At 42.5% G+C, this 288,358-nt stretch overlaps 9 protein-coding genes and 1 pseudogene across 20 annotated transcripts; 6 read left to right on the forward strand and 4 right to left on the reverse strand.

The window, feature by feature from the left end:
* Window positions 1-245: 245 nt before the first annotated feature.
* On the reverse strand, window positions 246-4,685 carry LOC110488567 (nucleotide exchange factor SIL1). 2 transcript variants are annotated; one of them, XM_036942698.1, is made up of 10 exons: window positions 3,902-4,685; window positions 3,682-3,798; window positions 3,404-3,539; window positions 3,183-3,291; window positions 2,907-3,018; window positions 2,589-2,771; window positions 2,305-2,426; window positions 2,082-2,178; window positions 1,660-1,824; window positions 246-1,570 (listed from the first exon to the last, which is right to left on the reverse strand). In XM_036942698.1, exons 2-10 carry the CDS (start codon window positions 3,784-3,786, stop codon window positions 1,202-1,204), a joined length of 1,398 nt encoding a protein of 465 aa, XP_036798593.1. In that variant the 5' UTR covers window positions 3,787-3,798; window positions 3,902-4,685; the 3' UTR covers window positions 246-1,201. The 2 variants fall into 2 exon arrangements, with proteins under 2 accessions (XP_036798593.1, XP_021416502.1); XM_021560827.2 differs by having other exon boundaries at window positions 3,682-4,681.
* Window positions 4,686-10,023: 5,338 nt separating this feature from the next.
* LOC110488569 (protein Spindly) lies at window positions 10,024-19,177 on the reverse strand. 3 transcript variants are annotated; one of them, XM_036942699.1, is made up of 12 exons: window positions 19,142-19,177; window positions 17,688-17,855; window positions 17,247-17,423; window positions 16,326-16,520; window positions 15,021-15,170; window positions 14,816-14,914; window positions 12,107-12,217; window positions 11,837-11,977; window positions 11,603-11,703; window positions 11,254-11,441; window positions 10,869-11,139; window positions 10,024-10,273 (listed from the first exon to the last, which is right to left on the reverse strand). In XM_036942699.1, exons 1-12 carry the CDS (start codon window positions 19,160-19,162, stop codon window positions 10,120-10,122), a joined length of 1,776 nt encoding a protein of 591 aa, XP_036798594.1. In that variant the 5' UTR covers window positions 19,163-19,177; the 3' UTR covers window positions 10,024-10,119. The 3 variants fall into 3 exon arrangements, with proteins under 3 accessions (XP_036798594.1, XP_036798596.1, XP_036798595.1); XM_036942701.1 differs by lacking the exon at window positions 19,142-19,177 and adding an exon at window positions 18,846-18,984; XM_036942700.1 differs by lacking the exon at window positions 19,142-19,177 and adding an exon at window positions 18,493-18,914.
* A 1,129-nt stretch (window positions 19,178-20,306) lies between these two features.
* On the forward strand, window positions 20,307-28,918 carry LOC110513958 (protein Spindly). Its single transcript, XM_036942702.1, has 12 exons — window positions 20,307-20,478; window positions 21,090-21,257; window positions 21,522-21,698; window positions 22,425-22,619; window positions 23,775-23,924; window positions 24,031-24,129; window positions 26,725-26,835; window positions 26,965-27,105; window positions 27,239-27,339; window positions 27,501-27,688; window positions 27,803-28,073; window positions 28,669-28,918. Exons 2-12 carry the CDS (start codon window positions 21,090-21,092, stop codon window positions 28,820-28,822), a joined length of 1,755 nt encoding a protein of 584 aa, XP_036798597.1. The 5' UTR covers window positions 20,307-20,478; the 3' UTR covers window positions 28,823-28,918.
* Window positions 28,919-44,560: 15,642 nt separating this feature from the next.
* Window positions 44,561-47,477, forward strand: LOC110488571 (heterogeneous nuclear ribonucleoprotein A0). Its single transcript, XM_036942707.1, has one exon. It carries the CDS (start codon window positions 44,641-44,643, stop codon window positions 45,568-45,570), a length of 930 nt encoding a protein of 309 aa, XP_036798602.1. The 5' UTR covers window positions 44,561-44,640; the 3' UTR covers window positions 45,571-47,477.
* Window positions 47,478-48,897: 1,420 nt separating this feature from the next.
* Window positions 48,898-58,220, forward strand: roa0 (Heterogeneous nuclear ribonucleoprotein A0). 2 transcript variants are annotated; one of them, XR_002468294.2, is made up of 3 exons: window positions 48,898-49,625; window positions 57,561-57,690; window positions 57,971-58,217. XR_002468294.2 is itself a non-coding variant. In NM_001165161.1 (2 exon segments), coding segments are annotated over 2 exon segments (675 nt in total). In that variant the 5' UTR covers window positions 48,926-48,994; the 3' UTR covers window positions 57,605-58,220.
* Window positions 50,251-52,917, forward strand: LOC110489346 (annotated as a pseudogene).
* A 355-nt stretch (window positions 58,221-58,575) lies between the features above and the next one.
* LOC110488574 (kelch-like protein 3) lies at window positions 58,576-95,078 on the forward strand. 2 transcript variants are annotated; one of them, XM_036942705.1, is made up of 15 exons: window positions 58,576-59,003; window positions 60,687-60,809; window positions 62,114-62,220; window positions 62,433-62,554; window positions 63,742-63,904; window positions 65,159-65,268; window positions 65,922-66,038; window positions 66,275-66,424; window positions 66,555-66,672; window positions 76,108-76,305; window positions 76,643-76,744; window positions 76,977-77,105; window positions 91,657-91,797; window positions 91,917-92,060; window positions 92,173-95,078. In XM_036942705.1, exons 1-15 carry the CDS (start codon window positions 58,984-58,986, stop codon window positions 92,199-92,201), a joined length of 1,773 nt encoding a protein of 590 aa, XP_036798600.1. In that variant the 5' UTR covers window positions 58,576-58,983; the 3' UTR covers window positions 92,202-95,078. The 2 variants fall into 2 exon arrangements, with proteins under 2 accessions (XP_036798600.1, XP_036798601.1); XM_036942706.1 differs by lacking the exons at window positions 58,576-59,003; window positions 60,687-60,809; window positions 62,433-62,554.
* A 1,957-nt stretch (window positions 95,079-97,035) lies between these two features.
* On the reverse strand, window positions 97,036-177,582 carry LOC110488572 (protein FAM13B). Of its 4 annotated transcripts, none has more exons than XM_021560836.2 (21): window positions 177,346-177,582; window positions 160,506-160,667; window positions 159,628-159,808; window positions 156,864-157,076; window positions 156,467-156,644; window positions 155,706-155,847; window positions 128,610-128,743; window positions 109,939-109,980; window positions 108,893-108,988; window positions 108,453-108,606; window positions 107,352-107,461; window positions 106,768-106,819; window positions 106,542-106,656; window positions 104,329-104,545; window positions 103,908-104,049; window positions 103,700-103,781; window positions 103,139-103,285; window positions 101,743-101,948; window positions 101,128-101,594; window positions 100,497-100,598; window positions 97,036-100,250 (listed from the first exon to the last, which is right to left on the reverse strand). In XM_021560836.2, the coding sequence occupies exons 3-21, from the start codon at window positions 159,776-159,778 to the stop codon at window positions 100,127-100,129; spliced, it is 2,874 nt and encodes a 957-aa protein (XP_021416511.2). In that variant the 5' UTR covers window positions 159,779-159,808; window positions 160,506-160,667; window positions 177,346-177,582; the 3' UTR covers window positions 97,036-100,126. The 4 variants fall into 4 exon arrangements, with proteins under 4 accessions (XP_021416511.2, XP_036798598.1, XP_021416513.2 ...); XM_036942703.1 differs by having other exon boundaries at window positions 159,628-159,871; XM_021560838.2 differs by lacking the exon at window positions 109,939-109,980.
* Window positions 177,583-180,157: 2,575 nt separating this feature from the next.
* Window positions 180,158-185,633, reverse strand: LOC110488575 (C-X-C motif chemokine 14). 2 transcript variants are annotated; one of them, XM_021560842.2, is made up of 4 exons: window positions 185,311-185,633; window positions 184,361-184,466; window positions 182,538-182,651; window positions 180,158-181,543 (listed from the first exon to the last, which is right to left on the reverse strand). In XM_021560842.2, the coding sequence occupies exons 1-4, from the start codon at window positions 185,375-185,377 to the stop codon at window positions 181,528-181,530; spliced, it is 303 nt and encodes a 100-aa protein (XP_021416517.1). In that variant the 5' UTR covers window positions 185,378-185,633; the 3' UTR covers window positions 180,158-181,527. The 2 variants fall into 2 exon arrangements, with proteins under 2 accessions (XP_021416517.1, XP_021416516.1); XM_021560841.2 differs by having other exon boundaries at window positions 180,158-181,546.
* A 77,405-nt stretch (window positions 185,634-263,038) lies between these two features.
* Window positions 263,039-278,513, forward strand: casp (caspace-like protein). 3 transcript variants are annotated; one of them, XM_036942646.1, is made up of 8 exons: window positions 263,039-263,327; window positions 263,737-263,897; window positions 264,054-264,132; window positions 264,248-264,332; window positions 268,736-268,779; window positions 268,890-268,968; window positions 276,162-276,435; window positions 276,675-278,513. In XM_036942646.1, the coding sequence occupies exons 2-8, from the start codon at window positions 263,789-263,791 to the stop codon at window positions 276,755-276,757; spliced, it is 753 nt and encodes a 250-aa protein (XP_036798541.1). In that variant the 5' UTR covers window positions 263,039-263,327; window positions 263,737-263,788; the 3' UTR covers window positions 276,758-278,513.
* Window positions 278,514-288,358: the final 9,845 nt, after the last annotated feature.

Genomic DNA, 288,358 nt, shown 5'->3' on the forward strand with positions numbered 1-288,358 from the left:
GAGACAGACAAAACAGTAAGGTTGGGCATTACATGAATAAGAAAATATTAACCAGAAACATGTACAAATAAGATGGCGCAGGTGCACCTTGAATCAATGACACTGACCTCCCAACTTCACCACAGTTTTGGTGAGGCAACTTTGTTCTAAAAACAGATAAGGAGATGTGCCTCTTACACACCCATCGTATCTACTGACAGTGGCTAGATATTTTGTAGGGTTTGTACAAAAAAATGTTTTAAGTCTCAGTTAAAGGCAGATTATTAGCAGTGCCTTTACCCAATGGATTTATTCTTATCAAACAAGTACACAAAATACATAGTAAACACATAACTTAGACATCAGTTAAGATATTTCAAATCATTAGAATAAATTGTGTGTATTTGAAAGCTAGACTCAATATTATGCTCAATAATTCTCAGAGTTTCTGTTTACCATTTTACATTCAATCATGCTTTTTGGAATTGAAGTTGCCACATTTGAACCTTCTATTTTAAGCAGTTGATAGAACACATCTCTTTTTGACAGGCTCAAACACAAGAAAGCCTTGGTCAAGCATGCAGGCATGTGTGAGGCACAAGAATTCTCTCTGGATGCCTTTCCTTCCTGCCGGAATGATGCAGTGCAATGAAGAGTATCACTGACTGGACATTGGCTTTCCAAATCAGTGGAAACCCTTAAACTAATAAAATAACGAAACATGAACCTGTACAGTCTCTCATGAAACCCCATAGGGAAGTATGGAAATAGCTCCGATTTCATTACTGCTTACAGCAGGCACTGACTAGGCACACTAGTATCACAGTGGACAATCCACTAACAAGATAGATGGAGCACACTGAACAAGGAACACAAATGCCATATAAGGAGAAATACTGTCTTTTAGCCCAGCTGAATGCATTCCTCAGGGAGGACTGGAAAGCCTTATTTTGAGACACAAGCCAAGGCATGATGCATCACAGATGCAGAAAAAAAGGTGTAAGGAAGGCTAAGCAACCGAAAGGCAACCTTGTGATTTGCAAATGTGTCAACTAGAAGCACAAGCATTTCGCTACGCTCGCATTAACATCTGCTAACCATGTGTATGTGACAAATAAAATTTGATTTGACCCTATCACACAGCCGCAAAACTCGAACGCATTTCTGTAATCCTACATTCTCGTTTTTTTAATTGTCCTTTGATAAGGGTTTTCACCCAGCCCTATACTTGTTTCAGTTTCAGCACCACTGTCTCCAACAGAGCCAGGATCTCCCCAAAGTATCCATCCTCGTCACCGAGGACCTGCTCTGTGAGCACCAGCTCCTGGTACTGCTCCTGTAGGGCGCTGAGGGAGGAAGACAGGGCGTAATCCTTTCGATACTGAGTCTGGCAGTGAGGCATCATGGCCAGGATAGTTCTCAGGGCCTTTTCCTTCCAGTCGTGCTCTGGGGAGGCCAACAGTTCAGGTACCAGACTGCACCAGCCTTGCTCTGCCAAAAGTGGCTGGAGGGAGACCTGCGCATACTGCCGCAAACGCTCATTGTGAGATGCATCTGGGATGGGGTCAAGTCCAGTCTGAGAGATCAGCTCCTAGAATAGAGAATGCCATTCATATACATTTGATTTCACAAGACTAGCCTTGTATTATTGGCAAGGTTTTCGTAAAGAGCACCCCTCACCTTTTCGTTGATCATATCATAGAGTATGGTTACAATCCTCACACGGACAGCCCCACCTCCAGATGCTCGGAAAATATCCCCCAACACTTGCAGCCCACCCAGCTTCAGGAAGTGGCTTTGGGCAAAGGGGCAGTGACGTAGCAAACAGGCCAGAGCAAACAACGCCTGTATACAGGCAAACATTAGCCTTAGTTAAGTGCCAGGAAGAGAATGATTATTTACAAGTGATTGTCAGAGCTAAATTCTGTTCAGATTCTAAAACGTATTTGTAGACAGATGTGATGAAACCTTGCAGCATTAAATTGAAAGCCATCGAGTGTCTCTGCTAAAGACGGGACTATTAATCCTGCTAGATATACTGGACTGATTCTAAAATAAAAATGTATTATGAGTGAATTTTATAATGTGGGAACAGGACTTGCCCTCTTTTTAACAGACATGGGTCGTGGAGTGGCAAGTAACATTAACAGCTTCTGAAGGGTACCACTTTCAACTGCCTCCACCTGCACCACCGGGTTACTAGAAAGAAGACAGTGAATGATAATGTTACTGACCACATACACACAAATACAAACAAAAACAGGCTGTCTTTTGGCTGGTATTTAGAATTCGACAGTTGGAATGGGTTAATGAAGACTGCTATACCTTGATAGAGCTGATCCCAGAACGAAAGAAGCACTCTCTTGAAGTCGATAGTCTGTGCTGTTCAATGCATCAACCACAAGCTTCAACCCTCCCCTAGATGCCAGGTTATGTGCATTGTCCACCTGACAAGACATAACAAGAAAGGAAACCGTAATTATAACTCCATTACTAGAATCAAATGAAAGTTATTTTGTGTGTTTATGTTAACCTATGTAAAAGAGGTGTTGTTTCTCCTCCCCGACTATTAGTATATACAAAAACATCCCATGCTTGGGGGGCCTCACCTGATGAACAAGGTACTCTAAGTCATGTAGAGCTTTAACCTTCTCTTCCACAGTGGCGTTAGAGCTGTTGAATTGGGACACCAGTCTACTCATAATCTGGAAGTCTGACTCCATCAGCATGTCTAGCCTGACCATGTCTTTTTTCAGCTCATCCATGGTATGAAACTGGGCCCTGAGAGCCTCCTGAACACATACACACAGGTTTGGGACCAAGATAACAATCAAAGACAGATGGGATCACAGATGCATTAGGCTCTTATCACAGCCGCTTGTTTCCACTGTGGTAAGAAACTACAGATCCATCAAATCAGGGCAAACCGTCTCTTCTTTGTCACTGGTTTTGGGATCCACTCCTTCTTTGATATTTTTCAAAGCCTTCTTCAGCTCCACAGCACTGACAGATGGGCCCTGTGTGTTCTCCTTCCCCTGTCTGACTCACAGAGAGCAAAGACTGTAGTGAGTTTGATGTAATCTCAAGCAAACATAGTAGTGTGTGTGTGTGGCCATCTAACGTACAATAGCTATATGGCAACATTTTTAGATGGTGTTTCATATGGTTGATATACAAATTTCAATAGGATCCTCAACTCATACCTTTGTCCATCTATCTGGTATTTGAGAGTCTGGTGTTCCCCAAGTTTGACCTCCCTCTGTCCAGTCTGGAGGTTGAGCCTTACTTGAGAGCCCCTTGGGACCCCATGACCTGAACAATGCCAAAATTGTACAGTGAATACCTTTGATTCTGCCATAGACCTTAATCTCCAGTACACTACCATGTAATAAAGGCACATGTGCGTTTCTGCTTTAGCAATCACCTGGTTTGAGAGTCTTCCACTTATCTGTTGGATGGAACACATCCAAATCCTCAGAATCTCCCTCTTCCACGTGGGCATCCTCCTCACCCTCCAGGCTGGCCTCAGGGCTCTCCACAACAGTCAGAGCGGAGGGAGACTATAGGGCAACGGGTATTGTATCAGACTCTTGTACAGGCTTATCATAATCAGCTAGGCTACACAAACTGTTTTACATTGTATTTATTAAGTAGTATAACAATTAGTATAGGTCAATAATTATTTAATTCATCATTACTCACCTTTTCGCTGAGAACATGGACGAATTGACAAATGAATACTAAGAGCATGAGTGCTACCTTCAGTCTGGTAGATTGACGTCCTCTTCTCCGGCATCCGATCAACATACTGGCTGTAGGCTAGCTAACACAACTCATGTATTAGTGGCAATATTGATATGACACAGCAAAGGGTAACCAATACAATTCACGAGTACTTCGACGCACTGCACTATTTATTTACCCAACTGCACCATTCCAGATGTCAGCATGGACGTATAACGTTGATGCGCCCAGAGATACTTTTGAGGAGATGGGAAACTCTATTGGATTCGCATTAATGTCCATTTTGCACAATGCATTCTGGGACAAGGCAAGTAAATGGGAGTCAATTGGGTGCTAGCTCAAAAACCCAACATTAGCATGAATTTAGTGATCAAGAACTACAAAATTACAAGATTAGTCGACTCATACCCTGATTTTGAGAAGAGATTGCGAGACGATTGGCTTAACAACCAAGTGACGCAGGATGACAACGTAAACGCGATTGGTCGACAGTCTGCTTGGTGGGGCGGCTCCCATTCATTGTCCGATGGGATTCCTATCTTTCGCTAATATCTCACATACTTTTCAGTAACTAGACCACTCCCACAGTACTTGTCTAGTACTTGTCTTCACGACCGGGAGCCAATCATATTTAAAAGCATGTACCTTGTATTCAAATTATATGCAATCGGATTGGCTAATGGCGATCCCCCTTATGATCCCTGTGAAGCAATTACATTACATTTCTCATAGGGTTTTTTTCCTTTAGTCCGTCCTCGCTCCTCCGTGACCCGGAAACCGTGGTCGATGAGTGTTTCAAATTCCTTAGTTGGCAAATGCAGAAAGTCCTCCCCTCCTCGATAGTCGTCTGATGGCGAGGAAGCACAAGTGTATCCTATCTGGGGACGGGCTCTTTTCTCGCCACTTCGATACAAAGTGATTTTCGAAGTATCTTAGGAGAACATACTCAGTCCCCTAACTTGCTACGTTTATTGGCCTAACCTGTTGAGTAAATTGAGCAAATTTGATTGAGAAATGGCCATAGACATCCTATTGATGGTGCGTTCAAGACAACTGGGAACTCTGAAAAAAACGAGGTCATGACGTCATGGATCTTCAAGTCAGAAATTCAGAGCTCTTGAAAGATGCCAGAGTTTCTGACTTGGATTTTCGAGTTGGATGACAGTTCAAAAAGATTTTTCCCAGGCGGTACGAGTTTTATTTCAGAATTCCTGTTGTTTTGAATGCACTAAGGTCGAAAGTAAGAGATTTCCGAGTTCCCAGATGTTTTGAACATGGCATCAGAACTTGGAGAAAAAAATGAGGTTAAGTCATCATGTCAGTGCCCTTCAGATCAAAAAGTTGGAGCTCTAGAAAGATTTTATGTTATTTTAATGGACAAAGAATTTGCTTTTCTTTCAAAAACAAGGACATTTCTAACTGACCCCAAACTTTTGAAAGGTAGTGTATAAAAGAAAACCCTGAAATATCACATTTACATAAATATTCAGACCCTTTACTCAGTGCTTTGTTGAAGCACCGTAGACAGTGATTAGAGCCTTGAGTGTTCTTGACTATGACGCTACAAGCCAGAGTTGGGACCAAGTAATTGTTTTACAAGTCACAAGTAAGTCTCAAGTCTTAGCACTCAAGTCCCAAGTAAAGACAGGCAAGTCCGAGTCAAGTCTCAAGTCAAGACCGTCAAGTTTCAAGTCAAGTCTCAAGTCCTAAACTTTGAGTTTCGAGTCCTAAACAAGTCAATGTGCTCTTCACCTAATGTAATACCATATATTTTTAACAAGAGTAATAGTTAGTATATTACATTTACTCAAATCATGAATGCTTTTAAAAATGTCTATATTTTTATTACTTTCCAAATAAACTTTATATTTCCATGGAAATATATGGTAGTCATGAGAAAGACCCCCCCAATAGTGATCGACTATCGAGGATCGCAATCGGGCGATGTAGGCTTGTACACACGCACACACATGCACACACACTCTCTCTCTCTCTGTGGTTACAGTAGACAAACATATGTCAATGGTTTTAGGAACAGCAGTAACATCAGGCAGGATTTAGGCTACCAACTGCTGTCGGCTATATTAGCCACGACTTAGCATTCTTTGTGCAGCTTCAAATGTCGAACAAAGTTGGAAATTGTCTGTAAATTTCTTCCCGCATGTTTTGCAAGTTGCAATCCATTTTTTGTTGATACAGCGTCGTCTTTACATCCGAAAATAATAATTTGGGGTATCATCTTTCCAAGGTCTTCATCTGAATTCCCCCCGCCGACGTTCCTCTGCACTGCCACGCACAACTTTTTCTCAGCTGGCACAATTTGATTGGCTGCTGTCCGATTCAAACTGTAATCCATTAAATGAAGAGTAGATGCGCTTGCACACTTTTTTTAATAGCATCATTTTTAATATTTGGGCTTGGCGAGGGTATCAAGTCAGGTCGAGTCATAAGGCTCAAGTCCAAGTCAAGTCACGAGTCATTGATGTTAAAGGCAAAGTCAAGTTGCAAGTCATCATATTTGTGACTCGAATCTGACTCGCTACAAGCTTGGCACATCTGTATTTGAGGAGTTTCTCTAATTCTTCTCTGCAGATCCTCTCAAGCTCTGTCAGGTTGGTCAGGTTGGACAGCACAGCTATTTTCAGTTCGATCCAGAGATGTTCGATTGGGTTCAAGCCCGGGCTCTGGCTGGGCCACTCTAGGACATTCAGAGACTTGTCCAAAAGCCACCCCTGCATTATTTTGGCTGTGTGCTTAGGGTTGTTGTCCTGTTGGAAGGTGAACCTTCGCCCCAGTCTGAGGTCCCGAGCGCTCGCTCTGGATCAGGTTTTCATTAAGGATCTCTCTGTACTTTTCTCCATTCATCTTTCTCTCGATCTTCATCTTTTCTCCCAGTCCCTGCTGCTGAAAAACATCCCCACAGCATGATGCTGCCACCACCATGCTTCCCTGTAGGGATGGTGCCAGGTTTCTTTCAGACGTGACACTTCGCATTCAGGCCAAAGAGTTATATCTTGGTTTCATCAGACCAGAGAATCTTGTTTCTCATGGTCTGAGAGTCCTTTAGGTGCCTTTGGGCAAACTCTAAGCGGGCTGTCATGTGCCTTTTACTAAAAAGTGGCTTCCATTTGGCTATTCTACCATATATGACTGATTGGTGGAGTGCTGCAGAAATGGTTGTCCTTCTGGAAGGTTCTCCTATCTCCACAGAGGAACTCTGGAGTTATGTCAGAGTGACCATCGGGTTCTTGGTCACCTCCCTGACCAAGGCCATTCTCCCCCGATTGCTCAGTTTGGCCGGGCGGCCAGCTCTAGGAAGAGTCTCGGTGGTTCCAAACATATTCCATTTAAGAATGACGGAGGCCACTATGTTCTTGGGGACCTTCAATGCTGCAGACATTTTTTTGGTACCCTTCTCCAGATATGTGCCTCAGCCAATCCAGTCTCAGAGCTCCAAGGACAATCCCTTCAACCTCATTGCTTGGTTTTTGCTCTGACATGCACGCTGGGACCTTATATAGACAGATGTGTGCCTTTCCAAATCACGTCCAATCATTTGAATTTACCACAAGTGGACTCCAATCAAGTTGTAGAAACATCTCAAGGATGATCAATGGAAACAGGATGCACCTGAGCTCAATTTTGAGTCTCATAGCAAAAAGTGAATACTTATGTAGGCAAAAAAACAGTTTTCAAGTTTTCATTATGGGTATTGTGTTAAGATTGATGAGGAAAAACATGTATTTAATACATTTTAGAATAAGGCTGTAACGTAACAAAATGTGGAAAACGTCAAGGGGTCTGAATACTTTCCGAATGCACTATATCTCCCATTATGGTGTCTGTGAGCGCACAGGCAGCACCCAATGATGAACAGTACCACTCAAAAGTTTGGACACACCTACTCATTCAAGGGTTTTTCTTTATTTTTACAATTTGTCTGCATTGTAGAATAATAGTGAAGACATCAAGACTATGAAATAGCACATATGGAATCACGTAGTAACCAAAAAAAAGTGTTAAACAATTCTAAATATATTTTAGATTATTCAAAGTTGCCACCCTTTGCCTTGATGACAGCTTTGCACACTCTTGGCATTCTCTCAACCAGCTTCATGAGGTAGTCACCTGGAATGCTTATCCAACAGTCTTGAAGGAGTTCCCACATGTGCTGAACACTTGTTGGCTGCTTTTCCTTCACTCTGCTGTCCAACTTATACCAAACCATCTCAATTGGGTTGAGGTTGGGGGATTGTGGTTATCTGATGCAGCACTCCATCACTCTCCTTCTTGATCAAATAGCTCTTACACAGCCTGGAGATGTGTTGGGTCACTGTCCTGTTGAAAAACAAACGATAGTCCCACTAAGCGCAAACCAGATGGGCTGGCGTATCGCTGCAAAAGGCTGTGGTAGCCACACTGATACAAGTGTGCCTTGAATTCGAACTAAATCACTGACAGTGTCACCAGCTAAGCACCCCCACACCTCCTACTCCATGCTTCATGGTGGGAACCACACATACAGATATAATTTGTTCACTGTGAGATGCAGAGTAAGTGATGCGGCGGTTGGAACCAAAAATTTCAGACGAAAGGACACATTTCCACCGGTCTAATGTCTTTTGCTTGTGTTTCTTGGCCCAAGCAAGTCTCTTCTTATTATTGGTGTCCTTTCGTAGTGGTTTCTTTGCAGCAATTCGACCATGAAGGCCTGATTCAGTCTCCTCTGAACAGTTGATGTTGAGATGTGTCTGTTACTTGAATTCTGTGAAGCATTTATTTCGGCTGCAATCTGAGGTGCAGCGAATGGCCGATTTTTGAGGCTGGTAACTCTAATGAACTTATCCTCTGCAGCAGAGGTAACTCTGGGTCTTCCTTTCCTGTGGCGATCCTCATGAGAGTCAGTTTCATCATAGCGCTTGATGTTTTTTGCGATTGCACTTGAAGAAACTTTCGAAGTTCTTGAAATTATCCGGATTGACTGACCTTCATATAATGATAGACTGTCATTATATTTGAGCTCTTCTTGCCATAATATGGACTTGGTCTTTTACCAAATAAGGCTATCTTCTGTATATCAACCCTATCTTGTCACAAAACAAATGATTGCCTCAAACGCATTAAGGAAAGAAATTCCACCTGTTAATTGAAATGCATTCAAGGTGACAAACTCATTAATCTGGTTGAGAGAATGCCAAGAGTGTGCAAAGCTGTCAAGGTAAAGTGGCACCTTTGAAGAATCTCAAATATAAAATAGTAAAAATAAATTAAAACTCTTGAATGAGTAGGTGTCCAAAACTTTGACTGGTACTGTATATTAACCCTGGATTGCTGGTAAAAACAAATGTTGACATTTATAAATGCATTTCTATAGATTCCATTTAAAAAAAAAATAACAATGGTGGGGAAGTATCAAGATGGAGGCAAGGCGGTTTCAAACAGCACCACTTTAGTCTGTGTTTATCAATCATTGGTAGCGCCATTGAGGCCATCTCCATTTCAGTGGTCCATTTTCTTCTACTTCTATAAATTGGCAAACAAACTTAAAGGGTGCCACCTAGTGTTTGAGCAGGTATAAAGCTAAGGCTGGCGATTTACTGCCACCTACAGTATGGAATGTTGCCACCTAGTGTTTGAACAGGTATAAAGCTAAGGCTGGCGATTTACTGCCACCTACAGTATGGAATGTTGCCACCTAGTGTTTGAACAGGTATAAAGCTAAGGCTGGCGATTTACTGCCACCTACAGTATGGAATGTTTTCTCACGACTATAATTATTTGTCTAACCCCTCCTGATGGAATCATGTGATCCGTCAACGCATAGAAATGTCTCACCCAGTTGAGTACTTTAAAATGGTGAATGCAATTTTATACCCATAAAATGCATACATGTATGACCTTTGACCCCCCCAGTGGGACCATAGAGATGTCATTATCATATTTTCTTGTGTGTTGTATACTGAAGTTAATAACACATCAATAGCTTGTTTTGAGAAGATTGCCATCTTATAACAATTCATACCATCAAGCCAGTTGGCCCAACTAAGCGCATAGCTGCCATAACATTAACCACATTTAGCAACCTCCGATAAGCGGTTATCATACGAAAATGTAACCTACAAACACAGACCTCATAGAAAATCTTTTGCCAAATTTCACATTGGTCCACTCTGGGGTGGCACTCTGGCCCATAATATTTTAAACTAAAAAAGCCCAGACTAATTTGATACAATTCATATCTCCTGACCAATTCTGTAATTTAAACACTATTAGAATAGAAGATCATTTATCAGACGGAAATCCAGATTGTCTTACTTTTATTAATGTATTAACAAACATTTTAAATATACTCTGTTAGTATTTGATTGAAGGAATATAAAAAGTGTAGACTTCAGTCTACTGCTGAGCACATTGGTTTTCCAGTGTTTTCTGCGAGGAAACATGGATGACTTGAGATTTCAGCCGTTTCTTGTCATCCCTTCTGTTCTCTTCACCTTCTTTCTCCATCTCCAGCTCCTCAGTCATGGTTTTACAGTCAGCTGATGGAGACCTAAAAGGCAAACCATTCCATTTGTGTGAAGGTGTTGCTAAATCCAAAGCCATACAGATGACATTTACAACCCAGTTGTTATCATTTCTAGTAAAATATAAAGGATTCATTTACAAAGACATTTTCTAGGCCTACGTGGTGTGGTACACCAGTCAATCAATCCTTTTAGACCTAAACTGTTTACCTTAACTCTACATGTTTTATTACATTTCAAAAAGTGCAAAGACAAGGATCAACATAGTTGAAACTGTTCCTACTGGCAGCAGACTGTAAACCATTGTTAGTACCTACATTTACATGCATCAAATACATGGAAAGGAAGATCAACACACTGACTCATGGTACAGTAAGTTACAACTGTGTTCCGCTAACAGCAATTCTAGCCTTGATCCAGGCAGTCAGCCTTGTTGGAAAAATGTCACAGAAAGTATAATACTATTCCCTGTGACAGCCCTCCCAAAAGGCAAGGGAAGGGTAGGCAATGGTGGACTAGTGGTGAGAGCCCAAACAAAGCCCAGGAAGAGGAAGACGACAAAGAAACTGAAGTTGACACAGTAAAAGAGACAGGAGTCTGAAGGACCATGGGGACACTGACCTGGGGGGGTTGGGGATAGTGGTTGGGGGCTCCTCGCAGATGCGCACACACTTGCTGTCTCGGGTCAAGGTAGAGTCAGGCTTGGGGTTGTTGGGGGGCTGCAGAGGGGCAACGGTGAGCCTCTCCTCTGTAAAAGGGTGGGCCTCTGCTTCCATTTCTTCTTTCATGTGCTTGGGGAGCTCCAGTACCATGGGCTCCTCTTTCTTCACCTCTGGAATGTCTACAGGGAGCTTCTCGCGCTTGCGCTTCTGAATATGTTTTCTATTCACCTCTAAAGACAACATAAAATAGATTTTTATCTCTTACCTAATGTCACATTTTTTAAATATGCAAGTTATCACTGCAACTGTGACCAAGTGAAACGTCACGATATAGGCTAATTTACCATTGGGCTCATATTTCAACCGGAGCTCTTCCACTTTGACTTGCAGCTTGATGTTGTCACTCTGGCTCTGTTTGTGGGCCCTCTCTGCACTGAAAAGCTTCCTCTCCAGCTCCAGTGCTCTTTGACTCTCAGAGAGTGACTTCATCCTTTGCATAGACAACTCATCCCCCAGTCGCTCTGCATCCTTCCTACACACACACACAAATCAAACACTGATGCAGGTACGACAGTTCTAATCTCAACATTTGTAAGCCAAACCTTAAATGTGGAATGTTTATGGGCAAACTGAAGGTCATCACCCACCCAGCATGTAAATACTGACTGTGCCCTAAATCAAGCGATAACTCACACAGAGTTCGAAAGTTGCATTTTCAGAAGGTCAGTGTAGTATGTCCCATCCCCACTGTCTGTTTCCACCGGGGCTGAAGGGGGCTGTGCCTTCCATGTCATCTGCATAGACACAGTAACCAACAATTGTGACAACTGCACAACATTCACTTCATACGGTGTGAATCTGTTGCCTTATAACATGTTGTAGTGTACAGGATTTTAGTTGAAATGACAACAAACAAGAGGCCTTCACCTCCACTTTCTCCAGGCGACGTAGTTTTATAACAAGGGCTTGAATCTCACTGTTCTTCTCTGAGAGCATCGATTGCAGGCGCTCCAGCTGGGCAGGATCTGCTCTAGAGCCTTGCAGTTGCACGAGTGTGGCTATCTGAACCTGGAGGATCATGCATGAGGGAAATGCACATTAATGAATCCCAAGTCTAACTCGGATCAGTCTCACATTGTTTTAACTCAATCACCTAATGACATACAAAAACTTTTTTTAAATTGTCTTTAATCGTACCTTCATACGATGGAGCTGTTGTTTGGAGAAGGCATGCTGCTTCTGAAGGGATTGGTGCTGTACTTTCATACTGATCAGCTGTCTCTCCATCTCTGCTCGTTTGTCTTCAAGCTAAAAATAAATCAAGAGGCTCTATAACACAGAACGGGGAGGAGGGTGCACACCCCCAGCCACAGGGCCACAGTGGAGAGGGTCAAGAGCTTCAAGTTCCTCGGTGTCCACATCAAGAGGACTTAACAAGGCCCTCTGACACCAGAAGTCGTGAAGAAGGCACGGCAACACCTCTTCTCCTTTGGGAGGCTGAAACGATCTGTCATGGCCCCTTAGATCCTCAGCAACTATTACAGCTGCATCATTGAGAGCATCGTGACTGGTTTTATCACCGTTTGGTATGGCAACTGCACCGCCCGCCCCAGAAAGCCCTACAGAGGCATCACTGGGGGTGAGGTCCCAGCCATCTAGGAAGTACATGCCAGGCGGTGTCTGAGAAAGGCCTGAAAATTTGACATGGACTGTTCTCAGTGTTCCCGTCCTGCAGGCGGTACCAGCTCAGACAAACACTCCTAAAAAGCTTCTATCCCCTGACCATAAGACTTAAATGGCTAACAACTACTACCTTCCCTCTCTCAGACTATCCACACTGACTCTAGGGCAATCCACAGGTCTCTCAGACAACCTTCACTACTGGTAAAATGACTTAGGATTACATTACTCCTTTACACTGATGTCCATTGATTAACATTTATCCTGCTACTGGTCACTATTACTATTGTTTACACGTATATATTACCACTAGTATACAGTTGAAGTCGGAAGTTTACATACACTTCGGTTGGGGTCATTAAAACTCATTTTTCAACCATTCCACAAATGTCTTGTTAACAAACTATAGCTTTGGCAAGTCAGGACATTTACTTTGTGCAAGGCACAAGTCATTTTTCCAACAATTGTTTACAGACAGATTATTTCACTGTATCACAATTCCAGTGGGTCAGAAGTTTACATACACTAAGTTGACTGTGCCTTTAAACAGCTTGGAAAATTCCATAAAATTATAGCATGGCTTTGGAAGCTTCTGATAGGCTAATTGACATCAATTGGAGGTGTACCTAAGGATGTATTTCAAGGCCTACCTTCAAACTCAGTGCCTCTTTGCTTGACATCATGGGAGAATCAAAAGAAATCAGACCCCAGAAAAAAAAAAAATGGTAGACCTCCACAAGTCTGGTTCATCATAGGGAGCATTTTCCAAACGCCTGACTGTATCACACTCATCTGTACAAACAATAGTACGCAAGTATAAACACCATGGTACCACGCAGCCGTCATACCGCTCAGGAAAGAGACGCGTTCTGTCTCCTAGAGATGAACGTACTTCGGTGTGAAAAGTGCAAATCAATCCCAGAACAGCAGCAAAGGACCTTGTGAAGATGCTGGAGGAAACAGGTACAAAAGTATCTGTAAAATGAGTCCAATATCGACATAACCTGAAAGGCCGCTCAGTAAGGAAGAAGCCACTGCTTCAAAACCATCATAAAAGCGCCAGATTACGGTTTGCAACTGCACATGGGGACAAAGATTGTACTTTTTGGAGAAATGTCCTCTGGTCTGATGAAACAAAAATAGGACTGTTTGGCCATAATGACTATCGTTATGTTTGGAGGGAAAAGGGGAAGGCTTGCAAGCCGAAGAACACCATCCCAACCGTGAAGCGCGAAGGTGGCAGCATCATGTTGTGGATTCTGCTTTGCTGCAGGAGGGACTGGTCCACTTCACAAAATAGAAGGCATCACAAGGAAGAAAATTATGTGGATATATTGAAGCATTGTGGATGTATTGAAACAACATCTCAAGACATCAGTCAGGAAGTTAAAGCTTGGTCGCAAATGGGTTTTCCAAATGGACAATGACCACAAGCATACTTCCAAAGTTGTGGCAAAATGGCTTAAGGACAACAATATCAAGGTATTGGAGTGGCCATCACAAAGCCCTGACCTCAATCCCATAGAAAATGTGTGGGCAGAACTGAAAAAGCGTGTGCGAGCAAGGAGGCCTACAAACCTGACTCAGTTACAAAATTCACCCAACTTATTGTGGGAAGCTTGTGGAAGGCTACCTGAAACATTTGACCCAAGTTAAACAATTTCAAGGCAATGCTACCAAATACTAATTGAGTGAATGTAAACTTCTGACCCACTGGGAATGTGATGAAAGTGGTGATCCTAACTGACTTACTAAGACAGGGAATTTTTACTAGGATTAAATGTCAGGAATTGTGAAAAACTGAGTTTAAATGTATTTGGCTAAGGTGTATGTAAACTTCAGACTTCAACTGTAGCCATAGGTATTTATATATTCCTGCTACCAGTCCCTTTTCCAGCCCTATTCCTACTACCAGTCACATCGTATGTATAAACCCACCTCAACAACTCCAGCACAATGAAAAAGGTACTGACACTACTGTATATATTCTTGCACTCTCATTGTATTTAACCCTCATCGTAGTCCTTGAGGTTTTTAATAATAATAATAATAATAATAATAATAATAATAATAATTATTATTATTATTATTATTATTGTTGAGAAAGAGCTCGCAAGGTAAGAATTTCACTGTACTGTTTTACACGTGTTGTCTCCTGTGCATGTGGCGAAAACTTTTAAATACATTCAAAGACGCTACGGAGACAGATGGCAATGTAGCACCTACCTCTCCAAATAAAGAATTTCCCTTGCTGTTGGGATCTTGTGCCTGTTGCAACAGCTGATCCAGTTGAATCTGGAGATCTTGGTTGGCCTCTCGGGCTTTCTAAAGCAAAAAAAAAGGAAAAGACATTAGTTTCCTTAGCATGAATGACTAGTGCAATGTATGCATGATATACACAACCTAAACTGCTGAAGATTATGATCTTTACCTCCAAGGTGTTGAAACAGGAGACAGCTTCTCTCTCACACTCTTCTTTCTCCTCACTGATTCTCTCCAGTTGACGTTGAAGGTTTGTGTTAGTCAGCTCCAGCTGCTGCTCTTTGTACTGGGCCTCCTGAAGTGCCAGCTCCAAGGTAGCCTGAGAGGACACATGCAATCATTGTCGACGGAGATTTAAATCAGCTAAAAGTAAACAAAGCAGAGTCTTTATGGGCCTATACTAATCTCCCGTGTACAGATGCATGTCACATCGGATGAAATCGGAGTTGGGCTGGGCCTGATATAGAATAAATTAGCTCCTCCCCTGCCACTCAAACAACAATGATGAGATCACTTCTTCCACTCTGACAAGCGGTTATTTTACTGTAATAGAGAAGTTTTTATTTCTATTGATACCCTTTTTAAATGTCTTAACTTCAAGTTGCGCACAGAGCAGACTACTAAAACGGGAGTATCAATGAACATTGATTCAGTGTTCATAACAATTTAACTGCTCTGCCTTGTTGATTGGCTAGATGCAAGTTGGCTAAACTTGAAATATAAAGATAGCTATAGAGATATACTGACTACTCATTAGCACGTGGGCTTGTGCTTGAGAGATTCTTTTTGATACCGGTGTTCATTTTCTATATTGCCGGCAACAAGAAGTGAATGTGCATTATGCAGGGTTCTGGTTAAACTTGTAAGAAAAAGGGCATTTTCAGACAGATTTAAAAACCAGATCTGGGGTTATTGCAAAAAAAGCAGGTTAAACTAATTTGATGAATTACATTTAGTTAGGCTTATGGACGGCTTAATTTAGCCTAGGTATAATTTCACAAACCATGAATTCATTAGATTATTGCTGACTGTTTGAAATGCATTATATTTTACAGCAAAGCTTAGAGACAATATTTCTACAAAAATACACACAAATTATTTTTTTAGAATTAAAAAAGAAATCAAATTGAGATCTGATTTTTAGGACATGTCACCCAGCTGTGGAGCGTAGCATCTGTCAGACTGCGGGATCAGACAACTAAGGAGCTTTTTTCCACTTTGCAGATTTTTTCGATAACGATAATTTAGCCAAAACATGATTACGCAGGTGTTCGCATCTTTCACATTTTGGAAGAGAGGGTATATTTGGCCAACAACTTGACCAAAACTTCCATTTAGGGGGTGGAGACTTTGCTAATCTTGGTAGTATCTTCTCATACATCTGACTCCAGAACTTAATTGAGCATCTGATGCAATATTTTAGTACTGGGCTCCTGAGATTATGTCTTTACAGACAGTGTGGTAGGGTACTCACCTTAGCAGCCTCAAGCTCCATCCTCTCCACCTGCAATTCCATCATCTCTGTGGACAGGGTTTCATGAGTCCGCTCTGTGACAAATCGTAGCTCCTCCATCTTGATGCTCAGGGTCTCTGTCTGGAGCTCCAGTTTATGCCTCAACTGCTTCTCACTCAGCCGCACCTCATCCAGTTCAGATCTCATTCTCTCCATCTACAGCCAACCAAAGATATCCCATTCACTACATTGACTGGGCACACATAGTATTGTCAAGAAATAAGTATTGTGTCAAAGGCAACAACTCCTAATTAAGTATGTTATTAGCAGCGATGACTTCAATGTGCATAATTCCACACAAAATAAGTACCTTTGCATCAGTGGTGTAAAGTACTTAAGTAAAAATACTTTAAAGCACTACAAAAGTCGTTTTTTGGGGTATCTGTACTTTACTATTATATTTTTGACTACTTTTACTTCCCTACATTTCTTAAGAAAATATTGTACTTTTAACTACATACATTTTCCTTGACACCCAAAAGTATTAGTTACACTTTGAATGCTTAGCAGGACAGGAAAACAGTCAAAATCACACACTTCTCACCCGGCAGACTCAATAAACATAATTTACAAACAAAGAATTTGTATCTGAGTGCCCCTGGCTTTCCATAAAATGAAAACAAGAAAATGGTGCCATCTGGTTTGCTTAATATCATTATTTACACTTATATACTTAAGTATATTTTAAACCAAATACTTTTACTCAAGTATAATTTTACTTGAGTCATTTTCTATTAAGGTATCAGGACTTTTACTCAAGTATGAGAGTTGGGTACTTTTTCCACCACTGCTTTGCATGCTATTTTTTCCCTTGCCTAGATTCAGCATATCCCCCAGCCAATGGTGTACAGGTAATCAAAACCACATCAATGGCTCCCCAACCGTGTTCTTGCACTCATTGAGCTCCATAGCATGATTCCTCTCCAGCTGGGATTCATGTTGCTCCCACTGCAGCCTCTGTTGGCTCTTGATCGAGTCGTGGTCAGAGCGCAAGCTGTCCAGCACACGGCTTTTCAGCGCCACTTCCCGCTGCAGGGAGTATTTCTCCTGCTCCAGGGCCTGAGAAAAGACACACAAGAGATTCATACCTCATACATCAACCCACTCCATCTGCATTCTCATCCAAACCCTGCTCAACATTACTGTAATATCAGTTGTAACAAGATTAATTTCATAAAATATAAGGATGATTAGTAGTTGTTATGGGCAGCAGTTGTCTTATGTTGTAATGAGTTAAACTGCTACTGTCATAGCCTAGCCATCAACTGTCATGAAGACAGCAGTCTTTAGAGATGTCAGTCATTGCCCAGTGTGAATGATCACCTCCACAGCGTTGGTCATCTCTATCCGCTGCTCCTCCAGTTTGTTCTGTAGATCCAGCTGCCCATCCAGCAGCTGAAGGCCATATTGGCCTGCTTTCTGCAGCGCATCATCTGCTTCCTTCAACTTGCGTTGTAGTCGCTGGATCTCATCGTCTCCTGAAGTACACATCTTTCACAATTGAGGGGGGAGTAAAAGGGAGAGAAACTTAACTGGAGCACTTATTGAGATTGTGGGACACCCATTTACGTCCAGCGATGGTTCATATGGGGTTAGGTGGAATAGTTATTCAATTATGTAAAGAATGTGGCTACTCAGTGACCATATCTGATTAAATGAACACAACAAACAAGGATGAGAAATATAGCTATTTGCCTAATGGTGGAATAAAGTCCAACCCTGAACTAAACCTAGTTGAAAACAATGGATAAAGACTAACTAACTACTGTTCCACAACTTGGACTCGGTAATTAGGTCCTATTCAGTAGGCACGAAACGGGATAAAACAATTGTATGCACGCAACGTTGTGTGTTTGCTTTTGCTAGTGAACAATACAGCATACGACTGATAAACACTAACATTAGCCAGCTTTTTCCTCCTGATATGAGCTAGCTAAGTACGTTAGATAAACTTGCACGACATAGTACTAAAAAAGTACTATAAACTTGCACGAAACTAGTACTATAAACTTGCACGACATACTGTTGATTACACAAATACAGTTACCCTCGGAAATGTGATCGTAAGAGGATAACTAGCAAGCGATTGTAAAATTACTTTTCATATTTAGCTAGCTGGTAAGCATACCTTGCCACCATGCAGTCAAAAGGGAACAGAACCACCACAACTAAAATCTTCGTTGTTTTCGACCGCTTACACAAGACGATTTGAATTCTCCTGCAACCCAATGACTGTTCAATGGGCTGACGTCAGAGTTTGGACATCCCAAGAAATGCGTTTATACTTTCTGGCCAGCCAAATATCGCGAGCGATAATGAGATGTCTGTTGGTCTGCCTTTATACAAGGGCGTGGTGACCAATGCAGTGTTGCCAATTTAGCGACTTGGTCGCTTAATTTAGCGAGTATTCAGACCCCTCTTAGCGACACATTTTCAAAAAAGCGACTAGCCACCCCCGTACCAAAGCACTCACAGACGCACCAGTTAGAGCAGGAAATGTTCACCCCTTTGTGCCCAGTGCCCAGACTGCAAATGAATAGCGCATGCCGGAAGTCGCATCTGGCTGACCCCGCCCTGGCTTACATTCAGGTTGGGATGTAAATGTAAAAAACTAAATTAAAAAAAGTAACTCCGCCAGTGTCTCTTTTGAGTCACTTTTGCCGGTCCCAAGCCAGGATAAAGGAGGAGGGTTGGAATTGTGACATTAAAAAAAACAAGAATCGACAGAAGAAAGTTAATTTGTAGTTCTAAACATATTTACAGTGTTTTTTACTCACTTTTTGTCTGTCCCACAGCATCCATCACAATTACATGCACATGGCCAATTATGCAAATTTGGCGATTACGTCATTAAGCGACTTCTAGTGACTTTTAGGACAGCCAATAGCTACTTTCCTTACTGAAGAGTTGGCAACACTGGACCAATGTTCCCTCTAACAGTGTTGCCAAGTTTTCAGTTTTCCCACGATTTGGCTACTTTCGCGGGTGATGTCGCGGGTTCGAGGTTTTTGGGCTATTTCATAGTTGCACCGCGGCCGAAAGGCATATCTCTTAAAAATATATATATTTCAATGTGACCTGATGCTGTCAGGCAGTGGTGCAGGTTGTTTCTGAGTGAGTGGTAGGGCCTCCCAGTAGTATGGTGTGTGATAAGTACCATAATTAAGCCTCGAGAAGCTACTGATACCTCTCACCATGTCAACTAACTCTTCCTAGTGCCATAAAATAAAGTCATGAATTAACATGAACTGTATGGGGAAGGTGTCAAACTGCTGGACGCGTTCACGTCACGTAGACATAGTGTAACGTTTGCTTGTAAGTTTATTATGAAAGATCTTACCATGAACGCCTTACAAACGTCTACATATACATGATGTTGTACAAAATATTTTTCATTGCCAGAGTAATCTAATCAATTTAATTTGTCGATTCAGCTAAAATAGGTACAGTGGGGCAAAAAAGTATTTAGTCAGCCACCAATTGTGCAAGTTCTCCCATTTAAAAAGATGAGAGAGGCCTGTAATTTTCATCATAGGTACACTTCAACTATGACAGACAAAATGAGAAGAAAAAAAATCCAGAAAAATCACATTGTAGGATTTTTAATTAATTTATTTGCAAATTCTGGTGGAAAATAAGTATTTGGTCACCTACAAGCAAGCAACTTTCTTCTGTCGATTCCTGTCAATTCCAACCCTCCTCCTTTATCCTGGCTTGGGACCGGCAAAAGTGACCCAAAAGAAACACTGGCTGAGTTACTTCGTTTTTTAATTACGTTTTTTACATTTACATCCCAACCTGAATGTAAGCCAGGGCGGGGTCAGCCAGCTGCGACTTCCGGCATGCGCTATTCATTTGAAGTCTAAATTGGCAACACTGCATTGGTCACCACGCCCTTGTATAAAGGCAGACCAACAGACATCTCATTATCGCTCGCGATATTTGGCTGGCCAGAAAGTATAAACGCATTTTTTGGGATGTCCAAACTCTGACGTCAGCCCATTGAACAGTCATTGGGCTGCAGGAGAATTCAAATCGTCTCGTGTAAGCGGTCGAAAACAACGAAGATTTTAGTTGTGGTGGTTCTGTTCCCCTTTGACTGCATGGTGGCAAGGTATGCTTACTAGCTAGCTAAATATGTAAATTAATTTTACAATCGCTTGCTAGTTATCCTCTTACGATCACATTTCCGAGGGTAACTGTATTTGTGTAATCAACACTTAGAGTGCAACTTACGTTATCTAGCTAGTACTATGTCGTGCAAGTTTATTTAACGGACTTAGCTAGCTCATATCAGGAGGAAAAAGCTGGCTAATGTTAGTGTTTATCAGTCGTATGCTGTATTGTTCACTAGCAAAAGCAAACACACAACGTTGCGTGTATACAATTGTTTTATCCCGTTTCGTGCCTACTGAATAGGACCTAATTACCGAGTCCAAGTTGTGGAACAGTAGTTAGTTAGTCTTTATCCATTGTTTTCAACTAGGTTTAGTTCAGGGTTGGACTTTATTCCACCATTAGGCAAATAGCTATATTTGTCATCCTTGTTTGTTGTGTTCATTTAATCAGATATGATCACTGAGTAGCCACATTCTTTACATAATTGAATAACTATTCCACCTAAACCCATATGAACCATCGCTGGGCATAAATGGGTGTCCCACAATCTCAATAAGTGCTCCAGTTAAGTTTCTCTCACTTTTACTCCCCCCTCAATTGTGGAAGATGTGTACTTCAGGAGACGATGAGATCCAGCGACTACAACGCAAGTTGAAGGAAGCAGATGATGCGCTGCAGAAAGCAGGCCAGTATGGCCTTCAGCTGCTGGATGGGCAGCTGGATCTACAGACCAAACTGGAGGAGCAGCGGGTAGAGATGACCAACGCTGTGGAGGTGATCATTCACACTGGGCAATGACTGACATCTCTAAAGACTGCTGTCTTCATGACTGTTGATGAATAGGCTATGACCGTAGCAGTTTAACTCATTACAACATAAGACAACTGCTGCCCATGACAACTACTAATCATCCTTATATTTTATGACATGAATCTTGTTACAACTGATATTACAGTAATGTTGAGCAGGGTTTGGATGAGAATGCAGATGGAGTGGGTTGATGTATGAGGTATGAATCTCTTGTGTGTCTTTTCTCAGGCCCTGGAGCAGGAGAAATACTCCCTGCAGCGGGAAGTGGCGCTGAAAAGTCGTGTGCTGGACAGCTTTCGCTCCGACCACGACTCGATCAAGAGCCAACAGAGGCTGCAGTGGGAGCAACATGAATCCCAGCTGGAGAGGAATCATGCTATGGAGCTCAATGAGTGCAAGAACACGGTTGGGGAGCCATTGATGTGGTTTTGATTACCTGTACACCATTGGCTGGGGGATATGCTGAATCTAGGCAAGGGAAAAAATAGCATGCAAAGCAGTGGTGGAAAAAGTACCCAACTCTCATACTTGAGTAAAAGTCCTGATACCTTAATAGAAAATGACTCAAGTAAAATTATACTTGAGTAAAAGTATTTGGTTTAAAATATACTTAAGTATATAAGTGTAAATAATGATATTAAGCAAACCAGATGGCACCATTTTCTTGTTTTCATTTTATGGAAAGCCAGGGGCACTCAGATACAAATTCTTTGTTTGTAAATTATGTTTATTGAGTCTGCCGGGTGAGAAGTGTGTGATTTTGACTGTTTTCCTGTCCTGCTAAGCATTCAAAGTGTAACTAATACTTTTGGGTGTCAAGGAAAATGTATGTAGTTAAAAGTACAATATTTTCTTAAGAAATGTAGGGAAGTAAAAGTAGTCAAAAATATAATAGTAAAGTACAGATACCCCAAAAAACGACTTTTGTAGTGCTTTAAAGTATTTTTACTTAAGTACTTTACACCACTGATGCAAAGGTACTTATTTTGTGTGGAATTATGCACATTGAAGTCATCGCTGCTAATAACATACTTAATTAGGAGTTGTTGCCTTTGACACAATACTTATTTCTTGACAATACTATGTGTGCCCAGTCAATGTAGTGAATGGGATATCTTTGGTTGGCTGTAGATGGAGAGAATGAGATCTGAACTGGATGAGGTGCGGCTGAGTGAGAAGCAGTTGAGGCATAAACTGGAGCTCCAGACAGAGACCCTGAGCATCAAGATGGAGGAGCTACGATTTGTCACAGAGCGGACTCATGAAACCCTGTCCACAGAGATGATGGAATTGCAGGTGGAGAGGATGGAGCTTGAGGCTGCTAAGGTGAGTACCCTACCACACTGTCTGTAAAGACATAATCTCAGGAGCCCAGTACTAAAATATTGCATCAGATGCTCAATTAAGTTCTGGAGTCAGATGTATGAGAAGATACTACCAAGATTAGCAAAGTCTCCACCCCCTAAATGGAAGTTTTGGTCAAGTTGTTGGCCAAATATACCCTCTCTTCCAAAATGTGAAAGATGCGAACACCTGCGTAATCATGTTTTGGCTAAATTATCGTTATCGAAAAAATCTGCAAAGTGGAAAAAAGCTCCTTAGTTGTCTGATCCCGCAGTCTGACAGATGCTACGCTCCACAGCTGGGTGACATGTCCTAAAAATCAGATCTCAATTTGATTTCTTTTTTAATTCTAAAAAAATAATTTGTGTGTATTTTTGTAGAAATATTGTCTCTAAGCTTTGCTGTAAAATATAATGCATTTCAAACAGTCAGCAATAATCTAATGAATTCATGGTTTGTGAAATTATACCTAGGCTAAATTAAGCCGTCCATAAGCCTAACTAAATGTAATTCATCAAATTAGTTTAACCTGCTTTTTTTGCAATAACCCCAGATCTGGTTTTTAAATCTGTCTGAAAATGCCCTTTTTCTTACAAGTTTAACCAGAACCCTGCATAATGCACATTCACTTCTTGTTGCCGGCAATATAGAAAATGAACACCGGTATCAAAAAGAATCTCTCAAGCACAAGCCCACGTGCTAATGAGTAGTCAGTATATCTCTATAGCTATCTTTATATTTCAAGTTTAGCCAACTTGCATCTAGCCAATCAACAAGGCAGAGCAGTTAAATTGTTATGAACACTGAATCAATGTTCATTGATACTCCCGTTTTAGTAGTCTGCTCTGTGCGCAACTTGAAGTTAAGACATTTAAAAAGGGTATCAATAGAAATAAAAACTTCTCTATTACAGTAAAATAACCGCTTGTCAGAGTGGAAGAAGTGATCTCATCATTGTTGTTTGAGTGGCAGGGGAGGAGCTAATTTATTCTATATCAGGCCCAGCCCAACTCCGATTTCATCCGATGTGACATGCATCTGTACACGGGAGATTAGTATAGGCCCATAAAGACTCTGCTTTGTTTACTTTTAGCTGATTTAAATCTCCGTCGACAATGATTGCATGTGTCCTCTCAGGCTACCTTGGAGCTGGCACTTCAGGAGGCCCAGTACAAAGAGCAGCAGCTGGAGCTGACTAACACAAACCTTCAACGTCAACTGGAGAGAATCAGTGAGGAGAAAGAAGAGTGTGAGAGAGAAGCTGTCTCCTGTTTCAACACCTTGGAGGTAAAGATCATAATCTTCAGCAGTTTAGGTTGTGTATATCATGCATACATTGCACTAGTCATTCATGCTAAGGAAACTAATGTCTTTTCCTTTTTTTTTGCTTTAGAAAGCCCGAGAGGCCAACCAAGATCTCCAGATTCAACTGGATCAGCTGTTGCAACAGGCACAAGATCCCAACAGCAAGGGAAATTCTTTATTTGGAGAGGTAGGTGCTACATTGCCATCTGTCTCCGTAGCGTCTTTGAATGTATTTAAAAGTTTTCGCCACATGCACAGGAGACAACACGTGTAAAACAGTACAGTGAAATTCTTACCTTGCGAGCTCTTTCTCAACAATAATAATAATAATAATAATTATTATTATTATTATTATTATTATTATTATTATTATTAAAAACCTCAAGGACTACGATGAGGGTTAAATACAATGAGAGTGCAAGAATATATACAGTAGTGTCAGTACCTTTTTCATTGTGCTGGAGTTGTTGAGGTGGGTTTATACATACGATGTGACTGGTAGTAGGAATAGGGCTGGAAAAGGGACTGGTAGCAGGAATATATAAATACCTATGGCTACAGTTGAAGTCTGAAGTTTACATACACCTTAGCCAAATACATTTAAACTCAGTTTTTCACAATTCCTGACATTTAATCCTAGTAAAAATTCCCTGTCTTAGTAAGTCAGTTAGGATCACCACTTTCATCACATTCCCAGTGGGTCAGAAGTTTACATTCACTCAATTAGTATTTGGTAGCATTGCCTTGAAATTGTTTAACTTGGGTCAAATGTTTCAGGTAGCCTTCCACAAGCTTCCCACAATAAGTTGGGTGAATTTTGTAACTGAGTCAGGTTTGTAGGCCTCCTTGCTCGCACACGCTTTTTCAGTTCTGCCCACACATTTTCTATGGGATTGAGGTCAGGGCTTTGTGATGGCCACTCCAATACCTTGATATTGTTGTCCTTAAGCCATTTTGCCACAACTTTGGAAGTATGCTTGTGGTCATTGTCCATTTGGAAAACCCATTTGCGACCAAGCTTTAACTTCCTGACTGATGTCTTGAGATGTTGTTTCAATACATCCACAATGCTTCAATATATCCACATAATTTTCTTCCTTGTGATGCCTTCTATTTTGTGAAGTGGACCAGTCCCTCCTGCAGCAAAGCAGAATCCACAACATGATGCTGCCACCTTCGCGCTTCACGGTTGGGATGGTGTTCTTCGGCTTGCAAGCCTTCCCCTTTTCCCTCCAAACATAACGATAGTCATTATGGCCAAACAGTCCTATTTTTGTTTCATCAGACCAGAGGACATTTCTCCAAAAAGTACAATCTTTGTCCCCATGTGCAGTTGCAAACCGTAATCTGGCGCTTTTATGATGGTTTTGAAGCAGTGGCTTCTTCCTTACTGAGCGGCCTTTCAGGTTATGTCGATATTGGACTCATTTTACAGATACTTTTGTACCTGTTTCCTCCAGCATCTTCACAAGGTCCTTTGCTGCTGTTCTGGGATTGATTTGCACTTTTCACACCGAAGTACGTTCATCTCTAGGAGACAGAACGCGTCTCTTTCCTGAGCGGTATGACGGCTGCGTGGTACCATGGTGTTTATACTTGCGTACTATTGTTTGTACAGATGAGTGTGATACAGTCAGGCGTTTGGAAAATGCTCCCTATGATGAACCAGACTTGTGGAGGTCTACCATTTTTTTTTTTTCTGGGGTCTGATTTCTTTTGATTCTCCCATGATGTCAAGCAAAGAGGCACTGAGTTTGAAGGTAGGCCTTGAAATACATCCTTAGGTACACCTCCAATTGATGTCAATTAGCCTATCAGAAGCTTCCAAAGCCATGCTATAATTTTATGGAATTTTCCAAGCTGTTTAAAGGCACAGTCAACTTAGTGTATGTAAACTTCTGACCCACTGGAATTGTGATACAGTGAAATAATCTGTCTGTAAACAATTGTTGGAAAAATGACTTGTGCCTTGCACAAAGTAAATGTCCTGACTTGCCAAAGCTATAGTTTGTTAACAAGACATTTGTGGAATGGTTGAAAAATGAGTTTTAATGACCCCAACCGAAGTGTATGTAAACTTCCGACTTCAACTGTATACTAGTGGTAATATATACGTGTAAACAATAGTAATAGTGACCAGTAGCAGGATAAATGTTAATCAATGGACATCAGTGTAAAGGAGTAATGTAATCCTAAGTCATTTTACCAGTAGTGAAGGTTGTCTGAGAGACCTGTGGATTGCCCTAGAGTCAGTGTGGATAGTCTGAGAGAGGGAAGGTAGTAGTTGTTAGCCATTTAAGTCTTATGGTCAGGGGATAGAAGCTTTTTAGGAGTGTTTGTCTGAGCTGGTACCGCCTGCAGGACGGGAACACTGAGAACAGTCCATGTCAAATTTTCAGGCCTTTCTCAGACACCGCCTGGCATGTACTTCCTAGATGGCTGGGACCTCACCCCCAGTGATGCCTCTGTAGGGCTTTCTGGGGCGGGCGGTGCAGTTGCCATACCAAACGGTGATAAAACCAGTCACGATGCTCTCAATGATGCAGCTGTAATAGTTGCTGAGGATCTAAGGGGCCATGACAGATCGTTTCAGCCTCCCAAAGGAGAAGAGGTGTTGCCGTGCCTTCTTCACGACTTCTGGTGTCAGAGGGCCTTGTTAAGTCCTCTTGATGTGGACACCGAGGAACTTGAAGCTCTTGACCCTCTCCACTGTGGCCCTGTGGCTGGGGGTGTGCACCCTCCTCCCCGTTCTGTGTTATAGAGCCTCTTGATTTATTTTTAGCTTGAAGACAAACGAGCAGAGATGGAGAGACAGCTGATCAGTATGAAAGTACAGCACCAATCCCTTCAGAAGCAGCATGCCTTCTCCAAACAACAGCTCCATCGTATGAAGGTACGATTAAAGACAATTTAAAAAAAGTTTTTGTATGTCATTAGGTGATTGAGTTAAAACAATGTGAGACTGATCCGAGTTAGACTTGGGATTCATTAATGTGCATTTCCCTCATGCATGATCCTCCAGGTTCAGATAGCCACACTCGTGCAACTGCAAGGCTCTAGAGCAGATCCTGCCCAGCTGGAGCGCCTGCAATCGATGCTCTCAGAGAAGAACAGTGAGATTCAAGCCCTTGTTATAAAACTACGTCGCCTGGAGAAAGTGGAGGTGAAGGCCTCTTGTTTGTTGTCATTTCAACTAAAATCCTGTACACTACAACATGTTATAAGGCAACAGATTCACACCGTATGAAGTGAATGTTGTGCAGTTGTCACAATTGTTGGTTACTGTGTCTATGCAGATGACATGGAAGGCACAGCCCCCTTCAGCCCCGGTGGAAACAGACAGTGGGGATGGGACATACTACACTGACCTTCTGAAAATGCAACTTTCGAACTCTGTGTGAGTTATCGCTTGATTTAGGGCACAGTCAGTATTTACATGCTGGGTGGGTGATGACCTTCAGTTTGCCCATAAACATTCCACATTTAAGGTTTGGCTTACAAATGTTGAGATTAGAACTGTCGTACCTGCATCAGTGTTTGATTTGTGTGTGTGTGTAGGAAGGATGCAGAGCGACTGGGGGATGAGTTGTCTATGCAAAGGATGAAGTCACTCTCTGAGAGTCAAAGAGCACTGGAGCTGGAGAGGAAGCTTTTCAGTGCAGAGAGGGCCCACAAACAGAGCCAGAGTGACAACATCAAGCTGCAAGTCAAAGTGGAAGAGCTCCGGTTGAAATATGAGCCCAATGGTAAATTAGCCTATATCGTGACGTTTCACTTGGTCACAGTTGCAGTGATAACTTGCATATTTAAAAAATGTGACATTAGGTAAGAGATAAAAATCTATTTTATGTTGTCTTTAGAGGTGAATAGAAAACATATTCAGAAGCGCAAGCGCGAGAAGCTCCCTGTAGACATTCCAGAGGTGAAGAAAGAGGAGCCCATGGTACTGGAGCTCCCCAAGCACATGAAAGAAGAAATGGAAGCAGAGGCCCACCCTTTTACAGAGGAGAGGCTCACCGTTGCCCCTCTGCAGCCCCCCAACAACCCCAAGCCTGACTCTACCTTGACCCGAGACAGCAAGTGTGTGCGCATCTGCGAGGAGCCCCCAACCACTATCCCCAACCCCCCCAGGTCAGTGTCCCCATGGTCCTTCAGACTCCTGTCTCTTTTACTGTGTCAACTTCAGTTTCTTTGTCGTCTTCCTCTTCCTGGGCTTTGTTTGGGCTCTCACCACTAGTCCACCATTGCCTACCCTTCCCTTGCCTTTTGGGAGGGCTGTCACAGGGAATAGTATTATACTTTCTGTGACATTTTTCCAACAAGGCTGACTGCCTGGATCAAGGCTAGAATTGCTGTTAGCGGAACACAGTTGTAACTTACTGTACCATGAGTCAGTGTGTTGATCTTCCTTTCCATGTATTTGATGCATGTAAATGTAGGTACTAACAATGGTTTACAGTCTGCTGCCAGTAGGAACAGTTTCAACTATGTTGATCCTTGTCTTTGCACTTTTTGAAATGTAATAAAACATGTAGAGTTAAGGTAAACAGTTTAGGTCTAAAAGGATTGATTGACTGGTGTACCACACCACGTAGGCCTAGAAAATGTCTTTGTAAATGAATCCTTTATATTTTACTAGAAATGATAACAACTGGGTTGTAAATGTCATCTGTATGGCTTTGGATTTAGCAACACCTTCACACAAATGGAATGGTTTGCCTTTTAGGTCTCCATCAGCTGACTGTAAAACCATGACTGAGGAGCTGGAGATGGAGAAAGAAGGTGAAGAGAACAGAAGGGATGACAAGAAACGGCTGAAATCTCAAGTCATCCATGTTTCCTCGCAGAAAACACTGGAAAACCAATGTGCTCAGCAGTAGACTGAAGTCTACACTTTTTATATTCCTTCAATCAAATACTAACAGAGTATATTTAAAATGTTTGTTAATACATTAATAAAAGTAAGACAATCTGGATTTCCGTCTGATAAATGATCTTCTATTCTAATAGTGTTTAAATTACAGAATTGGTCAGGAGATATGAATTGTATCAAATTAGTCTGGGCTTTTTTAGTTTAAAATATTATGGGCCAGAGTGCCACCCCAGAGTGGACCAATGTGAAATTTGGCAAAAGATTTTCTATGAGGTCTGTGTTTGTAGGTTACATTTTCGTATGATAACCGCTTATCGGAGGTTGCTAAATGTGGTTAATGTTATGGCAGCTATGCGCTTAGTTGGGCCAACTGGCTTGATGGTATGAATTGTTATAAGATGGCAATCTTCTCAAAACAAGCTATTGATGTGTTATTAACTTCAGTATACAACACACAAGAAAATATGATAATGACATCTCTATGGTCCCACTGGGGGGGTCAAAGGTCATACATGTATGCATTTTATGGGTATAAAATTGCATTCACCATTTTAAAGTACTCAACTGGGTGAGACATTTCTATGCGTTGACGGATCACATGATTCCATCAGGAGGGGTTAGACAAATAATTATAGTCGTGAGAAAACATTCCATACTGTAGGTGGCAGTAAATCGCCAGCCTTAGCTTTATACCTGTTCAAACACTAGGTGGCAACATTCCATACTGTAGGTGGCAGTAAATCGCCAGCCTTAGCTTTATACCTGTTCAAACACTAGGTGGCAACATTCCATACTGTAGGTGGCAGTAAATCGCCAGCCTTAGCTTTATACCTGCTCAAACACTAGGTGGCACCCTTTAAGTTTGTTTGCCAATTTATAGAAGTAGAAGAAAATGGACCACTGAAATGGAGATGGCCTCAATGGCGCTACCAATGATTGATAAACACAGACTAAAGTGGTGCTGTTTGAAACCGCCTTGCCTCCATCTTGATACTTCCCCACCATTGTTATTTTTTTTTTAAATGGAATCTATAGAAATGCATTTATAAATGTCAACATTTGTTTTTACCAGCAATCCAGGGTTAATATACAGTACCAGTCAAAGTTTTGGACACCTACTCATTCAAGAGTTTTAATTTATTTTTACTATTTTATATTTGAGATTCTTCAAAGGTGCCACTTTACCTTGACAGCTTTGCACACTCTTGGCATTCTCTCAACCAGATTAATGAGTTTGTCACCTTGAATGCATTTCAATTAACAGGTGGAATTTCTTTCCTTAATGCGTTTGAGGCAATCATTTGTTTTGTGACAAGATAGGGTTGATATACAGAAGATAGCCTTATTTGGTAAAAGACCAAGTCCATATTATGGCAAGAAGAGCTCAAATATAATGACAGTCTATCATTATATGAAGGTCAGTCAATCCGGATAATTTCAAGAACTTCGAAAGTTTCTTCAAGTGCAATCGCAAAAAACATCAAGCGCTATGATGAAACTGACTCTCATGAGGATCGCCACAGGAAAGGAAGACCCAGAGTTACCTCTGCTGCAGAGGATAAGTTCATTAGAGTTACCAGCCTCAAAAATCGGCCATTCGCTGCACCTCAGATTGCAGCCGAAATAAATGCTTCACAGAATTCAAGTAACAGACACATCTCAACATCAACTGTTCAGAGGAGACTGAATCAGGCCTTCATGGTCGAATTGCTGCAAAGAAACCACTACGAAAGGACACCAATAATAAGAAGAGACTTGCTTGGGCCAAGAAACACAAGCAAAAGACATTAGACCGGTGGAAATGTGTCCTTTCGTCTGAAATTTTTGGTTCCAACCGCCGCATCACTTACTCTGCATCTCACAGTGAACAAATTATATCTGTATGTGTGGTTCCCACCATGAAGCATGGAGTAGGAGGTGTGGGGGTGCTTAGCTGGTGACACTGTCAGTGATTTAGTTCGAATTCAAGGCACACTTGTATCAGTGTGGCTACCACAGCCTTTTGCAGCGATACGCCAGCCCATCTGGTTTGCGCTTAGTGGGACTATCGTTTGTTTTTCAACAGGACAGTGACCCAACACATCTCCAGGCTGTGTAAGAGCTATTTGATCAAGAAGGAGAGTGATGGAGTGCTGCATCAGATAACCACAATCCCCCAACCTCAACCCAATTGAGATGGTTTGGTATAAGTTGGACAGCAGAGTGAAGGAAAAGCAGCCAACAAGTGTTCAGCACATGTGGGAACTCCTTCAAGACTGTTGGATAAGCATTCCAGGTGACTACCTCATGAAGCTGGTTGAGAGAATGCCAAGAGTGTGCAAAGCTGTCATCAAGGCAAAGGGTGGCAACTTTGAATAATCTAAAATATATTTAGAATTGTTTAACACTTTTTTTTGGTTACTACGTGATTCCATATGTGCTATTTCATAGTCTTGATGTCTTCACTATTATTCTACAATGCAGACAAATTGTAAAAATAAAGAAAAACCCTTGAATGAGTAGGTGTGTCCAAACTTTTGAGTGGTACTGTTCATCATTGGGTGCTGCCTGTGCGCTCACAGACACCATAATGGGAGATATAGTGCATTCGGAAAGTATTCAGACCCCTTGACGTTTTCCACATTTTGTTACGTTACAGCCTTATTCTAAAATGTATTAAATACATGTTTTTCCTCATCAATCTTAACACAATACCCATAATGAAAACTTGAAAACTGTTTTTTTGCCTACATAAGTATTCACTTTTTGCTATGAGACTCAAAATTGAGCTCAGGTGCATCCTGTTTCCATTGATCATCCTTGAGATGTTTCTACAACTTGATTGGAGTCCACTTGTGGTAAATTCAAATGATTGGACGTGATTTGGAAAGGCACACATCTGTCTATATAAGGTCCCAGCGTGCATGTCAGAGCAAAAACCAAGCAATGAGGTTGAAGGGATTGTCCTTGGAGCTCTGAGACTGGATTGGCTGAGGCACATATCTGGAGAAGGGTACCAAAAAAATGTCTGCAGCATTGAAGGTCCCCAAGAACATAGTGGTCTCCGTCATTCTTAAATGGAATATGTTTGGAACCACCGAGACTCTTCCTAGAGCTGGCCGCCCGGCCAAACTGAGCAATCGGGGGAGAAGGGCCTTGGTCAGGGAGGTGACCAAGAACCCGATGGTCACTCTGACATAACTCCAGAGTTCCTCTGTGGAGATAGGAGAACCTTCCAGAAGGACAACCATTTCTGCAGCACTCCACCAATCAGTCCTATATGGTAGAATAGCCAGATGGAAGCCACTTTTTAGTAAAAGGCACATGACAGCCTGCTTAGAGTTTGCCCAAAGGCACCTAAAGGACTCTCAGACCATGAGAAACAAGATTCTCTGGTCTGATGAAACCAAGATATAACTCTTTGGCCTGAATGCGAAGTGTCACGTCTGAAAGAAACCTGGCACCATCCCTACATAATCTAAAACTGCAATGATGCTGTTCCTGATGTAAATTGATAAGACTGATGTATTTGCACAATAACAGAGGTATCGTCTGTGATCAGCGCCTCAGACAATGGCATGGTATCACCCTATGCTGCTGCTCATTTGTGTTTGAATGGGGGAGGACCCCACTCTCTGGAGATGTGAAAATGTCTTTACCCGGGCAATCAAGACTTGTAGTGCCACCAGTGTTCAAACTATTATTTTCACTGATCACAGGTAAGCAGCCTTCATCATGTACATTGTCGTCTTGAGGTTTATTGAATGTCCCTGCTGGTCCCATATTCCTGAAAGAAACAGGCCTCTGGCAAACAATTGTGGCAAGTCTTCGGGCAATTCAAGTGCAAATTAGTTTAGTGGCAAATAAATTGCAGAAACTTATGAACAACTGGCAAACAATTCTGCAAACTTGTGGCAGACATTGTACTGTTTGCTGAAAATTTGTTGCAGACTCATTATGAATATGCAAATTACATCAGGTTTTTGTTTACTTTGTATATTAACTTGCTTCTCACAAAGTACACTAAACTAAATGTACTAAATATACTAAATAAACTAAACAGCATGTATTAAATATCTTAACAGATCGAAATAAATCCAATACAATTTGAAATTAAAAGAGCAAAGACTGAATATTTCCTAGCTAAATTGTTTATTTAATATTTTTATGTATACTGAACATTAATATAAACACAACATGTAAAGTGTTGCTCCCATGTTTCAAGACCTGAAATAAAATATCCCAGACATTTTCTATACACAGGAAAAAGCTTATTTCTCTCAAATGTTGTGAACAAATGTGTTTCATCCCTGTTAGTGAGCATTTCTCCTTGCCTTTGACATGTTTCTATCCCTTAAAATTGCCTGTATTAATTGCATCATAAAATGATACCCCAAGCCAGTTTCCAACAAGCTGAATGGAGGGGTTGGTTGTTTAGCAACAAAACTGATGCGTGTACAACTATGGGGCAAAACAGGCATGGTTGGCTTACATTGTTGACAATGTAAACTATATTTTGTCTCCATGTATGTTTATTGAAAACAGAAATAAATGTGCACAATGAGCACTTTTTGTCTCTCAAATACATCAGTAATGTTGTTGGTTAGCTAGCTAGTGATTTTTGCCATACTAGCATAGACGACATCAGTCAAAACATCTCAAAACAAGACATAGTATCAACAAGATAAAACTAGCTGAAATGAGACACCTACGATTCGAGAGGTTGTCAGTCGACGGGTTGACTGACAACGTCACAAAAAATTATGCGGCGCATTGATGTGGCCAGAAGCTGTGCCTTGTTATGATTCTGAATCTTTCTGAACAGTCAAGTCACTAGCAACAAGGACTGTTGCCCTGGTTTTGTCTTGTTCTTACCATTTCCTTGTTTTGAGGTGTTTTGACTGATGTCATGTAAATGCTAATATGGCAAAAATTCGCTAGCTAGCTAACGTGGAGATGGAGATGTGAAAATGTCTTTACCTGGGCAATCAAGACTTGTAGTGCCACCAGTGTTCAAACTATTATTTTCACTTATCACAGGTAAGCAGCCTTCATCATCACATTAATATAAACACAACATGTAAAGTGTTGCTCCCATATTTCATGACCTGAAATAAAATATCCCAGACATTTTCTATACACAGGAAAAAGCTTATTTCTCTCAAATTTTGTGAACAAATGTGTTTCATCCCTGTTAGTGAGCATTTCTCTTTTGCCAAGACAATCCATCCACCTGACAGGTGTGGCATATCAAGAAGCTGCTTAAACAGCATGATCATTACACAGGTGCACCTTGTGCTGGGGACAATAAAAGGCCACTCTAAAATGTGCAGTTTTGACACACAACACAATGCCACAGATGTCTCAAGTTTTGAGGGAGGAATGTCAACCAGAGTTGTTGCAGGAATGTCCACAAGAGCTGTTGCCAGACAATTTAATGTGATTTACTATACCATGAAGCCGGCTCCAACTTCATTTTTGAGAATTTGGGAGTATGTCCAACCAGCCTCACAACCACAGACCATGTGTATGGCGACGTGTGGGCGAGCGGTTTGCTGATGTTAACGTTGTGAACCGGGTGCCCCATGGTGGCGGTGGGCTATTGCATGGACAGGCATAATCTAGGGACAATGAGCACAATTTCATTTTATCAATGGCAATTTGAATGCACAGAGATACCGTGATGAGATCCTTAGGCCCATTGTCGTGTCATTCATCCGCCACCATCACCTCATGTTTCAGCATGATATTGCATGGCCCCATGTCGCAATGATCTGTACACAATTCCTGGAAGCTGAAAATATCCCAGTTTTTCCATGGTCTGCATACTCACCAGACATGTCACCTATTGAGCATGTGTGGGATGCTCTGGGTTAACATGTATGACATGTCCAGCAACTTCGCACAGCCATTGAAGAGGAATGGGACAACATTCCACAGGCCACAATCAACAGCCTGATCAACTATGCGAAAGAGATGTGTCGGGCTGCATGAAGCAAATGGTGAAAAAACCAGATACTGACTGCCTTTATTTAAAGGTATCTGTGACCAACAGATTCATATCTGTAGGGCCTAATTTATTTATTTGAATTGACTGATTTGCTTTTATGAACTGTAACTCAGTAAAATATTTTAAATTGTTGTATGTTGAGTTTATATTTTAGTTCAGTGCAGCTACAACATTTACAATGCCTTTGGAAAGTATTCACACCCTTTTACTTTTTCCACGTTTTGTTGTGTTACAGCCTGAACTAAAAATGTATTAAATTTAGATTTATTTATTTTTTTTGTCACTTGCCTACATACAATACCCCATAATATCAAAGTGGAATTATGTTTCTAAACATTTTTACAAATTAATTAAAAAGAAAAAGCTGAAATGTCTTGGGTCAATAAGTATTCAACCCCTTTGTTATGGCAAGCCTAAATAAGTTCAGGAGTAAAAATGTGCTCATAAGGGAATTTCACCCTGTGGGAATCTGGGCTTGTTTTCATCATGTCTGAGTCATTTCTAGGACAGTGACATGTGTTTTACACATAATTGCCCAATAGGAAGTTTCATGGACTCATTCTGTGTGCAATAATAGTGTTTAGCATGATTTTTGAATGACCATCTTGTACCGCACACATACAATTATCCTTAAGGACCCTCAGTCGGGCAGTGGATTTTAATCACAGATTCATCCACAAAGACCAAGGAGGTTTTCCAATGCCTCTCAAAGAAGGCAACCTACAGTATAGGTGGATCTGTAAAAATAACAGATATTGAATACCCCTTTGAGCATGGTGAAGTTATTAATTACACTTTGGAAGGTGTATCAATACACCCAGTCACTACAAAGATAACTCAGTTGCCGGAGAGGAAGGAAACTGCTCAGGGATTTCACCATGAGGCCAACGGTGACTTTAAAACAGTTACAGAGTTTACTGGCTGTGGTAGCAGAAAACTGAGGATGGACCAACAACATTGTAGTTACTCCACAATACTAACCTAATTGACAGAGTGAAAAGAAGAAAGCCTGTTCAGAAAACAAATATTCCAAAACGTGCGTCCTGTTTGCAAAAAGGCACTAAAGTAATACTTCAAAGAATGTGGCAAAGCAATTAACTTTTGGTCCTGAAGACAAAAGTGTTATGTTTGGGGAAAATCCAATACTGTGAAGGCAGATGCTGGGAGACGAGAAGCAAGTACAGGGAGTGCAGATTTAATGGATAAATGGACATATAACAAAACAAGAACAGCGTCTGGACAGGGGGAACAAAACAAGGGGGAGTGGGAGCAGGCGTGACAAATACAGCACATTATTGAGTACCACTCTCCACATTTTCAAGCATAGTGGTGGCTGCAGCATGTTATGGATATGCTTGGAATTTGTTAAGGACTGGGGTGTTTTTCAGGATAAAAAATAAAAGGAATGGAGCTAAGCACAGGCAAAATCCTAGAGGAAAACCTGGTTCAGTTTGTTTTCCACCAGACACTAGGAGATGAGTTCACCTGTCAGCAAGACAATAACCTAAAACACAAGGCCAAATCTACACTGGAGTTGCTTACCAAGAAGACAGTGAATGTTTCTGAGTGGCCGAGATACAGTTTTGACTTAAATCTACTTGAAAATCTATGGTAAGACCTGAAAATGGTTGTCTAGAAATGATCAACAATCAATTTCACAGAGCTTGAAGAATTTTCAAAAGAAAAATAGGAAAATGTTGTACAATCCAGATGTAGAAAGCTCTTAAAGATTTTCAGAGAAAGACTCACAGCTGTATTCACTGCCAGAGGTTCTGACTCGGGTGTGAATACTTATGTAAATTAGATATTTATGTTTTCATTTTTATTAAATTAGCACCATTTTCAAAAAATATGTTTTCACTTGGTCATTATGGGGTATTGTGTGTAGATGGGTGAGAAAAACAATTATTTAATCCATTTTGAATTTAGGCTTTAACACAATAAAATGTAGAACGGTCATGAATACTTTCTGAATGCACTGTACATGAGAGAAATGTAAACACTATAGGGATGTTGACCGTAGGATGTTTAAACGTGCAACTACAAAGTGATAACTGAGCAATGAGCTTTCAACCAATGAATGACCAATTCATGTTTAAAAGAGAATGAACAACATTTAAATAATTAAAACAACAAAAAAAACATCAAACCCAGTTCAGAACTATTGCCTTTTTGAGTAAACTTTGGAAGTCGTCCAAAGCTTGTTGAGTACATGCACTGTAACAATCAGAAAACACCACATTAGGAAACTGAAACAATTGCAGAAAACATGTTATATTTTGGCATCTTAAAAGGTAGACTAATGGGCGGGTTTGGCTTTGGAAAAACGGGGTCAGCTGTTACAAAGTTGCCTTGATGTTGCTATGCTTCTCACTGAAATTGGCATTCTATATATTTTTCAGCAAGGAAACTGCCTTTTGTAAATGCCATATCAACAAAAAAATTTAAATAGCATAAACTGGGACTTACATGCTGACCAGACCGGACACGTCGCATGCACGAGCGTCGCAAAATAAATGTAGAAATCTATGTTATTCAATTATTGCACCCACACTGCTCACGCGCGCCAACGTGTGTCTGTGATGCCAAGTCCTGCCTCTCCCATCTCCTCATTGGTTTATAGAAGCAAGTACCCACGTGCCATCTCCTCATTGGTTATACCCATGTTGGTGATTGAAAGATCAAACACTCCCTAAAATACTGAAGTGAGCAAGCCCTTCTAAACGACCTGGCCCGGGTATCCTGGCAGGATATTTACCTCATCCCGTCAGTAGAGGATGCCTGGTTATACTTAAAAAGTGCCTTCCTCACCATCTTAAATAAGCACGCACCATTCAAAATATTTAGAACCAGGAAAAGATATAGCCCTTGATTCTCTCCAGACCTGACTGCCATTGACCAGCACAAAAACATCATGTGGCGTTCTTTATTAGCATCGAATAGCCCCCAATATACACAGGCAGTTAGGAAAGCAAATGCTATCTTTTTCAAGCAGAAATTTGCATCCTGTAGTACAAACTCCCAACATTTCTGGGACACTGTAAAGTCCATGGAGAAAAAGAGCACCTCCTCACAGCTGCCCACTGCACTGAGGCTAAGAAACACTGTCACCACCAATAAATCCACTATAATTGAGAAATTCAATAAGCATTTTTCTACGGCTGGCCTTGCTTTCCAACTGGCTACCCCTACCCCGGCCAACAGCCCTGCACCCCACACAGCAACTCGCCCAAGCTTCCCCCATTTTTCCTTCAACAAATCCAGATAGCTGATGTTCTGAAAGAGCTGCAAAATCTGGACCCCTACAAATCATCCGGGCTAGACAATTTTAACCCTCTCTTTCTAAAATTACTGGCCGAAATTGTCGCAACCCCTATTACTAGCCTGTTCAACCTCTCTTTCGTATCGTCTGAGATTCCTAAAGTTTGGAAAGCAGCCGCGGTCATCCCCCTCTTCAAAGGGGGAGACACTCTAAACCCAAACTGTTACAGACCTATATCCATCCTGCCCTGCCTTCCAAAGTCTTCGAAAGCCAAGTTAACAAACAGATCAACAACCATTTCGAATCCCACCGTACCTTCTCCGCTATGAAATCTGGTTTCAGAGCTGGTCATGGGTGCACCTCAGCCACACTCAAGGTCCTAAACGATATCATAACTGCCATCGATAAGAGACAATACCGTGCAGCCGTATTCATCGACCTGGCCAACTACTTCTCTGATAGAGTTCAATGGGTGAAATCTTGCAGTCTCTATGGGGGCACCCCCATCAATCCAGTTGAACATTCTACCTCCTACCCCCAAAAGATCAAGCTTGATTAGCAACCCCTCCTTGTTCTTTTGGCCTTCCTGACCTCTGCTTTGACACAGAGCACTGAGTCCATAGTTCCCCTCCCCTTCCTGAAACCCACTCTGATGTGATGATACTACCCCTGTGCTCTCCAGGAAGTAAATGAATCTCTCCATAATGATATGTTCCATAATCTTACATAAATGGGATGCTATGGGTTTTGGCGATAGGTTGTTGGCCTTGTTGGGTCTTTGCCTGGCTTCCAGATTGACACCACTATTGCCTCCTTCCAGCTGCCCGGGTAGCTTCCCCTCCTCCCACATTCTGTTATACAGACCCAATACCTTATCAATTCTACAAGGTTCAATAGATTCTGTTCTCCCAGGTGTGTCAATGTGTAATTGTCTTGACAACGCATTGCTGGCGATATGGAATTGTTTGACTTGTTCAAATATAGATACAATTACAATATTTACATTGAACACTGTCTTTTAAAACATATTGTATTTTTATTCTAGGAGTTAGGATTGCTGTTGTAACCAACATACAGTCATTGAGCCAACCCGACATGCTAAACAATGTATTGATTTGGTGCTAATGGGTTGATCACCAGACACTTTCACATGCATCTCTGGGTGTGACCTAACCTTTCTGAAACATGTCTAGTGATTACATCCCCTGTTGTGGTGGAACATCCCCTTTTGTGGTGGAAATGCACCTGAATATTCAGTCTGTCACCTCAAACTGAAACCACGTCCAACCTTCCAAGTTCATGCAATCCACTAAAGCTCAGACTATAGTGACTACAGGACTAAACACTAAAACATTTAATATAAAAGAAACATTTAAAAGTAAAAGTAGCACACAAACCTCACATATAAGAACAAAACCAATGTTTACCCTGTATCGCATGGTCAACTGGATTCAGTCTTTGCAAATGTACTGTACTAATGTAATGTACTGAAGGCTTATTATTACAGGGTTCTCCCCAAAGAATGTAAGATGTGGCTGCGCAAGTATGTAAAAAAAAATAAAATTGTGGCTTGTCGTTCTCTGCAAGAAAGACATATTCAAAACAGTCTCTGGGACAGTTGTGGGACAATAGATCCCAAATTCATACAACCACTGTACATAAAAAAAAAAACATAACAAGCATTGAGGCTGATGCATCAGATCAGAACGTTTAACTTAAAATGTTGATAAACTATTATTTATTCACATAATAAGCACAGCAATGGGCACATGGCGCACAATTGGGCCAGTGTAGTCCGGGTTAGGAGAGGGTTTGGCCGACTGGGATGTCCTTGTCCCAGTGTGTCAAGAAGCAGTGCGGCTTGGCAGGGTCCTGTTTCAGAGGATGCATGGCTCTCGACCTTTGCCTCTCCCGAGTCCGTGCGAAAGCTGGGACAAAACTGGAACTACCAATTGGATATCACGAAATTAGGGAGAAAATGGGGTAAAAAGTTAAAAAATAAATAATACAAAGTAAAATAGCTTCAAAATGCTGACTGCCTCTGCTCAGATTTCAAGGTGGGTGATGGAACAGTAGGCCACATATTTAAAGGTAGATTTAGTAGGCCTAATACGGAACCCAAACCGGCTGCGCGTGTGCGCCATCGTGCACTATCGTGCATAAATTTATTTTGTCCCCCTACACCAAACGCGATCACGACACGCAGGTTAAAATATCAAAACTAACTCTGAACCAATTACATTAATTTGGGGACAGGTCGAAAAGCATTAAACATGTATGGCAATTTAGCTAGTTAGCTTGCACTTGCTAGCTAATTTGTCCTATTTAGCTAGCTTGCTGTTGCTAGCTAATTTGTCCTGGGATATAAACATTGAGTTGTTATTTTACCTGAAATGCACAAGGTCCTCTACTTCGACAATGAATCCACACATGAAACGGCCAACCATATCGTTTCTAGTCATCTCTCCTGCATCCAGGCTTTTTCATCTTTGAACTTATATAGTGACTGGCATCTACAATTTTACCACGACAACCGGCAAAACATTTCATCTTTCAATCACCAACGTGGGTATAACCAATGAGGAGATGGCACGTGGGTACCTGCTTCTATAAACCAATGAGGAGATGGGAGAGGCAGGACTTGGCATCACAGACACTCGTTGGCGCGTGCGAGCAGTGTGGGTGCAATAATTGAATAACATAGATTTCTACATTTATTTTGCGACGCTCGCGCATGCAACGTGTCCGGTCTGGTCAGCATGTAAGTCCCAGTTTATGCTATTTAAATTTTTTTGTTGATATCGCATTTACAAAAGGCAGTTTCCTTGCTGAAAAATATATAGAATGCCAATTTCAGTGAGAAGCATAGCAACATCAAGGCAACTTTGTAACAGCTGACCCCGTTTTTCCAAAGCCAAACCCGCCCATTAGCCGCTGAGTCTACCTTTTAAGATGCAAAAATAGAACATGTTTTCTGCAATTGTTTCAGTTTCCTAATGTTGTGTTTTCTGATTGTTCCAGTGCATGTACTCAACAAGCTTTGGACGACTTCCAAAGTTTACTCAAAAAGGCAATAGTTCTGGGCCTCCCGGGTGGCGCAGTGGTTAAGGGTGCTGTACTGCAGCGCCAGCTGTGCCATCAGAGTCCCTGGGTTCGCGCCCAGGCTCTGTTGTAACCGGCCGCGACCGGGAGGTCTGTGGGGCGACGCACAATTGGCCTAGCGTCGTCCGGGTTAGGGAGGGATTGGTCGGTAGGGATCTCCTTGTCTCATCGCACACCAGCGACTCCTGTGGCGGGCTGGGCGCAGTGCGCGCTAGCCAAGGTTGCCAGGTGTAGTAGTTGCACGTTTAAACATCCTACGGTCAACATCCCTATAGTGTTTACATTTCTCTCATGTACAGTGCATTCAGAAAGTATTCATGACCGTTCTAAATTTTATTGTGTTAAAGCCTAAATTCAAAATGGATTAAATAATTGTTTTTCTCACCCATCTACACACAATACCCCATAATGACCAAGTGAAAACATATTTTTTGAAAATGGTGCTAATTTAATAAAAATGAAAACATAAATATCTAATTTACATAAGTATTCACACCCGAGTCAGAACCTCTGGCAGTGAATACAGCTGTGAGTCTTTCTCTGAAAATCTTGGGGTTGAATACTTATTGACCCAAGACATTTCAGCTTTTTCTTTTGAATTAATTTGTAAAAATGTTTAGAAACATAATTCCACTTTGATATTATGGGGTATTGTGTGTAGGCCAGTGACAAAAAAAAAAGAATAATCTAAATTTAATACATTTTTAGTTCAGGCTGTAACACATATTTTCAGCTTCCAGGAATTGTGTACAGATCATTGCGACATGGGGCCATGCAATATCATGCTGAAACATGAGGTGATGGTGGCGGATGAATGGCACGACAATGGGCCTAAGGATCTCATCACGGTATCTCTGTGCATTCAAATTGCCATTGATAAAATGCAATTGTGCTCATTGTCCCTAGATTATGCCTGTCCATGCCATAGCCCACCGCCACCATGGGGCACCCGGTTCACAACGTTAACATCAGCAAACCGCTCGCCCACACGTCGCCATACACATGGTCTGTGGTTGTGAGGCTGGTTGGACATACTCCCAAATTCTCAAAAATTAAGTTGGAGGCAGCTTCATGGTATAGAAAATCACATTAAATTATCTGGCAACAGCTCTTGTGGACATTCCTGCAACAACTCTGGTTGACATTTCTCCCTCAAAACTTGAGACATCTGTGGCATTGTGTTGTGTGTCAAAACTGCACATTTTAGAGTGGCCTTTTATTGTCCCCAGCACAAGGTGCACCTGTGTAATGATCATGCTGTTTAAGCAGCTTCTTGATATGCCACACCTGTCAGGTGGATGGATTGTCTTGGCAAAAGAGAAATGCTCACTAATAGGGATGAAACACATTTGTTCACAAAATTTGAGAGAAATAAGCTTTTTCCTGTGAATAGAAAATGTCTGGGATATTTTATTTCAGGTCATGAAACATGGGAGCAACACTTTACATGTTGTGTTTATATTAATGTTCAGCATACATTAAATAAACAAAAATATTAAATAAACAATTTAGCTCGGAAATATTCAGTCTTTGCTCTTTTAATTTAAAATTGTATTGGATTTATTTGTATCTGTTAAGAGATTTAATACATGCTGTTTAGTTTATTTAGTACATTTAGTACATATTTAGTACATTTAGTTTAGTGTACTTCGTAAGAAGCAAGTTAATATACAAAGTAAACAAAAACCTGATGTAATTTGCATATTCATAATGAGTCTGCTGCAAATTTTCAGCAAACAGTACAATGTCTGCCACAAGTTTTGCAGAATTGATTGCCAGGTGTTCATAAGTTTCTGCAATCTATTTGCCACAAAACTCATTTGCACTTGAATTGGCCAAATTTGCCAAAGACTTGCCACAATTGTTTGCCAGAGGCCTGTTTCTTTCAGGAATATGGGATCAGCAGGGACATTCAATAAACCTCAAGACGACAATGTACATGATGAAGGCTGCTTACCTGTGATCAGTGAAAATAATAGTTTGAACACTGGTGGCACTACAAGTCTTGATTGCCCGGGTAAAGACATTTTCACATCTCCAGAGAGTGGGGTCCTCCCCCATTCAAACACAAATGAGCAGCAGCATAGGGTGATACCATGCCATTGTCTGAGGCGCTGATCTGTTTTTGTGCAAATACATCAGTCTTTCCAATTTACATCAGGAACAGCATCATTGCAGTTTTAGATTATGTAGATGTTTTGACTGATGTCGTCTATGCTAATATGGCAAAAATCACTAGCTAGCTAACCAACAACATTACTGATGTATTTGAGAGACAAAAAGTGCTCATTGTGCACATTTATTTCTGTTTTCAATAAACATTGGATACAAAATATAGTTTACATTGTCAACAATGTAAGCCAACCATGTCTGTTTTGCCCCATAGTTGTGCACGCATCAGTTTTGTTGCTAAACAACCAACCCCTCCATTCAGCTTGTTGGAAACTGGCTTGGGGTATCATTTTATGATGTAATTAATACAGGCAATTTTAAGGGATAGAAACATGGAGGGGAATGGCCCTAAAAATTGTCAAAGACTCCAGCCACCCTAGTCATAGACTGTTCTCTCTGCTACCGCACGGCAAGTGGTACCGGAGCACCAAGTCTAGGTCCAAAAGCCCCTGACTAGGGTGGCTGGACATCTAATCAAAGGGCTACCCAGGCCCCTGTTTTACGCTGCTGCTACTCTTTGTTTATAATCTATGCATAGTCACTTTAACTCTACCTACATGTACATATTACCTCAATTACATCGACTAACCGGTGACCAGCACATTGACTCTGTACCGGTACCCCCTGTATATAGCCTTGCTTGTTATTTTACTGCTGCTGTTTAATTATTTATTACTTTTATTTTCTAATTTTTTTTAACTTATCTATTTTTTACGTAACACTTATTTTTTTCTTAAATCATTGTTGGTTAATAAGGGCTTGTAAGTAGGCACTTCACTGTAAGGTCTACACCTGCTGTATTTGGCGAATGTGACAAATAAAACGTGATTTGATTCAATTGAATGATAGGTATAAATTCGCAAAATCACAATAAAGTGAACGAAGTTAGTCACACATAAAAAAAAGGATACTAACTACAACAGAAACATACTCTTAATTTTCAAAACGACTTTCCAACCCACACAAGAACAAAATATAATCTGTTTATTCACGAGGGTCAACTGGGGACTAAGGGGCTGCGGGAAATACACTAATCTGTCATGCATATGAATTACCTTGGCGCTAGTACTTTGGCGATTGATTTAATCTACAGATCACATAATCTCTGCGCAGCGTTTACTACATAGTGACCATCCTGAACAAACCCAATGTAAGGGGGCGTAACAGTGTTGCTGTAGTATGACGTCACTATAACGTCGGTATAAATACGGCCTGGATTCTATTTATTGACTCCACCTCTAAGCATTGCCTGTGCTTTTTTTTTTGTTTCTGTAGCGCAACGCGGTCGTTCCTGACGAAAATGGATAACTCCTCTCAACTTTGCAAACTTTTTGTTGGTGGATTGAACGTAGATACCGACGATGATGGGCTCCGCAAGCATTTTGAGCAGTACGGTCAACTGACCGACTGCGTTGTAGTTGTGAATAAGCAGCTACAGAGGTCCCGCTGTTTTGGCTTTGTAACCTACTCGAGCGCTGAGGAGGCAGATGCAGCAATGGCGGCAAGGCCACATGTCGTTGATGGCACCAACGTGGAGTTGAAAAGAGCGGTCGCTCGTGAAGATGCCGGTAAACCCGAGGCACTCGCCAAGGTCAAGAAAATATTCATCGGGGGACTGAAAGACGACATCGAAGATGAACATCTGAATGAGTATTTTTCCCAGTTCGGCGAGATCGAGAAGGCCGAAGTTATCGCAGAGAAGGAAACCGGAAAGAAAAGAGGTTTTGGTTTTGTTCACTTCACAGATAACGATTCGGCCGATAAGGCAGTGGTACTTAAGTTCCACAACATCAATGGGCACAAGGTGGAGGTGAAGAAAGCCCTCACAAAGCAGGAGATGCAAGCTACGGGCCGTGGCGGAAGGGGAGGAAGAGGCATGAGAGGAGGACAAAATGGCTTCGGAGGCGGCAGAGGTGGTTACGACAGCTACGGGGGTGGTTTCGGTGGGGGCTACGGGGGCAGTGCTGGTGGCTATGGCGGTGGCTACGGAAGTGGAGGCTACGGCGGTGCCTATGGGGGAGGCGCAAGCTACGGAGGTGGTTACGGCGACCAGATGGGAGGCTATGGTGGCGGCAATGGCTACAGTGACTTTGGCAGTGGGTACAGCCAGCAGTCCTCCGGTTATGGGCCCATGAAAGGCGGCACCAACTACGCTGGTAGGAGCCCTGCTCCCTACGCCCCCCGAGGCGGTGCAGGTGGCTACAGCAGAGGAGCGTATGGCGGCTACTAAACCGGTGGCTACGCTACGACAGACTATTTGAAAATACATCTCCACACATACCCGTCTGATCTTCAAACCGTACTCAAAATTCAGTCCACGGGCATTTGGCAAATGCGGACACTGTGACACCAAATCATTGAAGACCTCGAAACCAAACAGGTAGGAAGATCACTTCCCAGAACCTGATTTGCACGTCCAGCTCTTGCTATAGGACACGTTCGATTGCTAAATTCATTTATGTTCCAAGATGAGGGCGTGTAGCTGTCGTTAGTTGACCTGCTTTTTATTTTACGTATGCGTACATTCGTGTTTAGGTTAGTTACATTTTGTTTTGATACTATACTTTCTCTTATCTCCATTTTAGCAAGTAGTAAGGAAATTCCCATGGATCTAGTCTAGAGGATTGGGACGCATGTGCTATATAATTGGATTTATTAGCTGACTATGTAAATGTGTATTCTGTCCACTAGCCTATAGGTTGTTGGGTACGCGTATTTGGTGGGCCGGATCCAGTTTAAACGTTTAATTTTCTTGCCAAAATGTTTTGTAAGTTAACGAAGTACGTCAGTAATTTCCCCACACAGAGCGTTCAGCTATGAGCTGACCGTTCCTTTAATTTACTACATAAATCTCATGTATATTGTATAATCTGTCTGAACATCAAACTACAATTGTTAAGCATTGGTATGCATATGTATGTTCATTTGAAATAAAGAGTTAAACAAATTTAGCTAGTTTTTATTCATTTTACTAGGATGCCATAAGTCCACTTCTGATATTGGTTATATTATGTGATATATTTGATCTTTAGTAGCTTCATGGCATTTCTTCCATTACACTTCCTGGGTGAAGGATCAGTTTTCCCATGGCCAATGCATGAAGGCGTTGTAGGTTTGCAATAACATTGTTCCATGTTACCAGGCGTTTTGAATATTGTGGACCTGGGGGCTCATTTTCTTTGATTCCTGCATTTAGGTGTTCATACTGTTATCCAAGTACGCCAAAATAGCAGTATCAGTTTGACTTTATACAGGAACCCCGTGCAATACCTGGGGTCGATTGTCATAGGATTCTGAAATATCTCTTTAGGATCACATCCAGCAAACTAGGTATGTAAATCAACCTGTCTTTACTGTGTTGGTCAAGTATTCAGATATGGTACTGAAATGTACTCGATGTCACCTATTTATAGTTCTTGCATTTATCCATAGTCGCTCTTATTTTGCCCTGTGCATCTTAGTTTACATGTTTACTGCACGCATTTGGTCCTAAATCTAAAATTAGGCTGAAGCGATTAAGTGCACATTCTACATTAATGAATCTATAAACTGGCACGTTAGGCATACCTCATGGCATAATGCTTTAACTGCAGTGTCTCATTCTTTACTCTTCCCCTCTCCGCCAGGTAGCCATGGAAACCAATCTGGCAACGACTTGGCTACATCAAGACCGGTGGTGGGGGGCACAGCTAAAGCTGTCCCACTGCCGCAGGTGATTTGGAATACCAGGACCTTATGCCCATATAAAATCGGGTTGCAGTGGCCAGCAGCTATCTACTTGTGTCAAGTCAATCTAGGTGGTTGGTGTAATTGACTTCTTTGGTTCTCTTACCCTTTGTAGGAAGACTGGGTGTGAATGTTCGATCGTGTACTATGGAAAACTGGACACTGCATTGTTGCCCTTCAAACCAGTTGGTTTGAAGAACATTGTGTTGAATGGGAGTTACAGCCTAGGGCTTGCACTCTTTACTCAAATGTTTGCAAATAACAATTAGTTACTCTAAACTTGTTAATTCAAGTTAGCTTCTCCATATTTTAGAGAAGGTAGCCAATTTGCTTTGAGCATTTCTTTCCATGTATTGTTCCTTTGCAGCTGACCATGTTTAGTAATGTTTGCAATAAAATGAGTACCTATTGTGATATTGTCTAGTCCCTGACAATTCTCAGCCCTAATGCGGGTATGCCATTAATGGGGCAGGTTCAGATTTTCTAATGTACAGTACCAGTCAAGTTTGGACATACTCATTCAAGCATTTAATTTGACTTTTCTGTATTGTTGGAATAATGGCGTTGACAAACTATGAAATATGTCATTAAGTGTACAATGACTCAATTTATATTTTAGCTTCAAAGTAGCCATCCTCCGCCTTGACATTTGTGTACTCCAGGCATTCAACAAGCTTCATGAATGCTTTCCCAACAGTCTTGAAGTTTGAACATATGCTGAGCAAGTGCTGCTCTTCCTTCACTCTGCAGTCCAATTCATCCCAAACCAACTCAATTGGTTTGAGGTCAGGTGATCTGATGCATCACTCAATCGTTCTCCTTGGTCAAATGGCCCTTAAACAGTCTGGAGGTGTGTTGGTCATTGTCCTGTTGAAAAGCAATTGAATTCTGAAATCCCCAGGAAAGCACCACACCACCTTCATGGCGGAAACCACTTGTGCAGCAGGTGGAATAAAAATTTGGACTCAGACCAAAGGACAGGTTTCCACTGGTCTAATGTCCATTGCTCTTTCACGCAAGTCTCTTATTGGTATTCCTTTTTTCCTTTGCAGCAATTGGACCAGGTAGGCTTGTCTGAACTCAAACATTTTATTTGGGTTGCAATTTGATGCTGGTAACAACGTATCCTCCACAGCAGAGGTAACTCAGTCTTTCCCGTGGCGGTCCTCAGAGCCAGTTTCATCAGTGCTTCGTTTTATGTTTTTTCTTTGCTTACTGTAACAGACTTTGTCTTACTATGGCTATTTTCTGTATACCACCCCTACCATGTCACAACACAACTGATTGGCTCAAATGCATTAAGGAAATAAATTCCACCTGTTACTTGAAATGCATTCCAGGTGACACCAAGCTGATTGAGAGAATGCCAAGTGTGCAAAGCTCTAAAGGCAAAGGTTGGTTTCTTAATCTAAAATGTATTTAGATTTTTTTTAAACACTTTGGTTACATGATTCCATGTGTCATTTCAGTTTTGATGTTTTCATTATTCTACAATGTAAAAAAATAAATAGCTGGAATGAGGTGTGTCCACGCCAAGGTTGTATGGCAAGATTGCATATAGAAATCGGTGTGTTGCACAACATTTATTCAGGAGTGCCCACTTTCTGACAATTGAATGTGCAATGCCTGGACACTGGAATGAAGTGTTGGGGTATACTACAAAGCAGGATCAAGAACATAGCTAGACGAATTTAAAATATATTTTTAAGAAATGTGCTTGGAATAGGCATTGTCTTTTTGGTTCATCAAACAAGTCAATTGACAAATTAGAAAAACTGCTATTTGAATGGAATAACCAATCAGGACTGGTGATTTATTTTACCAATCCTACGTCAGACGTCATTGCGTCAGCGGTCGCTGCATTCAAAGAGGGATACGATTTTGTCAGGGTAAATTGTATTTGCTCCATAACAACTCGGCTAGTAATCATGACGAACCAACTTTGTAAGCTGTTTGTCGGTGGATTGAACGTCGAGACTACAGACGATGGACTTCGGCAACATTTCGAGCAGTACGGCCAGTTAACTGACTGCGTAGTGGTCCAGAACCAGCAGCTACAAAGGTCCCGGTGCTTCGGCTTTGTAACCTACTCAAGCGGGGAGGAGGCCGATGCAGCCATGGCCGCCAGGCCACATGTCGTCGATGGTACCAACGTGGAGTTAAAAAGGGCGGTTGCACGGGAAGATGCCGGTAGGCCAGAGGCACTCGCCAAAGTTAAAAAAATATTTATCGGTGGGTTGAAAGACGACATAGAAGACGACCATTTGAATGATTATTTCTCTCAATTCGGGGCAATTGAGAAGGCCGAAGTAATCAGTGACAAACAGACTCTCAAAAAAAGAGGATTTGGCTTTGTCTATTTTGAAGATAATGACTCTGCCGACAAAGCAGTGGTGCTGAAGTTCCACACAATCAATGGGCACAAAGTGGAGGTGAAGAAGGCCCTCACCAAGCAAGAGATGCAGTCAGCCGGTGGTCGGGGAAGAGGCGGGCGAGGAATGAGAGGGTCTCAAAATGGCTACGACGGCGGAAGAGGTGGCGGCTACGGCAACTATGGCGGTAATTATGGAGGAAATGATGGCGGCTACGGCAATGGAGGTGGTTACGGTAACCAAGGGGGATACGGAGGAGGTTATGGAGATCAAATGGGGAGCAGTTATGGTGGGAACGGTTATAATGACTTTGGCGAAGATTACGGACAGCAGTCCTCCGGCTATGGTGCAATGAAAGGTGGTAATTATTCAGGCAGGAGCGCAGCACCGTACTCCCGTGGAGGCGCCAGTGGTTATGGCAGGGGTGGATATGGTGGTTATTAGACACCGTTGGCCACATTTGACCCAATAATTTGAAATGTTCTGATTTTCTGATTCAATGACCTGCATTTACACACGGGTCAGAGTTGCCCATTTCTTTGTTGCTACTATTTTCTTAATTAAAGTACTCGTGCCCCTCGCCCACCCTGATGTACCCTCCCCCTCCACCCGGACTCACCATTGGCCCTACTAAAGACATGGACACATTATTACCAATTCAACTTTCTGACTTGTCAATGTAGTGTAGTGATTCCTTTTCGATATTTTTTAAATTTAATTGTAGTTAACGTCGCTGCTTCCAAGACTTTGGTATGATACTGTATGTCATTAGTACCAGCCAGGTTAATAACAAGACATATTGCTTTAGCAACATGAAACTCAGGGGTATTAATGGATTTGAAAGCAGTCTTAGTGTATGCTTGTGTTTTTAAGATTATAATATTTAATGTCAAAGTATTAAGTACTTATGGTTATTGTATTATTATACTTTTTATGGTTACCTCAATGCTTTTCTCCATCCAAGATGTGCTGTTCAATACCTTGCAAAGCAATGCATTTTTGTGGAATGTTACTTAAATATTAGTTGGCTATTGAGCCTAACTCTCTTGGCTGTATTAAAGTTTTTAATGTTTGAAAGCAATCAGCGCTTATTGTCAATTTTAACCATTCTGACCTCTTGTTTCAAAAGAGAATCAAGTTAAACCTTCAGATCATTCAGCATCACAGTTCTATCATGAGGTAGTTGCATACCCTACTAACATACTATCACTGGTTACTTTCTTGTTCAGGAATGGACTAATCTGGGACTGCTATGTGGCCAACAGGCATGCATTTTTATTTTAGGCCCTCTATCATTTCCTGTGTTACGCCAATACCAAAAAGCTTTCTTGCTAATATTGTAAGCCTTTTTTTAATCACATTTTCAATGAAGGTGATTCTTGGTTTATAATCAGATATATATTTTTTTAACGGGACAAGGATTTTGCAGATAACAACATATCCCATGTCAATAGACACATGTCTGACACTGGTTTGTTTTGATAATGGCAGTGAGTATTGTGATTTTTCTCCAGTACATCTGCTTTACAGTCAATCAACACTCCCATTTTTTTTGTTGCACAGGTAGCCAAAAAAAACCTGCTCCATACCATTACATATAATTGTAGGTTGTCCTTTTCAAATTACATGACAGGCCTGATTTTTTTATTTTATTTATTTAGAATATTCCAATTTACCAATGTGCACAAATATTAGGTCTGTGGTTATGGAAATGTATAAAATGTCAGCATTTACCTGTTTTGCTGTCAAAATGATAATTTTGTACTATAATAGGCCAAATATACCAACAATTTACAATAGCTTGCCAGTATGAGACCTGTACTCATTACGTCAACCCCAACCATCTGTCTCCCTCGGTGATCTATACATCTGACATTTTAGGCACCGGGAGAAGCACCGTCAAATCAGTGTTGACATAGCATAATCAAAGCGAGATACTAGAGACGTAAAATCAACTCTGCAAGCTCTTTGTTGGTGGACTAAATGATTACACCACTGACAATGGCCTTTGTAAACCATTTGAACAGTATGGCGAGCTCACAGATTGTGTAGTTATTCAGAACCTGCAACTACTGCGGTCTGGTTTTGTAACTGCTAGTGCTGTGGAGGCAGACACTGCAATGTCCGCGCGGGCTCATGCCCTGGTTTTCAACAATGTTGAACAGAAAAGTACAGTGGCACGTGAAGATGCGGGAGACCCTGGCAAACATTAAGAAACATTTATCGGTGGTTAAAGAAGCTACAGAGGATGAACTTCTGGACGAGTACTTTCAGTTCGACACTATCGAGAAGGCCGAGGTTATTATCAATAATCAAACTGGTAAGAAGAGGGATTTGTTTTTCAAAGATACTGATTATGCCGACTAAGCAGTTGTTCTTTAGTTCCACACCATTAATGGCCATAAAGTTGAGGTGAAAAAGCCCTCACCAAGCAAGAAATGCAGGCTGCTGGAACCCCGTGGCGGGAGGGAAGCAAGGTCTCAAAATGGATATGTCGGTGGCTATGGCAACTAGTGTGGGGGTGCATCAAATCTCACTCAAAGCAGTCCCATCCCCCTAGTAACTGCTGGAAAAAGTACCCAATTGTCATACTTGAGTAAAAGTGAAGATGCCTTTAAAAGAAAATGACTCAAGTGAAAGTCACAGAGTAAAATACTACTTGAGTAAAAGTCAAAGTATTTGGTTTTAAATGTACTTAAGAATCAAAAGTAAATGCAATCACTAAAATATACTTAAATTAAAAGTAAAAGTATAAATAATTTCAAATTCCTTACTAAGCAAACCACACAGTGTTTTCTTAATTTATAAAAAAATAAATAATTATGGATAGCCAGGGGCACACTTCAACACTCAGACATAATTTACAAATGAAACATTTGTGTTTAGTGAGTGTCAGATGAGGCAGAAAGGATGACCTTGGATTTTCTCTTGATAAGTGTGTGAATTAGATCATTATCCTGTCCTGCTAAGCATTCAAAATATAACAAGTACTTTTGGGTGTCAGGGAAAATGTAAGGAGTAAAAAGTACATCATTTTCTTTAGGAATGTAGTGGAGTAAAAGTTGTTAAATAAATAGTAAAGTACAGATACACCCCAAAACTGCTTTTGTAGTGATTTAAAGTATTTTTTACTTAAGTACTTTACACCACTGCCTAGTAAAAATTAACTCTTAATAACATTGTTCCGACCAAACATTCTATAATGGCACAAGAGTGACTGAATACTGAGCCCAAGTGTTTCAGACAGGAAAGTTACTACAGTATTCACTATTTAAAGCTGGCCTAAATAGGTAGCTAGAGTTACTTTGGCCATCTAGCAACTAACTACAGATACTCTTGGAGGCAGATGTCTCTACCTTCATAACTACAGTGTATTCTGACCCCTTGACTTTTTCCACATTGTTACGTTAGTCCTATTCTAAAATGGATAAAATATATATTTTTTGTCATCAATCTACCTACAATACGCCATAATGACAAAGCGAAAACAGGTTTTTAGAAATGTTAGCTAATTTTATAACATATTTACATAAGTATCAGGCCCTTTGCTATGAGACCCTTTGCTATTGATCTCAGGTGCATCCTGTTATCATTGAAAATCCTTGATGTTTCTACAACTTGATTGGAGTCCACCTGTGGTAAATTCAATTGATTGGACATGATTTGGAAAGGCACACACCTGTCTATAAAAGGTCCCACAGTTGAGAGTGCATGTCAGAGCAAAAACTAAGCCACGAGGTCAAAGGAATTGCCCGTAGAGCTCCGAGACAGGATTGTGTTGAGGCACCGATCTGGGGAAGGGTATCAACAAATTTCAGCAGTATTGAAGGTCCCCAAAAACATAGGCCTCCATCATTCTTAAATGGAAGATGTTTGGAACCATCAAGAATCTTCCTAGAGCTGTCCGCCAGGCCAAACTGAGCAATCAGGGAGAAGAGCTTGGTTAGGGAGATGACCAAGAACCCGATCACTCTGACAGAGCTCCAGAGTTCCTCTGTGGAGATGGAAGAACCTTCCAGAAGGACAACCTATGCAGTACTCCACCAATCAGGCTTTTATGGTAGATTGGCCAGATGGAAGCCACTCCTCAGTAAAAGGCACATGACTGCCCGCTTAGAGTATGCCTAAAGGACTCAGACCATGAGAAACAAGATTCTCTGGTCTGATGAAACCAATATTGAACTCTTTGGTCTCAATGCCAAGTGTCACGTTTGAAGGAAACTTGGCACAATACTTACTATTCAAGATCAAGGGAAAGATGAACAGAGCAAAGTACAGAGAGATCCTTAATGAAAACCTACTCCAGAGAGCTCAGGACCTCAGACTGGGGCGAAGGTTCACCTTCCAACAGGTCAACGACCCTAATCACACAGCCGAGACAGCGCAAGAGTGGCTTTGAGACAACGCAAGAGTGGCTTTGAGACAAGTCTCTGAATGTCCTTGAGTTGCCCAGCCAGAGCCCGGACTTGAACCTGGTCGAACATCTCTGGAAGGGACCTGAAAATAGCTGTGCAGCGACGCTCTCCATCCAACCTGACCGAGCTTGAGAGGATCTGCAGAGAAGAATGGGAGAAACTCCCCAAATACAGGTGTGCCAAGCTTGAAGCATCATACCCCAAAAGACTTGAGGCTGTAATCGCAGCCAAAGGTGCTTCAACAAAGTACTGAGTAAAGGGTCTGAATACTTAGGTAAATGTGATATTTCAGTATTTTTTTATACAGTTGCAAAAAATGTCAAACCGATTTTGCTTCGTCAATATGGGGTAGTGTGTGTAGACTGAGGGGGGGACAAAACAGTTTAATCAATTTTATAATAAGGCTGTAACAAAACAAAATGTAGAAAAAGTCACAGGGTCTGAATACCTTCAGAATGCCCAGTAAATTTCTAGACAGCGGTCTTCATGCCCATAGCAACTACAGAGCACTAGAAGGCAGATGTCTTCACTCCAAAATGTCTCATAACTTAGGTCTAAATGTCCATTGTCCACAAGTAATAGGACTACTCCTTTGGACTATTTTGTTTTGAGCAGTGGAGGACTGCAGTTTTGTATTTTGCCCAGATGTTATTGAAATTAAGTTAAATAGCCAAGTCTCTTTGCTTGTTAGTGCATTTTTTTTTCTTTAGGTAATGTGTTGTAAGTAAATTGCATTTTGTTTTAAATATTTGGATTTAAGTTGGCGTGTTATTAATATGGGACCCCATGTTTGACTGACTAGCCATGTAGTCAATTGCAGTGAACTTGATTTTAGTCATTTCCTGCATCTAATTAATTAATAGGCAACTGAAGTTATATTGGCCATAAAATATATTATTACTTGCCCCGACACTATACCAAAGTATATGATCAAATTTGCCCAATAGTGTTTGGTCTCAAAGGAACGTCTCAATGCAGTATTTAGGCTGTAAGGACTAGGTCATACTTTTTAAGTATTCTAGGTTCACTGCTGCTGTTCCCGAAATGTAGGCTATTTGTTTTAGTTTGATTTGTTATTCCCATTTAGTTTATATGTTAATAAATAATTGTATCATTAGTATGGTTATTATGCTATAGTTGTTACCATGAACATTGTCTCACTTCTCAACTACTTCAAATTCTGATAACAGATTTTTATCTAAGCGTTCCAGTTGTTCTATTTGACAGTAGAACCACAAAGGAATTCAGTAACAAGGCAAGAAATATTATGTGAACCCTTTGGAATTACCTGGATTTCTGCAAAAAATGTATCCTCATCAAATTTGATCTGATCTCCATCTAAGTCACAACAATAAACACACATAGTGTCTCCAAAAGCTAATTTGGAGTCAGGAGTCCGCTAACCTGGAGTCCAATCAATGAGACGACATTGGAGATGTTGGTTAGAGCTGCCTTGACCTATAGAAAAACTCACAAAATTTGAGTTTGCTATTCACAAGAAGCATTGACCGATGTGAACCATGTCTCGAACAAAACACCAAAGATTAAGAATGGTTGACTTGCATAAAGCTGGAAAGGGTTACAAAAGTATCTCTAAAAGCCTTGGATGTTCATCAGTCCACGGTAAGACAAATTGTCTATAAATGGAGAAAGTTCAGCACTGTTGCTACTCTCCCTAGGAGTGTTCCATTCTGCAAAGATGACTGCAAGAGCACAGCGCAGAATGCTCAAGGAGGTTAAGAAGAATCCTATAGTGTCAGCTAAAGACTTACAGAAATCTCTGGAACATGCTAACATCTCTACGACACGTAAAACACTAAACAAGAATGGTGTTCATGGGAGGACGCCACGGAAGAAGCCACTGCTGTCCAAAAACAACTTAGCAAAAGTGCACCTGGATATTCCACAGCGCTACTGGCAAAATGTTCTGTGGACAGCTGAAACTACAGTTGAGTTTTTTGGAAGGAACACACAGCACTATGTATGGAGAAAAAAAAGGCACAGCACACCAACATAAAAACCTAATCCCAATTGTAAAGTATGGTGGAGGGAGCACCATGGTTTGCGGCTGCTTTGCTGCCTCAGGGCCTGGACAGCTTGCCATCATCAACGGAAAGATGAATTCCCAAGTTTATCAAGACATTTTTCAGGAGAATGATAGGCTTTCTGTCCACCAATTAAAGCTCAACAGAAGTTGGGTGATGCAACAGGACAATGACCCAAAACACAGAAGTAAATCAACAACAGAATGGCCTCAACAGAAGAAAATATGCCTTCTGGAGTGGCCCAGTCAGAGTCCTGACCTCAACCCGATTTTGAGATGCTGTGGCATGACCTCGAGAGCAGTTCACTCCAGACATCCCAAGAATATTGCTGAAATGAAACAGTTTTGTAAAGAGGAATGGTCCAAAAAATACCTTATTTGGTACTTTGAATTAAATCATGTATAACTTAGGGTATGAAACAACAGTAAGTAACCTGCTGTGGTACGGAAAACGTAATCAGGGTTTGTACTTTTAAGCACCTTGAAATTAATTCCTAGATTTTACTGAATGTATACTTTATTCTTATTTTCTACCAACTCTTGTTTTGATAGCTATTCAAGGCAAACTATTTTATATTCAATCAATCAGATTTGGTAGAGTAATGAATAGACTATTTTGTATATCTTTCAACATATACGTATTACCTCCAGAATGTCTTATTTCTTCATAAAAGGAATTATTGAGCTCTGTTCCAACACCCTTAGTGAACAAATAGGCTGGAGATACCTAAACTGTATCCTCTACGTCATGGGAATCTCCATGGTACTCCGAGCTGTAGAATCCCAGCTGAAAGTCCATAGGATATGCTTCCATAAGACATCAGGTTTGTTACAATACTTTATACACAAGACATTATTACATAACATCAATATTTGATCTTTAACATGGAGTCCCATTGAGGGGTTAAGCTCTGTACTACAGTCAGGTTTTCACATGTTGGTCAAACATGCATGCATCTGAACAATAGCTCAACAGTCCACTAATTCCAGATAAATAAGTAAATCCATTATATTCGTACTTTCTGGAAATTGGTGTCTTCAGCTCTTATCTTAACAGTGTAAATACAACAACCTAAAAATTCAAGCTTGGATGTGATTCTGGACCTTTTTTGTTTGATAATTATAACCCATAGCCATTTTAGACAGGAGCTTGGAGTTCCTGACACATTAGTCCAGATTTTCTTTTTCCAAAAAAGTAAAGAGAACCGCGTATTATTTGCAAGGTTTGACGCTTCAGTTATTTGCCGTACATAAAGTATCCCTTCCCTCACCAACTCAGTGTTTTGCCTGTGTTCTGCTTTTGTTATCAACCATTTTACATTGGAAAGTCAATTAGTCCTGTTCTAACAGCTTCTATAGTTTTGCCCTAGGCCTAGTCTTGCATCTAAAAGTATTTTCCATAGTAGCTTAGGTTCATTTTGGTTAAATGACTGGTTCAATTTATTTTTTAAGGATTGGCTGTACACAATACATCACACACTTGACAGGTACTTGTCCTGCATTCTACCCCCCTTCCATGACGAGTTGTGATTAGTAATTATAACCACATGGCCCTTGTTCAAACATGCGTCATTGAAATATTCCTGGGCCTATTTCACTTCACTGAGAAACACATTTTTGCCTGTCTGGATGACAATTTCTAAGATGTTATTTTCTTCCACAGAATGGATAGATGACACATTCTTCTTCATAAATCCTGCTGGTTGATGAGGATCTCAAGGGATTGATTGGATCAAGATGAGGAAAGTTCCTATAAGGAGGGAAACCCTGTTTATGGCACTGGAACGGCTATGGTGACTTTACTTTTTGTACTCATTTACTTATTAGAGGAATTCTATTTACATACATGTAATTGGATATGACCTACACAATTATATTCATTCAGTGTTTATTTTCAGTCAAGGAACTTCTGTATGTTTTTGTCTTCAGCCTAAGGAGGGCAGCATTTCTTTGCTGATAAATGGTGAATGACTATCTGGTTTAAAATGTTAAATTGCCAGTGGATAGTAACTGGATACTGCATGGCTTTTAGAAATTGTTTTAATGGTGATCTAATCCAAAAAAAATTGACAGGTGTGACCCTGGACTGTGCTGATCCAGCTCCAGTGGTCCTGTCATTACAGGATGAAGAATGTCTGTGAAAAATGCGGGTGTTTTGAAGGACCTCTGGCCTAATATCCACCTGTTAGGAAGGTTGAAACTTTCAATGAATCATTAAGATATGTATCCTTGTTTTGTATTCCAGTTTGTGGAATCACATACTGCTTGTTCTGTACTGTTATATTTGTTTGTGGATTCAGTAAATATATTTTGTTTTAAACCTATAGCTACATTCTTCATTCTTTTCAAATGTAAAGCTATGTTTTGTGTGTGAGCTAATTGTATTGTAATGTAGGATGCATGCTGTTTTAAGCAACCTTGAAACAACGATGACTTAAAAAAAAAAAGAAAAGTGAAACACATTAGGCCTACATTCTCACATTTCAAATTCACTGTCACAGACCCTCCTCACACTTCTAGCCCTAAATAAGCTTCCACACATTTTTGCTAGCTAAAACTTTGGGCGATAACTATTTTGAATAGCCTAATGTTAACTCACATGTAATTAGTTCATACATCAATATTCTATATTATGTTGATATATTACCACGTTATCTAATTGATGGCTTGCTAGTTTGTAATCGACAACGAACATTGCTTGATTGGATCCTTCTTCATCGTCCTGACACGCCGTAACCTAGCAACGCGGGAGCAAGGAGAACCAAGATTTTCCTCCGGTGGAACAAAGCTTTGTCGATTGAAAATGGGGCAGGATGAAGCAGCAGTGACTGGGAAACACATTCTCTAGCCTTTCTTGCTCAGTCAGAAAATAACACATTTTGTTAATAGTTTAGGGTAGAAAGTAAATAAGCAGTAACCATGACAAGATGTCTGCTTATTAGCTAGGTTTATTTGTCAGCTAATGAATAAGTGTAGATTCGATAAGCCACCTCATGCAGTGAGTGTTGTGTTGGACTTTGAACGATTCATTTTGTGCATGGGCCCGTAGCCAACCCCGGTACAACTCATGCAGCATATCTGATATCATGGACTGTGCAACGTTGGGGTAAGTTGTCAGAGGAGTCATGATGTAAGTGTAGTCTTCCGATGAATACCGTACAGCTGTTGTCGGATATAACTTGCCAGTTGATTTATAGAGATTTGGCATTTTCCATGAATAGCTGGCTAACTTGCTAGCTAACTACTGTACTGCACGCATTTTTATGCCGATGTAGCTAGCTAACATTAGCAAGCTAAGCGAACAGCGTGAACAAAAAGCAATCCCAGGACAGCTGTACCTATCTTCTAGTTTGTCAATAAGGGTAACACATACTTATTATATCGTGGTACTAGTAACCAAGTCATAGTTAAAGATAATAACTGCCAAATTAGCTAGCTAGGTAACTAACGACCAACACATCAGCTGCTAGTAACGTTACTGTACTCTGTGTTAGCACACAGTACAGGCGTTAGCCACCTAGAAACTGTAGCCACTGTACTGAAGCATACGTTACTATACGTTGTCCTTTAAAATATATTTTGCTCAGTTATTGAGCAGTGAGAACCCAGCATTATCTTTTGAAATTACAGTTGTATTTTGTTAATGCTATCTTTGTACAAGCTGGGGTGACGATAGTTGACTAAACTCCACGGTGAAGGAAGTTTCTGATGACTAGCTCCGACCACATCGATTCGCCCAGTCAATACTTCAAAAAAAATTAAATTATGAAACGACTACCGTGTACATAGGTTTGTGCTCTGTAGTTGTGAGCCTTTTTGTTTGCTGAAATCTCTACTTTTTCAATAAACCTTAAACAAATACAACTACCGACTGTTTCCTTGTTGAGATTTAATTGGAAATTGCGCGGAGTTGCCATTTTACAGCAATGAGCAAACAGTCGGTGGGTGTATTTGATTCACGTTTATTGAAAAGTGTGGATTTCAGGAAACAAAGAAAGGAACACAACTACAGAGTACAAACATAGGTAGCCGTTTCACATACATACATACATACAAACACACACACAACCGGTCAAAAGTTTTAGAACACCTATTCATTCAAGGGTTTCTTGGAAATTTCTCGCATGAAATAGCCTTAATTTCTCAGAACAAGAATAGACTGACGAGTTTCAGAAGAAGGTACTTTGTTTCTGGCCATTTTGAGCCTGTAATTGAACCCACAAATGCAGATGCTCCAGATACTCAACTAGTCTAAAGAAGGCCAGTTTTATTGTTTCTTTAATCAGAACAACAGTTTTCAGCTGTGCTAACATAACTGAAAAAGGGTTTTCTAATGGTCAATTAGCCTTTTTAAAAACGATAAACTTGGATTAGCTAACGCAATGTGCCATTGGAACACAGGAGTGATAGTTGCTGATAATGGGCCTATGTAGATATTCCATAAAAAAATCTGCCGTTTACAGCTACAATAGTCATTTACAACATTAACAATGTCTACACTGTATTTCTGATCAATTTGATGTTATTTTAATGGACAAAAAATGTGCTTTTCTTTCAAAAACTAGGACATTTCTAATTGACCCCAAACTTTTGAACGGTGTGTGTTTGTGTGTGTATTGAATTTGGGCGAATCGATGTAGTCAGAGCTAGATTCCACAAAGCCAGGTCTCTGCTCCACTCCTTCACCATGGTGTGGAGTTTAATCCACTAGGGTTATGACTTGAGGTTAATGATCTTTGAGCTATCCTAGCTAGGTAAGTCTATTTATGTCCAGTTTATCCCTGACCAGTCAAGAATCTAGTGTCCAGCAGCCAACCTGTGACTCCGAGGAGGATGCAGTGGATGCAGGGATGCACACCTTCAACCACACCCATATGAGAAAGGCTTTTCAGCTGATGAATGACTTAAGGAGGTGGGTTGGTTTCACCCTTGCCAGGACACAGATGAGTAAATTTCTTAAATACACTAAAGTCTGGAAATGGACCTCTCTAATCCTCTTCAAGCCAGAATGTTGAATACAATTAGATTTGATACCGTGGGAGCGGATAGCGCTGTTGGCTAGAGCACACCTATAGCCTACACGATGAGATTATTATGGACAAAAGAGCGAGAATTTTTATTTGTCAAATGGCAGCCAAGCATCGATGATCATGTCACCAGAGAAAGACCCTCAATACTTATTGGAAAGGAGCATCAAGCTCATCACCTTGCACTTTCACCACCCTGTGAAGTTCATTATAACTTATTTCATCTTCAAGTTTTAATGTCACATGCAAAAGTACAGTGAAAAGCTTTTCTTGCGAGCTCTAAAACCAACAATGAAGTAATCATAATTTATTTCTGTAGCCTGAAGCCTAAGAAACTGCATGCTTTCCTTCCCAACGAGTCATAGTGGGAGGACCACACAACATGTCATTGCGTGACTACAAGTTTACTTTGATATGATGGTTATTATATCAATATTTGCTCATAAAAGCACTTCCACCTACATTTCCCACCTTCTCTAGCTTATTTTCTTTTGTCAACATTTGGAAAGTTTACCAAAACATTTTATGTTTCCATCAGGCTTGTCATGACATTTTTGATCTGACACATACTTTACTCGCATAAAAAGGTTGGATGGAAACCTGGTTAGTGAGTAAGACACAAGTAATCCAAAGACATTGTTAAAACCCACCCACGGAACCCCCACTTTTTTAAACTAGGCATGTCAGTTAAGAACAAATTCTTATTTACAATGACGGCCTTCCCCGGCCAAACCTGGACGATGCTGGGCCAATTGTGCGCCGCACTATGGGACTCCCAATCACGGCTGGATGTTGTTGGTGTCGGATTGGCGTAGGGTCTGTTTCTAAGTACAGAATCGATTTCAGAACAATTTGAGATGGTGGGTGTCATGCAAAGCGTGGTGTTCTTTTGTTTTATCTAGTTCCATAGTATCCCCTTTTTCCATCATTGAAAATAAGTATTGTAATGTGTTGATAATTTAACCCAGATAATATAACTCATTATACACATTAATAGCCTACACATTATACTTAACAGCCTATTCTTGGCATCGAGTAGCCTACTGTGCAATTACCTAATACAATGACCTTGGCACACAGCGGGAGCATTTATACATCCAGTTGACAGTTAATAAGAAATCATCAGTATGATGATTGTTGAAAACGCCGTTCATCAACAGCCAACCTTTCGGATCTTTTGTGTTTACAGTAAGAAAATGCTGTGCGACGTTCTTTTGGTGGCGGGAAACATAGAGGTGCCAGCTCACAAGTTGGTGCTAGCCTCCTGCAGCCCCTACTTCTGTGCCATGTTCACAGGTATTATTACACTTCATATAGTTCAAGGTAAATAGTGTAGTGTATGCATTTGTGTGTATAGATTACATTTGTCATCATTGTGAAAGTAATGGGTCAAGTGAAAAATGTTGTGAAAGTGAGGCCCGCTTTATTGCAACAGTGAGATGATTGTTTTCCTCTTGTCACATAAAACCTTCTCAAGTGGTTTCTCTCACTATGTGTGTGGTGGACAGGGGACATGAGTGAGAGCAAAGCCCAGCAGGTGGAGATCAGGGATGTGGATGGCCAGACACTTAGGAAGCTGGTGGACTATATCTATACAGCTGAGATTGAAGTAACAGAGAACAACGTTCAGGTGAGCTACAGCGTCCCCATCTGTGTCTCAACCAAGTTAAACTGAGTACAGCATTGGATTCCATGGATCCTTTCATGTTGCCTTTGTATTCCTTCATTGGACTCTTCAAATTTACTGGCTGTTTAAGTGGCATAGAATTGTCTCCACCTACCCGGGCCTTTCCCTTTCTCCTGCGTTGACAGTCTGCTCCTTCCTTGCTGGTGAGGCCAGTGTTTCAGCAGGCAGGGTATTTCCTGTTATTATTAGCTCAGGAAATGTGCATGGAGCGAGGGGAAATCCTCTGTGTTTGCAACATGCCTGCTTAGACGTGTGTGTGTGTTTTAGAATGGCATCCAAGTCTCGTCATAAGACTGGATAATTTTTCATTGTGTGTGTGTGGTGCTACAGTACTTTCTGTGTGGGCTCTCTCAGAATGTGTGAACCACAGCTGCGTAAAACACCCACTATAATAGTCAGCCTGTAGCTCCCTGTTCAGACCTAAGGGCAACAGGCAAAAACATGAATAATCACAGGGCTTTTCAAAGAAGAGCCGAGCTAAGTGACCTAGTTTCTATGTGTTTGCACTGCGTGGGGATGTGGGCAAATGGGAGCGCTGGGCTGCCTGTTAAAGCACACAATAGTACCAACAGACTGGCAGGATGGAGGCTAATAAACCAGAGAAGCCAAATGGCTCCTTTAGAATTGACCAACATATACCACCAGTACATATTATTCCAGTTGTCTGGTTAAAGTCTGAGAAACAGCCAGGGATGCAGAGTTCTCCTGTAATCCCTGCTGTCCTTGTTTTGTGGTTTTCCCAGTTTAAGCCCTTATCCTAGTAAATATTTGTCTGTTTCCGGCCCTTTGTCCATTCTGAGTCTGGCCTCTGTTTCGGTTGCCTTCTAGTTTGGTATTAACTCTAACACTGGAATTAAATTGGAATGAGTCTGCCTCCAAAATATTCTTCAAACCGTTCAATAATATTAAAATCCTCTGAGTTCTAAATAAAGAGATTTGCTTGGCATTAGAAAAACAAGCACAATGAAATTTGTTCCCTGCTACTGTGTATTCTATTAGTTGTCCTGATGATTGTGTCTTTTATGGGCTGCTCTCTCTTTTCTCTCTCTCCCTTTTGTGGGTTGCTTAGATGTCTGTTATGTCTATAGTGTCTCCTGCTCTGTGTTCTGACCTAAGGTGTGTCTCTGTAGGTACTCCTGCCTGCAGCCAGTCTCCTGCAGCTGATGGACGTGAGGCAGGTGTGCTGTGAGTTCCTGCAGAGCCAGCTGCACTCCACCAACTGTCTGGGCATTCGAGCCTTTGCTGACCTCCACACATGCACACAGCTCCTCAACCAGTCCCATGCCTATGCTGGTGAGTGGACTCCCACCTCACTTCTAGGATTCAACAGGCAGAGCATGTGGGAATTAGGGGAGGGGATGGAGAAACTGGCCTCTGTCTTGGTCAGAAGGAAGTTAAAAAGCAAACTGCAGAAGGGTTGTGGCAAAACCAGAATCTCAATACTCGATTTTCCATGGCAAAAATTAAACCGTGGCGCAGACCAAACTCTTTGGATCTTCAAAAACTTGCTTTATGTCAAATATTGTGTGCTGTAGCTTGAAAACTGGAACTGGATGACAACATAATGATGTTTGTTTCCCGCTTCAGGTTTTCTTTCCTTGCCATACTTATTTTATTGTATTGTGATACTGGTTTCGTCGTAACCCTATACTGTACAAAGTTGACATTTATGATAGGCTACTTTCTACCACTGTAATCTAATCCTCGGGCGGGCCGCCTAAGCTTTTTTTCCGGTCACCTAAGTCCAAATTGTAATTTTATTATAATTTAAAAATATATATTTTCGGGATGGAAAAATGGTTTCAGAGGACTCAAAGGACTAAAATCAGATAATGGACCTATATATATTTTTTATAATATAATTTTTGAGAACCAACAATCACCAAAATAAAAGCTAGATGGGGAGAACTGAAAATTCAAAAAACAATGAATTTATCAGTATTCATTTTGTTATTATGTTTGAGCAGAAGAACATAGCATTATCCATGGCAAAATGCATAGAATTGCAGGAAACTAGCTTTAAAATGGCAACATTTTCTCTCGGTTGCATGGCAAAATGTGTAGAATTGTAGGAAATTCGCTTTAAAACTGCAATTCGCTTTAAAACGGCTAAATATCTTCTCAGCTCCATGGAGAAACTTGTGGAATTTCAAAAAATTCTCTACAGTGCCAAGAATGGGGGCTCTAAAATCTTTGCCGACGGCCGACCACGCTCATTGCCATGCCCCCCTACCACGCCCTCTGCCACGCCCACCACCACACCCATTTTTTATCCAGACAAAAACCTTTGGAAGTTCTTGATTAAGACTACTGTTAGAAGATATTACCCTTGTCCTGTTTTGCATGGACAGTCTTCTTCTAAAGGCCAGTATCCCAGCTAGCTGTCAAGACTGAGTATATCAAATTTGACCTTACATTGTGGAGACGTGGTAAACTACTGGAGCTTGCTGGCCATATGCTGATGACCTTTGTCATTTCTCAGGGGTGTAACATTCTGTGAGAAGCCTAGTTGTGTTGCTTAACCATATGCTTGTGTTTGTTTAACAGAGCAGCATTTCTCAGAGGTGATGCTGGGAGAGGAGTTCATGGGCCTGTCTCTACAGCAGGTGTGCAGTCTAATCTCCAGCGACAAACTCACCGTGTCCACAGAGGAGAAGGTCAGCCACCAGAACATCCCAAACTTCCCTCTGATTCTGTTCTGTTCAGTCACACACTGCAGGCTCCTATCCTATCCTATCCTATCCTATGAAGAGTACTTCACTTCCAATTACTATGCAAGACAAGTGCATTCCAGGAACTCCACTATCTGTGCTATGAATTAGCTCAGGCTCTCAAGCTCTCTCCTCCTGGTCTTATTCAGACGACACTCACCATAACAACAGACTCCTCATGACTCACTCCTGCTGTAGTAGAGGACAGCCATCTCACAAACAGCCTGATCCCCGTCCCAGAGTGACTTACCATAGAGGGAGAGAGAGCTGCTTCTGCCAGTGCTGACCAACCCACTCCAGGCCTCATGCTCCACTTGCTAATGTGCATACAAAGCAAAGCCAACCCAGACGTACACACCAACATGACACCAGCCCTGTTTCTAATGTCTCTGCCCCTGTCTCCTGTCTCTTCAATCACGGTTCTGATCCTATCTATCTTCAGGGAACGGAGCAGGTTGGATGAGCTAGAGAGAGAGAGCGAGAGATATGGCAGATGGCTGTCTGTCTGTGTGTTCAGATAGAGGGGAGTCACAGCACCGGTTAGATCCAGTTCTTGTCCTCCCCCGTAAATGTAATTAACTCTGTGTTCTCTCTCTCAGGTGTTTGAGGCCATGGTTGCATGGATAAAACACAACAAGGAAGCTCGTCTGGAGCACATGCCAAAGCTGATGGAGCACGTTCGTTTGCCACTACTGTCCAGAGATTACCTGGTGCAGGTGGGTCACACTCATCACCACCATTCATCTTGTTTTTTCACGTAGCATTAATAATGAATCAAGCTCCCAAATTCTCCAGCATAGAAATCATACTGTGAGATGTGAAAACCGGTGTATATGTTTTATTCCAGATGGTGAACTTGAAAATATTGTACACATTGTGCTTGTTTCATGTGGCTCTATTGTCTTCCTGTCTGCACTTTGTGTGTGCTCACTGTGCTGTGTCCGTGGAGTAGATAGTGGAGGAGGAGGCCTTGATCAAAAACAACAACATCTGCAAGGACTTCCTGATAGAGGCCATGAAGTACCACCTCCTGCCCTCTGATCAGCGCCACCTGATCAAGACTGACCGTACACGCCCACGCACGCCTATCAGCCTGCCCAAGGTCAGACAACACACACATGCGCGCATACACACACACGTACAGACACACACACACTGTTATTTATACACACACTGTTACACACACTGTTACATGTAGCTAAATAGGAGCCCTCTTGTTGCGTGTGTGTTAGGTGATGATAGTGGTGGGTGGTCAGGCTCCTAAAGCCATCCGCAGTGTGGAGTGCTATGACTTCAAGGAGGACCGCTGGTACCAGGTTGCTGACCTGCCATCCAGACGCTGTCGAGCAGGTAAACACACTCTGGTCTCTACTACCTCTGAAATTACACACTCCCCTCTGACTTTTCTGGTCTGCTGGGGAAACCTAAAAGCCTTTTATTGCAAGGCTATTCAACTATTGTATTATGGGGGCCAGATTGGAAGAAGGTTATTTACAGGGACATTTTCTACATGGGATTACTCTTCCTAAAACCGGTATAAAAACAATGCATTATAATTATGGATTATAATCTTATAAAGCACTTTTATTTAAATAAAATAAAAATTAACTTTAAGTGCTTCAAGATTTGCCTAATTTTGTGCATCAAATTGCTTAAACAATGGAACGCATTTGTACTTATAACGTAGTTGACCTGGATCACATGAATTCTTTTTTACTTTCCTGTTCGTTTTACGTACATAACTTCATCTTTTGTTTTCATTTACACACAGAAACCTTTTATGCACAGCATATCTCAGTTGACAAGTTTTTGTGGAGAAGGCTCTCTCCCAGCGCATCAGTAGAGAACAGGTTCCTGTAACAAACTGCACCAGCTCAATGGGGACTTCAACTCATCAAATCTCATTGCAAAGTTAGCTTTCAGTTTGTCTAAAAATGTTGACATTGATCTGTACTGATGATGACTGAATATAGTTGCGCAGTGTAGAGAAATGTAGTGTTTTTTGGGGGCTAAAATCAGAGGAGAAAATAAACTACTTTATATAGAGAAATAAATTTGTTTTTTTTTCAGTCATGTGAATAACTGTTTTATCCCTCCCCTGTAGTCCCAAATGAAGTCCATTCAATTGAATGAAGATGTCACTGAAAACCCCCCCATCTGATACGAACTCCTCATCCATCATTTGCTAGATATGTGTTGGCTTTCTTGTGGCGGCAATCATGGAGAAAAGCAAATATCTCCTGCCTAAGCTCACATTTTTTTGTACTAAAAAAAAAGAACCTTTGTTTAACTAGGTAAGTCAGTTAAGAACAAATTCTAATTTACAATGCCTGCCTACCCCGGCTAAACCCGGAAGACGCTGGGCCAATTGCGCGCCGCCCTATGGGACCCCAATCACGGCCGGATGTGATACAGCCTGGTTAGGCTGCTCTCATAGGCTGCTCTCTTGAGAATTATTACCTTTTGATGCAAGAAACCTCTTTTTTCCCCCACAGTAGAGCGAAACATTCATATAGTGTTAACTAAAATGAAAAGCTGTGGAACATTGAATGAAGTTTAATGTCATACTTCTCTGCTCAGGCTCATATTTCTTCTGTGCGGCAATCCGAGGGGAGCCGCGCACACGCCCGCAGTTTAGAGGGAACATTGGCCATAACTGAGTCCATCGTGTTTTTTAACTCACTGCTGATTTAAGTGCAAAGCTCGTTCTGGTGTATCAGGCAGTGTAGTGATCTCATCTGCGGTGAAAGAGCAGATAGGCGGGCAGACAGACCCTGTACCCCTGTTAGCAGTTCTTATTGGCTGTAACTGCTATGTTGGATGATATTGATTGACAGCACTTAATGGGCGGGACTACAGGAAAACAAAGGTTACGTATGTAATTACGGTTACGTGAGCTATTAGATCACTCCAATATGGTATCCTTCCGCTCGGCAGGGTACATTCTGTTTAAGAATTTCAGATTAGTCACATGTACTGGGTAGTGCTGTGGCTGGCCCCCTTAAACAGCTGCCGCCGCACTACTCCCTCCTCGTGTCCTTTTCTAGACGCCGTAGATCACCGACAAGAGGATTAGAGTGATCCAATAGCTTGCATATCCGTGGTTAGATATGTAACCTTCGTTATGTAGCACTATATTGGACACTCCAATCTGGTATCACAATGCCATATTAATCGGTGAACTAGGCATGGCCAGACGAGCAAAATCCCGTAGGACTGAGCTCAGGGCAGTCATGGTTGCCGTGTGCCTCTATCCCCCTCCAGCGAAGTGGAGGCAACACCCAACATCCATCCCGACCTGTTTGCGGCAGCAACATTGACTTGATAGTACCTAGCAAAAGTGCTGGATGCCCATCTGGCCAAATACACTTTGAAAGTAGATGACGCTCGACCCGCATCTAGCAGTGATTGTAAAAAGTGTAAAACCGTTTGTACATCACACCCTCACACCAAGTACAGAATATGCCCCACCGCATTTGATATGACGCGTTAGTGGAGGAAGCCCTGGCATTCTGCAACTTGTTAACCACTTTGTCCTGAATGACTAGACTTTCCCAATTTACGCCTCTCAGGGGCCAAGCCCAAAGCTGAAGGCTGCATGTGTCTGGGTGCCAGAGGGTCCCTCGAGCCTGAGAGAGCAGGTCGGGTCTCAGCAGCAGCTGCCGTTGGATCCCAGAGAGGAGGGACGACAGGAGGCTGAACCATGGTCGTCTCGGGAGCATCTTGAACTTGAGCTCCTTTAAACATTTGTTGAGGCCGCGCAGGTCCAGGATCGTCCGAAAGCTTTTTCGGCACTATGAAATACCTGGAGTAGAACGCACCCAGCCGTTCTAGTGGCTCTACCTTCTTGATTGTGTCCTTGCTCAGAAGCGAGGCTATCTCCAACCGGCGTGCCACAAGGTGACCCAGATGCCCCTGTAGGAGGGCGTTCGGCATTAGAACTGGAGTTTGTATGCCCCCAGGACTGTGCCCAGTACCCAGGGAGACTCCACCTAAATCTCCCAGTTTGCCCTTTGGGCCTGGGTGAGACGGCCGGGGCCCATCCTTCTTAGCCGCATGCCGCTGCTTGTAAGGGTGGTCACGACTCCTGTCCTTGTGGTGTAAAACGCTGGTTCCCATTTCCCTGCCCCTGCTGTCTCAGTGGGGGAGGAGGGTGGCCAAGAAGTTGCTGGAGCCCTCTGCACATCCTGCCCTGTCTTCCAGCTCCTTCGAGGGGCGGTGGTGGTAGGGAGCCCAGTTACCAAGAACTCCTGCAAAGTCTCTCTATTTTTACGCAGTTTTGTAGTCTGCTTGATGATGTTGTTGGCCCCTGGCCCAAAGGTGGAACCTGGAGTGAAGGGGAGCTCCAAGAATGTTTTCTGAACTGGCGGTGGCAGTTTAGATTCTGTCAGCCAAAGATGGCGGTGTGAAGTCATCACTGAAGCCGAAGCCTTGCCGTTGGCACATACCATGTCTGTCTGGAGTAGCCTTGACACCTCTGTGACCTCCTTAAGCTCATCACGAACCCCTGGGATGCGAGGGATCAGCAGGGCAAGGTATGATTGCAGCATCGTAGCCGCGTTTACGAGGTGCACCATGATGGAGAGGGTACCGAAAGTGCTTTGCAGCCGTTCATCACTTACTCTTTCTGGTCCTGGTTTGAGGCGAGGCACCTTGCCAATGATCTCCTTGTCAGGGAGGCTGGGGGCAGATGGGGATAAGGAGCTGCTCAGATGGTGCTTCTTCCAGGGCGATAGCCACTCTTGCTAAAAGCTCCCGTGTTGCTTCCTTCACCACCGGGGGTGCCTCTGTAGCAGTGTTCCCAGCTACAGATGGCGCTGTGGACTGGGTCGATCCCTGATGTGCTCGGAACACTGAAGCACTGTCACCCAACTCCAACTCGTCTGTAGCGCGGAGAGAGAGGGCATCGTCGCCGTCATCACCCCCCCCCATAAAGCATTCTTTTCGCCGTACGTTTGAGGCAGATCAACTCCTCAGCCGTACTAAGTTTGAAGGGGGCCCCCAAAGTGGCCAAAGGGGTGCTGCCGCGACGACTCATCACCTCAGAGGGGGGAATATGGTCTTCAGATGGGTAGTACTGTACTGGGGCCCTCATCCCCTCCAGGCATGTGTTCTCCAAAGGAGGTGCAGAACAAACAACTGTTGGGTTCTCTAACCACTCTCCGTGCGTGATCTAACCCAAGACAGGTCATGCAGGCAGAGTGTGCTTCCCCGTAGGCAGGGGTACCCCACATCTCTCACAATGAAACACAATAATAGTTATTTTGTTTCTCTGTGAAAGTGAAGCCAACCTTGGGATATTACTATGTCTCTATACTGTGCAATACTGTATAAGTCAGATACTATAGACCTACAGTACCAGCCTTAGTGTATGAGACTGAAGGAAAGGAGACGTGAATTGGGTATGAACTGCCTGATCGTGGGAGGAGGGGCAGAGCACACAAACTCACACGTTAGCTCAATCTTTGCTTATATAGTGCATTTGGAAAGTATTCAGACCCCTTGACTTTTTCCACATTTTATTACGTTACAGCCTTATTCTAAAATGTATTAAAGAAATGTTTTGCCTGATAAATCTACACACAATACCCTATAATGACGAAGCGAAAACAGGTTTTAAATGTTTTAAATTTAATATATTAAAAATAAAAAACAGAAATAGCTTATTTACATAGGTATTCAGACCCTTTGCTTTGAGACTCGAAATTGAGCTCAGGTGCTTCCTGTTTCCATTGATCATCCTTGAGATGTTTCAACAACTTGATTGGAGTCAACCTGTGGTAAATTCAATTGATTGGACATGATTTGGAAAGGCACACACCTGTCCCACAGTTGAGAGTGCATGTCAGAGCAAAAACCAAGCCTTGTGGCCAAAGGAATTGTCCTTGGTGCTCTGAGACAGGATTGTGTCGGCACAGATCTGGGGAAGGGTACCAAAACATTTCTGCAGCATTGAAGGTCCCCAAGAACACAGTGGCCTCCATCATTCTTAAATGGAAGAAGTTTGGAACCACCAACACTCTTCCTAGAGCTGGTTGCCTGGCCGAACTGAGCAATCTGGGGAGAAGGCCCTTGGTTAGGGAGGTGACGAAGAACACGATAGTCACTCTGACAGAGCTCCAGAGTTCCTCTGTGGAGATGGGAGAATTTTCCAGAAGGACAACAATCTTTGCAGCACTCCACCAATCAGGGCTTTATGGTAGAGTGGCCAGACGGAAGCTGCTCCTCAGTAAAAGGCACATGACAGCCTGCTTGGAGTTTTCCAAAAGGCTCTTAAAGGACTCTGATCATGAGAAACAAGATTCTCTAGTCTGATGGAACCAAGATTGAACTCTTTGGCCTGAAAGCCAAGTGTAAAGTCTGGAGGAAACCTGGCACCATCCCTACGGTGAAGCATGGTGGTTGCAGCATCATGCTGTGGGGATATTTTTCAGCTGCAGGGATTTGGGAGACTAGTCAGGATCGAGGGAAAGATGAACGGAGCAAGTACAAACTCTGCTCCAGAGCACTCAGGACCTCGGACTGGGGTGCAGGTTCACCTTCCAACAGGACAACAACCCTAAGGAGACAGTCAAGACAACTCAGGATTGGCTTCGAGACAAGTCTTTGAATGTCCTTGAGTGGCCCGGCTAGAGACCGGACGTGAACTCGATTGAACATCTCTGGAGAGACCTGAAAATAGCTGTGCAGCGATGCTCCCAATCCCAACCTGAGCTTGAGAGGATCTGCAGAGAAGAATGTGAGAAACTTCCCAAATACAGGTGTGCCAAGCTTGTAGCGTCATACCCAAGAAGACTCGAGGCTGTAATCGCTGCCAAAGGTGCTTCAACAAAGTTCTGAGTAAAGGTCTGAATACTTATGTTAATGTGATATTTCAGTTTAGAATATTTTATATATTTGCTAAAATGTATAAAAATATATTTTTGCTTTGGTATTGTGTGTAGACTGATGAGGGAAAAAAATGTTTTCATACATTCTAGAATAATGTAATGTAACAAAATGTGGAAAAAGTCAAGGGGTCTGAATACTTTCCGAATGCACTGTACGTGTGAGTCGGCTGTAACTCACGCCACGTTAGTTTATACGTGGGGGTGTTGTCAGGATGTTAAGAGTGTGCTTAGTCCTGCAGTGGTCTCCTCTTGTTAAGCTAGCTACTGCATAGTTCGTTCACTGTGGAACACACAAGAGTCTAGGCAAGATGGCTGCTCCCAGTGAGGGAGAAGTGTGGTGTACCTAGGGACACGTGACTCATTCTCCGGGGAGAACTGCAAGCCCGCCAGAGCGAAACATACACAGACTCCCGATCCTGCGGGGTTAGGTGTGGTCCCCAAGCCCGAAGGCTCCACCGGGAGGGTTCCAGTGGACAGACAAGACACAGAAAACTAGGACAAACCCTCAGCTCCATAATACTGGTTGACCAAACCGGGTGTCGCCTAGGTTGGTACAGTAGTTGCTCCAAAATAAACCTAAATAGAAACTGGTAATTGTGCACGACTTCGGTATTACTTACTAAAGCTGTTGTTACACTAAGGTTTTTATTTTATTTAGTTAGGATTATTTTGCTCTTACTGTAGTAGTGTAGGCTGCTCCTGACCGGTCACGCTGTACAGCTCCTGAGTCGCGCAACGGTCTAAGACACTGCATAGCAGTGCAAGCTGTGTTGCTACAGATGCTGGTTCAATACCCGTGCCATTCTTGTCCAGTAGACTCATGCTGTAGTTTTTTGGTTTCTGTCCCTCTAAAAACTGAAATAAATTATTCCAAATAATAAGTTAGTAACAATGTCTCACCCCATGTTCAAGAATGGCCTTTTTCTTGCTCATTTTATGTTATTTGAAAATGAAATCATCTCCAAAATATTGTTATTTTTTAAACAAAGCGATTTATTATCATTCGTTTAGAATTTTATAAAAGCTCATTGGACATTCACACAGATATATTATTAACCATGTTATTAGCAGGACAATATATATTGGTCATGGCTCCCGAGTGGCGCACAATGGGATTGCCTTGCAGTTCTCCAGCTGTATCCACTGAAGGCCCGCAAGGTTCAAGGCACGAGGGCAGATGGCACGGGATGGGCCGCAGAGCCGGGCCATCCTGGCAACACTTTAAGGGGCATTGCACTAATAATGGCACTGACTAGGGAAACGTTCCCGCTGTTCTTTTCTTAGTGCCAGTCTGCACGTTCAAACTATAACAGTGTAACTAATAATGGCATTTTTATGCTTTCGTTAATAAAATAATTATAAAAATATTATTTCAAAATGCCGATGTTTATTTAGTGGATCCATAAGAAAATACTATGGGAATAAATATCACTGAATTACAGAAATATCCTCCAGTGCTCTAAATATATTATTGGCAGAGACGTCATAATTTTTCAATATACTGTAGGCCTACCGTAGGCAACTTGAGTCTCATCAGTGTTGAGTAATGTGGTGTAGGTCTTATTTATTTAAAGAGCATATTGAAGTTAGAAGCAATAGGATTTGAAGCAATAGCCTACAACTATTCTTTGCAATGTTATGCACTGCTCTGAGACCAGCATGGGGACTGGTCTTGATAAATCAATTAGATTTTTATTTTCACTGAATCTCTGTTTGGGTATTGGTTAGACTTGAATTAGGATATTATAGTGTGACCTTTTATTTAACTAGGCAAGTCGGTTAAGAACAAATTCTTATTTACAGGGACAGCCTATTCCTTCCTCCCCGTCAGAGAATTGAACCCCGATCTCCCGCATGCCCACATGATATGAGGATTCTTTAGCTAAATAGCCCAGTACTGTACACCCAACCATCACGTTGTACAACGCCATATTTTCCATTCCATCCTGACGGAAACACAGAGGGTTTTTCTTGGTAAAGGAACACCATAATATTAATCTAATTAATTAAGCAACATTTCTTAATCAGTCCCATATACTATATTCTTACAAAAAAAGGTTTTAAATTCTCCAGTACAGCCACTATTGAAGGCTATCAAATGCTTTTCAAAGATGCCCTCTGGTGGTCAAACTAGCATTAACTAGCATTAATGGTACCAGTGGTTCACACTTAAATAACGTGCCATAGAATTCTGCGGCACTATGCCGCAGTACGCTGCAACTTTTAAAGGATGAACCACTGTCACAAGTAAAGTCTTAAGGCTAGGGGGCATTATTTTGACGTCCGGATAAAAAGTGTGCCCAAAGTAAACTGCCTGTTACTAGGATAAAGTAAACTGCCTGTTACTAAGCTAGGATATGCATATAATTAGATAGATAGATTTGGATAGAAAACACTCTAAAGTTTCTAAAACTGTTAAAATAATGTCTGTGAGTATAACAGAACTGATTTGGCAGGTGAAACCCCGAGGACAAACCATCCAGGGGAAAATAAAAAATTGAGGTCATAGGATTTCCCAATAGTTTTCTATGGGAAACCCTATTTATGAGAAACCTGGTTGCAGTTCCCATGGCTTCCACTAGATGTCAACAGTCTTTAGAAATTGGTCAATGTTTTTCTTTTGAGAAATGAAGAAGTAGTGCTATTCATTCCATGTGTCACTCTGAAGGTCCCTACTATTTTGGTGTGCGTGAACAGGAACGTGCTCCGTGTTATTTTTCTTCGGTATTGGAAACAGATTATCCCGTCTTGAATTTGATCAATTATTTACTTTTTAGGATACCTGAGGTTGGATTTGGAACGTTTTTTGAAATGTTTGGACCAAGTTTATAGGTAACTTATTAGATACTTTGTAGTCATGTTGGGTGAGTTGGAACCGGTGTATTTCTGAATTAAACGCGCCAAATAAATTGACATTTTGGGGAGATAAAAAATGAATTTATCGAACAAAACGACCATTCATTGTGTCACTGAGACATTTGGGATTGCAAAAAGAAGAAGATCTTCAAAGGTAAGGCATTTATTATATAGTTATTTCTGACTTTTGTGTCGCACCTTTGTGTCGCAAATGATTTTCATGTGCTTGTATGCGGGGCGCTGTCCTTAGATAATCGCATGGTCTGCTTTCGCCGTAAAGCCTTTTTGAAAACTGACACAGCGGCTGGAAGAAGTTAAGCTTTATTTTGATGTATTACACTTATATTTTCGTGAATGTTGAATATTGATATTCCTGTAGTTTGAATTTGGCGCCCTGCAATTTCACTGGATGTTGTCAAATCGATCCTGCTAACGGGATTGGCGCGTGAAGGGATCACTAAGAGGCTAAATACAAGGACAAAACCCAAACGAGATGGCACAAGCCAAACTGAGTGGGGGGACTACAAAGCACCTTGATGGAGAGGCTAGCTACTCCAAGTTATTGAATAGCTGTGGGTATACTTCTGCCCTTATAGACTCTAACATAGAGCCCTTACCAAGCTAATCATCTTTGTAATGAGCCGAGAAAAGGAAGAGGTGGGAGTAGTGCGGCGGCAGCTATTTAAGGGGGTCACCCGCAGCACTACCCGGTTCACGGGACTAATCTGAAATTCTTACTCAGAATGTATCCTGCCGAGCAGAAGGATACAATATTAGAGTAATCCAATATAGTGATGTATAACAGATTCTCCCATTTGGAGAATATTGAACTAGGGCTTTTTTTGGAACTAAACATGGCCCTTTTCTCATTGATTATTTTTTATTCATGTTCAGAATTGATCAAAGGGCCATTCTAAATTGATAAATGGACCAGATCTGGCCCACGGGCCGCCAATTGAATAGGCCTGCTTTAATGTATGCACTAATAGACAGGGATAAGAGATTTATGCCAATATCTTTCTCTCTTTCTCTCTATCAGGTGTGGTGTTCATGGCAGGGAGGGTGTACGCGGTGGGAGGCTTCAACGGCTCGTTGCGAGTCAGGACGGTGGATGTGTATGACGGGGTGAGGGACCAGTGGACTACAGTTCCCAGCATGCAAGAGCGACGCAGCACCCTTGGGTCGGCCGTGCTGGGGGACTTGCTCTATGCCGTGGGGGGCTTCGACGGGAGCACAGGTACCTATTCTTACCCCCCCCCTTTTTTTTTTTTTGTCACCACTGTCCCAAGATTTGTGTGTTTTCTAAGTGTTCCAGCAGGCCTTTGAGGGGCAGCGGAGTGTGTTACAGTGCGACTAAATGGAGCAGGGCGCAGTAGTGCCTCCAGAATGAATGTCTAGATTGTATGGTTAGACACAGTGGTGATGTCACCCCAACCACATCTGATTATACTGATACACTGGAGCAGAGAGCATTAGTGTTGGGCCTCATTTCATTTGAGTATTGTGTCCTGCTTTCAGTACATTAGAGCTTTCTCCTCTCCCTCCCTCTCCCTCCTTCCCTCCCTCCATCTCAGGCCTGTCATCAGTGGAGGCCTACAACTACAAGACCAATGAGTGGATGTTTGTTGCTCCCATGAACACGAGACGCAGCAGCGTCGGAGTGGGAGTGGTAGATGGTAAGAGAAGAACAGTGTGTGTGTATCAACAGTGCTATTTGTGAACTTCTCAATTTGTCTGTCTACAGTATATCAGTGTGTGTGAGTGCTTCAGTGTCTATATAGAGCTTCTGTGTGTATCTGTGCTTGTGTATTTATCAGTGGGGGTGTTGTGTTTCTGGCAGTGGGTTCAGCATCTCTTTGTACGTGTTCCTTGTTGTATTCCTCAGTGGGTGTGTGTTGTGTTGTACAGGGAAGCTGTATGCGGTGGGCGGCTACGATGGGGCGTCGCGCCAGTGTCTCAGCACGGTGGAGGAGTACAACCCAGTCAGTAACCAGTGGGGCTACATGGCTGACATGAGCACCAGACGTAGCGGAGCAGGTACAGACCAGACCTCAGCATCAACAACCCTCTCTTGTCCTCCTCACAGACACAACAGTAGCTTCTGTCTCGAGAAGTATGCAGTGCCACCTCTCAGTGGCCTACATACACACTGCACTCCACAGGAGGCATCTCATATTAATGGCTGGAAGGGAGCGAATGGATTGACATCAAACACCTGTTTTGATGTATTTGATACAATTCAAGCCATTACCATGAGCCCATCCTCCCCAATTAAGGTGCCACCAACCTCTTGTGCTACCCTCGCATCGTCAGTGTCCACAGAGAAAACATAAGCCATGGGAGTGTTGTGACTATAAGTCCAGGGAATCTATGGAATGTGTAATGGAGCTGTACGATATGTGGTATAGGGTTGTATGTATTAGAGGTTAACCGATTTATGAGTTTTCAACGCCGATACCGATTATTGGAGGACCCAAAAAAGCCGATACCGATTAATCGGCAGATTTTTATATATATATTTGTAATAATGACAATTACAACAATACTGGATGAACATTTTAATTTTAACTTAATATAATACCTAAATAAAATCAATTTAGTCTCAAATAAATAATGAAACATGTTCAATTTGGTTTAAATAATGCAAAAACACAGTGTTGGAGAAGAAAGTAAAAGTGCAATATGTGCCCAAAAAAAAGCTACCGTCTAAGTTCCTTGCTCAGAACATGAGAACGTATGAAAGCTACTGCTTCCTTTTAACATGAGTCTTCAATATTCCCAGTTACGAAGTTCTAGGTTGTAGTTATAGCAATTATAGGACTATTTCTCTATACCATTTATATTTCATATACCTTTGACTATTGGATGTTCTTATAGGCACTATGGTATTGCCAGCCTAATCTCGGGAGTTGATAGGCTTGAAGTCATTAACAGCGCAATGCTTGAAGCACAGGGAAGAGCTGCTGGCAAACGCAGGAAAGTGCTGTTTGAATGAATGCTTATGAGCCAGCTGCTGCCTACCACCGTTCAGTCAGACTGCTCTATCAAATATAAAATCATAGACTTAATTATAATATAATAAACAGACAGAAATACGAGCCTTGGGTCATTAATATGGTAAAACCCGGAAAATATAATTTTGAAAACAAAACATTTATTCTTTCAGTGAAATACAGAACCGTTCCGTATTTTATCTAACGGGTGGCATCCCTAAGTCTAAATATTGCTGTTATATTGCACAACCTTCAATGTTATGTCATTATTATGTAAAATTCTGGCAAATGAATTACTGTCTTTGTTAGGAGGAAATGGTTGTCACATAGTGTGCAATGAGCCAGGTGGCCCAATCTGTTGCATATACCCTGACTCTGCTTGCACAGAGCGCAAGAGAAGTGACACAATTTCCCTAGTTAAAATAGATTAATGTTAGCAGGCAATATTAACTAAATATGCAGGTTTAAAAATATATATTTGTGTATTGATTTTAAGAAAGGCATTGGTGTTTATGGTTAGGTACACATTGGTGCAACGACAGTGCTTTTTTTCACGAATGTGCTTGTTAAATCATCACCCGTTTGGCGAAGTAGGCTGTGATTCGATGATAAATTAACATGCACCGCATTGATTATATCCAACGCAGGACAAGCTAGATAAACTAGTAATATCATCAACCATGTGTAGTTAACTAGTGATTATGTTAAGATTGATAGTTTTTTTGTAAGATAAGTTAATGCTAGCTAGCACCTTACCTTGGCTTCTTGCTGCACTCGCGTAACAGGTGGTCAGCCTGCCACGCAGTCTCCTCGTGGAGTGCAATGTAATCGGTGTCCAAAAATGCAGATTACTGATTGTTACGAAAACTTGAAATCGGCCCTAATTAATCGACCATGCCGATTAATTATATTTATATATATATATATACAGTGCCTTGCATTCGGCCCCCTTGAACTTTGCGACCTTTTGCCACATTTCAGGCTTCAAACATAAAGATATAAAACTGCATTTTTTTGTGAGGAATCAACAACAAGTGGGACACAATCATGAAGTGGAACGACATTTATTGGATATTTCAAACTTTTTTAACAAATCAAAAACTGAAAAATTGGGCGTGCAAAATTATTCAGCCCCTTTACTTTCAGTGCAGCAAACTCTCTCCAGAAGTTCAGTGAGGATCTCTGAATGATCCAATGTTGACCTAAATGACTAATGATGATAAATACAATCCACCTGTGTGTAATCAAGTCTCCGTGTAAATGTACCTGCACTGTGATCTCAGAGGTCCGTTAAAAGCGTAGAGAGCATCATGAAGAACAAGGAACACACCAGGCAGGTCCGAGATACTGTTGTGAAGAAGTTTAAAGCCGGATTTGGATACAAAAATATTTCCCAAGCTTTAAACATCCCAAGGAGCACTGTGCAAGCGATAATAAATCAAATCAAATCAAATTTTATTTGTCACACATACACATGGTTAGCAGATGTTAATGCGAGTGTAGCGAAATGCTTGTGCTTCTAGTTCCGACAATGCAGTAATAACCAACAAGTAATCTAACTAACAATTCCAAAACTACTGTCTTATACACAGTGTAAGGGGATAAAGAATATGTACATAAAGATATATGGATGAGTGATGGTACAGAGCAGCATAGGCAAGATACAGTAGATGGTATCGAGTACAGTATATACATATGAGATGAGTATGTAAACAAAGTGGCATAGTTAAAGTGGCCAGTGATACATGTATTACATAAGGATGCAGTAGATGATATAGAGTACAGTATATACGTATACATATGAGATGAATAATGTAGGGTATGTAAACATTATATTAGGTAGCATTGTTTAAAGTGGCTAGTGATATATTTTACTTTATTGATTCATTTCCCATCAATTCCCATTATTAAAGTGGCTGGAGTTGAGTCAATGTGTTGGCAGCAGCCACGCAATGTTAGTGATGGCTGTTTAACAGTCTGATGGCCTTGAGATAGAAGCTGTTTTTCAGTCTCTCGGTCCCAGCTTTGATGCACCTGTACTGACCTCGCCTTCTGGATGATAGCGGGGTGAACAGGCAGTGGCTCGGGTGGTTGTTGTCCTTGATGATCTTTATGGCCTTCCTGTAACATCGGGTGGTGTAGGTGTCCTGGAGGGCAGGTAGTTTGCCCCCGGTGATGCGTTGTGCAGACCTCACTACCCTCTGGAGAGCCTTACGGTTGTGGGCGGAGCAGTTGCCGTACCAGGCGGTGATACAGCCCGCCAGGATGCTCTCGATTGTGCATCTGTAGAAGTTTGTGAGTGCTTTTGGTGACAAGCCGAATTTCTTCAGCCTCCTGAGGTTGAAGAGGCGCTGCTGCGCCTTCTTCACGATGCTGTCTGTGTGAGTGGACCAATTCAGTTTGTCTGTGATGTGTATGCCGAGGAACTTAAAACTTACTACCCTCTCCACTACTGTTCCATCGATGTGGATAGGGGGGTGTTCCCTCTGCTGTTTCCTGAAGTCCACAATCATCTCCTTAGTTTTGTTGAGTGTGAGGTTATTTTCCTGACACCACACTCCGAGGGCCCTCACCTCCTCCCTGTAGGCCGTCTCGTCGTTGTTGGTAATCAAGCCTACCACTGTTGTGTCGTCCGCAAACTTGATGATTGAGTTGGAGGCGTGCGTGGCCACGCAGTCGTGGGTGAACAGGAGAGGGCTCAGAACGCACCCTTGTGGGGCCCCAGTGTTGAGGATCAGCGGGGTGGAGATGTTGTTGCCTACCCTCACCACCTGGGGGCGGCCCGTCAGGAAGTCCAGTACCCAGTTGCACAGGGCGGGGTTGAGACCCAGGGTCTCGAGCTTGATGATGAGCTTGGAGGGTACTATGGTGTTGAATGCCGAGCTGTAGTCGATGAACAGCATTCTCACATAGGTATTCCTCTTGTCCAGATGGGTTAGGGCAGTGTGCAGTGTGGTTGAGATTGCATCGTCTGTGGACCTATTTGGGCGGTAAGCAAATTGGAGTGGGTCTAGGGTGTCAGGTAGGGTGGAGGTGATATGGTCCTTGACTAGTCTCTCAAAGCACTTCATGATGACGGAAGTAAGGTAGTCGTTTAGCTCAGTTACCTTAGCTTTCTTGGGAACAGGAACAATGGTGGCCCTCTTGAAGCATGTGGGAACAGCAGACTGGTATAGGGATTGATTGAATATGTCCGTAAACACACCGGCCAGCTGGTCTGCGCATGCTCTGAGGGCGCGGCTGGGGATGCCGTCTGGGCCTGCAGCCTTGCGAGGGTTAACACGTTTAAATGTTTTACTCACCTCGGCTGCAGTGAAGGAGAGTCCGCATGTTTTCGTTGCAGGCCGTGTCAGTGGCACTGTATTGTCCTCAAAAAGTTATTTAGTCTGCCTGGGAGCAAGACATCCTGGTCCGTGACTGGGCTGGTTTTCTTCTTGTAGTCCGTGATTGACTGTAGACCCTGCCACATACCTCTTGTGTCTGAGCCGTTGAATTGAGATTCTACTTTGTCTCTATACTGACGCTTAGCTTGTTTGATAGCCTTGCGGAGGGAATAGCTGCACTGTTTGTATTCGGTCATGTTACCAGTCACCTTGCCCTGATTAAAAGCAGTGGTTCGCACTTTCAGTTTCACGCGAATGCTGCCATCAATCCACGGTTTCTGGTTAGGGAATGTTTTAATCGTTGCTATGGGAATGACATCTTCAACGCACGTTCTAATGAACTCGCACACCGAATCAGCGTATTCGTCAATGTTGTTATCTGACGCAATACGAAACATATCCCAGTCCACGAGATGGAAGCAGTCTTGGAGTGTGGAATCAGCTTGGTCGGACTCAGCGTGGGAGCTTCTTGTTTTAGTTTCTGTCTGTAGGCAGGGATCAGCAAAATGGAGTCATGGTCAGCTTTTCCGAAAGGAGGGCGGGGCAGGGCCTTATATGCGTTGCGGAAGTTAGAATAACAATGATCCAAGGTTTTTCCAGCCCTGGTTGCGCAATCGATATGCTGATACAATTTAGGGAGTCTTGTTTTCAGACTAGCCTTGTTAAAATCCCCAGCTATAATGAATGCAGCCTCAGGATGTATGGATTCCAGTTTACAAAGAGTCAAATAATGTTCGTTCAGAGCCATCGATGTGTCTGCTTGGGGGGGAATATATACGGCTGTGATTATAATCGAAGAGAATTCTCTTGGTAGATAATGCGGTCGACATTTGATTGTGAGGAATTCTAAATCGGGTGAACAGAAGGATTTGAGTTCCTGTATGTTTCTGTGATCACACCACGTCTCGTTAGCCATAAGGCATACGCCCCCGCCCCTCTTCTTACCAGAAAGATGTTTGTTTCTGTCGGCGCGATGCGTGGAGAAACCCGCTGGCTGCACCGCCTCCGATAGCGTCTCTCCAGTGAGCCATGTTTCCGTGAAGCAAAGAACGTTACAGTCTCTGATGTCCCTCTGGAATGCTACCCTTGCTCGGATTTCATCAACCTTGTTGTCAAGAGACTGGACATTGGCGAGAAGAATGCTAGGGAGTGGTGCACGATGTGCCCGTCTCCGGAGTCTGACCAGAAGACCGCCTCGTTTCCCTCTTTTACGGAGTCGTTTTTTTGGGTCGCCGGCTGGGATCCATTCCGTTGTCCTGGTTGAAAGGCAGAACACAGAATCCGCTTCACGAAAATCATATTCTTGGTTGTACTGATGGTGAGTTGACGCTGATCTTATATTCAGTAGTTCTTCTCGACTGTATGTAATGAAACCTAAGATGACCTGGGGTACTAATGTAAGAAATAACACGTAAAAAAACAAAAAACTGCATAGTTTCCTAGGAACACGAAGCGAGGCGGCCATCTCTGTCGGCGCCCATCTCTGTCGGCGCCATGGCAACGATATATATAATATTGAAATGGAAGGAGTATCAGACCACTGCAAATCTACCAAGACCTGGCCGTCCCTCTAAACTTTCAGCTCATACAAGGAGAAGACTGATCAGAGATGCAGCCAAGAGGCCCATGATCACTCTGGATGAACTGCAGAGATCTACAGCTGAGGTGGGAGACTCTGTCCATAGGACAACAATCAGTCGTATATTGCACAAATCTGGCCTTTATGGAAGAGTGTTAAGAAGAAAGCCATTACTTAAAGATATCCATAAAAAGTGTCGTTTGAAGTTTGCCACAAGCCACCTGGGAGACACACCAAACATGTGGAAGAAGGTGCTCTGGTCAGATGAAACCAAAATTGAACTTTTTGGCAACAATGCAAAACATTATGTTTGGCGTAAAAGCAACACAGCTCATCACCCTGAACACACCATCCCCACTGTCAAACATGGTGGTGGCAGCATCATGGTTTGGGCCTGCTTTTCTTCAGCAGGGACAGGGAAGATGGTTAAAATTGATGGGAAGATGGATGGAGCCAAATGCAGGACCATTCTGGAAGAAAACCTGATGGAGTCTGCAAAAGACCTGAGACTGGGACGGAGATTTGTCTTCCAACAAGACAATGATCCAAAACATAAAGCAAAATCTACAATGGAATGGTTCAAAAATAAACATATCCAGGTGTTAGAATGGCCAAGTCAAAGTCCAGACCTGAATCCAATCGAGAATCTGTGGAAAGAACTGAAAACTGCTGTTCACAAATGGTCTCCATCCAAACTCACTGAGCTCGAGCTGTTTTGCAAGGAGGAATGGGAAAAAATTTCAGTCTCTCGATGTGCAAAACTGACATACCCCAAGCGACTTACAGCTGTAATCACAGCAAAAGGTGGCGTTACAAAGTATTAACTTAAGGGTGCTGAATAATTTTGCACGCCCAATTTTTCAGTTTTTGATCTGTTAAAAAAGTTTGAAATATCCAATAAATGTCGTTCCACTTCATGATTGTGTCCCACTTGTTGTTGATTCTTCACAAAAAAATACAGTTTTATATCTTTATGTTTGAAGCCTGAAATGTGGCAAAAGGTCGCAAAGTTCAAGGGGGCCGAATACTTTCGCAAGGCACTGTATATATATATATACTGCTCACAAAAATAAAGGGAATGTAACTCCAAGTTAATCACACTTCTGTGAAATCAAACTGTCCACTGATTGACCATAAATTTCACATGCTGTTGTGCAAATGGAATAGACAACAGGTGGAAATTATAGGCAATTGGCAAGACACCCCCAATAAAGGAGTGGTTCTGCAGGTGGTGACTACAGACCACTTCTCAGTTCCTATGCTTCCTGGCTGATCTTTTGGTTACTCTTGAATGCTGGCGGTGCTTTCACTCTAGTGGTAGCATGAGACGGAGTCTACAACCCACACAAGTGGCTCAGGTAGTGCAGCTCATCCAGGATGGCACATCAATGCGAGCTGTGGCAAGAAGGTTTGCTGTGTCTGTCAGCGTAGTGTCCAGAGCATGGAGGCGCTACCAGGAGACAGGCCAGTACATCAGGAGACGTGGAGTAGGCCGTAGGAGGGCAACAACCCAGCAGCAGGACCATTACCTCCGCCTTTGTGCAAGGAGGAGCACGAGGAGCACTGCCAGAGCCCTGCAAAATTACCTCCAGCCGGCCACAAATGTGCATGTGTCTGCTCAAATGGTCAGAAACAGACTCCATGAGGGTGGTATGAGGGCCCGACGTCCACAGGTGGGGGTTGTGCTTACAGCCCAACACCGTGCAGGACGTTTGGCATTTGCCAGAGAACACCAAGATTGGCAAATTCGCCACTGGCGCCCTGTGCTCTTCACAGATGAAAGCAGGTTCACACTGAGCACATGTGACAGACGTGACAGTCTGGAGACGCCGTGGAGAACGTTCTGCTGCCTGCAACATCCTCCAGCATGACCGGTTTGGCGGTGGGTCAGTCATGGTGTGGGGTGAGGGGCCGCACAGCCCTCCATGTGCTCGCCAGAGGTAGCCTGACTGCCATTAGGTACCGAGATGAGATCCTCAGACCCCTTGTGAGACCATATGCTGGTGCGGTTGGCCCTGGGTTCCTCCTAATGCAAGACGATGCTAGACCTCATGTGGCTGGAGTGTGTCAGCAGTTCCTGCAAGAGGAAGGCATTGATGCTATGGACTGGCCCGCCCGTTCCCCAGACCTGAATCCAATTGAGCACATCTGGGACATCATGTCTCGCTCCATCCACCAACGCCACGTTGCACCACAGACTGTCCAGGAGTTGGCGGATGCTTTAGTCCAGGTCTGGGAGGAGATCCCTCAGGAGACCATCCGCCACCTCATCAGGAGCATGTCCAGGCGTTGTAGGGAGCTCATACAGGCAAGTGGAGGCCACACACACTACTGAGCCTCATTTTGACTTGTTTTAAGGACATTACATTAAAGTTGGATCAGCCTGTAGTGTGGTTTTCCACTTTAATTTTGAGTGTGACTCCAAATCCAGACCTCCATGGGTTGATAAATTTGATTTCCATTGATAATTTTTGTGTGATTTTGTTGTCAGCACATTCAACTATGTAAAGACAAGAGTATTTAATAAGAACATTTCATTCATTCAGATCTAGGGTGTGTTATTTTAGTGTTCCCTTTATTTTTTTGAACAGTGTGTGTGTGTGTATGTATATATATATATATATATATATATATATATATATATATATATATATATATATATATATATATATATATATATATATATATATATATATGTGTGTATGTACAGTTGAAGTTGGAAGTTTACATACACTTAAGTTGGAGTCATATAAACTAATTTTTCAACCACTCCACAAATTTCTTGTTAACAAACTATAGTTTTGGCAAGTGGTTAGGACATCTACTTTGTGCGTGACATAAGTCATTTTTCCAACAATTGTTTACAGACAGATTATTTCACTTTATCACAATTCCAGTGGGTCCAAGTTTACATACACTAAGTTGACTGTGCCTTCAAACAGCTTGGAAAATTCCAGAAAATGATGTCATGGCTTTAGAAGCTTCTGATAGGCTAATTGACATCAATTGTAGGTGTACCTATGGATGTATTTCAAGATCAACCTTAAACGCAGTGCCTCTTTGCTTGACATCATGGGAAAATCAAAAAAAATCAGTCAAGACCTCAGAAACTAAATTATAGACCTCCACAAATCTGGTTCATCCTCATTCTTAAAATAAAGTAACGTTTACATACACCTTAGCCAAATACATTTAAACTCAGTTTTTCATCATTCCTGACATTTAATCCTAGTAAAAATTCCCTGTTTTAGTGTATGTAAACTTCTGACCCACTGGAATTGTGATAAAGTGAATTATAAGTGAAATAATCTGTCTGAAATAATTCGTAACAATCGGTGTGTGTTTATGTATGTATGCATGCATGCATACTCAGCAAAAAAATAAGTCCTCTCACTGTCAACTGCTTTTATTTTCAGTATTTTAACATGTATAAATATTTGTATGAACATAACAAGTTTCAACAACTGAGACATAAACTGAACAAGTTCCACAGACATGTGACTAACAGAAATGGAATAATGTGTCCCTGAACAAAAGCGGGGTCAAAATCAAAAGTAACAGTCAGTATCTGGTGTGGCCACCAGCTGCATTATGTACTGCAGTGCATCTCCACCTCATGGACTGCACCAGATTTGCTAGTTCTTGCTGTGAGATGTTACCCCACTCTTCCACCAAGGCACCTGCAAGTTCCCGGACATTTCTGGGGGGAATGGGCCTAACCCTCACCCTCCGATCCAACAGGTCCCAGACATGCTCAATGGGATTGAGATCCGGGCTCTTCGCAGGCCATGGCAGAACATTGACATTCCTGTCTTGCAGGAAATCACACACAGAATGAGCAGTATGGCTGGTGGCATTGTCATGGTGGAGGGTCATGTCAGGATGAGTCTGCAGGAAGGGTACCACATGAGTGAGGAGGATGTCTTCCCTGTAATGCACTGCGTTGAGATTTCCTGCAATGACAACAAGCTCAGTCCAATGATGTTGTGACACACCGCCCTAGACCATGACGGACCCTCCACCTCCAAATCGATCCCGTTCCAGAGTACAGGCCTCGGTGTAACGCTCATTCCTTCGACGATAAATGCGAATTGGACCATTACCTCCGGTTGAGACAAAACCTTGACTCGTCAGTGAAGAGCCCTTTTTGCCAGTCCTGTCTGGTCCAGCGAGGGTGGGTTTGTGCCCATAGGCAACGTTGTTGCCGGTGATGTCTGGTGAGGACCTGCCTTGCAACAGGCCTACAAACCCTCAGTCCAGCCTCTCTCTGCTTATTGCGGACAGTCTGAGCATTGATGGAGGGATTGTGCGTTCCTGGTGTAACTCGGGCAGTTGTTGTTGCCAACCTATACCTGTCCCGCAGGTGTGATGTTCGGATGTATTGATCCTGTGCAGGTGTTGTTACACGTGGTCTGCCACTGCGAGAACGATCAGCTGTCCGTCTTGTCTCCCTGTAGCATTGTCTTAGGCGTCTCACAGTACAGACATTGCAATTTTTTGCCCTGGCCACATCTGCAGTCCTTATGCCTCCTTGCAGCATGCCTAAGGCACGTTCACGCAGATGAGCAGGGACCCTGGGCATCTTTCTTTTGGTGTTTTCAGAGTCAGTAGAAAGGCCTCTTTGGTGTCCTAAGTTTTCATAACTGTGACCTTAATTGCCACCCGTTCCACAGGTGCATGTTCGTTAATTGTTTATGGTTCATCGAACAAGCATGGGGAACAGTGTTTAAACCCTTTGCAATAAAGATCTGTGGAGTTATTTGGATTTTTACCAATTATCTTTGAAAGACAGGGTCTTGAAAAAGAGACGTTTATTTTTTTGCTGAGTGTATGTGTGTGTGGTATGTATGTGTGTGTGTGTGGTATGTATGTGTATGTATACATACATTTATGTATACATTCATACATACATGCATGCATACATACATACATACATACATACATGCATGCATACATACATACATACATACATACATACATACATACATGCATACATACATACATGCATGCATACATACATACATACATACATGCATGCATTCAGTTGAAGTCGGAAGTTTACACACATCTTAGCCAAATACATTTAAACTCAGTCCTGACATTTAATCCTAGTAAGAATTCCCTGTCTTAGGTCAGTTAGAATCGTCAGTTTATTTTAAGAATGTGAAATGTCAGAATAATTGTAGAGTGCATGATTTATTTAATCTTTTATTTCTTTCATCACATCCTCAGTGGGTCAGAAGTTTGCATACACTCAATTATTATTTGGTAGCATTGCCTTTAAATTGTTTAACTTGGGTCAAACTTTTCGGGTAGCCTTCCTTCCACAAGCTTCCCACAATAAGTTGGTTGATTCTGGCCCATTCCTCCTGACAGAGCTGGTGTAATTGAGTCAGGTTTGTAGACCTCCTTGCTCGCACACGCCTTTTCAGTTCTGTCCACAAATTTTCTATAGGATTGAGGTCAGGACTTTGTGATGGCCACTCCAATACCTTGACTTTGTTGTCCTTAAGCCATTTTGCCACAACTTTGGAAGTATGCTTGTGGTCATTGTCCATTTGGAAGACCCATTTGCGACCACAATTTAACTTCCTGACTGATATCTTGAGATGTTGCTTCAATATATCCACATAAGTTTCCTACCTCATGATGCCATATATTTTGTGAAGTGTACCAGTCCCTCCTGCAGCAAAGCACCCCCACAACATGATGCTGCCACTTCCGTGCTTGACGGTGGGGATGGTGTTCTTCTGCTTGCAAGCCTCCCCCTTTTCCTCCAAACATAACGATGGTCATTATGGCCAAACAGTTCTATTTTTGTTTCCTCAGACCAGAGGATATTTCTCCCAAAAGTACGATTTTTTTTGTCCACGTACAGTTGCAAACTGTAGTCTGGCATTTTTATGGTGGTTTTGGAGCAGTGGCTTCTTCCTCGCTGAGCGGCCTTTCAGGTTATGTCGATATAGGACTCGTTTTACTGTGGATATAGATAGTTTTGTGCCTGTTTCCTCCAGCATCTTCACAAGGTCCTTTTCTGTTGTTCTGGGATTGATTTGCACTTTTTGCACCAAACTACGTTCTTCTCTAGGAGACAGAACGCGTCTCCTTCCTGAGCGGTATGACGGCTGCGTGGTCCCATGGTGTTTAATATTTGCATACTATTGTTTGTACAGATGAATGTGGTACCTCCAGGTGTTTGGAAATTGCTCCCAAGGACAAACCAGACTTGTGGAGGTCTACAATTTTTTTTTCTGAGGTCTTGTCTGATTTCTTTTGATTTTCCCATGATGTCAAGCAAAGAGGCACTGAGTTTGAAGGTAGGCATTGAAATACATCCACAGGTACACCTCCAATTGACTCAAATGATGTCAATTAGCATACCAGAGGCTTCTAAAGCTATGCCATAATTTTCTGGAATTTTCCAAGCTGTTTAAAAGCTCAGTCAACTTAGTGTATGTAAACTTTTGACCCACTACTCTCTGTCTCGCTCTCTTACTCTCTCTCTTACTGTCTCTGTCTCTCTCTCAAGTGTTTTTATTTTTTCTGTTTTCTACATTGTAGAATAATATTGAAGACGTCAACACTATGAAATAACACATATGGAATCATGCAGTAACCGAATTTGAGATTCTTCAAAGTAGCTACCCTTTGCCCTGTTGACAGCTTCACACTCTTGGCATTCTCTCAAGCAGCTTCATGAGGTAGTCACCTGGAATGCATTTCAATTAACAGGTGTGCCTTGTTAATTTGTAGAATTTTTTTCCCTTAATGCATTTGAACTTTTGACTGGTACTGTGTGTGTGCATATGAGTTATAATGGGCTTTTAGACCTCAACTAACCTCACACAGTAACATTTACTACCTACAGAGATTCCTGGAAATAGGAAATGTCTTGTAAATAATTTTCTCTTGCGATGGTAGCTGTGCGTCTCTCTCTTTTTCAAGAGCGCCGTTGTGTATTTTCCCTCTCGTTTTGGTAACTTTGGTATTGTGAGAGGGTCTCTGTGTCTCTCAGTCAATGTTGTTGGGAATGTGAATGAGTCTCCTGTGCTCATTGTGCAGTCTGCTCAGCTGGGCAGAGGATGTAGCACCAACACAATGCAGCCCCTTGATCCCTGGTGATGCTGCCTGGGTTCATCCAGGACTACACTGCTAACTAACTAGCTGGCAGCAGGAGCAGTGAGGGAACAGCACCACCATATCAATACCTACAACTCAATATTCACCCAAACTGGTTTTAATGTTTAATGTAACAAGCAATGTTTTCCCTGCATGAGCATATGTTAAGGTTGGGCGATCTTACAATATCGACGATAATTGACAGCCATCTTCGATGGCGACGACATCGTTATGTTCAATAAGTACGTTATATAGCCTACAGAACACAAGAGCCAGACAGAGCGAAGAATTCCACCAAAGCAGCTCCGAATGTCTAGTCAGAAAATATTGTTTCTCTGTTGGATGCATGGGCATTAGGCTATAGCCTAAACATTTTAAAGCATTTTTTGTTAATAACAGAGACTCCTTAACTATATTGACTAGCTGCTTAATGAAAAATGTAGCCTATATTCTCTTCTCTCTCAATTCGATAGGCTATATGAATATGACAGAAGGCTACACTTCATCGTTTTATGCATGGATTTCCCCCGATCAAACAATGAATCTAATGGAGTTCTAAGTTATTTGAATAGCCTAAAAACACAAGGTAGCCAGGGGACGAATAATGAGAGAGAAAAAGCTATATCAGTAGCCTGTAGAAAAACCGAATGACAAGTTCAATCAAATTGAAGCTTATTAAGAAAGAAGTGATCCGTGCGGGCCCGGGAAAAACCCTCCATGTGAGGTTGAAAACAAAATGGCCAATAAATCATCCTCCTACTAGGCATATCATACAAGTTACAGTTATGAACAGTAGCTTATAGTCTAAATATTCTAACCCACGAAGGTGTTGTCCTAAAGTTGTGGCTTTCAAGAGTAACAAGAATGAAAGTCTCTATAGCATAGGCTATTCTCAATCATAGCTTTATGAGAGAGAGAACAAACCATATTGTTTATTTTTCTATTATTTTATGAGGCAAATAAAGCAATTATTATCCAGTTCTGAAGACGGTAGACTACTTCTATCCAGCCCATGATGGAGACCTATAACCTAGCTCACTACGGATAGTCACTACTCCACCAGGTGCGCCCCACACACACACACACACACACACACACACACACACACACACACACACACACACACACACACACACACAAACTCTGTTCTTCTCCACCAGAAAGGAATGTTAGAAAAGATTTGCTTGTGCTTAGCCTCTGCCCAGGCTTTCATCATAAACTGATTCGTCCAGTTGCATTTGTATGCATCACAATTTTGTATGGGTACATAATCACGATAGGACAAAGGTTAACATCACCCAACCCTAGTATACAGCGATCTAAACCGAATGAGCACTGAAATGAGATTACTGCCATAGAGGTAGAGGGTGCTGTTCACAAGAGAACTACTGGAGCTGATACTTAGCTCCAGCTTGCGGGTTATTCATGGACTACAGTAATGGCCGGCGAACATCTGTAGCGTGTTTATGTGTGAAGAGATCTAACTAGACGTGTGTGTGCGATGGTGTTTGTAGGTGTTGGGGTGCTGAGCGGGCAGCTGTATGCGGCGGGGGGCCACGACGGGCCCCTGGTGAGGAAGAGTGTGGAGGTGTACGATCCCCCTAGTAACACCTGGAAACAAGTGTGCGACATGAACATGTGTCGGAGGAACGCCGGTAAGTAGCCTAACACACACACACACACACACACACACACACACTAGAGACCATGAAATGCAGAATATTTGGCCATAGTGTGTGTGCGTGTCTCTAACCTCTCCCCCGTGTTCGTGCAGGAGTGTGCGCCATAAACGGCCTGCTGTATGTGATCGGAGGAGACGACGGCTCGTGTAACCTCTCCTCAGTGGAGTATTACAACCCTGCCACAGACAAGTGGAGCCTCATCCCCACCAACATGAGCAACGGCCGAAGCTATGCAGGTAACCTTTCACCTTTGACCTTTCATACCCCCTATTCAAATGCTTGTCCATGCATCCAAACTCGGGACCTTCTGATCTGAAGAATTAAGTCCTCTGTTATCTCCCCGTACAGGTGTATCCGTCATAGACAAGCCTTTATGACTATCAGCCCCCGACTACAGGACCCCACAGCCACACGCAGCAGCCAAAGGGAGCCACTCTGATGCGCACACGGACGTCTGATTTCACGGTCAACTCCTTGAAGCAACACTAGCTTGACAGGTGGCTCTGAGCATGAGCCTGGGCTGCCATAGAAAGAGAGGAGGAGAGGGAGAAAGAGAGCGGGGGGAACATTGGCTTCCATGGTCAAAGTGACCCCAAGACTCAACAATGCTGCCTGAAGCAGAGTGTCTTAAGACTGGATGCCAATGTGTTGGGCCAAGCAGGGCTGGAAGGAGACTGTTGTCCTGCAGACTCACAGGGGCCAATTTAGCTAGATTAGTATTAGGAGGGCCACACTCTCCTCATACTCCTTTACAACTGAACAGAGAGGGAGAATAAACTGGCCTTTTTTTAAAGGGATAGACTAAATGAGCTATGACCAAGAAGAAGGTTGTTGATTGGCCGAGGAAACGACACTGTGGCCAACAGAGGCCTCTCAAACCAACCATGGGCTCTTGCTATGCCATGTCGTGTTACTGCTGTAGAAATGCACGGATGATCATCAGGTCAGTCAGTCAGTCTGTCTGTTCTCTACTGGAGAGCCATGGGTGGACTGCAGACTCCAGGGTGCTGCCCACAGGCTCTCTCACTGTCTGCAGCCTGAGTGGGTCCTCTCTTTTAAATACCACCTGAGATAATTGTCGGAGGAACTCAAGACAGACTTGGAGGACCAACCTGGACCAGCATTCACCGGGAGCCACATGCCTCAAATGCATACCATTTCCAATTTGGAATCGATCATGTTTTTTTCCCTCATATTGGAATTGGGCACAATGGGGGACCATGTTAATGTGGTGTTTTAAATGCACTGTAGATACATATTTGCAAAGTGATAAGCCAATATGCTGTCAGTCTTGACTTGGCTTACTTGATGTGCCATAATGCTCTCTCATACTGTATTTGAGTGTTTGTTTGCAAACCTTTTGTATCTGAAGGATATGTGCCAAATTGACACAAAAACATTAGACAATGGACATCATGTCCAAGAATGAATGCAATAGCACTTTTTTTGTATTGTATAAAGCTAATTTCCTGTAACATAACCAAAAGACTACTGTACAACTTCTGCATCAGGCACGATAATTATGGTTAACATTATTCCAAGCTCAACACATCTTTTACCAGGGTTGGGTTCAATTTCATTTTAGCTCTCATCAATTCAGGAAGTGAATTTTAAATTCAGTTTATGAATTGGAAATGTGAAATTAGAATAAACTAAGGCACTTTTCAATGAATCGCTTGACTTGAAATGGAATTGACCCCTACTGTCTTTTTCTACTCCTCGCATATAATATCATTTTGTTCAGAGATTCTGGTATTTCTGATTGAAATTACTCTATTTACTGCACAATCCATAGGTTTACTATGGTTGTACTTAGCCACACCAGAGCGATGTTGAAATATGCAGGACATAGGCAACTTGTATAATATTAAGTATATTATATCAAGATCGGTGAACTATTTTCTAAAGTTTCTTTTATTGTGGATATTAAATTATAGTAAATATCATTTTTAATGAGCATTTGTTGTGTGTACTATGGCCACCTAGAATCCCTTTGAGCATTTTTCTTCTCGCATGTTCAAGAAGTGGATACATGGTTACCGTGGGTACATTGATCATTATAATGTATAGAACATCCGCCTCTCATCATAACATATAGCCTAACCAGGCTTTTTAATTCACTTGGACTATGCAGCTGACTATGTGAGCCACCATTGTAAGATGGCATTAAGAGGGTGGATGAGAGAAGATGTATTTGTGACATCTTTTTATTTTATTTAACCAGGCAAGTCAGTTCAGAACAACTTCTTATTTACAATTACATCTGTTGTCAGGGAATGCCATTAACAGCCATGTTCGTGGCCTTGTACATTAGATTTCAGGCCACTCGTGACCCGGAATGTAGGGATAATCTCTCCATTGGTGGTAATGATAAAACTTAAAACATTTCTACTAGCTTGTCACACATCACTGACAATTCCAGACTGCATCCTCCTTAACTTCTCACAGCTGAGTCACAGGGTCCCATGTTTGAGCTGGACCACTCAGGGATCTGCACTGAGCCAGCCTAAGGACACCAGCCTAGATCTACAGACCATGAGTGTCCAAAACCCTGCATGGACCGACTGTGTCCATTCCGCCTGACAGTCTTCATATGCCTTCGGCTGCTCAGTTTATGACTGACAAAAATGGCCTTTCATTTTAAGTGGGGCCTTGAATCATTGTCTGTGCTGAACATGAACACAAGACTGGTAGGGACTGTGCGTTAGTATAAATAGCTATATGAATTAAAACATATGGATTTGGTGTCATTCTTTTTATGATATATAATTCAACAATGATATATGTATCCATTAAAAGAGCATGGCACACTAGCATGTTGAAACACCAAAGTTGTGTGCTCCATCCCCACAGGGATCAAATATACATACTAGGGTTAGGGTTAGAGCAGTCTTTGTAATTGTATTTTAAAATCATCGCTGTATATCTAATAAATCACTGTTTATTAAAATAACTCCAATTCATTTATATGTATTTTCCTGAGCCTCCTTTGGCCCCTTAAAATGCTCAGTCTGATTGTGTGGGTGTTAGGAAACAAATTTGAAGATACTTACATACACAGCCCTGATTGGCTGGTAGGATGGTCTAGAACCCACCCTCTTACCCAGACGACCAGTCATTGTTCTTTTATAATCAAATCACATTTTTAAGTTATGATTGTGGGCCAAAAGTTCCATCACACCTGAACAGGCTGAAATTCCAGGCTTAAAAAAAAAAAAACAGTTCTTACACAAAAAGGGTATTATCATTGTTTGCGCAATTTCAGTGTTATTTCAACCCCATAATGTGTACATATCATAAATTAGGGTCAGGGAGGGTTGAGCTGGGGTGTGGACATGACGTTAGGGTTATGGCTAAGTTTAGGGTCAGGGTTCACGTCCTGTGTGGACATACATTTAAGGTTAGGTTTGAGGATATGAAACGTGGGTTAGGGTTAACTTTTGCAGTTGGTAGTTTGAGCTGGGGTGGATTCATTACGTCAGTTCTGTTGCAAAAAGTTTACAACAGAAACTGTTTACTCCAAATGGAAAACTAATTTCTATTGGACAAATTCAGCTAAGTCCCTTCCTGTTTTGTTCCATTTGCTGTTCGCTTCTTAAATGGTAAACAGTTTTCATTGCAAGTGGTAATGAATACACCACAGCTATTGACCATCTAGGCAGACTCTTCAAAGAAAGAGGCCCTCTCAAACTTTCATATAATCTCATAATTTTGTTTTGAAAGTGTTGCTCACGAGCCAAAAGTGGTCCCCGTTTGTGTACTACATGTTTTAATTTTGCAATTCATTTATGTTATGAATTTATTGCGCTTAAGCTCCCGAAGGCATGTTTTAAGCGTTACCAAAGCTCTTCATAAAGTGTGGTGTTACCTAAGTGTTAGTGTTGGCTGTGAACACTAGAGGGCAGCAGTAACAAAACGAAAAATACATGGCCATGCTCATTCTAGAAGTGTGTGAAAGCCAGGCAATGAAATATGTTTTTTGGGGGCTCAGGGAATCATTGACCATTCACTAAATCTTGTTAAAGATGCACATAATAAAGCCTAAAGATGGTCTGCTGATCAACATGTGCTATGGCAATTCAGGTGCCCATGAAGATGGATTTATGTGTATAGGGTGTAATATATCACTGTTTGGGTTTGTTCCAACTGCGGCTTCGCGTGCTGACCTCTGTTCTTTGCAGATTCAGGATTTTTTTTCTACTCTTATTCTGCCGGGTCATGGTCAGCCCGCCCTCACAACCATCTCTGTCCTCCATGAAAACGCATTCACCAGACTCAACTGCAAACCACCTAGCTAGTTATTGCATGCATACTGGGCGATATTGGGTGCAGTATACTTTGACATACATGAGCTATATTGACTTGTATTTCAATTGTGCATCTGGTTTAAGTAACCTTTCCCATTAGTTTGAAGACAACTTCAGCATGAGGCATGTAAATTACAAGATTTGTATATATTTTTTAAATTTCATTTTAATATACATTATTACTGATTGTACTTTATTATAATGTGTAAATGAAGGAAAACAAGCATTCACAAAAACATTTATAGATACATATATACATATATATATATATATATATATATATATATATATATATATATATAGATGTAAAACACAGCTCCACATACAGATAGGGAGGCTCTGTGAGCCAGTGGCTGATCGGCTAGTCAGTTGATGCAACCTGCCACCGGCTCCATGGGCCAGAAAAACAAACATGCGTGGGATGGCATGGGGCTATGAACAGGGTCAGTGTACATCCCTGTGGGCTTCACATGATTTTTACCACTTGTTGCAGGCACAACACAAAATGAGAGTTAAAAAAGCCCTTAAATTTGACATGGAAATAAAAAAAATTATCGACCAATTTCACATTTATTTTCTTTTAAAATAATACAAATTGGAATGTTTGGTCCAAATATACCTCGATCATTGTCACCACATTGATAATCTCTTCTCATTTGGTTAAAGCAGTGCCCCAGAAAACATTATGGTGACAACAAGTGGTAAAAATGCTGGTTTAGCAGACAGAAAACTGAGTCGCGTTGGAACTCTCACAGCAGTTAGTCAAGTGACAGTTTCATGGGTTGGTCTGCAAGGTAAAAAAAAAAAAAAAACAGCAGACCAAGTTAGTCCCATTAATATAGATTAAACATTAATCAGCCAATATACTCAGAAAATGCACATCGTGGGTTAACAAGGCCCCACATTCCATTGATGCTCATTTATTGCTTCATCTTCATGGCACAAAAATAGAAACAATACAAATCTTTGCCATGCAAGCGAACTACTGAGACTAGCTTATACAAAACAAAAACACAGCAGATTATTAGCCAATACAGAGGTACTACACTGTATAGATGTATTAGTGAGGGGCACATTTTTTAAAATACACAATAATGGTAATAAAAAACACATTCTCAAGTTTGAACATCACAGAAATTGAAACAAGGGGCCAAATGTGTTAGAAATAATTTAAATTCTGACATTCATCCTTCAGATATAAGTAGTGCTTCTAAAACAAGGAACAAATAGACAAACAAAACAAGGGCTGCATTCTCAGAATGCTGTGCAAATAACTTCTAGAACCTCCCCACACTGTCCACCCATACATACACCACACCCTGCCAACTCAAACAAAGGTTACATGACTTGGTTTTGACCCAGTGAGGGACCAAGGCAAAACTCTTGGTTCAGCGCAAACATCCTTCAGGCAAAATTAGATTCTCTATATTCTTGGTGTGTTGGTCTGACTGACAATATACTCCATTATTCCACCTCCTGAAGCAGATGCAGATCCTTACAGTTGGTGCCACTGATGGTGCCTTCCCATTCCGAAACAAGCAAAACAGCATTAATTCCCCTCCCCACCCTAATGTGCAGAGACATTTAGTCTAAAACATCAAATGTTTTTTTGTATTTTATTGCCAGGACTAGAACTAGTCAACTGAACAGACGAAAGGTCGTTGCTCCACTCGACAAAACCAAGCAGGAGTTTTCAAGTCCAGAGAGCTTCTGAAGGATAGTGATGTAATGCTGCCACTGGGCTGCCTGCTAGTTTAGCTAGGGGTCAAAGGCTAGGATCAATGACCATTAAGGAGTGGCAGGCGACAGCACTCCGAGGCGGCATTATGCCGACAGACCAGACGCACCTCATTCCAAATATGCAAAACTTGGACTCTGTTGTTATTGTATGTGACCTTTATATTGAAGCCCAGAAGAGCTTTCGGGCTCTAGAGACATCAATACGTTGACCCTTGACGTAAATTGTCAGGGGTCAAGGTGCTGTTGGTTCTGCTTGGCCGTGGTAAAGCCTTCTCAGAGCCCTGTGGTCAGACAACTTCCCCAGGACCTGACAATGACCTGGCTCTACATTGCCTGGTCAAACACTCTGGCTCACTATGGGACATATCCCATAATGAAAAATAGACATTTACCAACCAACCAACACCCAGCGAGAGAGAGACCCTTAGCACCAGAGAAAACATGTACAGCAATAGCCTGACATTGTGTGACTCTAGATTGAAGGAATGTAGCTCTTTTGCAGTGGGTCAGTGATTGCTAACCAAGGACACATTGAACTTTTGGTGCAACAACATACAGTAGCTAGACGTTGTGACAAGTTGTTACAAGCCAGGAAGTCAGCTGATCCTGTCCTCGGCTCGATTTGGGAACTTCCCTTTGAGACACCGTCCTGCGTACTGAAGTGGAACCTTAGACGAAGACGCCTAGTTCACCTCACACTGGACATGGGATGCATGACAACTCTTTTAGCTGCTGTTCACATTCCCCAGTGACTAAAAGGAGATTATGACATGAGGACTGTTTGTCATCTTAACCTGGGCACAGGGCTGACCGGACCTCCAGACTGACTGGCAGCCAAATGGCGATAACTTATCTATGGCTGTCCTCAAGAAGCCGGATGGTCCACCCGACCACTGTCCATCAGCACACACACACACACACCACTGGGGGTTAAATACTGGCTGTGTGGCAGTAGGGTGTTGGTCAACATACCCGGTTGTATAACTGGGCACCTGGGAGTGTCTGTCTGCCATACTAAGAAGTGGTCCACTGACTGTAGGATGGAACGCTAGTTTAAAGTCCATTGAACAGGGCTAGGAACCGTCCATCACGCCCTAACATCGCCATATGCTGTATTTAGCATAATACTGATGAGGTTGAAACTACCTTAGCTTTAATCTCACAACCCATCCACCACCCCCCATTCTGGACACCTTGCACAAAGAGCCACTCCGCAACTGAACTTTAACGCGTAGAAAACAAAAATATCGATTGAAAATAAGTCAAGCAGTCTAGCTTTATTGCCAGAAAATGGAGACGGTTAAGGTACAGGAACACTAAGTGATACACCTAACTGGCTGTCCTGCCCACCTGGTGTGCCAAAACTCCTTTCAGTGACGACTGATGATCCAAATATTTGAAAAAAAAACTAAGAGAAAGGAACAGCACAACCAGTCCCAGCTGATAAAACTCACTCTAGTTTCCATTGTGGCAAAGGGAATGGAACACCACACTAACTCAGTAAGATTATTTTCAAACCCAAGAAGGAATTACTCTCCATTCAAGAAAAACAACATACTTTAACATAGAAACATTTGTGTGTACATATTGATTTACAAGAACACACACACAGTAATGATTTTTTTTCTCTCTCTCCCAAAAACTCACTCAGACCAAACACAAAAGCGTCCCAGTGTTGAAGGATGAAGATGGAGTTCGGGCAACTGAATCCATGCGAGTCTGAATGTCTGAAAAAGGATGACCAGTCTCCTCGCTCCAAGGGAGGGAGAGTTCAGTTTGTTACGTCTAAACAGGTGGCCAGGTGACTAAAATGTGCTACAAAACAGAGCTCCTGTCCTCTCCAATATGATTTCTCAGTATGAGAAACTACCGTATATGAAAAGTTCAGGGGGGGGCTACAAGAAAAACAAAACTAATGAGGAAAGGGGGAACTCCTCCGAATGAAACTGACAGAAAGAAGTTTAAAAAAAAAAGGTGTGTGTTGAGTCTTGACTGGTGGAATGAAGATGTGACTCTTCTCCCTCAGAGTCCCCAGTGAGGACCCCTTGACTGTACATGAGCTGGCGGTGGTAGTAACAGATGGGTTGTGGTGGTGAGACAGCGGCGGGACATGTGGCTGACATGCCTTCCCTCAGCGGTGCAGGTAGGGGGAGGGGTATGGGCCATGTAGGGGTGACATGTATGCCCGGGGTGAGGCAGTTGACCCTCTGTGTCCGGTGGGATGAAGGGAGGGAAGCAGGGTGAACGCTCCCTCTCTAGATGGACTTGGACGAGTCCTGCTTGCTGATGAGCACCTCCAGCAGACGCAGTTTGGCCTTGATCCGTTTATACTCTTTGTATTCATCCATCATGGGGAGCCTGTCCTCCTTCTGGACATTCCTGTAGAGGGAGAGCGAGAAGGTCTGAGACACCAGTTGGATACGGGCCCGTTCACTGCATCCCAATGGGTTGCACAATCATAAACAAAACAAGCAGTTGTTCTAAATAAGTTAGGATCAAACAGGGCTCCTGTCTGAGACCACTCAACCAATCATCTCAAGCTCTTCCTCTGTCACCAAGACTGTTGTTGACGCAGGTGCTAAAGCTTCAGCACCACTGTTAGTAGGACTGTGTATGTGTACCAACCTGCCGTTCTGCTGGTAGAACTCGTCTTCAAACTCGCGGATAGTCTTCCTCAACTTCTTCTTCTCTGCCCGGGTCTTCCACAGCTGCTCCAGGAGCTCGGGCCTATGGGATAGAGAAGGTCTACATTAGCGCACTATGTGAGGTGGCCTCATATCAAAACAGGAAGTCAGTGTGAGTTCAGGGACAGGAAATGACCTGGCAGTGGCCCTGTGTGGGCATGGAAGCAGGTCAAACTGTGGCCGGGGCATACCGAGACCAGATTACAGAGGTCAGGTTAGGTTAGGACCTAGGGTCATGGCACCTGAACCAGCCCTGCTGCCTGGGCTTAGAGCAGGCCTGGCAGCTCTCTCTGCTGCTTGCCCGGGGCTATGAGCTGGCTAACCAGATTACTGCTTTATCCTGCTTGAGCTCCTAAGACCAGCGACTGTAGTAGATATGAACCCTGTTCCAGGTGCTTTAAATAGACGTCATATGACGGCCAGAACCCATTTAACCTCCACGGCCGAACGCGTTTCAGTTGTGTTAATGTGTAGCAAACATGGCAGAGTTACACTGGTTACTGTATTAAGATTATTGAGGAGGCTGTTGTGAATTGAGTGTAGTGGATGTTTGCGAATGTGTCTGTGCTCACATGGACGAGGCGTTGGAGCTGGACAGTCGCAGGTCCAGGGCCAGTTTCCCGGAGGTCTCCTCCATCTTGGGCCTGACCAGGCTGTCTCTGTCTCTCTGGGAGCTGGTCTGGGGCTGGCACACTGGGTCTAGAGCCATGATCACCTCCGACCCTGAACTCTGGACCTCCTCGGCTATAGCCTCCTCCTCGCCCTCATCCTCCTCCTCGATTTCGTCGCAGAAGTGGGCCGTCTCGCCCTCGATGATGGGCTGCAGGGTCTGGTTGCGTCTTTTGCTGGAGGGGGAAGCGATGATGGGGGTGATGCTGACACGGGTGAGCATCTGCTTGACCAGACGGTAGCGGTCGTACAGCGGTTTGACCACCAGCCTCTCCTCTCTGGTCACAGGTCGGCCGTGTAGTCCCTCGTAGTGCAGGAGGTTCTTCTGTAGGACCGTCTTCTCACACGAAAGCTCCTCCTTGGTCATTTTCTACATGGAGAGAAAGGAAACATAAGCAATTGGCACAATATTGATTGACGCTTGTAAATGTATGTCTGAGGACAGGACTCATTGGATTGTACAGCTGTAGGGTTCTATTCCAAGTGTCTCTACGGCCTCACTAAGACTACGGTCTCACCTTGATGTCCTCTGGCCAGCCGTCCTCCTCTCTCTTGCCCTTGACGCGGCGCTGGATGAGGTCCAGGGTCTCCTCTTTGGTGGGCCGGTGGCCCTTGGCTTCTTCAACAACCTCGTGGACTGCCAGGGTGGAACCAAAGCTCTTGGGCAAGGTGTTGCTGCGTGGCCGTGTCTGAGGAGTCAGCTCAGCCTCTTTGTGTTTGGCATCTGGGGGGGGGGAGAGAAAAGACGTGAGGGTGACTGAGGAACAGAGAGGTTAGTTCACATAGTTGAAAGTGGGCATGCAGGTGCTTGATGGGCTGTTATTGCAGCTGCCATGAGTCCTCACGTCTGTCTGTCTGCCAGAGACCCGAAAAGGGGGATAGCCCTGACGACCAACCACAGACCCACACAAACATGCCAAACTACTACAGGTCTTGTCTGAAACCACAGCAGAGGATGAATGAACAGCAAATGAAACAAACCAGTCTGTCTGCACGGAGGTATTTCTGCAACGTCAAAAAGGGATGTTCAAGGACCACGTCCATTCAAGGAATCCAGCTTTCACACTTTGGCTAGACTCCCACCCACAAAGATGTTCACCGCAGAATTCACACCCAAATAACAACACTACAGAGTACATGACATACTGCCAAACCCCTGAGACTGTGGGATATGCTTCTGTATGACCAGTGGAGCGCATCAAACAGAGAGAGACAGCGAGAGAAAGACACAGAGACAGAGAAAGAGACAGCGAGAGAAAGAGACAGAGAAAGAGACAGAGAAAGAGACAGAGAGAGAGACAGAGAGAGAGACAGAGAGAGAGACAGAGAGAGAGACAGAGAGAGAGAGACAGAGAGAGAGAGACAGAGAGAGAGAGACAGAGAGAGAGACAGAGAGAGAGACAGAGAGAGAGACAGAGAGAGAGACAGAGAGAGAGACAGAGAGAGAGACAGAGAGAGAGACAGAGAGAGACAGAGAGAGAGACAGAGAGAGAGACAGAGAGAGAGACAGAGAGAGACAGAGACGGAGAGACAGAGACAGAGAGACAGAGAGAGAGAGACAGACAGAGACAGACAGAGACAGACAGAGACAGAGAGAGAGAGAAAGAGAGAGAGACACAGAGAGAGAGAGAGTAAGAGAGAGCGAGAAAGAGACAGAAAGAGACAGAGAGACACAGAGAGACAGACAGAGAGAGAAAGAGACACCGAGAGAGAGAAAGAGAAAGAGAGAGAGAGAGAGCGAGAGAGACAGACAACACACAAGAGTAATAGAGGTAGAGAAAAAGAGAAAGCGAGAGGAAAACAGAGCTATAAGAAGAGAGAAAGAAGAGGCAGAGAGAGAGTCTACCTGCAGTTCAAACTTAACAAGTTGGAAGTGTTTTTGGTTTCTACTTACTGCTGTTAGAGTGTACTTACATAGGTAGGGTGCCTGTCTACAGGCAGTGAGGGGGCGTGCAAGTGTAAAATGGGATGTGTTCGGGGCGGAGGAGGGGTGGTGACGTCTGTATGACTGAAGCACCGCCTGGTGCCTCAGGGACCCTTTGGGAAAGAGATGTGGTCTTCCTGCCGATGAGGGACGTCCGGTTTTTTTTTATTTTAAAGAAGAGAGAGAAACTTATTCGGCTTTGCATCTCCTGATTGGGGGGGCGTTCATATGGAATGGATATAGATGGGTGGAGGGGGTGGGGGGACTTTCACAAATGGACCAACACAGTGAAGGAAGGCCACATGTGAGAGCCACGGTTGGTGTGTACTCTAACACGCATGCATGCAGTGATGTGAGACTGACCCAGCTCTGCCACGACTGGGCAGTCAGGCGAGCAGGTGGGTCAGGGCAGGACCAGGCTGCCCAGGGGAGGAACAGGATGGCACACAGAAGTTCACCCGCCCCGCCGAGCCCACCCCATCCCCGTCATGGAACCAAGCACCCTCCCACTCCCCCTAACGTGACCATACAGACACAGAGACTGCTCTTACCTTTTAACTGTTTGCGGATTTTGGTGAGGTCTGTCATCCACTTGAGGACCTTTGGGTTAGCTGCTCTATCTCCATGAGACGGCTTGGGGAAGTGGAGGACAGTGAATAGAAGCATCCGAGTCTAATGGTGAAGTATGACACTAGCAACACTAACTACTCAATATTTCTTAACACTAACTTGTTCCTCATATTGAAGCATTTTTCTTACCTTGTAGTTCCTCTCGTTCTCAAACTGTTCCTCAAATTGTTTGATCTTCTTCTTGAGGCTCTGTAGTTTTTTGGTGAGCTGGTGGGAGACCGAGTCGTTCCTCAAACCACTCTCTTTGGAACTGAAGGAGGCACGGCGAGGCCTAGATGAGGGGGACACAACGATGGAGGCAAGTGAGAGAGGAGGTGGTTGACCTGCACCTGCAGTCTCAATGCAAAACCCCATCTATGCTCTACATACAGTGTGTAAAGCACATATCCTCCTTGAAACACTGCTTATACCGGAATCATAACGAAGAATCGTAATGAGCCATAGGCAATCTGTTCATCAGCTAAAATAACTAAACAGGAAAACATCAAAGCTGCCTGTCATGTCTGTACAAATTACCATTCCTGATTTGTCAGTGTGTGTGTGGTCTCACCTCCCCAGGGAGTGGTGGGCTTTGGTGGGCGAGGTTGCGTCGGGGTCGGAGTGCTGCAGGAACCGTTGGCTGTGGCCAAAGTCCAGGAACCGGCGGGCCATGAGGGGGTGAGCGTCCTCCTCGTGGGGCGAGGGCACCATGCGCCCCGCCAGGGGGGACAGCTGGGCCTCGCCAGAGTCACTCTCGTCCTGCCATGACTTGTAGGCTGGCACTGGGTCTGGTCGGGACACAAAGATAAACACAGGTGAGTCTCGGAACGTAACATGAGTCATTGGTTAAGTTGGAGAAAAATGTTACCATTGCCAGCACTGTAGCTCCAGGATCTAAAGAGACAGGACACAAACACACAGATATACAGATAATGTCCCGGGATAGGGCCAGGGAAAGCACACTGTCATTCTGGACACATCTAGAGACAGGAGAGAGAAGGATGGAGAGTTGGAAGACAGCAGCAAAACACTTGTGGCCTGGTGCATCATTTGGCACTTATAACGTGCACATAAATTGAATTACTGAGGGTGGAGTTTGGGGGATTTTCAGCAAGCGGAAGTGGTGCACTGACACACATGAGGCAGTGAAGGGTCAACACTGGAGCAGGTGTGGGGCAGGAGGTGGTTTACTCTATGGGGCTAACGGGCCTTCCTCTCTGGAACTCTAAGATACTGGTGAGGTGTGATGAACTTGACTGACTCATTGTGTGATTAACAACAAAGAGAGTCAGCTAGCCCTAAGTGGGTCGCCCGGGAGGGAGATCGAGCGAGGGCGAGCTCTCTGGATTAGTCTCTCTGAAGGCCTGGATTACTAAAGAGAGGGAAGATGAGGGAGGAAGAGGGAGGGATGAATGAATGAATGATCTCCTACTTACCATGGCCTCTCGCTTGCAGGTGCATACAGTGCCTTCAGAAAGTATTCAGACCCCTTGACTTTTTCCACATTTTGTTAGGTTACAGTCTTATTCTACAATTGATTAAATAGTTCTTTCCCCCTCATCAAATTACACACAATACTCCATAATGACAAAGCAAGAACAGGTTTTTAGAAATGTTTGCAAATTAATACAACAGTTAAAACTGAAATACTACATTTACATAAGTATTCAGATCCTTTACTCAATACTTTGTTGAAGCACCTTTGGCAGCGATTATAGTCTTGAGTCTTCTTTGCTATGACGCTACAAGCTTGGCACACCTGCATTTGGGGAGTTTCTCCCATTCTTCTCTGCAGATCCTCTCAAGCTCGGTGAGGTTGGATAGGGAGCATCGCTGCACAACTATTTCAGGTCTCTCCAGAGATGTTTGATCGGGTTCAGGTCCGAGCTCTTGCTGGGCCACTCAAGGACATTCAGAGACTTGTCCCGAAGCCACTCCTGCATTGTCTTGGCTGTATGCTTAGGGTCGTTGTCCTGTTTGAAGGTGAATATTCGCACCAGTCTGAGGTCCTGATCGCTCTGGAGCAGGTTTTCATCCAGGATCTCTCTGTACTTTGCTCCGTTCATCTTTGACTCGATCCTGACTAATTTCCCAGTCCCTGCCGCTGAAAAATATACCCATAGTATAATGCTGCCACCACCATGATTCATCGTAGGGATGGTGCCAGGTTTCCTCCAGACAGGACACTTAGCATTTAGGCCAAAGAGTTCAATCTTGGTTTCATCAGACCAAAGAACCTTGCTGAGCTCAATTTCGAGTCTCAAAGGGTCTGAATACTTACGTAAATAAGGTATCCGTTTTTTATTTTTTAATACATTTGCAAAAATGTCTAAAAACCTGTTTTTGCTTTGTCAGTATGGGGTATTGTGTGTAGATTGCTGAGCAAAGTGTTTTATTGAATCCATTTTAGAATATGGCTGTAACGTAGCAAAACGTGGAACAATTCAAGGGGTCTGAATACATCCCGAAGGCACTGTACATGTGAAGTCTATGAGGGGGAGATGGTTTAGGGATGGTGCTAATGCAGTATGGAGGGAGGGAGAGGGATATAGCAGAGAACACCGCCGTGAGCCGAGGTTTGAGGCAACCAGCTGGAGCTTAAGCTACTTTCTAACACACTTTCATACCTAGCTACCACAACCCATCATTCAAATCATTTGCATCCAGGTTTACTTGAAAATGCATTTTGATTCGTTTCAACTAACTTCACTCTATCACTATCCTAACTGTCCCCTGTGGAACATTGGTCTATAAAGCACAAAACAACAATGGTAAGAAAGTTACCTTCCCACTGGTTGTGGGGGAAGATGCGGCTGAGTTGGAGGTGGTGCGAGCTGGCAGGGTGGTAGGGGTACCCCATGGCCTCTGTGTTGGGGTTCTGGTCACACTCATCAGAGTCCTGGATGGAGAGAGTGTGTGAGAGAGGGAGAGAGATAAATAGGAGGGTTAGGCAGTGTTCAATACACATTAGTCATGTGAAGAAGAAAGGAAGGGGTTGTCAGACACTTACACAGGTGATGAGATCGGCCTGGTCCATCTTGTCACAGGATTGGCTTTCTTGCCTGCAACAAGAGAGAGAGAGGGAGAGACATGAGTACTGGCCGGTTTGAAATGCGTTTTTGCTATGGCTATTGAACACAACGCATTATGCACAATGCATCATAGTGACCATTGATCAGCTGACTGACGACTACCGACAGGCTTTTGTGCGTGTACGCTTGCTTCATTTTGACCCCAAAGATGAGCTGAGGGAGGACAAAACCCTATCCAACTGATTAGAATAGACAGCGTGTCAAGTGTCCTCCACTCAGCAGCACAAGAAAGTCTCATCAACAGAAGAACGCCTCACCACAGCAAAGTCAAACTTTTCAAAGCCATGCTATTGCTGTTTGTGTTGTACATAACTAAACAAAACAGCAACAAAATCCCCAAGTCCCGATTAGCATACAACAGTATGATTAGCTTGTTTCATTGAATGCCAGCCATCAGCCTTCTCTGGGAAGGCAGGAAATAAACTAGACAGCAAAGCCTGGCATTTAAGCAGTTGAGGTAATTGTGCTGTGTAGCAATACTGTTAAACGGTTTAAAGCCAACCTGGCAGTGTTGATATTGTTCTCTGCATCTACAAGAGCCTCTGTGGCATCCAGGTCCATTCCAGAACTCTCCTCCAGGATGGCGCCTTGGGAGTCACAATCCTCGACCTCCTAGGAGAAAAACACGCAGAAACAACATATCAAGTATTAGATTGACCTAATTTCTTGATCACAATTGACTCATTGAAGAGCATCCACTTGCCAAGCATAAAAAACAACATGAAACAGTACCCTGGAACAGACTATCAAACGGAGGCTGCATCAACAGCAAACATAAAAAAAAAATTTAAAAAAAAATTATTTATATTTTATTTAGTTATATTGAGACGCTAGCTTGAATTCCTGGAGGGCGGCCTCTTTTTTTTTACAAAGTAGGTGGAGATGGACCTGGTTGAACTGCATACAGTGTATGTATGTATGTATGTATGTATGTATGTATGTATGAGAGGGGTGGGAGGAGTGTTTGAGGTATGAACAGATGTTGCTGTCATTCTTTGGGGGCAAGCAGACTATTTAAAAAGAGGGTGACCCAATTCATAGAGGGTCCCACCTCTGGGCTGAAGGGCCGTGGAGCCCAGCCAGCAGCCAGGTCTGTGGTGGTGAAGAATTGGAGGAGAGGGTGGGCAGATGTCAGCGGAAACTAGCTGCCATTTTATCTAACGTTCAGCCAGCCTCTATCCAAGGTTACTAGCCAGGAGAGCTATCCCCAATCCATGACCTGTAATTTTATGCTATATAGGCTAAATCTGATTCTGTGTAGGATATCTAAAGTTCATGGAATTGTCTCTTATCGCTTATCTATGATGATGTTATCAAGATGGACTGGCTGTGCTCGGGGAGAACAGAAGACAGTCTGTATCTGACAAGGTTTCCCTTGTCCCCCACCACCTCGGCCCTCCAAAGAGAATGACATCTTTGTTATGGGTCACACAAAATGTCACACAAAACCTTGTAATAAAGTGATAGCCCCTATTCAGCGACAGGGCTCGGTATGGTAAATGTTCAATATTCTGTTTACGGCCAGAGCTTGTGGAGTTGTTTGTCTGGGATGTGTGTGTCGCTCTCCAGTGACCTGGAGTGACTGACTGACTGTATAACGGACCTGTTGGGCCTGTGGGCTGTGTTCAGAGTGGCGCTCTGTCTCTGGGGCTGACAGGGGACTGCTTGCGGGGCCCTCCTTACTCGTACACGGGCCCTCCTCTCCATGGCCATCAAATGGCCCTGGCCCCGTCACCTGCTTTTCACTGGGGCCCGCACTGTGGAAACCAAACAAGTCATTAACTAAGCAACTATCAGCATTGCACGCTGTCAACTGCGGTAACATGAACTTTCTGGAGCTGCCTGCCACCCAGTGTTAGGCAACAGTGTGGGTGACAAGGGAACGCATGTTAGTGTGTGTTGCTAAAGTGAGTATGTTCGTATGAACATGGATACATGTACATGTGTGAAAATATTTGCATCGTGTATGGGCATTATGTAGTAGTAGTAGTAGTAGTAGTAGTAGTGTGAGATTGAGCACAAGTGTGTGTGTTCACTGCTCACCCTTGGCACTCATAGCTGCTGATCTCCTGGTCGATGGAGCTCTTGAGGTCAAAGAAGTGCTGTTCCACCGCGGCGCGGATGGTCCGCTCTATAATGCTGCGGAAACAACACAGGCACAACGTATTAACTTCTGTTGCCAAAGTAAGAACCCTCTGAATCCATCTAATAAGAAACATTAGCAGCGGCGTTAAACCGCTCGGCGACCCATTTCCTGCTCTCTGGCACGTTTAATAAGGTCAAGCAGGGAACTCTGACTAAAAAAGGGAACAGCCCTGTGCTCTAGAGTCCTGAGATACATAAATCCAGCACTATCTGAACTAAGCACCAAAACTCCCTTCTCATTTAGCTGTCCTGAACTCTACTGTATTCTTTGGCTTCTGAAGTTTAAACCCACGGATAAAGGCTTAGCTTTAGTGAACAAACACGGGACTGTGTAGTCTGTAAAATCTAGCTGGAAACTATAGCCTAGTGAATGCATTACTAGTCCTGAAGCTAGCCACCAGCTATAGCTAATGCATAAGGTTTACTATGCCTGAAGTTAGCCACCAGCTATAGCTAATGCATAAGGTTTACTATGCCTGAAGCTAGCCACCAGCTATAGCTAATGCATTACTAGCCCTGAAGTCAGCCACCAGCTAAAGCATTAGGCTACTACTCTTGGAGCTAGCCACCAGCTGTTGTACATTGCGCAAGCCTCTTTGAAGCTACAGTACAGTGGCGACCAGTCAACAGCATCACTCGCCCCTTCTCTACACCCACAGAGGAACCAGAGAAGGCTTGTCATGTGATGGATGTGCTCAAGTCTCAATGTTTTGTGACGCAAACGGTTTGGTGATGGGTTGACATGGCTTGCTCCTCCCCCTCCCGTTCCCTTCATCTCCTCCTTAGTGGATTAGCAATCAGTTTTTATCTATGTCTTTGAAAATTCCATTCTAACCAGAAAGCGGTTTACACTTTTTGGGATCCTTTGATTTCACACTTGATTTAGTTCATTAAGGTATGGCAGAAATTGTATTTTTTGGGGGACGTTGTAGCTAAGTACTTACTCTGCAGATCCTGGAAGAACGCTGATGGGGGAGATGTGTGAACTGAGAGGAAACAGAAAGCAACATTAGAACATCATGTACCACCTACTCGCTTTCGTCCTCCCTGGTCAACCAGGACCTTCCCTTCTCTGAGTGTATTCCATTGGAAACTCTGAGCAGTGGAGTGACCCATCAGGTCATGGCCTCAGTTCAGCTGGGTCCTAATCTGGGCCTGTTATGCAGCAGTTCTACCTAAGGAGGGAAAGTACATCCAAACAGCCAGGTATCAAGTGAGTTCACACACCTCTAGAGAGTACTGCATGAGAGCACGCACACACGCATGTTCTTTCCTTATGTCACTCAATTCACGCCTCTCAATAGCTACTCCCAGGCGCCGCCAAGGGTGTGCAGTGGGCGGGCACACAGGATGGGCTGGCGGGTAGGCAAAGCCCCATTTACTGTAAATAGCGTCCCCTTTCTGTACCCGCCACACAAAAACAGGGACCATTCCATTGATGTGGGCAAATGTCAAAACAGGACACAGCCTGCCTCTCATCAGGCAGTGCCGTTGCTTGTGACAGGAAGAAGGGGCCGGTTGATTCAGCAGTCTGCGCTTGTCCGCCTCATAAACAATGCCAGGAATCTGTGCTTGCATAACGCACTGGCCCTGCTGGTTATCCCGCTGCTGTTAACGCCCGTGTTGGGTTTAGCGGTCTCCTTTGGGGGGGGAGGGCAACTAACAGGGCACCTCGGGGGGACTGGCGCTCGAAAAGGTTGATATTGACAAGGTAGGTCAACTCCTCACGCAAGCAACACAAACAAACACGCACAAAGTTGAACTGTAGTATGGTGTTGGCCTATTCCTGTCAACAGTTCCATCCACCAGTGTATAGTTAGACTCATCCTAACTATTAACCAGCTAAACCTGGGAGATGGCTGCTACCTAGAGACCGTCTAGCCGGCCCTATCTTATGCTATCCCACTGGGCCCTTAGTGGTTTCAAAGCTGTAGCTTAACTGACAGTAGGGAATATCAGACTCAGACCCGCCATAGAATGTTAGAACGTGTGGTCCATCTCCAGTATCGCTTTTCACAGCCAAGGCCCAACAGAACCTACATATGCCAATAGGATTCAGAGTGCTCCCTATCTAGTGTTAAAGATACATCCCTTTGGCTCACACGTCAGTATCTACATCTGCCCAGCAGCTCAAATCACATCAATAGCACCTTAATTATTTACACGTCACCCCTCCCCCTCTTCTTGTTTACTGAGAAAAAGGCAGCGCTTGGATTCCGCACTGACTGACATTGTGTCCTTGAAGAGCTGTACAGAGCCGTACAGTGAGATAGTGCAGTAAGAGGCACTAAACACTGAAGCCTCAGGCTGTCAGACAACACACAGGCCAGACGCCCAGACGCCCACCATCACACCTCCTGTTCTGACAGTTAAGTTAAACATACAGCTCGACCCTGTGAGAAGAGTCACGTAAAAGTTCCAGCACACCTCCACATTGATGCCTGCATTTGGACTTTAGCCAGTGAAATTGCCAGTATGGATCAATAGAGAAAGAGAGTTGACTATTTGTCTACCAATTTTAGATGACATAACACCATTCCATCTCACCGACTCCAAGGTAGTAGTCATTTTAGTGTCAGCAATGTTCTGTAAGTCGAACCTTCTCGCTCTGCCTTGGAAACAATGAGAGCGCACTGTTGGATGTGGCCACACACAGGCCAGCGAGCACAGCACAGGGATATCTGTTACTGCATATCTCCCTCTCAAACACTCTGGGTTATTCTATTACTTGTTCTGAATCAGATCAGACTCACTCAGATCAGGCCTGATTCCCAGGCTGTGGAGAAATCAGTTTGTGTGACTAGACTGTACACCAGCCAAGGTTTTTGGAGTCAGAGACAAAAAAAAAGCTTTATCAGCTTTTAAAAAGCCCTGGAGTGCCTCACGCAATCGGCTAACCTAATGAGGTGGAATAACCGTACCAGCTTTGCCAAAGTGATTTGGATAAGGAGGAATGTCATATAATCTGCCACATAGCTCTTCGTAGTATGGTGACCTGACCTCAGGTCAAAGGGCTCTAGTGGTAGGTCAGACCAGTGTTTTCCTTTCAAAATAGAGGTAGCTTAACAGCGTCTGGCCTAGTCACGTCATGGAGAACCATGGTATGACAGATAGGGATATAATTGCAGTAAGATGAATCATAAGGGAACTGCTGATGCCTATTGTGGACTTCTGGTCCACTGACTAAGGCGGTTACTTAACAGTCCGTATTTCCTTCCACTAATAAGGTTACTTAACAGTGCCGGATGAAGAGATGTCCTAGGATACCACAGCCTGGTAACACCGACAGGAGTTCAGTAAGGTAGCTAGCTGAGGACCTACTGATGTCTATTGCTGTTCTAATGAGAGATCAGTGAGTGACCTGCTACCCAACTAAAAGATCACCAGAGGCAAAGCTCCAGGAAACCGCGAGCTTCCTCCAACTCCGCAATTTAGCTTCATCATCCCATAGTCAGCTGTCATATGAACACATACTGTAAACACACACACACAGTCCTGCTATTAGTATGAGTGGCTGAGTCGCAGCAGTAGAAGAGGTAGCCAGGTAGTTGTGATTCAGCAGAGTTGCTCTGCTCAGCACTGCGTCTGTAGGTTATGTCCTGGTTCTGGCAGAGAGTAGCGCCGCAGTGTGCTTGCCATACATCACAGTTTCAGCGGGTACTTCAAGAAAAGCCCACACACTCTCTACCAGGCATCACTCTTCAGCTCGTAAACACCTGTTTTACCCTTGATACACAATCTCTGTGTATTAAAGCTAAACGTGTCGGTTGCGCAGACTAGCATCCTCCCGTGAGATTTGTAGAATTAGTCAGTCAATCTTAAACACCCCTCCCCCCGTGATGTAATACGAACCCTTAACAAGTTCATCCGTAAAGGTTAACCGGTCATGACCCATCAGAGATACCACGGGGCTGCATTAAGTTATCATAAAACATTATACGCCACAAATAGCCTCGCATCCCCACATACTGAATACATCTCAAAAATTTAACATGACAATGTACACACACTGTTACAATCCCCGTCTCACCTTTCCCAACCTCCCCCTCCCCATGGCTTTACCTGAGCAGCAGAATTTCACACGCCATTTTCACCGGTTGTCGGTTCAGCTTGGTTAGTCGTGTTGTTTTGTTTATCAAGCCTGATGTTTTTTTGGTGGGTTCTCTGGTTATCCAGACTGAGCACTTATTGGTGATAAAGTCTGTATGAGAAGGTCGAAGAGCAAAACCTGACTCCCTGGGTACATATTGTGGAGAGCTTTGTCCACAGCTGGCTTGCTGCGTCGTGTTGGGCTCGGGACTCTCTGCTGAAAAGTGCTGCAGTAAACAATCCAGAACCCTGCTCAAATACAGGGCTGCTTGACGCAACCGGGCAACCAACACCGCTGGCCAATCACCTGACCCGAAGGGGGCAGGCTTCTCCAACCAACGGCCAGTAAAAACTGACTATAACACAGCAGCCCCCCCCCACCCCCCCCTGTCATCCACTGGCTTTTATATAACCTGCACATCACCCCTGTCTGCTTGGTACCCACTGACATCCTATTCAATCATAGCCCAATGACTGGGCTGGCTCACTGACAGGGCTGGCTCTTTAATAGCTCTGACTGGAGCTCACCTAGGGGGACAGGGTGGCTACTGGCCACACCCACACACTGAATCACAGGCCCTCTTTAGCAGTTTACTTCTGCTCGCTCAAATCTATGTTTGTCTCTGAGTGAACACACACACACACACACAGTTACACATCACATAGTCCTGTGACCTTACTCAGGATGTGTCTGAAATGAAGATGACAGTTCAGTGAGTGCCATGTGTTCTGAGAATGCTTCACTGTGTCCACTAGCAGGAAGCGGGTCAGGTTTGCTCTTAATCCTATCTTGCTTGACCCATTTATCATTGCCACAATTAAGTTGCGATAAAAGTAATCTTTCCTGGGTGGAAAGTGTGTCAGAACTCCTAGGAATGTAAGATGAGAAGCCTGTCCAAGTACTGTGGCTGAGAACTGATAATATATGTTGTGTTTGTTATCTAGGTCGCATAGACATCATACTCCAAGCAGTGTAGTACCTGCCTATCAGAGCAATATATGCGAAATACAGTATATGGTGCCGGTGCCTATAGCCTTGACAAATCAGGTAGTGAGATGAGGTAATAAGGTTGTGAGGGGGCAGTAAGAAATAACTAAGATGCGAAGGGGATGGGAGGTAGCTGAGAGCAGTGGACATAAAATGATCAGCTACTTAAAATAAAGCAAGGAGTGGATCCCAATACCAGGAGTGGGTATATGGGATAGAAGTAGTAGGAGGCACTTGTTTTGATGGGCACAGGCCACGTTAACCATGTAAACATCTGGCTGTGTGTCCATGATGAGTGCTGGGCTATCACTCAACCGCCCTCATGAAAGAGACAGCAAGAGTTCCGTTGACACATAAGAGCGGCAGGTTTCTGTGGCATGCAGTGGCCTGAAAGCCCTCATAAATAATGTCCACAGGCTCTTCAGGACAGGTCTGGTTGGAGAAGATGGACTATGACAAGGAGAACAGGTTGGACCCAGGGGCTGTTGATCCTCTGGTTCTGACGCAGTCCCAAATGGCACCCTAGTCCCTATATAGGTGGTCCCTGGTCAAAATGTGTGCACTCTAGGGAAAAGGGTGACATTTGGGACAAAGCCACTGGCTAGGTTTACAGGTCTGCCTGGTCTGGTAGTGTTGTGAGGGAAGGCACGCAGGCTGACACTCATGAGTTGGAGAGGTGAAAGGGTGAGAGAAGGAGGACAGGTGGAGGGTAGGAGGGAGGTCTGTGACCCTGCTTTCCCTCCTCAGACAGTCATTATGGAGCGAACACCTGTTCACACATTCCCCTGTCTCAAACCTCGCCAAACAGCGTGCCTCTAGGACACTAGTCTTCATCACTGGAGTTTATTTTTGTGCCCCATGAAAGACTTTCCATGGAGCAGGGAACAGGATGTATGATGGACGGTCCAACAGGTTTATATTTAGATTTGATGGGAGCTGTCGCTGGCAGGCTTAATGGCTATCAAGGCTCGGCACAAACAAGTCAGCAAAGCCTGCACTTTCTCCCTCTGACTAGGGTTGCAGAGGGAGGATAGATTACTGGAAACTTTAGAAGTTCACCAGTAAACTACCAAAATGTTAGTATCTTTCAAAGATGTTATGTAATAAAGTGTAGGTCCAAAATGCTCCTGAACAGCTTCTAACCCCAAGACTGCTGAACAATTTATTAAAATGGCCATCCGGACAATTTACATTGCAACCCCCCCCCCCCCCCTCTTTCATTTTCACACTGCTGCTACTCGCGGTTTATCTATGCAGTCACACTTTACCCTTACCTACATGTACAAATTACCTCAACTAACCTGTACCCCCGCACATTGACTCGGCACCCCCTCTATATAGCCTTGTTATTTTTTACTTTGTGTTCCTTTTTAGTACATTTTTTACTTTAGTTTATTCAGTAAATATTTTCTTAATTTCTTGAACTGCATTGTTGGTAAGGGCTTTTAAGTAAGCATTTCACGGTATGGTCTACATCCGTTGTATTCAGCGCATGTGATCAATACACATTTGATTTTACATCTAGTAGCCCTTTTGGGAACTTCAGATTATCACAGGTGTCTAATTATCTCTGGCCCTGTGTGGCATTATTATGTCAAATATATTACAATTAAATAAAATGAAAAAGCTGCAAAACATTATTCTAAATATAAACCTTCAACTTAGTGAATAGCATTGGTGTTTAACATGAGGGTTTAAGCAAATTATTCTTTATATACACAGTACCAATCAAAAGTTTGGACACACCTACTCATTCAATGCTTTTTATTTTTTACTATTTTCTACATTGTAGAATAATAGTGAAGACATCAAAACTATGAACTAACACATATGGAACCATGTAGTAACCAAAAAAGTGTTGAACAAATCAAAATATATTTTATATTTGAGATTCTTCAAAGTAGCCACCCCTGGCCTTGATGACAGCTTTGCACACTCTTGGCATACTCTCAACCAGCTTCATGAGGTAGTCCCCTGGAATTCATTTCAATTAACAGGTGTGCCTTGTTTTAAAGTTAATTTGTGGAATTTCTTTCCTTCTTAATGCAATCAGTTGTGTTGTGAAAAGGTAGGTGTGGTATACAGAAGATAGCTCAAATAAGTAAAGAGAAATGACAGTCCATCATTACTTTAAGACATGAAGGTCAGTCAACTTTGAACATTTCTTCAAGTGCAATTGCAAAAACCATCAAGCACCATGATGAAACTGACTGTCATCAGGACCGCCAAAGGAAAGGAAGACCGAGTTACCTCTGCTGCAGAGGATAAGTTCATTTGTTACCAGTCTTAGAAAATGCAGCCCAAATAAATGCTTCAGAGTTCAAGAAACAGACATCTCAAAATCAACTGTTCAGAGGAGAATCAGGCCTTCATAGTCGAATTGCTGCAAATAAACCCTTACTAAAGGACACCAATAATAATAATAATAATAATAATAATAATAATAATAATAATAATAATAATAATAATAATAATAATAGACTTGCTTAGGACAAGAAACACGAGCAATGGACATTAGACCAGTGAAAATCTGTCCTTTGGTCTGATGAGTCCAAATTTTAGATTTTTGGTTCCAACCACCGTGTCTTTGTGAGACGCAGAGTAGCTGAACAGATCGCTGCATGTGTGGTTCCCACCGTGGTGTGACGGTGCTTTGCTGGTGACACAGTCAGCGATCTATTGAGACTTCACGGCATACTTAACCACCATGGCTACCACAGCAATACACCATCCCATCTGGTTTGTGCTTAGTGGGACCATCATTTGTTTTTCAACAGGACAATGACCTAACACACCTTCAGGCTATATGAGGGCTATTTGACCAAGAAGGTGAGTGAAGGAGTGCTGCATCAGATGACCTGGCCTCCACAATCCCCCGACCTCAACCCCATTGAGATGGTTGGGGATGACTTGGAACGCAGAGTGAAGAAAAAGCAGCCAACAAGTGCTCAGCATATGTGGGAACTCCTTCAAGACAGTTGGAAAAGCATTCCAGGTGAAGCTGGTTGAGAGAATGCCAAGAGTGTGCAAAGCTGTCTTCAAGACAAAGGATGGTTACTATGAAGAATCTCATATATTTCAAAAATGTAAACACTTTTTTGGTTACTACATGATTCTTAGTAAAAAATAGTAAAAATAAAGAAAAATCCTTTAATGAGTAGGTGTGTCCAAACTTTTGACTGGTACTGTATATGAATAATTTAATTCAAGTATAGTTGACCAAAATTACAAAAGATTCTGGTAAATTACCGGTAGCTTTGCAACCCTATCAATGACCGAACCACATCGTACATGACCAATCAAGTGTTATTGTTGATCAATGACTACCTTCATGATTTCATAAGCAAGTGCGTCTACCAAAGAATAAAAAAAAATACAAGATTTAAGACATTTATAAAATTACATAATACCACAAATTCCATCAAAGGCAGAGCTGTAACTGCATAATCCCCGGCATCACAGCAATAGTTGTGGGGATACAGGCAGCTGCCAATTCTGTTGGTTGCCATTTAATCTCTGTTAATTTCAGTGCTTGCCCCAACTCCACCCTTCTATCTACATGAGTCTGGGACTGGGCCCTAATTCTGCAGCAGCTGCCACCCAAAGCCTTTCCCTATCCCCCCCAAGCGGGTAAAGTGTTGGGCCGGTTCAAATCACCCAAGCCGACAAGGTAAACAAATATGCCAATGTGCCCTTGAGGAAGGCACTTAGCTCTAATTGCTCCTGTAAGAGTGTCTGCTAAATGACAAAAATGTAAATGTAAAGTCCAGCCACCACCCAAATCCCCTTAACCTTTACAGAACGACCAGGACAAGCACATATATTGTATTCGGAAAGTATTCAGACCTCTTGACTTATTCCATATTTTGTTACGTTTCAGACAAATCCTTAAATTGAATAAACACATTTTTTTCCCCTCAGCAATCTACACATAATACCCGAAAGTCACTCTGACATAGTTCTCCCATATCCACAGAGAACTCTGGAGCTATCTCTGCAGCACTCGACCAGTCAGGGCTTTTTGGTAGAGTGGCCAGACGGAAGCCACTCCTCAGTACAAGGCACATGACAGCCTGCTTGGAGTTTTCCAAAAGGCACCTAAAGGACTCTGACCATGAGAAACAGGATTCTCTGGTCTGATGAAACCAAGATTGAACTCTTTGGCCTGAATGCCAAGCGTCACGTCTGGTGGAAATCTGGCACCATCCCTATAGCGAAGCATGGGGGTGGCAGCATCATGCCATGGGGATGTTTTTCAGCGGCAGTGACTGGAAGACCAGTCTGGATCGGGGGAAAGATGAACGGAGCAAATTACAGAGAAATCCTTGGTGAAAATCAGCTCCAGAGTGCTCAGACTGAGGTGAAGGTTCACTTTTCAACAGGGCAATGACCCAAAGTACACAGCCAAGACAACGCAGGAGTTGCTTCCGGACAAGTCTCTGAATGTCCTTGAGTGGCCCAGCCAGAGCCTGGACTTGAACCCGATCAAACATCTCTGGAGGGACCTGAAAATAGCTGTGCAGCGATGCACCCCATCCAACCTGACAGAGCTTGAGAGGATCTGCAGAGAAGAATGTGAGAAACTCCCCAAATACAGGTGTGCCAAGCTTGTAGCATCATACCCAAGAAGACTGGAGGCTGTAATCGCTGCCAAAAGTGCTTCAACAAAGTACTGCGTAAAAGGTCTGAGAACTTAAGTAAATTTGATGTTTTTCTTTTTTTATAAATTTGCTAAAAATTCTTTAAAAAAAATAGTTTTTGCTTTGTCATTATGGGTATTGTGTGTAGATTGATGAGGTGGGAAAAAAAACAATTTAATCAATTTCAGAACATAACAAATTGTGGAAAAATTCAAGGGGTCTGAATATTTTCCCAAAGCACTGTACATACACCCCTACAGTTCATGTCTGACTCCTTGGTGACATGATTCAGAAGCCGGAGGCACAGAGTGAGAGGTCAAGTTAGCTGAAAAGGGCCTTCTCGGTCCTTGTTTGGCATACCATAAAGTGTTAAACACTGCAGCAGTAGGGTCCATGGGAAAACAATAGCCCAGAAGCGAGTGCCAACCCACTAGTGTCATAGTTGTTTTTCAACTCCCATGTGGGTCCAAATCAAGTCTATTGTGTGTATGGTTTGGGAAACAACCAGTAAAGACTGGTAACAAATACAGTGAGATCCAAATGTATTGGGACAGTGACATCTGTTGTTGTTTTGGCTCTGTACTCTAGCACTATGGAGTTCAAATTATACAATGACTATGAGGTTAAAGTGCAGACTTTCTGTACTTAGTCCACCCATTTTAGGGGACCAAAAGTATTGGGAAAGATTCACTTATATGTAATGTTCTCTCAAATATTTTGGGGCATTGAGCAAATGTTTGGTCTTGTGAGCATACACGTGAGAATTGTGTTCCCTTACAGTTTTAGACAGTAGCTAATAGGCTATTGTGGCTATTTGAGCATAATGTGAGCCTACCAACAAAACCAATGGAGCAAATCCCATAACATTTTCACATGGAAATAGCTTTTGATTTCTATCATATAGCCTACCGTGGCCTATATGTGGTGTTCAATGCAGGCCTACGTTGCATGAGACTCTTAAAAGTTCTTACATTATGAAGGGCTTGACATTAATTCATTTTTTACTTGATTTATAACACCATGGGCCAAATAGGTGACTGTAAATTGTATTGTATGATGCAAGAAACCACTTTACAAAATACAATTTATAATTGTTAGCATACAGAGAATGACAATATTCAAGCCTGTCTCAAAATACAACACTGCCCCTTTAATTAAGACATTAGCTTTTTACCTGACTGGCTTTTCAAAGACAGCTTGAAATGTAGCCTACACATTTTATGTTCTTGTAAGAAGCACTAACTCCCCATTGCTGACTTATACTTATAAGTGGGCTAGTAACTCGCTAACTAGCAAAGAATATCAACAAATGTGCACACGTGTGGCTCTGCGCTCTGAACTGATCTCCGTTGCTCTCTGGCTCTTCACATTGTGTTTAGAAACATTCCATTCTTATTTATTTACAATAAAAAAGTGACTCCAAAATAACAATACATTATTTACCATTCATTTAAAATTGGGCAAAAATAAATCGGAAACAGCAAATGCATCCAACAAGTTTGTAGTCACAAGCTTGATGTAATCATTGCATGCTAGGAATATGGGACCAAACTAAAGTTTTGACTACTTTAATACACAAGTGAATTTGTCTCAATACTTTAGGTACCAGAAAATAGGGGGGACTATGTACCAAAAGTGCTTCCTAAACAGTTCACCCAATATGGATGAAAATTCCCTTCAAATTAAAGCTGACAGTCTGTACTTTAACCTCGTAGTTATTGTATAATTTCAAATCCAAAGTGCTGGAGTAGAGACAAAACTGTCACAGTCCCAATACTTTTAGAGCTCACTGTATGTGTGGTGTGCTGTGGGGTGTGTCACTGTCTCAAGCCTTTCTAGCCATGTAGACTATTTCCCCCTGCCATGGTGCATGTGGCTGTCTGTTTGTGTGGATTAGGGATTAATGGGTTTAATCACCTTAACCCTTTACACTGGTGAGAATGGGCCTATATGGATAGGGCTACATTTAAATGTTTCTTACAGAAAAAATATATAAAGCATATGTATATCCATGGTAGCAATTGAAAGGGAACAGTTAGGAGATTACGGAAAATTATTAGACAAAAACGTGAGGACTACAGTTCACCTGACAACTGTATCCAAACATTACACGGTTGATTTTATGTGCAATTTACTGTACTTATTGCCGCATTTGTTGATACCAACATCTGAAAATACTCTGGATACATTCAGTAAAATTCTAAGAATATTAATGGAAAATATGGCACAGTGGAGCAAAAAAGTATTTAGTCAGCCACCAATTGTGCAATTTCTCCCACTTAAAAAGATGAGAGGCCTGTAATTTTCATTACAGATACACTTCAACTATGACAGACAAAATGAGGAAAAAAAATCCAGAAAATCACAATGTAGGATTTTTAATTAATTTATTTGCAAATTATGGTGGAAAATAAGTATTTGGTCAATAACAAAAGTTTCTCAATACTTTGTTATATACCCTTTGTTGGCAATGACAGAGGTCAAACGTTTTCTGTAAGTCTTCACAAGGTTTTCACACACTGTGGCTGGTATTTTGACCCATTCCTCCATCTAAAGCAGTGATGTTTTGGGACTGTTGCTGGGCAACACGGACTTTCAACTCCCTCCAAAGATTTTCTATGGGGTTGAGATCTGGAGACTGGCTAGGCCACTCCAGGACCTTGAAATGCTTCTTACGAAGCCACTCCTTTGTTGCCCGGGCGGTGTGTTTGGGATCATGCTGAAAGACCCAGCCACGTTTCATCTTCAATGCCCTTGCTGATGGAAGGAGGTTTTCACTCAAAAATCTCACGATACATGGCCCCATTCATTCTTTCCTTTACACGGATCAGTCGTCCTGGTCCCTTTGCAGAAAAACAGCCCCAAAGCATGATGTTTCCACCCCCATGCTTCACAGTAGGTATGGTGTTCTTTGAATGCAACTCAGCATTCTTTGTCCTCCAAACACAACGAGTTGAATTTTTACCAAAAAGTTATATTTTGGTTTGATCTGACCATATGACATTCTTCCAATCTTCTTCTGGATCATTCAAATGCTCTCTAGCAAACTTCAGACGGGCTTGGACATGTACTGGCTTAAGCAGGGGGACACGTCTGGCACTGAGTCCCTGGCAGCGTAGTGTGTTACTGATGGTAGGCTTTGTTACTTTGGTCCCAGCTCTCTGCAGGTCATTCACTAGGTCCCCCCGTGTGGTTCTGGGATTTATGCTCACCGTTCTTGTGATCATTTTGACCCCACGGGGTGAGATCTTGCGTGGATCCCCAGATCGAGGGAGATTATCATTGGTCTTGTATGTCTTCCATTTCCTAATAATTGCTCCCACAGTTATTTCTTCAAACCAAGCTGCTTACCTATTGCAGATTCAGTCTTCCCAGCCTGGTGCAGGTCTACAATTTTGTTTCTGGTGTCCTTTGGCAGCTCTTTGGTCTTGGCCATAGTGGAGTTTGGAGTGTGACTGTTTGAGGTTGTGGACAGGTGTCTTTTATACTGATAACAAGTTCAAACAGGTGCCATTAATACAGGTAACGAGTGGAGGACAGAGGAGCCTCTTAAACAAGAAGTTACAGGTCTGTGAGAGCCAGAAATCTTCCTTGTTTGTAGGTGACCAAATACTTATTTTCCACCATCATTTGCAAATAAATTCATAAACAATCCTACAATGTGATTTTCTGGATTTTTTTCTCTTATTTTGTCTGTCATAGTGTACCTATGATGAAAATCACAGGCCTCTCTCATCTTTTTAGGTGGGAGAACCTGCACAATTGGTGGCTGACTAAATACTTTTTTGCCCCACTGTAGGTGCAACATAAAGATAAATTATAAGGTTTGAGTGAAAGGACTAACTGGGATGTCAGTGGCCACACACACACACACACACACACACACACACCTCTCCAAAGCGTGCACAGTTCCTAAGTAATTTCAATGCACTTTTACTCCTAGTTCTTCTTCTCCTGCGCCGTTGATGAGCTAAAGCAAGCACACTTGTAGTCGTTTTGGTTGGAACACAACACTGCATCCCCGCCATCAAAAAAAGTGTTGTTTACGAAATCCCAAAACGGTCCATTCTAAATCTCAATCTGGGTCAGGTGGGCATCAACCGATAGTAATTTTGATGCGCATAGAAAGGAGTCATGAGCGCATTCAGGTGCGTGTGACGCGGCAAATTTTCTTCACAATAAACAAACATAAGCTCGTTCTGTTCAGAACAACCCAGGGTATGACAGCATGTCATCTTGTAACGGTACATCAAACATAGTGATCATAAACGTTGACAATGTATATGACAGTTTTATTCTATGGAAATTGCACATTTGGACTAAAGGGTGTTTGGCTTACTTGTATGACATCAACGCAGTATTTATTATAATCCTCAACGTCTCACTTAAAAAATACTAATACATTTCACATGCTGTTGTGCAAATGGAATAGACAACAGGTGGAAATTATAGGCAATTAGCAAGACACCCCCAATAAAGGAGTGGTTCTGCAGGTGGTGACCATAGACCACTTCTCAGTTCCTATGCTTCCTGGCTGATGTTTTGGTCACTTTTGAATGCTGGCGGTGGGTGCTTTCACTCTAGTGGTAGCATGAGGCGGAGTCTACAACCCACACAAGTGGCTCAGGTAGTGCAGCTCATCCAGGATGGCACATCAATGCGAGCTGTGGCAAGAAGGTTTGCTGTGTCTGTCAGCGTAGTGTCCAGAGCATGGAGGAGCTACTAGGAGACAGGCCAGTATATCAGGAGACGTGGAGGAGGCCGTAGGAGGGCAACAACCCAGCAGCAGGACTGCTACCTCCGCCTTTGTGCAAGAAGGAGCAGGAGGAGCACTGCCAGAGCCCTGCAAAATGACCTACAGCAGGCCACAAATGTGCATGTGTCTGCTCAAACGGTCAGAAACAGACTCCATGAGGGTGGTATGAGGGCCCGACATCCACAGGTGGGGGTTGTGCTTACAGCCCAACACCGTGCAGGACGTTTGGCATTTGCCAGAGAACACCAAGATTGGCAAATTTGCCACTGGCGCCCTGTGCTCTTCACAGATGAAAGCAGGTTCACACTGAGCACATGTGACAGACGTGACAGAGTCTGGAGACGCCGTGGAGAAGGTTCTGCTGCCTGCAACATCCTCCAGCATGACCGGTTTGGCGGTGGGTCAGTCATGGTGTGGGGTGGCATTTCTTTGGGGGGCCTCCATGTGCTCGCCAGAGGTAGCCTGACTGCCATTAGGTACCGAGATGAGATCCTCAGACCCCTTGTGAGACCATATGCTGGTGCGGTTGGCCCTGGGTTCCTCCTAATGCAAGACAATGCTAGACCTCATGTGGCTGGAGTGTGTCAGCAGTTCCTGCAAGAGGAAGGCATTGATGCTATGGACTGGCCCACCCGTTCCCCAGACCTGAATCCAATTGAGCACATCTGGGACATCATGTCTCGCTCCATCCACCAACAGACTGTCCAGGAGTTGGCGGATGCTTTAGTCCAGGTCTGGGAGGAGATCCCTCAGGAGACCATCCACCACCTCATCAGGAGCATGCCCAGGCGTTGTAGGGAGGTCATACAGGCACGTGGAGGCCACACACACTACTGAGCCTCCTTTTGACTTGTTTTAAGGACATTACATCGAAGTTGGATCAGCCTGTAGTGTGGTTTTCCACTTGAATTTTGAGTGTGACTCCAAATCCAGACCTCCATGGGTTGATAAATTTGATTTCCATTGATCATTTTTGTGTGATTTTGTTGTCAGCTCATTCAACTATGTAAAGAAAAAAGTTCAGATCTAGGATGTGTTATTTTAGTGTTCCCTTTATTTTTTTGAGCAGTGTATGTTCCCTCATCTCAGCCATATGCGTGAATGTTCCAAAATGCTATTACGGGAGAACACCATTCTCAAACTCACACCTGATGCGAGCAGTTTTTATAATTTGTCAGATGGCAGATGGACATACAGCCTAATGGTAGAAACTTAGAAAAAGAGGGAATATCTGATGATGCAACAATAGGATTGTGCCTTACTGCCTTTGGACGTTAGAATAAGAAATGTTGGTTTAAATGGCATATCAGAAAATCATAGCTTTTTTTCTATGGTTGGATTTTGGCTGTAGGCTATTAAAAGCAAGGTAAGATTGTTTGAAACCTGGACAACCTATGATATTGCTGGCTAGGCATCGCATTTGTAATTATTTTGGTTAATATAAATGTATAATATTAGACTTTCATTCCAATGTTGGGCAAATAGGCCTACTAGAATGCACATTTTACTTTCTTCCAGCCTGTTTGCGGCCTGCCGGCCCGGAGCGGAGCGGAGGTTTTGTGTGCTGGGAGTTGCTGTGGCATTTGCATTGTCTGTAGGCTATGGCTAGCTATTATGGTATTCTTGAGAATATGGCTGTATCTCCCTGACCTAAACCGAATGCACACTGTAAAATGTGCAATGTATTTCTGCCTCGCGCCGCAACACTGCCTGTCATGGCGCATGTGAAGAGCAGAGTGACAAGATTCATTTTTAGAAGTGATGGATGCGCAAAGGCATAAAAGTTTGTTTAAATTACAGAATGCTGTGATATTTTGGTTAAAAGACTCAAGTCACAGAAAATGAAATTAAACAATATACCACATTACTTCTTACTAGTACTACATGTATTGTTTTAGAAACATTTCAAAGTATGCTCATCTGTTTTTTTGCATTTTGTTGGTGTGATTTTTAGCAACAACAAAAAATATTTTGCTGGTAAAAAAAATCTGAATGGCTGTTAGATTTAGCCAAATGTAGGTAGATTTTGGCATTGTCAGGCTGGGGAACACATGCATTCTTTATTGTATTTTGTTGTGTTGTGTTTAAATGGGGCAGCTGGTGGTGTAATGGAATGTCTAAGTTTATTCAGTAATCAGTTCACAATAACATTCTTTTCTCCAATATATTGTATGCATGTGGTTATCATGTTCAATTAATAAATTATAATTATTAATAATGTAATGGGTGTTTGTTTACATTAAGATGCAAAAAGGGGTTTGTAATATAGACTGTATTTATCGGTCTCCGAAATAAACCAATTCCTTTAAAAGCACTGCAAATGATCTAGATCAATGCTGGCATATCAAAACATTTAAAAAATTTATACGTTTAATAAAAAAATATGGGACGGTTCAAGTTCAGTTTGGGACAGTTGAAATTGCACTTTGGCATGGTACTGAGTGATGAAAAAAAGTTAGTTGCAAACCCTGTAGCCACTGCGTTCCAATGTAGGCGTTTATCAGTGCACAAAGGCAGAGCCACCCAAACCCACTCTGATAGAGGCAGAGCTTTACAGCTCTGTTTCGATTTAAACAGGAAGCTACACCACCAACAATCTAGGGAAAAAAGTTCCTAAGCAAAAGCGGAACATCTAGAGGCCTATGGGGCGGCAGGGTAGCCTAGTGGTTAGAGCGTTGGACTAGTAACCGGAAGGTTGCAAGTTCAAACCCCCGAGCTGACAAGGTACAAATCTGTTGTTCTGCCCCTGAACAGTTAACCCACTGTTCCTCGGTCGTCATTGAAAATAAGAATTTGTTCTCAACTGACTTGCCTAGTTAAATAAAGATTTTTAAAAAATGCTCTAAATTGGAGGCTGACTTGGATCTTTATGTTAAGTATTTTGTTTACTTTGCATTAGTTAATCTGTACTTCTTGAAACAATCCAGGAGTACAATGAGTCACTCTTAAATCCCTATTGTTCTTCATGCTCATATAATCTAATCAAAGTTTGTCACGTGCGCTGAATACAACATTTGTAGACCTTAAATGCTTACTTACAGGCTCTAACCAATAGTGCAAAAAAGGTTAGGTAAATAGGTAAATAAAGAAATAAAAACAACAGTAAAAAGACAGTGAAAAATAACAGTAGCGAGGCTATAAAAGTAGCGAGGCTACATACAGACACCGGTTAGTCAGGCTGATTGAGGTAGTATGTACATGTAGATATGGTTAAAGTAACTATGCATATATATGATGGACAGAGTAGCAGTAGCGTAAAAGAGGGGTTGGTGTAGCTTCCTGTAATGTCTGTGTTGAACAGTATGCTCAGAATGTGGAGGAGTGTGGCCATAAAAAGAGACAATTGTGTAAAGGAATGACAGACTCGCTCCTCTGAAATTGTTCTCCATTAATACGATTTAAGCAGCCTGTCATACCAGACCTGTCTGACATTTAGCTGCTGTGGTGGAGCTCTCAATAGCCCTGTTGGCGCTCTGCTGAGATCAAAGTGGGTGCAGGTGCACTGGAACTAAACAAATAGAGGCGAGGAGGAGATGAGATCAACAGAAAGACTTAGATTATCTTTCATGTCTAGACCTCCGGACTTTTGAAGGGAGACACTCATCCGTTTAGTAGAGTGGAGATCAGCACAGCTTTTACATGGCTACCTGGTCCTGAACTAGCACCATTTTGCTCAGTACATTGAATGAGAAAAAACGTTATGATCTAATGCACTATTTTGCTCAGTGTATAGAAAATTGGGGTCAGGAGCCCACGTGGAGTCACCCGACTGAAAAATAGTTACGATCACGGTGGGAAATGAACACCCGCCAAATGCAGGTAGATTTAGGCATTGTTAGGTAAGAAATGTCTATTTCAACAACCAAAACATTTGGGAATAGTACAAATTTAAATAAAGCCAAAGCCCAGATGTAAAAGTTGGTCGAGTTGGCTAGTTACATCGTTTTGTTGTTTTTCAATATTAGTTGGGTTTGCTTCAAATGTCTGCTGCTACGGAAGAAACGGTGATTCGCATGTCTGACAGAGACGGCGTGCCCCTTTACCATGGTAACGGCCCGCCCCTTAAAGTGGCAGCAGAATTTTTTTGTCTTCCCTAAAACATTTATTCATTAACTTTAAGTAATTTCTTATCATTAAAACAGTTAAATATTATTTTTTTTTATCCTAAATGTCAAATGATTTACTCCTTGTAAAAAAATTCAGCGTAGAGCCCTGAACATTTCCCACCATGATTGCTATCACTAGTCGGCTAACACCCGGTTACGCAATCCTGCACTTTAGAGAATGCTGCCCTGTATACAGAGACATGGAATCACTGGTCACTTTAACAATGGAACATCAGTCACTTTAATAATGTTTACATACTGCTTTACCCATTACATATGTATATACTGTATTCTATTCTACTGTATTTTAGTCAATGCCACTCCGACATTGCTCGTCCTAATATTTATATATTTCTTAACTCCATTCTTTTACTTTTAGATTGGTGTGTATTGTTGTGAATTGTTAGATACTACTGCACTGTTGGGCCTAGGAACACAAGCATTTCGCTACACCCTTAATAACATCTGCTAAATGTGTGTATGTGTCCAATAAAATTTGATATGTAATAATAAATAAGCCGTTTCACTCAGCATTTTGTGGAAATTGTGATTCCAATTATGTAATACTCTCATGTGGGAGCTAAGCTGACCCAATGACATTATACTATAAGAGATCTTTATGGCTTAACCCAGATACAAGAACATAGCTGTGGTGGAGCAGGCAGCTTGGTTGGAATGTGACATACATTCCCTGGATATGATCGATTAAATATTTTATTTTGAATAATTTTCTACCATGTCCGTTGTCCTGACTTGGCACTGGAAAAAAAAAAAAGTATAGAGCCCTGGCGCTAATGTAAAGTAACTGTTCATAAAAAAAGTTGTATTTCTTATCAAGCAAAATAGTTATTTATCACGATACACATCGCCCAGCTGTAGTACAGATGAATCATTGATAAATCGCACATGAACTGGCCCTTTCAATTTTTAGTGTATTTATTCCTAATTGTCTACGCTTGATATATTTTTGTATACCCAGAGCAGCAAACCAAATTACCCCATGAGGATCATAAAGTCAATCATCAACTTATCTTACCTTGAAGAGGGAGTGACCTGCGTGTTACTGTGTTGGGGGGATTCGGAGGTGGAAGGGGGGCCTTCCTCGCCCTCGCCGTCCTGGGGCAGCTCCTCACATGCCTCTAATTTCTCATCGTCCAGGAGCTCAGTGATCTGCAAGGGAGAGTGAAGGGTCAGGGGACATTTTAGAAGTAGGCTAGGAGGTTTAAGTATCATCATACATGACACCTCTGACAGGACACTGAGTGAGCTATACCATCACAAACTGTGCACCCAGACAACATTATGTAATACAGCGTTAGGGGCTGACCCCAATTAGTCGACTGGTTGATTGTTCGGTCGACCTAGATTTTTTTAGTCAAGCAGTAGCAAATAAAGAAAGAAACACAGATACAAATATACACACACACACACACACACACACACACACACACACACTCAGCAAAAAAAGAAACGTCCTCTCACTGTCAACTACGTTTATTTTCAGTAAACTTAACATGTTGAATCTTATGTTCATACAAATATTTACACAACAGACAAACTGAACAAGTTCCACAAACATGTGACTAACAGAAATTGAATAATGTGTCCCTGAACAAAGGGGGGGTGTCAAAATAAAAAAGTAACAGTCAGTATCTGGTGTGGCCACCAGCTGCATTAAGTACTGCAGTGTATCTCCTCCTCATGGACTGGACCAGATTTTGTCCCACTCTTCCACCAAGGCACCTGCAAGTTCTCAGACATTTCTGGGGGGGAATGGCCCTCGCCCTCACCCTCCGATCCAACAGGTCCCAGACTTGCTCAATGGGATTGAGATCCAGGCTCTTCGCTGGTCATGGCAGAACACAGATATTCCTGTCTTGCAGGAAATCATGCACAGAACGAGCAGTATGGCTGGTGGCATTGTCAGGCTGGAGGGTCATGTTAGGATGAGCCTGCAGGAAGAGTACCACATGAGGGAGGAGCGTGTCTTCCCTGTAACGCACAGCATTGAGATTTCCTGCAATGACAACAAACTCAGTCCGATGATGCTGTGACACACCGCCCCAGACCATGACGGACCCTCCACCTCCCCGTCCAGAATACAGGCCTCGGTGTAACGCTCATTCAATCCAATCATCACCCCTGGTGAGACAAAACCGCGACTCATCAGTGAAAAGCACTTTTTGCCAGTCCTGTCTGGTCCAGTCAAGGTGGGTTTGTGCCCATAGGCGACGTTGTTGCCGGTGAGGTCTGGTGTGAACCTGCCTTACAACAGGCCTACATACAAGCCCTCAGTTCAGCCTCTCTCTGCCTATTGTAGACAGTCTGAGCACTGATGGAGGGATTGTGTGTTCCTGGTGTAACTGGGCAGTTGTTGTTGCCATCCTGTACCTGTACCGCAGGTGTGATGTACAGATCCTGTGCAGGTGTTGTTACACGTGGTCTGCCACTGCGAGGATGATCAGCTGTCCGTCCTGTCTCCCTGTAGCACAGTCTCAGGCGTCTCACAGTACGAACATTGCAATTTATTTCCCTGGCCACATCTGCAGTCCTCATGCCTCCTTGCAGCATGCCTAAGGCACATTCATGCCGATGAGCAGGGACCCTGGGCATCTTTCTTTTGCTGTTTTTCAGTCAGTAGAAAGGCCTCTTTCGAGTCCTAAGTTTTCATAACTGTGACCTTAATTGTCTACCACCTGTAAGATGTTAACTAGTGATCCCTTCCTGCGCCAATCCCGTTAACGGGATTGATTTGACAACACCCAGTGAAATAACAGCGCAAAAATTCAAAAAACAGAAATACTTATAATAATAATTCATAAATCATACAAGTGTTATACACCGGTTTAAAGATGAACTTCTTATTAATCCAGCCACAGTGTCAGATTTCAAAAAGGCTTTACGGTGAAAGCAAACCATGCTATTATCTGAGGATAGCACCCCATCAAACATACACATGGAAATCATAATTCAACCCGCCAGGCACAACAAAAAAAGTCAGAAATAACATAATTCATGCCTTACCTTTGAAGATCTTCTTCTGTTGGCACTTCATATGTCCATTAAACATCACAAGTGGTCCTTTTGAACAATAAATTAACTCGTTAGATATCCAAAATGTCCATTTATTTGGCGCGTATGATTCAGAAAATACACCGGTTCCAACTCCCACAACATGACTACTACACATTATATAATTAGTTACCTGTAAACTTGATCCAAACATCTCAAACAACATTCCTAATTCAACTTTAGGTATTTTTAAATGTAAATAAATCGGTAAAATTTAAGATGGAATAAACTGTGTTCAATACCAGAGGAAAACAAAATGGAGCGTGCTTTCAGGTCGCGCGCCTCAACCACAACAGTACACTTTACTCGACCCTCGTTCTGGACAGCCCTACTTCTTCATTTCTCAAAGGATACTGACAGACATCATTCAAACAGTTTTAGAAACTTCTAATATGCATATCCTAGCTTCTGGGCCTGAGTAGCAGGCAGTTTACTTTGGGCACGCTTTTCATCCGGACGTGAAAATACCACCCCCTAGCCTTAAGAAGTAAGTGTCTTAACCGTTCCACAGGTGCATGTTCATTAATTGTTTATGGTTCATTGAACAAGCGTGGGAAACAGTGTTTAAACCCTTTACAATGAAGATCTGTGAAGTTATTTGGATTTTTACCAATTATCTTTGAAAAACAGGGTCCTGAAAAATGGACATTTCTTTTTTTACTGAGTTGTGTGTATGTATGTATGTATGTATGTATGTATGTATGTATGTATGTATGTATGTATGTATGTATGTATGTATGTGTGTATACAGTGGGGCAAAAAAGTATTTAGTCAGCCACCAATTGTGCAAGTTCTCCAACTTAAAAAGATGAGGCCTGTAATTTTCATAATATATATGGAAGCACACACACACACACACAGATTAGTTCACTGAGATGGGTGTACGGGCGTACGCACGCACGCACGCATACACACATACATTCAACCTCTTAAAAGAACTAATCCATTATAGAGGACCAGACAAAGCCGATTTATGCTTTATCCAAAAATGTGGTGGGAGGCTCCATATGGAGGGGGTGACAATTGCGGAGAGGCCAAATTGAGCTCAGTACCGCATCGCCATGCACCTCCCATATGTTGTAACAATGCGGAGGGCTCTGTATAGCTCCGCATTGACACGATTGGGGGGCGGTAGATCCTGTATAAACACAAACTCACTTCCTTGACAACTCCCCTCACAACAAACAGCTCTGTAATGCGCAAGTATGAATGCCCTGACTTCTGCAGAGCCATGTCATCGTAAATGCAACACGGTCAATGGAGACGTCGGCTTGACCATGCAGCGCCCAAGAAGCTAAATGCACTTCTCTCCATGTGTTCTCTCCCACCAATTTGTGCACATTCATTGTTTCAGAACTTCATTGTGTGAATTGTATGCTTTTGATTTTTAGTCTATCACTTCCCCATTACATATCACCAGTAGTACATTTACTGTTCATTTCTATCATTTCTAATCTACAATGTTTGTTTGGTTATGATAATTTATGTTAATGCATCAATATATTATTCCAGTCTTACCGTTCTCATTGTCGGAGTGGACATTGTTTGTAGAGTGCACAACCTATGCTACACTTGTGAGAAACACGTTTTGGTTTATTTCATACCATTTACAAGTTTAGTCAATTAAAATGTAGTCATTGTCTATTGTTTGGTGCGCTCCTGTCAAGGTTACGTAAGGATGTGCACCTGATTACTCATAGACGTATATAGGCGACCTGGCCTGTGCGCAAATGTAGGCATTTAAATGTGCCTATTTGGGGATCTGATAATTTAATACACCACCACTAATGGGCTGTGGAGCTTGTCAAAGTAATGTTATTTTTTTCACCTCAAACAGCAAGCAAACAAATTCTGTTTTTACATCCATTGAGAATGACAATAGTTCCTCAATGTAGGCCATTTGAAAAACCTTTACAGCGCTCTCCCTTACGATGACCACTCAGCGTGAAAGGGAAAAATGTCAAGCTCTGATCCAGTGGAAACATCATAAAATAGGCCTACCTGATTACTTCTTGTCAGTGCTCGACTTGGACTGAAATAGGTTCCGGTACTCATTTTGGGTGCTGGTCGTTGTTTATATTAGGTGCAGGAGCTCCACAATACTTTTTAGCTAATATTCTATAAAGAGGAACGGGAGCTCAAGCAGTAGAACATTTGAGGTGCCGGAACTCAGCTCCGGAGAGCTCCTGCCCAAGTCAAGCACTGCTTCTTATCCTTTGCACAAAAAGCCTAAAAATCTAATCTTATTGGTCACATACACGTGATTACCAGATGTTATTGTGGGTGTAGCGAAATGCTTGTGCTTCTAGCTCCGACAGTGCAGTAATATCTAACAAATTAATTATACAGTTGAAGTTGGAAGTTTACATACACCTTCGGGGCGGCAGGGTAGCCTAGTGGTTAGAGCATTGGACTAGTAACCGGAAGGTTGCGAGTTCAAACCCCCTTCTGACAAGGTAAGGTCAGTCGTTCTGCCCCTGAACAAGCTTTGACTTCCTGACTGATGTCTTGAGATGTTGCTTCAATATATCCACAATTCTTGCCTCATGACGCCATCTATTTTGTGAAGTGCACCAGACCCTCATGCAGCAAAGCACCCCCACAACATGATGCTTGCCACCCCGTGCTTCACGATTGGGGTGGTATCCTTCGGCTTGCAAGCATCCCCCTTTTATTCCAAACACAACAATGGTCATTATGGCAGTTCTATTTATGTTTCATCGGACCAGAGGACATTTCTCCAAAAAGTACGATCTTTGTCCCCATGTGCAGTTGCAAACCGTAGTTTTTGTGGAGGTTTTGGAGCAGTGGCTTCTTCCTTGTTGAGCGGCCTTTCAGGTTATGTCGATATTGGACTTCTACTGTGGATATAGATACTTTTGTGCCAGTTTCCTCCAGCATCTTCACAAGGTCATTTGCTGTTGTTCTGGGATTGATTTGCACTTTTTACACCAAAGTACATTCAGCTCTAGGAGACAGAACGCGTCTCTTTCCTGAGCGGGATGACGGCTGCGTGGTCCCTTGGTGTTTATACTTGCGTACTATTGTTTGTACAGATGAATGTGGTACCTTCAGGCGTTTGGAAAATGCTCCCAAGGGTGAACCAGACAGACTCTTGGAGGTCTACAATTTATTTTCTGAGGTCTTGGCTGATATCTTTTGATTTTCCCATGATGTCAAGCAAAGAGGCACTGTGTTTGAAGGTGGGCCTTGTAATACATCCACAGGTATACCTCCAATTAACTCAAATTATGTCAATTAGCCTATCAGAAGTTTAAAGCCATGACATAATTTTCTGGAATTTTCCAAGCTGTTTAAAGGCACAGTTAACTTAGTGTATGTACACTTTGACCCACTGGAATTGTGATAAAGCAAATTATAAGTTAAATAATCTGTCTGTAAACAATTGTTGGAAAAAATACTTGTGTTGTGCACAAAGTAGATGTCCTAGTCGACTTGCCAAAACTATAGTTTAACAAGAAATTTGTGGAGTGGTTGAAAAAGAGTTTTAATGACTACAACCTAAGTGTATGTAAACTTCTGACTTCAACTGTACATATGGATGAGCGATGTCAGAGCGGAATGGACTAAGATACAGTAGAATAGTATAGAAAAACAGTATATACACATATGAGATGAGTAAAGCAAGATATGTAAGCATTAAGCGACAGATATCGTAGAATAGTATAGAATACAGTATGAGATGAGTAATGCAAATATGTAAACATTATTAAAGTGACTAGTGTTCCATTCCTTAAAGTGGCCAGTGATTCCTAGTCTATGCCTATAGGTAGGAGCTTCTAATGTGCTAGTAACGGCTGTTTAACATTGATGGCCTTGAGATAAAAGCTGTTTTTCAATCTCTCGGTCCCAGCTTTGATGCACCTGTACTAACCTCACCTTCTGGATGATAGCGGGATGAACAGGCAGTGGCTCGGGTGGTTGATGTCCTTGATTATCTTTTTGGCCTTCCTGTGACATCAGGTGCTGTAGGTGTCCTGGAGGGCGAGTAGTTTGCCCCCGGTAATGCGTTGGGCAGACCACACCACCCTCTGGAGAGCTCTGCGGTTGTGGGCAGTGCAGTTGCCGTACCAGGCGATACAGCCCGACAGGATGCTTTCAATTGTGCATCTACAAATTTGCGCAGGTTTTAGGTGACAAAGCAAATTTCTTTAGCCTCTGTCTGTGTGGGTGATCCATTTCAGTTTGTCAGTGATGTGTACGCCAAGAAACTTTAAGCTTTCCATCTTCTCCACAGCTGTGTCTGTCACGAGCTCACTGGTGCGGGAAACTCGAGGGCCCAGAATATTTTGTACAATGTTGCAAGTTCGCTAGCACAAGCTTCAGGCTGAACCCAGTTGATACAATGTTTCAAGTTTGTTACAGACAGACCATGCATAGCCAATGTGATATACACTGCTTAAAAAAATAAACGGGAACACTAAAATAACACATCCTAGATCTGAATGAATGAAATATTCTTATTAAATACTTTTGTCTTTACATAGTTGAATGTGCTGACAACAAAATCATACAAAAATTAAATCAATGGAAATCAAATTTATCAACCCATGGAGGTCTGGATTTGGAGTCACACTCAAAATCAAAGTGGAACACCAAACTACAGGCAGATCCAACTTTGATGTAATGTCCTTAAAACAAGTCAAAATGAGGCTCAGTAGTGTGTGTGGCCTCCACGTGCCTGTATGACCTCCCTACAACGCCTGGGGATGCTCCTGATGAGGTGGCGGATGGTCTTCTTAGGGATCTCCTCCCAGACCTGGACTAAAGCATCCGCCAACTCCTAGACAGTCTGTGGTGCAACGTGGCGTTGGTGGATGGAGCGAGACATGATGTCCCAGATGTGTTCAATTGGATTCAGGTCTGGGGAACGGGCGGGCCAGTCCATAGCATCAATGCCTTCCTCTTGCAGGAACTGCTGACACACTCCAGACACATGAGGTATAGCATTGTCTTGCATTAGGAGGAACCCAGGGCCAACCGCACCAGCATATGGTCTCACAAGCGGTCTGAGGATGTCATCCCGGTACCTAATGGCAGTCAGGCTACCTCTGGCGAGCACATGGAGGGCTGTGCGGCCCCCCAAAGAAATGCCACCCCACACCATGACTGACCCACCGCCAAACCGGTCATGCTGGAGGATGTTGCAGGCAGCAGAACGTTCTCCACGGCGTCACCAGACTCTGGCACGTCTATCACGTGCTCAGTGTGAACCTGCTTTCATTTGTGAAGAGCACAGGGCGCCAGTGGCAAATTTGCCAATCTTGGTGTTCTCTGGCAAATGCCAAACGTCCTGCACGGTGTTGGGCTGTAGGCACAACCCCCACCTGTGGACGTCAGGCCCTCATACCACCCTCATGGAGTCTGTTTCTGACCGTTTGAGCAAACACACGGAGGTAGCGGTCCTGCTGCTAGGTTGTTGCCCTCCTACGGCCTCCTCCATGTCTCCTGATGTACTGGCCTGTCTCCTGGTAGCACCTCCATGCTCTGGACACTACGCTGACAGACACAGCAAACCTTCTTGCCACAGCTTGCATTGATGTGCCATCCTGGATGAGCTGCACTACCTGAGCCACTTGTATGGGTTGTAGACTCCGTCTCATGCTACCACTAGAGTGAAAGCACCGCCAGCATTCAAAAGTGACCAAAAACATCAGCCAGGAAACACAGGAACTGAGAAGTGGTCTGTGGTCACCACCTGCAGAACCACTCCTTTATTGGGGGTGTCTTGCTAATTGCCTATAATTTCCACCTGTTGTCTATTCCATTTGCACAACAGCATATGACATTTATTGTCAATCAGTGTTGCTTCCTAAGTGGACAGTTTGATTTCACAGAAGTGTGATTGACTTGGAGTTACATTGTGTTGTTTAAGTGTTCCCTTTATTTTTTTGAGCAGTGTATACATATTTTTTCCTTCAGGATATTTTCTACTTTTATTTGTTGGCTTCATGTAGGCCATTTTGACAGTTGGCAATATAAAAGTTACTTTAGGTTTGTATCATTTCAATTTAGATACATTTTTTATTAACCACATGACAAAGATTGAGATAGGAAGTTATTATAAAATAAACTGTTCCATGAAAATGTACATATGAAAACCATAACTGGCACTCAGATTGGTAGAAATGGTAAGATAAATTGGCATTGCTATTACCGGCAACTTCAGGAGAGTAATGGCAGAATCTGAAAAAGCCAGCAGGAGCGGGAGGAGAATGCTTGGGTCAGGTTGAGTTATGAGTCTTCTCTCAAACAGTAAGTTTAAAGCATCAGACAAGCTCAATTAATTTAGTCAATTTTATTAAAACACATAGGGTATGTCTATATACCGGTATGGAAAAATCCACATTGGTCGAAAGTACAAACTTTTCAGTCAACCAAGATTTGTTTGTTGTTATTTTCGGGGACTGCCCTTTACAGTGGGGTCCGGAATGATTGGATCCCTTGAAGATGGGCAACAAAGGTATAAAATAAATACAAATAATGAGCTTTCGAAATAATGCATATGCAGAAAATTCCTCCTCCTATACTCCCCTGCTCTAAAATCAAATTGTATTTGTCACATGCGCCAAAACAGGCGGTATAGACCTTACTGTGAAATTCTTACCAGCCCATAACTCTATTTTCTTGACTGGATTGTTGGTTAAGAAAATATTTACTAAATAAACTCAAGTAAAAAATAAAAACAAAAATATTATTAACAATAATGAGGCTAGAGTATATACAGGGGGTAAATGTGCTGGGGTACAGGTTAGTTGAGGTAAAATTGTACATGTAGGTAGGGGTAAAGTGATTATGCATAGATAATAAACAGCGAGTAGCTGTTGGGGGGGGGGAGAGACAACGCAAATAGACCGGGTGACCATTTCATTAAATTGTTCAGCAGTATATAGGTCCTGGATGGCAGGAAGCTTGGCCCCAGGGATGTAATGCGCAGTACGCACGACCCTATGTAGCGCTTCACACAGGACCCAAACCGGCTGCGCGCGTGATCGTGCATACATTTTATTTGTCCCTCTACACCAAACACGATCACAACACACATGTTAAAATATCAAAACAAACTCTGAACCAATGACATTAATTTGGGGACAGGTCGAAAAGCTTTAAACATTTATGGAAATGTAGCTAGTTAGCTTGCACATGCTAGCTAATTTGTCCTATTTAGCTAGCTTACTGTTGCTAGTTAATTTATCCTGGGATATAAACACTAGGTTGTTAATTTACCTGAAATACACAAGGACCTCTACTCCGACAATTAAGCCATACATAAAACGGTCAACCAAATCGTTTCTAGTCATCTATCCTCCTTCCAAGCTTTTTCCATCTTTGAACTTATATGGTGATTGGCATCTAAACTTTCATAGTATTACCAGGACAACCGGCAACACAGTCTTTCAATCACCCACGTGGGTATAACCAATGAGGAGATGGCACGTGGGTACCTGCTTCTAAACCAATGAAGAGATGGGAGAGGCAGGACTTGCAGCGCGATCTGCGTCAGAAATAGGAATGACTTCTATTTTAGCCATTGGTAACGCAGATGCTCGTTGACACACGCGAGCAGTGTGGGTGCAATAATTGAATAACAGATTCCTGAATGCATTTTGTGACGCGACCGGTGTAGTCAGGGTATTACGGTCAGATGCTGCGCAGTTGCCATACCAGGTGGTGATGCAACCAGTCAGGATGAAACTGGCTCTCATGAGGACCACCACAGGAAAGGAAAACCCAGAGTTATCTCTGTTGCAGAGGATAAGTTCATTAGAGTTAACTGCACCTCATATTGCAGCCCAAATAAATGCTTCACAGAGTTCAAGTAACAGACATCTCAATATCAACTGTTCAGAGACTACGTGAATCAGGCCTTCATTGGAAAATTGCTGCAAAGAATCACCCGACCTCAAACCAATTGAGATGGTTTGGGATGAGTAGGACTGCAGAGTGAAGGAAGAGCAGGCAACAAGTGCTCAGCATATGTGGGAACTCTTTCAAGACTGTTGGAAAAGCATTCCATGTGAAGCTGGTTGAGCGAATGCCAAATGTGTGCAAAGCGGTCATCAAGGAAAAAGATGGCTACTTTGAAGAAACTAAAATATACAATATTTGGTTACTACATGATTCCATAGGTGTTACTTTATAGTTTTAATATCTTCATTATTATTCTACAATGCAGAAAATCATAAAAATAAAAAACCTTTGAATGAGTAGATGTGTCCAAACATTTGACTAGTACTCTATACAGTCTGCAAACAAAGCAAGCATCTCTTATGCAGGACAGGTCATGTGGGCTCAGATGTTTTCTATGTACAGTGTACACACAGAGAGACTATAAACACCAAGACATCTGTTACAATTACCAATTAGTGGTTGCTGCTGTACATTTTCAGCCAGGCTGGCTGTTCCTTGAATAGGTCCTATTGAATCAGTGGTGTTGACATCCCTTGAAATGTACCTAGCGTTAGACGTTGACACTGCAGTCGGTGCAGTAAGTGCAGAGCCTGCTGCTAATATGGTGGGAGGTATATTACATTGTACAAGATGTTCCATAAAGATCTAAAGATAGATCACACCATTCATCACCTTGGCTGAAAATTGTTCCGTGCCCTATGTTTAATGTTATAATTGCAAGGAGAGAGAGACTCGGTGGGGTAACCTAACAGAATAGGAATGATTCCTAATAGATATTCTGTCTGTGTCTTTGCCTGCATTTACAGAGGCAGCCCAATTTGGCTCTTTTCTTTCACTAAGGTCTTGATTAATCAGATCAGCTCTGAAAAAGATCTGATGTGATTGGCCAAAAAAGTTCAGGATTCAGCTGCCTGTGTAAACACAGCATAAGACACCACATTCCCCCCTCCTAGTCTGAGATGTTTCAGAACCCATAAACGCTGAGTTACTCTCTCTCTCCCCCCGCTCGCCAACCGCATCTGCTGCTGCCATGTCACAGCCACATTGCCATGGCAACAGCTCACTGACACCACTGATTGCATTTCAGGGTCTTGTCCCTCATTGTGTATGCAGATGGTTTTGAGTAATGGTTGTGTGTTGTCATGGCAGCGGTGTCTGTCCGCTGTCTGTAGTATAGCAACAGAAAGAGCCCAGGGGAGAGGATTCTCACACTGTTCTAACGGATTAACGGACACATTTATCCACATCAACAAAGCCCAGAACATTGAGCACTTCTCCAAAGGTTAAATATACTGAAGATATCTGAGCAGAAAAAGAGCTCACACTTAAAAAAAGGTCTCTAGCAGATGAATGGGGAGTCATAGTAACCTTCACATTTTACAACACAAGGGCCTGACAGCTGTAAATGGTCACAATGTGTTACAGAGACCATGGAACTTTCTGTATCATCTCCACAAGCTTTTCATAAACCGCAGGGTGCGGACAATGATTATTACGCATTGACAATTACCTAGAACCATTTCCCATGTCAAATTCAGATGTAGAAAGGCTTGATTCTACTCATTTTTTGTGGATTGTTTCCTCAAAAGTTCAGAATATTTTTCTCAAACACATGGAACATTTATCCAAAATATTAAGTCATAGGCTAATCAATGTTTACATCTACAGTGCCTTCAGAAAGTATTCATACCCCTTGACTTACTACACATTTTTTTGTGATATAACCTAAATTCTAAATGGATTAACTGTATTTTCTCACCTGTCTACACACAATACCCCATAATGACAAAAGTGAAAACTGTTTTTAAAAATGTTTGCACATTTATTGAAAATGAAATACAGAAATCTCAATTCCATAAGTATTCACACCCCTGAGTAAATACTTTGTAGAAGCACCTTTGGCAGCGATTACAGCTGTGAGTCTTTCTGGGTAAGTCTCTGAGCTTTCCACACCTGGTTTGTGCAACATTTGCCCATTATTCAAGCGCAGTCAAATTGGTTGCTGATCATTGCTAGACAACCATTTTAAGGTGTTGCCATGGATTTTCAAAACTAACTCAGCCACTCAGGAACATTCACTGTCTTTAGCAAATCTACTGTAGATTTGGCCTTTTATGTTTTAATCTCCTAGTGTCTGGTGGAAATCAGACAACTAGGTTCTCTCCTGTGCTTAGCGCCATTCCGCTTATTTTTTAATCCTGAAAAAAACTCACCAGTCCATAGCGAATACAAACACTCATAACATGACGCAGCCACCACTATGCATGACAATATGGAGAGTGGTACTCAGTAATATGTTGTATAGGATTTGGCCCAAACATAACACTTTGTATTCAGGACAAAAAGTTATTTGTTTGGCCACGTTTTGCAGTATTACTAGTGCCTTGTTGCAAACAGGCTCCCTTCTTTTCACTCTGTCAATTAGGTTAGTATTGTTGAGTAACTACAATGTTGTTGATCCATCCTCAGAGTTTAATGGCTGTGATAGGAAAAAACTATTTTAAAGTCACCATGGTGAAATCCCTGAGCGGTTTCCTTCCTCTCCGGCAACCCGAGTTAGGAAGGACGCCTGTATCTTTGTAGTGACTATTATTGAACACAGGAGGAGTCCATGCAACTTAAGCACATTTTTACTCCAGAACTTACTTAGACTTGCCATAACAAAAGGGTTGAATACTTATTGACTCAAGACATTTCAGCTTTTTTTTTTTATTTGTAAACTTCTCTAAAAACATAATAACACTTCGACATTATGTGGTATTGTCTGTAGGCCAGTGACAAAAAAAAATCTACATTTAATTAATTTTAAATTCAGGCTGTAACAAAAAAAATTGAAAAAAGTCAACGGGTGTGAATACCTTCTGAAGGCACTGTATATCTTAAACAAGGAGGAAGCCATGCGTTCATATTATGTAATCTTGGTTAACCCAGAACTAAGGTCTTGTGTAATTGGTCAGACGCTCGATTAAGTTATGAGTCCATACGTGTTAAATTAAAGAGTCACCCATTTTGAATGATAGTTTTTGTGGATCTCTGAGCAATGTTCTATAGATTCCCAGGGTCAATTAATTTGGGTCTCAGATATTGCAGTTCAGCAGGCAGAAATTTGGCCAGTATGACGTAGCATTGAGATATATAGCCTGTCTCACTACACGAAGTTAAAAGGAATGCAACTTTTAGTTTGTGAAAAAAATCATACAAGTCAGATTTCATAAGCCATTGATCATATTTTTTGTGATACCAGTACCTCTGGAAATGTGTAATTTAACAGAGGGTATAACACATTTCTCCCATTTGTCTGCCTCTCAGTCCAGGGTGCATTGCATGGTGCCATTGTGAATGTCAAACTCCACACTGAGGCACATCAATTTGCAGGTTGAACATGGTGAGATTGACTCCTAAATTGGCAGTGCAGTTTGTTTAGGCGATATTAAAAGATACTTAGCTACTTCACATGCTTATAATGACTTTGGTATTATTGTGTGCAGCTACGTTTGCTAGCAAGTTACCTAGCTAGCCAGCCAGTCCATAGAGAGCATTGCGGGTTTTGTAGTTAACTTTAGCTGTAACAGATTTCCACAACGATTCACACATTTTGCTCCCAACCTTATTATACAAAACGAAACTTTTGTTGACAAAATAAATTGTTCTCACATAGTGTTATGTAACACTGTAAATTATAGGAATTAGTGGTTTGGAGAGAACTTTAAGAGAACAAAGTGCCAACCTCTCTTTGCCAAGTTACAGGCAAGCCAAATGTCCCCTCCCGGAACCAATGCTGCTCGTTATCTTACGCATCCCGTTGTATCATGACAGATATACGATACCATTTATGTTTCCGTAGTCTGTCCATGAAAGATGATTACGTAACAGTATCTGCTGACTTCATCTAATTCCACCATGCCTGAAATTGTCATCAAACAGAACAGAAAGTACCAAGCAGGGAGCTCAAGAGGTGGAAAACATTGTTTCACAGTCACCTGTTACTATGAATAGGACACCTCAGAGTTTGACTAGTGAATGTGATTTCTAATATCCTAGGCTGTCGGGTAAATCCATTTGAGTTCAATCACTTTTTGACAGCATCCCTTTGGATTTAAACAAAACTTTCCAGACATTTTTGCCCATGGAAGTGGTCAGAGTGCCAAAACATTCACTGGAAATGATAAAAGGTTGGAGTTTGAAATCATTTAAAACGCTTACAAACAACAGAGTTGTCAAACTATTTTGTAAAATCACATAAGCTACAACCACATATTCACATTTTGTAACTTAGACCCTACTTTATATCGGAGGTTTCTGTGTTGTACCCTCCATCAGTTGAGACATGCTCTTAAATACAGGGTAGGTGTACTTTCAAAGTCATAGAAATTAGAGCCGGGACAATACCAGTATTACAATATTTGTTCCATGGAAAAATGAAAACACATAGCAGATCTAACTATTAGGTCCTTTAAAAACCAGCTGTCTGTAAAATATTGTGTGCTATTGCATGGAAAATAAACAAATGTGACTGCAATGACCACATAATGATGTTTGTTTACAACATTAGGGCTTTTTTTTGTGAAATCCGCCTCATGTTTTGGTTTTCTTGCCGCGATAGTAACGAATATCACAATACCGGTATCGTCCCTGCCCGAATAGAAATAGAATGGACTGATCCCTTCAGACCACTGCCACTTAGCTGATACACCATTGAAATTGAAATGTTCAATTCTAATTACTACCACAAAAGATGGCTGCCGGTCAATTTAATTGGACATGTCTATTCTATATATATGGTACTTCAGAAAGTATTCATCCCTCATGTTGTGTTACAGTCCAAAATCTAATTGGATTCAATATTTCCCCTCACCCATCTACACACAATACCCCATAATGAAAGTGAAAGCATGTTCTTAGAAATCTTTGCAAATGTATTGAAAATTAAATACAGAAATCTAATTTGCATAAGTATCCACACCTCTGAATCAATACTTAGTAGATGCACCTTTGGTGGCAAATACAGCTTTGAGTCTTGGGTAGGTCTATCAGCTTTACACGTTTGGATTTTCTCCCATTCTCCCTTGCGGATTTCCTCAAGCTTTGTTAAGTTAGATCGGCAGTGCACAGAATTCTTCAAGTCTTTCCACAGATTTTCAATGGAATTCAAGTCTGGGCGACTTCCACACTCTTGTTCTGAAGCCATTCCAGAATTTCATTCGCTTTATGCTTGGGGGCCATTATCCTGTTGGAACGTAAATCTTCACCCTCATTCTAAGGTCATTTGCACTCTGAAACAGATTCTCAATCAAGGATTTGCATGCGCTTGGCTACATTCCCTGTTCCCTCTATCCTTACTAGTCTACCAGTCCCTGCCCATGGAAAGCATCTCCATAGTATAATGCTGCCACCAGCATGCTTCACGGTGGACACAGACATAGTGCTTTTCATTCAGGCCAAAGAGTTCAACGTTTGTCTCATCAGACCACTGAATATTTTTGCCTTATGCGCTCAGTCGATCACGTGCCTTGTTCTTAGGAGAAGCTTTTGTCTGGCCATCCAGATTGGTGAGGTGCTGTACAGACTATTGTCCTTCTGACAGGTTCTCCCATCTCAGCCAAGGAACTCCGTAGTTCTGTCAGTGGTCAATGGGTTCTTGTTCACCTCGCCAACCAAGGTCCTTCTTGCCAGGTTTCTCAGTTTGATCGGACACCCAGCTCTAGGCAGAGTCTGGGAAGTTCCATATGTTTTCCATTTCCCAATGGAGATCACTGTGCTCTTGGAAACTTTCAAAACTGTAGAAATTGTTTCATACCCTTCCCCAGATATGGCTCATCACAATTCTCTCTCAGAGATCTACGGCAGTTCCTCAGACTTCATGGTATAGTTTCTGCTCTGACATGTACGGTCAATTATGGGACCTTATATAGACAGGTGTTTTTCTAAATATTGTCCAAACAATTGAAATGGCCACAGGTGTACTCCAATCAAGTTGTAGTACCATCAAGGATGATCAAAGGAAATTGAATGCACCGGAGCTCAATTTGGGGAGTCATAGCAAAGGGGAGTGAATACTTATGTAATTGAGATATTTCTTTATTTTAAAAAATTATACATTTTGTTTTCACTTTGTCTTTATGGGGTGTGTGTAGATGGTTGAGAATTGTTTTAATTTAAATCCATTTAGAATTCAGTCTGTAAAAACAAAATGTGGAATAAGTCATGGAGGTATGAATACTTTATGAAGTAACTGTACAGTGTTTATATGATTTCAATAGGTTTCCTATAGAGGATTGACAGTATCATTTACAACATTCAAACATTCTCTGATGTGTGGACCTCCATCTTTGTGGTACCATTTGAAAGTAGAAATGTCTATTTGATTCCCATTTTAGTACATTTATCAGCCAAAACATGACACCCACCCTGTATTCAAGAGCATGTGTCTCAACCGATGGCGGGCACAAGACAATAACTCCAGTTGTAAAATTGGGTCAAAGCTCCGACATATGCAAATATGAAGAAAATAATAATCATCATTTACTGTAAAAAAATCGAATACAAAAATCTAATACAACCCTGTTTGTACGCTTTCAATTACAGCAATCTCAAACGTTTATCTTTTCCAGTGATGAAGACATGGATGTCTCCTGGTGTGGTGGTGTATACAAAATAGGTAAACACTGAGCACATTTCTTTCTTGAATGTTTTGGCATTCAGGTACAAAGAGAGAGAGAGAAAAAAAACAAAAAAAAACTGTCGGGGGAGGTTCTCTTCTGCACTGTTCAACTAACCCAGTAAAATGTGAAGTTGAGATGGAGTGTCACCTTGTTACCGCCCAAAAGCGAAAGTCGTATCACAGGCTCTTTCCATTTCCCCTGAAAACCGGATGCACACCATTTCTTCTGTCCCCGCTGAGGTTGGCTAAAGGATGAAATGTTTCAGAAAGAGGGCTCTGTGTTAGCCACTCAGCCCGAGCAAGTCTGCCCGCTCGCTAAGGACCAGTGGGTAGAGACAGCAAGGGGAGGAACAAAAGGGCATAACCTTGGCTAGGGCTAGCGCAGGGGCTCCCAAACTTTTTCCACTCGGGGGCCCCTCACGTCTATTTCTATGGCACTGTTCATGACAAACTGTTCACACCCCTCTTGGTGGTGGAGAGAATTTTGCAGGTGTAATGCTAATTTCCTGTAATTCTACACATTTTGTCATGGGGTTCAAAGTTTTTGCAGTTTTAAAGCTAATTGTCTTGCACTTCTATACATTTTTCCATGTCTAATGTGTATTCATGTGATATTTGAGTGACAAATAAATTACAACAATATCTATGGGCAAAAAATATACAAAAAAGTTAGTTGACATGGGCTAGTTGATCTGGACATTTTTGACAAGATATAAATAGCTTAAAGGTATGCAATGACTAACATGACAAGAGGAACTGATGATGCACGACCCAATTTTGAAATTGCACCTTGTGCATTCATTGTTTTATTTTGTTTAGACTACTGCAATGCTCTACTTTCCAGCTACCCGGTTAGAGCACTAAATGAACTTCAGTTAGTGCTAAAAACGGCTGCTAGAATCTTGACTAGAACCAACAAATATTACTCCAGTGCTAGCCTCTCTACACTGGCTTTCTGTAAGGCTAGGGCTGATTTCAAGGTTTTACTGCTGACCTACAAAGCATTGCATGGGCTTGCTCCTATCTATCTTACTGATTTCGTCCTGCCATACATACCTACACGTACGCTACGGTCACAAGACGCAGGCCTTGTCTCAACCTCTAAGTCTTTATTGAAGACTAATCTCTTCAGTAGGTCCTATGATTGAGTGTAGTCTGGCCAAGGGGTGTGAAGGTGAATGGAAAGGCACTGGAGCGACGAACCACCCTTGCCTGGCCGGTTCCCCTCTCCACTGGGATTCTCTGCCTCTAACCCTATTATGGCGGCTGAGTCACTGGGTTACTGGGGCTCTTCCATGCCGTCCCTTGGACGGGTGCGTATACTTGAGTGGGTTGAGTCTCTGACGTGATCTTCCTGCCCGGGTTGGCGCCCCTCCTCGGGTTCGTGCTGTGGGGGAGATCTTCGTGGGCTATTCTCGGCCTTGTCTCAGGGTAGTAGGTTGGTGGTTGAAGATATCCCTCTAGTGGTGTGAGGGCTGTGCTTTGGCAAATTGTGTGGGGGAGTTTATATCCTGCCTGGTTGGCCCTGTCCGGGGGTATATTCGGACAGGGCCACAGTGTCTCCCAACCCCTCCTGTCTCAGCCGCCAGTAATTATGCTGCAATAGTTTGTGTCGGGGGCTAGGGTCAGTCTTATATCTAGAGTGTTTCTCCTGTCTTATCCTGTGTGAATTTAAGTACACTCCCTCTAATTCTCTAATTCTCTCTTTCTCTTCTCTCTGAGGACCTGAGCCCTAGGACCATGCCTCAAGACTACCTGGCGTGGTGACTCCTTGCCGTCCCCAGTCCACCTGGTCGTGCTGCTGTCCAGTTTCAACTGTTCTGCCTGCGGCTATGGAACCCTGAACTGTTCACCGGACGTGCTACTCTCTACCGCACCTCAACTCTGAATGCTCAGATATGAAAAGCCAACTGACATTTCCTCATGAGGTGCTGACCTGTTGCACCCTCTTACAACCACTGTGATTATTATTTGACCCTGCTGGTCATCTATGAACGTTTGAACATCTTGGCCATGTACTGTTATAATCTACACCCGGCACAGCCAGAAGAGGACTGGCCACCCCTCAGAGCCTGGTTCTTCTCTAGGTTTCTGCCTTTCTAGCGAGTTTTTTCCTAGCTATCATGCTTCTACATCTGCATTGCTTACCATTTGGGGTTTTAGGCTGGGTTTCTGTATAGCACTTTGTGATATCGGTTGATTGATTGGAGGTCGAGCCTTATATTTTATTTTCTAATATACAATTGAATAGAGGAGAGCATAATATTCACTCAAATTCCCCTGCCTTCGGTTTCACTCTTGCAAGAGCGGGTATGCGGTTTTCTCAGTTACATTTTTCCAGGTTTACATTTTTTTAAAGCTTCGCTCTCTAAAAAAAAAAAAACTTTATTTTATAGAAAAAACAAAATGTGGATATTCTAAGTCCACAACAATGATTAAACCACATCAGACCACTGAGGTCTGGGAAAAATAAAGACAATTCGATTTTTGGTTGCAGCTACCCTTTAATGCAAGTGCACACCAGCATGAGACCGTTGTTTGGTTAGCGATGTTTCTTTAGCGCTCATGTGATTGCAGTGTTTGCATCAATTCAGTGGCCAATTGTGTTGCAAATGATAATTTCATTCTGCCAGGCATAGGCTACTTTGTAGTTAATATTTAATTGAGAAGGCTTTTGGAAAAGTATTTCCCACTATACTAGAAGGTTATGAATAGCATCATCGCTAAAGGCTACACAAAGTGGTGCATTTCTGTGCCGTTTCAGAAAGTTGCAGGAAAATACTAATCATTTTGTTGAGGTCTTATGATTAACTTGGGCAAATTCATGATCTTTCTAATGAATTCAATACATTTAGTTGAATTCCTACTAAGTTTTAATTTCTGGATTCCGTGATTCCGTCTGCAGCGCTGACTTTATAGGGCACCCACAGGTGCCATATGCCTTGCCTGTAAAAAAAATAAAATAAAAAAAGCCCTATCCCAGGCTAAAGTAGAGCAGCTTCATCAGAATGGGCCAGAGAAAGGTATCTTATGTAGAACAGGCCTGGAGGGAGACGATGGGTAACGGCAATGTCCCCATCACAACCAGCCACTCCAGCAGCAGAGTAGGGAGAAGCTGAGGAGAGAAGCTGGTAGGGAACCTGAGATTTATGCCTGGATTAATTACCAGGGACCCTTGTGAGCTGTCAAGTGCTCCTCCGCTACCCTGGCTCAACTCCAACTGGGTTGCTGTTTCCTTCTCCAATTAGCTGCCTACCTTCATCACTTCCTATCCTACTCCACAGCAGTACAACACTGAACCTCATCGACCCTGCAGAGCTTCCTCAGAATAGGAGGACCCTGCCTTATTCAGATGAGTGTCACTGTGCAACAGGATGACCTTTCCTAGAAACACAGCTCAGTCCCTCGCAGTTATGACTAGCCCAACCTTGCCTCAAGGCTACTACTACTCCTGATTAAATGCAGTGAAACTGAAGGCAAGGAAGCACTTCCCCCACTCCCTATGGTCTCTGGTCAGGCAGGATGGAATAGGCACTGCTGGCTGCCTGACTGTGCGGTGTGAGTGACTTAAGACTGACTCTCCAGGCTAACACTCCTTGAGGTCCGTTGGGAAACCCAGACGTCCCCGGAGATGGCCGCAGGTGTCGGTTCCACAGCTACGTCACCATGGTTATGTAAACACAGCGGTTACACATTATTTCTTCATACAGAACAGAAAGCCATTCCTGAACAGCATTTCCCTGAACTATTTGGTCACAAAACAGAGGGAGAAGAGTCATATGGAAGGAATGTGGCTTATCAGTCAGTTTCCTGTGTAAGAGTGACTGCCTCTGGAACGCAAATATGCGGCCGCAATTGAGAATTAGGTCCAGATTTGAGAGGGTGCAGCAGCACATCTGCCTAACGCTGATCTGAAGACTGCTGTGTGTGTGTGTGTGTGTATGTGTGTGTCGGGGAGCCATGGCTGAGAGGAGCTCATATACACCCAATTTACCACAAAATGTTGAGAACTTCTGGAGCAACCATTGCTACCTCATAAAGGCAGGCAGATGTAATTCAGAAGCCATTTCTCAGGCTCAGGACCATGACTGAACACTTGCTACCGACACACATCTTGGCATCTCCATGGGAGTAGAAGGCTATTATAAAAAAGGCATGCAGACAATAAAGGGAACTTCAACTCCACCCCAAAGCCTCTTTACTTTCTCTATTCTCTCAAAAGTTGTCTTTGGCTTGGGGCGGAAAAACTATCCCCAACATTTGACTGCTTTGAATAAACAACACTGCAGTAATTCCATAATCTCCATTACTTAATCTCAATTTTTTTCCATGGCAGTACCAGAGTGGCTGGAATAATGTTAAAACTCTACTTCCTCATTACGGAAATTCAAATGAACATATTTTCAATCAACACATGCATGGCGGAATGGAGTTAATTATTATGTTAGGTAATAACAACCAAAGACCATTATACCTTGACGTACAGGCTCCCTACCTCCAAGCATTCAGCCTTTAACCCATGCAGCAGGGTGAGTGAGGTTTTACAGTGCATTTGGAGAGTATTCAGACCCCTTTCCACATTTTGTTAAGTTACAGCCTTATTCTAAATAGTATTACATAATTTTCCCCCTCAATCTACACACAATACCCCATAATGACAAAGCAAGAACAGGTTTGAAAATGTTTGCTAATTTATAACAAAAAAAAATTTATCACAAGAAGGCTCTGGCTGGGCCACTCAGACTTGTCCTGATCCACTCGAGTTGTCTTGGCTGTGTGGTTAGGGTCGTTGTCCTGTTGGAAGGTAAACCGTCGCCCCTGTCTGAGGTCCTCAGCGCTCTGGAGCAGGTTTTTATCAAAGATCTCTCTGTACTTTGCTCAGTTCATCTTTCCCTCGATCCTGACTAGTCTCCCAGTGCCTGCCGCTGAAAAACACCCGACAGTATGATGCTGCCACCACAATGCTTCACCATAGGGATGGTGCCAGGTTTCTTCCAGACGTGACACTCGAAATTCTGGCCAAATAGTTCAATCTTGGTTTCATCAGACCAGAGAATCTTGTTTCTCAGGCTGAGAGTTTGTTAGTGGTGCCAGGCCACTAACAAAAAGGCCTGATTGGTGGAGTGCTGTAGAGCGTGGTCCTTCTGGATGATAGCTCCAGAGTTCCTCTGTGGCGATGGGAGTATGTCAGAGTGACCATCGGGTTCTTGGTCAGCTCCCTGACCAAGGCCCTTCACCCCCGAATGCTCAGTGTGGCGGGGCAGCCAGGTCTAGGAAGTCTTGGTGGTTCCAAACTTCTTCCATTTAAGAATGATGGTGGCCACTGTGTTCTTGGGAGAAATTTAATGCTACAGAAATGTTTTGGTACCCTTCCTTAGATCTGTGCCGACACAATCCTGTCTCGGAAAATTCCTTCGATCTCATGGCTTGCACAGTCAACTGTGGGACCATTATATACATTACATACACACACACACACAAAAATGTCTACAAACATTTTAACTTTGTCATTATGGGGTATTGTGTGTAGATTGATGAGGGAAAAATGTATACATTTTAGAATGAGGCTGTAATGTAACAAATTGTGGAAAAAGGGAAGGGGTCTGAATACTTCAAATGCTCTGCTCTCTTGGGTAAATAAATGAAACTAGCTCCAGTAGACAAATAATTTTGAGTGTGAACTATATAACTGTACTGTATTATATGGACCAGAATTACACACATTATTCAAACCATGATAAAGCAGGGAGAAAACATGCGATTCTGTTGCAGTTACAAGTATCAAATGAATTTGATTTTGAAATATATTTTTGTATAGTTAGAAGGCTGACGCATATATAGCACCAGTTAAGACTCTGGACACACTTACTCATTCCTTTATCTTTACTATGTTCTACATTGTAGAATAATAGTGAAGACATTAAACTGTGAAATAAAATAAAGATTCATGTAGTAAAAAAAAGAATTGAATCAAAATGTATTTCATATATGAAATTCTTCAAAATAGCCACCCTTTACCTTGATGACACTCTTGGAATTCCCTCAACCAGCTTAACAAGGTAATCATCTGGAATTTGTGGAATTTCTTTCCTTCTAAATGCGTTTGAGCCAATCAGTTGTTGTGTGACAAGGTAGGGGCTGACAAGGTAAAAGATCAGTCCATCAAGGTCAATCAATCCGGAACATTTTAAGAACTTTGTAAGTTTCTTCAAGTGCAGTCGCAAAAACCATCGAGCGCTATGATGAAACTGGCTCTCATGAGGGCCAATACAGAAAAGGAAGACCCAGAGTTATCCTCTGCAGCAGAGCTAAGGTCAAAATAAATGCTTCAGAGTAAAAGTAACAGACATCAACTGCTCAGAGGAGACTGCCTGAATTGGGCCTTCATGGTCAGATTTCTGCAAAGAAACCACTACTAAAAGAACACCAATAAGAAGGGGCTTGGCTGGGCCAAGAAACACAAGCAATGGACATTAGACCGGTGGAAATCTGACCTTTGGTCTGACGAGTCAAATTTGTGAGACCGGATGAACGGATGATCTCTGCATGTGTGGTTCCCACCATGAAGCATGGAGGTGGTGTTGTGATGGTGCTTTGCTGGTGACACCGTTGTGATTTATTTAGAATTCAAGGTACACTTAACCATCATGGCTAACACATTCTGCAGCGATACGCCATCCCATCTGGTTTGCACGGGTTGGACAATTTGTATTTCAACAGGACAATGACCCAACATCTCCAGACTGTGTAAGGGCTATTTGACCAAGGAGGAGAGTGAAGGAGTGCTGTATCAGATGACCTGGCCTCCACAATCACCCGACCTCAACCCAATTGACATGGTTTGGGATGAGTTGGACCACAGAGTAAAGTAAAAACAGCCAAGTGCTCAGCATATGTGGGAAATCCTTCAAGACCGTTGGAAAAGCATTCCAAGTGAAGCTGGTTGAGAGAATGCCAATAGTGTGCAAAGCTGTCAAGACAAAAGGTGGCTACTTTGAAGAATCTAAAACACAGTTGAAGTCGGAAGTTTACATACTGATTTTAAATGTATTTGGCTAAGGTGTTTCACAATTTCTGACATTTAATCCTAGTAAAAATTCCCTGTCTTAGGTCAGTTATGATCACCACTTTATTTTAAGAATGTGACATGTCAGAATAATAGTAGAGTGCATTATTTATTTCAGCTTTTATTTATTTCATCACATTTCCAGTGGGTCAGAAGTTTGCACTCAATTAGTATTTGGTAGCATTGCCTTTGTATTGTTTAACTTGGGTCAAACGTATTTGGTAGCCTTCCACAAGCTTCCCACAATAAGTTGGGTGAATGTTGGCCCATTCCTCCTGACAGAGCTGGTGTAACTGAGTCAGGTTTGTAGGCCTCCTTGCTCGCACACGCTTTTTCAGTTCTGCCCACAAATCTTCTATGGGATTGAGGTCAGGGCTTTGTGATGGCCATTCCAATACCTTGACTTTGTTGTCCTTAAGCTATTTTGCCACAACTTTGGAAGTATGCTTGGGGTCATTGTCCATTTGGAAGACCCATGTGACCAAGCTTTAACTTCCTGACTGATGTCTTGAGATGTTTCAATACATCCATAATTTTCCTACCTCATGATGCCATCTATTTTGTGAAGTGCACCAGTCCCTCCTGCAGCAATGCACCCCCCCCCCCCCCCCAACATGATGCTGCTACCCCCGTGCTTCACGGTTGGGATGGTGTTCGTCAGATTGCAAGCATCCCCCTTTTTCCTCCAAACATAACGATGTCATTACGGCCAAACAGTTCCATTTTTGTTTCATCAGACCACAGGGCATTTCTCCAAAAATGTACGATCTTTGTCCCCATGTGCAGTAGCAAACCGTAGTCTGGCTTTTTTATGGCGGTTTTAGAGCAGTGGCTTCTTCCTTGCTGAGCTGCCTTTCAGGTTATGTCGATACAGGACTCGTTTTACTGTGGATATAGATACTTTTGTACTCATTTCCTCCAGCATCTTGACACGGTCCTTTGCTGTTGTTTTCAGATTGATTTGCACTTTCGCACCAAAGTGCGTTCATCTCTAGGAGACAGAACGCGTCTCCTTCCTGAGTGGTATGACAGCTGCGTGGTCCCATGGTGTTTATACTTGCGTACCATTGTTTGTACAGATGAACGTGGCATCTTCAGGCGTTTGGAAATTGCTCCCAAGGATGAACCAGACTTGTGGAGGTCCACAATAATTTTAAGGTCTAAGCTGATTTATTTTGATTTTCCCATGATGTCAAGCAAAGAGGCGCCAAGTTTGAAGGTAGGCCTTGAAATACATCCACAGGTACACCTCCAATTGACTCAAATTATGTCAATTAGCCTATCAGAAGCTTCTAAAGCCAGGACATCATTTTCTGGAATTTTCCAAGCTGTTTCAACTTAGTGTATGTAAACTTATGACCCAATCCAATTGTGATACAGTGAATTATAAGTGAAATAATCTGGTCTGTAAACAATTGTTGGAAAAATTACTTGTGTCATGCAAAGTAGATGTTCTAACAGACTTGCCAAAACTATAATTTTGGAGTAATGACTCCAACCTAAGTGTATGTCAACTTCCGACTTCAACTGTATATTTTATTTGTTTAACACTTTTGGTTACTACATGATTCCATGTGTTATTTCATAGATTTGATGTCTTCACTATTAAATTCTACAATGTAGAAAACGGTAAAAATAAATTAAACCCTTAAATGAGTAGGCGTGTCCAAATTTGACTGGTACTGTATAACTTTCAGAATATTTCCCTTAATGTTATTAGCCTACCTCCTCTCTCACGATTGTTGCTTCATTCCTTCCTCGCTTTCAACAGGTAAATGAAATAAGTTTTGTTGCCTTTATTTTCATCATTCTAATGACATCCTTGAATAATGCAGGACTAGATTCAGAAGGCTTTCACTTCTCTTCACGAAGATTGAAGTCTGAATAAATAACTGCTATAGCCTACCACCATCGCGCGTTCGCTCTTCTTTCAAACTACCTGTAAGTTCTATTGGCTGCTGTATATAACATTTAGTAAACAAGAGCTTGCGTCCCTCTTCAAATAGTCTACTGGTATGAGAAATGCTAAAACAAATAATGTCCAGCAAACTATTCTAGTCTAGCTTTTCCTGCATGGGACTCCAAGAGCTAAGGAGTGCTTTTTAAGGGGAGAGGCCAGCGGAGCACAGGTGCGCGCATATTGCACAAGACACAGAGGCTATAAGTTAGAAGCTTATTATGCATAACCCATCATTAGCTACATATAAGGCTAACACTGCATTGAAATGAATTACCTGAAAGAGGTAGGCTAGGACATCTATATATGGGGCTATATATTAATCTAGAACAGGATTATCACTGATTTAAAGCATTGATATTGGAGTGAAAAGGTTGTTTTTTTTAACCTGCAGCTGAAATGTAATAAAATAATCCTTACAATTAAAAAAATAAGGTGATCCCCGAAAGCCAGATGGAGATGGGTAAATTAGATGCAAATTCTGTCTTTATAGTACTGTAGCATAGACAAGGCTGCAGCAAATTCATGCCTCCAGGTCACAAGAAAAGAAAGTTACCACGAGATACAGTAGGTCTACATGCACTGTGAACTGCGCGCCATACTGAGATGGGTGGTCTGTCCCCACCCTGAGCGTTGATTCATCATGCAGAGGCAGTAGAGAAGCCAGATTTAGACATTGCATATAATTTAACAGTTCCATTTTACGCCATGCTGTTCATATAATGTATTATTATTTACTGGTTTCAAGCAGTTATTTATCCCGGGAAAAGGGAGTGGAAATCTCAATCATCGGTTTCCCGCAATTCAACCCTACTGTAGAAATGCTGCCCCAAAAGAGGGATTGAATGTTAGCAAAAATCAGTTTCGTAGATCAGCAGCCTGTTTCTCGGCTACATCGTAATGTTGGGTCAGCAGAGTGCAGCAGCAACTGATTTGGGAGGCTAATACAGTACCTAGCTAGATAGCCTTTGGTGGAAGCACAAAGCATTGTGTGTGCAGCACAATGTAGCTGGTTGGTTAGCAGCATCCCATTTGTTTTATATGAAATGTGACTGGCTGAGCTAGCAAGTTTATACTAGCTTTCAAGCACATTGAAAATCTTGAGAAATACTGCTTGTTGAAGTACAAAACTCCTTTGCTAGATATAAAATGGCGCGACTAAGATTTCTTCACAAAAAAAACAAAAAAAAAACATTGACAGTTATTGTTTTAGCTTAGATTAATTCAGACTGTTTAGAGGCAGAAATTGGGTTCGGCAGATGATGTAACCTAGGTAATATTTTTTAAATGTTATGACAACACGTTGTGGCCAAACTACTTCTGATCTATCCCAATACTGTTTGCGAAATACGAGATAGATAAGCGCAGGCAGAATCAACATGCTGACGCAAGACAATGGCCCAGAATAGAACATCTCTAGAGGGGAGAATAGGAGTGTCCTTACCTGTTCATTGATGGAGCTGTAGTCGGTGGTGGAAACGTCATCATCCTCCGAGTCAAAGAACTCCTCCTGATTCTCCAGCAGCTCCGCCAGAATGCGGCTAACTGACTCCTGCTCCTTCAGATCCTCCACGTCCGTGTCTAAACTAAGGTTAGAAGATATGACCTCAGATCAGCTGTTATCATAAACACACATCCGTGTCGGAACTACAATATACAGACAAGAAACGACCTTAGATCAGCTTTATCACTACCATCCCACCTTACAATAAAGTCACTCATTGCATATTTAAGTTTAACTTTAGTCTGAGTAATCTGACTACATATCAGATGACTAAGAACTGGTGCTAGTAAGTACACAAAGATAAAAAATTCATATTCAATAATTAGACTCTGGCATTGACAGAACAGCTGTTCTCTCCCTTAAGTCAACATAACACGGCTGTTTTCAGAGCATTGGCCACAGACACTCATCTAGAAGATTCTCTTACTATTATTACGCAAAGCAACCCCTCACGTGGCTGCATACATGTCTAAGCTTGATCACCAGGGTGTTATACATTTCATGATATAAATTAACATGTTACCAAATATAATTTCTGTTCTATAAGCACTTATACAGCACCATCTCCTGTGAGAATTCCAGCAACGTGAGATTGCCATTATGCAGGTATGTACACGTAAAACAAAAGTGAACGCCAAGTACTAAAGGCCTGTGGAGGTATGGGTGTATGGATAGGCGAGGTGCAGTGTTGTTGGCCTTACTGGAAGATGTCTGGTCCGAATACCGCGGCGAGGGCGCCGACGCTCCAGCTTTCCTCCTGGAGCGAGGCTACGCTGGACAGGAAGCGGCACAGGAAGCGCAGCAGGCTGTAGTTAACCTGAGGCAGCTGCTGGAGGAAGTACTTCATGTTGCGGGCGAGCTCTTCCTCGCTGCTGTAGTCTGGACAACACACAACAGGGGATTGGAGATAGATGGTGCCAAGGGAAAGAAAGTAGTAAGAGAGTCAGATGAGAGAGAGAGAAAATGGAAAAAGATGAGAAGGAATTATGTGTAGCGCCTGTATAGGGGGTACAGGTCAGACAAAACAGAAACCGAGGAGGAGGATGAAGAGGAGGAGAATAATAATGATGAAAATGAGGATGACTAAGATGAGCTTACCTTGGTAGAGCTGCAGGATGTGGGACTGCATGCCTGCAGGGATGATGGGCTCTGGGAGCTCCTGCAGGAAGAGACGCAGCAGGCTGACGGCAGAGGCCAGGTCAGCCTCCTTCTCCAGGTCCACCTCCTCCCCAGAGTCATAGCGCTGCCGCAGCCACTCCACCCGCTCCGCGTTACCATTGACTAGGAACAGCCCCTCCAAATCCAGACGCCCTGAGAGCAACAGAGACAAAGAGGACAGCAGTCAATCACTTGCTGTCTGCTAAACAGTTATATATGAATGACTCCTCTCTGTGAGCATATCCATGAGGACTGTGAGTACAGCTTTCACTTTGAGTAGAATGGCTACATTAATTTCTCAAACAGATTCCACACTGATTTTAGTACATTAAACTGATCAAGTTGAAGGCCTAATTTCTCAAATTTGTTCAGTTGTACTATAATTTGTGCAGTTGTACTAACAGCTCAATCACAGGGCATATTACATGTAAGGGAGGAAGGAATGTTATTTTACCCACAATAGATTTGGTAAACGCAACCAAAAATGGAATTGCCATGGAAACGCGTGGGGGGGAGGGTCATGGGGGAAAAGTCTTATTGCCCCTCAGCAAAATTAGCCTACATTTAGGCTATTGTTTATTTCACACTAGGTTGAGGTCAAATCAGAACATAATGCTTGCATGGATGTCAACCCCAACACATGCTAACAACTGACTACCACCACCCATTTCTGTATGCTAGCTATACTAACCAGCTTATACGAATGTGAGTTTGCATTTAGCGGTCACTTCTAAACCTGAAAAGGGACAACTTCTAAATGTTGTGCAGTTAAAACAGCCAAATATCCAAATAGGATATACAAGTAAACATATTGTGGGCCTGTTACAATACATAAATCATGACAGATGAGGAATATCCACTGTGTTAGATCAGATTTGTTGAATGTGCGCCAATCTGGTCTGCATTCCATTGACTTCTTTACCACATCTATCCCATTCAATGTGCGTTGGTTGGTCGTGCAAGTGGGAGGGGGGTGATACTATACACATATACACAAGGAAGTCTCCCAACCAGGAAGAAGAGTACACCATCATGTCATTCCGCAACTCTGGTTTCAGATCTGCAACTAGGATTTGTTCAAAGTGAGCTGCCTGATTAAGGAAAACAGTGGGTGGGCGGTAGCTGTAAGGCAGAACACCCTGGTATGTGCCATGGACCCCCACCCCCCCTTCCCTCCATGCCCACCCTAACCCCACTGGGGCTACAGCAGCAGCTCGCTGGCCTGGGCCCCTGCTGCAGCTTACAGAGGTCTCATTAAGTCACAATTATGGCATCCCGTTCTGAGTGCAAACAGACAGATCAAAGTATTTTCAATGCCTGATTAACTTCTGGACTGCACAATTATCATTAATACGGCAGCAGGGGAATGAAAGGTGGTGTGTTTGGGGGGGGGGTGTAGTGTATTACATAACCATTCAATGTCTGCTTGATGTCACATTCAGTTGACTGGAGATATACCTGGAAATGAATCAAGTTGAAACGAAGGAGGAAGTGAAAATCCCTGTCATTGAAATAAGAACTAAATAGATGTTTATGCCTCTGGAGTTGCAGCTTATGCCAGTGTAGGATTGACTAGCTCTTTTTCCCCCTGCACCAAAACTTTCAGTAGAAAGGAGTCTAAAATGTTACGCAATGGAGGAAGCACATCTTTTTGATCGCAGTGCGTTTAGAGTTCAGCGTATCAAAGAGAGGATCTCTCCAAACAACATATTTGGTTTATCGTGATTCAACAAGTAGTCTTGGTTGACTGCAACTGTTCTTTTCTGCTCGTCTTAAGCCACGCTCACTTGTTCGACTTTTTAATTTTATTTAAACTAGGCAAGAACTAATTCTTACAATGACGGCCTACCCCGGCCAAACCCTAACGACGCCGGGCCAGTTGTGCGCTGCCCTATGGGACTCCCAATCACGTCCGGTTGTGATACAGCCTGGAATCGAACCATGGTCTGTAGTGACGCCTCTAGCACTGAGATGCAGTGGCTTAGACTGGGTGGGAAAACTGTCTCAATGGCCACGTTGGGAATTCTAAATTCACACAGACTCATTTGTCAGTCAAAATCAAGTTGCAACCCAGAAAATGAGCAGTTAATTAAAAATATAGGTCCGTTACTACATACTTCCTATCTAGTTTCAGATATTCCATTGTGGCCTGGAGTACAAAAACGTTATACATAATTTTTTACGTCCATGGGCCGTGGTTTGCACCCCCGTGGGCTAGGCTACATAGAACATGAACAGATTTTTACAAATGATAAAAATGCACACAATCATTTAATCTCTCTCTATACATCTATATCTATAAATAATCTCTGCTTTGATGTAGAACAAGTAGAAGCATCTCCAGTGGGGTTTCATACAGGAAACTGAAATTATGACAGGTAAAAGGTAATCTCTCTCTAAAGTACCTGGAGGAGCTGTCAAAACAAGCCACAACTATATAAAGCAAGACACAGTGGAAGAGTAATGGGATTTACTGAGCACGTAAAAAGATACTAAGGTAAATGTGATGCTCAAAGAGATGAATCATTTGCCAGAGAGAGAGTGCGCGTGTGTATTTTTTAGGTCCCATTCATGCAGCTCTCCTGTGTCGCACTCAGTAGATAGGCACAACTCTAAATAAGTTATTAGACAAGGTAGTGGCCTTCCGTTTGTTATCTAAGGAATACCTCTGCAGTTAGAAATGCAGTGCGTGTGTGCCACTCACCATGCTCCTCGATGTACTCTACGATGTGCCTGACCAGTAGGGGGACCTCCTGGCCTGGCTGGCCGCTCTGCTGCACCACATCTAGGGGAACCCCAAAAACCCTGGCTGGTGTCAGGGAGTCGCTGGGGGAAGGTGAGAGGCTCTTCCTCATCGCTTCCACAGCCGAGCTGTTTTCGAAGGTCTGGACACCCGCCAGAGCCAAACCACACAGAGGAGAGACAGATACACTGTCACAGGCTGTGCTCTTCATCCGATATACATATACAAAACAAACACACACACACACACACACAAGGCAGACGGTGGGGCAGGTCCCAGCATTATACAGATGAAATCTGACTAAATCTAATCGGGCCCTGTCTGACCCTCCCTGCCTGTGCAGCTATCAGGCCCAGCTAGCTCGGAGCAAGAGGGTTATGTAAGTATAGTGAGAGTCAACTGCAAGTGTGTCTGACAGCCATCAGAACAGGCATGTTTACCCTGCTAATAGGAGCAGGTACCTGGGCTTGGAGCACTAGCTACGCTCCATTTCAGTGACAGACTTCAATGATCTGTGCCCTATTAGACAAACACACACTGACCAGGCTAGCGGACCTCTCTAAAGATCAGCTCTGCTACAGGTCAGCCAGGGGCATATTAGGCTGTGAAAACAAATACCAATCCATCCAGACACCAATTACTGACTGCAGATTTAAAAATCACAGGAGTGTGTTGTCGGTTGTGTTGGAATGATTCACACTCCAAATGGCTTGCCATTTGTTATAGTAAACATGTTCAGGACCAGCATATTACATCAATGTTAAATGTACAGAAATGGAAATGGATTAGATTTTTAGGCTGCAATTTGACCTGTGTGTTGTTTATGTTGCTGTACTCACCGTTTAGCACTTAAAACACCCAGTAGTTCACCTTATCTTCAGCACCACTCACTAGCAGTGAATCAAATGGTCATCTATGGCTGCTTCAGGCTATGGCAAAAGATGAGCCTGTAGTTCCTCATTGACAGACCGCGAATCCTGATCAGGACTTCAGTAGCTAAGCTGCAGGGGAGAAAGGAACAAAAGTGTTGGAAAGAAGTTGCTTAGGTTCTGAAACCACAAGGCCACAATGACCACTTAATTGCCAAGAGCTGATCCACATTAAAAACATCAAAACATGCTTATTATAGGAACTAACGAGTGGCGCAGTGGTCTAAGGCACTGCATTGCAGTTGCTAGCTGTGCCACTAGAGATTCTGGTTCGAGTCCAGGCTCTATCGCAACCGGCCGCGACCGGGAGACCCATGGGGCGGCGCACAATTGGCCCAGCGTCGTCCGGGGTAAGGGAGGGTTTGGCCGGCAAGGGGTGTCCTTCTCCCATTGCGCTCTAGCGACTCCAGTGGTGGGCCGGGCGCATGCACATTGACACAGTTGCCAGGTGTGCAGTGCTTCCTCCGACATGTTGTGTGGCCGGCATCCGGGTTAAGAAGAAAATTGTGTCAAGAAGCAGTGCGGCTTAGTTGGGTCGTGTTTCGGAGGATGTAACAGGAGTTCCAGCGATGAGACAAGACTAACTACCAATTGGATACCATGAAAATTGGGGAGAAAAAGGGGTAAATGTAAAAAATACATGCTTATTATTACTGCACGTAGCCTAGTTCAAATGAAATGTAGTTCATCATTTGGAAAAACACCAATATTTCCATCAGATATACAATAGTAGTGATGGGGCAGGGATCTATACAGTTACCCTCTGGATATTATTTGACAATATCGCAATATTATTTTTGCACTAGTTGGCTGTATCAAAACTCAAGTAATTCAAAGCCTTATTGCCTATCTTTTTAAGTTAGAGAGCCAATTTGTTTTTCAGCACTTATTTCCACGACGGATCAAAACTTGTTTTGTCGTGGCTTTCTTGTCCCTATGCAGAAGACATACACTACATAACCAAAAGTATGTGGACACCTGCTCAAACATCTCATTCCAAAATCATGGCATTAATATGGAGTTGGTTCCCCTTTTGATGCTACAACAGCCTCCACTCTTCTGGGAAGGCTTTCCACTAGATGTTGGAACATTGCTGCAGGGGACTTGCTTCCATTCAGCCACAAGAGTATTAGTAAGGTCAGGCACTGATGTTGGGTGATTTGGCCTGGCTCACAGTCGGCATTCCAATTCATCCCAAAGGTGTTCGATGGGACTGAGGTCAGGGTTCTGTGCAGGCCAGTCAAGTTCTTCCACACCAATCAAAAAACTATTTCTGTATGGACCTTGCTTTGTGCACGGGGGCATTGTCATGCTGAAACAGGAAAGGGCCTTCCCCAAACTGTTGCCACAAAGTCGGAAGCACAGAATCATCTAGAACATCATTGTATGCTGTACAGTTAAGATTTCCCTTCACTGGAACTAAGTGGCCTAGCTCCAACCATGAAAAACAGCCGAGACCATTATTCATCTTCTACCAAACTTTACAGTTGGCACTATGCAGTCAGGCAGGTATCGTTCTCCTAGCATCCACCAAACCCAGATTAGTCAGTCGGACTGCCATATGGTGAAATGTGATTCATCACTCCAGAGAACACGTTTCCACTACTCCAGAGTCCAATGGGGGGGGGGGGGGGGGGGGGCAAGCTTTACACCACTCCAGTCGCCGCTTGGCTTTGTGCATGGTGATCTTAGACTTGTGTGCGGCTGCTCGGCCATGGAAACCCATTTCATGAAGCCACAGGCAGTTTGGAACTCAGAAGTGAGTATTACAAAAGATGACTAACGATTTTAACGCGCCATGCGCTTCAGCACTCGGCGGTCCCGATCTGATAGCTTGTGTGGTCTGCCACTTTGCGGCTGAGCCATTGTTGCTCCTAGACGTTTCCACATCACAATAACAGTGCTTACAGTTGACCGGGGCAGCTCTAGCAGGGCAGACATTGGATGAAATGACTTGTTGGAAAGGTCCTATGACGGTGCCACATTGAAGGTCACTGAGCTCTTCAGTAAGTCCATTCTACTGCCAATGTTTATCTATGGAGATTGCGTGGCAGTGTGTTCCATTATATACGCCTGTCAGCAACGAATGTGGCTGAAATAGCCGAATCCAGTAATTTGAAGGGGTGTCCACATACATTTTGGAAATATGTGTGTCATTCTCAACTTTTGGACACGACTGCATGTCCAAAAGTTGAGAATGACACAAATATGTCCAAAAAGTTTGCTGCTCCACTGTCTTTAGATATTTTTGTCAGATGTTACTATGGAATACTGAAGTATAATAAGTAGAATTAAATCATTTCATAAGTGTCAAAGGCTTTTATTGACAATTACATGAAGTTGATTCAAAGAGCCAATATTTGCAGTGTTGACCCTTCTTTTTCAAGACCTCTGCAATCCGCCCTGGCATGCTGTCACTGGGCCACATCCTGACTGATGGCAGCCCATTCTTGCATATTCAATGCTTGGAGTTTGTCAGAATTTGTGGCTTTTTGTTTGTCCACCCGCCTCTTGAGAATTGACCACAAGTTCTCAATGGGATTAAGGTCTGGGGAGTTTCCTGGCCATGGACCCAAAAATCGATGTTTTGTTCCACAAGCCACTTAGTTATCACTTTTGCCTTATGGCAAGGTGCTCCATCATGCTGGAAAAGGTATTGTTCATCACCAAACTGTTCCTGGATGGTTGGGAGAAGTTGCTCTCGGAGAATGTGTTGGTACCATTCTTGTTTTCTGGGGATTCAGTTCATTAGCATGGAAAAGAGGGACTTTGCAATTAATTGCAATTCATCTGATCGCTTAATAACATTCTTGCGTATACGCAAATTGCCATCATACAAACTGAGGCAGCCGACTTTGTGAAAAATTTGTATTGTGTCATTCTCAAAACTTTTGGCAAAGACTGTAGATACAAAATTATGTTGAGCAATGTGTTTGGAACTTCGAAAAGCAGTATAAAACTGCAATACATATCGTATCGGCCCCTAAATATTGTGATAATATATTGTGAGGTCCCTGGCAATTCCCAGCCCTATACAATACATTAAGATATTCAAATGATCCCACAGAAAGCTTACAGTGTTGGCATGCTAGAGAATACCTTAATACAGACATTTCATCCAGAAGCTATCCACATGCATGGGGTGTGAGAGACATGACAGCTATGTTAGAGCCCAGTGGTGCAAGGATTCTTCCAAATTAGGCTAGTGTAAGCTAGATGGTGGAACTTGAAGCTGTGCTTACTGGCCTGTCATGGCCTCCCAAATGAGTCCACCAGCTCAGGAATCATGAAGAAAAACAAAGTTGCGAAAACTGCCAATGCCTGTTGGCTAAGTAAGGGAGTTGCCTTCTCAAGGGAGAGAGTGGGGTGTTAAAATATTAACAGACTAGGCTGTACTTAAGAATGGAGCGTTGTTAGGTGCACTGTGCAGTAATGTCTTTATAAGACCGATCTATGAGGCATAAATTAGGCTAGCTTCACACTAAAAACAGTTCAATGCAGACGTTTTTTATCCTGTTTGGAATAGGGGGCAGCATTTTCACTTATGGATGAAAAGCGTGCCCAGAGTAAACTGCCTCCTACTCAGTCCCAGATGCTAATATATGCATATTATTAGTAGTATTGGATAGAAAACACTGAAGTTTCTAAAACTGTTTGAATGATGTCTGTGAGTATAACAGAACTCATATGGCAGGCGAAAACCTGAGAAAAATCCAACCAGGAAGTGGGAAATCTGAGGTTTGTAGTTTTTCAAAGCTTGGCCTACCGAATACAGTGTCTATGGGGTCAAATTACACTTCCCAAGGCTTCCACTAGATGTCAACTGTCTTTAGAAACTTGTTTCAGGCTTCTACTATAAAGGAGGGGGGGAATGGGAGCTATTTGAGTCAGTGGTCTGGCAGACTGTCAGACTTTTGACGTGCGATCACGAGAGAGGTAGCTCTCATTCCATTGCTTTTCTACAGACAATGGAATTCTCCGGTTGTAACATTTTTGAAGTTTTATGTTAAAAACATCCTAAAGATTGATTCCATACATCGTTTGACATGTTTCTACGAACTGTAAAGGAACTTTGACTGTCTGGACCTTGTGCTCGCGCCTCATGAAGATGGATTACTGGGCTGAATGCGCTAACAACAAGTGGCTATTTGGACATAAATGGACTATATGGAACAAATCAAACATTTATTGTTGAACTGGGATTCCATGGAGTGCATTCTGATGAAGATCAAAGGTAAGTGAATATTTATAATGCTATTTCTGACTTCAGTTGACTCCAACACAGCAGATATTTCTTTGGCTGGATTGGGCTCTGAGCGCCGTACTCAGATTATGCTTTTTCCGTAAAGTTTTTTTGAAATCTGATACAGCAGCTGCATTAAGGAGAAGTATATATTTTATCAATGTTTATTGAGTATTTCTGGGATTTGATGTGCCTATCTGCAAAATCACCGGATGTTTTGGAAGCAAAATATTACTGCACGTAACGTGCCAATGTAAACAGCTTTTTGGATACAAATATGCACATTATCGAACAAAACATACATTTATTGTGTAACATGATGTCCTATGAGTGTCATCTGATGAAGATCAAAGGTTAGTGATTCATTTGATCTATATTTCTGCATTTTGTGACTCCTATCTTTGGCTGTAAAAATGGCTGTGTGTGTTTGTGACTTGTCTCTGACCTAACAAAATCATATGTTGTGCTTTCGCTGTAAAGCCTTTTTGAAATCAGACACGATTGGTAGATTAACAAGAAGTTTCTTTAATTTGGTGTATTGGACTTGTTAATGTGTGAAAGTTACATATTTCAAAATATTTTTAAATTTCGCATACTGCCCTTTCAGCGGAATGTTAGCCATAAGAAGTTCTTAACATCATAATTTCTGGGTAACAATTAAGTACCTTACTGTGATTAATTTAAAACAAAGCTGTCAAAAAGAAACAAAAATAGCCTATTAGCAAAGGTTTGAAACTCTTAGTCTTATTGAGAGCACTAATTTACCACCCGGTGATGTCACCAGGAAGGCCAAGACTCCATCCAAACAAAATAGGCTGAAATTTCAGGCTGTCTTTTCAAAAAAGCTCTAAGAGTAAAAAGGAATTATCAGCATTCAAAATTGTACAGTATTATTCCAACTGCATAGTGTGGAAATATATATAAAACACAGAAGAAGAAAAAATGATATATTCAGGTTGATGACTGCACTGGGCCTTTAAGAAACACAAATGAAGTCCCCACTCCCAGCTCGAGTCACACTGCTTCATGGTGTGACGGTCATTCTCACCTTCCAAAGGGATGCGATTAGACGTCATGCTACTATATTTTCCGTGTTCTGACCCAGGCTGCACAATTCCTGTGCACACGCCCACCTAAATCAGAGGATTGTTTCAAATTCATCTCACTATGAAAATGGAATTTCCTATCATGGAGTCAGTCCTTGCCACCCACCATGTTCCGCAACAAATGACCTACATTCAATATGAAAGTAATTTCTACAAGATGACGATGAATCGCTTGCCCCTGGCCTCTTTTTGGTGGAAAACTCAAAGAAACCCTCTTGTTCTGTACATGAAACTAGTGCAGCTCCTCAATTACTTTGCATCCCTCTTGACAAAGGGCACTTTTGTGCTCATGAGAAGCCCTACTTCTACTGTCTTACCAACCACTTAATTTCACTGCCTTGTTGAGTGTCTGCATCACAAAATACCACACTATTCCCTGCATCACAAAATACCACACTATTCCCTATGTAGTGCACTTCTTTTGATCAGGGACTATAGGGTTGTGCACTATATAAGGTGCGCTTTGGGATGCACCCTTTGTCACCAGCCACTCAATGTGGTATTTTTACAACATACCATTTCCAGTACAATCTCCAATAAGCATGGTCTTCTTAATCAGATTGCTTTGAATTAGGCGAGGGTCACAGACAGACTTGAAATAATAGGAAGATGGGCACAACGGGTAAGAAGCAAGGACAAAATGTTCCCAAATCCCCCTGTACTTGGCTTTCATGGACAGAATGGGCCAGTCTATCTTAATCCCACATATCATGCGTGACAATCTTTTCATCCACAATGTCAGCCATTGTTAGGGGAGGGAGAGGAGCCCAGACAGAACAATCAGTCAATGAGGTGGTGCATTGTTCCTGTCCGGTTCTGCATTTCATCTGCCAAGCCTAGCAGCAGTCCTCTCACTTATGCTTTGCTTTTTCAACAATTAAATCACCACCAATGCTAATGACATATCCGCAATTGGAGGGGGGGAAAGCAATTTCCTAAATCTTTCCACTTAATCTGCATAAATCCTGGGAGTTTGAAAGGTTATGGTTATTGGAGAAGCTTGCATGACTCCATTGGGACTTGAGTTCCCTTACATTACTCTGAAAGAGAGGTCTGCGAAGGACTGATTTACTCAACCTCCCGCCTGCACCCCCCAGCTTACTGTCTGACTCCCACCCGCTACCGCAAGAACTGGTCCTGAACCCAACCACAGTCCACAATGTTAATTTAGACATGTGAAGCAGCTCACTTGGCAGCAATCACTGCCATTTTGTGCCCTATAGGCAATATTAAAATGTGAAAAAATAACCTACCGAATACAGTGGCAAGAAAAAGTATGTGAACCCTTTGGAAATACCTGGATTTCTGAATAAATTGGTCATAAAATTTGATTGTCTATTGTTGTGACCTACATGAAGATCCAAACACAGTTTCCTTAAACTAACAAACAATTATATGTTTTCATGTCTTTATAGAACACACTGTTTAAACATTTACAGTGCAAGGTGGGGAAGGTATGTGAACCCTTGGATTTAATAACTGGTTGACCCTCTGGCCGCAATAACCTCAACCAAACGTTTTCCGTAGTTGCGGATCAGACCTGCACAATGGTCAGGAGGAATTTTGGACCATTCCTCTTTACAAAACTGTTTCAGTTCAGCAATATCATTGGGATGTCTGCTGTAAAGTATAGATAAACTTGGGAATTCATTTTTCCGTCAATGATAGCAAGCTGTCCAGGCACTGAGGCAGCCCCAAACCATGATACTCCCTCCACCATACTTTAAAGTTGGGATGAGGCTTTTATGTTGGTGTGCCTTTTTTTCTCTTCAGTATGGTGTTCCTTCCAAACAACTAAACTGTAGTTTCATCTGTCCACAGAATATTTTGCCAGTAGCGTTGTGGAAAATCCAGGTGCACTTTTGCAAACTTCCGACATGCAGCATTGTTTTTTTTGACAGCAGTGTCTTCTTCCGTGGTGTCCTCCAATGAACACCATGCTTGTTTAGTGTTTTACGTATCGTAGACTCGTCAGTGATGTTAGCATGTTCCAGAGATTTCTGTAAGTATTTAACTGACACTCTAGGATTCTTCTTAACCTCATTGAGCATTCTGTGCTGTGCTGTGCTCTTGCAGTCATCTTTGCAGGACGTCCACTCCCAGGGAGAGTAGCAACAGTTCTGAACTTTCTCCTTTTATAGACAATTTGTCAATGCTTTTAGAGGTACTTTTGTAACCCTTTCCAGCTTTATTCAAGTCAACAATTCTTAATTTTAGGTCTTCTGAGATCTTTTGTTCGAGGCATGGTTCACATCGGGCAATGCTTCTTGTGTAAAGCAAACTCAAATTTTGTGAGTGTTTTATAGGGCAAGGCAGCTCTAACCAACATCTCCAATCTGGTCTCATTGATTGGACTCAAGGTTAGCCGACTCCTGACTCCAATTAGCTTTTGGAGACACTATGTGTGTTTGTTGTTGACTTAGATGGAGATCAGATCAAATTTGATGACCAATTTAAGTAGAAATCCAGGTAATTCAATGGGTTCACATACTTTCTTGCCACTGTAGGTTAAATTACCATTTGTTTTCAACAGTTTATCTTCGATTTAATTTAAAATATTGCGATATGCCTGGCTAGGTTTCTCCGCTTTTCACTGACAGTCGCAACTCAACAATCATCTATTTGGTATTTGCCGTGCGCGCAGCTCAAATTGCGTGCCTTTCCGACTGTAGGTTGTGAGATTTTAAACAATTCACAGCTTTTTTACCTTTTAAAGAAGCTAAATTATCCTCTATGGCCAAATCATGCTTTCTGGTGTATTAGCCTATTTTGAATGATTTTATTTATTTCTGTATAGACCGGAGTAAGCTAATTAGGCTATATAATTTTGCCAATTTAATTACATTTACACAGAAAAAATATATAAAACGCAACATGCAGAAATTTAAGATTTTACTGAGTTACAGATAAGGAAATCAGTCAATTGAAATCAATAAATTAGGCCCTAATCTATGGATTTTGGATGACTGGGAATAGTCAGTATCTGTATCAGTCAGTATCTGGTGTGACCACCATTTGCCTCATGCAGCGCAACACATCTCCTTCACATAGGGTTTATTGTGGCCGTTGTAATGTTGTCACATGCCTCTATGGCTGTGCGAAGTTGCTGGATATTGGCGGGAACTCCCGAACATGCTTAAAGGGTGACATATCTGGTGAGTGTGCAGGCTATAGCAGAACTGGATCATTTTCAGCTTCCAGGAACTGTGTACGGATCCTTGTGACGTGGGGCCGTGCAATATCATGCTGAAACATGAGGTGATGGCGGTGGATAAGTGGCACAAGAATGGGCCTCAGGATTTCACAAGTTCTATCTGTGATGGTTTCTCACAGTTTGTGCATAAATTCATCAGTTACGCAAATCCAGTTTCATCAGCTGTCTGGGTGGCTGGTCTCAGACGATCCCACAGTTGAAAAAGACGGATGTGGAGGTCCTGGGCTGGCATGGTTACACGTGGTCTGAGGTTGAGGCCGGTTGGATGTATTGTGCCAGATTCTCTAAAAAGGACATTGGCGGCGGCTTATGGTAAAGAAATTAACATTACATTTTCTGGCAACATCTCTGGTGGACATTCCTGCAGTAAGAATACAAAATCGCATGCTTCCTCAAAACTTGAGACATCTGTGGCATGGTGTTGTGTGACAACTGCATATTTTAGCATGGCCTTTGATTGTCCTCAGCACAAGGTGTACCTGTGTAATGGTCATGCTGTTTAATATGCTACACCTGTCAAGTGGAGGGATTGTCTTAGCAAAGGCGAAATGTTCACCAACAGGAATGTAAACAAATTTGTACACAACATTTGTGAGAAAAACGCTGTGTGTGTGTGGAACATTTCTGGGATCTTTTATTTAAGCTCATGAAACCAACACTTGTTGTGTTCATATTTTTTGTTCAGTATACTTTGGAGAAAGCTTAGCTTCCTCTAGCCTTATGGACTCACCACCTATGTATTCCATCTTTAAAATTGTTCAGTGGAATTTGGTAAAAATGACATGCCGTTGCATCCGAGTTGCATGTTCTGTTAAGATGAATTACCATAAACTAAAATGTGATTTCTGCATTCTGAGAACCGTGGGTGGACGCCCTAATCAGGTTACACAACCAATTGGTCCAGTAAATTTCTTAAAATGTTTGGTCAATTTTAATGCTGACTGTCAAGTTTCTGTCACCACATTTTCCTAACAGAAACCCTGCAATCTAGTAAACTACAGCCTAAATCATATTTATTAAGTACATTTCCTTGGAGGAACTGCCCCATGCATAGGCAGCCTACTCTCTTTCATTGAGACCGGACATACGAGGCCTACTTGATCTTGCATGCACGTATGCCCAACTAGGGGAGGAGAAGTAGGCTACTTAACTTGAAGAGAATTGAAAGTGTGAATGCAACAAATGTTTTTTATTAAATTTTTTATAGAGTGTTTCGGTGGCCGTGTGTTGAAAGCAAGTAGAGAGCTCAATAGAGACTATGTATTCCAACTAAAAACACACAAGTAATTGACTTTCACCTCGACAGACTTTCTACTGTAGGTCTGAGGTGACTGCCTCACCTAACCTCTAAAGGCGTCTGCATGCTTCCCATCCAAAACAGTTCGGAACAGTTTGTGTGTATATTACCACAAACATTTTGGTCTTCGGCAAAGGGGTTTTTCGGCTGATCGTGGACACTACATTTTTTCAGAAGCAAGCTGAAATTCATTAGCCAAAGGTCATTGGTTAACAGTAGGGATTCTTCAATAAAAAAATTATTCAACCTTTATTTAACTAGGCAAGTCAATTAAGAACAAATTCTTATTTACAATGAAAGCCTACCATTGCCAAACCCTAGGGTGATTCAATGATAGTTTTCATGCACATTTTTTCACTTTCAAATTACTGCACCAAACATCTAAGAGGTAAAGTTGCGCAACTAAGCAAAAACGGCATTTTTGCGCAAACAGCAAAAATGACAGATTTCTTGAGCTATCTTAGATTCATTCTGACTATTTTGAGGGAGTGTATACTGGCTATGGCGTCTCAAGATGGAAAAACAGTACTATTGACGCTTTTCTCTCGTTTTTCAAGCAAATATCTTAAGGGAGTATGCGAGCACACTCATTCAGTTAGGTGCCAGCCAAAATTAAGCATGTGGAAGCCTTAAGTGGCACTGGCAAGTAAAGATAATAGGAGAGGTAGATATGTTGACACCACTGAGAAACAGATTTCACAACAGGGCAGTATGATATTGACTGGAGGGAAGAGAGGAAAAGGATATAGGCTAGGAGCAGACAGAGACAACATCTGCAGAGTCAACACTACCTCTGAGTTGAACCTAATGCTAGTCCTGATGGTTGAACTCATTGACCTTAATTAGAAAATAGGCCATTGGCGATAAGTTGAGTGCTAATAATATGGGTAGAAAGAGAAAATAGGGGGTAGTAGTAGGGGATAGGAGATGCTGTGCTACTCTTGCCTTTGACACAGCAGTTGCCTGAGCATCCCATGGGACTGATTCCTTAACTAGATCTCTTTAGGGGACAGGAATGAGAAGGGCTTGTTATTTAACCAAAGGCCAGGGTGGCAGAGAGAAAAAGGTCATAGTTATCTCAGTAAATCAGCACCTATTCATAAGTTACAGTTTACAGCACTGATGTAGCCTAAATTTATACAGGGTGCCAATTTATTGTTCTGTAGATAACATACTAAGTTAGAATATGGAACAGATAATCAGTTACGACCTAGGTGTGAAATGTCTGTCACAATGCCATTTTACTGTCTGAGCATGGGCAGACCTAACCATGTATTGTGCATTTGCATACATGTACCATCTTGGATACTGATGTCAGCTGTTTGAAGGCTTGAGGTGTGGGTGTAGGCTTGAAATGCCTGCAACTTAGCAGAGTTGGCTCGCTTGCCTTAGACAATGACATTCTGATTATGGTTTTAACGTAGATTTTATCACCTCTGTACCAGCGCAAAACAAGAATCCTATGCTTTGTTGCAAGGAACAGTCCTTCAGCATTCTCAAAAGATTGTTGTGTGTGTGTGTGTGTGTGTGTGTGTGTGTGGGGGGGGGGGGGGGGGGGGGAGATAAACAGACCTAGTTCATGGGGGGGTGAATAATGGCTGATAATGAGAGTTGATATTTGAGAGCTATGAATAGAGGCAATGAATAACTAATGCATGGCTTAGCACATAGCAACTTAAACAACAGCAGGTCAAAAGAGAGAAATTCTTGTAAAAATATAATATCTTCAGAGAAATTAGCCTTACCTCGCCTGAGCCCACTACAACCAAGACAATGAAAAAAAATGCACATCAGAATGACTTTGCAAACTGAAGATCCCTCCTTTGCCGCTCAAAGGAAGTAACAACTGATTTATAACAAGGGTAGTGCCTCACAGAAATGAGTCATCTTGACAAAAACCTCACTGGGCAGATCAAAGACTGGAATGATACAATGGAGGAAGACAGGTTTGTGTCATCAATGTTGTGAGGCCCATTGTTTAGCAATAACCACGAAGGGTAAAGCTTCAGAACGTTGGAAAACTTCACTTACATGTTCATTTCAAGCAAAGCACATGCTATATTTGTAGGTGTAAATCATATTAATGCCATCTTAACTGGCTGTATAATACATCCTTTACTACAGCCCTACTAATATCCAACTTGAAGAATGTATTTTCTGTACTAGAAATATTTAGCTAGCTAGCTGCCCATTGTTAGCTGGTTGGATGGGCAGCTAAGCAGGTTGGTATTGCATTGCTAGCCAGCATTGAAGATCGACAAACAAAGCAAAAAAATTATGCCGGCTAGATAACACTGCTTTCAACCTTACCTAGAAGGGTTATGATACGAATGTCTCATTCAAAAATAGTTAGCCAACTAGCAGTCTTTGGGTTGCTTGAATGTCGACACATTCAAAATGCTCAACAGCTAGTAGCAACTTGATCCAGTCCTAGCCTCCAGAAATACACTGCAGTGGAGAATAAGCAAAGCAAAAACTCGATAATGTTCTTGGTCTCTCCCCGGCTAAAAAAAATCTTAGTCAACTGAAAGTAGTCAGTTTGACCGCAGTGCGTTTAGAGTTCAGCGTATCAAAGAGAGGATCTCTCCAAACAACATATTTGGTTTATCGTGATTCAACAAGTAGTCTTGGTTGACTGCAACTGTTATTTTCTGCTCGTCTTAAGCCACGCTCACTTGTTCGGCTTTTTCAAAAATAAATAGGTTTTAACCTTTATTTAACTAGGCAAGTCAGTTAAGAACAAATTCTTATTTACAATGATGGCCTACCCAGGCCAAACCCTAACACGGACAACGCTGGGCCAAATGTGCTGTGACAGCCTGGAATCGAACCAGGGTCTGTAGTGACTCCTCTAGCACTGAGATGCAGTGCCTTAGACCGCTGCACCACTCTGGAAAAAAGAGCTTGGGAGCTCTGCTGAGCTTGTCTGATGCTTTAAGCACTGCTATTCAAAATTAAGACAAATTACTAGAGGGCACCAGAGATCAATAGGCTAATCAGAAGATAAAAACCTGTTCCTGACCCTGCTAGTCTTTGCAGATTCTGCCATTAAGTCCCTGAAGTTGCTGGTAATAGGCCACACCATGGGTCAGCAACCTTTTCAATATGGAGAGCCACGTTATCGTACCATTTCAACTGATCTGCGTGCCAGGTATGATTTTCATATGCACATTTGTGGCACAATTTAAAATGTATAATAAAGTCTTCATATCTCAAAATCAATGTCATGATAATCAAAATGATATCTAAATAAAAATTATACAAATCTAAAAGTAGCTTCTATTGCAAATATGTAAAAATTTCCTAAATAAAGCAAACAGAAGCCCACAGGTAGAAAATATCCTGAAAAAAATGAATATCCTATAAAATCACAAAGGCTAAGCATGGCTTATCTGTAACGAACTTGCAAAATTGTATCAACTCTTAACTTGGTCCAGTGCAAAGCTGGTGCTAGCAAATTTGCAAAACTGTATAAAAAAAATAATAATTCTGGTCCCTCAAGGGTATCCTGTCCCAGTGAGCTCCAGACAGACATACACTGCTGTAAGGTATTTTGTGCAGGGGATAAGAAGTAATCAAGGTAGGCCTATTTTATGATGTTTCCGTTTGATCAGAGCATGCCATATTTCCCCCCTTTCATGCTGAGTGGTTGAAAGATTACAAGAGAGCTTGAAAGACTACAATGATGAACTATTATCATTCTAAATGGATGTAAAAACAGAGACTTTGTTTACTTGCCGTTCGAGGTGAAGACAAATTAACTTTGAAAAGCTCCAGTGATGGCGAGTTAAGGCAAATCAGAAAGAGTATTAGATCCCCAAATGGGCACATTTATAGGCCTACATTTGTGCGCAGGCCAGGTAGACTAGTCCTACTTCTATATGCGTAATCAGGTGTCCTTACTCACGATTGACAGGAGCGCTCCAAACAAAAGACAAATAATTAATTTGACAACTCTTAAATGGAAATAAATAAACCAAAACTTAGTGTAGCCTAGGTTGTGCGCTCTGCAAACAACGGGTCCACTCCTACAATAACAACGGTAAGACTATAGAAAACACAAGGTTTTCTAGAAATATTTAAGCAATTTAATGCGGCACTAAAATGAATGCATTTCAATGAGAAATTCCTTTTTCTTTACCCTTTGTGGGTGTAGCCGAATCTGTTGCTAGCGTAGTAATTGTCCATAATTTTCTACATGGAGGATTTTAAACTCATTTCCTGAATTGACAAAACATTTCAACTGAATTCGCCCCTAAGAGTATCCAAGAAGCATTGGGTCGGGTGCCAAATAGGAGACTTTACTCCCAAGCTCATTTGGAGCCTATCAGTCCTGAAAGTTTGCTTTGCTGTGCTTTTTACGCCCTCTGACCTTGAGTGCGTACATACAGTGGGAAACTGATCTTGTGCCTTCAACTCCACTGCGCTCTCCACTCAATCAACAGGAAAACAAACTCAGCTCAATATAGCCTTTGGCAGACGGTGCTTCACCACAGCATGTTAATCGTGTGCTTACAAACCACTCCCCTGCCTACAGACATTAGATAATATCAAACATTACTTCAGGTTCTAACATTTCACTAATAAGGATATACAATAATAAAAAATACAAAAACGTATTTAAATCGATCTAGTTATCACATGACACAATATAGGAAAATGTTTCACTCAATAAAAACTGATAGAGATTCACAAGACAGGCAAAAACAGTTATGTAGAGGGGATAATTCATACTGGTGCACCAACTGTCTCAGGACTGTCCAATGTCCATCTAAGCTGCCAGGGATGGCGATGGAAAGGAGAGCCTAATCCAACACCAGGAGGAGAGCTCACCAAGCAGAGAAATCCCCTGGCCTGATGGACAGCTGGTTTAGGCTGTGGTAATCTGAACAGACACACATTCAGCAGGTTTAAAGGGCAGGACACCTCAATGCATCTGCTGCAAGCATCCAGTCACAAGATAGACCTGTACCCCATAGTGGGGCCTAGGTCTATCTTGTGATCGGATTCTTACTGGACATAGGCATAGGCCTACCCAGGGGCTCCAAGAAGCCAAGTTATTCTAGCGCCCGCCTTTTTCTGTTTAGAGAACCTCTGGGGTTAGCCCGGTTCATTTAATTCTGCTGCGAACACATCGGTTTCTGGCCTTTTGGACGTCCTGTCCTAGGCTCATCTGACCAGATTTGGTTATGCTTGGCCCGTTTGCGTCACAAAACAATCCTCTAGCAACAACAATCTCACATGGCAGGAGGCTGTGCACTCGAGTGACTTTATTTTCCTTTCCTGACATTCCCTCAAATGCTAAGGTACCATTAAAAGCTTGCCTGCAGATAAAACTCATTAACTATCTGTCTGACATAGAAGTAATTGAAGAGAGAGGAGATGACATTCAGTAACGTAGCAGGCAGCTAAACATTCTGGTATTCATTTTAAAACAATAAAAAAAAGATTAGGCCTAAATGTAATACAGTAGTTTGTAGAATCTAAGTCAATAGCACCAGCGTGGACATGGCCTAGTTATAGCTCTCCATCATCAGAGCATCACTGCTGCTGACCTTCGGATCCCACATATTTGCAGTACTTCACAATCTCAAGCTGGTGTTAGCTTTATTGAGGTGGGCCATTTTCATTCAGCTTGGCATTGATTAAGCCGAATAAAATGGAATTGCAGAGGACAACAATGCATTTTAATCACAATATTATTGTTGGATGAGGGAGACAGACTTGTGTTGCTTTTGCATTGCAAACTATTCTTAGAGATCATTCCATCATATTTCAGGCATCCACCATGCAATAAATAAGCTTGGTGTTTTTCTTTAGAGGCCATGTCAGAAGTTAATCAGACGTATAAAGAAAATAGCCAAATTAAAAACTCAATCACACATAGAAAAAAAAAAAGTCAACCCAGAACAAGAAAAGCATAAAATTAGCGTGCAACTGTGGCACTGTTGATGGTGACCACTGAATATGCTTTAGCTAGTTAAATAACATGCATTGCTAGATGAAGAACAGGCAGCACCTTTGTGTGTGAATTTTATATACTTTTTAAAAATTCGGCTAATCAAAAAAAAATAAACAGGTGTGGATTGTTCTCCATCCATCCTCTCCTGATTCAGACTATACCAATTTCATGGCATCCTTGGTTCAATAGCTACTGACGAGAGAAAACCGAATATCCAATATAAAACAACCTTGAAAGTACCTACCAGCTCTCTAAAAAGTCGGGTAAACAATACTACTATGTTTTATAACGTATAACTAGCTTTATTCCTGTGGCTGTGTGTGTCTAAAATTTCAAGCAGCTAAAGGACAAACCTCACAGACAACCGTCATTCTATTCAACGTTCTGGTTTGAAAAGGAAAGAACATTTACACGGTTTTGTAGCTATTCATTTCAGGCTGTTTACATAACAATGTGTGTATTACAGTGATTAAGACTTGCCAATTCACTGTAACGTTTACTAAATTGCAATAGAAAAATAAACTATTGAATAAGCATTTGTGAGAAAACGAAAATGCTAATTGTGGTCATGTCTAACATTCGTATTAGCTAACACGAAACCGAAATTAAACCAATCTCTGGCAGGACTGACCGTGGAAAGCTAGCTAGCTTTCTGGTTAGCATATACTAAATTGTAGCAGGCTAACTGGCAGAAACTGCTTTTCACCTAGTTAACGTTAGCTAGCATCAAATTCTTGGCAATGGGTTAAATTAAAACAAATGAACATCGCTAGTAGGCGTTTTAGCACATTCATACCCATCAGCCTGCGGACGTGACTCCAGAATAATGCAATTATTTAGTCAAACAAAAACACCTGAACAAATAATTAGGAAATGTTAGCATGCTAACAATGTTAGCTAAACTGGCGAGCAAATGTTGTGAACCTACCAGATTAAATCCAACAGGAACGGAGAGCGATGACCATCAATTACCGTTTTGAGTTTTTAAATTGAGGTCTTACCGGACGACAAATTTTATCAAAATGAAACAGATATTAGCAAAACAAACAATTGGTAACATAGCTAGCTATTTGAAAACAATTCGGTTCCCGTTTGTTGAAATTCAGATACCGTTTGTAGTTCGTTGCTATAACGTCTCAGCTCACACCCACAAGAGATGAAGCTGCCAAATTTTGTCCCCGCCTCTCCCATTGCTCGGGGTTGTATTAATTGGGCACCAAACTTAATCAAACATACTAAAACAGGGAGGGACTTTATGGAATTGTCCAATAAAAATAGCTTATTTTCGTGTTCCGTCGAAAAATGTTTGAAACGTTTTTCTACGTTGTGTTCTAATGAATACCACCAGTAAAGCAAGCGGAAAACTTCCTCATCCATCCACATCGCATCTCACATCTCTAGAAGCAAGAATGTCAGATACAGTAGCACTTTATGATATAGCATATTATATAATCGCTAGCTACATGTTGCCATTACATATTATGAAGAGACAGTCACAGTGCAGACAGCTAGATGTTTCATTAGAAATGTTTTCAAGGTAAAATTACATAAATTCAAGTGGTTTACAAACAACCTTCCATGTGAATAAATACTCAAGTATCACCTTGTCTATACAATCGCAGCAGTTCACAAATCATGTTGATTAAATTAAAACATGGCTTGAAAAGAATGATTAAAACATACATAGCATGAACATGTTGGCTACTGCTCATTCCCCTTTTTGGCTAAATTATTTGACTTTTCAGACTGTTCCAACCTGAATATCGTGGATAAATTTATTCAAAATTATTTAAAATGTTCAAACAACGATGACTTTATCTGATACGATGCATCTTGGATTTGAAATTTGGGACTGTCCATAATGATCGAAAAGAAAGAGTTTGTGCGCCATCTACTGGGAGAAATACTACAGATTGTTTTTGCTGTTGTGGCTCTTGCTCGATAACAAGGATGTGATGTGATAGCTAGAACGAGCTGTGGCTCAAAGCAGACAACTAAACGTTTTTAGTCAGACATTCGCGTTTGCCGTATAGAGTTCAAATATCTAGCCAATACATCTTCAATTGAATAACACTGCGTGTAAGGTGCTTGTCAGAACTGCAACGATTTTACACTTTCGTAAGTATAAACTAGTAGTAGTCATTGCTCTTGCTCGAGAGAACAAATTCTGGATGATTCGATACGTCATCGTCTCACTGGCTTGTTCTCTGGAGAGCTTTCATTGGCTATTGCTGATCGCCGTTCTCAAATCTTGCTGTTGCATATCTCACACTACAAGAGCATCGCTGATTTTGTGCGGGAAAAAATCAAGCATGCTTGAAAATATCGGGATGTCTGTGACTGCTCAAAAGACGGGATCAAAAGATCTCAGATGGCGTCTCTTTGAGCCGCTCACATTAAACGATCGACGATGACGGCCGAGCGTCCCGAGTAGGAAACAACATGTGTATTTTGTGTCTGATCTCAAAAACATGTCTGGGACTGTTAAATCGGGGACAAAATCGGGTAGTGTACAGCAGCTTTTAGACAACCATCATCTTTCTATGACAAAATATATTCTTCATCAGTGTCTCTATCAGAGGTAAACGGCCAAACGTGTTTAATTTTTGTTGTTGTTTTTGTTTTATTGGTGGCCACAGTGTTACATGTAGTGTTTGTGATGCAGACATTTCTGCATTTCTCAAATCAAAATCAAATCACATTTTATTGGTCCATACATATGTTTAGCAGATGTTATTGCAGGTGCAGTGAAATGCTTGTGTTTCTAGCTCCAACAGTGCAGTAATATCTCACAATACACACAAATGTAAAAGTAAAAACATGGAATTAAGAAATATTAAGATGAGCAATGTTGGAGTATGGAGTATATATATATATATATATACAGTACCAGTCAAAAGTTTGGGACAATCCTACTCATTCCATAGTTTTTCTTTATTTTGACTATTTTCTACATTGTAGAATAATAGTGAAGACATCAAAACTATGAAATAACACATGGAATCATGTAGTAACCAAAAAAACAGCTTCACCTGGAATGCTTTTCCAACAGTCTTGAAGGAGTTCCCACATATGCTGAGCATTTGTTGGCTGCTTTACCATCACTCTGCGTTACAACTCGTCCCAAACCATCTCAATTTTGTTGAGGTCGGGGATTGTGGAGGCCAGGTCAGCTGATGCAGCACGCCATCACTCTCCTTGTTGGTCAAATGGCCATTGCATAGCCTAGAGGTGTGTTTGGTCATTGTCCTGTTGAAAAACAATTGATAGTCCAACTAAGCACAAACCAGATGGGATGGCATATTGCTGCAGAATGCTGTGGTAGCCATGGTGGTTAAGTGTGCTTTGAATTCTAAATGAATCACAGACAGTGTCACCAGAAAAGCACCATCACACCTCCATGCTTCACAGTGGGAACCACACATGCGGAGATCATCTGTTCACCTACTCTGCATCTCACAAAGACACAGCGGTTGGAACCAAAAATCTCAAATTTGGACTCAAAGGACAGATTTTCACCGGTCTAATGTCTATTGCTTGTGTTTCTTGGCCCAAGCAAGTCTTTTCTTATTATTGGTGTCTTTAGTAGTGGTTTCTTTGCAGCAATTCGACCATGAATGACCCAAACTGCTACAGACCTATATCTATCCTACCCTGCCTTTCTAAGGTCTTCGAATATATATAAATAAATATCTTGATTTAGTAATTAAGATAAAATATCAAGGAAACAATGAAAGGGCTGTTTTCAGACAGTTTATTTTATTGCTGTGCTTGTTGATTCACACTCCTTGGAATATTTTGAATGTGTGCTTGGTGAGTCAGTCCAAACACAGATACGTAACATTTGTTACCGAATGAACATTTAAATAGCAAAACAGTAACACAATAAATTACACTAGAAAGTCTTAGAAGAATTCTCACAAAAAGAATACAACATTTGTATGTATATATTAAACAAGAGGAATGCACATTCTTTGAAGAAAATGTATATTGAGCATTCTGTTTGGTGAAATAAAAAGTCAACTGTCATTGTAGCAACGTATATCAATAGCTTACAAAACAGTCACACCTTTTCAAAGGTCATCATTCAAAAAGTGTTGGATAATATCATGCTCTATAATTAAACACTTATGAAACAATTTCATGATTGAATGTCTTGATTCTTATGAGGGTTACAATGAGATATTTCTTAAAAATGTTTATTTTCCATAGGTAATGATGAAGACTTTTTTCTAAAATTAAACATGTTGATGAACTCTAGTCTTCGTAGAATTACACCATAAGAAAACATCAGGACAAGGATACAAATGAGAGTAAATGGGAAACGTATAATACCATTGCTGTTTACAATTGTTCATATCAGGTACAGAAAATATATGTCTTACAAGATCTAAATGAACAGGTTGACTTTATATACTGCTCATAATAAACTACAACTTAATGATTGCATATGGGAATGGCATGGCACCAATGAAATCTAAAATGACTACACATTGACCTGGGTGTGTTTTTCTTGTGTCCAATTTCTCTTCTTTGAATGGACTCAAATTTACAAAATTATTGACATACATTTGGGTGCTTGGTCTGAGTAATTCATAATTCCCTTCATCACATTCCCTACACATGTATACAGTATGCTGTGTTTAACACTTCTGGAAGCACACCAAGATACAGAAGTACCAGTATACAATAACAAGAATACCATGACCCCTTTATGTTACAAGACATCAACCTACAATAGACCTTGGAACAAACAGATGGTTCAAGGGCAAACATCTCCTATCCAAAAAACAACATGGGCCAGATTCATCAAGGACCTTTCTCACAGCATTTCCTCCATGATCCTATTCCACTGGTAAACAGCCTTGAACGTTGGCATTGGAGAAATACTACCATTATTACAGTTGAAATGACTTAAGTGAGTAACAATAATTAGCCTGATGGCCAACTAAAACGGCACCAGCAAACTAGAAATCTCTTATATGCGTGATAAATCTCATTCCAAGACGAAGTACTGATTGCTCGGAGATTATGTCTTGTACTTCATAAAAACAGTCTTATTAATGGCGTTTTTTTCCACTTCTTCCCCTTTGTGCACATAATCCATGGTTTAAGCTTCATACACCCTGCTAAGAGAGAAGGGAACATGTTGTTAAATACAGCCAAATATACAGTACATGATTACTTAGCTATATAGATTCCTATAACCATACTTTCCATAGCGGGAGAAGCTACACGGACACACCTGGTGCCCAAATTGATGACGCATATCGCATTGTGAGAGTCGACGAATGGATTCGGTTGAGTCTGTTCAGTCAAATGTGTGTGTAAGATGTATGTAATATATATGTAATATATATATATATATATGTAATATATATATATATATATGTAATATATATATATGTAATATATATATATATATATATATATATATATATATATATATATATATATATATATGTAATATATATATATATATATGTAATATATGTAATATATGTGTGTGTAATATATAAATACATTTTAAAAATGTTTTTTAAGTAGCTAGACATTAATGCCATAGTTTTGTGTGAAAATCACTACAATAAATGTGCCTTAGCTGTCACCCTTGCCTCTAGTACAAACTGTTCAGTCTATCCCGCTTCATCTTATTCTTTGTATTTCTATGGCAGATTCGCAGCTACAATTTATGGAAAACACTTGGAGATAATAGATGGCGAAGTGCAAGATAGTGGTTTTCCCAACCCATCTGTGGTGAAGTTTTCCCTAAATGCTTATGACAAATTCAGCTCCAGAACCAGCCATAGCCTAGCCAGCTTACTAATATTTTGAATATGCTGTAGCAACAGAGATCATTAGCTAGGTAGATAAGGTTAGCATGTTAGCTAGCTACACTGACAGCTGTCAGTTACTTATTGTTCTTCCTCCACTCAATGTGGAAATCACCACAACGTTCCCACCCCCAATTCGTGAATATGTATTAACAGCCTGTATCCTTCGTCGGAGGTAGAACCTAAACAAGAATTTCAGCTATAGGATAGAAATTACATCAAAATACAGACGGTAATTGCCCTCTGGTGGGGGCCATTCAAATCATGGAGTGGGATGACCTCTCACCTATGCTTATCCTTCCAGATCCGGAACCACTTGACCAGGTTTTTGGTACTCTGCAGTTTAGGGTGCAGACAGTACTCCTGACCTTTGAAGCGCGCCACGTTCTCCATGGTGACACTGACGAACAAAAGGAGAGAGTGTAAGAGAAACCAGCTAATCCACATTACTGCATGAACAGGCTTTAAAAACAGCACTGGGTATACATGATCTCGGAGCCTGGCTAGATGAACCCATTGACATTCAGAGCAGCAGTTGGAGAGACCGTCTGTATGGCATTTTTGAGCCAGCCGTGACATGTGCTGTGTGTTGTGCCCAGAGCTCTGCAGGGGCTTCTCAAATCAATCTCTTATAGTTTGTCTGCTTCTTAATTAATTATTCACCTGCCCAGCCAACAGAGGCCTTGGATAATTTCTAACTCTTGGTTGGAGTTGGAGGCACTGCTGTGACAGTGGAGGTGGCCCCGCAGAATGTTAAATTCTGAGACGTGAGCCATGCCAGCCAACAGAGAGAAGGGGCACTGTTTCCGGAGCCTGCTGAGTCTCATTTTTCACTTAGGTCAGTGGCCAGCAGCCACTATTTTATGCAAATAGACCAGCTTTAACTGTTTGGTGTTCAACTAAAATGTATCACATTGGCCCCAGGATATAAGATCAGTTTAGTGGTCCAAGGAGCCAACAAATCTGTTGGATGGACCCTAAGGCCTTTTGATAAAATCAAGAACAATGTAATGTAATCCATGACAGCGGGACAAAAAAACATTTGAATTCATGGTTTGGGAACACATCTATGCAATACCTCAAGTGAACTACAGATGGCGAAAGAGTATGTGATTTTTTTTTTTTTTTTACAAAAGTAAGCACCCACTTCCACTGAAAATGACTAAAACGTGAGATCAGCATCTATTTTGGAAAGGGAAAGCAACAGTATTCAACTCCATTTTGAACCCCCAAAAATAGTTAGAAAGTCACTCATATCTGAAGAGGTAAAGTCCATATTGGATGCCTATTGATTTCTCCACCGGAGCAGCATCTGCTGTCAAACTGGGAAAGCTGTTCTGACTGTGGCATCTGGTGGAAATCACACATTTCCTGGTTGCAAAAATTCTACACAGTTCGCTCAATTTCAGTTTGTGTGAGACAACAAGCACTGAATAGTGTAGGGAATCATTGTACCATCTAAATCTCAGTGAAATATATGTTTAATAACAATAAATATAGTTTTTACAGCTGTTTGAAGCAGGTGGACAAAAAAAACTCAACTTTCATTTTGGTCTACCGGCTTCTAACAGATGTAAAAACAGTATGTTTTTGTTATCGGAAGTTATATTTCACAGTGATTTAGATGGTACAATGATTCCCTACACTATTCGGTGCTTGTTTTCTCACATAAACTGGAGCAAAAAGTGTAGAATTTTTGCAACCATGAAATGACAGTGATTTCCACTAGACAACAGCCATAAAGTCCATCGGGAGAAATCAATAGGCAAATATCACAGCCAATCACAACACTGACAGGTAAGTAATACTGTGAAACACTATCATGCCACTATTAGTACTAGATATACACTATTCAAATTCCCAAAAATACTAAGTGTTACACCTTTAAGCTAATAGGTTCTAAAAATATCAGTTCAGATTCCATATAAATATATGAATAGGTCAATCAGCTGCTTTGTTATAGTATGAGATTAGAAAATTAGAGTGAATATTTATTAAAAAGTTTGTGCATTTGGTAAACAAACTGAATAGCACAAGGAGTGACTGACATCTGAGACAAGAGGACAAAGAGAGAAAGCAGGATAGACATGATTCACAGAAATGACTCACAATATCATCTTCTCTTGGCAGAAAGGATGTTTGGGTTTGATCTCCAGCTTTTGCACATCCTTGTAGCGAATCTTTGGCCCTTTTCTTGTGCACCTGCACTTGTAGGCTGTAAAAAAAATATATAAAACAGACATTAAAATTACAATAAAATTGAGGTCAAATGAACACGTTGGTCTGAACGTTTAACCATCAGTAGATCTATATTTTCTAATGAGAATAACGGATCAGTTATGACTTTCGACTTCACACAGTGTCAGGCGTAGTTCTTAACCTGTATGAAAAACGAACAAAGAGAACGAGAACGATTGAATAGGACTGTAATTGTAAAACATTCAACTTTATTATTGTCTCCACTGTAAATCAAGGCTTGTGGATTCACACCGCCACTGGGACTGTTTAACACGCATGCAGGTGGTCAGGTGAACCGCTGTAGCAGGCTCATGCTTACTTTGAAACGTGTGACCCACATCTTCAATGCTCCCTCATCAAAAGTCTCCAATTCCTCAACACCGGGCATTACAATTCTCATCAACCACGCGAACCAGACAAATCAGATAAAGAGCAACGCATAAAATGCTAACAACCATCATTAATTTGGTGAAATGTAAAACCTTTAAAATGATAACATTTATACAACGTCGCCTGGCTTCAGACTGTGGCTGAGTGGTTAACGCAATAAAAACGAACAAAGCGACAATTGTACAAAACAAAAACAGTAATATAACTGTTATGAACAACAATAGCCTATACGGTTGCCAAAACGGAGTAGATTTGGAGATTACAGGAGCATACATTACAGGAGCAATTCGGCTGCACGTTTTTTTTTGTTGACTCATTACCATTAGATTAACATGTTTAAAGGCTGAACACATACTATTTCCGATAAGTTTCAATAGGGTCTGGCTCCTTCACATAAGTTTTACATTGCTCAAATATAAATATATATTTACCTTCTGTGTGGAGGGAATATAAGGCAATAACTAACAAAAGCAACGCTGCTGTTGTACAACGATGCATCTCGTCTGCTGCTAAGGAACCTCAAATTCGGACCTCCCGGCAGGTTACCCCAACGAAACCTCACTCAATCGACAAGATCTTGGTATTCGCCCTTTAATTTGAGGAGATGACAAGAGAAACAATGTTTGATTTCTATTCTTCCGAATACTCTTGAGTTTTCACCAACTCCGTAGGTCCAGAGAGCTCAGATCAGAAACGTCATTCGGACTTCACGCTGCTTGCCGTCTTTCCCAATATGTTGTTGAGCAGCAGCTTTTAAAAACCCTCTCTGTCCCATCTCATTACCATGCACAGCGAGCCAACGAATCAAACACTTGTACAAGAGAAGTGGGATACATAAAAGAGAGGGTAATATAAGGGGAAGAACCCTAAAGGATTGGAAAGTTTAGATACCAGTTGATTAGAGTTACTATGCTGATTATCAAAGTTGCCTGGGACAGATCGCAATTTACTCAAATATTCTAACAATGTAAGATCATTTGTGCATAGCCCAGACATTGTCTCTGATTTTCAAACATTTATATTCAGGCTATTCAGATTAATTGAATCTCCTGACTTCAGACCCTAGACATGGCATGATTGTGGGAAAACGTCGTATAATCACAGTGGTGGTGAAATAAATATTACATTGGCACCATCTCCGGACTTTCTGGCAACTTAGGCACTTCAGAGGTATTGTTTAAGTTCTTGAGAATCAGACACTGACACATCTGGAAGTAATATGATTGATGGAGGGGGACCTTTAAATAGAAATGGATGGGAATACATTTGTACTCAATTAATTGTCACCATTCTGTTTTCTTCCACAAGGTAAAACAATAGAGCGCTGTTGTATTTGAGAATCTATCAAAAACAAAATTATTGTTTTCAAAAGAGGATTTTAAAGTCAACTCACTGAAGCCATGGTTCTTATAAAGTCCTAATGAAAAGTGACAGACTGTAGACGTGTTGGCAGATTGTATCTTGGTTGTAATTATTATTATTATTGTTATTATTTTTTATATATGAATATTTTTTGAATCAAAGTTATTTGGAACATTTGTGGATGAACAATGTTAGTAGGGTGACATTAATGAATGCACCCATTGGTTATTTGCAGATTACCATGCAGAGTAGTTCCTTGTAAAAGATTGTTATGAGCAGAACATTTTACCCCACCCATTCATGCTACAATAATTTTGGGAACAAAAAGCCTTCATCAGAATATACCCTTTTGCTCTTCAGCCAATCCTCTCCTCCCATCTTTCATCACTCATACCAGCCTCCCTCTTTATTCTCTCAAAAGCTGTGTGTAAAGTAAAAAGTGAGCAAATGAAATGTGAAGCAAACCTTACGTCATTCTTTGCAATCATAATGTAACATTTGCCCTGTTTGACTTGATGCTGATCACAACGTGAAGACGTTGATGAAGATGGATTCCAATCAATTGGATAAGTCCAAATCAATTAAAGTTGATGTTTGTTGACCTGGTTCATGCATCTCCAAAGAAGGTAGTGATATCTACTCCATCCATTCAGGATGGATTTGAAGGGAAAATGAGGTTGTAAGTCGGTGGGTTGTTATTCAGTTTGTTATCCCAAAAGTAAAATATGTCAAATACTACAGAACATTCAACAGAGCATCAGTTGAGCACTTTAGTTGATTAATCAAAATTATTTCTGCTCCAAAAATAGCTGTGTTTACATTTATCGGTTACACAAGGTGCACAACTGTTTATGAAATTATAAACTCCCTATCTCATAGGAACACACCTGTATTGTGTCTGTGTGCTTTTAGTACACTTGGCAATGGCCTATCCCAGATCAAATTCACAGCCCTAAGTAAACGTTATCCCAAAGTCAAACATTTAGTTCTATTCTCTGTCTTCCACTGGATGCGGTGTTGGGACTGATGGAGGGGCCCTGCCAGAGATAGCCTAAATGCAGCCCTTCGTCTGCCAAGAGACGGTCATGCCATGAAACCCAAACAGATCAGCCAAGCAACGGTTCAACGCTCTGGGCTCTCAGCAGCAGCAGCAGCAGCAGCAGCAACACCACTAAATAAGGAGGCAACCCGCACACAGCATTGTCATATGATGTGTCTCAAATTGCACCCTATTCTTTACATAGTGCACTACTTTTGACCAGAACCCAAGTAGCTCACTATATAGGGAATAGTGTACCCATTTGGGAGGCAGACAGTCTCTCTGACCTGGGGAGTTGGAAGGCAAGGCGGGGAGATATGGGGGGGATGGGTTCTGTCTCTCCAAACATTTGTTGTTCCAGTGAAGGCAACGATTTATCAAGCCTACACAGTCCATCTCGACCACAGACACCTGCTTGCTGACCGCAAAAAAACACATTGGTTCACATTGATCACTGACAGACTCCCCTGTCAGGCTTCCACTGGGACAGCACCAAGGCCTACATGTGTGACATCATATGAGCCTGTGACCTTCTGAGTCATTTTGAGGAAACACAATCAACTCCTGAAGAGGAGAGCTGTCGGATACTCATCATGTCTGATCCTGGTGATGGAGCCTCACTGATATACAGGGTCTGTCTCCTGGCGGCCCAATCAAAGTTGGCCATGTGGGTTGAGCCGCCTCAGACATCATTGAGTTGATATATGCTATGTGACTTATGCTGGCTCTCACCCCCCATGGATGACTTCTGTGATGACTGAAGCTCATTTACTGCATTTCTACACAATAAAACAAGTAAAAAATGAAATTGACTCCAGACATTATTACCTTGGCTGCTGCAACTTCATTCACCTCAGTCAACAGGGGACTTAACATTTTACAAACACATGTCATACAGCAATTAGCTGCTATGCACTATCTCAACACCAGGATCAAAAACTCTAATTTAGTTTCATGTCAAGTTAAATATCATTTACCTAGCCATCTACAGCCATCTTCCTCTGCACTGTTTTGCGCTGTTCACTGCATAGCTGCTTCGAAGCACCATCCATAGTCCTAAAGCCAGCCAGCTGGGCAAACAGCCCTGCTCTGAGCCTACCGCATGGTCCTAAAGTCAGCCACTAATACTGCTACGCTGCATTTCCCTTTTAATCTTGATTGGAATGATTTGTTGGTGTTGAGCTAGGGCCATACCCAATTGACCCCCTGGCTGCTAGCCTACATTAATTTATACGGTGCAGTGTGAGTCCTGGGAGATATGAGTGAAATCAGCATCATGGCTGTGGCAGTGTGGACATTGGCAGGCGAATAAAGACGTTGGAGCCCCGTTCTAATTGGCCTGGGCCAGGAAGGGCCATAGATCATCCTGTCTGCGTCTCAAATGGCACCTTTAGGGCCAATAGGGCTCTGGTCAAAAGTAGTGCACTATAAAGAGAATAGGTTGCCATTTGAGATGCAAACCCTGTCTGTCGGGGGAATTAGGGAGCAGGCCCTTGACTCTGCGTGATAGCCTTGTCCTCTACTGTGATTGGGACATTAGTTACCCTGGTGCCCAATATAGTCCAACAGGAGCCGGCCTGGTCATGCACCACACAGTGATAAGAAAGGCACGGTTCTGCCTGGCAGCTAAAGGCACGCAAATCAGAGAGATGGGGTAGAAAAAGAGTGAATGATCATCTTTGAAGATAGAACATAATACTGGCTTGTGTTCTAAATTAGACTATATTAGAACAGGATATAATTAGATAACATGTAATTGTGTATTTAAAAAAAAAATATTATTTTTATTGAACCTTTATTTATCCAGGTAGGCTAGTTGAGAACAAGTTCTCATTTACAACTGCGACCTGGCCAAGATAAAGCCAAGCAGTGCGTCACAAACAACAACACAGAGTTACACATGGAATAAACAAACACACAGTAAATAATACAATAGAAAAAGTCTATATACAGTGTGTGCAAATGAGGTAGGATAAGGGATGTAAGGCAATAAATAGGCCATATTACAATATAGCAATTAAACATTGGAGTGATAGATGTGCAGAAGATGAATGTGCAAGTAGAGATACTGGGGTGCAAAGGAGCTAAATAAATAAAATAAATAACAGTATGGGGATGAGGTAGTTGGATGGGCTATTTATAGATGGGCTATGTACAGGTGCAGTGATCTGTGAGCTGCTCTGACAGCTGGTGGTTAAAGTTAGTGAGGGAGATATGAGTCTCCAGCTTCAGTGATTTTTGCAGTTCGTTCCAGTCATTCAAATCAAATCAAATCAAATGCATTTATATAGCCCTTCGTACATCAGCTGATATCTCAAAGTGCTGTACATAAACCCAGCCTAAAACCCCAAACAGCAAGAAATGCAGGTGTAGAAGCACGGTGGCTAGGAAAATGGGGCATGGTCCTAGGGCTCAGGTCCTCCGAGAGAGAGAAAGAAAGAGAGAAAGAGAGAATTAGAGAGAGCACACTTAAATTCACACAGGACACCAAATAGGACAGGAGAAGTACTCCAGATATAACAAACTGACCCTAGTCCCCCGACACATAAACTACTGCAGCATAAATACTGGAGTCTGAGACAGGAGGGGTCAGGAGACACTGTGGCCCCATCCGAGGACACCCCCGGACAGGGCCAAACAGGAAGGATATAACCCCACCCACTTTGCCAAAGCACAGCCCCCACACCACTAGAGGGATATCTTCAACTACCAACTTACCATCCAGAGACAAGGCAGCAGAGAACTGGAAGGAAAGGCGGCCATAGTAGGATTTGGCTTTGGGGGTGACCAGTGAAATATACCTGCTGGATTGTGTGCTACGGGTGGGTGCTGCTATGGTGACCAGTGAGTTGAGATAAGGCGGGGCTTTACCTAGCAAAGACTTATAGATGACCTGGAGCCAGTGGGTTTGGCGACAAATATGATTTTATGGACCACAAAATTATTTAATTGCAATTTGATTTTACATGCATTTATTTTGTTTATTGTGTTACATATTTGTACAAAACATTAGGAACACCAACCTAATATTGAGTTGCAACCTGTCTTGCCATTGGAACAGCCTCAAGTCTGGGCATGGACTCTACAAGGTGTTGAAAGCATTCCACATGGATGCTGGCACATTTTGACTCCAGTGCTTCCCACAGTTGTGTCATGGATGGATGTCCTTTGGGTGGTGGACCATTCTTGATACACTTGGAAAACTGTTGAGCGTGAAAAACTCAGCAGCGTTGCAGTTCTTGACAAACTTAAACCGGTCCGCTTGGAACCTACTACCATTCCCCGTTCAAAAGCACTTAAATCTTTTGTCTTGCCCATCCATTCACCCTCTGAATGGCGCACATACACAATCCATATCTCAATTGTCTCAAGGCTTAAAAATCCTTCATCTACACTGATTGAAGTGGATTTAAGGTGACATCAATAAGGGATCATAGCTTTCACCTGGATTCACCTGGTCAGTCTATGTCATGGAAAGAGCAGGCATTCCTAATGTTTTGTACACTCAGTGTATAGGTCCCATCAAACTGAAGCCATTAAAAGTAATAGCGGATGCTTGGGTGAATCACTGTCAGTCTGGGAAACTAAACTGAGGAAGTTCAGTTGAGGCAGGCCCAGCTTCAGGATGATATACCTGAGGGGGAATTTTAAATCCATGTGGGAAGCACAACTAGTATTGCCTTTGAGCTCCAATAAAACAAGGTAGATTGGTCCTACTAATGTTCAAATGTATAAAAATGTATATGAAATGTAGCCGTACACATCAACAGCCATTGTTTTATAGAATAACACAAAAAATATTTGTTCCCCACTACTACATACAAGTGTACGTGCCTAACAACACGCACAGATCAGCTCAACAGAATGAGCACCACTAGGCTATCAAAGTATATAAATATATACTTTTTTTGGGGTCACTGTGTTTTCCAATGCTTTTCTATGAGAAACCGGATATATTAGGGCCCAGATTGTAGTTCCTATGGATTTCACTAGATGTCAACAGTTTTTTTTTCTTTTGAGAAATGAAGAAGTAGTGCTGTTCTTTGAACGTGTCACACTGAAGGTCTCTAGTCTTTTGGTGCGCGTGAACAGCAGCGCCCTCCGTGTTGTTTTTCTTCGGTATTGGAAACTGGTTATCCCGTCTTAAATTTTATCGATTATTTACATTTTAGGATACCTGAGGTTGGATTAGGAACGTTGTTTGAAATGTTTGGATCAAGTTTACAGGTAACTTATTAGATACTTTGTAGTCATGTTGGAACCGGTGTATTTCTGAATCAAAAGTGCCAAATAAATGGACATTTTGGGGATATAAAGAAGGAATTTATCGAACAAAACAACCATTCATTGTGTCACTGAGACATTTGGGATTGCAAAAAGAAGAAGATGTTCAAAGGTAAGGCATTTATTATATCGTTATTTCTGACTTTTGTGTCGCACCTGCCTGGTTGGAAAATGATTTTCATGTGCTGGTATGCGGGGCGCTGTCCTCAGATAATCGCATGGTCTGCTTTCGCCGTAAAGCCTTTTTGAAATCTGACACAGCGGCTGGATTAACAAGAAGTTAAGCTTTATTTTGATGTTTTATACTTATATTTTTCTGAATGTTGAATATGGATATTTCTGTAGTTTGAATTTGGCGCCCTGCAATTTCACTGGATGTTGTCAAATCGATCCCTCTAACGGGAATTTCACATTAAGGGATCACTAAGAGGTTTTAAGAATCACAGATAAATCTAAAAGACACATTGAAGTAAAAAGCAAAGGACTAAACTATACAGTACATTACATTCAAAAATGAGCCAAACAACCGGTAGGCGTACATGCGAAAAAAACTATGAATAAAAAAGGGCCATAAAGGTTGTAGCTTTCCATTTTGAAGAGTTGCAGCCTCCTCGATGCTTCTCATGAGAAGTTAATAATTCTATTCTCCTTCCTGGCGAAATGTACTTGTCAGGTCCCTCTTAAATGCCAGCTGGACAAGCTGGGCTTTTTGTTGATGTAGCATGCTCTGTGTTCAGAGTCTGTGTTCACTGAGTATGTTGTTCAGGGTGGAGAACGAATTTTCACACATTGCTGTAGATGCCCCGAAAATGATAATAATGTTTCAGCATTGTCAGCACAGACAGCATTGTTGACAAAGGGCCTCTGTATCTTTGAAGAACACTGAGTGGGGTCCATTTGTTGTTGCTGGCTGTGGTGTCGATTTCACTTTCCAAGAATGTGCGAGGCTGCGAGCCACAATAAACTATGCTTCCATTGGATCAGTTTTTGTTAGATTCAACAGGTCGTCAGGCGCTAGTGTGTGGGGTAACGGAGGTGCTTGTGCTTGTTATGATGTTACCCTCGTGCTGCTGGTGCTAGGCCCTGGCTCTTCTCAATCTTGTTGGTCAGCAGGCAGTCTGGGGGATGGGTGGGCATTCGATTTGATGCTAGGCTCCTCAACCTTGGTGGTTGGGCCTGCTGCAGACTGGTCTGTGAGCTTGGCATCCCTCTCGACATGGTGGTCCTCAGATTTTTTGCTGTTGGCAGTGTTCAGCCATTTTCGGATATCCATGCTGCTGAAAGCTTAGCCAACTAGCTATAATTATTATTACCAAAATGTAATGAATCTAGTACCTACTAGCTAGCCTATTGTTAGCTGTAGCTGTCTGCAAAAGTGAACAACTTTCCCCCCTCTCTGTTAGAAAAAGAAACCTGCCCCTCGATCCAATGAGCTTCCTAAACAAAGTAATGAAGGCGGTACCTTATGATATTGCATGGCTAGGTGTCAAATCAGAATGCATTTTTGGATTTTAACTACTAAACATGACATTATTACTTCCCCCACCCCTCCTCAGATCATATAGCCTTTGTCCAGATCTGTGCTACTGGCAGGACCAGCAGTGCTACATTGGCAAAACCGAGAAGGGAAATTCATATACCATTTGTTATGTTGATGGGGAAACAAAACTGGGGTGGCACACATTCTATCTGGGGGGTCCATGCCCGGCTTTGACACCCTGTTAGAGACGGCACTGAATGGAAGATTCCACTATTGACGTGTCCATACAGAATTAAAATGTCAGGCAGATGTTGACAGTTAATTGCTGGCAATGAAGAAGCTCAGGTGATGGAAGTGTGTGTGAGTCAGATGGCCTTAGGCCTGTGGTTATGGGTGGTTGTCAGATGCCCTGTTTTCACCACATGAGTCCTACCACCAGAGAAATGTAGTTAGTTCAGAACACTGTTGAAGAACTCTCAACATTGACCAGATCACAGTTTTATTGATGATAGAATAAGCATTGTTTCAATTCCAGTAGCTAACAACTGTCGAACAAGATTGTGCACAACCATTTCAAGGTTTTGTAATTCTCAAATCCTGAAAATAACCTGTATTAACCTGAAACATTTGTGTAATATTCGGTAAATCTTTATTTTAAGGTACATATATCAGGCAATAAGTTTACACGTATGTATATACAGTACTCATTCAAAGGTTTTTTATTTTTAAAAATGTTCTACATTGTAGATAAATAATGAAGACATTAAAACTATGAAATAACAGATATGGAATCATGTAGTAACCAACAATGTGTCAAACAAATCAAAATATGTTTAATATTTATATTCTTCAAAGTAGCTACCCTTTGCCTTGATGAAAGCTTGGCACACCCTTGCCATTCTCTCAACCAGCTTCACCTGGAATGCTTTTCCTACAGTCTTGAAGGAGTTCCCACATGCTGAGCACTTGTTGGCTGCATTTCCTTCACTCTGTGGTCCAACCCATCCCAAACCCTCCTAATTGGGTTGAGGTCGGGTGATTGTGGAGGCCAGGTCATCTGATGCAGCACTCCATCACTCTCCTTGGTGAAATAGCCCTTACACCGCCTGGAGGTGTGTTGGGTCATTGTCCTGTTGAAAAACAAATGATACTCCCACTAATCGCAAACCAGATGGGATGGCGTATCGCTGCCGAATGCTGTGGTAGCAATGCTGGTTAAGTGTGCTTTGAATTCTAAATCAATCACAGACAGTGTCACCAGCAAAGCACCCCCACACCATCACACCTCCTTCTCCATGCTTCAAGGTGGGAAACACACATGCGGCAATCATCCGTTCACCTACTCTGTGTCTCACAAAGAAACAGCTTGGAACCAAAAATCTAAAATTTGGACTCATCAGACCAAAGTACATATTTCCACCGGTCTAATGTCCATTGCCCGTGTTTCTTGGCCCAAGCAAGTCTCTGTTTCTTATTGGTGTCCTTTAGTAGTGGTTTCTTTGCAGCCATTTGACCATGAAGGCCTGATTCACACAGTCTCCTCTGAACAGTTTATTTTGAGATGTGTCTGTTACTTGAACTCTGTGAAGCAGTTATTTGGGCTGCAATTTCTGAGGCTGGCAAATCTAATGAACTTATACTCTGCAGCAGAGGTAACTCTGGGTCTTCCTATCCTGTCACGATCCTATTGAGACTCAGTTTCATCATAGCGCTTGATGGTTTTTGCGACTGCACTTGAAGCAACTTTCAAAGTTCTTGACATTTTTGGGATTAACTGACCTTCATGTGATGGACTGTCATTTCTCTTTGCTTATTTGAGCTGTTCTTGCCATAATATAGACTTGGTCTTTACCAAATAGGGCTATCTTCTGTATACCACACCTACCTTGTCACAACACAGCTGATTGGCTCAAAACGCATTAAGAAGGAAAGAAATTCTACAAATGAACTTTTAACAAGGCACACCTGTTAATTGAAATGCATTCCAAGTGATATGTTATTCAAACATTATAAGTCACGTAGTAGTGGCCAATCCTTAATATCCTAATTATTAGCTTTAATAAAGGCATATTTATAGTTAATAATTATCAAGTTACAAAATAAACAGACTCTTAGTAAACTGTCTCAATGTGGGATTAACAAGGTACCTCAATAGGTGTTCCCTACTCAGAACTGACCATATTTTTACTTATATAATTTTTTTTCCAGAAATTACCTCATTGGCACACCTCCCCTCATATGCCATACAGCCACCATGCAAGTAAAACATTTGACGTATACAACTAGCAACTATACTTTCATGTACACTGAGTGGACAAAACATTAAGAACTCTTTTCATCACATATTTAACATGACTTACAGTGTTTGAATAACAAATCACTTGAACTGAAAAACATATAAACGCAACATGCAGCAATTTCAACAATTTTACTGAGTTACAGTTCATAATAAGGAAATTAGTCAATTGAAATAAATGCATTAGGCCCCGATCTATGGATTTCACATGATTGGGCAGGGGCGCAGTCATGGGTGGGCCTAGGAGGGCATAGGCCTACACACTTGGGAGCCAGGCCCATCCCCTGGGGAGCCAGGCCCAGGCCCAGCCAATCATAATTAGTTTCCCCCCACAAAAGGACTTTATTACAGGCAGAAATACTCCTCAGTTTCATCAGCTGCCCGGGTGGCTGGTCTCAAATAATCCCGCAGGTGAAGAAGCCAGATGTGGAGGTCCTGGGCTGGCCTGGTTACATGTGGTCTGTAGTTGTGAGGCCGGTTGAACGTACTGCCAAATTCCCTAAAACAACGTTGGAGGCAGCTTATGGTAGAGAAATGAACATATAATGATCTGCAAACAGCTCTGGTGGACATTCCTGCAGTCAGCATGCCAATTGCATACTCCCTCAAAACATGAGGAATCTGTGGCATTGAGTTCTGTGACAAAACTGCACATTTTAGTGTGGCCTTTTATTGTCCCCAGCACAAGGTGCACCTGTGTATTGACCATGCTATTTAAGCAGCTTCTTGATATGCCACACCTGTCAGGTGGATGAATTATCTTGGCAAAGGAGAAATGCTCACTAACAGGGATGTGAACACATTTGTGCACCAAATTTGAGAGAAATAAGCTTTTTGTGCATATGGAACATTTTTGGGATCTTTTATTTCAGCTCATGAAACATGGGACCAACACTTTACATGTTTGTTGCATTTATATTTTTGTTCAGTATAATTAAGGCATAATATATGGATAATAAGACATAACAAAGCCATATAAGCTACTTATATAGATGTTTATGTACTAACAAATTAGTGGCCAATATATGTGTACCTGAAAATAAAGTGTCACTTAATATTACATGCATATGAGCAGTGTAAAGATTCCGCATGAGAGTATAGATTGTATGTCTGAACCAGGTCAGTAACAGTGGAAAGAACGTAAGCAGACCATAATGTCCTTTGTATATGATTTGCACTGTCACATAAAATAGTTATCTTAATAAACTCTTTCAACTCTCTAACAAAACAGTTTATCTTAGCGAGAACCATTTAAAATCCTTTTAACTAAATGCTCCCACATCTCATTCAACACATAAACAGAAGGAGGCATTAGGAAGTACCAGAAACCCGCAGCAGTGTTGATCTGTTCTATGCTACAGTACACCAGGCAGACGACAGACTGCACAGTCGTGGCCAAAAGTTTTGAGAATGACACAAATATTAATTTTCTCAAAGTCTGCTACCTCAGTTTGTATGATGGAAATTTACATGTACGCCAGAATGTTATGAAGTGATCAGATAAACTGCAATTAATTGCAAAGTCCCTCTTTGCCATGCAAATCAACTGAATCCCCCAAAAACATTTCCACTGCATTTCAGCCCTGCCACAATAGGACCAGCTGACATCTTGTCAGTGATTCTGTCGTTAACACAGGTGTGAGTGTTAACGAGAACAAGGCTAGAGATCACTCTGTCATGCTGATTGAGTTCGAATAACAGACTGGAAGCTTCAAAAGGAGGGTGGTGCTTGGAATCGTTGTTCTTCCTCTCTCAATCATGGTTACCTGCTAGGAAACACGTGCCGTCATCATTGCTTTGCACAAAAAGGGCTTCACAGGCAAGGATATTGCTGCCAGTAAGATTGCACCTAAATCAACCATTTATCGGATCATCAAGAACTTCAAGGAGAGCGGTTCAATTGTTGTGAAGAAGGCTTCAGGGCACCCAAGAAAGTCCAGCAAGCGCCAGGACCGTCTCCTAAAGTTGATTCAGCTGCGAGACGGGACACCACCAGTACAGAGCTTGCTCAGGAATGGCAGCAGGCAGGTGTGAGTACATCTGCACGCACAGTGGTATGAACACTTTTGGAGGATGGCCTGGTGTCAAGAAGGGCAGCAAAGAAGCCACTTCTCTCCAGGAAAAATATCAGGGGTAGACTGATATTCTGAAAAAGGTACAGGGATTGGACTGCTGAGGACTGGGGTAAAGTCATTTTCTTTGATGAATCCCTTTTCTGATCGTTTGGGGCATCAGGAAAAAAGCTTGTCAAAAAAAGACAAGGTGAGCGCTACCATCAGTCCTGTGTCATACCAACAGTAAAGCATCCTGAGACCATTCATGTGTGGGGTTGCTTCTCAGCCAAGGGAGTGGGCTCACTCACAATTTTGCATAAGAACACAGTCATAAATAAAGAATGGTACCAACATATCCTCCGAGAGCAACTTCTCCCAACCATCCAGGAACAGTTTGGTGACAAACAATGCCTTTTCCAGCATGATGGAGCACCTTGCCATAAGGCAAAAGTGATAACTAAGTGGCACGGGGAACAAAACATCGATATTTTGGGTCCATGGCCAGGAAACTCCCCAGACCTTAATCCCATTGAGAACTTGTGGTCAATTCTCAAGAGGAGGGTGGACAAACAAAACCCCACAAATTCTGACAAACTCCAATAATTGATTATGCAAGAATGGGCTGCCATCAGTCAGGATGTTGCCCAGAAGTTAATTGACAGCATGCCAGAAGGGTCAAAACCGCAAATATTGACTCTTTGCATCAACTTCATGTAATTGTCAATAAAAGCCTTTGACACTTATGAAATGCTTGTAGTTATACTTCAGTATTCCATCTGACAAAAATATCTAAAGACACTGAAGCAGCAAACTTTGTGGAAATTAATATTTGTTTAATTCTCAAAACGTTTGGCCACGACTGTACACATGCCGTGCCTTATGCCTCAGTAGATTTACAAACATAATTCTCATCATTAATATGGCTGGGTTTTGGTGAGTGGGTTAATGCGTGATGAGAAGGACACTCACAAAGAATGTTATGTAAGTTATAGCTTATAGCAGCACATTTTTGCCAAGGATTTGTACTATTTTGAGGTTTTCTAAATGAGCAGGTTGGTTGTTGAGGTTATGTAAGGAACCCTGATATAAAGTGCAATTCTTAAAACATACAGTGCAGTCCACATTTATCAGCTTACATATTTAGCTGAAATTGTAAAGGCATCAAATATATACTTCATGGAACTCTGTAGTCAATGTTTACTTGAATTATATAAACTTTACATAAAATCCACAAAGGAAATAGATACTTGATAACTTTTTATTTTATTTAGCTTTTTGTTTTAGTTCGTTTTTTCCAGATCCAGAGGCAGGGTCAGTCAGATTGGCTTGGGTTGAAAAAGTCAGCTTTCCTCAGGCTCCAGGTTTGTTCATGTAAGTAAAAGAATCCAGGGCTGAATGTCATCCTGCCATGTCCCTGTACTTCTTATCATCAGGCTGTCAACAAGTCCCAGATGGATGGTGATAACAGATTCAGGCAGCAGGAAGAACATTCTGTGGTATGTACAAAGAGAACACATGGAACATTTCTCTGGTATGTTCATAGGGATGTGTCCTTATCTGGAATGCCAAGTAGTTTTATCACCTGGGCTACTTTTTTATGTGTTTTTACTACTTTTACTGGTGTTTTGGGATTTTACTCTGTGATGCATTCCAGAATTAGGAACATTCCAGAATCATTCATGTCACTGAGAGAACCCCTTTGGCCCTCTGGAATATAACCAACACTTGTAAGACAGTAAGTGACTTGTGGTAGGAAGGACGTCATCTTAGTCCACTTGATCCTCCAAAACACATTCAAGTGATTAATGCAGCACCAAATCAGAGGTGAACTTTTTCTCAGGGTCCATTTCATTGTTTTTCCTGAACATGATTAATCTGTAAGTGTTTGTGTCAAGAATGAGAGAGGTGGTTTATTTGAACTGTGTGGTGGGGGAGTGATGTAAATCCAGTGGCACGATAAACCCATCTGCGTTGGAAACCTGCTGTCCAAACAGAGAGCTCTGGGTCCGTCAGAAAAGATGAAGGGAGCAGAGTAATTGACAGAGCGGAGAACAATGGGAAGGAATGGAGGCAGGGTGAGATTAGTGAAGGAGGCTCGTGGGAAAATAAAGCCCTGCAGGTTTCCGCTGTCACTGAGGCTGCCAGGCCAGAACCAGAACATCATCACGCCACAATGTAAATAAACAGCAGTTTAAATAACCTGATTAACCCCACGAGGCCCAACGCCTCCCCGCATTATCTCCATACCACTGATGCTCTCAGGCTGCATGTGAAATGGCTATGGGCTCTGGTCAAAGTAATGCATTATATAGGGCATAGGTTACCACTATGACTCAATGTCTGTCTACACTGGGATTTTGGCACCCTCGGTCATAGCAACATCTATCACTCCTTTAACTCAATAAGACCAATGTGTAGTCTATCTGTCTGTATCTTCTCTGGCACAGAGTATGTCTTAGTATTTAGATCGGAGTAATTTTGGAGCTATTACATACAGTATGTGTGAATCACTTATCTTGGGTGTTCATCAAATAATCAACTGTTGCAAGAACAGCTGTGTCAATGTTTCTGAAGGATGATTTATTCTCAGAATATGAAAATTGCTGAATACTCAGAAACTATCTTCTTCAAAGTGATTAGGTTTCATAGATACAGTACATTCGGAAAGTATTCAGACCCTTTGACTTTTTCCACATTTTGTTACGTAACAGCCTTATTCTAAAATTTATTAAAAAATATATATAATTAAAAAAAAAATATATATATATATATAATATAAAAATAAAAAATAAATAAATATATATATATACAGTGCCTTGCGAAAGTATTCGGCCCCCTTGAACTTTGCGACCTTTTGCCACATTTCAGGCTTCAAACATAAAGATATAAAACTGTATTTTTTTGTGAAGAATCAACAACAAGTAGGACACAATCATGAAGTGGAACGACATTTATTGGATATTTCAAACTTTTTTAACAAATCAAAACTGAAAAATTGGGCGTGCAAAATTATTCAGCCCCTTTACTTTCAGTGCAGCAAACTCTCTCCAGAAGTTCAGTGAGGATCTCTGAATGATCCAATGTTGACCTAAATGACTAATGATGATAAATACAATCCACCTGTGTGTAATCAAGTCTCCGTATAAATGCACCTGCACTGTGATAGTCTCAGAGGTCCGTTAAAAGCGCAGAGAGCATCATGAAGAACAAGGAACACACCAGGCAGGCCCGAGATACTCTTGTGAAGAAGTTTAAAGCCGGATTTGGATACAAAAAGATTTCCCAAGCTTTAAACTTCCCAAGGAGCACTGTGCAAGCGATAATATTGAAATGGAAGGAGTATCAGACCACTGCAAATCTACCAAGACCTGGCCGTCCCTCTAAACTTTCAGCTCATACAAGGAGAAGACTGATCAGAGATGCAGCCAAGAGGCCCATGATCACTCTGGATGAACTGCAGAGATCTACAGCTGAGGTGGGAGACTCTGTCCATAGGACAACGATCAGTCGTATATTGCACAAATCTGGCCTTTATGGAAGAGTGGCAAGAAGAAAGCCATTTCTTAAAGATATCCATAAAAAGTGTTGTTTAAAGTTTGCCACAAGCCACCTGGGAGACACACCAAACATGTGGAAGAAGGTGCTCTGGTCAGATGAAACCAAAATTGAACTTTTTGGCAACAATGCAAAACGTTATGTTTGGCGTAAAAGCAACACAGCTGAACACACCATCCCCACTGTCAAACATGGTGGTGGCAGCATCATGGTTTGGGCCTGCTTTTCTTCAGCAGGGACAGGGAAGATGGTTAAAATTGATGGGAAGATGGATGGAGCCAAATACAGGACCATTCTGGAAGAAAACCTGATGGAGTCTGCAAAAGACCTGAGACTGGGACGGAGATTTGTCTTCCAACAAGACAATGATCCAAAACATAAAGCAAAATCTACAATGGAATGGTTCAAAAATAAACATATCCAGGTGTTAGAATGGCCAAGTCAAAGTCCAGACCTGAATCCAATCGAGAATCTGTGGAAAGAACTGAAAACTGCTGTTCACAAATGCTCTCCATCCAACCTCACTGAGCTCGAGCTGTTTTGCAAGGAGGAATGGGAAAAAATGTCAGTCTCTCGATGTGCAAAACTGATAGAGACATACCCCAAGCGACTTACAGCTGTAATCGCAGCAAAAGGTGGCGCTACAAAGTATTAACTTAAGGGGGCTGAATAATTTTGCACGCCCAATTTTTCAGTTTTTGATTTGCTAAAAAAGTGATTCTTCACAAAAAAATACAGTTTTATATCTTTATGTTTGAAGCCTGAAATGTGGCAAAAGGTCGCAAAGTTCAAGGGGGCCGAATACTTTCGCAAGGCACTGTATATATATATATATATATATATATATATATATATATATATATATATATATATATATATATATATATATATCATCAATCTACACACAATACCCCATAATAATAAAGCAATAACAGGTATTTAGAATTTCTGCAAATTTGTAAAAATACAAAAAATGAAATATTACATTTAGATAAATATTCAGACCCTTTACTCAATATTTTGTTGAAGCACCTTTGGCAGTGATTACAGCCTCGAGTCTTCTTGGGAATGATGCTACAAGCTTGGCACACCTGTATTTGGAGAGTTTCTCCCATTCTTCTCTGCAGATCCTCTCAAGCTCTGTCAGGTTGGATGGGGAGCGTCGCTGCACATCTATTTTCAGGTCTCTCCAGAGATGTTTGAACGGGTTCAAGTCCTGGCTCTGGCTGGGCCACTCAAGGACATTCAGAGACTTGTCCCAAAGCCACTCCTGCGTTGTCTTGGCTGTGTGTTTCGGGTCGTTGTCCTGTTGTAAAGTGAACCATCGCCCCATTCTGAGGTCCTGAGCGCTCTGGAGCAGGTTTTCTTCAAGGATCTCTCTGTACTTTGCTCCGATCATCTTTCCATCGATCCTTACTAGTCTCCCAGTCCCTGCCGCTGAAAAATATCCCCACAGCATGATTCTGCCACCACCATGCTTCACCTTAGAGATGGTGTCATGTTTCCTCCAGATATGACACTTGGCATTCAGATCAAAGAGTTCAATCTTGGTTCCATCAGACCAGAGAATCATGTTTTTCATGGTCTGAGAGCCCTTTAGGTGAGTTTTGGCAAACTCTAAGTGGGCTGTCACGTGCATTTTTACTGAGTAGTGGCTTCCGTCTGGTGTACTATACCATAAAGGTCTTATTGGTGGAGTGCTGCAGAGATGATTGTCCTTCTGGAAGGTTCTCCCATCTCCACAGAGGAACTCTGGAGCTCTGTCAGAGTGACCATTGGCTTCTAGGTCACCTCCCTGACCAAGGCCCTTCTCCCCTGATTTCTCAGTTTGACCAGGCAGCCAGCTCTAGGAAGAGTTTTGGTGGTTCTAAACATCTTCCATTTAAGAATGATGGAGGCCACTGTGTTCTTGTGGACCTTCAATGCTGCAGAAATGTTTTGGTACCCTTCCTCATATCTGTGCCACGACACAATCCTGTCTCAGAGCTCTACAGAAGATTCCTTCCACCTCATTGCTTGCTTTTTGCTCTGACATGCACGGTCAACTGTGGGACCTTATATAGACTGGTGTGTGCTTTTCCAAAGCATGACCAATCAATTTAATATACTACAGATGGACTCCTATCAAGTTGTAGAAACATCTCAAAGATGATTAATGCAAACAGGATGCACCTGAGCTCAATTTCGAGTCTCATAGCAATGGGTCGGAATACTTATGTAAATAATTTTCAAAAATGTCTATAAACCTGTTTTAGCATTGTCATTATGGGGTATTGTGTGTAGACTGATGAAGGAAAAACATGTATTTAATACATTTTAGAATAAGGCTGTAACGTAACAAAATGTGGAAAAAGTCAAGGGGCCTGAATACTTTCCGAATGCACTGTACCTTACAAAACGTAGGGACGTGGAACAGAAAACCAGTCAGTATCTAGTGTGATCACCATTTGCAACATGCAGCGCGACACATCTCCTTCACATAGGGTTGATCAGGCTGTTGATTGTGGCCTGTGTAATGTTGTCCCATGCCTCTTCTATGGCTGTGCGAAGTTGCTGGATATTGGCTGGAACTGGAACGTCAATCCAGAGCATCCCAAACATGCTCAATGGGTGACATGTCTTGTGAGTTTGCAAGCCGTAGAAGAACTGGGACATTTTTAGCTTACAGGAATTGTGTACAGATCCTTGCGACATGGGGCCATGCAATATCATGCTTAAACGTGAGGTGAGTGAGGTGAATGGCACGACAATGGGCCTCAGGATCTCATCACGGTATCTCTGTGCATTCAAATTGTCATTAATAAAATGCAATTGTGTTAGTTGTCTGTAGCTTATGCCTGCCCATACCATTACCTCACCGCCACCATGGGGCACTCTGTTCACAACGTTGACATCAGCAAGTGATTGTGAGGCCGGTTGGACGTACTGCCAAATTCTCTAAAATGGCATTGTGGCTTATGGTAGAAAAATTAACATTCCATTTTCTGGCAAGAGCTCTGTCGGACATTCCTGCAGTCAGCATGCCAATGGCACACTGTGGCATTGTGTTGTGTGACAAAACTGCACCTTTTAGAGTGGCCTTTTATTGTCCCCATCACAAGGTGCACCTGTGTTATGATCATGCTGTTTAATCAGCTTCTTGATATGCCACACCTGTCAGGTGGATGGATTATCTTGGCAAAGGATAAAAGCTCACTAACAGGGATGTAAGTAAACACATGTGTGCACAGAATTTGAGAGAAATACGTTTTTGTGTTTATGGCACATTCATGGGATCTTTTATTTCAGCTCATGAAACATGGGACTAACACTTTACATGTTGTGTTTATATTTTTGTTCAGTATGTATGTGGCATGCATCAGAGACACTATCACTTGACTTTTTCGGAACTGGATTCTCCTCGCAAGTCTTATATTTCTTGGCCTTTGACTTTACTAATAGCCTAGACCACCGCTCCACTCACTAGTGTATACGTTCACCATAAGCACAGTCACAAACAGTCTAAACTGACCTTATTATTAATGTAGACCTTAAACATATAAAACATATAAAACATATAAAACATAACATGTAAGTCAGTATGATTTTGATTTCCTATGTTTCCTGCAGAAGCATTGCTAAATTAGTGTAAAGTAGTGTTATTTATCACAAAAAAACATTGTAATCAGCCCAAATAGATATAAAAGGATTGTACAGAAGTCATTCTTAACCTAGAGTAACGCATTATTCAAAGAATCACAGAAAATGTCACACAGCTTACACCTTCAGCTGACCAAGAACAAATACCTGCAAGAATATCGTCTTAAAACAAAACAAATACTGCTCAGGGTGCAGATGATTTGAGCTCAGGCATAAAATCAGACACCTTTCTCGTTGATTTAAGCTCAACCTCGGCTAGGCCTGGGTGACCAATCCAGCGTCCAAGCAACTGCTATTGACCTGCTGTGGAAACTATTTGTGAAAGAGACACAAGGTCCAAGACAAGCCGGCACTCAGTGGGTAGGGTATTTTTTCATCGCTCATAATGGCTGCTTTGTACACACATTATCTACCGGCTTGGAGAACCCTACTTGGAATGGCAGGCACGGGGGAAAGCTGATGCCTATTGGCGTAATTGCTCCAACATCAGCAGGCTGCAGTCTTGGACTGGACACAGCCACAACTGTTGCATAAGCCAGGAGGAACAGGCCATTTTGCATTTCAGAGCAGGCATCTGAGCCTCCATCTTTATATTTACATTTGAGTCATTTAGCAGATGCTCTTATCCAGAGCAACTTATAGTCAGATCTTGACTCCATCTCCATCCTGCCATTAATCAGATTCAGATAGCAGAGATGTCATGGAATGAGTCAGTAAAACTGACTCTGAAAAAAACCTGAAACTGAGTAATACCTCTTTCTGTGAGATAAATCCATAAATTATGGCAAACGTTATTTTGGGTTCCATTGTTGCACTTGACTCTTGGTTATTATGACTCAGACATTATGAAAGGATATACTGTAGAAGAGAAGTTCAGCCCCTGAATCGTTTCCCACTCGGCACAAACTGGTTGAATCAATGTTGTTTCAAGGTAATGTGTTAACGTATTGTGACATGGAATCTACGTGGAAAATACACTTGATTTGAAAAAAGTCATAATTTAAAGTTCATTTAAAGTGTGACTCTGAGATGCTGGCCTTCTAGGCAGAGTTCTTCTGTCCAGTGTCTGTGTTATTTTGCCCATCTTAATCTTTTTTTCTTATTGGCCAGTCTGAGATATGGCTTTTTCTTTGCAACTCTGCCTAGAAGGCCAGCATCCCGGAGTCGCCTCTTCACTTTTGACGTTGAGACTGGTGTTTTGCGGGGCCTATTTAATGAAGCTGCCAGTTGAGGACTTGTGAGGCATCTGTTTCTCAAGCTAGACACTCTAATGTACTTGTACTCTTGTTCAGTTGTGCACCGGGGCCTCCCACTCCTCTTTCTATTCTGGTTAGAGGCAGTTTGCGCTGCACTGTGAAGGGAGTAGTACATAGAATTGTACGAGATCTTCAGTTTCTTGGCAATTTCTCTCATGGAATAGCCTTCATTTCTCAGAACAAGAATAGACTGACGAGTTTCAAAATAAAATCATTTTGAGCCTGTACTCGAGCGCACAAATGCTGACGCTCCAGATACTCAACTAGTCTCAAGAAGGCCAGTTGTATTGCTTCTTTAATCATCACAACAGTTTTCAGCTGTGCTAACATAATTGCAAAATGTTTTCTAATGATCAATTAGCCTTTAAAAATGATACACTTGGATTAGCTAACACAACGTGCCATTGGAACACAGGAGCGATGGTTGCTGGTAATGGGCCTCTGTACGCCTACGTAGATATTCCATAAAAAATCGGCCTTTTCCAGCTACAATAGTAATTTACAACATTAACAATGTCTTCACTGTATTTCTGATCAATTTGATGTTATTTTAATGGACAAAAAAATAGCTTTTCTTTCAAAAACAAGGACATTTCTAAGTGACCCCAAACTTTTGAACGATAGTGTATATATGTAATAGTGTAACAGCATTTATTCAACATTAAAATTAGTAACACATCCGTGGCCATATTTTAAGGTTACTTTAACTATAAATGTCTTCTAATGTAATCATAGAAAGCATGTTCAAGATAGCTTGCAAAGGTTGCAGGTCTGTAGAGATCTTCACAATTGCTATAATAATCTGAGCAGAATCTCGAACAGCATTGATCACTTTCACTATGTAATCTCAACTGCAGACCAGGTCATTTAGTTGTGCAATTGGATGAAGCACAGTGAGAACACATTTAGTTGTTGTATTGATACAGAACATCTGACACTCTATTCCCATTTGAACTTTGTTGTGCTTTTAAATGGTTGAAAGCGCAATGATAACACATTCAGATGACAACTAAACCAAAAATCAGACATTGTTTTCCCACCAAACTTCTGGCTGTCTTTTTGAGTGGGTGAATAAAGGTTGAAATCTCATTGATCAACGTCTCAACCAAATGTTACACACATTTTCGCGTTGAAATGACTCGGTGTGCCCAGTGAGTTGTCCTCCCCCTTCGTGTACAGAAATGACCAGTTTGTTTTAGGGTGGAAATTAAACAAAGCTAAATCCATCAAGGAATCCTTTATGTCCCCCAGAAATATTCAGTGACGTACTTTATATCCGACTGTCCCACTCAATATGCATATTTGTACATGACACACTTCTGGAGCCTCAGTAGGATCATCGGGCTCCCACGCCTAGACGTAAGGGACATTTACATTCCTTTGTCATTAAACTTCCCCACATGAATATTTGGAAACTGACAATGAGATTTTTACAGGAAAGACTACAAGAGGTCCTTCCACAAAAAATGGTTAGGGAAACTGACATCTATAGATCTTGCTCTCTGAGAAATGATGGAATGATTATCATGGGTAGATAGTCTTATATTCCCAGAAGTCAAGTCAATAATTACCTCTACTGTAATGTAATCCTCTTACCAACGGGACAGGGATTAATTTCCCTAAGATTACCAGAAATGTGCTGAGGTTTTGTTGTGCCTTGTCTTTCTAGAATCAGGGAAAACAAAAGACTACTGGCACATGGATCTGAAATGTCAGCCCGCAATGGAAAGATTGGTGTGTTCTGTAAAAACATGGGCTTCTGCAAAGGTGACAATACTTTGTAAGTTTATGACATAAAACATTCTCATTGTTTTATATTGACTTGAAATCACTGGCTTGAAATACTTTACAAGTCAGTGCACTGAGAGTCGTCCCAAAGTGAGAGTGTGTCGCTGTTTGAATGGAAGCCTGAAGTACATACAGTGCCTTCGGAAAGTACTCACACCCGTTCCACATTTTGTTGTTAAAGCCTGAATTCAATTTAAAAAAATTACCCATCTACACCCAATACACACCCCTGAGTCAATACTTTGTTGAAGCACCTTTGATGGCACTTACAGCTATGAGTCTTTTTGGTTAAGTCTCTAAGAGTTTTGCACACCTGGATTATTCTATATTTGCCCATTATTCTTTTTAAAATTATTCAACATCTGTCAAGTTGATTGTTGATCTTAGCTAGACAGCCATTTTCCAGTCTTGCCATCGATTTTCAAGAAAATGTAAGTAACGACTGTTATCTTGGTAACTCCAGTGTAGATTTGGCCTCGTATTTTAGGTTATTGTTCTGCTGAAATGTGAATTAGTCTCCCAGTGTCTGTTGGAAAGCAGACTGAAACAGGTTTTCCTCTAGGATTTTGTCTGTGCTTAACTCTTTTCTGTTTCTTTTTATCAGAAAAAAGTCCTTAGCCCTTGCCGATGACAGGCATAACCATAACATAATGCAGCCATCACCATGCTTGAAAATATGAAGAGTGATACTCAGTGATGTGTTGTGTTGTATTTGCCCCAATCATAACGCTTTTTTATTCAGGACAAAAAGTTTTTTATTCAGGACAAAAAGTTTTGCAGTGTTACTTAAGTGCCTTGTTGCAAACAGAATGCATGTTTTGGAATCTGTTTTATTCTGTACAGGTCTCCTTCTTTTATCTCTGTCATTTAGGTTAGTATTGTGGAGTAACTACAATGTTGTTGATACATCCTCAGTTTTCTTATTTCACAACCATTTTAAACTCTGTAACTGTTTTTAATTCACCATTGGCCTCATGGGGAAATCCCTGAGCAGTTTCCTTCCTCTCTAGGAAGGACACCTGTATCTTTGTAGTGACTTGGTGTCACGCCTGCTCCCGCTCTTCCCCCCGGCTCCTCAGCATTGCGTACTCCTGCCATCATAATTACGCTCACCTGCTTTTCCCCCCGTCATGCGCATCAGCGATTATTGGACTCACCTGGACTCAATCGCCTCTGGCATTACCTGCGCTATATCTGTATGGTTCCCCACTTGGCAATTCTGCATTGATTGTCTTATGTCCTTGTGCTGACGCTGTTCCTGTCTTGTTTTATGTCTGTTCCTGATTGAATGTTTGATTCCCCGTATCTACTTCTCATCCCCGGCGTTGGTCCTTACAGAATGCAGAAGCCATCATACGAAGCATCAAGGAGTGCTGACATTCCGATTTGTGGTGACGTCGGGTCTGGGGCCCGACACCAATAGAACCAGGGGTGCCTAAGCCAGCTCTTCGGGCTGTCACGCCCTAGCTGGCTCGAGAGGATTCTTGCCCCAATTGGCTCAGAAGGCGCCCATCCCACATCAGGCCTCAGCCGGATCTTCAGGTTTTTACGCCCAGCCGGCTTGTCAGGCTGCAACGCCTCAGCAGGATCATCGGGCTCCCACGCCTCAGCGGGATCAACAGGCCTTCATGCCTCAGTCGAATCGTCAGGCTCCTATGCCTCAGCCGGCTCGCCAGGCTCTCACGCCTCTGCCGGTTCGTCAGGGTTTCATGCCCAGCCAGGCTGGTCTAGCGCCCGTGCCTCGACCGGCCCATCAGGCTTGCCCAGGTGGAACAATGGGTGGCACCCCTAGAGGGGGGGTACTATCACGCCTGGTCCAGCTCTTCCCCCCTGGCACTCGAGTGCGGCAGGCTCCCCAGCATTGCGCACTCCTGCCATCATCATTACGCACACCTTCCTTCTCCCCGTCAAGCGCATCAGCGATTATTGGACTCACCTGGACTCAATCACCTCTGTCATTACCTCAACTATATCTGTCTGGTTCCCTGCTCTGTTCCCTGCTTCTGCATTAATTGTCTTATGTCTTTGTATACCCTTATGCTGAGTCTGATCCTGTCTTGTTTTATGTCTGTTCCTGATTGAATGTTTGACTCCCCGTACCTGCTTCTCATCCTCGGCGTCAGTCCTTACAGACTGGGTGTATTTATACACCATCCAAAGCCTAATTAATAACTTTGCCATGCTCAAAGCGATATTCGGTATGCCAATCGGTGCCCGGTGTGAGGCATGGACAAATCTCCCTGGTCTTTATTTGTTGAATCTGTGCTTGAAATTCACTACACAATTGAGGGATCTTACATATAATTGTATGTGTGGGGTACAGAAATGGGATACAACACCTCTGTCACGCTGATCCCCAACACGGGGAAGCCACAGTGGTGCGTGCTAACACATGCATTTCGCTACTCCAGCAATAACTTCTGTTAAACACGTGTATGTGACAAATACAATTTGATTTGATTTGCTCAGCCCCCTCCTGTACTCCCTGTTCACCCATGATTGAGTGGCCATGCACGTCTCCAACACAATCATCAAGTTTGCAGACTACACAACAGTGGTAGGCCTGATTTACCAAATCAAATTTTATTTGTCACATACACATGGTTAGCAGATGTTAATGCGAGTGCAGCGAAATGCTATTGCTTCTAGTTCCGACCATGCAGAAATATCTAACAAGCAATATAACCTAACAATTTCACAACAACTATCTTATACACACAAGTGTAATGATCATACATCGTACATGATCATCTCCTTTGTTTTGTTGACATTGAGTGTGAGGTTATTTTCCTGACACCACACTCCGAGGGCCCTCACCTCCTCCCTTTAGGCTGTCTTGTCATTGTTGGTAATCAAGCCTACCACTGTAGTGTCGTCTGCAAACTTGATGATTGAGTTGGAGGCGTGCATGGCCACGCAGTCGTGGGTGAACAGGGAGTACAGGAGAGGGCTGAGAACGCACCCTTGTTGGGACCCAGTGTTGAGGATCAGCGGGGTGGAGATGTTGTTACCTACCTTCACCACCTGGGGGCAGCCCGTCAGGAAGTCCAGGACCCAGTTACACAGGGCAGGGTCGAGACCCAGGGTCTCGAGCTTGATGACGAGTTTGGAGGGCACTATGGTGTTAAATGCCGAGCTGTAGTCGATGAACAGCATTCTTACATAGGTATTCCTCTTGTCCAGATGGGTTAGGGCAGTGTGCAGTGTGATGGCGATTGCATCGTCTGTGTACCTATTGGGGAGGTAAGCAAATTGGAGTGGGTCTAGGGTGTCAGGTAGGGTGTTATGGTGGAGGTGTTATGGTCCTTGACTAGTCTCTCAGAGCACTTCATGATGACGGAAGTGAGTGCTACAGGGCAGTAGTTATTTAGCTCAGTTACCTTAGCTTTCTTGTGATCAGGAACAATGGTCGCCCTCTTGAAGCATGTTGGAACAGCAGACTGGGATAGAGATTGATTAAATATGTCCGTAAACACACCAGCCAGCTGGTCTGCGCATGCTCTGAAAACGCAGCCGGGGATGTCGTCTGGGCCTGCAGCCTTGCGAGGGTTAACACATTTAAATGTTTTACACACGTTAGCTACAGTGAAGGAGAGCCCGCAGGTTTTGGTAGCGGGCCATATTAGTGGCACTGTATTGTCCTCAAAGCGAGCAAAAAAGTTGTTTAGTCTGTCTGGGAGCAAGACATCGTGGTCCGCGACGGGGCTGGGTTTTCTTTTGTAGTCCATGATTGACTGTAGACCCTGCCACATACCTCTCGTGTCTGAACCGTTGAATTGTGACTCCACTTTGTCTCTATACTGACGCTTAGCTTGTTTGATTACCTTGCGGAGAGAATAGCTACACTGTTTGTATTCGGTCATGTTTCCTGTCACCTTGTCCTGGTTAAAAGCAGTGGTTCGCGCTTTCAGTTTTGTGCGAATGCTGCCATCAATCCACGGTTTCTGGTTGGGGAATGTTTTAATAGACGCTGTGGGTACAACATCACCGATGCACTTGCTAATAAACTTGCTCACCGAATCAGCGTATTCGTCAATGTTGTTGTTCGCCGCAATGCGGAACATATCCCAGTCCACGTGATTGAAGCAATCTTGAAGTGTGGAATCCGATTGGTCGGACCAGCGCTGAACAGACCTGAGCGCGGGTGCTTCCTGTTTTAGTTTCTGTCTATAGGCTAGGAGCAACAAAATGGAGTCATGGTCAGCTTTGCCAAAGGGAAGGCGGGGGAGGGCCTTATATGCGTCGCAGAAGTTAGAATAACAGTTATCTAGGATTTTACCAGCCCTGGTAGCACAATTGATATGCTGATAGAATTTGGGGAGCCTTGTTTTCAGATTAGCCTTGTGAAAATCCCCAGCTACAATGAATGCATCCTCAGGATAAGTCGTTTCCAGTTTACATAGAGTCGAATGAAGTTCTTTCAGGGCCGTCGATGTGTCTACTTGGGGGGAATATACACGACTGTGATTATGATCGAAGAGAATTCTCTTGGTAGATAATATTGTCGGCATTTGATTGTGAGGAATTCTAAGTCAGGTGAACAAAAGGACTTGAGTTCCTGTATGTTGTTATGATCACACCACGTCTCGTTAATCATAAAGCATACACCCCCGCCCTTCTTCTGTCGGCCTGATGCGTGAAGAAACCAGGTGGCTGTACCGACTCAGATAGCGTGTCTCGAGTGAGCCATGTTTCCAATAATTACGAGACAGCTTACAGGGAGGAGGTCAGGGCCCTGGCAGAGTGGTGCCAGAAAATAACCTCTCCCTCAACATGAACAAAATGAAGGTGCTTATCGTGGACTTCAGGAGACAGCAGAGAGAGTATGACCCTAAACACATTGATTGAGTCGCAGTGGAGAGGGTGAAAAGCTTCAAATTCCTCAGCGTGCACATCACTGACAGCCTGAAATGGTCCATCCACACAAACAGTGTGGTGAAGAAGGTGCAACAGCGCCTCTTCAACCTCAGGAGGCTGAAGTCATTTGTCTTGGCCCCTAAGACACTCATGAACTTCTATAGAAGCACCAATGATAATATCCTGTCACGCTGTATAACCGACTGGTACGGCAATTTCACAGTCAGCAACCGCAGGGCTATCCAGAGGGTGATACTGTAAGCCCAACACATTACCGGAGGCACACATCCGGTATCACAGGAAGGCCAAGAAGATCATCAAGGAACTTGGTGCATCAATGTGCATCAATGCTGGCACAGAGACTGAAAAACAGCTTCTACAGGCCATCAGACTGTTAAACAATCACCACTGCCCGAGTGCTTAATTTGTGAATTGGGAGGTGCCAGAACAAAATGTGAGCCGAGAGGGGGGTGACCTCGGGGGCTCTGAGGTACCGTAACACATGATTAAAAAAAATCCCCTTTATAATAAAGCATCACGTGCATTATCATTGCTTTTGCATGCTTACATGTAGCAGTAGAGTAGAGACGCTTGCATAAGTTGCACACATGAGGAGGTTTCAAGCCCACGGTCAGGGAAAATGTTGCAATTCTACATCATTTTAGATGTCTGGAGACTTCAGCAGAGTCTTTAATACCTATAAATGGTCGAAATGACAGGCTACTTTGACACTGACAAACTGAGAATCTGAGATGAATAAAAACCATCAATAGCCTAGGCTTAGAGAAACATACATATTATACAATATGGAGGAGGAAATTATAGTCCTAAAAAAGCTTTCCAGTTTTACATCAATGCGCAGCTCACTCTCAGGCGATGGCCGATGCGCTCGTACCAAAAGCCTATCTCTGTCACGGTCGTCCTCCTCTTCATCTGAAGAGGAGAGGCAAAAAGGATCAGAGGACCAATATGCGGCGTGTTAAATGTCCATGGTAAATCTTTAATAAAGAAAGACTGAACACTATACAAAAGAGTAACAAAAACAATAAACCAAATTCGACCGTGAAGCTACAAAATGAGACCTGTGCTGACACAAGCCACTAACATAGACAATCACCCACAAACAAACAGTGCAACCCAGGCTACCTAAGTATGATTCTCAATCAGAGACAACTAATGACACCTGCCTCTGATTGAGAACCATACTAGGCCGAAACAAAGAAATGCCCCAAAGCATAGAAAAACAAACATAGACTGCCCACCCAACTCACGCCCTGACCATACTAAATAAATACAAAACAAAGGAAATAAAGGTCAGAACGTGACAGTCTCTCTCTTATTTGACTTTCTAAAACAAATGCTCTTTGCTCAATAGGCCTATTTGGAAGTTGATAACATATTTGGTAGCCTACAGACAGATTAGTCTTCTCTTTTCAGCAGTAGCCATTTGCTTTCCAATCTGTGTTTTCCCTCAATTGTATTTGAAATATTGCAAAAGGCCTGTTTTGTCTGCATAGTGTTCACTGACAGATTTGCTGCGCATTTCTGACTATAGCGATGACTTGTGAATGGGCTACACACAATCTACAGCTAGGCTATTTTTTTTAACAAGCTATTGATCCTTTGTGGCTAAATTATAGGCCTAATCCTGGTGTAATAGTCTGAATTATTATTATTTTTTCTTTCTGAACAGACAGCAGTAATTCTATAACTTTGGCAAATACAATTCAATTTCTCAGCACCCTTCCCTCGGCTATGAATCTATAAGGAAATAAATAATGAAGTGCAACGCTGAAGAGATAAGAGTTGCAGGCTAATGTCTATCAGGGCAGAGAGAGGGAGAGAGATCATAGAAAGTGAATCTCATTCTAATTCTGTCAGAGATAGAGGCAAGCTTCTCTCTCTCACCACAGCAATGACCACGTGTTGGTCTAAAGCAGGACTATTCAATTGGTGGCCCGCAGGCCAGATCCGTCCTGTTTATTAATTTAGACTGGCCCTTTAATCAATTCTGAACATTGATAAAGGATCTGTAAAAAAAATCCCCGCCAAAATCCAACATTCAGTGCCAAAATGACAAGCACTAGTGTGGTTGTCTCTAGTGTGGTTGTCTCTAGTGTGGTTGTCTCTAGTGTGGTTGTCTATAGTGTGGTTGTCTCTAGTGTGGTTGTCTATAGTGTGGTTGTCTCTAGTGTGGTTGTCTCTAGTGTGGTTGTCTCTAGTGTGGTTGTCTATAGTGTGGTTGTCTCTAGTGTGGTTGTCTCTAGTGTGGTTGTCTCTAGTGTGGTTGTCTCTAGTGTGGTTGTCTATAGTGTGGTTGTCTCTAGTGTGGTTGTCTCTAGTGTGGTTGTCTCTAGTGTGGTTGTCTCTAGTGTGGTTGTCTATAGTGTGGTTGTCTATAGTGTGGTTGTCTCTAGTGTGGTTGTCTCTAGTGTGGTTGTCTATAGTGTGGTTGTCTATAGTGTGGTTGTCTCTAGTGTGGTTGTCTCTAGTGTGGTTGTCTCTAGTGTGGTTGTCTATAGTGTGGTTGTCTCTAGTGTGGTTGTCTCTAGTGTGGTTGTCTATTGTGTGGTTGTCTATAGTGTGGTTGTCTATGGGTTTTCTAGCATTTCTTTATGCGTTTCTAGCGCCTATATGGCATGTTGATTCTTTTTTCTTCATATGAATTTGGCTCTAGCGTTTGAGCGGTTTAAGCTAAAAAATATTATGACCCCATTCCTGAAAGCTATGCCTCTCAAGATGCTGACAATAACTTGTTAGAAGGGAGTGTGACAAAAATAATGAACCTAATGACTGAGGGAAATTAATTCAAAGCATACTTCCTTCAGACTGGCATTACCTGATTTGACTTATCTTTGTGTTATTCATTGAGATGTTTAGTTTTCAGATATTTTTTTTTAAATAAAAAAAGGTGTGCGGGTGTTGTGCCTTTTCCTTTTCAATGATTGGAAATGTTTTTCGTTGCATGTTGGTTGAGCACCCTCCACTTCTTTCCTAATTACTTCTAGCAACATTTCATTTGAAGAAAAGTGCTTTATTGGTGCGTGTGTGTGTGTGCGTTGCTTTTTTATACAGTTCTTCCGAAAAAATAATTGCTTGTGGAAAATGGCCCCTTTAAGAATATAGTTGAATAGCCCTGGTCTATAGGCTACAATGTTGCACAAACCATAAACCTGGGCCGGCCCAACACAAATCAATTGTTAGAATATCAGTAAGGTTTTCACATGATGTTTTTTAGGGGGCAGGAGAATTACAGAGGAGGCAACTTGAATTAAGTCGGATTGATTTCATTATAATTTTGACATTTCGATTTTTGGTACTGGAGCCTGGCAAATGGGTTCCAAAACGAAACTGTCCAAAACTGAGAGGTGCCTGTTCCGGCAATATCCGGCTAAAATCAAGCACTGCCCTGCCCTGAACTTAGCCACTGTTACTATGTGGCTATCACCCGGTATTCTACCTTGCACCTTAGAGACTGCTTCCCTATGTACATAGTCATAGTCTTTAATAATGTTTACATACTGTTTTACCCACTTTATATGTATATACTGTATTCTAGTCAAGGCTATAGAACTACTGCTGTACTCACCTTTCCAAATAAAATTAAATCAAACATAAAGTTCCTTCGGAGAGTTCCTTCAGAAAGTTCCTTTTTCCACATTTTGTTGTGTTACAGAAATGTTCTGTCACTGATCTACACACAATACTCCATAATGTGAAAGTGGAAATATGTTTTCTTTTTTTCTTAATAAAAAATGAAAAGTTGAAATGTCTTGAGTCAATAAGTATTCGACCCCTTTTGTTATGGCAAGTCTAAGTAGGTTCTGGAGTAAAAATGTGCTTAACAAGTCACATGATAACAGAGCATGGATTTTGAAATGACTACACCATCTTTGTACCCAACACATACAATTATCTGTAAGGTCCTTCAGTCGAGCAGTACATTTCAAGCACAGATTCAACCACAAAGACCAGGGAGCTTATCCAATAGCAGATAGTTAAAAAAAAAAAAGGCAGACATTGAATATCCCTTTGACCATGATGCAGTTATGATTTACACCTAGTCACTACAAAGATACAGGGGATTAAAACATGAACAGAGTTTAATGGCTGTGATAGGAGAAAACTGAGGATGGATCAACAGCATTGTAATTACTCCACAATACTAACATAAATGACAGAGTGAAACGAAGGAAGCCTGTACAGAATATAAATAGTCCAAACATTCATCCTGTTTGCACACGTGACAGTACTCCCTCCCCGACGCGAGGCCCCAGCCGTAGGACACCGACCAAAATGACAATCCCGGGGATCAGGAGCGGACAGGGCTCCTCTGCTGAGGTGCGGGGAACCTGTCAGTCTGGCTAAGATGCGGGAGCATGGCGACTTAGAGCGCCAGAGAGAGCATACGTGACGGTCCACCCTCCCAGGCGTGTTCGGCTCCAGCCGCAGGACTCCAACCAAAGGTACGATCCCAGGGATCAGGAGTGGACCGGTCACCCCTACTGATGCGCGGGAACCTGTTGCCAGCTGGAGCGGGGGAACCTGACAGACCGGCTGAGGCAGGGAGCCTGGCGAACTGGCGAAGGCATGAAAGTCTGACAAGCCGGTGGAAGCAGGGGAGCCTGACAATCCGTCTGAGGCATGAGAGCCTGACGAGCCGACGGAGGCAGGGGAGCCTGACAATCCGGAAGAGGCATGAAATTCTGACGAGCCGACGGAGGCAGGGGAGCCTGACAATCCGTCTAAGGCATGAAAGTCTGACGAGCCGACGGAGGCAGGGGAGCCTGACAATCCGGAAGAGGCATGAGAGCCTGACGAGCCGGCGGAGGCAGGGCAGCCTGGCGATCTGTCTGAGGCATGAGAGCCTGACGAGCCGGTGGAAGCAGGGGAGCCTGACAATCCGGCAGAGGCATGAGAGCCTGACGAGCCGGCGGAGGCAGGGCAGCCTGGCGATCTGTCTGAGGCATGAGAGCCTGACGAGCCGGTGGAAGCAGGGGAGCCTGACAATCCGGCAGAGGCATGAGAGCCTGACGAGCCGGTGGAAGCAGGGGAGCCTGACAATCCGGCAGAGGCATGAGAGCCTGACGAGCCGACGGAGGCAGGGCAGCCTGGCGATCTGTCTGAGGCATGAGAGCCTGTAGCAACTCCCAGACCCAACGTCATTCCCACCGAAACAAAAAAAAGAAACACTCCCTGATGCTTCCCTTAGGTGAGCCGTTATTCTGTGACGATGTGCACTGAGAGTCGGGAAGCATGTTCAGGGAGTGATTGTTTAAATAAATAAACACAACATAATACAAAATAAGAAATGCAAACAACGCACAGACATGACACAGGAATAGAAACAATAATGCCAGGGGAAGGAACCAAAGGGAGTGACATATCGGAAGGTAATCAGGGAAGTGATGGAGTCCAGGTGAGTCTGATGTCACGCAGGGGTGCGTAATGATTGTAACAGGTGTGCGCCATAACGAGCAGCCTGGTGACCTAGCAGCCTGGTGACCTTGAGGCTGGAGAGGGAGCACACGTGACAATTCTTCATATTTCCAAGCAAGGTGGTGGCTGCATCGTGTTATGGGTATGCTTGTCATCGGCAAGAACAAGGGAGTTTTTTAGGATAAAAATAAACAGAATAGAGCTATGTACAGACAGAATCCTAGAGGAAGATCTGGTTCAGTCTGGTTTCCAGTGAGAGATATTCACCTTTCAGCAAGACAATAACCTAAAACACAAGGCCAAATATACACTGGAGTTGCTTACTAAGATGACATTGAATGTCCCTGAGTTGCCTAGTTACAGTTTTGACTTAAATCGGCTTGAAACTCTACGGCAAGACTTGGAAATGGCTGTCTAGCAATGATGAACAACTTGACACAGCTTGAAGAATTTAAAAATAATAATGTGCAAATATTTTACTGTCCAGGTGTGCAAAGCCTTGGTTTCTCAAATGATTGCCTCGCCTGGTTCACCAACTACTTCTCTGATAGAGTTCAGTGTGTCAAATCGGAGGGTCTGTTGTCCGGACCTCTGGCAGTCTCTATGGGGGTGCCACAGGGTTCAATTCTTGGACCGACTCTCTTCTCTGTATACATCAATGAGGTCGCTCTTGCTGCTGGTGAGTCTCTGATCCACCTCTACGCAGACAACACCATTCTGTATACTTCCGGCCCTTCTTTGGACTCTGTGTTAACAACCCTCCAGGCAAGCTTCAATGCCATACAACTCTCCTTCCGTGGCCTCCAATTGCTCTTAAATACAAGTAAAACTAAATGCATGCTCTTCAACCGATCGCTACCTGCACCTACCCGCCTGTCCAACATCACTACTCTGGAAGGCTCTGACTTAGAATACGTGGACAACTACAAATACTTAGGTGTCTGGTTAGACTGTAAACTCTCCTTCCAGACCCATATCAAACATCTCCAATCCAAAGTTAAATCTAGAATTGGCTTCCTATTTCGCAACAAAGCATCCTTCACTCATGCTGCCAAACATACCCTTGTAAAACTGACCATCCTACCAATCCTCGACTTTGGCGATGTCATTTACAAAATAGCCTCCAATACCCTACTCAACAAATTGGATGCAGTCTATCACAGTGCAATCCGTTTTGTCACCAAAGCCCCATATACTACCCACCATTGCAACCTGTACGCTCTCGTTGGCTGGCCCTCGCTTCATACTCATCGCCAAACCCACTGGCTCCATGTCATCTACAAGACCCTGCTAGGTAAAGTCCCCCCTTATCTCAGCTCGCTGGTCACCATAGCATCTCCCACCTGTAGCACACGCTCCAGCAGGTATATCTCTCTAGTCACCCCCAAAACCAATTCTTTCTTTGGCCGCCTCTCTTTCCAGTTCTCTGCTGCCAATGACTGGAACGAGCTACAAAAATCTCTGAAACTGGAAACACTTATCTCCCTCACTAGCTTTAAGCACCAACTGTCAGAGCAGCTCACAGATTACTGCACCTGTACATAGCCCACCTATAATTTAGCCCAAACAACTACCTCTTTCCCAACTGTATTTAATTTATTTATTTATTTTGCTCCTTTGCACCCCATTATTTTTATTTCTACTTTGCACATTCTTCCATTGCAAAACTACCATTCCAGTGTTTTACTTGCTATATTGTATTTACCTTGCCACCATGGCCTTTTTTGCCTTTACCTCCCTTCTCACCTCATTTGCTCACATTGTATATAGACTTGTTTATACTGTATTATTGACTGTATGTTTGTTTTACTCCATGTGTAACTCTGTGTCGTTGTATCTGTCGAACTGCTTTGCTTTATCTTGGCCAGGTCGCAATTGTAAATGAGAACTTGTTCTCAACTTGCCTACCTGGTTAAATAAAGGTAAAATAAAATAAATAAATAAAAAGCTCTTAGAGACTTACCCAGAAAGACTCATCACTGTAATTGCTGCCAAAGGGGATTCTAACATGTATTGACTCATTGGTGTGACTACTTATGTAATATTTCTGTATTTCATTTTCAATAAATGTAGTTTTTCAGTCTCTCGGTCCCAGCTTTGATGCACCTGCACTTTGATGGTAGCATGGTGAACTGCCTGCTGCTCAGTTGGCTAAGGTCCCTGAAGAAATTCCTGGTCTTCCTGTGACACCGGGTGCTGTAGATGTCCTGGAAGGCAGGCAGTGTGCCCCCGGTGATGCATTGGGCTGACCACACCACCCTCTGGAGAGCCCTGTGGTTGTGGACGGTACAGTTGCTGTACCAGGGGGTGATAAAGCCAGACATGATGCTCTCAATGGTGCATCTGTAGAAGTTTGTGAGGGTTTTCGGGGCCAAGATTAATTTATTCACCCTCCTGAGGTTGAAGAGGAGCTGCTGCGCCATCTTCCCCACACTGTCTATGTGGGATGGACGTGGTTGTCAGTGATGTGCACTCTGAGATACTTGAAGCTTTTCAACCTCTCCACTGCGGCTCCATGAACTTGGATGGGGGCGTGCTCCCTCTGCTGTCTCCTGAAGTCCACGATCAGCTCCTTCGTTTTGTTGACATTGAGGGAGAGGTTATTTTCCTGGCACCACTCTGCCAGGGCCCTCACCTCCTTCCTGTAGGCTGTCTCGTCATTGTTGGCATTCAGGCCTACCACTGTTGTGTTGTCTGCAAACTTGAGGATTGAGTTGGAGATGTGCGGGCAGCATGGCCATGCAGTCATGGGAGTACAGGAAGGGGCTTAACACACCCTTGTAGGGCCCCTGTGATGAGGATCAGCATAACGAAGGTGTTGTTGCTTACCTTCACCACCTGGGGTAGGCTTTTCAGGAAGTCCAGGACCCAGTTGCACAGGGCGGGGTTCAGACCCAGGACACCAAGCTTAGTGATGAGCTTGGTGGGTTTGGTTTTGAAGGCTGAGCTGTAGTTGATGAACAGCATTCTTACATAGGTATTCCTCTTGTCCAGATGGGATGGGGAAGTATGCAGTGCGATGGCGATTGCGTCAATTGGGATCTGTTGGGGCAGTATGCAAATTGTAGTGGGTCCAGGGTGTCAGGTAGTGACCAATTTTTGTATATATTTTTGGCTATTAAACAACTAATTGACTGATATTGTTTCAATTACTTAGTTTTTCTTTTTGGTGAGCCCAACGCGCCATCTATTTTGGGGATTTGTGTGTATTGTTAGGTACTGTTAGGTATTGCTGCACTGTTGGAGCTAGAAACATAAACATTTCGTTGCACCCGCGATAACATAAATATGTGTACACAACCAATAAAATGTTATTTCATTTGACGATGACATAAGAAACCACCACATGCACCTGGAATAAACAACATTTAGTTTGAACTTATTATTGTCTGTCTGTGTTATCAGAGGGAAGAACGTCAACGAGGCACTTGAAAAGAGGCTAGCTAGAAGCATTGAGTCCAGGACAGCCATCATTAGGCAAACAGGGGGGATACACCACTGATCCACTTAATAAAGATCTTATTACAGCTGTGGACAGGGCTAGCAGGTAGCCTAGTGGTTAGAGTATTGGGCCAGTAACTGAAAGGTTGCTAGATTGAATTCCGCTAGCTGACAAGGTAAAAATCTGTCGTTCTGCCCCTGAACAAGGCAGTTAATCCACTGTTCCTAGGCTGTCATTGTAAATACACATTTGTTCTTAACTTACTTGCCTGGATAAATATTGTTCCAATGAGCCCAGACAAAGAGGACAGCATTTACAGTAAAAAGAGAGGAGAAGCAGACAGAGAGGATGGGACCAAAAAGTACATTTTGTTGTCTAACTGCAATTGCTCAGCAGAAAAGTAATACAAAGGGTGGGTGCTCATTTTTCAGAGACAAATAATGTACTCTGTCTGTTCCCACTTCCGACAATTCAAAGGGTAAAGAGAACGTGTACAATTAGTGGAGTTAGTGTTTGTGTTTACTGCACTGTTGTGCAACAACATTGCTTCCACCTCTGTTTGATTGAAGAAACCAATATTGTAAACCTGGGATTACAGATGATACCAGGAGCCATGACTTTAGTTAGTTTGCTTTTCATCTACCAAAATGACTGAAATCTGCGTGGGATGTTCTTTTGCTCCTGTGTTTTGTCAGAAAATAAAGTTTCCAAATGTAAAACACATTTGAAAAATCTATTTGACAAACTTCAAAGCTGTTTCACCTGTGACAACCTTTATGTGACACACAAAGACACCTTTCTGACTCTTTCTTTGTCTCCTAGTAACAGTGTTTACCATAAACATGCCGAGACATGCCTCTGAATCCACTGAAACACAGTAATGTAGGACAAACCCTGACAACACAATTATACAGCGAGTGGGACCAGAACATTCCATTAATCTAGAGAGGGGTGATGGTGGTGGTGGAGTTGAAGGAGAGTGGTGGTGGTGATGGTGTGTGTATCCACCCCTTCCTGCACACTATTAGGTGGTTGGATCCTAGCTACTGTCCCCCAGTATGAGGCTAATTAATGTCTGTTTGGCGCCATGAGGCGTCTGACAATGTTGCCTCCGACACACAACGATGGGGAGAAAAAAGTAGAGCAGGGTGACAGAGCTAGCCTCCGTTTTTCTCTTTCTCTTTATTCTCTCTCTATCCCTCCCTACCTCCCTCTCTTGCTCTCTCTCTCTCTCTCTCTCTCTCTCTCTCTCTCTCTCTCTCTCTCTCTCAGGCACGCTCATCAGCCTCTCTCCTGTACCCCGTCCCTCTCTTGGGCCCTGAGCCCATTGACCTAACAAATCCACATCCACTTCCTTTTTCTTCTCCTCTCCTTCTCCCAAAAAGGCTCCAGCTCCCCTTTCATCTGAGTCTACGGCAGTGGCTCCCATGGGACACAATCACAACTCACATGATATTGATAGAATCTATTTAGAATTATGTATGCCCTACTGAGATGGATGGCAATAGCATTCATTCACAGGCAATTTGGTCTTTGTTTTGAGATTCTTTCCTACAGTATTGTTGTTTGACTGCAAGGGTGGATTGAGTGGATCTGGGTGGATTGAGTGGATCTGGGTGGATTGAGGATTGTTGTTTGTTAACAGCTGCAGTTGAAGTTGGTCCCGTGTCTTCTGGAGCTGTGCTGGACATAAACTGCTATGAGTTTATGAACCAAACGAAAGTCAACACTCCAGCAAGGACACTACTCTGTCTTTGACAGAGAGGACCACTTGATGTGTATACTAGCCTGATGGAGTGTTTGATGCCCCCTTTCAACTGCCAAATGAGTTGGCTTGAAAAAGGAGATCTTGAAATAATGGCACTTTATGTTGTCAAAGGGAACTGAGCTGGTACTAGTTCCCATCGTTGGATACTGTGAAAATACTGTCATGTCATGTTCGGTTGATTAGGCCAGAATTAATTAAACTGGAAGTACTTTACCCTTGTTGTTGTAAAGTCTATATTTCTATATAAAGCCATCTTCTACCCTCATAGTCTATCTTTTCTGGCACCATAAAACGATAGGTAATCTAATGTCTCACAATACATTCCATCATACATTCTGACCATATAATGACTTTGTAACTGACTCAGTAGTACCCACAGATTTTTCTTCAAAGTTGCATTCCTCAAGTTCAGAGGAATTCTGTTTTTGTTGTTTACAGTGCTGTTCCTGAGGCTTATGTTTCATATTTCCGTATAAAAGAGATGCTCAACTTAGATAACATGGAAGAGTTAACCTCAGCTGTACAGTACGTTGGAAATGAGACTGGTTGCTGCCTGTGCTGCAGTCCTTCAGAACATGAAATGGAATGTTTCAGCATGTTTGGAGGGAAAGGAAAGTTGTTTATTTGACTAAGAGGTAGTTGTGCAACATGTCATTTCAGGGAACCAGGCTAAAGTAGTGGTGTTTAGACATAGGCGGGAGGTTAAGTCTGTAAACAAGGTACTGAAAGTAATTACATACTGTATTCAGCAATAGGGTGAGGCTACAGACCCTGGGGCTAAGCTAAACTTTCCCTTCAACCCTCCAATCTAGTTAAAACACACTTTGATTGCTGGTTGCACATTCTGACTATGTCAGAAGGATTTATTTCTTTAAAGATTTAATAAAAATTCCATATTTGATTGAAAATAAATTGGCACACAAGGCAGAGACCAAACTGCTCCACTACTGATGGTCCAAAGCCTGTTTGGCAGCTTACCTTTAGTTCCCGTTCTATTGTTGTTCTCCAAGTTATTTTGGGGCGTCCATGTTTGCGCCTTCCTACTATAGTCCACCTAAGCACTGTTGTGGAAAACACACTGAATTACATTTGGCTAAAGGCTTTAGTCTATCTTGGGGCAGCAAGAGCAGGAGTACTTTTAAACCAGATAGTACAGTAGCTCTGATGCTAATCATGATCATACCTGTATGACATGAGACATATGATGTAAAATGAATTCCTGTGTAAGCTGACAAAATACAATCTCATCTCATCATCTATGGGTGGTTGTTATGGGTGGTTATGAAAACCTAACTGTGGTGTAGTGAATACTGCAAGCTCAGACACATCGGTTGGATTGTCAAACGTTTGCCTGCCGACGGTACTTAGCACCTCTGAACAGAGTGTCTGTAAATAAAATCAAACTTTAATTACTGGGCCGTACGCACTACCCTCTGTAGCGCTAGCTACCTAATGTTAGCATATTCGCTATGCTAACTAAGGACTCAGAAGCTAACACAGGCAGCTCTTTCATGGAAACTAGCTAATTCCTTGTGATGTAATCATGATTTCAATACAATGTTTTAATTTTTAATTTAACCTTTATTTAACTAGGCAAGTCAGTTAAGAACAAATTCTTATTTACAATGGCAGCCTACCAAAAGGCAAAAGGCCTCCTGCAGTGACGGGGGCCTTGGGGAGAAAAAAAAAATGCAATATAAATATTGGAAAAAAACACACATTGCAACAAGAGAGACAACACAACACTACATAAAGAGAGATCTAAGAAAACAACATAGCAAGGCAGCAACACATGACAACACAGCACAGTAGCAACACAACATAACAACAACATGGTAGCAGAACAAAATGTTAGCAGCACAAAACATGGTACAAACACTATTGGGCACAGACAACAGCACAAAGGGCAAGAAGGTAGAGACAACATTACATCACACAAAGCAGCCACAACTGTCAGTAAGAGTGTCCATGATTGAGTCTTTGAATAAAAAGATTGAGATAAAACTGTCCAGTTTGATTGTTTGTTGCAGCTCGTTCCAGTCTCTAGCTGCAGCAAACTGAAAAGATGAGCAACCCAGGGATGTGTGTGCTTTGGGGTCCTTTAACAGAATGTGACTGGCAGAACAAGTGTTGTATGTGGAGGATGAGGGCTGCAGTAGATATCTCAGATAGGGGGGCGTGAGGCCAAAGAGGGTTTTATAAATAAGCATCAATTAGTGAGTCTTGCGACGGGTATACAGAGATGAATAGTTTACAGAGGAGTATAGAGTGCAGTGATGTGTCCTAAAAGGAGCATTGGTGGTAAAGAACATCTAGCCGCTCGAGAGCACCCTTACCTGCCGATCTATAAATGATGTCTCCGTAATATACCATGGGTAGGATGGTCATCTGAATCAGGGTTCGTTTGGCAGATGGGGTGAAAGAGGAGCAATTACGATAGAGGAAACAAAGTCTAGATTTTACTTTAGCCTGCAGCTTTGATATGTGCTGAGAGAAGGACAGTGCACCATCTAGCCATACTCCCAAGTACCTGTATGAGGTGACTACCTCAAGCTCTAAACCCTCAGAGGTAGTAATAACACCTGTGGGAAGAGAGGCATTCTTCTTACCAAACCACATTACCTTTGTTTTGTAGGTGTTCAGAACAAGGTTAAGGGCAGAGAAAGCTGGTTGGACACTAAGAAAGCTTTGTTGTAGAGCATTTAACACAAAATCCGGGGAGGGGCCATCTGAGTATAAGACTGTATCATCTGCATTTAAATGGATGAGAGAGCTTCCTACTACCTGAACTATGTTGTTGATGTAAATTGAGAAGAGCGTGGGGCCTAGGATTGAGCTTTGGAGTACTACCTTGGTGACAGGCAGTGGCTGAGACAGCAGATTTTCTGACTTTATACACTGCACTCTTTGAGATAGGTAGTTAGCAAACCAGGCCAAAGACCCCTCGAATACATCAATACTCCTTAGCCAGCCCACAAGAATGGAATGGTCTACCGTATCAAAAGCTTTGGCCAAGTCAATAAAAATAGCAGTACAATATTGCTTAGAATCAAGGGCAATGGTGACATCATTGAGGACCTTTAAGGTTGCAAGGACACATCCACAACCGGAGCAGAAACCAGATTGCATACCCGAGAGAATACTATAGACATCAAGAAAGCCAGTCAGTTGATTAGTGACAGGTTTTTCCAACACTTTTGATAAACAGGGCAAAATAGAAATAGGCCTATAACAGTTAGGATCAGCTTGATCTCCCCATTTAAATAAAGGACGATCTGTGGCTGCCTTCCAAGCAGTGGGAACATCCCCAGAAAGGAGAGACAGGTTAAAAAGGTTGGAGATGGGCTTGGCGATGATAGGGGCAGCAACCTTACCCAGATGTTTTTTTAGGGTCAAGTTTAAGGAGCTCCTTTAGTACCTCGGACTCAGTGACTGCCTGCAGGGAGAAACTTTGTAGCGGGGCAAGGGAGAAAGAGGGAGAAGCATCGGGGATAGTTGCGTTAGAAGGGGTTGGAGATGAGGAAATGTTGGACGGGCAGGGAGGCATGGCTGAGTCAAATAGGAATCCTGACTTATTGAAGTGGTGATTAAAGAACTCAGCCATGTGCTTCTTGTCAGTAACAACCACATCATCAACATTAAGGGACATGGGCAACTGTGAGGAGGAGGGTTTATTCTCCAGGTCTTGAACCATTTTCCAGAACTTCTTGGGGTTAGACCCACAGAGAGAGAATTGCTCCTTAAAGTAACTAACTTTGTCCTTCCGGATAGCCTGAGCGCATTTATTTCTCATTCGCCTGAACGAGAGCCAGTCAGTCTGAGTATGCTTGTGCCGAGCCTTTCACCAACGCAACTCGAGGTGGAGTAACTCTGCAAGATCACGGTCGAACCAGGGGCTGAACCTGTTTTTAATTCTAATTTTCTTTATGGGGGCGTGTTTGTTAACAATACCATTGAAAATATCAAAAAAGAAGCTCCAAGTGTCTTCAACAGAGGGGATCAAGCATATTCTCTACTAGCTACAATGGTTAGCTAGCTTGGAGGAAGTACTTCGTGTTGTGTGTAATGCATCTGTGCACTTAGCTAACTACCATTCCATAGCCTACATTGCATATGAAGTGTGACTGGCTCATCCGTGGATGTACGGAGAAAATTGCCAAAAAATTTTGTGCTCTCTGATTGGCTCCAAGTCAAGTTGTTGGCCACTGATGAGCATTGTGATTCTATAAGTAGAAACGATAGGTTTGTCACTACCAGATCGGCACGCAGCAGGTACCGCTTTTGTTCTAGCAAGAGAAGGAATGGCCTCCCTCTGTGGTAAGTACCTATCCGCTGTCTATCGGCAGTAAGATTCTCTGTGTGTTTCATGCTTACAGAATGGGGTCACAGCGCCTCTCCCCCCTCTGGTCTGGTATTTGACCTCATTAGTTGCAGGCCTCCCTCAGGTAGGAGAGACATTTGCCAAAGAGCACAGAGCACTGTGCCCAGTCATAACCAGCACACCTCTCCCATCCCCCCTCCAACCCCACACTGATGGGAACAGTGTCTCCAAGGAGCCAGGGCAGAAGTCTTCAGGGCGCTGGTGTACATCAATACTAATGCATTCCAGTTTCGCATGATAAAGTACAATGGGCCCGTCTCAACAATCCGCGACTGTGATTAAGCTGTGCTTACTAATGTGGGATTTCAGAAACATGATACCCATGCCATGATACCAACATGATACCCATGCCATATTACCCATGATACCAACATGATACACGTGTGATTAAAGAGGGAGTATGTGGGGAGAAAGACATGTGCCAACCAAGGAGAAAAATTGCATACCTTTTACAAGCAATATCACAACGAGTGTAATATTAGATATACTAGTATATGATCCAAGACAAAGCCCACATACATATGGTTATGATGATGTGTATCTATTAAGACGGGTTTCTTAAAAAAAAAAAAAGTGTGTTGTTTAAAGACCATGCTGAGTAGCACATGCGCATCAAATGACACAAATCCTTTTGGCTGCCATTTGGGCTGGTTAAGAACTTGTGAATATGTTTACACTGACAAATAAGGTAGAAATCCATACATAAAAATAAAACAATTCAAGGAATCAATGTTGATTTTTTTGAATTTTCTGCGTTAGTTTTATGATTACGTGAAGGCCTTGTTGTGAATGACCCTATAGACCAGGCCTGCTATAGACGTACTAAATACACTGGCACTAGGACAAGCCAGGCCAGGTGTACATGAACAGGAAGCCTGTCTTACACTCTAATCAGGTTAACAGCAGCACTTCACACCTGCTGGATTCCCCCATCAATATGGAACAGCCAGGCTTCAAATGACGGGCGTGCCCAGGGGTGATGGCTCGCTGCTTTGGCACTCCCTCCTGATACCTCACCAGGGTACCACCTGTGTGTTGGAATATTAATGTGGATGTGGACACCCCCCAAAAATTGTTGAAGAGATCAAAGTTGATTCAGTCCACTGCTTTGCCTGCTGCCCCAAGAGTCCCAGTGTAATTTGTGTGTTCAGTATACAACATTACCCTACAGCATTCCTGTTGACAAGACCAAGGAGAGGTGAAAAACGACTGTGTATAATCACAACTAGATGTCATCAGTCATAACTGGAGCAGGCCCAACTTGATACAATATAGCATACAGTGTATGTACAGTATACCTTCATATACAGCATGCACCAACTAAGGCAGTACAGGCATTTGCCATGTAAGCTTATGAGCTGCATGAGTGCCCATACAACAGGTGTGGTATTGTTCTTTTTTCCAGTCCGTTACATTCCCTACTTGTTATACTGAGCATGATCTGTACAATCTGCACAATACATGATCTGTACAATCTGCACAATACATGATCTGGAAAAAAATAACAAGGTAGCAAAGAATTGTACCACTCTGATATTGCTCAGGTAGTCTTCACTGCTTAATCCTCACTGGCTAACCCTATGGAACCTCAGCTTTTGAATGTGTAAGGAGGTTAACGTGCTATTTCCAGGCTGTCGGCACGCTAAGCTATTAACCAGACATGTTTTAATACCTCATCATAGAGAGGCCAAGTTATCTTCAAAGATGTTTGAAAGTAAACCAGCGCCTCTGGTGTCTCATTGGAGAGAGGAGCTGTAGAGGTTTATCTGGGTTGGTTGGTTATGTCAGGGTGAGGCTCTTCAACCCCTAATACCTGCATCATGCCAGACTCCCAAGGAAAAAGACACGGACAACTCATCAATACATTTACACCCTGAAAAATGCCTCTGAGATACAGACCATCTGGTGTGGGATGGAAAAGAGAGAAGGAAAGGGAGGTAGAGGGAAGGAGAGAGGGAGGGAAGACGGTGGAATTAGTAAGTGTGCGTTTACATGGGAGTTTTTCCATGTGGGGAGCAGAAGAGCGAAGACCACAAGTATGATGCTGCTGCTTAGTGAATATCCTCCTACCTCCTCCACTCAACAGAGTGACAGGTTTACGATATGACAGGACAGATGGCAAACTCGGAAGACCACCAGGGAAGATAGCCAAAGACAAACCAATCAGCCCGGACGCACAAAATCCAATACACATCAAGCATACCATTTCTCCTCTTTACACAGCCACAGAATGACCTCTAAATCCAAAGTGTCTTGTATACAGTTTAAAAGAAAACAACCAATATACACTGAGGGTTCAAAATATTAAGAACTCCTTCCTAATATTGAGTTGCACCCACTCACCCTTTCTACCCCCTTTCCATGTACTCTACAATGTGTCGAAATCATTCCACAGGGATGCTGGCACACATACAGTGCCTTGCGAAAGTATTCGGCCCCCTTGAACTTTGCGACCTTTTGCCACATTTCAGGCTTCAAACATAAAGATATAAATCTGTATTTTTTTGTGAAGAATCAACAACAAGTGGGACACAATCATGAAGTGGAACGACATTTATTGGATATTTCAAACTTTTTTAACAAATCAAAAACTGAAAAATTGGGCGTGCAAAATTATTCAGCCCCCTTAAGTTAATACTTTGTAGCGCCACCTTTTGCTGCGATTACAGCTGTAAGTCGCTTGGGGTATGTCTCTATCAGTTTTGCACATCGAGAGACTGACATTCTTTCCCATTCCTCCTTGCAAAACAGCTCGAGCTCAGTGAGGTTGGATGGAGACCATTTGTGAACAGCAGTTTTCAGTTCTTTCCACAGATTCTCGATTGGATTCAGGTCTGGACTTTGACTTGGCCATTCTAACACCTGGATATGTTTATTTTTGAACCATTCCATTGTAGATTTTGCTCTATGTTTTGGATCATTGTCTTGTTGGAAGACAAATCTCCGTCCCAGTCTCAGGTCTTTTGCAGACTCCATCAGGTTTTCTTCCAGAATGGTCCTGTATTTGGCTCCATCCATCTTCCCATCAATTTTAACCATCTTCCCTGTCCCTGCTGAAGAAAAGCAGGCCCAAACCATGATGCTGCCACCACCATGTTTGACAGTGGGGATGGTGTGTTCAGCTGTGTTGCTTTTACGCCAAACATAACGTTTTGCATTGTTGCCAAAAAGTTCAATTTTGGTTTCATCTGACCAGAGCACCTTCTTCCACATGTTTGGTGTGTCTCCCAGGTGGCTTGTGGCAAACTTTAAACGACACTTTTTATGGATATCTTTAAGAAATGGCTTTCTTCTTGCCACTCTTCCATAAAGGCCAGATTTGTGCAATATACGACTGATTGTTGTCCTATGGACAGAGTCTCCCACCTCAGCTGTAGATCTCTGCAGTTCATCCAGAGTGATCATGGGCCTCTTGGCTGCATCTCTGATCAGTCTTCTCCTTGTATGAGCTGAAAGTTTAGAGGGACGGCCAGGTCTTGGTAGATTTGCAGTGGTCTGATACTCCTTCCATTTCAATAGTATCACTTGCACAGTGCTCCTTGGGATGTTTAAAGCTTGGGAAGTCTTTTTGTATACAAATCCAGCTTTAAACTTCTTCACAACAGTATCTCGGACCTGCCTGGTGTGTTCCTTGTTCTTCATGATGCTCTCTGCGCTTTTAACGGACCTCTGAGACTATCACAGTGCAGGTGCATTTATACAGAGATTTGATTACACACAGGTGGATTGTATTTATCATCATTAGTCATTTAGGTCAACATTGGATCATTCAAAGATCCTCACTGAACTTCTGGAGAGAGTTTGCTGCACTGAAAGTAAAGGGGCTGAATAATTTTGCACGCCCAATTTTTCAGTTTTTGATTTGTTAAAAAGTTTGAAATATCCAATAAATGTTGTTCCACTTCATGATTGTGTCCCACTTGTTGTTGATTCTTCACAAAAAAATACAGTTTTATATCTTTATGTTTGAAGCCTGAAATGTGGCAAAAGGTCGCAAAGTTCAAGGGGGCCGAATACTTTCGCAAGGCACTGTACATAGTCAATGTCTCAATTGTCTCAAGGTTTAAAAATCCTTCTTTAACCTGTCTCCTCCCCTTCATCTACCCCGATTGAAGTGGATTTAACAAGTGACATCAATAAGGGATCATAGCGTTGAAATGGATGTACCTGGTCAGTCTATGTCATGGAAATGTTTTGTAGACTCAATGTATATAGCCAATATAACCATCCACCCACCTCAGACCCCTTAAAGGGCTAGTTCACTCACCAAGCCATTTTTCATCCTTTGTGTTAACATTCTTGTCTTGGCTTTTGGCAATATCCTGACTACCAGGCAGTTCCTCTTTGTGTAAGTAGAACTAATGGCAATCCTTTGACATTAATCTGGTCTCGTTTAGAGTTCTCGCCTGGCTAATTATCCCCCTGGTATGGAGTTTATTAGGTGCTTTGTTCTCTGTGTGTTTGCCTGATAAATGCACCGGAGAAGCATTCACAGGGTCGTCCAGATGGCTCTGCCTGGGGGCATACAGAGACTTCTGAGAGAGCCCTTTCTTTCTCCTCACCCCAAATCCTCTACACTTTCCTATCTTCACTCCAACCTCTCTCTTTTCATTTCTTTCACTTTCAAACTGCTCTCTCTTTTCTTCTACTACACTACCAGTCTCCTCTCGCCTTCAACTCCTCTCTCCCCTAGCTCCACATGCCTCTCTTTTCCAGCTTCTCTCTCATCACATCTCCTATATCCTCCAACGCTCTCATTTTCCTATCTCATATCTCCTCTCTCCTCCAACTCTCATCCAACTCGTCGTCTCCTCACTTCAGCTCTTCTCTCATCACAGCTCCTGTCTCCTTCAGGTTCTCCCTCCTCCATCTTCACAGCTACAGTTTCCTAGCTACCTTCCAAATGTGCACAGGTTTAGGGGACTCAACAAAAAAAAACGCAAGAGGGCTAGTACACTAGTGTCTAGTTTGAGAAACAGATGCTTCACAAGTCCTCAACTGGCAGCTTCATTAAATAGTACCTGCAAAACACCAGTCCCTGTTGTATTCAGCACGTGACTAATACAATTTGATTTGATTGAATAAAATTGGATTTGAATTGATTAATGGCCTTATACAGCTCGTTGAGTGCGGTTTTAGTGCCAACATCTGTTTGTGGTGGTAAATAGACGGCTACGAAAAATATAAATGCAAACTCTCTCGGTAGATAGTGTGGTCTACAGCTTGTCATGAGGTACTCTAGCTCTTGCGAGCAATTTTGAGACTACCTTAATATTGGACATTGCGCACCAGCTGTTATTGACAAATAGACACACACCCCTCCCCTCGTCTTACCGGACATAGCTGCTCTGTCCTGCCGATGGAAGGAAAACCCAGTCAACTGTATATTATCTGTGTCGTTGTTCAGCCACGACTCCGTGAAACATAAGATATTACAGTTTTTGATATCCCGTTGGTAGGGTAGCCTCGAACGGAGCTCATCCAGTTTATTCTCCAGTGACTGTATGTTGGCCAGTAGAATGGATGGTAGAGACGAGTTACCCACTTGCTGACAAATTCTTACGAGACACCCTGATCACTGCCCCCTGTATTTCCTTATTTTTTTCATGCGAATGACAAGGATTTAGGCCTTGTCTGGGAGCAACATTATATCCTTCACGTCAGACTCATTAAAGAAAAAATCTTTGTCCAGTTTGAGGTGAGTAAATCGCTGTTCTGATATCAGAACCTCTTTTCGGCATTAATATTGTGTACAAAATAGGTTACAAACAATGCAAAAAAACAGCCAAAAGAGCAGAGTTAGTTAGGAGCCCATAAAATGTCAGCCATCCCCACTGGCGCCATTCTTTTCTGGAACAGAAGGTTACATAAGACAGAAGGTTATTTAAGGCAAAAACTAAAGTAGTATGGTTGGTTGGGGTGAATGGGTGGACGTATAAGGTGTAAATTTAGCAACCCAAAGGTTGTGTGTTTGAATCTCATTACGGACAACTTTAGAATTTTAGCAACAACTTACTACTTTTTTAGCTACTTTGCAAATACTTAGCATGTTAGCTAACCCTTCTCCTAACCCTAACCCTAACCTTAACCCTTTAACCTAACTCCTAACCCTAACCTTAGCGTTAGCATTAGCCACCTAGCTAACGTTAACATGTCATACATTTTGCAAATTCGTAACATATTGTACAAATTGCAATTCATAACGTATTATACATATTATAATTCATAACATATCATACGAAATGGATGATGGACATCCACAAATTAATACATACCATAAAATGTAACATATCATACCATTTGGAGTGTCTCAGATTTACATTTACTATGTTACGTCTACCTCTGAGTCCAGGTTGCCGCAACTTAGAAATATGAATGTGAATGAAAATGAATTCCTCTGAAGTGACTGCCTGGAGCTCTTCTCCTAAAGAGTTATGTAATTAACCAACGGACAGCCTCAGTATGTTAATGAAGCACTCTAAATGACTTTTTTTAATGTCATACAGTAGATCTTCATGGTATTATTCCATAGGTGTATACCTGAGTGTCCAGGTACCAAACCTTGATTTGATTCTCCATTGACAACAAACAATACTCTTTTTTCTTGGAAACAAAACCACAACACTAGAACCTTAATCTCTTCATGCGCTCACATGGACGCATATTCCTTTTAGTGTTGGTGCCTTTTGTGTTTTGGACAATATTTGGATATTTTTCTATTAAACCATGTGGAAGTATCTACTCACAAAACTTTACAATCTGTAAAGTTGTCAATTAATGTTATGTATACAGTAACAATTCCAGGGACTTTGAAAGATAGATACTGGTAACAAGCAGTTGCATGGGTGACCTGTTGTGTGTTCGCTGCTTTGGCTAAATCAAAGGTTAGCAGTGACTCAGGTCACTCAGTGACAATGGCGGCCTCCTTCCTCAATGGAGGGAAGGAAGTAAGGAGGGAAGGAGGAAGCCCACCTGTTCTCAGTGAGGCAGGACCATAGCCAGGAAAACACAGCAGATGAAGGGGTGCTGAGTCACTGCCCCAAGTCAACACAGACAGACGACACAGGATAACTGGGGGTGTAATGAGGGCCAAATTCATTCTGCTGGACCACAGAGGGTTAGGGAAGGTCACAGAAGTAGAAAGAGTCAAAGTAGACTAAGATCTTGCTAAGGAGAAAGGAAGGAGTCAGTGAAGAGATACTGACGTCAAACCAAGCATAATATCTTGATAGTGTATAATTCCAAAATATGGCTTTTGACCCAAAAAACTGTTACATGTTTGTTTAGCATTAATTCTATCAACAATGTATGTTATGTCTCTTAACGTATCATTTGAGGACTCCACACCCACACGCAGACGCACACACACACACACACACACACACACACGAGTGTATGTTGTGTTCTGACAAGTCTCTCTACCTACCTGGGTGTGTGTGTGAGGCTCTTGTCTGGTGAGAACAGGTATAACAGCGCTCTAAGCGCTCTATACATGCATGTGGCTGCAGTAGTTGTGCTGGGAAATTGGATTGGCACTGATGAGCAAATCTGCCACAGTGACAATTAGCTGGAGTGACACTTACTGTACGCAATGGCTCATTAAGAGGGAGTTGTGCTATTGTCTTCTAGTTAAATACGGTCTTCTCTAGAAACATGAGAAACTACTTTTACTTTACCTGCACTTGGCTTGCACTCAATTCATCATAAATGATTACTCAACTGCTTACGTGGAAAGGTCATTTAAAATAGAGGATCGACTGGCGATTGTGTGGAAAATTGGGGCTATTTTTCTCTCTCTCACTGACAGGTTTATTTTTATACTCGAAAAAAATAGATGCCTTGGCACTATGGTTGTCCTCATTTCCCCACATCTTTTCAATGACAGCCTGGGTTGCTGGCCATACCCACATGATATAATACTACGGTACTTACTATATAGAATTGTATAGTATACTGTAGAGTAAATACTACAGCACACTACAGAATACTATAGGTGAGAAAACTACATGCCATGTGTAAAACATGTATTGTGTTTCCTACAGATTAAAGAAAAGAGAAGAAGCTCTGAACTATCTGTTCAGAACTCAGTCCTACCTACCTACCTACAGGTTATGGAAAATTTGCTATTTTGTCCAGTAGGTGTCACACCCTGATCTGGTTCACCTGTCTTTGTGATTGTCTCCAACCCCCTCCAGGTGTCGCCCATCTTCCGCATTATTCCCTGTGTATTTATACCTGTGTTCTCTGTTTGTCTGTTGCCAGTTTGTCTTGTTTGTCAAGCCTACCAGCATTTTTGTGTCAACTCCTGCTTTTCCCCAGTCTCTCTTTTCTTGTCTTCCTGGTTTTTGATGCTTTCCAACCCTTGTCTTCCTGGTTCCTAACCTTGTACCCACCTGCCTGACCACTCTGCCTGACCCTGATCCTGCCTGCCATCCTGTACCTTTGCCCCACCTCTGGATTACCAACCTCTGCCTAATCTGACCCTGAGCCTGCCTACCGTCCTGTACCTTTGCCTCTGTTGATGTAATAAACATTGTTACTTCGACACGGTCTGCATCTGGGTCTTACCTTGATACCCGATAGTAGGTTTCCTCAAGGTTTCCTCAACCACACATTTTACAGTAATGTCTGCAAAAACACTACAGTAGATTCTACAGAATACTAAAGTGTGCAAAAACACTACAGTAAATACTACAGTATACTACAGTCTGCAAAAACACTACAGTAATTACTATAGTTGTAACGTTCGTCGTCTTCCTCTGATGAGGATTAAGAGAGATCGGACCAATTTGCAGCGTGGTAAGTGTCCATTTTAATAAGACAAACTGAACACTACAAAAATACTAAATAACAAAGTGAAACAAACGAAACGGTCCCGTGTGGTAACAAACACTAACACGGAAAATAATAATCACCCACAACTCAAAAGTGAAACCAGGCTACCTAAATATGGTTCTCAATCAGGGACAACGATTAACAGCTGCCTCTGATTGAGAACCATACTAGACCAAACACAGAAATCACGAAACATAGAAAAAGGAACATAGACAACCCACCCAACTCACGCCTTGACCATACTAAAACAAAGACATAATAAAAGAACTAAGGTCAGAACGTGACAATAGTTTATACAACGGGCGGGTCTAATCCTGAATGCTGATTGGTTAAAACCGCTTTCCAACTGGTGTCTATTCCACAAGTTACCACCGGCTAAATCTATGACGTTAAAATGCCTATTTACTCTGTTCCATCTGACTGAGCAATCCACTGTCTCATCAGCCCAGCCATATCCACTATAAAAAGCATTTAGACATGATCCCACATTTCTTTTTGACAAAAATGTGTTTTTCAACAGCGAAGAATTATATAAACCTTGCTGTCTGTCTCTCCGACATTTGCAACATAGTTTCAATATTCAAATTGGATCTCCAGCTGTCCCAAAGTAATGAATGTGTTGGGAGTTGGGATGAGACAGACAGGCAGCATTTCTCAGCCAGTCTAAATCGTCAATCAGTTGGCATCATTTTTATGGATATATACAAAGAAATGTCAATTGAAAAAGGGTACAACAAAATAAGTGCAGCTAGTTTGCAGTCTTTCCAGCTTCAGTGATTGGTTGGCTGTGTTGTTGGCTATCATCTGTGTCCTGGCGAGTGAGCAAATTTTCTATGTCAGGCGAAATCGTGCCTCATTAGCTCAATGGTATGGATGTATCCAAATAAATGTCACTAGAAAACAGCTTAAACAAATGCAAATGCGGCTACTTTGCTGTTATTCTGGCTGCTTTTTGACGTGACTGTAAATTATCCATAGTTGGTTAGCTAGCAAGCAAGGGATAAGAACGCTGCCAGCCAGTATGGCAATGGAACATTTAGTATGAACGACTGGGTCGCGTCCATAGATACAGAACAAAAAGACTGAATGACTGGGTAGCGTCTCTAGCAACCGAACCGATAGAACGAACAACCACCCAGCTTGGGTAGCAACCCTAAATTTGTGTCAGGATTATATCTTGTAGAAAGATAAAATAATAAACGTATCAAAATAATGTTTTTCTTGAAAAGACGTCAATCATTATTTGAATATGTTGGTAACCCGTTAATGCCCTCGAAGCCTGTGTTTGGAGGATATATTGGCCTCGACTTTGTCTCGGGCCTAACAACACTCGTGCCAATATATCCTCCAAACATCGGCTACAAACACATCACTGAAATATAGTACATTCTTTTTACTACAGTATTTATACTTTAGTAAACTGTAAATACTACAGTATACTACAGTCATGTCCGCAACACTACAGTTAATACTACAGTATTGTCAGCAAAAACACAACAGTGAATACTGCAGGAAAGTCCGCCAAAACATTACAATGAATACTATAGTATTTATACCATATTATACTATAGTAGTTTTGGGGGGGGGGGGGGGGGGGTTCTGCCATCCATATAGCGAATATGGCTCTGAACCATGCCCAAGTCCAAATGTCTCTCTCTCTGAGACACCCTCAAAATACTGAATAAAACATAGAACATGAGCACAAGAAAATAATAAAATATATAAAAGAGCACAATAAATGTAGGAGCTGCATTGTAGGATCATCTCCTAGGGGGGCTGTGTCTCGGGTGCACTAAATTATGTTGTTTTCTAATCAAGCTTTAATAGCTTTCTTTCTCATCTTGGTGAGCAGATGGTCAGAAGGTGGGCGGCGCTCCTTGGGGATTAGGGGATAAATCAGAGAGAATGATGGGGGAACCAATGACCTGCTAGGAGATGTGTGCTGTGGTAGTGGGGTCACACACTCAGAGAGGTCAGCATGTCCTTGAGTTGGCTGGTGGGGGGGTGGTGGGCTGCCAGGATACCAGCCCCCCTGTTTCCCCTCTCTTAGCCTCTTAGGGGAAATACATTTCACTGGATCGTGAAACAAAAGGAAAATATAACAGTGACAATGACAAGGGACAATACATCCTCGGTCAAAGACAATCATTTGTGACTCTGGATGGTAAAGAAATTGGCATTTTTATGTAAGGAAGGATTCAGCCACGTGACGTAAAGCTAGTTTTACGTTCGACTTTATGTTGCAGGGTCCGGTGATATAGTTTGTTGGCCTTGACATTGTAATTCTATCGACCAATGCTAGTTAGATTTACTCCTCTCAGTCCTCTCCTGACAGAGGTCAAATTTAGAGTCTTCAAGATGCTCCGAGACGCTGTGTAACTAATCTGACAAGACAGCGATCAGAGGGACGGAGCAGCCGCCTCTTGGCAGCTGTGATTATCGAGAAGACAGTGAGGGATTAGAAAACATTTGAAAAAAACTCTTTCACCCGGGCTGCTTTGGATGACTGATATAGATAGGGATCGCAGTCATCCCAGAAAAATACACTCACATGTCATTGGGAATTAAGATGAGGAGAGGGAATGATAGGAAGAGGGAATATAACCTTTGGCTGGAGAAGATTGCAGCTACAGTATAAGGGACATGGTGGAGGAATGTGATTAGTGCTAAAGCAGACCTACAAATTACTGTAAATGTCATAAAGCGCTCGCTAGGCTAGCTGGCGACCAACTGGATCTCAGGTGCTATCTACTGCATGGTTAGAACAGGGTTGATGGTGCGCATTCCCCTTTACTGTTATTGTTATTGACCATAATCACCTTTTACCAGGGACGTATTCGAACATGTAGACTCTTAATCTAAAACGGTGCTCTTCTGCTTGACCATCCATTTTTTTGCTGTTGGCTATTAGAGGAAGAATCACGACGGGCAGCAGATACTGTAGAACAGGAGTGTCAAACAAATTTTGTCCCCGCTGGCTGCATTCGGTCTTCACCGAGGTCTGGATGGCTGCACTTAAAATGTCTTATATTTCCTTGCTGTCAAAATTGGCAAAAGATTGTCCTCTATCCACCGCGTTTGTAATTTTTTATGCTGTCTGGCTTTAGTTTCAATGACGGTTAGCAAGCTGGACAGAGTGAATAGGCTGTAAATGTAGGTCCATTATCATTTCTACACATTTTGGATTTAATTGCAGTCGTATCAAGGTCAATTGAGATCACCCCCCCCCCCAAATATACAGTGCTTTCAGAAAGTATTTACACTGTAGTGGGTGATAAGTCAGGCGCAGGAAGCAGAGAGTTCAGGGTAGTGCTAACTTTTAATGCACAACAACGGTGAACATACGCCAACCAAAGCAAATGCCCCAAACACGGGGGACTTAAACAGTCCAGCAAACAACCCAAACACATGGAAAAACCGTGACACACAGACGTGTACACATCGAAAAATCCCGCACAGGTGGCCTGCTGGTAAATAAAGCCCAGCCAATCAGCCTAAAACAAACACAGGTAAACCAATAAACAGAAAAGGGGAAAAGGGATCAGTGGCAACTCGTAGGCCGGTGGCGACGACCGCCGAGCGCCACCCGAACAGGAAGGGGAGCCACCTTCGGTAGGAGTCGTGACATACACCCCTTGAGTTTTTCCACATTTTGTGTTACAGCCTGAATTTGAAATGGATTAAATTTGATTTTGTACCACTGATCTAGACACAATACCCCACAATGTCAAAGTGGAATTTTGTTATTTAAAAATGAAACAATTCTAAGCTGAAATGTCTTGAGTCAATAAGTTTTTACTCAAGACATGGGGTGGCAGGTAGCCTAGCAGTTAGAGCATTGGGCCAGTAAGGTGGGTGGATCGAATCCCTGAGCTGACAAGGTAAAAATACGTCGTTCTGCCCCTGAACAAGGCAGGTAACCCACTGTTCCTAGGCTGTCTTTGTAAATAAGTTGTATTTAACTGAATTTCCTAGTTACATGAAGGTACAACCAAAAAACATGCAACCCCTTTGTTGTGGCAAGCCTGTTCAGGAGTAGAAATGTGCTTAACAAGTCACTTAATAAGTTGCATGGATTCATTCTGTGTTTAATAATAGTGGTTAACATTATTTTTTGAATGATTATCCTATCTCTTTACACCACACATACAATTACAGTGCCTTGCGAAAGTATTCGGCCCCCTTGAACTTTGCGACCTTTTGCCACATTTCAGGCTTCAAACATAAAGATATAAAACTGTATTTTTTTGTGAAGAATCAACAACAAGTGGGACACAATCATGAAGTGGAATGACATTTATTGGATATTTCAAACTTTTTTAACAAATCAAAAACTGAAAAATTGGGCGTGCAAAATTATTCAGCCCCTTTACTTTCAGTGCAGCAAACTCTCTCCAGAAGTTCAGTGAGGATCTCTGAATGATCCAATGTTGACCTAAATGACTAATGATGATAAATACAATCCGCCTGTGTGTAATCAAGTCTCCGTATAAATGCACCTGCACTGTGATAGTCTCAGAGGTCCGTCAAAAGCGCAGAGAGCATCATGAAGAACAAGGAACACACCAGGCAGGTCCGAGATACTGTTGTGAAGAAGTTTAAAGCCGGATTTGGATACAAAAATATTTCCCAAGCTTTAAACATCCCAAGGAGCACTGTGCAAGTGATACTATTGAAATGGAAGGAGTATCAGACCACTGCAAATCTACCAAGACCTGGCCGTCCCTCTAAACTGTCAGCTCATACAAGGAGAAGACTGATCAGAGATGCAGCCAAGAGGCCCATGATCACTCTGGATGAACTGCAGAGATCTACAGCTGAGGTGGGAGACTCTGTCCATAGGACAACAATCAGTCGTATATTGCACAAATCTGGCCTTTATGGAAGAGTGGCAAGAAGAAAGCCATTTCTTAAAGATATCCATAAAAAGTGTCGTTTAAAGTTTGCCACAAGCCACCTGGGAGACACACCAAACATGTGGAAGAAGGTGCTCTGGTCAGATGAAACCAAAATTGAACTTTTTGGCAACAATGCAAAATGTTATGTTTGGCGTAAAAGCAACACAGCTCATCACCCTGAACACACCATCCCCACTGTCAAACATGGTGGTGGCAGCATCATGGTTTGGGCCTGCTTTTCTTCAGCAGGGACAGGGAAGATGGTTCAAATTGATGGGAAGATGGATGGAGCCAAATACAGGACCATTCTGGAAGAAAACCTGATGGAGTCTGCAAAAGACCTGAGACTGGGACAGAGATTTGTCTTCCAACAAGACAATGATCCAAAACATAAAGCAAAATCTACAATGGAATGGTTCAAAAATAAACATATCCAGGTGTTAGAATGGCCAAGTCAAAGTCCAGACCTGAATCCAATCGAGAATCTGTGGAAAGAACTGAAAACTGCTGTTCACAAATGCTCTCCATCCAACCTCACTGAGCTCGAGCTGTTTTGCAAGGAGGAATGGGAAAAAATGTCAGTCTCTCGATGTGCAAAACTGATAGAGACATACCCCAAGCGACTTACAGCTGTAATCGCAGCAAAAGGTGGCGCTACAAAGTATTAACTTAAGGGGGCTGAATAATTTTGCACGCCCAATTTTTCAGTTTTCGATTTGTTAAAAAAGTTTGAAATATCCAATAAATGTCGTTCCACTTCATGATTGTGTCCCACTTGTTGTTGATTCTTCACAAAAAAATACAGTTTTATATCTTTATGTTTGAAGCCTGAAATGTGGCAAAAGGTCGCAAAGTTCAAGGGGGCCGAATACTTTTGCAAGGCACTGTATATAGTAATTACTGTATTGCTTTTGCAGACTGTAGTATGCAATATAGTAATTACTGTAGTGTTGCGGACTGTAGTATATATTATAGTAATAATTAGGACTGTAGTAATTACAGGTACAAAAAATCTAATATATAAAGATAACCCTGACCTATGCGTCCAACCCTTCCAAACCACCCCCACACCCCAAAGAATGCATGCCTCCCACCCCTTCCCGTCCCACCCAGCAACCTAGGTTGATAATCAGTCTGTAATGGTCCTGTGTGTAGCTGGTGTAGAGAGTCAGGCGCAGGACAGCAGATATGAGTAATCAACGTACTTTACTCAAAATATACGAAATAGAAAGCAATATAGCGAGCCCACAATAACGGACTGATTTACAATGAACAATCACTCACAAACAAACATGGGGAACAGAGGGTTAAATAATAAACAGGTAATTGGGAGAGTGACAACAGGTGTGTAAGACAATGACAAAACAAATGGAAAATGAAAAGTGGATCGGCGGTGGCTAGAAGGCCGGTGACGTCGACCGCCGAACGCCGCCCGAACAAGGAGAGGGGAAGTCGTGACACCTTGCTTGATGTGAATGTGAAATTCATTAAATTGGTGACATAGGCTGTTATAAGGCCGTTAGCTCTGATTTTTGTTTTGTTAGGTTTAGTTTTGCATTGCCTAACAACATTATTCTGGTTAACAGGTTGGTGTCACCTATCATTCATTAACAATTTCTGTCAACGATCAAAAAGGTGAGTTGGTGTTCAAAGGCGGCGTTTGGTCAAACAGGAATGCTTTGATACTAGAGGAGAGGGCACAGTCCCACAATAGAGAGTAGGAACATGAAGGCTGAGGCAGTGTGTTTTTGATGTTATTGTCATCCACCAGGATCCCACGCTCAATAAGAGACCCAACACACACTCTGGGTACAACATGTGCAGCTCACTACACAAAGAGTTTTTCAATAGCAGCAGCCGATCGGTTTCAAGACTGTTTGTACGGGCTTATCGTTAACAGAGAGCAAAGACTACAAGAACGTCCTTACAGATCTGGTGGATTAGGGCTCATTTTCACACGGTTTAAAAAGCCAGACCCATAAATGAAATGCAGACTTCTGAAATGTATTACCATTATACATTATAGAACAACACTGACATCATATGTATAGTGTATACATTGTTAATATGTCCATTAATATTGTACATCCAAGGCTTACATTTCAGGAAGAATGTGAAAAAAAACATCCTTTCCAGGTGTCTCTTTGTAAATGTTCTTCTTTCCACAGTCCACCAGGTGTCAACTGGTAGTTTTCAAGTGCCAGCGTGCTATGCGATGTAACCTTGGTCAGCATTAGCAGGAGCCTGACAGCTGAGACAGACCTGTGCCCTGCAGCATGAAACCATCATATACATTTAACGTTTTAGTCATTTAGCAGACAGTCTCATCCAGAGCAACGTACAGTTAGTGCGTTCATCTAAAGATAGCTAGTTGAGACAACCACATTTTACAGTAAACAACCACATTTTACAGTAAACAACCACATATCAGAGTCAGTCTTCAGAGTAGGAGAAAGGCCATCAAGCTCCATTCTATAATGGCGCTGCATTTTATGAATTGATTTGCATCTGCTGGGCTCACGTCCTCTCATCAAACTAAACCTGCCTGGCTGCCATTGCTAAAGAGCCTGTTTATGTTACATGGAAGTAAGAGGAGAGAGAGAGAGAGAGAGAGAGAGAGTGTGTCATGGCTGTCAGTTTAATTTTAGATGCATTGTTCAGTTCTTGGTTAGAGCAGTGAGAGGCAATGAAAGATTGACAGCAAGTTACAGTATGTGCACTATATAAAAGTACAAAATAAAACATGACCTTGACGAGAAATCCAGCCCATGAGATGGTTCAGAGTAAATATACAGTGCCTTAAGAAAGTATTCACACACATTCTGATTCAAATTGATTGTCTTTTTTTTCAACGATCTACACAAAATAATCTGTAATGTCAAAGTGGAAGAGAAATTCTATTTTTTGTTTAAGACTAATGAAATAAGTACTAAATCCCGTGGGTCAATACATGTTGGATATTAATACATACACCTTTGGCAGAAATGATTCCTGTAGGATTTTGCCTGTGCTTAGTTCTATTCCGTTTATTTTTTATCCCCCCAAAAACTCCCTAATCCTTGACGATGTCCCGCATATCCATAACATCATGCAGCCACCACGATGCTTGAAAATATGAAGAGTGTATTCAGTGATGTGTTGTGGTGGATTTTCCCAAAACATAATGCTTTTAATTCAGGAAAAAAAAGTGAAATTCTTTGTCACGTTTTCTGCAGTGTTACTTTAGTGCCTTACTGCAAACAGAATGCATATCTTGGAATGTTTGTATTATTTTCACTCTGTCGTTTAGGTTAGTATTGTGGAGTAACTACAACGTTGCTGAGCCATCCTCAGTTTACTCCTCTCACAGCCATTAAACTCTGTAACAGTTTTAAAATCACCAGGTGAAATCCCTGAACGGTTTTCCTTCCTCTCCGGCAACTGAGTTAGGAAGGACGCCTCTATCTTTGTAGTGACTGGGTAGTGACTGGGTGTACCACCATCCAAAGCATAATAAATATCTTCACCATGCTCAAAGGGATTTTCAGTGTCTGCTTTTTTTTACCATTCTTTGCGAGGCATTGGAAAACCTCCCTGGTCTTCATGGTTGAATATGTGCTTGATATTCACTACTACTACTTACAGATGCAGTGCTTTGCGAAAGTATTCGGCCCCCTTGAACTTTGCGACCTTTTGCCACATTTCAGGCTTCAAACATAAATATATAAAACTGTATTTTTTTGTGAAGAATCAACAACAAGTGGGACACAATCATGAAGTGGAACGACATTTATTGGATATTTCAAACTTTTTTAACAAATCAAAAACTGAAAAATTGGGCGTGCAAAATTATTCAGCCCCTTTACTTTCAGTGCAGCAAACTCTCTCCAGAAGTTCAGTGAGGATCTCTGAATGATCCAATGTTGACCTAAATGACTAATGATGATGATACATACAATCCACCTGTGTGTAATCAAGTCTCCGTATAAATGCACCTGCACTGTGATAGTCTCAGAGGTCCGTTAAAAGCGCAGAGAGCCTCATGAAGAACAAGGAACACACCAGGCAGGTCCGAGATACTGTTGTGAAGAAGTTTAAAGCCGGATTTGGATACAAAAAGATTTCCCAAGCTTTAAACATCCCAAGGAGCACTGTGCAAGCGATAATATTGAAATGGAAGGAGTATCAGACCACTGCAAATCTACCAAGACCTGGCCGTCCCTCTAAACTTTCAGCTCATACAAGGAGAAGACTGATCAGAGATGCATCCAAGAGGCCCATGATCACTCTGGATGAACTGCAGAGATCTACAGCTGAGGTGGGAGACTCTGTCCATAGGACAACAATCAGTCGTATATTGCACAAATCTGGCCTTTATGGAAGAGTGGCAAGAAGAAAGAATCAACAACAAGTGGGACACAATCATGAAGTGGAACGACATTTATTGGATATTTCAAACTTTTTTAACAAATCAAAAACTGAAAAATTGGGCTTGCAAAATTATTCAGCCCCCTTAAGTTAATACTTTGTAGCGCCACCTTTTGCTGCGATTACAGCTGTAAGTCGCTTGGGGTATGTCTCTATCAGTTTTGCACATCGAGAGACTGACATTCTTTCCCATTCCTCCTTGCAAAACAGCTCGAGCTCAGTGAGGTTGGATGGAGAGCATTTGTGAACAGCAGTTTTCAGTTCTTTCCACAGATTCTCGATTGGATTCAGGTCTGGACTTTGACTTGGCCATTCTAACACCTGGATATGTTTATTTTTGAACCATTCCATTGTAGATTTTGCTTTATGTTTTGGATCATTGTCTTGTTGGAAGACAAATCTCCGTCCCAGTCTCAGGTCTTTTGCAGACTCCATCAGGTTTTCTTCCAGAATGGTCCTGTATTTGGCTCCATCCATCTTCCCATCAATTTTAACCATCTTCCCTGTCCCTGCTGAAGAAAAGCAGGCCCAAACCATGATGCTGCCACCACCATGTTTGACAGTGGGGATGGTGTGTTCAGCTGTGTTGCTTTTACGCCAAACATAACGTTTTGCATTGTTGCCAAAAAGTTCAATTTTGGTTTCATCTGACCAGAGCACCTTCTTCCACATGTTTGGTGTGTCTCCCAGGTGGCTTGTGGCAAACTTTAAACAACACTTTTTATGGATATCTTTAAGAAATGGCTTTCTTCTTGCCACTCTTCCATAAAGGCCAGATTTGTGCAATATACGACTGATTGTTGTTCTATGGACAGAGTCTCCCACCTCAGCTGTAGATCGCTGCAGTTCATCCAGAGTGATCATGGGCCTCTTGGCTGCATCTCTGATCAGTCTTCTCCTTGTATGAGCTGAAAGTTTAGAGGGACGGCCAGGTCTTGGTAGATTTGCAGTGGTCTGATACTCCTTCCATTTCAATATTAATCGCTTGCACAGTGCTCCTTGGGATGTTTAAATCTTGGGAAATATTTTTGTATCCAAATCCGGCTTTAAACTTCTTCACAACAGTATCTCGGACCTGCCTGGTGTGTTCCTTGTTCTTCATGATGCTCTCTGCGCTTTTGACGGACCTCTGAGACTATCACAGTGCAGGTACATTTATACGGAGACTTGATTACACACAGGTGGATTGTATTTATCATCATTAGTCATTTAGGTCAACATTGGATCATTCAGAGATCACATCCGTCATCATGAAGTGCTTTGAGAGACTAGTCAAGGACCATATCACCTCCACCCTACCTGACACCCTAGACCCACTCCAATTTGCTTACCGCCCAAATAGGTCCACAGACAATGCAATCTCAACCACACTGCACACTGCCCAAACCCATCTGGACAAGAGGAATACCTATGTGAGAATGCTGTTCATCGACTACAGCTCGGCATTCAACACCATAGTACCCTCCAAGCTCGTCATCAAGCTCGAGACCCTGGGTCTCGACCCCGCCCTGTGCAACTGGGTACTGGACTTCCTGACGGGCCGCCCCCAGGTGGTGAGGGTAGGCAACCACATCTCCTCCCCGCTGATCCTCAACACTGGGTCCCCACAAGGGTGCGTTCTGAGCCCTCTCCTGTACTCCCTGTTCACCCACGACTGCGTGGCCATGCACGCCTCCAACTCAATCATCAAGTTTGCGGACGACACAACAGTGGTAGGCTTGATTACCAACAACGACGAGACGGCCTACAGGGAGGAGGTGAGGGCCCTCGGAGTGTGGTGTCAGGAAAATAATCTCACACTCAACGTCAACAAAACTAAGGAGATGATTGTGGACTTCAGGAAACAGCAGAGGGAACACCCCCCTATCCACATCGATGGAACAGTAGTGGAGAGGGTAGCAAGTTTTAAGTTCCTCGGCATACACATCACAGACAAACTGAATTGGTCCACTCACACAGACAGCATCGTGAAGAAGGCACAGCAGCGCCTCTTCAACCTCAGGAGGCTGAAGAAATTCGGCTTGTCACCAAAAGCACTCACAAACTTCTACAGATGCACAATCGAGAGCATCCTGGCGGGCTGTATCACCGCCTGGTATGGCAACTGCACCGCCCTCAACCGTAAGGCTCTCCAGAGGGTAGTGAGGTCTGCACAACGCATCACCGGGGGCAAACTACCTGCCCTCCAGGACACCTACACCACCCGATGTCACAGGAAGGCCATAAAGATCATCAAGGACATCAACCACCCGAGCCACTGCCTGTTCACCCCGCTATCATCCAGAAGGCGAGGTCAGTACAGGTGCATCAAAGCTGGGACCGAGAGACTGAAAAACAGCTTCTATCTCAAGGCCATCAGACTGTTAAACAGCCACCACTAACACTGAGTGGCTGCTGCCAACACACTGACACTGACTCAACTCCAGCCACTTTAATAATGGGAATTGATGGGAAATGATGTAAATATATCACTAGCCACTTTAAACAATGCTACCTTATATAATGTTACTTACCCTACATTATTCATCTCATATGCATACGTATATACTGTACTCTATATCATCGACTGTATCCTTATGTAATACATGTATCACTAGCCACTTTAAACTATGCCACTTTGTTTACATACTCATCTCATTTGTACACACTGTACTCGATACCATCTACTGTATCTTGCCTATGCTGCTCTGTACCATCACTCATTCATATATCCTTATGTACATATTCTTTATCCCCTTACACTGTGTACAAGACAGTAGTTTTGGAATTGTTAGTTAGATTACTTGTTATTACTGCATTGTCGGAACTAGAAGCACAAGCATTTCGCTACACTCGCATTAACATCTGCTAACCATGTGTATGTGACAAATAAAATTTGATTTGATTTGATTTGAAAAAAGATCCTCACTGAACTTCTGGAGAGAGTTTGCTGCACTGAAAGTAAAGGGGCTGAATAATTTTGCACGCCCAATTTTTCAGTTTTTGATTTGTTAAAAAAGTTTTGAAATATCCAATAAATGTTGTTCCACTTCATGATTGTGTCCCACTTGTTGTTGATTCCTCACAAAAAAATACAGTTTTATATCTTTATGTTTGAAGCCTGAAATGTGGCAAAAGGTCGCAAAGTTCAAGGGGGCCGAATACTTTCACAAGGCACTGTAGATTTTTTAATTGTTGTATTTAACCTATAATGAACTGTAAATACTACAGTATACTTCAGTCATGTCTGCAAAAACACTACAGTGAATACTATAGTATTTAGTATTTTGTTAGCTGGCCTGTGTCATCCTGCCATTGCATGCACCTGTGACTGTCATCTGCAGGGCTTGTGTGCCTGCCATTTTGACTGGGTGGAACAGATGGCAGGCCGGTGGAGGTGGAGAGGCAATGAGAACCTTTCACAGTGGACAATCCTGGGGCAGTTGAGCAGCGGGCCATCTGCTTGACACTCCTAAAAATGACCAACGTTCAACACCTCTCCATGACGCCTTGTCCTCCATGCTCCAACATGTCCAACAGGCAGGAGCCACAGGAAAGCTCTCAGGGCATTCAAACAAACAACAGGTCCTCTTCACTCTCATGGGAGTTAAAGTAGAGCTCCTGATACATTTCAGGTCGGTCAATGGATTTCTCAACATGATTCTCTCTACTGCATTGGGATCCTGTCTGTCTTAATGGCTCTTCTCAGCAGGCCATCTGGTAGGCACTGATCTCACAATAGATGGCACTATCTTAAGGAGAGGAAGGGTGTGGATGTGGGTGCGGATCTGGATGTAGGCGGGTGTGAGTCCAGCTACTGTAGGCAGGGTGTGAGCTTTGCTCTGCATGGGTTCAGGAGAGAGGAGGGGGGCCGGAGCTATTTGGGACAGAGCCAGTGTGAGAGAGTCTGCTTCTTGTCCCACACAGGACTGGAACCTCCATCAGAAGCTAGCCAACAAACTAGCTACTAGTCATTATTTGCCACTGCTAGCGGTCTTCACCTATAGGCGTTAGCCAACAGTAGCCACTCAGTTGCAGCTAGACACTAGCCAACTTTAGCTCGAGCTTTAGCAGACTGGAATTACCTGCCAGTCTGCACAGCGTGATATCAACCCAGAGCATATCAGACTGCTTTTCTCCACCACATCACCGGATTTCCTGCCGCAAGCTCTGGACCATTACACCGGATCATCGCAGCTATCTAGCTGCAACTGAGTGGCTCCTGTTGGCTAACGCCTCTGTCCCGAAGCAAGTTTACCTCCACTATACTCACATCCTACCATACCCTTGTCTGTACATTATGCCCTGAATCTATTCTACCATGCCCAGTAATCTGCTCCTTTTAATCTCTGTTCCCTATGCACTAGAAAACCAGTTCTTATAGCTTTTAGCCATACCTTTATCCTACTCTTCCCCTTTTCCTTTTTTTAAAATTCAAAGTTCAGTTAAGCACAAATTCTTATTTTCAATGACAGCCTAAGAACAGTGGGTTAACTGCCTTGTTCAGGGGCAGAACGTCAGATTTTTACCTTGTCAGCTCAGGGATTCGATCTTGCAACCTTTTGGTTACTAGTCCAACGCTCTAAACACTAGGCTATCTGCCGCCCCGTTCCTCTGGAGATGTAGAGATTAACCCAGGCCCTGTATCCCCAATTCTACACCCAGGCGCTCTCATTTGTTGACTTCTGTAACCGTAAAAGCCTTGGTTTCATGCATGTTAACATCAGAAGCCTCCTCCCTAAGTTTGTTTTATTCACTGCTTTAGCACACTCTGCCAACCCTGATGTCCTAGCCTTGTCTGAGTCCTGGCTTAGGAAGGCCACCAAAAATTCTGAAATCTCCATCCCAACTACAACATTTTCCATCAAGATAGAATTGCCAGGGCCTCCCTGGTGAAGCAGTGGTCTAGGGCACTGCATTGCAGTGCTAGCTGTGCCACCAGAGATTCTGGGTCCGCGCCCAGGCTGTGTCGCGACCGGTGGGTCCGTGGGGCAACGCACAATTGGCATAGCATCGTCCTGGTTAGGGAGGGTTTGGCTGGTAGGGATATTCTTATCTCATCGCGCACCAGCGGGCCGGGCACAGTGAGCACTAACCAAGGTAGCCAGGTGCATGGTGTTTCCTCTGATACATGGGTGTGGCTGGCTTCAGGGTTGGAGGCGCACTGTGTTAAGAAGCAGTGTGGCTTGGTTGGGTGGTGTTTTAGAGGATGCATGGCTTTCAACCTTTGTCTCTCCCGAGCCCGTACGGGAGTTGTAGCAATGAGACAAGATAGTAATTACTAATAACAATACTTTTTTTTAAAGATTTGCCAAAGGCGTCGGAGTTGCAATCTACTGCAGAGACAGCCTGCAGAGTTTTGTCTTCCTATCCAGGTCTGTGCCCAAACAGTTAGAACTTCTACTTTTAAAAATCCACCTTTTCAGAAATAAGTGTCTTATTCTCACGCTTGTTACAGACCCCCCTCAGCTGTGCCCTGGACACCATATGTGAATTGATTGCGCCCCATCTATTTTCAGAGTTCGTACTGTTAGGTGACCTAAACTGGGATATGCTTAACACCCCGGCAGTCCTACAATCTATGCTAGATGCCCTCAATCTAACACAAATTATCAAGGAACCTACCAGGTACAACCCTAAATCCGTAAACATTGGCACCCTCATAGATATCATCCTGACCAACTTGCCCTCCAAATAAACCTATGCTGTCTTCAACCAAGATCTCAGCGATCACTGCCTCATTGCCTGCATCCGTAATGGTTCCGTGGTCAAACGACCACCCCTCATCACTGTCAAACGCTCCCTAAAATACTGAAGCGAGCAGGCCTTTCTAATCAACCTGGCGGGTATCCTGGAAGGATATTTACCTCATCCCATCAGTAGAGGATGCCTGGTTGTTTTTTAAAAGAGCTTTCCTCACAATCTTAAATAAGCATGCCCCATTCAAAAATGTAGAACTAAGAACAGATATAGCCTCTGGTTCACTCCTGACTTGACTGCCCTTGACTAGCACACAAACATCCTGTGGCATACTGCATTAGCATTGAATAGAGCTGCAAAATCTGGACCCCTACAATTCAGCTGGACTAGACAATCTGGACCCTATTTTTCTAAAATGATCCACCGCAACCCTTATTACTAGCCTGTTCAAACTCTCTTTCGTATCGTCTGAGATCCCTAAAGATTGGAAAGCTGTCGCGGTCATCCCCCTCTTCAAAGACACTCTAGACTCAAACTGTTACAGACCTATATCCATCCTGCCCTGTCTTTCTAGTCTTCGAAAGCCAACAAACAGATCACCGACCATTTCGAATCCCACCGTACCTTCTCCGCTATGCAATCTGGTTTCAGAGCTGGTCATGGGTGCATCTCAGCCACGCTCAAGGTCCTAAATAATATCCTAACCGCCATCAATAAAAGACAGTACTGTGCAGTCATCTTCATCGACCAGGCCAAGCCTTTCGACTCTGTCAATCACCAAATTCTTATCGACAGACTCAATAACCTTGGTTTCTTAACCTCTTAGAGCTCTAGGGGCGCTATTTCATTTTTGGATAAAAAACGTTCCCGTTTTAAGCGCAATATTTTGTCACGAAAAGATGCTCGACTATGCATATTCTTGACAGTTTTGGAAAGAAAACACTCTGAAGTTTCAGAATCTGCAAAGATTTTGTCTGTAAGTGCCCCAGAACTCATTCTACAGGCGAAACCAAGATGATGCATCACCCAGGAATTAGCAGAATTTCTGAAGCTCTGTTTTCCATTCTCTCCTTATATGGCTGTGATTGCGCAAGGAATGAGCCTACACTTTCTGTCGTTCGCCCAAGGTCTTAGCAGCATTGTGATGTATTTGTAGGCATATCATTGGAAGATTGGCCATAAGAGACTACATTTTCCAGAGGTCCGCCCGGTGTCCTTTGTCTAAATTTGTGCGTAATCTTCAGGTGCGGTCATTTTCTCCTGGGATTCAGGAGAGAAAGCATGTGTCCAAGAACGATGTATCAATGAAGAGATATGTGAAAAACACCTTGAGGCTTGATTCTAAAAAACGTTTGCCATGTTTTCAGTCGATATTATGGAGTTAATTTGGAAAAAAGTTTGCGTTTTGAGGACTGAATTTATGGATTTTTTTTGGTAGCCAAATGTGATGTATAAAACGGAGCTATTTCTAATACACAAGGAATCTTTTTGGAAAAACTGAGCATCTGCTATCTAACTGAGAGTATCCTCATTGAAAACATCAGAAGTTCTTCAAAGGTAAATGATTTTATTTGAAGGCTTTTATGTTTTTGTTAATGTTGCGTGCTGGATGCTAACGCTAATGCTAACGCTAAATGCTAACGCGAAATGCTAACTCTAGCTAGCTACTTTTACACAAATGATTGTTTTCCTATGGTTGAGAAGCATATTTTGAAAATCTGAGATGACAGTGTTGTTTACAAAAGGCTAAGCTTGAGAGATGGCATATTTATTTCATTTCATTTGCGATTTTCATAAATAGTTAACGTTGTGTTATGCTAATGAGCTTGCTGATAGATTTACACAATCCTGGATACAGGGGTTTTTTCATAGCTAAACGTGACGCAGAAAACGGAGCGATTTGTCCTAAACAAATAATCTTTCAGGAAAAACTGAACATTTGCTATCTGAGAGTCTCCTCATTGAAAACATCTGAAGTTCTTCAAAGGTAAATGATTTTTTTGAATGCTTTTCTGTTTTTTTGTGTAAATGTTGCCAGCTGAATGCTAATGCTAAATGCTACGTTAGCCATCAATACTGTTACACAAATGCTTGTTTTGCAATGGTTGAGAAGCATATTTTTAAAATCTGAGATGACAGTGTTGTTAACAAAAGGCTAAGCTTGAGAGATGGCATATTTATTTCATTTCATTTGCGATTTTCATGAATAGTTAACGTTGCGTTATGGTAATGAGCTTGAGTCTGTATTCACGAACCCGGATCCGGGATGGGGAGATCAGAAAGGTTAAATGACTGCCTCGCCTGGTTCCCAACTACTTCTCAGATAGAGTTCAGTGTGTCAAATCAGAGGGCCTGTTGTTCGGACCTCTGGTAGTCTCTATGGGGGTGCCACAGGGTTCAATTCTTGGGCCGACTCTTTTCTCTGTATTTATCAATGATGTTGCTCTTGCTGCTGGTGATTCTCTGATCCACCTCTACGCAGATGACACCATTCTGTATACAAATACCTAGGTGTCTGGTTAGAATGCAAACTCTCCTTCCAGACTCACAATAAGCATCTCCAATCCAAAATGAAATCAAAGAATTGGCAAAGAAATCGCAACAAAGCCTCCTTCACTCATGCTGCCAAACATACCCTCATAAAACTGACTATCCTACCGATCCTTGACTTCGGTGATGTCATTTACAAAATAGCCTCCAACACTCTACTCTGCAAATTGGGAGTGGTCTATCACAGTGCCATCCGTTTTGTCACTAAAGCCCAATATGCTACCCACCACTGCTACCTGTACACTCTTGTTGGCTGGCCCTCGCTACATGTCCATCGCCAAACCCACTGACTCCAGTTTATCTATAAGTCTTTGTTAGGTAAAGCCCCGCCTTATCTCAGCTCACTGGTCACCATAGCAACACCTACCTGTAGGAGGCGCTCCAGCAGGTATATTTCACTGGTCATCCCCAAACCTTTGGCCTCCTTTCCTTACAGTTCTCTGCTGCCAATGACTGGAATGAATTGCAAAAGTCACTGAAGCTGGAGACATATCTCCCTCACTAACTAAAAGCATCAGCTATCAGAGCAGCTTACTGATCACTGCACCTGTACATAGCCCATCTGTAAATAGCCCACCCAACTACCTCATCCCCATATTGTTCTTTTTTTGCTCTTTTGCACCCCAGTATCTCTACTTGCACATCATCATCTGCACATCTATCACTCCAGTGTTAATGCTAAATTGTAATTATTTCACCACTATGGCCTATTTGACTTACAGTGCCTTGCGAAAGTATTCGGCCCCCTTGAACTTTGCGACCTTTTGCCACATTTCAGGCTTCAAACATAAAGATATAAAACTGTATTTTTTTGTGAAGAATCAACAACAAGTGGGACACAATCATGAAGTGGAACGACATTTATTGGATATTTCAAACTTTTTTAACAAATCAAAAACTGAAAGATTGGGCGTGCAAAATTATTCAGCCCCTTTACTTTCAGTGCAGCAAACTCTCTCCAGAAGTTCAGTGAGGATCTCTGAATGATCCAATGTTGACCTAAATGACTAATGATGATAAATACAATCCACCTGTGTGTAATCAAGTCTCCGTATAAATGCACCTGCACTGTGATAGTCTCAGAGGTCCGTTAAAAGCGCAAAGAGAATCATGAAGAACAAGGAACACACCAGGCAGGTCCAAGATACTGTTGTGAAGTTTAAAGCCGGATTTGGATACAAAACGATTTCCCAAGCTTTAAACATCCCAAGGAGCACTGTGCAAGCGATAATATTGAAATGGAAGGAGTATCAGACCACTGCAAATCTACCAAGAACTGGCCGTCCCTCTAAACTTTCAGCTCATACAAGGAGAAGACTGATCAGAGATGCAGCCAAGAGGCCCATGATCACTCTGGATAAACTGCAGAGATCTACAGCTGAGGTGGGAGACTCTGTCCATAGGACAACAATCAGTCATATATTGCACAAATCTGGCCTTTATGGAAGAGTGGCAAGAAGAAAGCCATTTCTTAAAGATATCCATAAAAAGTGTTGTTTAAAGTTTGCCACAAGCCACCTGGGAGACACACCAAACATGTGGAAGTTTGGTCAGATGAAACCAAAATTGAACTTTTTGGCAACAATGCAAAACGTTATGTTTGGTGTAAAAGCAACACAGCTGAACACACCATCCCCACTGTCAAACATGGTGGTGGCAGCATCATGGTTTGGGCCTGCTTTTCTTCAGCAGGGACAGGGAAGATGGTTAAAATTGATGGGAAGATGGATGGAGCCAAATACAGGACCATTCTGGAAGAAAACCTGATGGAGTCTGCAAAAGACCTGAGACTGGGACGGAGATTTGTCTTCCAACAAGACAATGATCCAAAACATAAAGCAAAATCTACAATGGAATGGTTCAAAAATAAACATATCCAGGTGTTAGAATGGCCAAGTCAAAGTCCAGACCTGAATCCAATCGAGAATCTGTGGAAAGAACTGAAAACTGCTGTTCACAAATGCTCTCCATCCAACCTCACTGAGCTCGAGCTGTTTTGCAAGGAGGAATGGGAAAGAATGTCAGTCTCTCGATGTGCAAAACTGATAAAGACATACCCCAAGCGACTTACAGCTGTAATCGCAGCAAAAGGTGGCGCTACAAAGTATTAACTTAAGGGGGCTGAATAATTTTGCACACCCAATTTTTCAGTTTCTGATTTGTTAAAAAAGTTTGAAATATCCAATAAATGTCGTTCCACTTCATGATTGTGTCCCACTTGTTGTTGATTCTTCACAAAAAAATACAGTTTTATATCTTTATGTTTGAAGCCTGAAATGTGGCAAAAGGTCGCAAAGTTCAAGGGGGCCGAATACTTTCGCAAGGCACTGTACCTCCCTAATCTTACTGCATTTGCACACACTGTATATAGCTATTTTCTACTGTCTACCCACCCAACTCACACCCTGACCATACTAAAACGAAGACATAATAAAATAACTAAGGTCAGAACGTGACAGTTATTAACTGTACATTTGTCTATCCCATGTGTAACTCTGTGTTGTTGTTTTTGTCGCACTGCCTTGCTTTATCTTGGCCAGGTTGCAGTTGTAAATGAGAACTTGTTCTCAACTGGCCTACCTGGTTAAATAAAGGTGAAATAAAAACGTCTTTTTTTTTAAACACAGGAAGTGCTCATCAAACTGGAATGTCCACAGCTGTCAGCTCTCTAGGACAGGGCCACTGTAAGGGATTTCCTCCTCTTCTTCCGAAGAGGAGAGACGAGAAGGATCGGAGGACCAAAATACAGCGTGGTTATTTATAAACATCTTTAATGAAAGATGAAACCGTGAACACTATACAAAATAAGAAAACATGGAAAAACCGAAACAGTCCTAACTGGTGCAAAACACAGAGACAGGAACAATCACCCACAAGATACCTAAAGAATATGGCTGCCTAAATATGGTTCCCAATCAGAGACAACGATAAACACCTGCCTCTGATTGAGAACCACTCCAGGCAACCATAGACTTACCTAGAACACTCAACTGAACACAACCCCACAGACTACAAAACCCCTAGACAAAACAAGACACATAAATCACCCATGTCACACCCTGGCCTAACCAACATAATAAAGAAAACACAGAATACTAAGGCCAGGGCGTGACAGCCAGAGTAGAAGATGTTGGCCCGTGTGGACAGCAGGATTTTCCAGCTAAGCACTCAGACTCATTCCCCACAGCCCAGCTTCAGACTAATTTCCCACAGCCCACCGCACACTTGCCCAAATCAATTGACACACATCTTGGACTAATGGACCAAGACACAGCTATTATATTGCTTTGGATGTTTTAGAGACCATTCAAACTTGAAACAACCCCATAAATGTGCAGTGGTACTGCAGTTTGGTTTACGGCTTCAATACACTTTGTAATTGAATTGAGTCTCCTATCACTCTTTGATCGAAGAGTATTCAGTGCAATGACAAGAGTCAGACTATATGGTACACGGTTGGAATAAAAGGGAAACGAACCTCTGACTATTCAATATAAACAGATTAGTATGATCTGATTAGGCACACGGTAGTTACTCACACTGTTGCTGTTTCTCCTGATGGTAGGAAATGTATAGTATGTTTCCTATGTTACGGCCTTACGCTCTTTCTCCAAGCTGTGCTGTGTTGTAGCCAGCTGCAGTGAATGGTGCCAAACAGTAGCTATAGCTGTGGGGGTTGAGCTTGTTTGAACCTGTTACCTGTCTGCATATGGGAAAGACATCTAATCACAACCACGACCAAAAACAGATTGTAAAACAATATCACAATGTAAAGAGAAACCTTGAAAGCTTTTGCAAAACAAAATAATGGGAAGAGAGGACATTGGGACCTTAAAGACCCATACTAACTGAGTCAGCATGTGTAGCTTAGCTTCTAAACGTCCATATATGTATAGTTGAAGTCGGAAGTTGACATACACCTTAGCCAAATACATTTAAACTCAGTTTTTCACAATTCCTGACATTTAGTCCTAGTAAAAATGTACTGTCTTAGGTCAGTTAGGATCACCACCTTATTTTAAGAAAGTGAAATGTCAGAATAATAGTAGAGAGAATTATTTATTTCGGCTTTTATTTCTTTCATCACATTCCGAGTGGGGCAGGTTTCAATAGACTCACCTTTAAATTGTTTAACTTGGGTCAAACATTTCAGGGAGCCTTCCACAAGCTTCCCACAATAAGTTGGGTGAATTTTGGCACATTCCTCCCGACAGAGCCGGTGTAACTGAGTCAGGTTTGTAGGCCTCCTTGCTCGCACACGCTTTTTCAGGTCAGACCACAAATTTTCTATAGGATTGAGGTCAGGGTTTTGTGATGGCCACTCCAATACTTTGAGCCATTTTGCCACAACTTTGAAAGTATGCTTGGGGTCATCGTTCATTTGGAAGACCCATTTGCGACCAAGCTTTAACTTACTGGCTGATGTCTTAAGATGTTGCTTCAATATATCCAAATCATTTTCCTACCTCGTGATGCCATCTATTTTGTGAAGTGCACCAGTCCCTCCTGCAGCAAAACACCTCCACAACAAGATGCTGCCACCCCCGTGCTTCATGGTTGGGATGGCGTTCTTCGGCTTGCAAGCTTCCCCCTTTTTCCTCCAAACATAACAATGGTCATTATGGCGAAACAGTTCTATTTTTGTTTCATCAGACCAGAGGACATTTCTCCAAAGAGTACAATCTTAATCCCCATGTGCAGCTGCAAAATGTAGTCTGTCTTTTTTATGGTGGTTTTGGAGCAGTGGCTTCTTCCTTGTTGAGCGGCCTTTCAGGTCATGACGATATAGGACTCGTTTTACTGTAGATATAGATACTTTTGTAACTGTTTCCTCCAGCATCTTCACAAGGTCCTTTGCTGTTGTTCTGGGATTGATTTGCACTTTTCGCACCAAAGTACATTCAATTCTAGGAGACAGAATGCATCTCCTTCCTGAGCGGTATGACGGCTGTGTGGTCCCATGGCGTTTATACTTGCGTACTATTGTTTGTACAGATGATCGTGGTACCTTCAAGCGTTTTTTCTGAGGTCTTGGCTGATTTCTTTTGATTTTGAGAGGCACTGAGTTTGTAGGTAGGCCTTGGAATACATCCACAGGTACACCTTCAACTGACTCAAATTATGTCAATTAACCTATCAGAAGCTTCTAAAGCCATGACATCATTTTCTGGAATTTTCCAAGCTGTTTAAAGGCACAGTCAATTTAGTGTATGTAAACTTCTGACCCACTGGATTTGTGATACAGTGAATTATAAGTGAAATAATCTGTCTGCAAACAATTTTTGGAAAAAATGATTGTGTCATGCACAAAGTAGATGCCCTAACTGACTTGCCCAAACTATAGTTTGTTAACAAGAAATGTGTGGAATGGTTGAAAAAAAGAGTTTTAATGACTCCGACATAAGTGTATGTAAACTTCCGACTTCAACTATAATTTACTTCCAATATGACACAGGAAAACATTGTAGAATAATTTGCCGGTCTCCAGTGTCGTCTATGTGTCTGTGTGACACGCAGCCGAGCTGTAGTCTGGCTGGTAACCGTAGAGCCAGTTGGGCACCATCTGCCCTGACTCCCTCCCTGCTTCTCATGTCCATGGGAGCGGAGCCAGCTGTGTGGTGAGTACTCTCGCTCTCCCCCTCTCTCTCAAACAGACAGTCTGTCATGCTCTCCTTCCGTCAATGTGATAACACCGCATCACATCCAATCTCATCACATAAAACTCCATCTATCGCATCGCATTTCCTCTGAGCTAGCCAGGGCCCCATACCAAAACAACACACATGGATGCATGTTTTCTAGGTGAGTGTATTAGGGCTGTTGAGGAGGAATGCATGTATAGTACATGCATCATCCATCATTTTTGTGCCTGAATTCACCCGTCTGTTGGATCAGAAACGGACAAACAGACAAGCCAGCTCATCCCTCTATTTCACTCACACTTCCATGGAAGACCTCCCTCACTCTACTGTGGTGGATAATGCTGAGGAAATAGAAGTAAATTGAGCCAACAGGTCTAGTCACAGTGCTGCTATCCCACTGGGCACACACCGGTTGAATCAACGTTGTTTCCACGTCATTTCAATGAAATTACGTTGATCAGTGTGGAATAGACGTTGAATTGATCACCGTGCCCAGTGGGATAGTACAGCCACCTTTCTCCCCCGGGGGGACGGGCGCAGAGAGAATACCACCCCCATTTGTTCCATTATTGCCACCCTTTTACCATTCCCTCCTTTCTTTATAAGGCATGTCACGCAGCATAATGAGGCAGGACTTTTTCAAAAGGTTTGAAAAAGCACCCAAAAGGACAAAATAAATCCCTCTTCAGAGTGGAGGGGTGGAGTGGAGGCACTCGGGGTAAAGATGCCCAGGGAAGACTTTATTCTTTTGTAATGAACATGCGGAAGTCAGAGACTTGAAACATCCATTAAAGCCGAGGTATTTTCTTTTTATTATTTGCAAAGCCGTGACTACACTGCATATCTGGTACTGCTTTAACTCCCTATTTCCCCCGGCCTAGCTTATCAGCTGTGATAATAGAGTTAGAAGTCAACTGTGACCTCAGTACCTTTATTCCCTCCTTGTTGCTACACCTGCCGCTGTTTTTTAGATTTGATCTTCTCACAAGGTTTTCTCTTTCATCATGGTGACTGACCCCTCTCTTCCTGCGTAAGAGGGGAGATGAAGCAAGCTAGAAACAGTATGCAACGGACAAAACATTTCTGACAGTCTTTCTCTGACCTCGATCACACACAGAGTTTAAAGGTGCAATATGCAGAAATTGCAATTCCTGGTTGCTAAAATTCTAATGGCTAAACTCATTTCAGTTTATGTGACAAAACAAGCAGTCGTTGTGTGGAGAATCATTGTACCATCTAAACCGCTGTGAAATATTTTTTCCATTACCACAAATATTATATTTTCAGCTGTTTGAAGCTGGTGAACAAAACCAGAAGTAAAAGATGCAAAAGCTCAATTTTAAGAACAGAAAACATAGAAATAGCGCACATAGAACAGATCTACCGCATCTTAGACTTGCTTTCCATGACAAAGTCAGATCTATAACTCACATTTCTATGTGAATTTAGTAAGGTAGCACAAACAGTTACATATTGCACCTTTAATTATAATTACTCCACTGCATCACAGATTTACTGATGAAGTTACATAATAATACATATCTAGTTGCTCTTCCTGTGATTCAGAAATAGAAAGCAGCCGGACAAATAAACCTGAAAGTTTTTATCCCAGCTAAAATTATCATCTGTGGTAGGAGTGTCAGTAGGCCTAAATAACTTATTATAGCTTATTATAACTTATTATAACTTATAGCTTATTTAACAGCTGTGGTAGATGGCACCATCTAGTGTTCACTAATGATGTAACATCACACAGTAAAAGACGACGGGCTCATAGTAATGGCTGGAAAGCAATTAATGGCATGGTATCAAATACATCAAACACATGGTTTCATGTTGTTGATACCATGCCATTTACTCCATTCAAGCTGTTATTATGAGCCATCTTCCCTTCAGCAGCCTTCTGTGCACCAAGTACATTTTCCTCATCCCAGAAAACCCCTCAAGTACCCCCTCAGGTGCATTTTACCAGTAAGCCTAGGTCTCACCACTCATCGTTACTCTGCGAATTCAACCTCACGAAGGCTGATTTAGATTAATTTCTTTCCACCTCTTTTTTTCCACTCTTTTCCTCTTTTGAGTTTGCTGGCGACACAACAGCCGGCGACACAACAGCCTGATCACCGACAACGACGAGACAGCCTATAGGGAGGAGGTCAGAGACCTGGCAGGGTGGTGCCAGAATAACAACCTATCCCTCAACGTAACCAAGACCAAGGAGATGATTGTGGACTACAGGAAAAGGAGCACCGAGCCCGTCCCCATTCTCATCGACGGGGCTGTAGTGGAGCAGGTTGAGAGCTTCAATTTCCTTGGTGTCCACATCAACAACAAATTAGAATGGTCCAAACACACCAAGACAGTCGTGAAGAGGGCACGACAAAACCTATTCCACCTCAGGAAACGAAAAATATTTGCATGGTTCCTGAGACCCTCAAAAGGTTCTACAGCTGCAACATCGAGAGCATCACTGCCTGGTACGGCAATTGCTCGGCCTCCGACCGCAAGGCACTTCAGAGGGTAGTGCGTACGGCCCAGTGCATCACTGGGGCAAAGCTGCCTGCCATCCAGGACCTCTAAACCAGGCGGTGTCAGAGGAAGGCCCTGAAAATTGTCAAAGACCCCAGCCACCCCAGTCATAGACTGTTCTCTCTACTACCTCATGGCAAGCGGTACCACAGTGCCAAGTCTAGGACAAAAAGGCTTTTCAACAGTTTTTACCCCCAAGCCATAAGACTCCTTAACAGGTAACCAAATGTTTACCTGGACTATTTGCATATTGTGCCTCCCTCCAACCACTATTTTACTCTGCTGCTACTCTCTGTTTATCTTATATGCACAGTCACTTTAACTATACATTCATGTACATACTATTTCAATTGGCCCAACCAACCAGTGCTCCCGCACATAGGCTAACTGGGCTATCTGCATTATGTCCCACCACCCGCCAACCCCTCTTTTTACGCTACTGCTACTCTCTGTTCATCATATATGCATAGTCACTTTAACCATACCCACATGTACATACCACCTCAATAAGCCTGACTAACCGGTGTCTGTATTAAAGCCTTGCTACTCTTATTTTCAAATGTATTTTTACTGTTGTTTTATTTCTTTACTTACCTACACACACACACACACACACACACACACACACACACACACACACACACACACACACACACACACACTTTTTTTCTCCGTACTATTGGTTAGAGCCTGTAAGTAAGCATTTCACTGTAAGGTCTATTACCTGTTGTATTCGGCGCATGTGACAAATAAACTTTGATTTGATTTGACTTCACCCTTTCCCAGCCCCCTCCCACTTACAAGTAAGACAATGTGCTTGACCTGATATTTACTAGAGCAATATTCACTCTCTCTCTCCCAAGACTCTCTCTACTTCTATCCTATAATCTCTCCTGTCTCTGCCTCTTCGACCCTACTCTCTTCCCTTTTCCCGTCCTTTCCCCACTTTCAGTTCGACCCCCCCTTCCTGCTCCGTGGCTGAGTGACTCACTGCAGCTGAGTGAAAATGGGGGAAACTAAACTTCTGGCCACTCCCCCTCTCTAACTTCTCTTCCTATGTATCCACTGCTAAAGCCACTTTCTATCACTCTAAATTTCAAACTTCTGCTTTAAATCCTGGGAAACTCTTTTCAACTTTCTGCTCCCTAGAATCAGTGGTGAGAAGCTGCTCATACCTACTGCCTTTCAGTTTGAGTATTAGTCAGCATTTCACATTCTAGAGGAACACGACGACTATAGGAAAAGCTAACATTTCTGTTACCAGAAAGGTAAGATTAACATAATTGTATTGAATTTTTGTATTGAATTTTTTTAAAACTTTGCCTATCTTGGTCAGGGCAATAATAGGCTAGTTGATTAGTAGGAAAATCAACATAAGCAACAAAATAATGATTTAACAATCAACCAACCAACATAGAAATATTTACAAGGAAATATATATATTTGTTCTCATAGCTTCTTTGTTGAACAGACTGTTGATGTTCAATTATCATGATCACCGCCACAGGCTTACCTAGTACAAAAAAAAAGTTTGTTATACTGTTCTGATTATGTCTAGTGATCTAAAATGGCGAATGTTCCCGAACTGCTGCTGCTGAGTTTTCAGCACCTGGATTCAGGCGAGCTGGAGACATTTCAGTGGTACTTAAAGGGGCATGTGTTGGATGGATTTCCTAGCATCCCAAAGAGCCAGCTGGAGAATGCTAACAGACAGGTCACAGTGGATAAGATGGTGGAGAGTTACAGCGATGAGGGAGCTGTGCGAATCACACTGGATATCCTGAGGAAAATGAACCTGAACAATCTCTCAGAAAATTTTGAGAAGAACTACAAAGCAGGTAATACCGAAGTTTGTAGAACTGGTTTGGAGATACCTGTATTGACTGACTGAAGAACGTTTGAAAGTGGCTTTATTAGTAGAGCTAAACCTAAGGAATATTTTATTTTAGTGCAGTGATTCTCAATAATGCTTACCATATCATGTTATTATGTAGCAATCTCTCGTAAGCGGTTATGGAAGCAGGCTGAGAGGGATGAACTGAATGAGGAGGTCCCAAGCGGCTCATATGAACTGTGAGAGAAGCTCATGTATAGCATACTTTTTCTGAACTGATTGTCATGAATATAGGAGCGCATGTTGTGGTGGTGTAGGGGAGCAGAGCAGTGATTGACTGTTTCCTGTGTCCAGGTCATCTGTGACTGATGGGAAGCGTGGTCGTCTGGTGTCTGTGACCTCTAGGCTGGGGGAAGAGCTGGAGGATCTGGGAAAGAAGGTAAGCCTAGTGCCATTTCTGAGGGGTCAAGTGTAATTCTGAATAAACCACATATCTAGATCACAGTATTCTCTGCTGACTGCTATATACATAATGCAGTGTGTGTGTGTGTGATGGCGCCGATAGAGATTCACTTCACTTCTAGTCCCTAGGAAACTGTGCGGTATTTTGTTTTTTATGTATTATTTATTACATTGTTAGCCCATAAAATCTTAAGTGTTATTCCATACAACCGGGAAGAACTATTGGATATTAGAGAGACGTCAACTTACCAGCACAACCAGCACTACGACCAGGAATACGACTTTCCCAAAGAAGATCCTTTGTCTGCACCTCCCAGGGCATTTGAACTGAATCCAGAGGCCGACCAAAAACAACCCTGCCGGAGGAGAGGGTGCCAGAGCGGTCTTCGGATGCGCGAACCCCACCCACCGCTCCCGAGTATATTACTCGCTAATGTCCAGTCCCTAGTTAACAAAGTCGACGAAATCTGGCCAAGAGTTGCTTTCCAAAGAGATATCTGAAATTGTAACATACTCTGTTGCACGGAAACATGGCAAGCTGGGGACATGCTGTCGGAGTCCATACAGCCAACAGGACTTTCAGGAATAAACATCTCTCCAGTAAGAAGAAAGTCGTATGTTTCATGATTAACGACTCATGGTGTAATTGTAACAACATACAGGAACTCAAGTCCTTTTGTTCACATGGCCTAGAGTTCCTCACAATCAAATGCTGAACATATTATCTCCCAAGAGAACTCTCCTCGGTTATCGTAACAGTCATGTATATCCCCTCGCAAGCGGATATCAAGACGGCCATCAAGGAACTTCACTGGACTTTATGCAAACTGGAAACCATATATCCCGAGGCTGTATTTATTGCAGCTGGAGATTTTAATAAAGCTAATTTGAGAACAAGGATACCTAAATTCTATCAGCATATCGATTGCTGTACACAAGCAATTAACACGCTCAACTATTGCTACTCTAACTTCCACAATGCATACAAGGCCCTCCACCACCCTCCTTTTGGCAAATCTGACCATGACTCCATCTTGCTCCCCTCCTACAGGCAGAAACTAAAACAGGAAGCACCCGTGCTTAGGTCTATACGATGCTGTTCTGACCAATTGGATTGCACGCTTGGAATCACGTGGACTGGGATATGTTCCGGGTAGCCTCAGATAATAACATTGACGTATATGCTGACTCAGTGAGCGAGTTATAAGGACGTGTATAGGAGATGTTGTACCCATTGTTGTTGTGACTATTAAAACCTTCCCTAACCAGAAACCGTGGATTGATGGCAGCATTATGCTGAAAGTGCATACCATCGTGTTTAATCATGGCAAGGAAATATGACCAAATACAAACAGTGTAGTTATTCCCTCCATAAGGCAAATAAACAAGCAAAGTGTCCGTACAGAGACAAAGTGGAGTCGCATTTCAATGGCTCAAAGACGAGACGTATGTGGCAGGGTCTACAGACAAGCATGGATTACAAAAAGAAAACCAGCCCCATCGCGGACATCGACGTCTTGCTTCCAGACAAATTAAACAACTTCTTTGCGCACTTTGAGGACAATGTAGTGCTACCGACGCGGCCCGCTACCAAAACCTGCAGGCTCTCCTTCTCCATGTCCGACGTGAGTAAAACATTTAAACGTGTTAACACTCGCAACGACATCCAGACGTCATCCCTAGCCGTGTCCTCAGAGCATGCGCAGACCAGCTGGCTGGTGTGTTTACAGACATATTCAATCAATCCCCTGTAGCAAACACTTATGTCATCATGAAGTGCTTTGAGAGTCTAGTCAAGAATCACATCACCTCTACCCTACCTGTCACCCTAGACCCACTTCAATTTGCTTACTGCTCCAATAGGTCCACAGATGATGCAATCGCCATCACACTGTAAACTGCCCTATCCCACCTGGACAAGAGGAATACCTATGTAAGAATGCTGTTCATTGACTAGAGCCAAGCATTCAACACCATTGTACCCTCCAAACTCATTAAGTTTGAGACCCTGGGTCTCAACCCTGCCCTGTGCAACTGGGTCCTGGACTTCCTGAAGGGCCGCCCCCATGTGGTGAAGGTAGGAAACAACATGTACACTCCGCTGATCCTCAACACTGGGGCCCCAACAGGATGCATTCTCAGCCCCCTCCTGTACTCCCTGTTCACCCACGACTGCGTGGCCATGCACGCCTCCAAATCAATCATCAAGTTTGCAGACGACACAACAGTGGTAGGCTTGATTACCAACAATGACAAGACAGCCTAAAGGGAGGAGGTGAGGGCCCTCGGAGTGTGGTGTCAGAAAAAAAACCTCTCACTCAATGTCAGCAAAACAAAAGAGATGATCATTGACTTCAGGAAACAGCAAAGGGAGCACCCCCTTATCCACATCGACAGGACAGCAGTGGAGAAGGTGGAATGTTTTAAGTTCCTCCGTGTTCATATCACCGACAAACTGAAATGGTTCACGCACACAGACAGTGTGGCGAAAGAAGGCGCAACAGTGCCTCTTCAACCTCAGGAGGCGGAAAAAATGTGGCTTGTCACCGAAAACCCTCACTAATATTTACAGGTACACAATTGAGAGTATCCTGTCGGGCTGTATCACCGCCTGGTACGGCAACTGCACCGCCCACAACCACAAGGCTTTCCAGAGGGTGGTGCGGTCTGCACAACACATCACCCGGGGGCAAACTACCTGCCCTCCAGTTCACCCCACTTCCAACCAGAAGGCGAGGTCAGTAAAAGTGCATCAAAGCTGAGAGATTGAAAAACAGCTTCTATCTCAAGGCCATCAGATTGTTAAACAGCCACATTGGCACTGGCACAGAGAGGCGGCTGCCTACCTACAGACTTGATGTCATCGGCCACATTAATAAATGGAATACTAGTCATTTTAATAATGCCACTTTAAGAATGTTTACATATCTCACATTACTCATCTCATATGTATGTGTACTGTATCCGTCATTATCTATTCTTTACTATCTATTGCAGCTTAGCCGCTCTGTCACTGCTCATCCATATATTATACTTATATACTCTTACCCATGTTCCTTTGCTAGATTGTGTGTATTAGGTTTTGTTGTAGAATTTGTTAGATATTAGGTTTTGTTGTGGAATTGTTAGATATTACCTGTTAGATACTGCTGCACTGTCAGATCTAAACTCAGCAAAAAAAGGAACGTCCTCTCACTGTCAACTGCGTTAATTTTCAGCAAACTTAACATGTAGATCCTTGTATGAACATAACAAGATTCAACAACTGAGACATAAACTGAACAAGTTCCACAGACATGTGACTAACAAAAATGGAATAATGAGTCCCTGAAAAAAGGGGGGAGGGGGGGGGTCAAAATCAAAAGTAACAGTCAGTAAGTACTGCAGTGCATCTCCTCCTCATGGACTGCACCAGATTTGCAAGTTCTTGCTGTGAGATGTTACCCCACTCTTCCACTAAGGCACCTGCAAGATCTGGGGGAAATGGCCCTAGCCCTCACCCTCTGATCCAACAGGTCCCAGACGTGCTCAATGGGATTGAGATCCGGGCTCTTTGCTGGCCATGGCAGAACACTGACATTCCTGTCTTGAAGGAAATCACGCACAGAACGAGCAGTATGGCTGGTGGTATTGTCATGCTGGAGGGTCATGTCAGGATGAGCCTGCAGGAAGTGTACAACATGAGGGAGGAGGATGTTTTCCCTGTAACGCACAGCGTTGAGATTTCCTGCAATGACAACAAGTTCAGTCCAATGATGCTGTGACACACCACCCCAGACCATGACGGACCCTCCACCTCCAAATTGATCCCGCTCCAGACTACAGGCCTCGGTGTAAGACTCATTCAATCTGACCATCACCCCTGGTGAGACAAAACCGCAACTCGTAAGTGAAGAGTACTTTTGTCAGTCTTGTCTAGTCCAGTGACGGTGAGATTGTGCCCATAGTCGACGCTGTTGCCGGTGATGTCTGCTGAGGACCTGCCTTACAACAGGCCTACAAGCCCTCAGTCCAGCCTTTCTCTGCCTATTGAGGACAGTCTGAGCACTGATGAAGGGATTGTGCGTTCCTGGTGTAACTCTGGCAATTGTTGTTGCAATCCTGTACCTGTCCCGCAGTGTCTTAATGACCGTTCCACAGGTGCATGTTCATTAATTGTTTATGCTTCATTGAACAAGCATGGGGAAACAGTGTTTAAACCCTTTACAAAGAACATCTGTGAAGTAATTAGTATTTTTATGAATTATCTTTGAAAGACAGGGTTTATTTTTCTGCTGTGTTTAGAAGCATTAGCATTTCGCTACACTTGCAATAATATCTGCTAACCATGTGTATGTGACCAATAAACTTTGATTTGATTTTGTGTATGTGTGTGTGTAGACACAGGCTGAGTGGGATGAGTTGATCAGGGACTCATCTGGAATGTAAGTGTATCCGAAAATTATTTTCCTGAGCTAAGTGAAAGAAATATGGAACACAGCATTCCGAGGTGGTGTAGAGGAGCAATGTGTGACTTGACTGTTTTGGTGTCTAGGTTGGCCCCGTCTAGGGTGGAGCATAATCAACTGGAGATCACTAGGCTGAAGGAGAAGCAGAAGGAACTAATCATGAAGGTAAGACTTGGCCATGTCTGAGGTGTCAAACATAATTGTGAGTAAACCACATACAGGAAGTGCAGTATGCTGCACCGTGTGTGTGTGTGTGTGTGTGTGTGTGTGTGTGTGTGTGTGTGTGTGTGTGTGTGTGTGTGTGTCAGTGACGTGAGGTCGGTGGCTGGGTAGGCACTGTCTATTATCAAAGCCAGATTTACTCACAAATAAACTTTGCTGAAGCCGAAGTTCACCATACAACATATACAGTTGAAGTCAGAAGTTTACATACACCTTAGCCAAATACATTAAATTCAGTTTTTCACAATTCCTGACATTTAATCCAAGTAAAAATTCCCTGTCTTAGGTCAGTTAGAATCACCACTTTATTTTAAGAATGTTAAATGTCAGAATAATAGTAGAGAGAATGATTTATTTCAGTTTTTATTTCTTTCATCACATTCCCAGTGGGTCAAAAGTTAACATACACTCAGTTAGTATTTGGCAGCATTGCCTTTAAAGTGTTTATCTTCGGTCAAATATTTTGGGTATCCTTCCACAAGCTTCCCACAATAAGTTGGGTGAATTTTGGCCCATTCCTCCTGACAGAGTTGGTGTAACTGAGTCAGGTTTGTAGGCCTCCTTGCTTGCATTGACGTCTTTGTGATGGCCACTCCAATACCTTGACTTTGTTGTCCTTAAGCCATTTTGCCACAACTTTGGAAGTATGCTTGGGGTAATTGTCCATTTGGAAGACCCATTTGCGACCAAGCTTTAACTTCCTGACTGATGTCTTGAGATGTTGCTTCAATATATTCACATCATTTTCCTTCCTCATGATGCCATTTATTTTGTCAAGTGCACCAGTCCCTCCTGTAGCAAAGCACCCCCCCCCCAAACATGATGCTGCCATCCCAGTGCTTCACGGTTGGGATGGTGTTCTTCGGCTTGCAAGCCTCCCCCTTTTCCTCCAAAAACAACGATGGTTATTATGGCCAAACAGTTCTATTTTTTTTCATCAGACCAGAGGACATTTCTCCAAAAAGTACGATCTTTGTCCCCATGTGCAGTTGCAAACTATAGTCTGGCTTTTTTATGGCAGTTTTGGAGCAGTGGCTTCTTCCTTGCTGAGCGGCCTTTCAGGTTATGTCAATATAGGACTCATTTCATTGTGGATATAGATACTTTTGTACCTGTTTCCTCCAGCATATTCACAAGGTCCTTTGCTGTTGTTCTGGGATTGATTTGCACTTTCGCACCAAAGTACGTTCATCTCTAGGAGACAGAACGTGTCTCCTTCCTGAGCAGTATGACGGCTGCGTGGTCCCATGGTGTTTATACTTGCATACTATTGTTTGTACAGATGAATGTGGTACCTTCAGGCATTTGGAAATTGCTCCCAAGGACAAACCAGACTTGTGGAGGTCTCCAATTTTTTTCTGAGGTCTTGGCTGATTGCTTTTGATTTTCCCATAATGTCTAGCAAAGAGGCACTGAGTTTGAAGGTAGGCCTTAAAATACATCCATAGGTACACCTCCAATTGACTCAAATGATGCCAATTAGCCTATCAAAAGCTTCTAAAGCCATGACATCATTTTCTGGAAATTTCCAAGCTGTTTAAATGCAGTCAACTTAGTGTATATAAACTTCTGATCCACTGGAATTGTGATACAGTGAATTATAAGTGAAATAATCTGTCTGTAAACAACTGTTGGAAAAAGTACTTGTGTCATGCACAAAGTAGATGTCCTAACCGACTTGCCAAAACTCTAGTTTGTTAGCAAGAAATTTGGGGAGTGATTGAAAACGAGTTGTAATGACTCCAACCTAAGTGTATGTAAACTTCCGACTTCAACTGTAGCTCCAACAACCAGTGACATACACTCGTAGGCTATTAACTGAAATTGACAGTTTTCACTAAATGAAGGCCTAAATACTAATGTTACCAAGGTACACAAGCGATAGCCTCCAATGGCCGCATATTTTATATCATCTGACAAAATGACACTGCTCAACTCAGCTCAGTCATAAACATTACAACAAAATTGTTGAAGGTTTCTAACGAAATATCCATATCAACAATCAAAATGACTGAAAAATGGTGTCATCAAAATGAAATTCTAGCTTGATAAATCAAACACCAACATGAAAAACAAATGTTAGGTTCTAAACAATCTCAGTAAAAACTCAAATGGACAACTAGAAAAAGCTCAAACCAAGTTTATTCACCCACTGGGTCATACAGCTGCAAAGACAAAGCATGATTACATAAGCACATATATTTATAACCTTCTAATAAGTGTGGTCAATTCCTTACACATCTAGACAACCAATCCATATTTGTTGCTAGGCAGTAATTTAATTGGTTCCTCTCACTGGTGTAGTCACAGCCCTGCCTGTTATTAAAACCTTTGTGGGCGTGGAATCTATGCGTGAGATTGTACTACAGTAGGAGAGACATTGTGGTAAGCCTACCAGAGGTTTCTTCTCAATTCATCTGTTGATTTAATCTCAAGACGCATTCCTCACTTCTCCCTATTTCCGCAGCCGGCCTGCCTTATCAGAGACTAACTAATGCCTTTTACCTCTCTCAGAAACCGGGAGCAGAATATGAATCTTCTGCTCTCCATAACTTTCCATATTCCTAGTTCCCATCTACCCTTCATTGACCCCAACATATACATTCCTTATACATGCAAAGTAATGAATGCGTTATAGTATGGTAACATGATCCAGTACATTTCAAGCTAGAGTCTAACACAAAGCAATTGGGCACGCTATAAACAGCTGATCTGCAAATAATAAAACAAACAGATATTAAGCAATAGACAAACCAACATAATGCATTGAAATAAAGGGCATTATCAAGGTAAACAAAGCAAACTCAACCAAACAATGGAAAGAATTAGGATAGTAAGCTAGCAAGGAAAATCTTATAGAAAGGTAGCTGAGTCTGGGGCCAGGATCCAGCACTGCTGAACTGTCACGATCGTCTAATGAATTAACGGACCAAGGCACAGCGTACGTAGAGTTCCACATGTTTATTAAATGAAACTCACAAAAACAATAAAGAGCAACGAAACGTGAAGCAAATGCAGTGCTCACAGGCATCAACACAAAAACAAGATCCCACAAAAACCCAGTGGGAAAAGGCTGCTAAATATGATCCCCAATCAAGAGACAAAGATAGACAGCTGCCTCTGATTGGGAATCATACCAGGCCAACATAGAAATACAAAAACTAGAGTACCCACCCTAGTCACACCCCGACCTAACCAAATAGAGAATAAGGCTCTCTAAGGTCAGGGTGTGACAGTACCCCCCCCCCCCCCCCCCCCCCCCCAAAGGTGCGGACTCCGGCCGCAAAACCTATAGGGGAGGTTCCGGGTGGGCATCTAGCCTCAGTGGCGGCTCCGGTGCGGGACGTAGACCACGCTCCACTCGCGGATCCGTCAGCTTCGGTGGTGGCTCTGGTGCGGGGATCGTCGCCGGAAGCTCCGGACCGTGGATCGTCGCTGGAGGCTCTGGACTAGGAACCCTCGCAGGAGGCTCTGGACTTGGAACCCCCGCAGGAGGCTCTGGACTAGGAACCCTCGCAGGAGGCTCTGGACTGGGAACCCTCGCTGAGAGTGCGAGGAGGAGGAGCAGGACGTACCCGACGGGGGACACGCACTTCAGGGAGAGTACGAGGAGGCGGCACAGGACGTACTGGGCTGTGGAGGCGCATTGGAGACCTGGTGCTTAGAGCTGGCACGGAAGGTGCCGGAACGGTGACACACTCTGCATGGTGAGTGCGGGGAGCTAGCACAGGACGTACTGGGCTGTGGCGGTGCACTGGAGACCTGGTGCGTAGAACCGTCACAACTTGTACCGGAACGGTGACACATACACTTGAGGCCAGATGCATGAAACTGGTGCAGATGACACCGGACTGGTGTCACACTCCTCAGCGCGCCCACTCTGCAGCACTCTCATCGCCACCACCTCTCTCCGGAATCTTTCGTCTTTCGAGTACCTCCTTCGACTCCCTGACGGTCTCTGGCTCATTCCTCGGCTCCGCTGACCACCCCATGTGCCCCCTCCCCCCAATTTTTTTTTTTGAGGCTGCTTCTTGGGCCTTCGTCGTGGCCGTGAAACTACGGTGTCGTCGCTGTCCCTCCTTCCCTGCTTCCGCCTGCTTCCATGGCAGGCTTTTGTCTCTTGCCATTATTTCCTCCCAGGCCCAGGATCCCTGCTCCTCCTGGGCACGCTGCTTGGTCCGTGGGTGGTGGGATCTTCTGTCACGATCGTTATAATGAATGTCGGACAAAGGCACAGTGTACGTAGAGTTCCACATGTTTATTAAATGAAACTCTCAAAAACAATAAAGAGCAATGAAACGTGAAGCAAATGCAGTGCTCACAGGCATCAACACAAAAACAAGATCCCACAAAAACCCAATGGGAAAAGTCTGCCTAAATATGATCCCCAATCAGAGACAACGATAGCCTCTGAACCATACCAGGCCAACATAGAAATACAAAAACTAGAGTACCCACCCTAGTCACACCCCGACCTAACTAAATAGAGAATAAAAGGCTCTCTAAGGTCAGGGCGTGACATGAACGGACACCCATCTACACACAATACCCCATAATGACAACGTGAAAATATGTTTTTAGAAATGTTTGCAAATGTATTGAAAATGTAATACAGAAATATCTAAATTTACATAATAATGAATAGTCTTGAGTCAATACATGTTAAAATCACCTTCGGCAGTGATTAGTCTTTCTAGGTAAGTCTCTAAGAGCTTTGCACACCTGGATTGTACAATATTTGCCCATTACTATTTTTTAAATGATTCAAGCTCTGTCAAATTGGTTGTTGATCATTGCAAGACAACGATTTTCAAGTCTTGCCATATATTTTCAAGCAGATTTTAGTCAAAACTGAAACTCGACCACTCAGGAACATTGACTGTCTTCTTGGTAAGCAACTCCAGTGTGGATTTGGCTTTGTGCTTCAGCTTATTGTCTTGATGAAAGGTGAATTCATTTCACAGTGTCTGGTGGAAAGTTGACTGAACCAAGTTTTCCTCCAGTGATTTTGCCTGTTCTTAGCTGCATTCTGTTTCTTTTATAACCGAAAAAAAACTCCCCAGTACTTAACGATTACAAGCATACCTATAACATGATGCAACCACCACTATGCTTGAAAATGTGGAGAATGGTACTCAGTAATGTGCTCTATTGGATTTGCCCCAAACATAACACTTTTGTATTCAGAACAAAAAGTGATTTTTTTTTACATGTATGAGAGAGGCCTGTCATTTTCATCATATGTACACTTCAAATATGACAGACAAAATTAGAGAAAAAAAATCCAGAAAATCACATTGTAGGATTTTTAATGAATTTATTTGCAAATTATGGTGGAAAATAAGTATTTGGTCACCTACAAACAAGCAAGATTTCTGGCTCTCACAGACCTGTAACTTCTTCTTTTAGAGGCTCCTCTGTCCTCCACTCGTTACCTGTATTAATGGCACCTGTTTGAACTTGTTATCAGTATAAAAGACACCTGTCCACAACCTCAAACAGTCACACTCCAAACTCCACTATGGCCAAGACCAAAGAGCTGCCAAAGGACACCAGAAACAAAATTGTAGACCTGCACCAGGCTGGGAAGACTGAATCTGCAATAGGTAAGCAGCTTGATTTGAAGAAATCAACTGTGGGAGAAATTATTAGTGAAATGGAAGACATACAAGACCACTGATAATCTCCCTCGATCTGGGGCTCCATGCAAGATCTCACCCCGTGGGTTCAAAATGATCACAAGAACGGTGAGCAGAAATCCCAGAACCATACGGTGGAACCTAGTGAATGACCTGCAGAGAGCTGGGTCCAAAGTAACAAAGTCTACCATCAGTAACACACTACGCCGCCAGGGACTCAAATCCTGCAGTGCCAGACGTGTCCCCCTGCTTAAGCCAGTACATGTCCAGGCCCGTCTGAAGTTTGCTAGAGAGCATTTGGATGATCCAGAAGAAGATTGGGAGAATGTCATATGGTCAGATGAAATCAAAATATAACTTTTTGGTAAAAACTCAACTCGTCGTGTTTGGAGGACAAAGAATGCTGAGTTGCATCCAAAGAACACCATACCTACTGTGAAGCATGGGGGTGGAAACATCATGCTTTGGGGCTGTTTTTCTGCAAAGGGACCAGGATGACTGATCCGTGTAAAGGAAAGAATGAATGGGGCCATGTATCGTGAGATTTTGAGTGAAAACCTCCTTCCATCAGCAAGGGCATTGAAGATGAAACGTGGCTGGGTCTTTCAGCATGACAATGATCCCAAACACACCGCTCGGGCAACGGAGTGGCATCGTAAGAAGAATTTCAAGGTCTTGGAGTGGCCTAGCCAGTCTCCAGATCTCAACCCCATAGAAAATCTTTGGAGGGAGTTGAAAGTCTGTGTTGCCCAGCAACAGCCCCAAAACATCACTGCTCTAGAGGAGATCTGCATGGAGGAATGGGACAAAATACCAGCAACAGTGTGTGAAAACCTTGTGAAGACTTACAGAAAACGTTTGACCTCTGTCATTGCCAACAAAGGGTATATAACATAGTATTGAGATAAACTTTTGTTATTGACCAAATACTTATTTTCCACCATAATTTGCAAATAAATTCATTAAAAATCTTACAATGTGTTTTTCTGGATTTTTTTTCTTCTTTTGTCTATCATAGTTGAAGTGTATCTATGATGAAAATTACAGGCCTCTCTCATCTTTTTAAGTGGTAGAACTTGCACAATTGGTGGCTGACAAAATACTTTTTTGCCCCACTGTATAAAATATATATATATATATAGTATATAAAATGTATAAAAGTGCAAAAATGTAAAGAAACTGTTTTTGCTTTGTCATTATGGGGTATAGTGTGTAGCTTGATGAGGATTTTTAAAATCTATTTTAGAATAAGGCTGTAACATAACAAAAGGTTGAAAAAAATCAAGGGGTCTGAATACTTTCCGAATGCTCTGTATATTGGAGGGTGGGGTTAGCCTACCCTGACTGCGTGTGTGTGTGTGTGTGTGTGTAAACATGTGTGGTACATTTTCTAAATGCCTTTTTTGGTTGTCATGTGCTGTTTGCAGATTTTGTATTAGTCAGACCTATTTCTAAATTGTTCTTAAATGGAGGAATCCCCCTGCTCTGTTGTTTCAGGAAACCCAGCTTGTTGAGTGTATGATAGTGGTTGTTCTGCAGCGACTTAATGAAGTAAAGCTGCAGCAGTTTCAGTGGCACCTGACTAAGGGGAAGTTGGAAGTCTTCGATCCCATTCCAAAGGACCAGCTGAAGAAAGGTGACAGGAAAGACACAGTGGATAAGATGGTGGACAAGTACAGTCCTGAGGGAGCTGTGGGAATCACAGTGAAGATTCTGAGAAAGATTAAGCTAAACGATCTCGCTGTTGAGTTAGAAAATAACTACAGAGAAGGTAACTAATTCAGCAGCTTGTGTTGATTGACTTAAACCCTGTGTAACATTAAACCATTATGAACACACGCACGCACGCACGCACGCCACACACACATACACTGTGCTTTACTTGCTGATATCATCAGTTGTGTTGGTTGCAGCAGGGTCACGTTGCAGGTCTGTTTCCTTTTCTGTCGTTTTGGTTCCTCATGAAACACGGATGACACCAATTTCACTCCCTCTTTTTCTCTCTTTTAGCTGACGGAGCAAAAGGACATGTTAATGGGGAAAGTCGATTCCTCCACTCAAACTCTGGCCACCTCTCCAACACACCATCATAGCTCAGAATGGATGCCGCCAATCTAATGTTTCTGGAAATAAGAGCTTTGGTGTAAATTCGATTTTTTTAAATGTTTTGTTTATTTATATTGAATGTGAATGTTGAATATTGAATGTGTTTGACAAGACAGACGAAGAGCATTACATTTCCTCAGTTAAGAACTTAGGTGATCAAGGCAACATCTTATCACACAATCTTATGAGCTGATATGGTGTCTGTTGGACACCATTGGACATAAGCACAACATTTTTTATGAAGATGTACATACACCATTTACTGGCAGTAAAAGTGTTGCATAAGTAAATCATTTCATTATTTCTCAGTCTTTTAGAATGAGTTACTTGTTATATGTGTGCCCGATGCCACCAATCATCTCTGATTCTCTGCTGGGCGCGCAATGTCAAGTGCGGAATATTTAGTGTGGCCTCATTCAAATAATCCATAGCCTATAGCCTATACGAAGTGCATGCTCGGGGAAGCACAAATTAAATTTCTAAGAAAATGTACTTCCTAAATATGATAGGCTATTTACGTTGACTGGAAATAAGTATTGATTGGCTACATTCATTTGTCTATGTCAGATGTGTGCGTACTGGTAGTGAAGTCAGGTGCAGGAGAGCAGAGATTTGGCGCACACTTTATTTAGGCAAAAGTGCAAAATACGCAAAACCGTCACAAGAATTATGTTTAACAATAAACATGGTTTGTGAAAAATAACACGGAAAAACAAGCCAGTCTGGCGCGTCAACAATACACAGGTAACACAAAAAAATCTTACACAAAGACATGATGGGGAACAGAGGAATAAATACATATAGAATGATTGGGGAATGAAAACCAGGTGTGCAGGGAACAAGACAAAACAAATGGGTACATGAAAAAGGGAGCAGCGATGGCTAGAAAGCCGGAGACGTCGACCATCGAACGCCGCCCGCACAAGGAGAGGAGCCGACTTTGGCGGAAGTCGTGACAGTCTAGGCCTGTGAATCGTAGGTTACTCCTCCTGGATGTTATGCAAAACTTTGCAAGTCAAGGGAACATTTTCAAACAATCTATGTGCACAAATTTGGAATTAAATATTGATATGCTGCTGGAATCGGGGCTAGTTGTCTGTCCCAGTGCCATAGACATCGGGAGTTTGACAAACCCTGTTTAAGATAAGAATTCTCATTTTATTTTCATGCTAGCACCAAGAGATCAACCCGGAAGGTTGTAGGCTATAACGGATAAGGAGAGTGAGGTTGTCTGCTGTGGTCTGTGAACCCACAACCTTCCGGGTTGCAGCCCTCTGCGCTATCAAAAATGCTATTGTAATCCTTGAAAGTACTGTTTGCTTTTAAAATAAGTAAAGGGTTCAATTGGGCTGTGCACTCCTAATAACCTCAATGTCTTAATATGTATTACTGTAGTAATCACACTCATGAAATAGTATGAATTATCCTCTTATATTATTTTCTTTCAGGAGTAATTATTTTTTAATAATGACTTTATGGTGTGAAATTTAACAATACAGATAATGAATCAACAATTAATTCAATCAATACAACAACAAAAAGTCCTAAGTTGTACACAAGCACAACCATGAATTTGTCCAACGTAAGTATGTTGGATTTTACTTGCATGAAACAGTTCAGCGGTGATGAATTAAAGGAATTCTTGCAGTCTGTTGTGGTCCTTGACGTCCACAGAGCTGTAGAGTAAACCAGTCGAATCCCACAAGGGGAGCTCCAACCAATGATTTATATATATGTACTAGATAACTAATAGAGGGCGCTGTGTTAAAGCCACCGTGCCTCCATCTTGGCACTCCCTCACCATTGTAAAATATATTTTGGAACGTATTTAAACCCACAGTGGAGGTGTCATAATACCCATACAACCTAGCTGTCAAACAGGGAAATGGTTCCAATCGTTTTCCCACCATTAATTTGTCCCATCGGGGATTTTAGAAACACTTAAAATATGTAAATGTAAATCTCTCTTGGACAAGGTGACTTTTATCAATATATTTGGTTCTATTTACACTCAGATTCTAAAAAGCTAATTGGCATCAAAGTAGACATCATGCAAAACTACAAATCCCTGCAAACTCCTGCACGTCATCTCTAGCTGACACCTTTTGTAAATACAAGCAAATATATTGATAAAAGCCACCTTGTCCTAGAGAAATTTACACGGTTATCAAAATGAATGGTGGAAAAACATTTGGAACAATTTGACCACTAGGTTTTATGAGTCATAGTGTGGTACTCCATATGCATTTATTAACTTCTACATTCGTTTTTTGCCACATTTACTATATTAGACACTTTTATGCATTCTTTCAAAGTATATTGTGAGCTAAACAGAAAAAATACAAATATATAAAACATTTTCCTTGAAGTATAATTTTTTTTTTATTAATAATGTTAGTCTCCAGTACAATTTTTTAAATAATGAAATACATATAATTTTGTCCTTAAATTGAAATACTGTAGAATTCCATTCATTCCTATGGAGGACTGCTCCTACTGGGGAGTGAAAATATGGCTGACCAGTGGCATCAAAGACTCTCAATGGCCAATACATAGCGTCAGCACTCCAGGGTTTATATACCTCATTGGCTCCAACAAAGGTGCCAGGCAGTGTCCACGTGATGACGTCACAATGAGTTGCAAAGGCACTTTAGTAAGCTGGACAACATCACAATGTGTACGCATGCATGTGTCTGTACCTTTGTGTGTGTCTCTTCACAGTCCCGTTGTTTCATAAGGTGTATTTTTACCCGTTTTTAAACATCTTTATTCTACAGCTTGCATCAGTTACCTGATGTGAAATAGAGTTCCATGTAGTCATGGCTCTATGTAGTACTGTCCACCTCCCATAGTCTGTTCTTGGACTTGGGGACTGTGAAGAGACCTCTGGTGGTATGTCTTGTGGGGTATGAATGGGTGTCATTCAGCTTGCCAACACCTCTTACAAAAACAAGTAGTGATGAATTTAATCGCTCTTCCACTGAGCCATGAGAGATTGACATGCATGCAATTAATGTTAGCTCTGTGTACTTTTAAGGGCCAGCTGTGCTGCCCTGTTCTGAGCCAACTGCAATTTTCCCAAGTCCCTCTTTGTGGCACCTGATTAACTAGTTCACAATAGTTATCTTTTGCTTGTATTTAGCCCCATTCTTCAGCTCCACGCAACCCCTCCCATCTACAGTTGAAGTCATAGGTTTACATACACCTTAGCCAAATACATTTAAACTCAGTTTTACACAATTCCTGACATTGTGTATAAAGTATAAAGTATAAATTCCCTGTCTTAGTTCAGTTTGGATCACCACTTTATTTTAAGAATGTGAAATGTCAGAATTATAGTAGAAATAATTATTTATTTCAGGTTTTATTTCTTTCATCACATTCCCAGTGGGTCAGAAATTTACACACACTCAATTAGTATTTGTTAGCATTGCCTGTAAATTGTTTAACTTGGGTCAAAAGTTTTGGGTAGCCTTCCACAAGGTTCCCACAATAAGTTGGCAAAATTTTGGCCCATTCCTCCTGACAGAGCTGGTGTAACTGAGTCAGGTTTGTAGGCCTCCTTGCTTGCACACACTTTTTCAGTTCTGCCCACTAATTTTTCTATGGGATTGAGGTCAGGGCTTTGTGATGGCCACTCCAATACCTTGACTTTGTTGTCCTTAAGCCATTTTGCCACAACATTAGAAGAATGCTTGTGTTCATTGTCCATTTGGAAGACCCATTTGCGACCAGGCTTTAACTTCCTGACTGATGTCTTGAGATGTTGCTTCAATATATCCACATAATTTTCCAACCTCATGATGCCATCTATTTTGTGAAGTGCACCAGTCCCTCCTGCAGCAAAGCACTCCCACAACATGATGCTGTTCTTCAACTTGCTAGCCTCCCCCTTTTCCCTCCAAACATAACGATGGTCATTATGGCTGAACAGTTCTATTTTTGTTTCATCAGACTAGAGTACATTTCTCCAAAAAGTATGATCTTTGGCCACATGTGCAGTTGCAAACTGTAGTCTGGCTTTTTTATGGCAGTTTTGGAGCAGTGGTTTCTTCCTTGCTGAGCAGCCTTTCAGGTTATGTCAATATAGGTGTCAGGATAGCTAGGAGTGGTGGGTGTGGAGTCAAGCGCAGAGAGCAAAGTTCCAAAAGAGAATGTTTATTCCAAATATGGGTCAAGCCAAAAACAGGCACACATGACCACAAAAACAGGAACGAAAACAAACCGTAAGCAAATAAACCACAAACCTCCAATGACAGCAAAATTAACAAGCCCACACAAAAGCAGGTGGGCCCTGAAGGCTTAAATAGCCCTGAATAAACGGTTAACAAGAAACAGGTGAAAACAATCAAGACAAAACCAACAGAAAAGGGGAAAGGAGTCAGTGGCAGCTAGTAGATCGGTGACGACGACCACCGGTTGCCGCCCGAACAGGGAGAGGAGCCACCTTCGGTGGAAGTCGTGACAATAGGACTCGGTTTACTGTGGATATAGATACTTTTGTACCTGTTTCCTCCAGCATCTTCACAAGGTCCTTTGCTGTTGTTCTGGGATTGATTTGCACTTTTCGCACCAAAGTATGTTCATCTCTAGGAGACAGAATGCGTTTCCTTCCTGAGCGGTATGACGGCTGCATGGTCCCATGTTGTTTATACTTGTATACTATTGTTTGTACAGATGAACGTGGTACCTTCGGGCGTTTGGAAATTGCTCCCAAGGACAAACCAGACTTGTGGAAGTCTCCAATTTTCTTTCTGAGGTCTTGACTGATTTCTTTTGATTTTCCCATGATGTTAAGCAAAGAGGCACTGAGTTTGAAGGTAGGACTTGAAATACATCCACAGGTACACCTCCAATTGAGTCAAATGATGCCAATTAGCCTATCATTTAATGGAATTTCTCAAGCTGTTTAAAGGCACAGTCAACTTAATGTAAACTTCTGACCCACTGGAATTGTGATAGTGATTTATAAGTGAAATAATCTGTCTGTAAACAATTGTTGGAAAAATTACGTGTCATGCACAAAGTAGATGTCCTAACAGACTTGCCAAAACTATAGTTTGTTAACAAGAAATTTGGGGAGTGGTTGAAAAACAAGTTTTAATGACTCCAACCTAAGTGTAGTAAACCTCCGACTTCAACTGTATCTCTCAACACCATCCAGTTCTATAATTGCCCTATATTTTTCAACTGTGCTGTTTCACAAAAGTTCTGAACCTTTCTATTCTCAGATTATACATATTGTAAATTTAAGATAAAAAGTTTTACTAAGAGCATTATATTTTTAATCGATTGACTATGACTTTTTACATCACCCAGCAGTGCTATTTGCAGAGTTAACTCTAGGGGCCTCATTTACAAAACGGATTTAAGATCAATTTTGATCTTAAGTCTGATTTACGCAGAAAACCAAGTATAAGTAGTTATTTATAAAACCTTACTTTGACGTGGAAATTATCATCTCTATGCCAAGTCAAAACTTGACGTAAGTGATTTTCCTGCTGGTTATGTAGGGGTATTGCAGTTTGGAATGCATATGCTTCCAAGCCTGTGGTGAACTTTGCATAAGCTTTATGAACAATTTGTTAGGAATTATCAATTACAGGTGTGAGGAATGAATGGCCAAACGCAAGGTGAATTAAAAACAGGATGCGATGTGTGTCAAATTAGAAAAAGTAACCATGGCTGTTCTTGCGTTATTGGAAGACATTGGAAACCATGCTTTCAGAAGGGAGAGAGTTTTCAGAGACCAGATTTACTTTTTTAAGCATGATGATCCATGGTTTATGAATCGCTATCGTCTCCCAATACCGTTTCTGTTAGATGTGTCCGCGGATTGAGACCCTGATCTGGAAGGGAAGACACGGTGTAATCATACCATACCCGTATCTGTCCAAGTACTGTCCACTCTGGGATTCCTCGCTACTGGGACATTCCAGACGGAAATGAGTGACAGGTCGGGTATATCACAGCCATCATTCAGCCGCATCCTGCTACAAATGATCGAGGCGATTCTACACATACTGCCCACGAGATACATTAGTTTCCCATTTACAGCCGACGAACAGGCGCGCGTCAAAGCCGAGTTTGTCCGCTCATTTAATTTCCCAGGGGTCATAGGTGCAGTTGACTGCACGCATATTGCCTTCAGCGCACCGTCTGTAGATGAACATGCATATGGTAACAGGAAGATATTCTATTCATTGAATGTTCAGATCTGCGATGCCCGTATGCAACTACTCAATGTATGCTCCAAGTGGCCAGGGTCTACGCACGACTCATTCATTCTGCGCCACAGCAGAGTAGGCGTGCGTCTAGAAGCAGGTGAGTTCTCGGTGAGTTTTCCCCCCACCCTATGAGGTGTGACCGGGGCTATCCACTGAACGTGGCTTCTCACTCCCTTTGCTGATCCAGAAGAGCAGAGGAAATGCGCTACAATTTGGCGCATGGCAGAACAAGGTCGGTTGTGGAGCGCACCATCGGACTTCTGAAGGACAAGTGGCATTGCCTTGACGTATCAGGTGGAAAACTCCTTTACAAGCCAGAGAAGGTAACTTAATTTAATAAAATTACAAAACTTAAATGTAGTTATAAATAGGTAAACTTCAACAAACATACCAACTGTTAGTTTGTTCCTTATATAATGACAAACCGGGGTGTAGGTTTAACTACTTTTAATGAACATATACTTCAGCTAGAAAACTCCGTGTTTAGCCATGCAAGGCATTCTTTAACCAACTCCCGCGCCCTCATAGCCTGCTGGGTAACGTAGTCTAAATGTTATTAACACATAACAACACACCAACATTTAATTCTAATTGCACATCAAGTTTCTGGCCAAATAGCTGAAAAGTTTTTAATTTGGCCCTACAGTTACTGAGCTGTCCCGTTGAAGCTTGTTCATTTTGTAGCAATGCTAGTGTAAACGAATGGAATCAACTGATTCCTATCGTTTCCACTAGCATTGCAACAAAATGCGAACAGATTTCAAGGGGACATCTCAGTAACTGTAGTGCAAGTTTGTTTGACAAGAACATTGGTGTGCAATTTCAAACCTAAATAAAATGTTGGCCTGTTTTAAGAATGGTTTCCCTCCCCAATCAAAGGTGACATGCATAATACTGAAATGTCACAACATAGCCCTGAGTCATGATATTGAAATGGATGCAGAGATTAGAATGGACCCCCAAGAGTCTCCTAACCCACCACCCAATGAAGCACCTGCCCCGGCTGAAGCAGTGAGGAGGCGGCCGCTCATACAGAAATTGGGCGTAAGAAACAGGGGGTGGGGCAGGGGGATGGACATAGGAAGTTAAGACCAGGTTTAGCCATTGTTCTTTCACTTACATCTGAGTTTCACAAGAGAAGGTCACGGTTGGTTTGTGGGGTATCCTTCATTTATTTGGCGTGGGCTACGGCCAAACAGTACCCTGTGTGAAGTTGGGCAAGGCTCCGCTTCCCCCAGAAGCAGACGAGGGCAAGCGAATGGAGCCTGTTGTTGTGGTGGGCCGGACCTGTGTTGGGGACTTTTGTCATGTCCCTGTGGAGGGGGTGCCCTGCTCTGCCCTGGTGGACACTGGGTCCACAGTAACCGTGGTGAGGCCGGATATTGTGCAAGGTTGGACTCAGTTTGAGCCCACAACTGTGCAGCTCCGCACAGTCAAAAGTGAGCTGGCACCCATGAAGTGAAGGGAATAATGATTGACAGTAGGGGGCAGGTCTGTGCGGCATCCTGTGTGGGTGGCGTCTGTGCAGGACCCTTGTATCCTGGGGTTGGACTTTCCTAGGAACACAGGCTGCCAGTTAGACCTAAATGGGGGCACAGTGAGCTTCAATGGAGGGCTGGCAGTTACCATGGCCCCCCCTAATGTCACATTCACTCAACCCAACAAACCCTTTACTCCACCAGTTAAAGCAGCAGAGACTCATGGCTGCCATCCCTCCCCCACATCTGTGTGTGACTTTTCCCCAGCCCCCGTATCCTACGGCTGTGTGTTACATTCCCCCAGCTACCTCCACAACACATCCCTCCGTGAATTCGGGCCGCACACCCCCAGCCCAGATACCCCTGATGGGAGAGGAGGACACTGTCTGCAGTGAGGGAAATATGGGGGAGGAACTGTTTTGGTCTTGACCCCGAGCAGCAGGAACAGTTGTGGCAGTTGCTGTTTGAATTCAGAGACAGCTTTGCGCTGAGTGAGGAAGAGATGGTTCAGACTCATCTGGTGCAGCATGAGATCGACATGGGTGATGCTCGACCCATCAAGATGTGTCCCCGCCGTATCCCGCTGGCATGCCAGGAGGCGGCAGACTGTGTTGGAGATGCAGCGGGCAGACTTCATCAAGCCCTCAGAGAGCCTCTGGGCGGCACCAGTCGTTATAGTTCCTAAGAAGGGGGGCAAGCTGAGGTTCTGTGCGGACTACAGGCAGCTGAATGAGGTAACCAGAAAGGACTCATACCTCATATCGATGAGTCGCTAGACCTGGTTAGGGGGTCCTCCTGGTTCTCCTCACTAGACCTCCGCAGTGGCTACTTGCAGGTGCCCCTCTCCCCAGAGGCCAGAGCCAAAACTGCATTCTCCACTAACAGAGGACACTGGCAGTTCAAGGACCTGTGCTTCGGCCTGTGCAACGCTCCAGCTACTTTTGAGCATTTGATGCAGCAGGGACGGGACACAGACCTACAGCCGGTGCTACAGTGGGAAGAGGCGCAGGTGAGGCCACCATGGGAAGAGGTGACAGCGCTCTCACTCACGACCAAAGGGTTGTGGTCAAAGTTTGAGAGACTGCGGCTGGCTGATGGCGTGCTACAGCGGGCATGGAAGGAGTCAGCTATGGGATAGGAGAGGTGGCAGGTGGTGGTCCCAAAAGTATTGCGGGAGGCTGTTTTATTGGGGGCAGCACAAGAGGGATGTGGAGGACTTTTGCTGCCGCTGTGACAACTGCACAGCGAGAAAGGGCCCCCCGGGCCGCTCTCATGCTCAGCTCCAACAGTTCCCAGTGGGGGAGGGTGGGAGTGGATGTAGTTGGGCTGTTCCCCACCACAGACAGTGGAAACCGCTGGGTGCTCACGGCCATGGACTATTTTACAAAATGGCCTGAGGCCTATGCTCTGCCTGACCAGGAGGCAGAGACCATCGTCGATGCCCTGGCAGCGGGGATGTTCAGCAGGTTTGGAGTTGCGGAGTCCATCCACAGTGACCAAGGCAGAAACTTTGAGTCCCGTGTGTTTGCCACCATGTGTGAGAGGCTGGGTATGCACAAGACCTGCACTACTCCTCTCCATCCTCAAAGTGATGGCCTTGTGGAGCACTTCAACAAAACGCTTGGACAGCAGCTGGCCATCGTCTCTGCCAAACACCAGCATGAACGGGACAAGCACCTCCTGCACGCCTGCCCTCATGCTGGGGAGAGAGATCCGCACCCCTGCGGAGATGGCGTTTGGTCGGTCCCTGGATAGCCCTCATGTTCCCCCGGGGCCGGAGTATGCCCAGAGACTCCAGGACCGCCTGGAGACAGCCCACACCTTCGCCAGAGAGCAGCTGGTGAATGCAGGTGTGAGGCAGAAGAGGAACTATGACGTGCACACCCGGGGAAGGCACTTTGTGGCTGGGGAGCTGGTCTGGGTCTACAGCACCCTAAGAAAAAAAGGCAGATGCCCCAAGTTGGACAGTCACTGGGTGGGACCCTGCAGTGTCCTGGAGAGGGTATGGGAGGTTGTTTACCAGGTGCAGTTTCCTCCCAGGGGGAGAAAGGTGGCACTGCACCGGGACAGGTTACATACAGAGGGGCCTCTTCTCCCCAAACCCCAGGGACCCCCACAATTCCCCTCTCTGGAAATGACATTCTCTAGGCACCCACCCCCAGGTGCCACAGACAAGGCTCCAGACAGCCCACTCCTCCTGTCTCCCTCCCTGTGTCACCGTGTGGTTCCCCGGAGCCAGGGACTGTATTCTCCGTTCCCGCTTCCTTGTCCCGCATATCCCTACCTTCATCTCCTGGGTCCCAGAGGGGAAGCCCCCTGCCACAGATGAGCCCCCTGTTTCACATCTGGACACTCTGCGACCATCACGGCCACGCAGGCAAAGGAGACCTCCGGGTCGCTTCAGAGACTTTGTTTGTTCCCTCGGGGACGAAGGACTTTGTGGTGGGGGGGGCTGTGATGCGACCTGCACAGACAGCTGTGTGTTATGTGTTAGGCTATTAGTTGGTTGTGTTGTACTTACCAGTACCCAGTGTTCGCTGGGTCCGACATGCCAATCAACCTGCTATCTGCCAATCACAGGGAATGCCTGGAATGTTCTGATGCTGGGCATCCTGGTGATTGGCGGAGTGGCGTGGAGGGAAGGGGGATGGAGCATTGGAAGTTAAGACCAGGTTTAGCCATTGTTCTTTCTCTTATGTTTGGGTTTCACAAGAGAATGTCACGGTTGCTTTGTGGGGTATCCTTCATTTACAGTGCCTTGCGAAAGTATTCGGCCCCCTTGAACTTTGCGACCTTTTGCCACATTTCAGGCTTCAAACATAAAGATATAAAACTGTATTTTTTTGTGAAGAATCAACAACAAGTGGGACACAATCATGAAGTGGAACGACATTTATTGGATGTTTCAAACTTTTTTAACAAATCAAAAACTGAAAAATTGGGCGTGCAAAATTATTCAGACCCCTTAAGTTAATACTTTGTAGCACCACCTTTTGCTGCGATTACAGCTGTAAGTCGCTTGGGGTATGTCTCTATCAGTTTTGCACATCGAGAGACTGACATTTTTTCCCATTCTTCCTTGCAAAACAGCTCGAGCTCAGTGAGGTTGGATGGAGAGCATTTGTGAACAGCAGTTTTCAGTTCTTTCCACAGATTCTCGATTGGATTCAGGTCTGGACTTTGACTTGGCCATTCTAACACCTGGATATGTTTATTTTTGAACCATTCCATTGTAGATTTTGCTTTATGTTTTGGATCATTGTCTTGTTGGAAGACAAATCTCCGTCCCAGTCTCAGGTCTTTTGCAGACTCCATCAGGTTTTCTTCCAGAATGGTCCTGTATTTGGCTCCATCCATCTTCCCATCAATTTTAACCATCTTCCCTGTCCCTGCTGAAGAAAAGCAGGCCCAAACCATGATGCTGCCACCACCATGTTTGACAGTGGGCATGGTGTGTTCAGGGTGATGAGCTGTGTTGCTTTTACGCCAAACATAACGTTTTGCATTGTTGCCAAAAAGTTAAATTTTGGTTTCATCTGACCAGAGCACCTTCTTCCACATGTTTGGTGTGTCTCTCAGGTGGCTTGTGGCAAACTTTAAACGACACTTTTTATGGATATCTTTAAGAAATGGCTTTCTTCTTGCCAGTCTTCCATAAAGGCCAGATTTGTGCAATATACGACTGATTGTTGTCCTATGGACAGAGTCTCCCACCTCAGCTGTAGATCTCTGCAGTTCATCCAGAGTGATCATGGGCCTCTTGGCTGCATCTCTGATCAGTCTTCTCCTTGTATGAGCTGAAAGTTTAGAGGGACGGCCAGGTCTTGGTAGATTTGCAGTGGTCTGATACTCCTTCCATTTCAATATTATCGCTTGCACAGTG

This window comes from Oncorhynchus mykiss, chromosome 14 (genome assembly GCF_013265735.2).
Source record: "Oncorhynchus mykiss isolate Arlee chromosome 14, USDA_OmykA_1.1, whole genome shotgun sequence".
Lineage (NCBI taxonomy): Eukaryota > Metazoa > Chordata > Actinopteri > Salmoniformes > Salmonidae > Oncorhynchus > Oncorhynchus mykiss.

Excerpts from the sequence above, each read along its gene's own strand:
- LOC110513958 (XM_036942702.1), top strand. The coding sequence starts at position 21,090 with ATGTGTACTTCAGGAGACGATGAGATCCAGCGACTACAACGCAAGTTG. Across the intron at positions 24,130-26,724 it reads GAAATTCTTTATTTGGAGAG|CTTGAAGACAAACGAGCAGA; the intron begins GTAGGTGCTACA and ends ATTTATTTTTAG. Across the intron at positions 27,106-27,238 it reads GTCGCCTGGAGAAAGTGGAG|ATGACATGGAAGGCACAGCC; the intron begins GTGAAGGCCTCT and ends GTGTCTATGCAG.
- LOC110488572 (XM_021560836.2), bottom strand. The coding sequence starts at position 159,778 with ATGAGGAAGAGCCTCTCACCTTCCCCCAGCGACTCCCTGACACCAGCC. Across the intron at positions 157,077-159,627 it reads AGAGTACATCGAGGAGCATG|GGCGTCTGGATTTGGAGGGG; the intron begins GTGAGTGGCACA and ends TGTTGCTCTCAG. Across the intron at positions 104,050-104,328 it reads GCCCACCACTCCCTGGGGAG|GCCTCGCCGTGCCTCCTTCA; the intron begins GTGAGACCACAC and ends CCCCTCATCTAG.
- LOC110488571 (XM_036942707.1), top strand. The coding sequence starts at position 44,641 with ATGGATAACTCCTCTCAACTTTGCAAACTTTTTGTTGGTGGATTGAAC.
- LOC110488574 (XM_036942705.1), top strand. The coding sequence starts at position 58,984 with ATGGACTGTGCAACGTTGGG. Across the intron at positions 63,905-65,158 it reads CCAGTCCCATGCCTATGCTG|AGCAGCATTTCTCAGAGGTG; the intron begins GTGAGTGGACTC and ends TTTGTTTAACAG. Across the intron at positions 92,061-92,172 it reads CAACGGCCGAAGCTATGCAG|GTGTATCCGTCATAGACAAG; the intron begins GTAACCTTTCAC and ends CTCCCCGTACAG.
- LOC110488569 (XM_036942699.1), bottom strand. The coding sequence starts at position 19,162 with ATGCTGTGGGACAGACAAAAA. Across the intron at positions 17,424-17,687 it reads AGATGACCAACGCTGTGGAG|GCCCTGGAGCAGGAGAAATA; the intron begins GTGATCATTCAC and ends GTCTTTTCTCAG. Across the intron at positions 12,218-14,815 it reads GAAATTCTTTATTTGGAGAG|CTTGAAGACAAACGAGCAGA; the intron begins GTAGGTGCTACA and ends ATTTATTTTTAG.
- LOC110488575 (XM_021560841.2), bottom strand. The coding sequence starts at position 185,377 with ATGCATCGTTGTACAACAGCAGCGTTGCTTTTGTTAGTTATTGCCTTA. Across the intron at positions 184,467-185,310 it reads ATATTCCCTCCACACAGAAG|CCTACAAGTGCAGGTGCACA; the intron begins GTAAATATATAT and ends TTTTTTTTACAG. Across the intron at positions 182,652-184,360 it reads TGCCAAGAGAAGATGATATT|TGTCACCATGGAGAACGTGG; the intron begins GTGAGTCATTTC and ends TTTGTTCGTCAG.
- LOC110488567 (XM_036942698.1), bottom strand. The coding sequence starts at position 3,786 with ATGTTGATCGGATGCCGGAGAAGAGGACGTCAATCTACCAGACTGAAG. Across the intron at positions 2,179-2,304 it reads CTGGGATCAGCTCTATCAAG|TAACCCGGTGGTGCAGGTGG; the intron begins GTATAGCAGTCT and ends TCTTCTTTCTAG. Across the intron at positions 1,825-2,081 it reads CCATGTCTGTTAAAAAGAGG|GCGTTGTTTGCTCTGGCCTG; the intron begins GCAAGTCCTGTT and ends GCCTGTATACAG.
- casp (XM_036942646.1), top strand. The coding sequence starts at position 263,789 with ATGGTGGAGAGTTACAGCGATGAGGGAGCTGTGCGAATCACACTGGAT. Across the intron at positions 263,898-264,053 it reads TGAGAAGAACTACAAAGCAG|CAATCTCTCGTAAGCGGTTA; the intron begins GTAATACCGAAG and ends GTTATTATGTAG. Across the intron at positions 264,333-268,735 it reads TGGAGGATCTGGGAAAGAAG|ACACAGGCTGAGTGGGATGA; the intron begins GTAAGCCTAGTG and ends GTGTGTGTGTAG.